Source organism: Pristiophorus japonicus, chromosome 12, assembly GCF_044704955.1.
Source record: "Pristiophorus japonicus isolate sPriJap1 chromosome 12, sPriJap1.hap1, whole genome shotgun sequence".
In the NCBI taxonomy this organism is placed as follows: Eukaryota; Metazoa; Chordata; class Chondrichthyes; family Pristiophoridae; genus Pristiophorus; species Pristiophorus japonicus.
Window position 1 is genome coordinate 188119186 of NC_091988.1, and position 288358 is coordinate 188407543.

At 46.9% G+C, this 288358-nt stretch overlaps 1 protein-coding gene across 1 annotated transcript; it reads left to right on the forward strand.

The window, feature by feature from the left end:
• The first annotated feature begins 2360 nt into the window (after window positions 1–2360).
• Window positions 2361–240867, forward strand: LOC139277602 (rho GTPase-activating protein 39-like). Its single transcript, XM_070896288.1, has 11 exons — window positions 2361–2417; window positions 73995–74114; window positions 141064–141501; window positions 205693–207013; window positions 218623–219172; window positions 223222–223314; window positions 224169–224242; window positions 225024–225223; window positions 230740–230831; window positions 232726–232895; window positions 234138–240867. The coding sequence occupies exons 2-11, from the start codon at window positions 74104–74106 to the stop codon at window positions 234330–234332; spliced, it is 3144 nt and encodes a 1047-aa protein (XP_070752389.1). The 5' UTR covers window positions 2361–2417; window positions 73995–74103; the 3' UTR covers window positions 234333–240867.
• Window positions 240868–288358: the final 47491 nt, after the last annotated feature.

Here is a 288358-nt window from a genome sequence, read left to right on the forward strand (position 1 = left end):
CCACTACCAATGTCAGGTTGAACGGTCTATAAATCCCTGTTTTCTCTCTCCCTCCTTTTTTAAAAAGTGGGGTTACATTGGCTACCCTCCACTCCATAGGAACTGATCCAGAGTCTATGGAATGTTGGAAAATGACTCTCAATGCATCCGTTATTTCCAAGGCCACCTCCTTAAGTACTCCGGGATGCAGACCATCAGGCCTTGGGGATTTATCGGCATTCAGTGCCATCAATTTCCCCAACACAATTTCCCGACTAATAAGGATTTCCCTCAGTTCCTCCTTCTGACTAGATGCTCTGACCCCTTTTATATCCGGAAGGTTGTTTGTGCCCTCCTTAGTGAATACCGAACCAAAGTACTTGTTCAATTGGTCTGCTATTTCTTTGTTCCCAGTTATGACTTCCCCTGATTCTGAGTGCAGGGGACCTACGTTTGTCTTTACTAACCTTTTTCTCTTTACATATCTGTAGAAGCTTTTGCAGTCCATTTTAATGTTCCCTGCAAGCTTCCTCTCGTACTCTATTTTCCCTGCCCTAATCAAACCCTTCGTCTTCTTCTGCTGAGTTCTAAATTTCTCCCAGTCCCCAGGTTCGCTGTTATTTCTGGCCAATTTGTATGCCACTTCCTTGGCTTTAATACTATCCCTGATTTCTCTTGATAGCCACGGTTGAGCCACCTTCCCTTTTTTATTTTTACACCAGACAGGGATGTACAATTGTTGTAGTTCATCCATGCGGTCTCTAAATGTCTACCATTGCTCATCCACTGTCAACTCCTTAAGCATCATTCGCCAATCTATCCTAGCCAATTCACGCCTCATACCTTCAAAGTTACCCTTCTTTAAGTTCTGGACCATGGTCTCTGAATTAACTGTTTCATTCTCCATCCTAATGTAGAATTCCACCATATTATGGTCACTCTTCCCCAAGGGGCCTCGCAAAACGAGATTGCTAATTAATCCTCTCTCATTAGACAACACCCAGTCTAAGATGGCCTCCCCCTAGTTGGTTCCTCGACATATTGGTCAAAAAACCATCCCTTATGCACTCCAGGAAATCCTCCTCCACCGTATTGTTTCCAGTTTGGTTAGCCCAATCTATATGCATATTAAAGTCACCCATGATAACTGCTGCACCTTTATTGCATGCACCCCTAATTTCCTGTTTGATGCCCTCCCCAACATCACTACTACTGTTTGGAGGTCTGCACACAACTCACACTGGCGTTTTCTGCCCCTTGGTATTCCGTAGCTCCACCCATACCGATTCCACATCATCCAAGCTAATGTCCTTTCTTACTATTGCCTTAATTTCCTCTTTAACCAGCAACGCCACCCCGCCACCTTTTCCTTTCTGCCTATCCTTCCACAGTGTTGAGTACCCTTGGATGTTGAGTTCCCAGCCTTGGTCACCCTGGAGCCATGTCTCCGTGATGCCCACCACATCGTAACCGTTAACTGCTATCTGCACAGTTAATTCGTCCACCTTATTCTGAATGCTCCTCGCATTGAGGCACAGAGCCTTCAGGCTTGCCTTTTTAACATACTTAGACCCTTTAGAATTTTGCTGCAAAGTGGCCCTTTTTGTTATTTGCCTTGGGTTTCTCTGCCCTGCACTTTTACTCATCTCCTTTCTGTCTTTTGCTTCTGTCTCCAATTTGTTTCCCTCTGTCTCCCTGCATTGGTTCCCATCCCCCTGCCATATTAGTTTAACTCCTCCCCAACAGCACTAGCAAACACTCCTCCTAGGACATTGGTTCTGGTCCTGCCTAGGTGCAGACCGTCCGGTTTGTACTGATCCTACCTCCCCCAGAACCGGTTCCAATGCCCCAGGAATTTGAATCCCTCCCTGCTGCACCACTGCTCAAGCCACGTATTCATCTGAGCTATCCTGTGATTCCTACTCTGACTAGCACGTGGCACTGGTAGCAATTTGAGGTCCTACTTTTTAATTTAGCTCCTAGCTCCTTAAATTTGTCTCGTAGGACCTCATCCCGTTTTTTACCTATATCGTTGGTACCAATGTGCACCACGACAACTGGCTGTTCACCCTCCCTTTTCAGAATGTCCTGCACTCGCTCCGAGACATCCATGACCCTTGCACCAGGGAGGCAACATACCATCCTGGAGTCTCGGTTGCGGCCGCAGAATCGCCTATCTATTCCCCTTACAATTGAATCCCCTATCACCATCGCTCTCCCACTCTTTTTCCTGCCCTTCTGTGCAGCAGAGCCAGCCACGGTGCCATGAACTTGGCTGCTGCTGCTCCCCCCTGATGAGTCATCCCCCTCAACAGTACTCAAAGCGGTGTATCTGTTTTGCAGGGGGATGACCGCAGGGGACCACTGCACTACCTTCCTTGCACTGCTCTTCCTGTTGGTCTTCCATTCCCTATCTCGCTGTGGACCCTTTACCTGCGGTAAGACCAACTCACTAAACGTGCTATTCACGTCATTCTCAGCATCGTGGATGCTCCAGAGTGAATCCACCTTCAGCTCCAATTCCGCAACGCGGTCCGTCAGAAGCTGGAGGCGGATACACTTCCCGCACACGTAGTCTTCAGGGACACCAGAGGCGTCCCTGATTTCCCACATGGTACAGGAGGAGCATAACATGTGTCCGAGCTCTCCTGCCATGACTTAACCCTGAGATTAACTTAAATTGGCAATAACGGTGTTAAATGTTACTCACTGATATAGAAGAGAAAAAAGAAAATACTACTTACCAATCACCAGCCAATCACTTACCTCCTTGCTTGTGACGTCCCTTTTCTATTTCTTTCGACTTCTTTTTGCCTTCTCCCTGTAGCTGCAAAACGCCTTTATAGGCCTCTCGCCGAACTCACGGACTCCCAACTCAGCGACGCATCGCCCGACCTCGCTGCCTTTTATAGGCCTCTCCAACGAACCTCCTCGACGCTGCTCCCGACTCACATGGCCCTTCCAACTCTCATTTTCTCGATCACCGACGGGGTCATCACTGATCGCTTCTTTGTGTCCATCACTACTCTGGGAAAACCTCTCCCCCAAGTCATGTACAAATGTACTTTCATACTACCAACTGTCTAGCCTTTGGCTGTCCATTTGTCACAATACTTCTGCAGCTGTTGATCATCGCCGAGAGCATGCAGAAATCAAGCGCAGGCAGCGGAAAGAGCGTGCGGCAAACCAGTCCCACCCACCCTTTCCTTCATCGACTATCTGTCCCACCTGTGACAGGGACTGTGGTTCTCATGTTGGACTGTTCAGCCACCTAAGGACTCATTTTAAGAATGGAAACAAGTCTTCCTCGATTCCGAGGGACTGCCTATGATGATGATCATTCCCTCGCCATCACCTTTGATGCTCTTGTCCTCAGAGAAATGCTTACTTTCTTCCCTCCTGCTCGTTTCCCCCTGGTATGGCCCCATGTTCGCTCCCTCAGGTCCTAGAGGCGCAGACTTGAATGTATCTGACTCACGTAGCTGGCTGCACCACAAAAAGCACGAGCGGGCTCTGTTCTCCTCTGCCAAAACTGCTCACTACCTCATAATCATCCTGGAAGACAAAGATAACCGGCTTCTTTTCTCCACTTCATACCGTCTCGTTAAACCCTTCTCCCCTGTCCCCTGTCCCCTCACCTCCAACAAGGAGCTCATGAATTTCTTTGCCATTAAGATGGAGACCATCCATGTAGCTGCCTCTACTGCACGCCCACTAACCCAAACTTTCTCCATTTCCTGGCCCTGAACCCACATTTTTCTCTAGCTGCTCTCCTATGTCCCCTCACATCCTTTCTGAGCTCATCCTGTCCACGAAGCCCATCTTCTATTGCTCTATTGATTCCATTTTTACTAAATTGAGAACCATCCAACTTCCCTTCCTGCAGCCCCCGATGTTAGGTGACATTGTAAATGGTTCCCTCTCCTCAGCTACTGCTCCGCTCCCTTCCAAAACCGCAATCATCAGTTCCCAATCAAAAAACCCACCCTCAGGCTCTGTCCTTGCAAACTATCACTCCATCACCAACTTCCCTTCCCTCTCGAAGGTCCTTGAACCTGTTGTTGTCTCCCAAGTTCATGCTCATCTTTCCCGCACCTCCATGTTTGAATCTTGCCAGTCAGGTTTCCGCCCCTGCCACAGCACCAAAAGGGCCTTAATCAAACTCACAAAGGACATCCTCTGCAACTGTGACCATGCTGGAATATGCCTGTTAATCCTTGAGCTCCCTGAAACCTTTGATATGGTTGACCACATCATCTTCCTCCAACATCTCTCCTCTGTTTACTTATCCAATCATAGCCAGAACATTTTGCCTCTGGAATCCTCCAAGAATCTGGCCTTGGCCCCCTCCTTTTGCTCATCCACATGCTGCCCTTTGACGATATCATCAAAAGACATAGTATCACGTTATACATCTATGCTGACAACACCCAGCTCTACCATTCCACCACCCTTAAATTTTGTCAATTTTGAAATTCCCATCATCCTGTTCAAATCCCTTTGTAGCCTCACCCCTCCCAATATCTAACTTCCTTCAGCTCCACAGCATTCTGCATTACTCCAACTTTGGCCTCTCATGCATCCCCCACTTCATTTGCCCCACCATTGGTGGCCGTGTCTTCAGTCATCTAGGCCTTAAGCTTTGGAATTCCTTCCCAAAGCTCTCCACATTTCTCCCCTCCTTTAAGAACCTCCTTAAAATCTTCTTCCGACCAAGCTTTTATACAACATAAGAACATAAGAAATAGGAGCAGGAATAGGCCACACGGCTCCTCGAGCCTACTGCACCATTTAATACGATCATGGCTGATCCGATCATGGACTCAGCTCCACTTCCCTGCCCACTCCCCATAACCCCTTATGTTATGTATCTGTAAGGCATGCACTCCCATGTTCCACCACCAGGGAGTGCATCCCCTGAAGTCCCAAGGGATCCCAGCATCCCTTGGGAGCACTGTATATAAGCCGGCTCCTAAGGCCTGTTCCTCACTCTGGAGTGTCTTAATAAAGACTGAGGTCACTGTTACTTTAACCTCCCTGTGTGCAGCCTCATCTGTGTTACGAACACAATACCTTATTCCCATATCAGTTAAGAAACTGTCTATCTCTGTCTTAAATCCATTCAATGTCCCAGCTTCCACAGCACTGTGAGGCAGCGAATTCCACAGATTTACAACCCTCTGAGAGAAGAAATTCCTCCTCATCTGTTTTAAATGCGCGGCCCCTTATTCTAAGATTATGCCCCATAGTTCTAGTCTCCCCCATCAGTGGAAACATCCCATCCTCTCTGCATCCATCTTGTCAAACCCCCTCATAATCTTTTGCGTTTCGATAAGATCACCTCTCATTCTTCTGAATTCCAATGAGTAGAGGCCCAACGTACTCAACCTTTCCTCATAAGTCAATCCCTTCATCTCTGGAATCAACCGACTGAACCTTCTCTGAACTGCCTCCAAAGCAAGTATATCCTTTCTTAAGTAAGGCACTGAAGTATGGCAGAGAGGCACTGCTGGCACAAATATATGACCTCATCTCTCTCATCTGGAGGGAGGAGAGCATGCCGGGAGATTTCAGAGATGCAATGATCGTGACCATCTTTAAAAAAGGGGACAAGTCTGACTGCGGCAACTACAGAGGAATCTCGCTGTTATCAGCCACTGGGAAAGTCGTCACTAGAGTCCTCCTCAACCTTCTTCTCCCGACAGCTGCAAGAAAAATGCAGGGAACAGCACCAGCCCTTATACATGGCCTTCTTCGACCTTACAAAGGTCTTTGACACTGTCAACCACAAGGGTCTATGGAACGTTCTCCTCCGTTTTGGATGCCCCCAAAGGTTCGTCACTATCCTACGCCTGCTCCATGACAACATGCAGGCCTTGATCCTTACCAACGGATCCATCACAGGCCCAATCCATGTCCGGACCCCCGGGGTCAAACAGAGCTGCGTCATCGCCCCAACCCTCTTCTCAATCTTCCTCGCTGCCATGCTCCACCTCACAGTCGACAAGCTCCCCGCTGGAGCGGAACTAAACTACAGAACCAGTGGGAATCTGTTCAACCTTCGCCGTCTCCAGGCCAGGTCCAAGACCACCCCAACCTCTGTCATCGAACTACAGTATGCGGACAACGCCTGCGCCTGCGCACATACAGAGGCTGAACTCCAGGACATAGTCGACGTATTTACTGTGGCATACGAAAGCATGGAGCTTACGCTAAACATCAGCAAGACAAAGGTCCTCCACCAACCTGTCCTCACCACACAGCACTGTCCCCCGGTCATCAAGTTCCATGGTGCGGCCCTGAACAATGTGGACCACTTCCCTTATCTCGGGAGCCCCCTATCAACAAGAGCAGGCATTGACGACGAGATCCCACACCGCCTCCCGTGCACCAGTGCAGCCTTCAGCCACCTGAGGAAAAGAGTGTTTGAAGACCAGGCCCTCAAAATTGCCACCAAGCTCATGGTCTATCGGGCTGTAGAAATACCCGCCCTCCTGTATGGCTCAGAAACATGGACCATGTACAGTAGACACCCCAAGTCACTGGAGAAATATCACCAACGATGTCTCCGCAAGATCCTACAAATCCCCTGGGAGGACAGACGCACCAACATTAGCGTCCTCGACCAGGCCAACATCCCCAGCATCGAAGCACTGACCACACTTGATTAGCTCCGCTGGGCAGGCCACATAGTTCGCATGCCAGACACGGGACTCTCAAAGCAAGCACTCTACTCAGAACACCTTCATGACAAACAAGCCAAAGGTGGGTAGCGGAAACGTTATCAGGACACCTTCAACGCCTCCCTGATAAAGTGCAACATCCCCACTGACACCTGGGAGACCCTGGCCAAAGACTGCCCTAAGTAGAGGAAACGCATTCGGGAGGGCGCTGAGCACCTTGAGTCTTGTTGCCGAGAGCATGCAGAAATGAAGCGCAGGCAGCGGAAAGAGCGTGCAGCAAACCAGTCCCACCCACCCTTTCCCTCAACAACTATCTGTCCCACCTGTGACAGAGACTGTGGTTCTCATATTGGACTGCACAGCCACCTAAGGACTCATGTTAAGAATGGAAGCAAGTCTTCCTCGATTCCAAGGGACTGCCTATAATGATGATGATCCTTTCTTAAATATGGAAACCAAAACTGTACGCAGTATTCCAGGTGTGGCCTCACCAATACCCCGTATAACTGTAGCAAGATTTCCTTGCTTTTATACTCCATTCCCTTTGCAATAAAGGCCAATATTCCATTGGCCTTCCTGATCACTTACTGTACCTGTATACTAACCTTTTGTGTTTCATGCACAAGTACCCCCAGATCCCACTGTACTGCAGCACTTTGCAATTTTTCTCCATTTAAATAATAACTTGCCTTTTGATTTTTTTCTGTCAAAGTGCATAACCTCACACTTTCCATTATACTTCATCTGCCAAATTGTTGCCCACTCACTTAGCCTGTCTATGAGCCTTTGCAGATATTTTATATCCTCCTCACACATTGCTTTTCCTCCCATCTTTGTATCATCAGCAAACTTGGCTGTGTTACACTCAGTCCCTTCTTCCAAGTCCAATATAGATTGTAAATAGTTGGGATCCCAGCACTGATCCCTGCGGTACCCCACTAGTTAATGATTGCCAACCCAAGAATGAACCATTTATCCTGACTCTCTGTTTTCTGTTAGTTAGCCAATCCTCTATCCATGCTAATATATTACCTCCAACCCAGTGAAATGTTATTTTGTGCAGTAATTTTTTATGTGGCACCTTGTCAAATGCCTTCTGGAAGCCCAAATACACCACATCCACTGGTTCCCTTTTATCCACCCTGTTCGTTATATCCTCATAGAATTCCATCAAATTTGTCAAACATGACTTCCCTTTCATAAATCCATGCTGGCTCTGCCTGACTGAATTATGTTTTTCCAAATGTCCTGCTACTGCTTCTTTAATAATAGACTCCAACATTTTCCCAACCACAGATGTTAGGCCAACTGGTCTCTCATTTCCTGCTTTTTGTCTGCCTCCTTTTTTAAATAGGGGCGTTACATTTGCGGTTTTCCAATCTGCTGGTACCTCCCCAGAATCCAGGGAATGTTGGTAAATTACAAACAATGCATCCACTATCCCTGCTGCTACTTCTCTTAAGACGCTAGGGTGCAAGCCATCAGGTCCAGGGGTCTTAATATCTCCTTTTTTGGCTAGGGGGCATAGTCTCAGGATAAGGGGTCAGCCATTTAAGACTGAGATGAGGAGGAATTTCTTCGGATGAGAGGGTTGTCCGATGAGGAGAGATTGAGTGGATTGGGTCTATACTCTCTGGAGTTTAGAAGAATGTCAGGTGATCTCATTTGAGGGGGATTGACAGGGTAGATGCTGAGAGGTTGTTTCCTCTGGTTGGAGTGTCCAGAACTAGGGAACACAGTCTCAGGATAAGGACAAAGATGAGGAGAAATTTCTTCACTCAGAGGATTGTGAATCTTTGGAATTCTCTACCCCAAAGAGCTGTGGATGCTCAGTCAGCATAAAAGAATTGTGTTGTAAGGCAGTAGCACATTTGTGCTCCAATACACGAGTTTCCCAGTTTTCCCCCTCTTTCACTTGGCCACAATTAACCTCAGGGCTGTGTGTTGTGTATGGCGAAAGAGTCAGACTGAACACTGTGAGCTCAAAGTAAAGTGTGACCGTAGTCTTTTATTGCAGGTCTCCAGAGTACCTCTCCAACCTGTGAAGCCTCCTTAAATACCTGTGCTCCCAAAGGATTATGGGATCCCTTGGGACTCCAGGAGATGAGCCCTCTGGTGGCTGTACAGATATATAACACACTCTTCCTCCCCCCCCCCACAAAGTCAATAGTGTAACTGTTTACAATGTGAGTCGATCTGGGGCCCTTCTTGCCCTGGTTGACCGTCTCGGTGTGAAAGCTCGTGTTGTTGAATCATTTGTTGGGCCCTCGCTGGGCTGCTGTGCAGTTGGCCTTGCTGGACTGCCTGGTGTGTTGGGCCCTGCTGGGCAGCTTTGGATGATGGATTCTGCTTCGTGGTCAACTGTGGTGTCGGTTGCCATTGGTGTGTATGTTGGGAGATCAAAAAAGATAGGGTCCAAGGTGGATTGCTCAGGATAGTCCGTGAATCGGAGTTTGATTTGGTCCAAGTGTTTCCGGTGAATGAGTCCATTTGACCCAAAACACCCTACTCCCCTCTTTGGCCACGACATGCCGAGAAACCACTTGGGACCTTGTCCATAATTTAATACAAATACAGGATCATTGATTTCAATCTTGCGTGACACATTTGCACTATCATGGTATGCACTTTGTTGAAGCCGCCTGCTCTCGACCTGTTCATGTAGATCAGGATGAACTAACGAGAGCCTCGTCTTAAGTGCTCTTTTAATGAGCAGTTCAGCAGGTGGGATCCCAGTGAGTGAGTGGGGTCTCGTGCGGTAGCTAAGCAGGACTCGGGATAGGCGAGTCTGCAGTGAGCCTTCAGTTACCCTCTTCAAGGTTTGCACTGCTCTCTCTGCCTGACCATTGGACACTGGTTTAAATGGGACAGATGTGACATATTTGATCCCGTTACGGGTCATGAATTCTTTGAACTCAGCACTGGTAAAGCATGGCCCGTTGTCGCTCACCAGGACATCGGGTAAGCCGTGTGTGGCAAACATGGCCCGCAGGCTTTCAGTGGTGGCAGCAGACGTGCTAGCCGACATTATCTCACATTCAATCCACTTGGAGTATGTGTCTACAACCACAAGGAACATTTTACCCAAGAACGGGCCTGCATAGTTGACGTGTACCCTAGACCACGGTTTGGAGGGCCAAGACCATGAACTTAGCGGCGCCTCCCTGGGTACATTGCTTAACTGCGAGCATGTGTTGCATCTGTGAACACAGGATTCTAAGTCCACATCGATACCGGGTCACCACACGTGGGATCTGGCTATCGCTTTCATCATTACGATGCCTGGGTGAGTACTGTGGAGGTCAGTGATGAAGGTGTCTCTGCTCTTCTTGGGGACCACTACTCGATTGCCCCGCAGAAGGCAGTCTGCCTGTATAAACATTTCATCTTTGTGCTGCAAGAACAGCTTTATCTCTTCCTGTATTTCCACTGGGACACTGGACCAGCTCCCGTGAAGCACACAGCTTTTGACTAGAGATAATAAGGGGTCCTGGCTTGCCAAGGTTTTGATCTGCCGGGCAGTGACGGATGATTGCTCACTCTCAAATGCTTCCATAACCATGGCTAGAACTGCTGGCTGCACCATTTCCACCCCTGTGGTGGGCATTGGCAGCCTACTGAGAGCAATCGCGCAGTTTTCTGTGCCTGGCCTGTGCCGGACGTGAGCGCCCATCTCTGAATGCAGGCCGATGCGTTGGTATTTATCTCTTTACTCTCGGAGAACAGAAATATAAGTGCCTTATGGTCAGTTTCCAATTTGAATTTTAGCCAAACAGGTATTGATGCATTTTCTTTACCCCATAGACACACGCTACCGCTTCTTTCTCAATCATGCCGAAGGCTCTCTCAGCCTTAGACAGACTCCTGGATGCATTAGCAACCGGTTGCAGTTTCCCGAAATCATTAGCTTATTGCAATACACACCCGACGCCATATGACAATGCATCACATGCTAGTACCAAACGCTTACATGGATCATACAACATGAGCAATTTGTTTGAGCATAACAATTTTCTCGCTTTTACCAAGGCATTTTCTTGGCTTTTGCCCCAAGCCCATTCATCCCCTTTTCGTAGTAAGACATGCAGTGGTTCTAACAGTGTGCTGAGACCCGGTAAGAAGTTACCAAAGTAGTTCCAGAGTCCCAGAAACGACCGCAGCTCTGTCACATTCTGTGGCCTCGGTGCATTCTCAATTGCCTCCGTCTTCGCGTTGGTGGACCTGATGCCATCCGCCGCAATCCTCCTTCCCAGGAACTCCACTTCAGGCGCCAGGAAAATGTCCTTCATTTTAACCTGAGCCCCACGCGGTTGAGTCGACTAAGAACCTCCTCCAGGTTCTGCAGATGCTCGACTGTGTTCCGACCTGTGACCAAGATGTCGTCCTGGAAGACCACGGTGTGCGGGACCGACTTCAGTAAGCTTTCCATGTTTCTCTGGAATATCGCCGCTGCCGATCAGATTCCAAACGGGCATCTGTTATAAACAAAAAGACCTTTGTGCGTATTGTTACAGGTAAGGGCCTTCGATGATTCCTCCAGTTCCTGCGTCATGTAGGCTGACGTCAGATCCAGCTTGTGAACGTCTTTCCTCCCGCTAGCGTTGCAAAGAGGTCGTTGGCCTTTGGTAGTGGGTATTGGTCCTGCAGGGAGAAACGATTGGTAGTTACTTTGTAATCGTCACAGATTCTGACTGTGCCGTCTCCCTTGAGGACTGGGCCACTCTTTGAACTCGATCGGGGAAATGATGCCCTCTCTTTGCAGCCGGTCTAGCTCGATCTCGACCCTTTCTCTCATCATGTATGGTACTGCTCTCGCCTTGTGATGGATGGGTCGTGCCCCTGGAATTAGGTGTATCTGCACTTTTGCTCCTTGGAATTTCCTGATGCCTGGTTTGAACAGTGAAGGAAATTTGTTTAAGACCTGGGCACACGAAGTATCATCAGCGGGCGATAGCGCTCGGACGCCATCCCAGTTCCAGCGTATCTTTCCCTGCCAGCTCCTGCCAAGCAGCATGGGACCATCACCCGGTACCACCCAGAGTGGTAGCTTGTGCACCGCTCCATCGTAGGAGACCTTTACGGTAGCACTACCGGTAACAGGAATCAGTTCTTTCGTGTGAGTTCTTAATTTCATGCGAACTGGAGTTAAGACTGGCCTTAAGGACTTGTTGCACCACAACCTTTCAAAAGTCTTTTTGCCCATGATGGACTGGCTCGCGCCCGTGTCCAGCTCCATTGACAGCGGGAGTCCAATTAGTTCAGCCTTCAGAATTATCGGGGGCAATTCATGGTGAATGTGTGCACCCCATATACCTCTACCTCCTCAATCTGAGGCTCTGGTTCATCGTGATCCTCCGTGGATCTGTCCTCCTCTGCAGCATGGTGCAGGTTTAACAGGCTTTGCAGCTCGCCTGCACACTCGTTGGAGGTGTCCCATTGTTCCACAGCCCTTGCAAATGTACTCTTTGAATCGGCATGAATGGAAACGATGAACACCCCCGCAGCGCCAACAAGGTGTTAATGGCCTTGCATTCATCACTCTTGATGGTGGACTCTGAGACTTCTGCGGACATGTAGCTGCAGGTATGTGTGACCTGCCCTCTACGTTACGATTCAAAAACAACATCACTTTGTTCACAGTACTTGTAGCAGCACTTGTGTGCTGAGAGATTTGCTTCGTGTTGTCACTGGTGGCAATGAACGCCTGGGCAATTGCTATGGCCTTACTCAAGGTTGGGGTCTCTAGAGTCAAAAGTTTGCGAAGTATGGTTTCATGGCCAATGCCAAGTACGAAAAAGTCTCTGAGTATGTGCTCCAAATGTCCTTCAAATTCGCAATGTCCTGCAAGGCATCTTAGCTCGGCGACATAACTCGCCACTTCCTGGCCTTCAGATCTTTTGTAGGTGTAGAACCAGTACTTCGCCATCAGAACGCTTTCCTTCGGGTTCAAATACTCTCGGATCAGTGTGCACAAATCGTCGTACGATTTCTCCGTGGGTTTTGCTGGAGTGAGCAGATTCTTCATTCGGCCATACGTTGGTGCCCCACAGACGGTGAGGAGGATCGCTCTACATTTGGCAGCGCTCTCTTCCCCATCTAGCTCGTTGGCCACGAAGTATTGGTCGAGTCACTCCACAAAAGTTTCCCAATCATCTCCTCTGAGAATTTCTCCAGGATGCCCACTGTTCTCTGCATCCTTGGGTTCGCTATCTGTATCTCATCGCCAGTTGTTGTGTATGGAGAAAGAATCAGACTGAACATTGTGAGCTCAAAGTAAAGTGTGACCTTAGTCTTTTATTGCAGGTCTCCAGAGTGCCCCTCCAACCTGTGAAGCCTCCTTAAATACCTGTGCTCCCAAGGGATTATGGGATCCCTCGGGACTCCAGGGGATGAGCCCTCTGGTGGCTGTACAGAGTAACTACAAGTATACATATATAACACTGTGGATACTGAGTCTTTGAGTATATTCAAGGCTGAGATAGACAGATTTTTGAACTCGAGGAGAATCAAGGGATGTGGAAATCAGGCGGGAAAGTGGAGTTGAGGTAGATGATCAGCCATGATCTTATTGAATGGTGGAGCAGGCTCGAGGGGCTGTATGGCCTACTTCTAATTCTTATGTTCATATGTGTCCATTTTTGCTTGATTACGCCTCTGTGCGAAGCCTTGGCAGTGTTTTCCTACATTAGGTGTGCTGTATAAATATTACGGCCAAAGGGAACAAGGGGTATGGAGAGAAAGCAGGAGTGGGGTACTGAGGTTGAATGATCAGCCATGATCTTATTGAATGGCGGTGCAGGCTCGAAGGGCCGAATGGCCTACTCCTACAACTAATTTCTATGTTTCTAAATTGTTGTTGAATGTAAATTAATAAAAGACAGAATACAAAGTGCTTAAATCAAATTAAAGTTCTTTCAGAAACAAATGGAAGAGGGCAAATGACAATGCAAGCTAATCTATTCAGTAATATTACCTTACCACTTGTAAGTACAGTATTACAGCCATACTCGTTTGTGGAAACATGCATTTGATGGGGTGGCAATGAGTATCCCTTGTATCAAAAGTGAGTCAGAGGTGACCCAGTATCACAGCATGGATTTTTTTTAATGTGAGGTGGCCGTTGCACATCAGCCACCACAAAAATAAATCCACGCACAGGCATCTTCCACCTTTCAGGATGTAGTTCGGGTCCCCTCCATGCCTTCCAGTTCTGTACGGGCTGCTCCTGCACACTCTCCATCTTGCCATCCTCGTCTGCCGTACGAACTCTTTGCGGGAGTCCTCCCTCTATTTATTGGGGACTTGGCCTGGAGGGTGGTGCACGGAACAGTCCCGTGCAATAAGTTTTTAAGTCGGTTCATGGGCTCCCAGGCCGCCTGCAATTTCTGCGGTCTGGAGGAGTCCGTGTTCCATGTTTTTATTGAATGTGCGAGGTTGCAGCCCTTATTCCATTATTTGAAGGGGCTGCTCCTCAAATTCTGGTTGTACTTCAGTCTCACACTCCTGATCTTTGGGCACCCTGTGCGGAGGGGAGCGGGCAAGTTGGAAGGCTTCCTCGTAGGACTGCTCCTGGGCATGGCCAAGGGGGCCATCAGCCGGTCCAGGCAGTAGGCGGTCGAGGGGGTCGTTCAGCCCAACTGCCTGCCTCTCTTCCACGGTTACATCCGAGTCAGGGTGTCCCTGGAGATGGAGCGCGCAGTGTCCACCGGTACGCTCACGGCCTTCCACGAGAGGTGGGCTGGAGTGCATCATCACCCCCGGCAACCAAATTTTAATTTGATTTTAAATGTCTAAAGTTTAATTTGTTTATTGTGCCAGTTTTAGTGCCCCCCCCCCCCCGCTTTTAGCCAGGGGGCACTTGTATAATTTATGTTTTAGTGCCCTCAAAAAAAAACAAAAAGCAAAGGAGCACTTGTTTGAAAGTCTTTGGTGTCGTTCCCTCCCCGCTTTAATCAGGGGGCATTGGATTTATTGTTTTCGACAAAAATAGTTGTAGTTTGGGTCCTTCATTGAAACACCTGTGAACTCATCCTTTTTTGCTGTGGAAGCAAGTCATCCTCGTTTCGAGGGACCGCCTATGATGATGAGTATCACAGCTAATTCAGATTAATTCACCGTGTGACAGGATTAGTACATTGATTGGCAATTGTGTTTGTCTGTCATGGAACAGCATTGACAATGGTTCAGACGCAAGTAACGAATCAGCCATCTCACTTGAGCAGGAAACTCTTTTGAGCGAATCAGCCATCTCACTTGAGCAGGATGCTGGGGAACAGGGCACAGAGTGAAAAGCAATTGAAGCATGGAGTAATCTGTGTTCCAGAACTACTTCAAAAAGAAGCAATTGTGGAATCCCCTAAAGTTTAGCGAACAAAAAATGAATGTTTAGTCCCAGATTTCTTATTTTTTCTTTATTGTCTCTCAGTTTAAATTCATTCCAAAAACATTGTACTCAAAGTGGAGGTTAGGTATTCATTTAAAAGCCCGGATGTTGGTTGAAGAGCTGAACGATGTATAATAATCCATTGAAAAGACACAATATCCCGAATGTGCAAAAATGTTGATAGCAAAACTCACCAAGGGTCAATGTACCAATAGAAATTATCACTGTAAAGATTTTATATTGGTCTTTTAATTTGGCTTCCTGGAATCTTCTGTGTTTGTAAGATAGCTTTGTAATTTTTTTAAATTCATTCTCGGGATCTGGTCATTGTTTGCAAGGCCAGCATTTATTGCCCATCCCTAATCGCTCTCGAGAAGGTAGTGGTGAACCTTCTTCATGAATCGCTGCAGTCCATGTGATGAAGGTGCTCCCTCAGTTAGGGAGGGAGTTCCAGGATTTTGACCCAACGACGATGAAGGGATGACGATCTATGTCCAAGTTGGGATGATGCGTGATTTGGTGGTGGTGTGGATATGGGGGGCGGGCGGTAACTGGTGGTGATGATGTTCCCATGCATCTGCTGCCCTTGTCCTTCTAGGTGATGGAGATCATGGGTTTGGGTGGTGAGTTGCTGCAGTGCATCCTGTAGATAGTACACACTGGCTATTGTGGAGGGAGCGGACATTTAAGGTGGTGTATGAGCTGGTGTTTATGCTGTTAAATTCAGTATTTGCAACTTCTACACCCAGGTAAAATTTACCTCTATCGTTTTGTGACCTGTCTCTGTACTGCTACATTTGAACTGATTCAATGGGGGAAATTTTATCGCCCAAGAATGGGTAGGTTGCAGATAAGTAGGTTGATAAAATAAGTTAATTTTAGATTGTGACTGTATCCTATGTCCACCGCGCTCACTTCCGGTTAAATGGAGGCAGTCTGGATGCCTGAGAGTAACCTACTTACTGAAGTCGGGATCTTCATTATTGCAGGGGTTGGTACTTATCCAAGCAATTAACGTCCTTCGGGGATGTGCAGGACATTCTAAAAAGGGAGGGAGAACAGCCAGTTGTCGTGGTGCACATTGGTACCAACGACATAGGTAAACAAAGGGATGAGTTTCTACGAAACGAATTTAAGGAGCTAGGAGCTAAATTAAAAAGTAGGACCTCAAAAGTAGTAATCTCGGGATTGCTACCAGTGCCACGTGCTAGTCAGAGTAGGAATCGCAGGATAGCTCAGATGAATACGTGGCTTGAGCAGTGTGCAGCAGGGAGGGATTCAAATTCCTGGGGCATTGGAACCGGTTCTGGGGGAGGTGGGACCAGTACAAAGTGGACGGTCTGCACCTGGGCAGGATCGGAACCAATGTCCTAGGGGGAGTGTTTGCTAGTGCTGTTGGGGAGGAGTTAAACTAATATGGCAGGGGGATGGGAATCAATGCAGGGAGACAGAGGGAAACAAAAAGGAGACAAAAGCAAAAGACAGAAAGGAGATGAGGAAAAGTGGAGGGCAGAGAAACCCAAGACAAAAAACAAAAAGGGCCACTGTACAGCAAAATTCTAAAAGGAAAAAGGGTGTTAAAAAAACAAGCCTGAAGGCTTTGTGTCTTAATGCAGGGAGTATCCGTAATAAGGTGGATGAATTAACTGTGCAAATAGATGTTAACAAATATGATGTGATTGGGATTACGGAGACGTGGCTCCAGGATGATCAGGGCTGGGAACTCAACATCTTGGGGTATTCAACATTCAAGAAGGATAGAATAAAAGGAAAAGGAGGTGGGGTAGCATTGCTGGTTAAAGAAGAGATTAATGCAATAGTTAGAATGGACATTAGCTTGGATGATGTGGAATCTATATGGGTAGAACTGCAGAACACCAAAGGGCAAAAAACGTTAGTGGGAGTTGTGTACAGACCTCCAAACAGTAGTAGTAATGTTGGGGAGGGCATCAAACAGAAAATTAGGGGTGCATGCAATAAAGGTGCAGCAGTTATCATGGGTGACTTTAATATGCACATAGATTGGGCTAACCAAACTGGAAGCAATACGGTGGAAGAGGATTTCCTGGAGTGCATAAGGGATGGTTTTCTAGACCAATATGTCGAGGAACCAACTAGAGGGGAGGCCATCTTAGACTGGGTGTTGTGTAATGAGAGAGGATTAATTAGCAATACCGTTGTGCGAGGCCCCTTGGGGAAGAGTGACTATAATATGGTGGAATTCTGCATTAGGATGGAAAATGAAACAGTTAATTCCAAGACCATGGTCCAGAACTTAAAGAAGGGTAACTTTGAAGGTATGAGGCGTGAATTAGCTAGGATTGATTGGCGAATAATACTTAAGGGGTTGACTGTGGATGGGCAATGGCAGACATTTAGAGACCGCATGGATGAACTACAACAATTGTACATTTCTGTCTGTCATAAAAATAAAAAAGGGAAGGTAGATCAACCGTGGCTATAAAGGGAAATCAGGGATAGTATTAAAGCCAAGGAAGTGGCATACAAATTGGCCAGAAATAGCAGTGAACCCGGAGACTGGGAGAAATTTAGAACTCAGCAGAGGAGGACAAAGGGTTTGATTAGGGCAGGGAAAATGGAGTACGAGAAGAAGCTTGCAGGGAACATTAAGACGGATTGCAAAAGTTTCTATAGATATGTAAAGAGAAAAAGGTTAGTAAAGACAAACGTAGATCCCCTGCAGTCAGAATCCGGGGAAGTCATAACGGGGAACAAAGAAATGGCAGACCAATTGAACAAGTACTTTGGTTCGGTATTCACTAAGGAGGACACTAACAACCTTCCGGATATAAGAGGGGTCAGAGGGTCTAGTAAGGAGGTGGAACTGAGGGAAATCCTTGTTAGTCGGGAAATTGTGTTGGGGAAATTAATGGGATTGAAGGCCGATAAATCCCCAGGGCCTGATGGACTGCATCCCAGAGTACTTAAGGAGGTGGCCTTGGAAATAGCAGATGCAATGACAGTCATTTTCCAACATTCCATTGACTCTGGATCAGTTCCTATCGAGTGGAGGGTAGCCAATGTAACCCCACTTTTTAAAAAAGAAGGGAGAGAGAAAACAGGGAATTATAGACCGGTCAGCCTGACATCGGTAGTGGGTAAGATGATGGAATCAATTATTAAGGATGTCATAGCAGCGCATTTGGAAAGAGGTGACATGATAGGTCCAAGTCAGCATGGATTTGTGAAAGGGAAATCATGCTTGACAAATCTTCTAGAATTTTTTGAGGATGTTTCCAGTAGAGTGGACAAGGGAGAACCAGTTGATGTGGTATATTTGGACTTTCAGAAGGCTTTCGACAAGGTCCCACACAAGAGATTAATATGCAAAGTTAAAGCACATGGGATTGGGGGTAGTGTGCTGACATGGATTGAGAACTGGTTGTCAGACAGGAAACAAAGAGTAGGAGTAAATGAGTACTTTTCAGAATGGCAGGCGGTGACTAGTGGGGTACCGCAAGGTTCTGTGCTGGGGCCCCAGCTGTTTACATTGTACATTAATGATTTAGACGAGGGGATTAAATGTAGTATCTCCAAATTTGCAGATGACACTAAGTTAGGTGGCAGTGTGAGCTGCGAGGAGGATGCTATGAGGCTGCAGAGCGACTTGGATAGGTTAGGTGAGTGGGCAAATGCATGGCAGATGAAGTATAATGTGGATAAATGTGAAGTTATCCACTTTGGTGGTAAAAACAGAGAGACAGACTATTATCTGAATGGTGACAGATTAGGAAAAGGGGGGGTGCAACGAGACCTGGGTGTCATGGTACATCAGTCATTGAAGGTTGGCATGCAGGTACAGCAGGCGGTTAAGAAAGCAAATGGCATGTTGGCCTTCATAGCGAGGGGATTTGAGTACAGGGGCAGGGAGGTGTTGCTACAGTTGTACAGGGCATTGGTGAGGCCACACCTGGAGTATTGTGTACAGTTTTGGTCTCCTAACCTGAGGAAGGACATTCTTGCTATTGAGGGAGTGCAGCAAAGGTTCACCAGACTGATTCCCGGGATGGCGGGACTGACATATCAAGAAAGACTGGATCAACTGGGATTGTATTCACTGGAGTTCAGAAGAATGAGAGGGGACCTGATAGAAACGTTTAAAATTCTGATGGGTTTAGACAGGTTAGATGCAGGAAGAATGTTCCCAATGTTGGGGAAGTCCAGAACCAGGGGTCACAGTCTAAGGATAAGGGGTAAGCCATTTAGGACCGAGATGAGGAGGAACTTCTTCACCCAGAGAGTGGTGAACCTGTGGAATTCTCTACCACAGAAAGTTGTTGAGGCCAATTCACTAAATATATTCAAAAAAGAGTTAGATGTCGTCCTTACTACTAAGGGGATCAAGGGGTATGGTGAGAAAGCAGGAATGGGGTACTGAAGTTGCATGTTCAGCCATGAACTCATTGAATGGCGGTGCAGACTAGAAGGGCCGAATGGCATACTCCTGCACCTATTTTCTATGTTTCTAATGAGGTCTTTTATGAAGTGGGGATTTCGAGCTCTGCTATAATTATAGGGTTACGAAGGTGTCTCAGGGCTCAAATGAACTAATGGGCTGTTTGTCGTGGTCAGCTTTTAGATCGCTTAATAGGCAGTTTATAATAACATGTTGACTTTGCAAGAACTAACCGAGGTTGGAACCACAAGAGGCCGAGGAGGGTAGAAAAGCAGAAAACTGGGGCAGACATGAACGGTTAACAGGATACCACCTGGCCTGAGCAAGGTTCATGGTACGAACAACAGATTGTGGACACGTCAGTTTTACCTTCTTTGGTCATGAAGGCGGTACCTTTAATGTTACGCGAGCTCGGCAGAAAACAGAGGTGAGTGATTGTGACGGGGAAGGAAATTGACTAGTCACTGTGCACACGGGCTTTAAACTAATCAGATTGTGCCAAAGGATCGTGCACGAGATTGAGCATGTTCGTTTAAGTGTCTAAAAGGTTGTTTTGAAACAACGTATCGTTGGATAGTGACCTGGCTAGACCCACGGTTAGACCCACCGGTGGGAATAAAGACTGCTTGAATCTTCGAACACAGACCTGGTGTCGAATGTTTATTTTAAATACGCCACTATATTTTAGAATTAAATTTGACTTGCCTTTAAATTTAACGTCACCAGCAAGGTATTCCTGGAGACTCAGGAAACCCGGCAGCTGAAGGGAGGCGAGAAGGGACGGATCCATCAGCTAAGTGCCTTTACAGCACTGCTTGGGCCAGGAAAATCAGGAGTGCTTCCTCCAGCCCCCAAGCTAAAGTGTAGATCCATCCCTGTGATCTATCCCATCGCTCCCTGCGATCTGCCTGCTCTCCTAACAATGACCGACTCCCTCCTTCCTGATCACTTACCCACTTCCGATCACTGCTCCCCTCTATTGTGTTCCTAACACAGATGAGGCTGCACACAGGGAGGTTAAAGTAACAGTGACCTCAGTCTTTAATAAGACACTCCAGCGTGAGGAACAGGCCTTAGGGGGCCGGCTTATATACAGTGCTCCCAAGGGATGCTGGGATCCCTTGGGACTTCAATGGATGCACTCCCTGGTGGCGGAACATGGGAGTGCATGCTTTACAGATACACAACATCACTCCCCCGCCCCGCCAAAGTCAAAGTGAAAACTTTTTACAAGGTGAGGCGGTCGGGAGCCTTTCTTTCCCTGGTGGACCGCCTCGGTACAAATGTCTGTTCTGGCGTGTTGGCTGTGCCCTCGCTGGGCTGGCGTGTTGTTGGCCCTGCAGGGCTGCTGGGTGAGCCTGGCCTTGCTGGGCTGTTGGGCATGATGGGTTCGATTTCCTGGTCTGGGGTGGGTGCCGTTGATGCTTTTGGGTATGTGTTGTGGCTCGAAAAAGGTGGTGTCTGCTGTGGGTTGTTCAGGGCAGTCTGTGAACCGCAACCTCAGGGGCATGTGATCGGTTTCCAGCTCAAATTTGAGGCCAAACAGGTACTGATGCATTTTCTTTACTCCGAACCCACACGCTAATGCTTCTTTCTCAATCATGCTGTCGGTCCTCTCAGCCTTAGACAAGCTCCTGGAAGCATAGGCGACAGGTTGCAACTTCCCCGCAATGTTCGCTTGTTGTAATACACACCCGACTCCGTACGACACGCATCACATGCTTGCACAAGTCTTTTACACGGGTTATACAATACAAGCAGCTTGTTGGAGCATAAAATGTTTCAGGCTTTCTCAAAAGCAATTCCCCAAACCCAGTTCTCACCTTTGCGCAATAACACATGTAGGGGCTCTAAGAGGGTGCTTAACCCCGGTAGGAAGTTACCAAAATAGTTGAGGAGTCCCAGGAACGATCGCAGCTCCGTGACGTTCTGTGGCCTGAGCGCATTCCTGATAACCTCTGTCTTGGCGTCTGTGGGCCGAATGCCGGCTGCCGCAATCTTTCTCCCCAAAAACTCCACTTCTGTTATAATGAAGACGCATTTCGACCTCTTCAGCCGCAGCCCTACGCGATCCAGTCGCTGGAGGACCTCCTCCAGGTTTTGTAGGTGGTCGGCGGTGTCCCGACCCGTGACAAATATGTTGTCCTGAAAGACCACCGTGTGTGGTACCGACTTGCGTAGGCTCTCCATGTTTCTCTGGAAGATTGCTGCAGCCGACCAAATTCCAAACGGGCATCTGTTGTAGATGAACAGTCCCTTCTGCGTGTTGATGCAGGTGAGGCCCTTCGAAGACTCCTCCAGCTCCTGCTTCATGTAGGCCAAAGTCAGCTTGGTGAACATCTTGCCTCCTGCCAGCGTCGCAAATAGGTCTTCTGCCTTAGGTAGCGGGTATTGGTCCTGTAGCGAGAAACGATTAATAGTTACTTTATAATCGCTGCAAATCCTGACCGTGCCATCACTTTTGAGTACTGGAACAATTGGGCTGGCCCACTCGCTGAATTCCACTGGGGAGATGATGTCCTCGCATTGCAACCTGTCCAGCTCGATGTCCACTCTCTCCCTCATCATGTGAGGTACTGCTCGCACCTTGTGGTGAATGGGTCGTGCCTCTGGGACCAAGTGGATCCGCACCTTCATCCCGGAAAAGTTTCCAATGCCTGGCTCAAAAAGGGAAGGAAATTTGTTAAGAACCTGGGTACGTGAGGCCTCATCGATATGTGATAGTGTTCGGATGTCATTCCAGTTCCAGCGGATTTTGCTCAGCCAGCTCCTTCCAAGCAGTGTGGGGCCATCACCTGGGACAATCCAGAGTGGCAGTTCATGCACCGTGCCCTCGTAGGTGACCTTGACCCATGGCGCTGCTCAGGACAGTGATAAGCTCTTTGGTGTACGTTCTCAGTTTCGTATGGATGGGGCTCAGGGTTGGTCTGAATGCTTTGTTGCACCACAGTCTCTCAAACATCTTTTTACTTATGATGGATTGGCTAGCACCAGTGTCCAGTTCCATGGCTACGAGTAAGCCATTCAATTTTACTTTTAGCATTATAGGTGGACATTTCGTCGAAAATGTGCGCACCCCGTGTACTTCATGCAAACATACCCTTTGAAGCAGCATGAATAGGCTGAATGGAAGCCTCCACAACGCCAACAAGGTGTGAATTGCCTTGCATTCATCCTTTGTTGGGGACACTGAGTCATCTGGGTCACCTGAGGCCTGCTGGCAGTTGCAGACTCGTGGGTTCTGCCCTGTGCATTTCTGCTCGCAAACACAGTTCCAGTTAATTTATGAACATTGCTAGCACTTGTGTGCTGAGAGATTTGTTTGGTGTTATCACTGGTGGACAAAAACGCCTGTGCTATCGCAATGGCTTTACTGAGGGTCGGTGTCTCTACAATCAAAAGTTTTCGTAGGATGGTCTCGTGGCCAATGCCCAGTACAAAAAAGTCTCTGAGCATTTGCTCCAGGTAGCCATCAAACTCACATTGTCCTGCAAGTCGCCTTAGCTCGGCAACGTAGCTCGCCACTTCCTGACCTTCAGATCGCTGGCACGTGTAGAACCGATACCTCGCCATCAGCACACTCTCCCTCGGGTTAAGATGCTCCAGAACCAGTGTACACAGCTCCTCATACGACTTATCTGTGGGTTTCACCGGAGCCAGAAGATTCTTCATGAGGCTGTAGGTCGGTGTCCCGCAGACTGTGAGGAGGACCGCTCTCCTTTTTGCAGTGGTTCCTTCTCCGTCCAGCTCTTGGCTACAAAGTACTGGTCTAGCCTCAGATAACTTCTCCAGGATGCCCACAGTTTGCTGCATCTTTGCGTTGTATTCTTGTCGCCAGTTGTTGTGTTCCTAACACAGATGAGACTGCATACAGGGAGGTTCAAGTAACAGTGACCTCAGTCTTTAATAAGACGCTCCAGAGTGAGGAACATGCCTTAGGGGCCGGCTTATATACAGTGCTCCCAAGGGATGCTGGGATCCCTTGGGACTTCAGGGGATGAGCTCCCTGGTGGCGGAACTTGGGAGTGCATGCTTTACAGATACACAACACCCTCCCGATCACTGCTCACCTCCCGATCACTGCTCCCCTCCCGATCACTGCACCCCTCCCACGATCACTGCACCCTTCCCGCGATCACTAATCTCCTACCGCAATCACTGCTCCCCTCCCGATCACTGCACCCCTCCCGATCACTGCACCCCTCCCGCAATCACTGCTCCCCTCCCGATCACTGCTCCCCTCCCGATCACTGCTCCCCTCCCGATCACTGCTAGATCTCCTTAATCGAGACTCTGCCTTTGACACGAGTGTCATCGACTCCATCCTGTAGCATGCTACCTATCACCATCTCGGCAAAATCCCAGCCTTGCACGAGGTAGAAAAGGCCATTGTCGGCTCAAGAACAACAAGGCATCAGGAGCAGATGGAATCCCCCCTGAGGCACTGAAGTATTGGCATGAATGCATTTCCTCATCTCTCTTATCTGGAAAGAGGAGAGCATGCCGGGAGATCTCAGAGATGCAGTAATCGTGACCATCTTTAAAAAAGGGGACAAGTCTGTTTGCTGCAACTACAGAGGAATCTCCCTGCTGTTGGCCACTGGGAAAGTCATTGCTAGAATCCTCCTCAAACATGTTCTCCCTGTGGCTGAAGAGTTCCTCCCAGAGTCACAATGCGGGTCCTGTCCCCTAAGGGGTACAACGACCATGATCTTCATTGCACAACAACTACAAGAGAAATGCAGGGAACAGCACCAACCCTTGTACATGGCTTTTTTTGATCTCAGAAAGGCCTTTGACACTGTCAACTGCGAGGGTCTATGGAGCGTCCTCCTCCATTTCGGCTGCCCCCAAAAGTTTGTCACCATCCTCTGCCTGCTCCAGGATGACATGCAAGCTGTGATCCTGACCAAGAGATCCATCATCGACCCAATCCATGTCCGGACCGGGGTCAAGCAGGGCTGTGTCATCGCGCCAACGCTCTTCTCAATCTTCCTCGCTGCAATGTTCCATCTCACGCTCAACAAGCTCCCCGCTGGAGTGGAACTAAACTATAGAACCAATGGGAACCTGTTCAACCATCGTCGCCACCAGGCTAGATCCAAGGTCGTCCCATCCTCTGTCATCGAACTACAGTACGCGGACGACACTTGCGTCTGAGCACATTCAGAGGCTGAACTCAACATCTTCACCGAAGCATACGAAAGTATGGGCCTTACACTAAACATCCGTAAGACAAAGGTCCTCCACCAACCTGACCTCACCACACAGCACTGCCCCCCCCGGTCATCAAAATGCACGGCGCAGCCTTGGACAACGTGGAACAATTTCCATACCTACAATCAGCAAGGGCAGACATCGACGACGATGTCCAACACCGCCTCCAGTGCACCAGCGCAGCCTTCCGTCGCCTGAGAAAGAGAGTATTCAAAGACTCGGACCTCAAATGTGGCACCAAGCTTATGGTCCATAGGGCTGCAGTGATACCTGCCCTCCTATATAGAAACACAGAAAATAGGAGCAGTAGTAGGCCATTCGGCCCTTCGAATCTGCACCGCCATTCAATATGATCATGGCTGATCCTCTATCTCAACACCATATTCCTGCTTTTTCTCCATACCCCTTGATGCCTTTTGCATCTAGAAATCTATCTTTCTTCCTCTTAGATACATTCGGTGACTTGGCCTCCACAGCCATTCAGTGAAAAAATTTCTCCTCATCTCGGTCCTAAATTTCCTACCCCAAGCGCAGATATCGGAGGTGTGTAGGGCTGAAGAAGATAGGGAGGCAAGACGATGGAGGGGTTTGAACACCAGGACGAGAATTTTAAAATATCAGGTTCTTATTAATTGATTTATATCCGGTGGCTCCTACTCGGTCCCAGTGAGCGAGCGTTCCAATCACTGAATACTGAGCTGTCATCCAGCAGGATACTTACATCCGATGGCAGCAGAGTGCCCCCCCCCTCCCCATCACATCTAGTCAGTTCTCCTGGCAAGGAGTTGCGAGTCAGGCTAACAACCCATCCTCGTATAAATGGTCTTTGTTACAGGCACAACCCAGAGCACGATCCGCAGGATGTAAAAGGCAGTGGATGGAATGGGTTGCCTTTTGCGCTGCTAGGCATGGAGGGGAAGGTGCATTCTGCGTGTCTGTCTGGCAAGGACCGGAGCGGACACAGCTCTGATGGACATAGTCAAAGAGCCTGCTGACACTCGCTATCACAGATCACGCATGCCGAGTTGTCCGGGAGGTGGGGTTGCGGGGGGAAAACAGTCAGTATATGCAGAACTACAGCACAGCATCTGCAGAAAGAGAAAACAAACCCTATGTAATCTTTCATTACAGCTGAAATCCTGGGTTACGTTCATGGAATACGAAGCTGGAGTAGGTATACAAATCATTATTCAGCACTCGTTAGATGAAACCCAGCTTAGAATAGACACAGAATCAGTGAAGTGCAGGCAACATTGATACATTGATCAACAGCACGGAATTACACAAGCAAGCAGACCAGTGGCAGCATTTCGACTGGCTGGTTTAATTTGCTTACAACTCCAGGGTCTGAAACCAAGTCAAACGCTTGCACCAACTTAAAGAACTGAAAGCAAGACAAGGATTTATACACCAGTGAGCCAATCGCAATATATCAGTATGCCTGCCTTCCAGCACAAACCAAAGCAACTTGACTGACATAAGCACAATATTATACAATTTACTGAAGTCGTTCAACACACCGAGGTCCAGCAGAGGACAGAGTACAGCCATTCTCTCCAGCCCCCTCTCCTGAAGGTAGCTGGGTACAGTTTCATGCGCAATCTGGTAACTTGCCAAAGTGCCCATCCTTTCTGTGAGCCCAAACAGCGAATGTCAGCAAGTTCTGCCTCACAGCTGAGGTAGAGGTCACAGAGGTCACTGGCTAACAATCAGGAGCAGGAGTAGATGGCTATGGCTCAGAGACATGGACCATATACAGTAGACACCTCAAAGCACTGGAAAAATACCACCACGCTGCCTCCACAAGATCCTACAAATCCACTGGCAGGATAGACGCACCGACATCGGTGTTCTCGATCAGGCCAACATCCCCAGCATCGAGGCAGTGACCACACTCGACCAGCTCCGTTGGGCGGGCCACATTGTTCGCATGCCCAACACACGAGACTCCCAAGCAAGCGCTCTATTCGGAACTCCTACACGGCAAGCGAGGCCCAGGTGGGCAGAGGAAGCATTTCAAGGACACCCTCAACACCTCCTTGATAAAGTGCAACATCCCCACCATCACCTGGGAATCCCTGGCCCAAGACCGCCCTAAGTGGAGGAAGAGCATTCGGGAGGGCACCGAGCAGCTCGAGTTTCGTCGCTGAGAGCATGCAGAAAACAAGTGCAGGCAGCGGAAGGAGCGTGCGGCAAATCAGACTCCCCACCCACCCTTTCCTTCAACGACTGTCTGTCCCACTGTGACAGAGGCTGTAATTCCCATATTGGACTGTTCAGTCACCTAAGAACTCACTTTTAGAGTGGAAGCAAGTCTTCCTCGATGTTGAGGGATTGACTATGATTATGATGATGATATAAATGGAAGCTGTTTCTTTAATAAACATAGACTAGCTTTCACTGACTACACTAACTAATATATTTATTTATAATCTTCTACCGAATACCATTGTGGGTGCACCATATCCACAAGGATTGCAAGGGGTAGGCCCACCTCCACCTACTCAGGGCAACTAGAGATGGGCAATAAATGCAGTATTGCTAGCATTGCCCACATCCCAAGAACAAATATAAAAAGAATTGAGAGAGTAACCAGAAAAGGTCCTTCAGTACTGTACGTACAACATAAAACATACATACAATAAAGACAGTACATTAAAGGTCACTTGCCCTTCGTAACAATTTCTTGGGTAGAAAAAGAAAGCCTTCTTGAATGAAGATCAGTCTCTGAATGGCAAATTCGGCTTGCTTTTATCCCCTTGTACCACTTTTGGTTCTGTGAACCGTTTTGTTTTGTAATACAATTAATTTATTGTACCTGACAGACAGGATGACTTCGACCATACACCTGAACTCAGAAGAACATAAGAATTAGGAGCAAGAGTAAGTCATACAGCCCCTTGAGCCTGTATCATCATTCAATAAGATCATGGCTGATCGACCTCAACTCCACTTTCCTGCCCTATCCCCATATCCTACCTCAGCCTTGAATATATTCAATGATTCAGCCCTCTGGACTAGAAAATTCTGAAGATTCACAACCCTCTGAGTGAAGAAATTCTTCCTCATCTCAATCTTAAATGGCCTACCTCTTATCCTGAGACTGTGACTTCTAGTTCTACACCCTCCAGCCAGGGGAGACAACCTCTCTGCATCTACCCTGTCAATCCCTCTCAGAATCTTATATGTTTCAATGAGACCACCTAAACTCCAGAGAACTGTTGGAAGTGTTTAAAATTCTAGCTTTTAACTTCCCAATTCCTTTGAAGTCAAATTTTCAGATAAACTTAATAATATTATAATCATGTACACAGTTGGCAGTGCAACATCTAAAAATACAAATAATTAAATGCTGCAAATGTGGAGCTCAGTAAAATTCACATAATCCAGTCAGAGCATTGCACAAACTTGTCTGTGGAGAAGCGATCACGGTTAACAACTCCCCATTAATCAGTCAATGAGATGAACCACTTTATGACCAGAGGACACAGCCTGTGCTTGAAGGGGGGTAAATTCAAAACTAATCCACGGAACCAATATTTCAGTGAACGAGTGGTCAATCTATGGAACAGGCTCCTAAGGGAGACTGGAAGCAATTAGTATTAATTCATTCAAATGGAAATTAGATAGATTTCTTTCATGAAATAATATCTTGCAAAACAGCAGATGAGTAAGTTGAGACATGACAGGTGGTAAGTGTAGCATGCTTGGGAGGAACAGGTGACTTTGGACCTAGTTCCCAAAGCTCTCCACCACTGGAGATTTGCTCATGTCATGTCTGTCTCTTTTGTAGTCTAATTGATAGAGATGGATTGCTGTGATTTATTTTTCTTTTGTTGGTGAACAACCCCATTAGCATTGAATCATGCAACTCCCAAGATAGTAGCAGGCAAGCTCGATGGACCTTGGTCTTCTTTCGTCCAGCAATTCCTGTGTTCCTATGACCTGTGCCCTCTTGTCTTGCTGCCCTGGGGTATCTGAAAGTAATATTTCATGTTTACTTTCTCTATCCTTGTAAGTATGTTCCATATTTCTATAAAGGTTCCTGTACCAGATCTGAAAGTTCATATTGCTTCAGACCAAAAAATGTCTCTATATACTTTGAGGTCAAAATTGGCTTCCGGCCCAAACGTAACGTAAGTGTTCTGTACACCCCAATGCATGGGGCCGATAATGCAGCAAAATTCAGGACTTTTTTTTCTGGTCGGAACGGTATTGCAGTCATCAGCGGGGCGGAAGTGCGGGCGGGTCGGAATGGCCATTGCTCCAGAGTTCGCAAAGGTCCTCCCCTTTAACTGAAGGAGCAGGCCGCTGCGAACTCTGCAGACACTTTAATGGCAAACACTGGGCCACCAGGGAGGGCTTTGGCTGGGCCAGCAGCCTGGCAGCCCGGCTGAAGCCACGGGCATAATTGTCGGCCCGATCTGGCAGTCGGCCGACAATAAAAAAATAACATGGAGTTGCCGGCAGTGCGACCTCCCCTTTAAGGGCGGACACACCGCCCAGCCACAGAGAGCTCCCCATTGGGGAAAGCTGTCAGTGGCACCATCCGGCGGTGGCGCCACTCCCGTGGGGCAATTCCACACAGCGGGCGGAAAGGGGTGCTTGACGAGATGGGAAAATGGGGGTGCGATAATCCGTTCCGCCGCTTCCAGCCCGGGGGTAATTTTGGTCGGGTCGGCCCATCCGTCTGCCCTCGGTCGATAAGGTCTCCCCGCTCCATTCCCTGTTGCAATTTTGCCCCCTGTATCTTTTTATAGCAATGTGTGTGCAGCTATGAAGTATTGTAACCTCAAGTCGCTGGAGAAATACCATCAACGATGTCTCCGCAAGATCCTACAAATCCCCTGGGAGGACAGATGCACCAACGTTAGCGTCCTCGTCCAGGCCAACATCCCCAGCATTGAAGCACTGACCACACTTGATCAGCTCCGCTGGGCAGGCCACATAGTTCGCATGCCAGACACGAGCCTCCCAAAGCAAGCGCTCCACTCAGAACTCCTTCACGGCAAACGAGCCAAAGGAGGGCAGCGGAAACGTTACAAGGACACCCTCAAAACCTTCCTGATAAAGTGCAACATCCCCATTGACACCTGGGAGTCCCTGGCCAAAGAAGCCCTAAGTGGAGGAAGTGTATCCGGGAGGGCGCTGAGCACCTTGAGTCTCATCGCCGAAAGCATGCAGAAATCAAGCGCAGATAGAAACATAGACATAGAAACATAGAAAATAGGTGCAGGAGTAGGCCATTCGGCCCTTCGAACCTGCACCACCATTCAATAAGATCAAGGCTGATCATTCACCTCAGTACCCCTTTCCTGCTTTCTCTCCTTACCCCTTGATCCCTTTAGCCGTAAGGGCCTTATCTAACTCCCCCTTGAATATATCCAATGAACTGGCATCAAAAACTCTCTGCAGTCGGGAATTCCACAGGTTAACAACTCTCTGAGTGAAGAAGTTTCTCCTCATCTCAGTCCTAAATGGCTTAACCCTTATCCTTAGACTATGTCCCCTGGTTCTGGACTTCCCCAACATCGGGAACATTCTTCCTGCATCTAACCTGTCCAGTCCCGTCAGAACTTTATATGTTTCTATGAGATCCCCTCTCATCCTTCTAAATAAACTCCAGTGAATACAGGCCCAGTCGATCCAGTCTCTCCTCATATGTCAGTCCTGCCATCCCGGGAATCAGTCTGGTGAACCTTCGCTGCACTCCCTCAATAGCAAGAATGTCCTTCCTCGGATTAGGAGACCAAAACTGAACACAATATTCCAGGTGAGGCCTCACTAAGACCCTGTACAACTGCATTAAGACCTCCCTGCTCCTATACTCAAATCCCCTTGCTATGAAGGCCAACATACCATTTGCTTTCTTCAGCGTCTGCTGAACCTGCATGCCAACTTTCAATGACTGATGTACCATGACACCCAGGTCTCGCTGCACCTCCCCTTTTCCTAATCTGCCGCCATTCAGATAATATTCTGCCTTCGTGTTTTTGCCCCCAAAGTGGATAACCTCACATTTATCCACATTATACTGCATCTGCCACGCATTTGCCCACTCACCTAACCTGTCCAAGTCACCCTGCAGCCTCTTAGCGTCCTCCTCACAGCTCACACTGCCACCCAGCTTAGTGTCATCTGCAAACTTGGAGATATTACACTCAATTCCCTCATCCAAATCATTAATGTAATTAATGTATATTGTAAATAGCTGGGGTCCCAGCACTGAGCCCTGCAGTACCCCACTAGTCGCTGCCTGCCATTCTGAAAAGGACCCATTTATCCTGACTCTCTGCTTCCTGTCTGCCAACCAGTTTTCTATCCATGTCAGTACATTACCCCCAATACCATGTGCTTTAATTCTGCACACCAATCTCTTGTGTGGAACTTTGTCAAAAGCCTTTTGAAAGTCCAAATACACCACATCCACTGGTTCTCACTTGTCCACTCTACTAGTTACATCCTCAAAAAATTCTAGAAGATTTGTCAAGCAGAATTTCCCTTTCATAAATCCATGCTGACTTGGGCCGATCCCGCCACTGCTTTCCAAATGTGCTGCTATTTCATCTTTAATAATTGATTGCAACATTTTCTCCACTACTGATGTCAGGCTAACAGGTCTATATTACCCGTTTTCTCTCTCCCTCCTTTCTTAAAAAGTGGTGTTACATTAGCTACCCTCCAGGGGTAGCTAATGATGATTGTAACAACTTTAAAATATGTTGGGTCTCGGGAAAGATTACTTTTGTTTTGGTGTCTCAGTTGATCAAGACAAATGGCCCGTTTGTCTTTTCAGACTTGTATGCAAATTGGCCAGTAAATCTCTTATGGCTGTCTCACCGGAGGAAGATGTAATTGATTAACAGCTTGTTTATCTACTTACTGAAAGAGGAGCTTGAATATCTTAATAGAACCTTGCTTAATGAGGGAGAACCATCATCATTCCTAATAGCTTGACTGTCAAAATAGGCTTTGTTGTCGGAAGCCATCCAGGTGCACATTGTGTCAGAATTAGCATCTCCTGGCCAAAGCCAGATGCTGGGTGATTAGTAGCAATCAAGATGGTATGCGAGCCATCTCCTGCCACTATGCCTTTGTTCTGATTCTTACTGGGCAGTTCTGTCCCCAGGGGCAGCGCAGGCTGCAGATAAATGTGATAACTGCTTCAGCTCACTTGGAGACAGCACATTAAATGAGAACGTCAATGCGAACTTCATTTCTCATGCAAAGTTTTAAAATCATGGGCATGTGATCTAAAAGTTACAAAGGAGAACTTTTGTTGTTTTGAATTAAATACTGTAATTTAAAGAAAGAACTTGCATTTCTATAGTGCCTTTCATGACCTCAGGATGTCCAAAAGTGCTTTACAGCCAATGAAGTACTTTTTGAAGTGTAGTCACTGTTGTAACATAAGAAATGTGTTCTTTCGGTGATGTGTTGTAATATAGCTAAATTTGCTTTTCTGTTTAATATTACTGTAACAAACATAATTTGTTGGAGTCGTATGACCTCTCAGCCTGGTACTTACCATCAGTTGAAGTCAACAGTTCCCATATTCATGGGCACCCTTTTGACCTTGCCATCTCGCTACTACCACCGTGTCAGTCGTAGATAAAGCTATCTCTGACCATTTCCTTATATGGCTCTCCACCCACATCCCCTTTCTGTCACCCAACCCTACTTCCTACTGTGTCCGCCCCTGGAAAAAACTCTCTCCCGACTCTCTTACAACTGCACTTACAAAATCCCAACTGTCCAGCTTTTGGCCCTCCATTCACCACGACATTTCTGCATCTACTGATCTGCTCAACCACACCCTCACCTTTGTTACGACCCACATTTTCACTCTCTCGAATGCAGACTTGAATGGATATGGCGGACAACTGGTTTAGCCATTCACCGCCAGACCTGGCTGGCCCACATAAAGCGTTATCAGTCCTAATTTCTTATGTGGCACGGTGTCACTTTTTTGTCTTATAACACTTCTGTGAAGCGCCTTGGGACGTTTTACTACATTAAAGGCGCTATATAAATAAAAGTTGTTGTTGTTACAGTGGGCAGCCTGTCCATATTGCAACAGTAAAGGGCTTATTAAAAATAAAGTCAGAAATACTGGAAATACACAGCAGGTCAGTCAGCATCTGTAAAAAAAGAAAAGAAACACTTGCATTTATTATAGCGCATTTCATGACCACCAAACATCCCAAAGCGCTTTACAGCCAATGAACTACTTTTTGATCTGTAGTCACTGCTGTTATGTGGGAAACATGGCAGCCAATTTCTGCACAGCAAGCTCCCACAAACACCAATGTGATAATAAATAGATAATCTGTTTATTTCACCCTGAATTGAGCTTCTGGCTACATATCCGCGGCATAACTAAAACCGCCTATTTCCACCTCCGTAGCATTGCCCGTCTCTGCCCTTGCCTCAGCTCATTTGTTGCTGAAACCCTCATCCACACCTTTGTTATCTCTAGACTTGACTACTCCAATGCGCTCCTGGCTGGCCTCCCACATTCTGCGCTATGTAAACTTGAGGTCATCCAAAACTCAGCAGCCTGTGTCCTAACTTGCACCAAGTCTCGCTTACCCATCACCCCCTGTGCTCGCCGACCTACATTGGCTCCCTTGTTTACAAATCCCCCTCCCTATCTCTGAAACCTCTTTCAGCCTCAAACCCACCGAGATGTCTGCGCTCCTCAAATTCCGCCCTCTTAAGCATCCCTGATTATAACTGCTCAACCACTGCTGGCCATGCCTTCAGGTTCTGGATCACCCTCCCTAAACCTCTCTGCCTCTCTACCTCTCTTTCCTCCTTTAAGACGCTCCTTAAGACCTACCACTTTGACCAAGCTTTTGGTCATCTGCCGTAATTTCTTCCTTTGCGGCTCGGTGTCAAATTTATTTGTTTTGTCTTAAAACAATCCTGTGAAGCGTCTTGGAACATTTTACTACGTTAAAGGCGTTATATAAATACAAGTTGTTGTTAGTGATGTTGATTGAGGAATACATATTAGCCAGGACACCCGGGATAATTCCCCTGGACCTGATGACTTGCAGTGATAGCGGATGCATTGGTTGTAATCTACCAAAATTCCCTGGATTCTGGGGAGGTCCCAGCGGATTGGAAAACCGCAAATGTAACGGCCCTGTTTAAAAAAGGAGGCAGACAAAAAGCAAGGATCTATAGACCAGTTAGCCTAACATCTGTCGTTGGGAAAATGCTGGAGTCCATTATTAAGGAACAGTAGTAGAACATTTGGAAAAGCATGATTCAATCAAGTAGATTCAGCATGGTTTTATGAAAGGGAAATCATGTTTGATAAATTTGCTGGAGTTCTTTGAGGATGTAACGAGAAGGATGAATAAGGGGAACCAGTGTCTTTGGATTTCCAGAAGGCATTCAATAAGGTGCCACATAAAAGGTTACTGCATAAGATAAAAGGTCACGGGGTTGGAGGTAATATATTAGCATGGATAGAGGATTGGCTAACTAACAGAAAACGGAGAGTCGGGATAAATGGGTAATTTCCAGTTGACAAACAGCACTAGTGGGGTGCCGCAGGGATCGGTGCTGGGGCCTCAACTATTTACAATCTATATTAATGACTTAGATGAAGGGACCGAGTGTAATGTAGTCAAGTTTGCTGATGATACAAAGATGGGTGGGAGAGCAAATTGTGAGGACACAAGAAATCTGCAAAGGGATTATAGACAGGCTAAGTGAGTGGGCAAACGTTTGGCAGCTGGAGGATAATGTGGGGAAATGTGAGGTTATCCACTTTGGCAAAAGAAATAGAAAAGCAAATTATAATGTAAATGGAGAAAAATTGCAGTGTGCTGCAGTACAGAGGGACCTGGGGGTCCTTGTGCATGAAACACAAAAAGTCAGTATGCAGGTACAGCAAATAATCTGGAAGGCAAATGGAATGTTGGCCTTTATTGCAAGGGGGATGGAGTATAAAAGCAGAGAAGTCCTGCTACAATTATACAGGGTATTGATGAGGCCACACCCAGAGTACTGCATACAGTTTTGGTCTCCGTATTTAAGAAAGGATATATTTGCATTGGAGGTTGTTCAGAGAAGGTTCACAAGGTTGATTCTGGAGATGAGGGGATTGACTTATGAAGATAGGTTGGGCCTATACTCATTGGAGTTCAGAAGAATGAGAGGTGATCTTATCGAAACACATAAGATAATGAGGGAGGTTGACAAGGTGGATGCAGAGAGGATAGTTCCACTCATAGGGGAAACTAAAACTAGGGGGCATCGTCTCAGAATAAGGGGCTGCCCATCTAAAATTGAGGTGAGGAGGAATTTCTTCTCGCAGAGGATTGTAAAGCCCTGGAATTCTGTGCCCCAGTGAGCTGTGGAGACTGAGTCATTGAATATATTTAAGGTGGAGAGAGACAGATATTTGACTGATAAGGTAATAAAGGGTTATGGGGAGCGGGCAGGGAAGTGAAGCTGAGACCATGATCAGATCAGCCATGATCTTATTAAATGGCGGAACAGGCTCGAGGGGCCTAATGGCCTACTCCTGCTCCTATTTCTTATGTTCTTATGTAATTCCCCTGCTCTTCGACAAAATAGTACTATGGAATCTTTTACATCCACCTGAGAGAGGAGACTGGGCCTCGGTTTAATGTTTCATCTGAAAGACGGCATCTCTGACAGTGCAGCACTCCCTCAGCACTGCATTGGAATGTCAGCCTAGATTATTGTGCTCAAGTCTCTGGAATGGGACTTGAACCCACGACCTTCTGACTCAGAGGCGAGGGTGCTACCCACTGAGCCACAGCTGACGAAAAGACAAAAGACAGGTTATGAGATTTTAGATATATACCCTTCATCAGTCTCAACCAAAACATTGTAACTTGCCTTTTGTGTCAGTTTGGCTCCTTGGTCGCACTCATGCTTCTGAATCAAAAAGTCTCGCCTCAAGCCCCAGTGCAGGACTTTACATAGAATAACATAGCATTTACAGTACAGAAACATGACATTTGGCCCAACAGGTCTATGCCAGTGTTTATACTCCAAATAAGCCTCCTCCCACCTTACTTCTTCTAAACCTATCTGCATAACCATCTATTTCTTTGACATCAATAATATTTTAAAAATTTCAATTTATTCTTGGCTAGCACTATAACTCACTTAGGACTGAATATTATCTCCTTGCCCTTTGCACACAAGCCCTGAGATTTATTATAACATAACCCTGTTAAATTTCATATATTTTTGATGAAGCTCTGCGTTTAAAGTCTTTTGTAAAAATCTATAATCTGTTTCTGCATCTCACAATTTATTCCAAATGGTTTGCAATTTGTCTCCCTGTAGTTTTGCAATCTGTCTCGCAATAAAATATTAAGCACAGCTTTATTCGTTGGAAAAGATTTACCATCTATTTTGTTGCAATAAGCCCAAATCTATTCATTTCAATCAGTTGGAACATGTTCTCTAATAAATTCAGCTCTGTGCAATTAACAGGTCTGCAGTTCGTCAAACTATAAATAAATGCAACTCAATATATTTGAACAGTTTTGCAGTCTGGCTCATTGTAAATAATCCCATCTTTACACTTTAAAATTAGGTTGTAATCTTCCTGCAGAGCTGTATGCGTTTCAGTGCATTTATAATCTGTCTCACTATAAATGAGCACAGCTCCATTCATTGCATTAATTTAAAATATGTACATGGTGTTTTTGTAAAATTTCACCATTGCAATGGTATTACATTTGCAATAAATGTACTTTCTCTTTGATTTCTTCCTCACTTCCCCATGCCTCAAGGTACAGAGAAGCTTTCTACTTAGTTGTCAGACCTACAAAACAGCTGCAGGGAAACTCATTCAAGACTTTTTGCAGAAACACATTGCCTCATGCAAATACAGAATTAAAAAAATGGATCCGCTTCCAATTCATTTATTATACAGGACTACAACAGATCAAACCACTTACTATTCACTTCCTCAATGTAACATTCCCAATGGAACAACTCGCTTCCCATTGTATAGAATTTCAATGGACCAAACTGTCTTCCATTATATAGAATTACAATGGAGCAAATCATTTACCATTATATTGAATTCCAAAGGACCAAACTACTTATTGTTGTTCAGGCCTCCACTAGACAAACCATTTCTCATTCTATACAATGTTCCCTCTTATTTAATTTTTTGGTGCGCAATCCCTTTAAGTGGCTGCACGGCCCATTCAAATTTCCGCGTGTGCATGTATGCATTTGTGAGTATGCTCACAGGTTTGTACAGCTGTTGGGAGCCGGTGCCTCACAACTTGAGCCGCCTCTGGGAATTCCCTTTTGTGCCTTTCCATTTTGCGCAGAGGGGATTCCTGTAAGGCTGCTCTTGCACACCCTCCATTTTTGCCACCCTCGTCAGCTGTCCAGACACGCCATAGTGCACCATCTTGCTGTCCGGAGGAGGCGGGTGTCCCCAATGGAGGTCTCTTTATGCGGGAGTCCTCTCTTTATCTATTGGGGACTTAGCCTGGAGGGTGTTGCATGGGGCAGTCCTATGCAATAAGTTTTTCAGTCGGTTCACGGACTCCTGGGCCGCCTGCAATTTCTGCAGTCTGAAGGAGTCCGTTTTCCATGTTTTTATAGAGTGTGTGAGGTTGCAGCCCCTCTTCCATTATTTGAAGAGGCTGCTCCTTGATTTCTAGCTGCACTTCAGTCCCACACTCCTGATCTTTGGGCACCCGGTGCGGAGGGGAGCGGGCACCTTAGAGGTCCTCCTCGTGGGACTGCTCCTGGGATTGGCCAAGGTGGCCATTAACAGGTCCAGGCAGTGGGCAGTAGTTCAGCGTCAGGGTGTCCCTGGAGCTGGAGCACACGGTGTCTACTGGTATGCTCGAGGCACATGAACATGTAACAACAACTTGCATTTATATAGTAGCTTTAACGTTGTAAAATGTACCAATGCGCTTCACAGGAGTGTAATTAGACAAAATAAAATTATACTAAGCCACATAAGGAGATATTAGGACAGGTGACCAAAAGCTTGATCAAAGGGGTAGATTTTAAGAAGCGTCTTAAATGAGGAGAGAGAGGGAGAAAGAGGTTTAAGGAGGGAATTCCAGCACTTAGGTCCTAGACAGTTGAAGGCACGGCCGTCAATGGCGAGGCAAAGAAAATCAGGGATACACAAGAGGCCACAATCTGAGGAATGCAGAGAGCAGAGCTCTTGGGGGGGGTTGTAGAGCTATAGGAGGCTACAGGGATAGGGAGGATCGAGGCTCTGGCGGGATTTGAACACAAGGATGAGAATTTAACATTTGAGGCAATGCCGAACCAGGAGCTAAGGGGTATGGGTGAACATGACTTAGTGCGAGTTAGGATGCGGACAGCAGAGGTTTGGGTGAGCTCAAGTTTGTGGAGGGTGGAAGTTGGGAGGCTGGCCTGGAGAGCGTCCATTGTTACATTTGTATTATGCACCCCTCCCCTTTTCTCCTGTGAAATGATTCCAATGTGGCGCTGTCTGTATATATTTTAGCCACAGAGTGAAAGTGCAGTTTATTAGTGTGACTTGTGGCATTGACGATTTTGGTCCAGTCCCACTTCTTTACTTAAATTAATTTTAAGCTTTCATGTCCATTACTTTGGACATTTTTTGTGTCACTCAGTGGCTCAGTTGGTTGCACTCTCACCTCTGAGTTGGTAGGTTGTGGGTTCAAGTCCTCTCAAAAGCACAAAAGTCTCGGCTGACAATCCAATGCAGTGCTGAGGGAGTGCTGCACTGCCAGAGGTGGCATCTTTCGGATGAGACGTTCTCAGGTGGATGTAAAAGATCCCATGGCACTGTTTTGAAGAAGAGCAGGGGAATTATCCCCGGTGTCCTGGCCAATATTTATCCCTCAATCAACACCATTAAAAAAAAAAAGATTATTTTGTCATCATCACAGTACTGCTTGTGGGAACTTGCTGAGCACAAATTGCTTGCCGCATTTCTCACATTACAACAGTGACTACACTTCAAAAAGTACTTCATTGGCTGTAAAACGCTTTGGGACATCCAGTGCTCATGAAAGGCGTGATATAAATGTGAGTCTTTTCTTTCTTCCTTTGTATTTATAGAGGGGTTCTTCAGGCAAGTATGTCGACACCTAATCTTCCAGTAGCTACCATAAAGTGTGTGAAGTCAGTCCAGGTAGCTCCCCCTACCTGTGGAGGTATCCTGGTCTATGCTCAATACCTTGATATGTGGTGATACATAGAATCATAGAAAAATTACGACACAGAAGGAGGCCATTCGACCCATCGTGTCCATACCAGTCGAAAAAGAGCTACCCAGCCTAATCCCACCTTCCAGCACTAGGTCCATAGCCCTGTAGATTATGGCTCTTTCAGTGCACATCCAAGTACTTTTTAAATGTGATGTATTAAATTTCCTGATCCTGTTAACTCCTGAAATCGTACCTTTTTTTTCATTGCTTTTGGTCACTTCCCCTAACTCTGCTGCACCCCCTGAAGTGACTTGATATGTTTAATTATAGAAATCCATGGTAGAAATGTCAGGTGCCATTGTTTGTTGAAAATATTCTCAGGCAACAAAGTTGGCATTTAAATAAGATGCCACAGGTGAGTGGATAATTAACTCTGAAAGATGTGTCACAGACAATCTGCAGGACATAGAAAAAGTGACATTGATTAGTCTGTTGAGATTTACAGTGTTTTAAACTAGCATTTTTAGATTTTTTTTGCTACAACTCTCTCAAAACACCATTCTTCTATGAAAAGAGGCTTCCAGCCAGCAGACAATAGAATCATAAGAACTTGGAGCAGGAGTAGGCCATATAAGCCATAGAATCTGCTCCACCATTCAATAAGATCATGGCAGATCTTCGACCTCAACTCCACCTTCCCGCACTATCCCTATATCCCTCGATTCCCCTAGAGTCCAAAATCTCTCTTTATCAGCCTTGAATATACTCGACGACTGAATCTCCACAACCCTTTGTAGCAGAGAATTCCAAAGATTCACAACCGTCTAAGTGAAGAAATTGCCCCTCATCTCTGGCCTAAATGGCCGACCCCTTATCCTGAGACGATACCCCCTAGTTCTAGACTCTCCAGCCAGGAGAAACAATCTCTCAGCAACTACCCTGTCATTCCCCTCAGAATCTTGTATGTTTCAATGAGATCACCTCTCATTCTTCTAAACTTCAGAGAGTACAGGCCCAATCTACTCAATCTCTCCTCATAGGACATAGAATATCACAGCACAGAAGGAGGCCATTTGACCCATCGAGTCTGCGCTGGTTCTTTCGAAGAGCGATCCAGTTCGTCCCACTCCCCCGCTCTTTTTCTATATCCTTGCAATTTTTTCTCTTTTTAGTATTGATCCAATTCCCTTTTAAAAGCTACTGTTGAATCTGCCTCCACTACTCTATCAGGCAATACATTCCAAATCCTAACCACTCATTGCAGAAAAAAAGTTTTCCCTCCTGTCACCTCTGCTTCTTTTGCCAATCACCTTAAATCTGTGTCCCCTGGTTATCGACCCTCCAGCCATTGGAAACAATTTCTCTTAATTTACTCCATCGAAACCCATTCATGATTTTAAACACCTCAATCAAATCTCCTCTTAGCCTTCATTTTGTTTCTGACAATTCTTTGGTCAACTCACTTGAAAACGCTCTTCAGTAATTTTCAACAGTAATTGCTCACACCCAGACACTCCCTCTCTCATATGACCTGACTGAAATAAAGAAAACTGCCCTGTGGGGAAAGCCTCAATGGTCATATCAGCCAATGCTGGAACTCAAATAGCTCCAGGATTGAAGGTACCAGCGCCCCCCCCCCCCCTACTCCATTAAATAAAAGCTGAACAGTTATTTTTGAAGGTAAAACAAAAATTCTCCCACAACTATAAACGTTCCTTCAACTGATTGAAACTGGCATGGTGCAGTACTGCCTCTTGACTGATGGGGCCGCTGTAGCACTGTATTCCTTAAGCTTCCACTCTGATCTGCAAAGCAAGAATTGCTCAGATGCTATCGCAGCACGTTCATTTCTGAAGCATTGAGTGACAATGTCAGATCTGTACAAAGGCGAGAAGCCTTTGGTCAATTGAAAACTGGATTGAAATTCAAATTTTTCTTATTAATTCCCCCGTCATCAATTTTCTCCCCTCTTTTCTTGAAGGCATTAGACTCATGCTGAGATACGGTACCTCTGGTGCTTTGTCCAACTAATGCTAGAGCTTCCAATGCTCCAGGATGGTTCTGGAGTCTCCAGGAGTTAAAGATTAATCTCCTGAACACACTGCGAGAAGCCCAGGAGAAAGGTTGTGGGTTATATTTCATTTTCTTTTCTGGTGGTGAATCTTTGGAATTCTCTACCCCAGAGGGCTGTGGATGCTCAGCCGTTGAGTATATTCAAGGCTGAGTTCGCTCGGTTTTCAGACTCTAAGGGAATCAAAAGATATGGGAATCGGGTGGGAAAGTGGAGTTGAGGTCGAAGATCAGCCATGACATTGAATGGTGGAGCAGGCTCAAGGGGCCTTATGGCCCACTCCTGCTCCTAATTCTTATGTTCTTATGTAATGCAATCACTGCGACCTTATTGACTGATAATGCAAGTAAATTAAAAGAATTTCAGACATTAAGGACTTCAGAAGATAAGAATTTTAAAACATGAAATTTTATTAATATCAATATCAATAAACCTGTTCCTTTTTTTAAAGATCAACTGTCCGCCTTCTCACCATATCCCCAATCACTCTCTATCCAGAAATGTAATTCATTATCTTTTGGACCCATTTATAATTTCTACTTCAGTGTCTTTGTAAAGAACAGGTCATCCGAATGTGAGATGTGCTGCTTCTTTGAAACACACTGCTGTATATGGTGCTCTTGCTCAAATCTTTATTGTGCCTCCAAGTTACACAGTTCTTCAGTTGAAAGGATATGGTGTACAAATGTTATATACACTGCCTATGAATGCATACATTTCTTTACCCCCTGAGGGGCAGTGGGAGTGGGGCTGAGTGAAGACTGGGCTGTGGCAGAGCCAGCTGATGTGTGCGTCTTGAAAAGTGTGGGAAACAGGGAGCTTAGAAAGACGAAGGAAAGTTATAGCGTGTGGCATAACGCAGAGGGAGCCAGAGAGGGAAAAGTAAACAAAGAACTCGGAAATCATGGTAAATGGAGCTGAATCACATTAATGCAACTTGCACAGTAACATTTCAAGTAGCATAATTAAATGGGGTTCTCTGTAAGTAAGTTAGTAGTAACAGCACTATTAATGAAATTGAAATTCTTTATTTATAATCCTTCTCAGCTCAAATTCATGTTATTAGTTCAAGAATCTTTTCCAAAACAAATTCAAACTGAGCATTTACATTTCATATACACTATTAATTCTGTATGGTCAGTGAGTTGAGTATTACAGTTTCTCACATTCTGCACATCAACACATAACACCAAATTAGCCGGTGTTCTGCAATGTCTGCCTGTTAATACACGCATCTGTTTCTCAAGATCTGTTATCTTTAGGTCTGAAAAGACTGAAAAGTTAAATCAAGCTAAGTGAGGGGGTGAAATAATTGGCTGAAAGAAATTGTTGGTATAACTTAAAAAAACATAGTGAAACTTAATGTGGGCGTGTATGAGTTACAAAGATTGTTGCTATTAGGGGTCATGCTGGTAGAAAAATAGTTGCAACATTTCACAGATTTCACAGCTAAAGTGTTAAATTGAGTGCTAGAATTTATATAATTCAAGTATGTCCCTATTAAACAGGCCTTGGAGACCAAACATAGAAAGATAATTTAGAAAGAGAATGGTAGAAGGGGAGGTGAGGAGAATTATTTTCACCCAGAGGGTAGTGGGGGTCTGGAAGGGTGGTAGAAGCAGAAACCCTAACCACATTTAAAAAGTACTTGGATATGCATTTGAAGTGCCGTAACCTACGGGGCTGCAGACCAAGAGCTGGAAAGTGGAATTCCGACCAGCACAGACGCGATGGGGCAAATGGCCTCCTTCTGGTGCCGTAAATTTCTATGATTCTATGAATTTATGCTTTATAAAGCAACAAAAAAAAGAATGAGAAGAAAGAACTTGCATTTATATAGTGCCTTTCGTATTCTCAGAGTGCCCCATCGCACTTCACAGCTAATTAATTACTTTGTGAAGTGTAGTACAGTTTGTTACTAATTGCAGCACCAATTTGTACACAGCAATGTCTCACAAACAGCCATGGGATAAATAACCAGTTAATTTGTGTTTGCTGGTGTTGGTGGAATGATAAGTGTTGGCCAGCGCACTGGGAGAAATCCCCCGCTCTTCTTCAAATAATGCCATTTAATTTTTGACGCTCACCTGAACGGGTAGTCTGTACCACGGTTAAACGCATCAGCTGAAAGATGGTACCTCCAGCAATACAGCACTCCCTTGGTACTGCACTAAAACATCAGGTTAGATTATGTGTCCAAATCCTGCAATGCAGTTTTAATCCATGACTTTCTGGCTCAGACAAGTGTGCTACTATTGAGTCAAGCTGGCACTATAAATTTTAACAATAAAGTTTTTCTGGTTAAACTTATGAAAAGGCACCAACATTCTTGTTATAACTTCTAGGCCTATTTTTGACTATTGACAAACATGCCTTCTCCTCTTATAACCCTGAATGACTGATTTAAGGTCCTGCAGTGACCAACCACACATATGTTGACTCATCAAACTCGAATTTCTACCCATTCATAGGCAAAAGATGGAATTTGGATTGAAAATCCACAAACTGGAAAAATGTAATAAAATTAACTAGAGCGGGTCATTATTAACATAAAGTTCAAAATGTCCACCAGGGGGCAGAAGGAAGAAAGAAAGAAAGCAAGATGTGCACTTGTTGGAGTAACTATTTGTACTGTCTTTTTTCTGTCCTTCCACTTCTGCGTCCTCTCAAATCCGCCCACCGAGACCTCCTGCCCGAAACCGGAACCGGAACCAGAAGTGGGGCCCCGCAATGGTCAGACCACGTTGTTCCTCAGAGCCTGCGAGCGGAGGGAGGGGAGAGAGCCTGCGAGTGGGGAGGGGGAGGGGAAGAGAGAATCTGCGAACTGGGGGAGCAAGAACCTGCAAGCGTGGGGGGGGGGGGGGGAGAGCCTGCGAGTGGGGGTGGCGGGGAGGAGGGAGAGTCTGCGAATAGGGGTGGACAGAGAGCCTGCAAGCGGCAGGGGGAGAGAGACAAGGGGGGGAGAGAGAGGAGAGAGACAAGGGGGGTGGGTGAGAGGGACACAGCCGGGGTGGGCGGGGTGGGGGGGAGCAGGAAAGGGGAGAGAGGGAGAGAGTTTACAGCAGTGTAAAGATCAATTTGGGCACTTTGCAAATTTAGACTATAGCTGTTGAACGGTTGAAGTACATCACTCCAGACTTCACACAAAATACCTGTCTTCAAGTTATGCATTGCATCACTCAGTATCTTTGTAAGTTTCTTGTTGTTGGCTTTGAAGATTCATCATCTTTGATTCTCTCTATGGACTTGAGGATGTTCCAATATCCCAGAATGAGTGCCTTCACAGCTTCAGCGTTGGCACTCCACCGGTGAGTGATTTGGGCACTAGACATCCCTTTCGTAGTGAATCTGCAAGAATCTTCCACGGGCTGGTTGATGCAGTGAAAAAATTATATAATTCTTAGATAAATCCAAAAAATGAAACTGCTTCAACACAGCAGACTGGCCAACAAGATTTAGTGAGTGTGCTGCGCATGGTATGCAATCAACCAAAGTGTTGTCCTCTTTTATCTTTGCCTGCATCCCTGAATATTTATCACTCATATTGGAGGCATTATCCTAGCTTTGGCCACGACAAAGACTGAAGTCAATACCATTTTCGGTGAGAAAGTCAAGTTGGCATGAGGCAAGTTTCTCCCCCATGTGGCTAGTGATGCTTATGAAGGTCATGAAACGTTCCACTGGTCCGCTGGATAGCACACAAAGCAAGATGACTCAGAGGTGATCTGTGTGTGACACATCTGGTGTTGAGTCTACAGACACTGAAAAGTGCCCTGCATCCTTGATCTCATCAACAATTGCTAATAGGGTCTTCTTTGTTAGCAGTGCAATGAATTCATCAGAATTTTTTTTGATAAATATGATGTATGGCCTTTTCCACAATAGCCGTGCTCATTGATATGCTGAGCCAAGAAAGGGTCAAATTTAGCAATTGGTTCCAGAATGCCAAAATAGTTGCCATTGTGTTTTATCCATGTTTCAAGATTGTCACAGAATTTTAGACACACTTTGAGCCATAAGGATGCAATATTTTGCACCTCTGAAGATATAATTGTGCAGTTATATATGATATTGTTTAACCAATCTTGTGACAAAGATTTAGGATTAATGATATCAAAATTAGGGCCTAAAGTGAAGGGCCTAAAAAATATGAGGGCCTAAGGCCTTATTAGCCTATGGGTTAATCTGACCCTGGTCGGGGGTTATGTCATGCACTTGCACTGGGGTAAGGGACTTCGGCTGGAAGAAGGATGCACTTGCGCTGAGGTATGGGACTTCGGCTGGAACTTGGTGGCTTTTGGGGAGATCTATCCTCTGTGGCTTCTGAAGTCAAAATGGATCGAGTTACAATTTGCAAAGAGTCAGAACTTGGGCTCAGCAGTTCCAGTTACACATTCCAGAGGAACTTCAGGGTGTGGCTTATCCTCCAAGGGGACCAATCAGCAATTGGTCATGTGATAATGGAGAGCCAATCAGAGACAAGGTGGCCTTTTGGCAGTACAAATAAACGCATCCTGCATTTATATAGCGTCTTTCACAACCTCAGGATGTCCCAAAGCACTTTACAGCCAATTAGATACTTTTGAAGTGTAATCACTATTGTAATGTAGGAAGTACTGCAGCCAATTTGTGCACAGCAAGGTCCCACGAACAGCAATGTTATAATGACCAGGTAATCTGTTTTAGTGATGTTGTTTGAGGGATAAATGTTGGCCAGGACACTGGAGATAACTCCCCTGCTCTTCTTCGAAGTAGTGCCATAGGATTTTTTACATCCACCCGAGAGAACAGACGGGGCCTCGGTTTAACGTCTCATCTGAAAGGGAGGGGAGATACTTTATGGACATCCCTAGAAATGTATGTAGTAGCTCCCACAGCAATGAGTGTGGATGGGGGAGAGGAATTAGCAGAAGGGGTTCCAATTTTAAATTTGCTGTTTCCACATCTGGTACCACAGAAATCCAACTCCAGTGATATTGGGCTGTGTAACAAAATAAGACAGCAGGGATGAGAAAAAGCCATTTGAGCCATCGACTTTGCCTTGTTATTTAGATCTGGATTCAGCAGCTGCATTGCTTCCCTAGTCCGCCTTGGCACCTTCCCTAATTCTTCCTGGCTCCAGGCCTGTATCCCTGTATTGCTTGTTAAATCTGGAATCTGTTCTATTTCCTTTTCAAATGCTTCAACCAAGTCCACGACCCAGGCAACAGCCTATTTCTCAAGTTAACAAGTCTTGGGTGTGAAGTTGTTACACTTTATGTGTAGCTTGTAGTATCCTTCATTTTGGATCCATGTCTCTGTTATCACTTCTGACTCAACACAAAGAACCGATCCTTTTAAAACTTGGAATGTGTTAAGCTCTTTTGTCCAATGAGAACAGATTTTACCTCCTCGGTTTCATACATAACCCAATGTTATCCTCGTTTCCTGTCTTCAAATCCTTTTCGGTCAAGTATTTTAAATGTAGTCTCGCAGTACTAATTTGGAGAGTGTCAGTATTATTTCTTGGCATTCTGCTATACGGGTCTGTTCCTCCACCCTAACTATCGACTCACCATAAGCCTCATGTCTCAGTCGACAATGATATTGCTTAGTGGCATGATATGGGCTTTTATTTGACTGATTCATAGGCTCGCAGCCCTGCCAGTGGCCTTGCTGAGGTCTGGAATTCATTGTGTTTGGGAGTGGATATTCCCCACCACATGCGGTGCTCCATTATTACCAGGGCCACTAATTTAGGGCCTGAATAAGTCAAATTCCATTTTTATTACAGAGGCTTCTTACCAGTGTATTTGGCCGCCATGATTCCACCCGTTTACAGTTTGTCATTGACCAAATAAGTATACTCACTCATCTGGAGGGAGGAGAGCATGCCGGGGGATCTCAGAGATGCAGTAATCGGTGACCATCTTTAAAAAAGGGGACAAGTCCGACTGCGGCAACTACAGAGGAATCTCCCTGTTATCAGCCACTGGGAAAGTCGTCGCTAGAGTCCTCCTCAACCGACTTTTTCCTGTGGCCGAGGAGATCCTCCCGGAATCACAGTGCGGATTTCGTCCCCTGCAGGGCACAACGGACATGATTTTTGCAGCGCGACAGCTGCAGGAAAAATGCTGGCCTTCTTCAAGGCCTTTGACACTGTCAACCACGAGGGTCTATGGAGCATCCTCCTCCGTTTCGGATGCCCCCAAAAGTTCGTTAGCATCCACCGCCTGCTCCACGACGACATGCAGGCCGTGATCCTTACCAACGGATCCATCACAGACCCAATCGACATCCGGACTGGGGTCAAATAGGGCTGCGTCATCGCCCCAACCCTCTTCTCAATTTTTCTCGTCGCCATGCTCCACTTCACAGTCAACAAGCTCCCCGCTGGAGTGGAACTAAACTACAGAACCAGTGGGAACCTGTTCAACCTTCGCCGTCTCCAGGCCAGGTCCAAGACCACCCCAACCTCTGTTGTCGAGCTACAGTATGCGGACGACGCCTGCGTCTGCGCACATACAGAGGCTGCACTCCAGGACATAGTCGACGTATTTACTAAGGCGTACGCTAAACATCCGTAAGACAAAGGTCCTCCACCAACCTGCCCTCACCGCACAGCACTGCCCCCCAGTCATCAAGATCCATGGCGCATCCCTGGACACAGTGGACCACTTTCCGTATCTCGGGAGCCTCCTATCAACAAGAGCAGGCATCGACGACGAGATCCAACACCGCCTCCAGTGCGCTAGTGCAACCTTCAGCCATCTGAGAAAAAGAGTGTTTGAAGACCATGCCCTCAAAACTGCCACCAAGCTACAGGGCTGTAGTAATACCTGCCCTCCTGTATGGCTCAGAGACATGGACCATGTACAGTAGACACCTCACGTTGCTGGAGAAATATCATCAACGATGTCTCCGCAAGATCCTACAAATCCCCTGGGAGGACAGGCGCACCAACATCAGCGTCCTCATTCAGGCTAACATCCCCAGCACTGAAGCACTGACCACACTCGATCAGCTCCGCTGGGCAGGCCACATAGTCCGCATGCCAGACACGAGACTCCAAAAGCAAGTGCTCTACCCGGAGCTCCTTCATGGCAAACGAGCCAAAGGTGGACAACGGACTCAAAGCCTCCCTGATAAAGTGCAACATCCCCACTGACACCCAGGAGTCCCTGGCCCAAGACCGCCCTAAGTGCATTCGAGAGGGCGCTGAGCACCTCGAGTCTCAACGCCGAGAGCATGCAGAAAACAAGCGCAGACAGCAGAAAAAGCGTGCGGCAAACCAGCCCCACCCATCCCTTCCCTCAACAACTATCTGTTACACCTGTGACAGAGTCTGTGACTCTCGTATTGGACTGTTCAGCCACCAAAGAACTCACTTCAGGAGTGGAAGCAAGTCTTTCTCGATTCCGAGGGACTGCCTATGATGATAATATGATAATTTCATTTTTATTGTATGCGATTGCAGGAATTCTGGCTTTTCTCATCCTTGTTTTCAAATTCCTCCATGGCATCGCCCCACCCTATCTCTGTAATCTCCTCCAGCCCTACAACCTCCCTGAGATATCTGCGCTCCTCTAATTCTGCCCTCTTGGGGCAGCCCTGATTATAAGTGTGATGTCTGTAAGTGCTGTAAGCTTGTAATGCTTGTAGCTCCATACTGTGGATGTGAACGTACTGTGTACTGTAGCTGCAGAGTTATAATAAACAGACAGGCAGCTTCCGGTAGCTTCCGGACAGAGATCCTGTCATCTTAAGAGCTGTGTGTGGGTGCTCTGTGAAGATATCACAGTTGGTGACTGAGGATGGAGATTTTTCGGATGTTTAAAGCTTAATTTTTGTTGGTGAAGGATTCAGCCAGCCGACAGAAGACTTTGGAAGTTTCTGTCTTTGGAAAAAAAAGCTACAAAATCCGAGGTAAACTACAGCACACGGTGAGAACAGCTAGAGATTAAACATGGCAGGTGTAATCGGATATTTGGGTGAATATCGACACGACCAGGAACATTTTAAAGCGTATGTGGATCGGCTAGAAATGTATTTCACTGCAAATAACATAATCGAAGTTCCAGACAACGCAGTCCAGAACCAGGCTGTGTTGAAACGGAAGAAAGCGATTTTCTTATCCGACATTGTACGAAACCCTTGTGTCTGACGAGCCAAAGGACACAATGCTTAAAGAGATTTTAACGAAGCTGGAGCAGCACTATAACCCCAAACCGTTAGAAATTGCTGAAAGCTATCGTTTCGGGATACGGAATCAAAAGATTGATGAAAGTATTGCTGATTATATCATAGCATTAAAAAAACTATCGATGCACTGTAATTTTCAAAACCGAGCATTACGGGATCGTTTTGTTTGTGGGGTGAAAAATGATGCGATCAGAAGGAAGTTATTGACGACGGATGACTTGACTTTTGAGATTGCTTGTCAGACAGCGAGGTCGATGAGCATGGCCGAACAATATTCCCGATAATTAAATAATGATTACGGTCATCAGTCAATCGAGGTAAATCACCTGCAGGTTCAAAGTAAAAGACAGCCATGGCCGAAAGTCTCAGAAACTAGAAATTCTAACAGAGTGTCAAAGTCGTGCTATAGGTGCCTGGGACAACACATTGCTCAAAGTTGTCCATACGTGAAGGCAGAGTGTTTCTTCTGCAGAAAGACTGGGCATCTTACGAAGGCATACCGACTGAAGGGTAAACCAGCTTCTAAAGCTATGAGTAGTAATCCAAAGAGACTGCATGGCTTGGAAGAACAACAGCAGGATGAGGAGATGTTAGAATTACACGTCATCAGGAGCACGAGGTTAACAGACAGCGATTCGAAAAGCATCAAAATCCACATGGATGTTGCGGGATTCAAGATACCAATGGAAATTGACACGGGTGCCTCCGTGAGTGTAGTACCGGAGCCACTATATCGCGACAAATTGCGTGATTTCCAACTGGAGAAATCCAAGATAGAGCTGCGAGGCTACTCGGGAGAGAAAATTCCTGTAGTAGGCCATATCACCGTACCGGTGAAATATAAAGATCAATTTCAGAACTTGCCTCTAATAATAGTGAAAGGAGACAAGACTGCTTTACTAGGAAGAAATTGGTTAAGCTCACTGAAGCTGGATTGGAGTAAGATCTTCTCTGTGGAAGCGAGATTTTCATCAACGGATGAGGTTATCAAACAGTATCCGAAGGTGTTCTGAGAAACGGGCAGTCCGATCCAAGGCTTCAAGGCAAGTGTCAGGGTACAGAAGGACGCTCAATCGGTTTACTACAAGCCACGTTCCGTACCATATGCACTCAAAGAAAAAGTTGAGCAAAAACTAAAAAGACTAGAGACTATTGTTTGTAAGATAGATCGATGTAATTGGGCTACATCGATTGTTGTTGTACCTAAGTCTGATGGTAAAGTAAGATTGTGTGGTGATTATAAGGCAACCGTAAACCAGGTTCTAGAGGGTAATGTCCCAAATACATTGCCGAATATAGAAGACTTGTTCACAACACTGGCAGGTGGTCAGATCTTCTCAAAACTGGATCTTACGAATGCCTACTTACAGCTTGAACTAGATGAGGAGTCCAAGTCATGTTTGACTATAAACACTCATCTAGGCCTATATCAGTTTAATTGGCTACTATTCGGAGTGTCTTCCGCCTCTGTCATATTCCAAGGGGTGATGAACCAGATTTTGCAAGGTATTGAAGGGGTAGTATGTTATTTGGATGACATACTAATTTCAGCACCAAATAGGCAAATTCATAATAAAATATTGAATGAAGTCCTCAAACGACTAGAGAAGTGTCTGCTCGTAAATGTGACTTATTTAAAAACTCAGTGAGGTACTTCGGGTACAGAGTAGACAAAGGTGGTTTACATCTGACCAAGGAAAAATTGGATGCAATTAGAAATGCACCCACTCCCAGAAATGTCACTGAACTTTATTCATTCTTGGGTCTTTTGAACTATTATGGGAAGTTCCTACCAAATTTGGCTACAGTATTACATCCACTGAATGAACTTTTGAAAAAACAGGTCCAGTGGAAGTGATCAAAAGAATGCGATACAGCATTCAAGGAGTGTAAAAACAAATTGGTAGAGAGCACCATGTTTGTTCACTGTGACATATTTAAGGAGATTAAACTAGCATGTGATGCCTCTCCTTATGGAGTTGGGGCAGTAATCTCTCATGTATTAAGTAGTGGGGAGGAGAGACCAATTGCTTTTGCTTCACGCACTCTCAGTGCCAGTGAGAAAAGTTATGCTCAGATTGAAAGGGAAGCTTTGGCATTAATTTTTGGGGTCAAGAAGTTTCACAAATGCTTGTATGGTCGTAAGTTTACCATCGTTACAGACCATAAGCCCCTAACAGCAATCCTCCATCCAAAGTCCCCAGTTCCAACATTAGCTGCAGCCCGAATGCAGAGATGGGCTTTAATTTTGTCAGCATATACATATGATATTGAATACAGACGATCAGCTGATCACAGTAATGCTGATGCAATGTCTAGATTGCCTTCCTCATCACAGGGTACACCCGATAGGGAAGAAGTGTTTTATTTTTCATACATTGATGAACTGCCAGTCACAGCTGGGGAGATTGGTAGAGCAACCAAACATGACCCCGTGATGTCAAAGGTGTATGAGTATATTGCAACTGGATGGCCAAACCAGGTAACAGATAAAGATACACATCCATTCTTCATTCGTAGGAATGAATTATCAGTAGATAAAGAAAGACCAGTAGCAAATCCTAAATCCAATGTACTGAAAACAAATCCAGGAGAGAATCAGAATGAAAGTCTGAGTCCAAGTCAGGGAAACAAAGAGCCTGAAGTTAGAGTGAGTTCAAATGAAAATCAAGGAAATTCCGTGGAGGAAAATGTTCCTCAGGATGAGCCTCAAATGAGTGTGAAATCAACACCGTGTTTGGAAGGTTCTGTTCGAGAGCGAAGGTATCCTCTTCGAAACAGAAAACAAGTGGTAAAGTTAAATTTGTAACTATGGATAAAAATGAAGTTATTTATGATGTTTGTTATGATGGCTTTTTCATTAAGGAGGGAGAAGTGTGACGTCTGTAAGTGCTGTAAGCTTGTAATGCTTGTAGCGCCATACTGTGGATGTGGACGTATTGTGTACTGCAGCTGCAGAGTTATAATAAACAGACAGGCAGCTTCCGGCAGCTTCCGGACAGAGAGCCTGCCATCTTAAGAGCTGTGTGTGTGTGCTCTGTGAAGAGATCACAATAATCACTCAACTATCGGTGGCTGTGCCTTCAGCTGCCTGGGCCCTAAGCTCTGGAATTCCTTCCCTAAATCTCTCCGCCTCTCTACCTCTCTTTCCTCCTTTAAGACACTCCTTCAAACCTACCTCTTTGACCAAGCTTTTGGTCACCTGCCCTAATTTCTCCTTATGTGGCTCGGTGTCAATTTTTTTTGTCTTAACACTCCTGTGACGCGTCTTGGGACGTTTTACTATGTTAAAGACACAATATAAATACAAGTTGTTACTGTTGTTGTACCACATGTTTTGGGGACCACATTATTGTGAAAATGGGAATCAGTGACCTATATATTTGACCACTGACGTACGACTGCTTTTGCTTAATTATATTACCTTTTTGTAGAAAATACTGAGCACATGTTTTATTGACCCATAAAAACTTAATAGGAAAAATATTTCAACAGCAAAATTCCTCCGCAGTGGGTAAACGCGTTGCCTACCATTGAGCCCCACCAATCAGGAAGATCCCAGGTTCAATACAAATGAAAAATACTATGGATGCTGGAAATCTGAAAATAAAACAGAAAATGCTGGAAATACTCAGCGGGTCAGGCAGCATCTGTGGAGAGAGAAACAGAGTTAACGTTTCATCAGAACTGGAAAATGTTACATGGTGTAACAGGTTTGAAGGGGCAGGGAAAGAGGGAGAGGGGACGAAAGAACAACTTGGATTTATACAGCACCTTTCACGGCCGCCGGATGTATCAAAGCACTTTACAGCCAATTAAGTACTTTTACAATGTAGTCACTGTTGTAATGTAGGAAACGCGGAAGCCAATGTGCGCACAGCAAGCTCCCACAAACAGCAATGTAATAATGACCAGTTAATCTGTTGTTTTGTTATGTTAATTGGGGATAAATATGGGCCAAGACACCGGGGATAACTCCCCTGCTCTTCTTGGTAATGGGGCAAGTAAAGAAACAAAAGGTGCGTTCTTAGAAAAGGTGTAAGTGGGAATGGCAGAATCATCATCAGCCGCTATCCTAACAAATGGGGCCAGAGGTTATGATCTGAAATTGTTGAACTCAGTGTTGAGTACAGATGGCTGTGAAGTTCCGAGTCGAAAGGTGAGGTACTGTTCCTTGAACTTTGACTACTTCTTGGCTTAATTGATCTTGGTTAGTTGGCAGTACGACTATTGGCCTGAGTATTTCTGGACTATGGAGAGTTGGTGGGTGGGTGAGGTGCGGGGGCTAGTGGGGAAATCAGGTTTGCTACCCAGTGACTGCTGCTGCAAAGTGCATATGTGAGGCAGTGCCAGGATCAGCAATCAGATGACCTGCCTACTATTTTTGTGCGCCTTGCACTGAAAGCTTGGCCAATTGATTGAGGTACTGGTGTGGAATTGTACCCCAGCACGTGTCACTGCCTTCGAGAGAAAGGATAGGGGAGAAAATCATGAAAGACAACAAAAAAAAGGCCTACGCGGGGCTTGAAGTTTGGGATCCATGTTTCCATGGTTGACCTACAATGCTCTGAAATCAGAACAGAATACTTTCGCTGTGACTGCACTAGAAAAGCACTTCGTCTCCATTATTTTTCTTATTAGGCACAGTCATATCATACATCTCTTCAATTATATCTCATGATCATAAAACGGTATGTTGATGTTTTTTCTAATCTGATGAATATTCTCCATACTCTTTTCTCATTAACCACTTTGCTCTCTTTCCCTGTTTTCTCTTTTCTGTCCTCTCTATATTTTCTCTTTTCCTAAAGCACTCAAATAATGGCACATGATAGCAACCCTTATGCAAGTTTATTTATATATTTTAAAATATATTCATACGGTGTTACACCAACACAACGGCCGAAATGTCTTTGTAATTTTCGGTGTATCAGCGGCTGTGTTGCACTGGACTTTTCCAAGGAAATTCGTGCATCAGTGGCTTACATTATTTTGTTATGTCAGAATCTCACTATGCGCGAATAACCTCAGTCATTTGCGCCACTCCTGAGCAACGAGACCTGGATGTCATGGTACATCAGTCATTGAAGGTTGGCATGCAGGTACAGCAGGTGGTGAAGAAGGCAAATGGCATGTTGGCCTTCATAGAGAGAAGGATTTGATTATAGCAGCAGGGAGGTCTTACTGCAACTGTACAGAGCCTTGGTGAGAACATAAGAACATAAGAATTAGGAAAAAGGGGTAGGCCATCTAGCCCTTCAAGCCTGCTCCGCCATTCAATAAGATCATGGCTGATCTGGCCGTGGACTCAGCTCCACTTACCCGCCCGCTCCCCATAACCCTTAATTCCCTTATTGTTTAAAAATCTATCTATCTGTGATTTGAATACATTCAGTGAGCTAGCCTCAACTGCTTCCTTCGGCAGAGAATTCCACAGATTCACAACCATTTGGAAGAAGGAATTCCTTCTCAACTCGATTTTAAATTGGCTCCCCCGTATTTTGAGGCTGTGCCTCCTAGTTCTAGTCTCCCCGACAAGTGGAAACAACCTCTCTGCCTCTATCTTGTCTATCCCTTTCATTATTTTAAATGTTTCTATAAGAGCACCCCTCATACTTCTGAACTCCAACGAGTAAAGACCCAGTCTACTCAATCCATCATCATAAAGCAACCAATCCCCTCATCTCCGGAATCAGCCTAGTGAATCGTCTCTGTACCCCTTCCAAAGCTAGTATATCCTTCCTTAAGTAAGGTGACCAAAACTGCACGCAGTATTCCAGGTGCGGCCTCCCTCACCAATACCCTGTACAATTGCAGCAGGACCTCCCTGCTTTTGTACTCCATCCCTCTCGCAATGAAGGCCAACATTCCATTCGCCTTCCTGATTACCTGCTGCACCAGCAAACTAACTTTTTGGGATTCATGCACAAGGACCCCCAGGTCCCCTGCACCGCAGCATGTTGTAATTTCTCCCCATTCAAATAATATTCCCTTTTACTGTTTTTTTTCCAAGGTGGATGACCTCACATTTTCCGACATTGTATTCCATCTGCCAAACTTAGCCCATTCGCTTAACCTATCTAAATCTCTTTGCAGCCTCTCTGTGTCCTCTACACAACCCGCTTTCCCACTAATCTTTGTGTCATCTTCAAATTTTGTTACACTACACTCTGTCCCCTCTTCCAGGTCATCTATGTATATTGTAAACAGTTGTGGTCCCAGCACCTCTCCCTGTGGCACACCACTAACCACCAATTTCCAACCCGAAAAGGACCCATTTATCCTGACTCTCTGCTTTCTGGTCGCCAGCCAATTCTCGATCCATGCTAATACATTTCCTCTGACTCCGCGTACCTTTATCTTCTGCAGTAACCTTTTGTGTGGCACCATATCGAATGCCTTTTGGAAATCTAAATACACCACATCCATCGGTACACCTCTATCCACCATGCTCGTTATATCCTCAAAGAATTCCAGTAAATTAGTTAAACATGGTTTCCCCTTCATGAATCCATGTTGCATCTGCTTGATTGCACTATTCCTATCTCGATGTCCCGCTATTTCTTCCTTAATGATAGCTTCAAGCATTTTCCCCACTACAGATGTTAAACTAACCGGCCTGTAGTTACCTGCCTTTTGCCTGCCCCCTTTTTTAAACAGAGGCGTTACATTAGCTGCTTTCCAATCTGCTGGTACCTCCCCAGAGTCCAGAGAATTTTGGTAGATTATAACGAATGCATCTGCTATAACTTCCGCCATCTCTTTTAATACCCTGGGATGCATTTCATCAGGACCAGGGGACTTGTCTACCTTGAGTCCCATTAGCCTGTCCAGCACTACCTCCCTAGTGATAGTGATTATCTCAAGGTCCTCCCTTCCCACAATCCCGTGACCAGCAATATTTGGCATGGTTTTTGTGTCTTCCACTATGAAGACCAAAGCAAAATAATTGTTTACGGTCTCAGCCATTTCCACATTTCCCATTATTAAATCCCCCTTCTCATCTTCTAAGGGACCAACATTTACTTTAGTCACTCTTTTCCGTTTTATATATCGGTAAAAGCTTTTACTATTTGTTTTTATGTTTTGCGCCAGTTTAATTTCGTAATCTATCTTTCCTTTCTTAGTCATTCTTTGCTGTCATTTAAAATTTTCCCAATCTTCTAGTTTCCCACTAACCTTGGCCACCTTATACGCATTGGTTTTTAATTTGATACTCTCCTTTATTTCCTTGGTTATCCACGGCTGGTTATCCCTTCTCTTACCACCCTTTTTCACTGGAATATATTTTTGTTGAGCACTATGAAAGAGCTCCTTAAAAGTCCTCCACTGTTCTTCAATTGTGCCACCGTTTAGTCTGTGTTTCCAGTCTACTTTAGCCAACTCTGCCCTCATCCCACTGTAGTCCCCTTTGTTTAAGCATAGTACGCTCGTTTGAGACACTACTTCCTCACCCTCAATCTGTATTACAAATTCAACAAATTCCGAGAGGATCTTTTACTAGGAGATCGTTTATTATTCCTGTCTCATTACACAGGACCAGATCTAAGCTAGCTTGCTCCCTTGTAGGTTCTGTAACATACTGTTCTAAGAAACAATCCCGTATACATTCTATGAATTCCTCCTCAAGGCTACCCCGTGCGATTTGATTTGACCAATCGATATGTAGGTTAAAATCCCCCATGATTACTGCCGTTCCTTTTTCACATGCCTCCATTATTCCCTTGATTATTGTCCGCCCCACATGAAGTTATTATTTGGGGGCCTATAAACTATGCCCACCAGTGACTTTTTCCCCTTACTATCTCTAATCTCCACCCACAATGATTCAACATTTTGTTCATTCGAGCCAATATCATCTCTCACAACTGCCCTGATATCATCCTTTATTAATAGAGCTATCCCACCTCATTTCCCTTCTTGTCTATCTTTCCGAATTGTCAGATACCCCTGTATGTTTAATTCCCAGTCTTGGCCACCCTGCAACCACGTTTCTGTAATGGCCACCAAATCATACCCATTTGTAATGATTTGTGCCGTCAACTCATTTACTTTGTTTCGAATGCTGCGTGCGTTTAGGTAGAGTGTTTTAATACTAGTTTTTAAACCATGATTTTTAGTTTTGACCCCTCCTGCAGCCCCTTTATATTCATACATCTTGTCCCTTCCTATCACCTTGTGGTTTACACTTACCCCAGTGCTACTCTGCTCTGTTGCCTCCTGCCTTTTGCATTCTTTCTTGGGGTCCTGTTCATCTGAGCTCTCACCCACTCTAACTAGCTCAGAGCCCTCTCCTGGGTTCCGAATACTCCTCGCATTGAGGCACTGAGCTTTCATGCTTGCCTTTTTATTACACTTTGACCCTTTAGAATTTTGCTGTACAGTGGCCCTTTTTGTTTTTTGCCTTGGGTTTCTATGCCCTCCACTTTTACTCATCTCCTTTCTGTCTTTTGCTTCTGTCTCCATTTTGTTTCCCTCTGAGGCCTCACCTAGAATATTGTGTTCAGTTTTGGTCTCCTAATCTGAGGAAGGACGTTCTTGCAATTGAGGGAGTACAGCGAAGGTTCACCAGACTGATTGCTGGGATGGCAGGACTGACATATGAGGAGACTGGGCTTGTATCCATTGGAGTTTAGAAGAATGAGAGGGGATCTCATAGAAACATATAAAATTCTGACAGGATTGGACAGGTTAGAGGCAGGAAGAATGTTCCCGTTACTGGGGAGTTCCAGAACCAGGGGTCACAGTCTAAGAATAAGTGGTCAGCCATTTAGGACCGAGATGAGGAGAAACTTCTTCACTCAAGAGAGTGGTTAACCTGTGGAATTCTCTACCGCAGAAAGTTGTTGAGGCCAGTTCGTTAGATATATTCAAAAGGGAGTTAGATATGGTCCTTATGGCCAAAGGGATCAAGGGGTATGGAGAGAAAGCAGGAAAGGGGTACTGAGGTTGAATGATCTGCCATGATCTTATTGAATGGCGTTGCAGGTTCGAGGGGCCGAATGGCCTACTCCTGCACCTAATTTCTATGTTTCTATTCTCGTATCGGACTCATTAGTCACCTGAGAACTCATTTTTAGTGTGGAAGCAAGTCATCCTCACTCCGAGGGACTGCCTAAGAAGATTGTCTATTGCTTTGAATGCTTTTTTATGGCATCACAATCTGCTACATTAAAAAGAGAAATGCTTTCACAATTGCATTCTCTTAAACATGCTGTGCCTAATGTGCATAAATGATGGTTTGATGGTTTCAATCTGTAATTTTCAGTCAGTACGATAAGGAGGGGTTTACAGAGGGAAGAAGGTGCATGTTTCCCGCTTTCCTGACACCCCAGCTGTTAGGCTGATTTCCGCTTCTTTTATGCATTTTCTGGCCTATGCTAATGAGATTCTCAGGAAATGTTGGCAGAAATTGCCGCCGGCAAGTTTGGTGCAGAAACGGGCTGAGGTTTCAGTGTAATTTTAACCCAGGCTGGATCGAGAAAATTCCAGTCCAACATATTTTGCTTCTATCCCTGTTATGGGGAAGTTAATTTTATTAATGCTGTCTTGCTTGCCCTAATATGAAGGATTCAGTTAAGTGTGTAAACGATTCTCCACACATTTTTGTACATTAATCAGGACTGTATGAGGAGTAGATATTAAGTAGGTTGTACAGTCCACTTTTGTTCGGTGTATAGAACTGATTCTCCTCACATTCCTGCACACTTATCAGGGATATACCCTTAATAGGAAATATATAAGCATGCTTTTCAATATACAGCAATGAGATAATTTATGAGTGTTCAAGGAGATTTGGATAATTGCACTGGCTCAGAATTACAGAGATAACCAACAAACATACGAGCACTTGCAATAAGGAATGTGAGGGTTTCCACATACAATCCAATTTGTGCATCGGAACTTAACAGAGCTCCGGAGAAATCGACGGGAGAATATCTACTCTTACACAAAGTACTCACTTTGACAGTCGTATAAATTAAATGGAGTAGTGTAGCGAGTCCAGTTCTGCTGCTTGCCTGATTTAAAAATTACGCCACTTCTGAAAGTTTGCAATTTTTGTGGGGGTGCGTCATTTAGCACAAGTGATTGTCAAAAAAAGAATTGGACAGTGTTTATGCCAGTTGGTGCTCTGCCAGATGTTTAACAAAAAAGGCAGCGATCTGTTCAGTGGAAGTAGCCACATGTTTCTTGAAGAGGCAGGATTTAATCAGTAGGACATGGTGCAGCGCTCTAAACCATGGGTGTTTTTTTAAATTTCAAAATATACTTTATTCATAAAAAAATCTGTACAGTACATTCAAAGGCATTTCAGTACATTTAGCTGCGGTCAGCAATCCCATACACTATATTTGGGTGCTGACGGCAGTTCCGTTCGTTACATTTCCTTGTTTTCCGGTTCAAGTGCAGTTCGGTACAATACGGGATACATTGTAGTACATTCAAACAAATTACATTTTATGTGTTACAATACAGTACACGGAATGGGTGACGGTACATTTACATTTTTCTTTTCAACATGCATTTCGCAGCAGACCTTGCATTGTAAATGGCACGACGTTGGTGTTTACAGATGTACACAAAAAGTAAATTACAAATACAGCCCAAGGGGGTTTTGTGCTGATTCCTGCCCCCGGGTTTTTCGTGGCAGAAGGGCTTTAAACTGTGGCCCTTCGTGTCTTTGCGGCGACTGCACCAATTTTAAGTGCGTCCCTCAGCACGTAATCTTGGATCTTGGATTGCGCCAGTCTGCAACACGCAGACATGGACATCTCCTTGTTCAGGAAAACCAGCAAGTTTCGGCAAGACCAAATGGCGTCTTTGACCGAGTTGATGGTCCTCCAGCAGCAGGTGATGTCTGTCTCGGTGTGTGTCTCTGGGAACGTAGAGCACAGAGTCCTGTGTTACGGAGCTGCTTGGGATGAACCTCGACAGCCACCACTGCATCTCTTTCCAGACCTGCGTTGCAAAGGCGCAATCCCGAAGGAGATGGGTGACAGTCTCGTCCTCCCCACAGCCGGCTCGGGGGCACCGTGCCGTGCTGCTGAGGCGTCGGCTGTGCATGAACGCTCTGACGGGTAGGGCCCTCCTCACCGCCAACCAAGCTACGTCTTGGTGCTTGTGTGAAAGCTCTGGCGATGAGACGTTCTGCCAAACGAGTTCGACAGTCCGCTCGGGGAACCACCCGACAGGGTCCACCCTCTCCTTCTTTCGTAGGGCGTCCAAGACCTTACGTGCTGACCACTGTTTTATGGCCTTGTGGTCAAAGGGGTTTCTTGTGAAGAACTTTTCCACGAAGGACAGGTGGACAGGCATGGTCCAACTGGTGGGGGCGTTTCGCGGCAGCGTGGCCAGACCCATCCTTCGCAACACCGGGGACAGGTAGAACCTCAGCACGTAGTGACACTTGGTGTTTGCGTACTGGGGGTCTGTGCACAGCTTGATACAGCCGCACACAAAGGTGGCCATCAGGATGAGGGCCACGTTCGGAACGTCCTTTCCTCCAATGTCCAGAGATTTGTACATCGTGTCTCTGCGGACACGGTCTATTTTGGACCTCCAGACAATGTGGAAGACGGCCCGGGTGACTGCCGCGGCACAGGAGCGTGAGATGGGCCAGACCTGCGCCGCATACAACAACACCGAGAGCACCTCACTCCTGATGACCAGGTTCTTGCCTGTAATGGAAAGGGAGCGCTGCTCCCACAATGCCAGTTTTTGTTTGACCTTGGCGATACGCTCGTCCCAGTTTTTGGTGCACGCCCCGTCCGCTCCGAACCATATTCCCAACACCTTCAGGAAGTCTGGCTTGACGGTGAAGGGAATGGATGCTCGGTCGGCCCAGTTGCCAAAGAGCATGGCCTCGCTCTTGCTGCGATTGACCTTTGCTCCCGAGGCCAGTTCAAACCGGTCGCAGATTGCGAGCAATCTGCGGACCGACTGCGGATCCGAGCAAAAGACGGCAACGTCATTCATGTACAGGGAGGTCTTGACCTGAGCGCCTCCGCTGCCTGGGATCGTCACCCCTCTAATGCCCGCATCCTTCCTGATGGAAGCTCTATACCATGGGTGTTGCCATATGGTATTTAAAGTGACAACGTGCTGTCTACTGGGTTGTTCTATGATCATTAGCTTTCAGTCTATTTTCTCTCAGGACGGTGTTGCAATATCCTTAGGCTAGGGCGGCGAAAGAATCAGACAGGGTTCCCGCTCCTGTTCATTATCCAATGACCCTGCAGGAAGGTGCAGTTTGTCAAGTTAGGGCAAGATCATGCTGACTGTGATGCTCCACTCCACAGCCAAACAGCTTGTCAGCACTCACTGTCAACAACTACAGCTTGCATTTATATAGCATCTTTAACATAGCAAAACGTCCCAAGGAGCTTAACAAGAGCGATATCAATGAAAACATTTTTGACACTGAGCCACAGAAGGAGATAACAGGATAGGTGAGCAAAAGTTTGGTCAAAGAGGTAGGTTTTAAGGAACATCTTAAAGGAGGAGAGCGAGGTAGAGAGGTGAAAAGGTGTAGGGTTGGATTCAGAGCTTAGGGCCGAGGCAGCTGAAGGCACGGCCGTGAAAGGTGGAGCAATTAAAATCGGGAATATGCAAGTGCCCAGAATTGGAGGAGTGCAAATATCTCGACGGAAACGAGGATGAGGATTTTAAAATTGAGGCATTGTCGAACTGGGAGCCAGTGTCGGTCAGTGAGCACAGGAGGTGATGAGCGACTGAGACTTGGAGCGAGTTACGATACAGGCAGCAGATTCAAGATTCCCACTTGAGCAATGCCACTTTGGTGAGATAGCTCATCATCATAGGCAGTTCCTCGGAATCGAGGAAGACTTGCTTCCATTCTTAAAATGAGTCCTTAGGTGGCTGAACAGTCCAATACGAGAACTACAGTCCCAGTCACAGGTGGGACAGATAGGCGTTGAAAGAAAGGGTGGGTGGGACAGGTTTGCCGCAAGCTCTTTCTGCTGCCTGCGCTTGATTTCTGCATGCTCTCGGCGATGTGACTCGAGGTGCTCAGCGCTCTCCCGGGTGCACTTCCTCCACTTAGGGCAGTCTTTGGCCAGGGACTCCCAGGTGTCAGTGAGGATGTTGCACTTTATCAAGGAGGCTTTGAGGGTGACCTTGTAACGTTTCCTCTGCCCACCTTTGGCTCATTTGCCGTGAAGGAGTTCCGAGTAGAGCGCTTGCTTTGGGAGTCTCGTGTCAGGCATGCAAACAATGTGGCCTGCCCTGCGGAGCTGATCAAGTGTGGTCAGTACTTCAATGATGGGGATGTTGGCCTGGTCGAGGACGCTAATGTTCGTGCGTCTGTCCTCCCAGGGGATTTTTGTAGGATCTTGCGGAGACATCGTTGGTGGTATTTCTCCAGCAACTTGAGGTGTTTACTGTACATGAGCCATACAGGAGGGCGGGCATTACTACAGCCCTGTAGACTATGAGGTAGCTAAATACTGCTGACAATCTGTGGAACTGGGCCCAGCTCGAGTTGTCACTTTATGGGAAGGAGAGAAAATTGGAGGAAAGCAAAGTAACATTCCCAGTACATCTATTTTCAAATGATTGAATGTTTTCCAGTGGATGTTGATACTCAGAAAGTGAGAAGGTGTTAAACTTGCACTCTGTGTTCTCCGTTTTTCACCCTGACTCTGTGATTGTCAGGAAACAAGGCTGAACAGTGGAGGCAAGTGCCGTAAGTACACAAGCCAGGCACTTCCAGTCCTTGATCTGTGTGAGGAAAATTAAATAATCATAAATGGGATTTCTACATCACAACAGTGACTACACTTCAAAAAGTACTGCATTGGCTGTAAAGCACTTTTGGACGTCTGGTGGTCGTGAAAAGTGCTATATAAATGCAAGTCTTTCTTATGTTGGGTAAACAATATATTTCCTTAACTCAAGTACTTTAATTCCTAGCTTTGCTTGGGAAGAAAAAAATGCGGGCTTGAAGCACTATCATTTTTAATTGTCCTATTAATGTAAAAGATGGAACAGGGTGGCAGCGTGACACTTGGATAGCCACCCTTCAGGTTTTGAACTGAACACTCCGATTTTGAGGATGGCAAGCTAATATCCTTTGTAGCTGAAAGCCCGTACAGTAAAGGTTTAATTTACCACGCTTGTGTTAAAAAAGAAATACTCCACGGGTGTGCAAGCAGACCATCTGCTGCTCCACACACGCACAATGCGTTTCCCTGTAGCTTCAACAACAGTAGACTTTTGGATTGGGCAAAAGGCATTATATTGAAGTTCCAGCGTGCTGTGCCATGGCGTATGAGGCTGCTCATTTTTGTCAACAACAACAACAACAGCTTATTTATAGAGTGCCTTTAACATAGTAAAACATCCCAAGGTGCTTTGCAGCAGTGTTATAAGACAAAACAGATACATTTGACACCGAACCACATAACTGCCACATGTCGCACTTCTCATATGCTGCTGTCCCTTCAGGTGAGACGTGAGGAACTGCCTGGTGTTTCCTCACAGGGAAGGAAGGAGATGGGAAAACCAGACAAGTCACAGTGGCTCACGGTTATTGACTGAAGAATATCATTCGAAGAGGCTTGCAAGGAATCGTGTTTGTCCTTTTGAGCAAGTTGGTACATAATGGTTCAGCCAATTTTTCCAGTGAGTAATTAAACGATCCCCCCAGTCCCTGAGAGTTAGACCACAGACGAGAGATGGTGGAGGGGGATGGATTGGTTGACCCCACCTCAGTCAAACACTACAGATTGAGGAGGGGGAGGGATAGTGTGCCGCGGTCACAGTTACAGAAGTGTAATTTGTGACTTTGACTAATGAGGTCTCAGTGCTAAGGGCAAGGCAGAAACTAGATTGTGGAGATTTGAAGAAGGTCTCTAACTAAAGGTTTATTTTCGTCACACATTTTGTCATTGTCAAACACACATGCACATGCATAATTTTGGGTGGGGAGGCTGTGGCTGAGAGTGAGACCTTGACAAAGCATTTGCAAATCAGCCATACACAAGTCCAGGATGTGAAGTATCAACACGCAAGGTCTGTCTAACCACTTGCCTATATTTAAAGCTCTGGTTCGTGACCATAGAATATGATCACACCATGTCCACTGATTTGCTTGAAGGAAACTGTGGACTAGTTAGCCTCACATCTGTCATTGGGAAAATGCTGAAACCCATTATTAAGGAAGTAGTAGCAGGACGTTTAGAACATCATAATATAGTCGAGCAGAGTCAGCATGATTTTATGAAAGGGAAATCATGTTTGACAAATTTGCTGGAGTTCTTTGAGGATGTAATGAGCAGGGTGAATAAGGGGGAACCAGTGGATGTTGTGTATTTGGATTTCCAGAAGGCATTCGATAAGATGCCATATATAAGGCACAAGGTAAAAGCTTACAGGGTTGAGGGTAATATATTAGCATGGATAGAGGATTGGTTAACTAACAGAAAACAGAGAGTCAGGATAAATGGGTCATTTTCAGGTTGGCCAACTGTAACTAGTGGGGTGCCACAGAGATCAGTGCTGGGGCCTCAACTATTTACAATCTATATTAATGACTTGGATGAAGGGACCGCGTGTAATGTAGCCAAATTTGCTGATGATACAAAGATAGGTGGGATAGCAAGTTGTGAGGAGGACGCAAAGAATCTACAAAGGGATATAGATAGGCTCAGTGAGTGGGCAAAAATTTGGCAGATGGAGTATAATGTGGGAAAATGTGAGGTCATCCATTTTGGCAGGAAAATTAAAAAAGCTAATTATTATTTAAATGGGGAGAGATTACAAAATGTTGAGGTACAGAAGGATCTTGGAGTCCTTGTACATGAAACACAAAATGTTAGTATGCAGGTACAGCCAGTAATCAGGAAGGCAAATGGAATGTTGGCCTTTATTGCAAGGGGATAGAGTATAAAAGTAGGGAAGTCCTGCTACAACTGTACAAGAATTGGTGAGACCACACCTGGAGTACAGTTGGAGTTAGTTCAGAGAAGGTTCACAAGGTTGATTTCTGAGATGAAGGGGTTGTCTTATGAAGAAAGGTTGAGCAGGTTGGAGTTTAGAAGAATGAGAAATTATCTTATTGAAACGTATAAGACTCTGAGGGCTTGACAGGGTAGATGCAGAGAGGATGTTTCCCCTCATGGGGGAATCTAGAACTAGGGGGCATAGTTTCAAAATAAGGGGTCGCCCATTTAAAATGGAAATGAGGAGGAAATTCTTCTCCCAGAGGGTCGTGAATCTTTGGAATTCTCTACCACAGAGAGCTGTGGAGGCTGGGTCATTGAATATATTTAAGGTGGAGATGGACAGATTTTTAAATGATAAGGGTTATGGGGAGCAGGCAGGGAAGTGGAGTTTAGGCCAAGATCAGATCAGCCATGATCTTATTGAATGGCCTACTCCTGCTCCTATTTCTTAAATCTCTGGTGACTGATGAGCACTGCGGAGGATTGAGTGTATATTGAGAGAAATATGATAATCGTTATTTCAAATTAACTGGTATTTTTGTTTGGACAGACTGCTTTGGTCCCGGTGGCAACTAACCAGGCTGGACACTGCTCCCCGGGACTGCACTGAGAAAGGACAAAGACCACTTTGGTCTTCAATGATAGCAGAGTTCCAATGCAGGTCAAGCTTGTGATATGCAAGACATGTCCAAACAGTTCTCCTTCATGATGAGAACAAAGTATGCATGGAAGGACTTCCTTCGGCCCATGTGCGAGATTCGGGACCAAGCTAAGAGATGGATGTGGCAAAAAGAAGTGATTGAAAGGGAGGAAGGGTTCCAGTTTACCAGGCACTGGCAAAGCTCCACGTATGAGGATCTTGATTAAGCAGTTGGTAATGAATAAGCCTGCCATGCAGCATGCGACTTGGACATCTGGAACATCAAGTTAGGGCTCAGTGCTGGGTCCCTTGCTTTTTGTGGTATATATTAATGACTTGGACTTGAATGCTGGGGGTATGATTAAGAAGTTTGCAGATGACACTAAAATAGGTTGTGTGGTTGATAACGAAGAAGAAAGCTGTGGACTGCAGGAAGATAGCAATGTACTGGGCAGAATAGTGACAAATGGAATTTAATCCGGATAAGTGTGAGGTAATGCATTTGGGGAATACACATTAAATGGTACAACACTGAAAAGTGTAGAGGAAGAAAGGGACCTTGGAGTGCAGGTCCACAGATTCCTGAAGGTAGCAGGCCAGATAGATAAGGTGGTTAAGAAGGCATATGGAATACTTGCCTTTATTAGTCGAGGCATGGAATACAAGAGCAAGGACGTTATGCTTGAAATGTATAAAACACTGGTTAGGCCGCAGCTGGAGTACTGTGTGCAGTTCTGGTCACCACATTACAGGAAAGATATGATTGCCTGGACTGGAGATTTTTGGCTATGAGGAAAGATTGGAGATGCTGGGATTGTTTTCTTTGGAACAGAGAAGGCTGAGGGGAGACATGATTGAGGTGTATAAAATTATGAGGGGCCTGGATAGAGTGGATAGGAAGGACCTGTTTCCCTTGGCAGAGGGGTCAATAACCAGGGGGCATAGATTTAAAGTCATTGGGGGGAGGTATAGTGGAGATATGAGGCAAAATGTCTTAACCCAGAGAGTGGTGGAGGTCTGGAACTCACTGCCTGAAAGGATGATAGAGGCAGAAAGCCTCACCACATTAAAAAAATACTTGGATGTGCACTTAAAATGCCGTAACCTACGGCACCTACCTAGAGCTATGAACCAAGAGCTGGAAAGTGGGATTAGGCTGGATAGCTCTTGGTCAGCTGGCGCGAACACGATGGACCGAAATGGCCTCCTTCCGTGCTGTAAATTTCTATGATTCCACAGCTTACAAGATGCAAGCTGCATCAGTACATCCTTTCATCATGCTGAAGGTTGTATGTTGTACAGCTGACAAGAAAACTGGAATGGCAACTGCTGCAAGATATTATCTGGAGATAATGTGCTCCTATATCCAAGGGTTGATACCCAACATATTTGGGCTGCAGAGAGGTCAGCAGCGGAATCCCCACTTCTCCAATTAGTGGGACTGTCATTCATTTGGATATGGCATATGTGTGTGTCTGTTTTGGCCAGAAAGTTGGTACAATGCCACTCACACATTTTATATGCTACTCTTCGTGCCATTTGCGAAGAGCTCCTAGTATCTGCTCTCTGCCAAGCAAGGGCTCAAATCCATGCGCACCAATTTTATGTGCTATCTAATGGCTATCCTCCTAAAACGGGGTGCAGGTGGGCAAGGTCAAAGTAGCTCCAAGATGACCCTCTCCAACTTAGCTCTTGACAGCTGAGCCTAGCGGATCTGCTGTACTCCAGGACACGGCTGATGATTGACCAGCCAGATGGTTCATTAATGCCACTTTGAAGAATAGACGTGCGACTGGGGGCTGGCATTCTGCCCAATCAGCTCCAGATAACATTGCAGGCCAAAATTCTAATGCGTGGCAAAAAACAAGGTGAAGTTATCCAGTGCCCTAATCTGGAACACTGAGTGATTTTTGCTGATTAAACTTTAGTAGCACCCCTGCACAGACTTGGGTCGATAAGCCTTGGCTTTGATAACCTGCACCTAAATTATCTGGGGACAGATGGTAGACTCCATATTGTGCAAACAGAAACTCTACAAAGGGGCGTAGATTTCTCAGCAGTTGCAAACTCTTAAACATAATGCTGGATTTCTGCATGCGCCAGCCATCCAAACAACCAAAACAGTGGACATTTAATTTCATCTGTGATGTCCTTATTTTCGAGGTAGTTCTGGTGAGATTGGATTTCACTTCCAATCCCATTAATCACTTGCTTTGTTTGAAACAGGACAAAGCATTTACTTATCTGATAAAGTGCACTTTTCTGCAAATGTACTTCAATTTAAATTTACAGAACCATTTGCAAGAAAAAAGGAACCATTCACAGTTGATTAAAAGCTCATTTTAGCAGAGCATTAATAGCTTTGTGACTTAGTGGGATAGATGAGGAAGGGATCGTTAGTAACCCATTCTTATGCTAGTTTATTTTCAACATAACTATAGATATTTGTACTGCACTTTTTTTGACAGACATGTGTCTATCTGATGCCCCCCTGCCCTCCCCCCCCTGGCCCCCTCCCGGCCTGAATCATTCCCTCCACATAAGAACATAAGATATAGGAGCGGGAGTAGGCCGTACGGTCCCTCGAGCTTGCTGCGCCATTTAATACGATCATGGCTGATACGATCATGGACTCAGGTCCACTTCCCTGCACGCTCCCCATAACCCCTTATTCCCTTATCGTTTTAGAAACTGTCTATTTCTGTCTTAAATTTATTCAATGTCCCAGCTTCTACAGCTCTCTGAGGCAGCGAATTGCACAGATTTACAACCCTCAGAGAAGAGGTAGTGCTGGACAGGCTAATGGGACTCAAGGTAGACAAGTCCCCTGGTCCTGATGAAATGCATCCCAGGGTATTAAAAGAGATGGCAGAAGTTATAGCAGATGCATTCGTTATAATCTACCAAAATTCTCTGGACTCTGGGGAGGTACCAGCGGATTGGAAAGCAGCTAATGTAACGCCTCTGTTTAAAAAAGGGGGCAGGCAAAAGGCAGGTAACTATAGGCCGGTTAGTTTAACATCTGTAGTGGGGAAAATGCTTGAAACTATCATTAAGGAAGTAATAGCGGGACATCTAGATAGGAATAGTGCAATCAAGCAGACGCAGCATGGATTCATGAAAGGGAAATCATGTTTAACTAACTTACTGGAATTCTTTGAGGATATAACGAGCATGGTGGATAGAGGTGTACCGATGGATGTGGTGTATTTAGATTTCCAAAAGGCATTCGATAAGGTGCCACACAAAAGGTTACTGCAGAAGATAAAGGTACGCGGAGTCAGAGGAAATGTATTAGCATGGATAGAGAATTGGCTGGCGAACAGAAAGCAGAGAGTCGGGATAAATGGGTCCTTTTCCGGTTGGAAATCAGTGGTTAGTGGTGTGCCACAGGGATCAGTGCTGGGACCACAACTGTTTACAATATTCATAGATGACCTAGAAGAGGGGACAGAGTGTAGTGTAACAAAATTTGCAGATGACACTAAGATTAGTGGGAAAGCGGGTTGTGTAGAGGACTCAGAGAGACTGCAAGGAGATTTGGATAGGTTAAGCGAATGGGCTAAGGTTTGGCAGATGGAATACAATGTCGGAAAGTGTGAGGTCATCCACCTTGGGAAAAAAAACAGTAAAAGGGAATATTATTTGAATGGGGAGAAATTACAACATGCTGCGGTGCAGAGGGACCTGGGGGTCCTTGTGCATGAATCCCAAAAGGTTAGTTTGCAGGTGCAGCAGGTAATCAGGAAGGCGAATGGAATGTTGGCCTTCATTGCGAAAGGGATGGAGTACAAAAGCAGGGAGGTCTTGCTGCAACTGTATAAGGTATTGGTAAGGCCGCACCTGGAGTACTGCGTGCAGTTTTGGTCACCTTACTTAAGGAAGGATATACTAGCTTTGGAAGGGGTACAGAGACGATTCACTAGGCTGATTCCAGAAATGAGGGGGTTACCTTATGATGATAGATTGAGTAGACTGGGTCTTTACTCGTTGGAGTTCAGAAGGATGAGGGGTGATCTTATAGAAACATTTAAAATCATGAAAGGGATAGACAAGATAGAGGCAGAGAGGTTGTTTCCACTGGTAAGGGAGACTAGAACTAGGGGGCACAGCCTCAAAATACGGAGGAGCCAATTTAAAACCGAGTTGAGAAAGAATTTCTTCTCCCAGAGGGTTGTGAATCTGTGGAATTCTCTGCCCAAGGAAGCAGTTGAGGCTAGCTCATTGAATGTTTTCAAGTCAAAGATAGATAGATTTTTAACCAATAAGGGAATTAAGGGTTACGGGGAGAGGGCGGGTAAGTGGAGCTGAGTCCACGACCAGATCAGCCATGATCTTATTGAATGGCGGAGCAGGCTCGAGGGGCTAGATGGCCTACTCCTGTTCCTAATTCTTATGTTCTTATGTTCTTCAAGAAATGTCTCCTCATCTCAGTTTTAAATGGGCGGCCCCTTATTCTAAGAATATGCTCTCTAGTTCTAGTCTCCCCTATCAGTGGAAACATCCTCTCTGCATCCACCTTGTCAAGCCCCCTCATAATCTTACACGTTTCGATAAGATCACCTCTTATTCTTCTGAATTCCAATGAGTAGAGGCCCAACTTACTCAACCTTTCCTCATAAGTCAACCCCCTCATCTCCGGAATCAACCTTGTGAACCTTTTCTGAACTGCCTCCAAATCAAGTATATCCTTTCGTAAATATGGAAACCAAAGCTGCACGCAGTATTCCAGGTGTGGCCTCACCAATACCCTGTACAACTGTAGCAAGACTTCTCTGCTTTTATACTCCATCCCCATTGCAATAAGGCCAAGATACCATTGGCCTTCCTGATCACTTGCTGTACCTGCATACTAACCTTTTGTGTTTCATGCACGAGTACCCCCAGGTCCCGCTGTACTGCAGCACTTTGCAATCTTTCTCCATTTAAATAATAACTTGCTCTTTGATTTTTTTTCTGCCAAAGTGCATGACCTCACACTTTCCAACATTGTACTCCATCTGCCAAATTTTTGCCCACTCACTTAGCCTGTCTATGTCCTTTTGCAGATTGTTTATGTCCTCCTCACACATTGCTTTTCTTCCCATCTTTGTATCATCAGCAAACTTGGCTACATTACACTCAGTCCTTCTTCCAAGTCATTAATATAGATTGTAAATAGTTGGAGTTCCAGCACTGATCCCTGCAGCACCCCAATAGTTACTGATTGCCAACCCAAGAATGAACCATTTATCCCAACTCTCTGTTTTCTGTTAGTTAGCCAATCCTCTATCCATGCGAATACATTACTCCCAGTCCTGTGAACTTTCATCCCCTTCCTCTCCTCCCCTGTCGGTGCTGACCCTGTCTGCGTTCAGTTCAACACGCACTGGTTCCCCTCCCTCTGCACCCTGTCGGTGCAGACTCTGGCTGGGTTCAGTTCTGCACTCACTGGTTCCCCTCCCCTGAAGGTGCTGACTCTGGCTGGGTTCAGTTCTGCACTCACTGGTTCCCCTCCCCTGAAGATACTGACCCTGGCTGGTGCCGAGAAGCAGGACCTGAGGCTCCGACTCTCTTCGTCCGCTCAGGCCCCGGCCCTCTCCCCCACCCCCACCCCGACTCTCTTCTCTCCCGACTTCCCTCGCTCCGACCCCGACCCCTCTCGGGGGGCCGGTGAGCAGAGAAGCGGGGGCGGGGGGGGGGGGGAGCGCCCGAGAGAGAGGGAGATAGAGAGGGGAGAGGGAGAGAGAGACTGGGAGGACAGTGAGAGACTGGGGGAGAGAGAGATCGGGAGAGAGGCTGGTAGGGAGGGGGCGGGGGGGGAAGAGAGAGCGGATTGGGTGGGGGGGTGAGAGAGAAATTGGCCGGGGGGGAGAGAGAGAGAGGCTGTGAGGGAGAGAGGCTGTGAGGGAGAGAGGCTGGGGAGAGAAAGGCTGGGGAGGAGAGAGAGAGGCTGAGGGGAGAGTGAGAGAGACTGGGAGGGGCGGGGGGTGGGGGGAGGGATCAGAGGGGAGAGAGGGAACTCAGAGAAGATGGATCATGTTCTTCCAACCCCCACAACTATTTTGGTAAAACAATAGATCAAGTGCCCCCTTATTAAAGGGGCACTAAAACCAACAAATTAAACAAATTAACTTTTTACAATAATGGTTCAAATTAAAATTTGGTTGTCGGGGATGATGATGCACTCCTGTCCCTCTGGTGCCCACCTCTCGTGGAAGGCCGTGAGCGTTCCAACACCCTACAAGGGACATTGTTGGAGTGGATGATATTCAGAAGTCACGACACTGTCACTATTCACTTCATATCCAATAAACCTGTTAACAATCCGTACACAATGCCTGTCCCATCTATCGGGGGGGCGGATGCACTTGGACTGGGGTAAGGCACTTCGGCTGGGGTCGGCATGTACATGGATTGGGGTAAGGCACATCAGCAGGGGGAGGAATGCACTTGGACTCGGGTACAGGACTTTGGCTGGCCCTTGCTGGCTTCTGGGGAGCTCTGTCACTTCAGGAAGTCAAGTCAGTGAGGCCTTGGGGTGGCGGTTCCAGTTACACATTCCTGTGAAACTTCAGGGTGTGGCTTATCCTCTAAGGGGTCCAATCATAGACAAAGAGTGGAGCGTGGTGGCCATTTTTGCAGTACAAATAAGCACATCCGTTTATTTTATCGTGAGTGAGCTGTGCAGCTCCTAGTACCTGTGGTCCACTTAGTGAGACCGTAATCCTATACTCGTCAGTTATCTAGTGACCACTCTCCATGGGAGGGCAAAATAGGTAAAAGGGGTTTCTTTGGGGTCAACATATCTCCATCGTGACAAACTTGGCAATAGGAATTTGGAATTAAATTAGTCAGACCTGGAAATCCGACACCTGACTAGGCAGGTCTGCAGTGCTCCAGGATACTGTTGATGATTAACTAGCCAGCGTGTCTTACTAACGGAACCCGGGGAAGTAGAACCCTCCAGCAGGAATTCTGCCCTCTCTGCTTCAGATAACCCTGCCAGCCAGCTCCCTAACAGTGAGGTGATCTCAGCTGGACAAGCTGAGGCTAGTCAGCTGCGGCTCAGTTCGCAGCACTCTCGGTTCTGAGTCAGAAGGGTGTGTGTTCATGTCCCACTCCAGAAACATGAGCACAAAGTTTTGGCTGACACTCGCAGTACAGTACTGTAGGAGTGCTGCACTGTCAGAGGTGCTGTCTTTCAGTTGAGATGTTAAATCAAGGCCTCGTCTGCCCTCTCAGGTGGACGTAGAAGATGCCATGGCACTATTTTGAAGAGTAGGGGCGTTCTCCCTGGTGTTCTGGCCCGTATCTATCCTTCAGCCAACATCAGTAAAACAGATTATCTGGTCATTATTACATTGCTATTTGTGGGTCCTTATTATGTGCAAATTTGCTGCCATATTTCCTACATTACAACAGTGATCACACTTCAAAAGTACATCATTGGCTGTAAAGCACTTTGGGTCGTGAAAGATGCTACATAAATGCAAGTCTTTCAACAAGCTATGGAAAGCTTACTGTGTTTTGTTTTAGTAAACCTCCAGCAGTACCCATTCACATTCTTGGGCTATGGGCCATGGGAGAGGGAATTCGTAAGCCTTGCCTTTACCAACCTGTGCCTAAACTCTTTGGGTTTTGGTAAGTAGGATGTGCCTCCATGAGGGGTGAGCGTGTGGTCTGTATTGGACAAACAGAAACTTTACACGTGCAGATTTTTTTTTACTTGTTCATGGGATGTGGGAGTCGCTGGCAAGGCCAGCATTTATTGCCCATCCTTAATTGTCCTTGAGAAGGTGGTGGTGAGCCGCCTTCTTGAACCGCTGTAGTCTGTGTGGTGAAGGTACTCCCACAGTGCTGGTAGGGAGGGAGTTCCAGGATTTTAGCCCAGCGACGATGAATTTCCAAGTCAGGATGATGTGTAATTTGGGAGGGGAACTTGATGGCGATGGCGCTCCCATGTGCCTGCTGCCCTTGTCCTTCCAGGTGGTCGAGGTCGCGGGTTTCTCAGTTGCTTAGCTTACAGACTCGTGGGTTGCTGCATATGTTCAGACATGTGGCTAACCAGAAAAAAAAGATGCTGGTCATTTGTGAATATCTTTAACAGGATCTCTGTTGCATGTTGGAGCAACGCTCCTCGCCCTGATTTAAGAAATGCAGAGTCTTCCCTACCAGCAGAGGGGAGCAGTGAATGCGTTATCACTTTGCCATTGCTTCCCCTGCGCAAGTGCTAGATCTCTGGCAGTTTGCTCTTTGTGCCTCTTCCATTCCTCTGTGTTTTTTTCTCCTGTAGAGCGGCAAGGATCAGATTTCACATCCGCGACACTATTCAGAGGCTGGGTTGGAAGGTTTTGTCTCAGCACTGCCAACAACACACGTCTTGCACTCGACATGTAACAAAAATGGCTGAGAGGTAAGAAATGCCGCTTTTTAATGTTCTTGATCTTTTAGCATTATTTAAAAAACTAACTTTTAACCTCTTTTATAAGTTTGGGAGTTGCAAAACCACCAGCAAAACTTGATTTGGAAAAATGTATTGTGCTTTTAAGTATGTTTTTTCCTGCGGGTTTTTTTAAAATAAAAGAGGAGGAAAAAAAATCACTGTTCGAAAACTTACAGGGGAATTTGTTCCAAACGGGAATCGCAGGCGATGTTGTTGGATTTCGAGTAGATTGGGGCGAAAGTGTTAAGTGAATACTGTGAAGTTTTTCCCTTCCTTCCACCTTTTTATATTGTTTAGAAATTACTCCAGTGACTTTAACCAGTAACAGCGTTGGCCGACACTCCTGTTGTGTTGTTGGAATGAAGTTATTGCAAATGTATCCAATCGGTCCCACAGTTGCAATTTTTGTTGCACTTTTCTTTTGTTTCACTGCGAGCAACATGACTCTTCACTCTGCTCTGCCCCCGGTTTTTCCACAATATGTTAGTTGGACACATTTGTTAAACCTCATACAATCCAGATCATATTCGATTAGGATCTACTGAAGGTCGCGGCCGATCGTTTGTTTGGAAGCAGGATGTTTATCCATAAAGAAGTGAGATTTCTAATAAAGATTAAAAACACATTTTTTCCCCTTGTCTCCTTTCCGCTCCTCTTTGGGGGGTGGGGGGGAATTTTACATTGACTTTTTAATCAGGAGATTGCCTGTAATCCGTCTCCAAATACTGGGAAGCGGTTATCTTGTTGTAATCCGGTTGTCTCTGATCCCAACCCCGCTCCATTATCAATGGTCATTTACAATCGCTATTGATCTGTGGTTTTAAGTGTCTGCGCTTGCTTGACTAGGTCTGGCCACTGGACAAAATAGCTCGTGTATATTTTGGCAGGCGGGGGGAATTAATGCTGATGAAAGCATTTTGATCCAATAAAAGTTGTTGAAAGAACTTGACGTTTGGTTATACAAGCTCGCTTGGTATGAGTAATTCAGTCTGATTCACACAGTACCTGGTGATGACGAGTGTGTTTGTACATGCCAGTGATTGGTAGATCACTTATTGTTGAATAAAATATTAACCAATATTGCACGCCCACAGACCTGCTTTAACCTACCCAACAGTGTTGTACTGATGACCTGGTAAATGCATTGTGTTAGTCTGGTACAGATCAGTAGGGACCAGGAATAGCTAATGTTCAATCCTTGGTCTGTGCTGGTTTAGCTGATTTTCAAGTGGGTTTGCGATTTTAAAGTGACACAGTTGACCTCAGTGCCCTCCCCCAGGCTAAAGAGGAAAGATCATCCAGGGCTCCTGCTCCTGATTGCCATCAAGTATTGTTGGGAAGAGTGCGCGTGAGCATGCGCCGATGTGAACTCGGAGGGACGAGGGGGTCACGTTCACCCATGCTACTCCGCATGGTTGAATATGTTGGCAACGTTTATTGGCTAGGTTCGCACAGAAAGAATTGCCGCTTGGAGGGCAGCCAATACTTGTGGAACCCAGTGTGACTCGGAGGTGGAAAACGGGGCTGCAGAGAATCTTGCCTGAATATCAAAAATATTAATGTATTTGTGCAGAAGACAATGGGGCTGAAATTGCCCACCGCCCAAAACGAGTCGCACCTACTGCTTTCCAAGTGTTCCATCCACCCCAATGCATGGAGTGGACAATCCGGAGAAACGCAGCTCTTTGGGTGATGTTTTCGGTTGGAGCAGTGTTGGTGTGGGGAGAGGAGCGGAAGTGCGAGGGGGTCGGAGTGTCCGACGCTTCAAGTCATCAGCGCCGGCAGGTCACAACATCCCTCCCTTTCAGTTAAAGGGGAGGGCTGCTGTGGACTCTACAGCCACTTTAGTGGCAAACACTGGGCCACCAAGGATGGTTTCGGCCAGGCATAAGAGGAGGGGTGCTAGGCTGCCTGTTGGCGGCCCGGCTGAACCCGTAGACATAATTGTCGGCCCGACCTGGCAGTCTGCTGACAAAAAAAAAATAACATGGAGTCGCCCGCAGCGCCATCTCCTCTTTAAGGGTGGATGCGTCGTCAAGCCACAGAAATTGTACCAACAGCAAAAGCTGTCAGTGGCAACGACCAGCGGCGGTGCCACTCCCACGGGCAATTTCCGAAAGGGGTCACCGCCGGTCAGTAAGGGCTTGGTGTGTGCACGACGCGGCGTGGAAACGGGGCAAGGATGTCCCCTACACCGCTCCAAAAGTGAAGGAGGGCAATACCAAAAATGGCGGCCCCTACTCAGTGGCCATTCCACACCGACCCGTGGCCGCCGCTTTTAGGTGGCCACAGGTATTTATAGAATGGGGCCAAAATTTCCCCTATGTGTAAGTAGCACATCAATGTGTTCATGCTATTGCACACGAGCTGGAGGTAGGTGAATTATTCTTAAACTAACCCATCAGTTTTAAGAACAATAAGTTGTGTGAGGTTTCATTGTGATGGTAATGGCAGATGTGCTGTTGTATTGACTATCTGAAAAGTGAGCCACTTGCTGTGTAATTGTGTAATCCATTTGATTTGTTGGGAGATTACGGGTCAGTTTTTTTTCATCGGGGTCAAGGTGGGAATTGACAAAATTTGCGCGACTGATGTGTCTTTCACAGACCAGTCTTCCCCAAAGATTCCAGAAGGGTGTGGGGTCCTAAAAGTACATCCACTCCAGCTATAGTTTTCCCCTGCGGTGAGGGCAAAATGAGAGGTTTCAGTCATCTCTGGGATTCCCCTACATTGTCGGTGGCTGGAATGTTCTGGATCCCAATGGGAAGCCTACAGATAGCAATGTATCATTTAAACAGTTCTGAAAGTTGGGATGTCTGGGAACTTTACCCTGGAGTATAGCGCTTACTGTAGAAGCACATTCTGGTAGATGGGGGTGAGGGGGATTGAATAGGAAAGAAAATGCTTTGTGTGGTTAACATAAGGATTATCTCAGTCCTGTTTCTCACCCCCTCCCCTGGCGGATACAAATTGTTGCTTTAGGAGGGGAAGAAACTGTGGGTGTGGATATACATCAGCACAGTCATATATAATTGCAGTGGCCTGAATCTGTGGCAGACGCTGAAAGAAAGGGTAATCGTTTCTGTCTGTGTGTGTGTGTTTTGTTTGTTTCAGTGTTGGGCACGGACAAGTCTTATCTAGACCGACATTTTAGTTGAAATACGAATAGAGAAGCAACTTTCCCTTCGTGTTTATTTTGTTGTTGTTAGTGAACTAAATTGGAATCAATCTCGATTCATAAATTGCAGCTCAGCCTTCATTGGAACTCTTTCCACACACACACACGCAAGGACTTGGCCTGGTGAAAGAAAAAGAAAGAGGAAGACTTTCATTTATATAGTGCCTTTCACGATCTCGGGACGTCCCAAAGTGTTTTGCAGCCAATGCAACACTTCTGCAGTGTCTCTGTTGTAATATAGGAAACACGGCAACCAATTTGCGCACAGCAAGCTCTCACAGACAGCAGTTGATTGAGGGATAAATATTGGCCAGGACACCGGGGATAACTCCCCTGCTCTTCTTCTAAATAGTGCCATGGGATCTTTTCCATCCACTTGACTGGGCAAACGGGGCCTCAGTTTAATGTCTCATTCGAAAGAAGGCACCTCCGACAGTGCAGCACTCCCTCAGTATTGCACTGGAGTGTCAGCCGAGAGTGCTACCAATTGAGTCACGGCTGGCATTGGGACTAATAGAATCATAGAAATTTACAGTATGGAAGAAGGCCATTTCGGCCCTTGGTGTCCGCGCCGGCCGACCAAGAGGTATCCAGCCTAATCCCATTTTCCAGTTCCTGGTCTGTAGCCCTGTAGGTTACAGCATTTAAGTGCACATCCAAGTATCTTTTAAATGTTAGTAGGCTTTTTGCCTCTACCACCCTTTCAGGCAGTGAGTTCCAAACCTCCACCATCCTCTGGGTGAAGAAATTTCCCCTCGTATGTCCTCTAAACCTCCTCCAATTACTTTAAATCTATGCCCCCTGGTTGTAGTCCCCTCCGCCAAGGGAAACGGCTTCTTCCTATCTACTTTACCCAGGCCCCTCATAATTTTATGCACCTCAATCCGGTCTCCCCTCAACCTCCTCTGTTCCAAAGAAAACAGACCCAGCATCTCCAATCATTCCTCATAGCCAAAATTCCCCAGCCCAGGCAACATTCTTGTAAATCTCCTCTGCACCCTTTCCAGTGCAATCACATCTTTCCTGTAATGTGGTGACCAGAACTGCACACAGTACTCCAGCTGCAGCTTAACCAGTGTTTTATGCAGTTCCAGCATAGCCTCCTTGTTCTTGTATTCCATGCCTCGACTCATAAGAAATGTTTCATTTCTTTGGCAAGTTTTGCTTGGCAAGCTTAAATCTGACATACCTAATTGGAAATATAGCGAGGGGAAAACTGCTAACATTGCAGTTATCAATCTCTCAAAATAGAATCTTGCAGTGCAGAAGGAGGCCATTCGGCCCATTGTGCTAGTGCCGAGCCGAATGGCTCTCCTCTTGTGCTGTAGCTATAGTATTGATTTGTAACTGGCAGCGTCTTTACTTATACTGTCTGGCTATTAATCTGACCAAGGAGGGAGATCTGTACTTTGTCTGTTACCCGAATGTGGAGAGCTTCGCTGGTACATTTAAAATGTCCCGAGAACGTAGGCAGGAGCAGTTTTGAAAGGGATCTTGATACCGAACTATTGTGATATCAAGACTACTTCCGATAGGTTTTATCAATTAAATTATTCACTTTCAATTCGAGACGGTGTGACATGGGCCCCTCCGGGAGTCTCGTGTTGCTCTTCTCTCCTGTCATTTCTGGGTCAGGACCCAACTCCGAGCTGTGATGTCAGTGGTATAGCTGTGAAGCGGAAACCACTTTGCAGTGGTGCAAAAAGTGCCGATATGAGCTGTGGCTCAATGGATAGCACCCTTGCCTCTTCGGTCAGCAGGTCATGGTTTCAAGTCTCACTCCAGATACAGGCAGAATATCTAGGCGGACACTGCAGTGCTGAGGGAGTGCTGCACTGTCGGCAGCGCTCTCCTTCAGGTGAGGTGTTAACCGAGACCCAGTCTGACCTCTCGGCTGGATGAAAAAGATTCCATGGCACTGTTTCGAAGAAGAGCAAGGGAGTTAACAATATTTATCCCTCCACCAATGTCACAGACAATCTGATCATTATCACGTTGCTGTTTGTGGAAGCTTGCTGTGCGCAATTTGACTGCTGTGTTTCCTACATTACAACAGTGACTGCACTTCAAAAGTATTTCATTGGCTGTAAAGTGCTTTGGGATGACCTGAGATTGTGAAGGCAAGGTCGGTCTTTCTCCTATAGACTAATGTGGACAAGAGTTGAATTTCAGATTATTCAGCTCGCATTTCAAATTAAATCAGTCTTTTGGTGTTCATGAAGTGCAAAAAAGAATCATTGGACTACAGTGTTCAGAATTTGAAAAAAGTCAAAGGGCAAGTGTTGATGTCCTTATTGAGATCAGCGGGTGGACTGGAGACTCTGAGCTAATGGAGCTGGACTTGCGTGTCGGGTATAGTCATTCGCAAGTGGAGCTCTTGCACATGTTCAGCTCCATTTCAGTGTTGGGCTCAGTATTTCCTCCCAGCCAGTTCCATAATTTTTTTTTTGTTTGAATAAATGATAACATACCAACACAAGCGAAAGAAAAAGGTCGCTCCATAAACGCACTGTGGAACTGAGCCTTTACGCACTTTTACACTGGTACGTGTGCAGTTTGGGGCTCTTCACATTTGCTGTATGAAACCAGCTCCCTTATTCTGACACAGAATCTTGCACCGAAGAGCAAGTGATTTGAACTAAACGAGCACTAATGTGTAAAGTGCCCATGGAGACCAGTGCAATCTTGGGCTGAATTAGCTGATTGTGGCAATTGGTGGCAGCTTCCCAGGACGGGAGAAAGAAATAATAAAACCTTGGATTCCTGCTTTTAAAAAGCACAGAGGGAAGCTATTCAGCCTGTTGTGTCCATGCTGGAGCACCAGTAGCTATCTTCATCCCATTTCCGATCTCTTTTGATGGAGTGTTGCACTGTCTTTCAGATGAGACATTAAACTAAGGCCCCATTTGCGCGCTCAGGTGGATGCAGAAAATCCTTATCCCTGGTGTCCTGGCCAATATTTATCCCTCAAACAACATCACTAAAAACAGATTATCTGGTCATTGTCACATTGGCCTTTTTTTGGGAGCTTGCTGTGTGCAAATTGACTGAAGTGTTTCCTACGTTACAATAGTGACTACACTTCAAAACGTATTTCATTGGCTGTAAGTGTGCTTTGGGATGTCCGGTGGCCGCGAAAGGCGCTATATAAATGCAAGTCTTTCTTTCTTTGACATTTTTCTTATTCCATTTCCACTTCTCTTAGAAATTATTATAGATTCTGCTTCCACCACATCTGGCGGGCATTCCATGTCCCAATAACCCTCCACATAATAAAAAGTTTCTAACCTCCGCCTTTGTTCTCTGGTGATCTTAAATGCCCTCAAGTTACTGACTCAGCAGCAGGTATTTTCTGTATTTACCACATCAAAATTCTTCAATCATTTTGAAAATACCCGCGACATATCTCTGTTTAACCTTTTCTGTTCCGGTCGCAAGGCTCAGTTTCTGTTATGTATGTAATGACTCGATAGACTGAATACTGTAAACTAACAATGGTATAAATCTGGCTCTGCTTTATTAGGGCCCAAAGTGATTACATTACATGATGGCTTGCCTTTTATAGCTGGGCCGCGCACACGTGCGTACAGCTCCATGACCTCGACAGTGGCGCCACCTGGTGGCTAGTAACACCAAGCATACATACATAGTTTCCCGAGTGTTTCATAACTAAACTGGTCTGGTATCACCTTCATGAACCTCTTCTGTACCCACCTCCCATCCTTGACTCCCGAGACTGGGCACAATATTCTAACTATGACCTAACCAATGAAAGTAAAGAAACTTGCATTGATATAGTGCTTTTCAGGTCATCCTAAAACGCTTTGCAGCCGATTAATAATTTTTGAAGTGCAGTGACTGTTGTTAAGTGTGCAGACATGGCAGCCAATTTGTGCACAGCACGGTCCGAAATACAGGAAATAAAATTCATGGCCAGATGGTGCTTTTTTGAGGGATAATTGTTGGCCATGATACGGAGAGATCTCTCCTGCTCTTGAATAGTGCAATGGGATCGTTTATGTCCACCTGAACATGCAGCTGGAGCCTTTGTTTAATGTCCCATCCGAAAGACGGCACCTCCAACAATGCAGCAGTCTCTCATTCCGTTATCTCCTTACCCCTATTTATATTGAGCGACCCTTCTGGAATGGGTGACAATGGGATTTTATTCAATGCTGGCTCCCCGACACACTATCAAATACCCGCCCAACACTCGCTGTTCAGGCATGGCGCATGAAGAAAAGTCATTTGGGTGTTGTACCAAAGCGCTGCCGTTGCCCAAGAAGCCGTTGCCCAAGAAACCATAACCTAAGGCCTGAGTGACTTTATTGAGGATACTCATAGTGAGATTTATTTGGGCAATAAAAAAAAAACAGTGGATTGATTTGTCATGTCTTTGACGTAACAGTCATTATCAATTTGGAAGTAAAATATGATTTGCTTAGCAATATGAAATAACCGTTCCAATTTTCTACCATTTGCCTGCCTGTCTCCGACAGGTAGGATGCGCGCAAATGGCTGCCGCTTTTCCCACATTACAACAGTGAGTACACTTCAAAAGTACTTTTAATTGGTTTGGAATGTCCTGAGGTTGTGAAAGGCGCTCTTTAAATGCAAGTCTTTCTTTTGGTAAAAATAAATGGAGGAGTGTGAGGAGCCAGTATAATGGTGTGCTACTGAAACCATCGCAACGTTATAAATGTGGAGGAAGGTGTGGAAGATAAAGGAATCGTGAATAAAATTATCCTGTGGGCTGTGAACTTCCCAAATCAGGACCAGAACCTAAATATAGAATAATGGATACCTGCGAGTGGGCTAAAAGTGTGTTGCCAAATGGAGGGTTTCAGGTGACAGCTTTATATAGCAAGAGGGTAGCTCAAGCAAATGTCATCTGAACCATAAGCTAAAGTTACAGCTTATAGCTGTTCTTGTTAAGCATGAAAATGCACTTGCTGGAGGTTATCCACTTTGGCAGAAAAAATAGATAAGCAAATTATAATTTAAATGGAGGAAAATTGCAGAGTGCTGCAGTACAGAGGGACCTGGGGGTCCTTGTGCATGAAACACAAAAAGTGAGTATGCAGGTACAGCAAGTAATCAGGAAGGCAAATGGAATGTTGGCCTTTATTGCAAGGGGGATAGAGTATAAAAGCAGAGAAATCCTGCTACAAGTGTATAGGGTAATAGTGGAGGCCACTGGAGTACTGCGTACAGTTTTGGTCTCCGTATTTAAGGAAGGATATACTTGCATTGGAGGCTGTTCAGAGAAGGTTCACTAGGTTAATTCCAGAGATGAGGACTGATTTATGTAGATAGGTTTGGCCTATACTCATTGATGTTCAGAAGAATGAAAGGTGATCTTATCGAAACATATAAGATAATGAGGGGGCTACACAAGATGGATGCAGAAGGAATATTTCCACTCATAGGGGAAACTAAAACCAGGGGACATAGTCTCAGAATAAGACTGAGATGAGGAGGAATTTCTTCTGAGGTTTGTAAATCTATGGAATTCTCTGCATCTCAAAGCTGTGGAGGCTGGGTTATTGAATATATTTAAGGTGGAGATAGACAGATTTGTGAGCGATATGGGAATAAAGGGTTATGGGGAGAGGGCAGGGAAGTGGAGCTAAGTCCATGATCAGATCAGCCAAGATCTTATTAAATGACGGAGCAGGCTCGAGGGACCAGGTGGCCTACTCCTGCTCCTATTTCTTATGTTCCCTTTAAGCTGGCAGTCGCGTAGCGGTCTGGAGGTCCCGCGTGGACCGCTCAGCGGCTTATTTCATACATGTTTTTACTCCAAAGTTTAAAAAAAAAATTAATAAACACACAACGAAATATGGAAAAAAACACAAATGTGCAGAAATTGGAATAGGCCGTGCATCAAAAAAAGAGCAGGAATGTTGCTGCATGTGAAAATTTGTATTTTCATCCAAAGTTGCTCTCTTTCCAGGTTGCTGGAGGTTAATGTAGAACCAACTGCTGCTTATAAAAGAGCAATTCTGTGCTGTTGAAAAAATATTTCTTCGGGATGTGGATGTTGCTGGCAAGCCCGGCATTTATTGCCCATCCCTAATTTCCCTTGTGAGGATGGTGGTGAGCCTCCGCCTTGAGCCGCTGCAGTCCGTGTGGTGAAGCTACTCCCACAGTGCTGTTCCTGGGGCTGAGATGATGGGCTTCCAACATTTTGACCCAGCGATGCTTTAGGAATGGCGATATATTTCCAAGTCAGGATGTTGTGTGACTTGGATGTGATGTACCCACTGCCCTTGAACTTCTAGGTAGTGAAGGTTGTGTGTGTTGGGAGGTGCTGCTGAAGAAGCCTGAGCGAGTTGCTGCAGTACATCCTGTAGTAAGCACATACTGCAGCCACGGTGGTGGAGGGCCTTGATGTTTAAACTAGTGGATGGGTTGCCTAATAAGTGGACTGCTTTATCCTGGATGGTGATATGGGGAGGTGGTTCGGCTCCCTCTTGTTGGAGAAGGTCATTGCTTTACACTTGTAATGCACAAATGTTACATGCTACTTATCAGCCCAAGCCTGGATGTTGTCCAGGTCTTGCTACAGGTGGGCATGGATTGCCATTGGCGCTGATCATTGTGCGATTATCAGTAACCTTATTTTGGAGGGAAGGTCATTGTTAAACCAACTGGAGATAAATAGGCCTAGGACATGGACCTGAGGAAATCCTGCAGAAATTTCCTGGGGCTGAGATGATGGGCTTCCAACAACCATCTTTGTTTGTGCCAGGCATGACTCCAGCCACTGGAAAGTTTGCACCCTGATCCACATTTACTAGATTCACTAGGGCTCCACGGTGCCACACTTGGTCAATTGTTGCCTTGCTGACGAGGGCAGTCACTCTCGCCTCACCTCTGGAATTCAGCTCTTTTGCCCATGTTTGGACCAAGGCAGTAATGAAGTCTGGAGCCGCGTGGTCTTGGCGGAAGCAAATAGCAACGGTAAACAAGTTATTGATGAGTAAGTGCCGCTTCATAGAACTAATGGCGAATCTTTCCATCAGTTTGCTGATGATTGGGAGAAGGCTGATGGGCTGGGTAGGATTTGTCCTGCTTTTTGTGGACAGGAGCATAACCTGGACAATTTTCAACATTGCCGGGCAGATGCCAGTGTTTTAGCTGTACTGGAACAGCTTAGCTAGGGGTATAGCTCGCACTGGTCTTCAATGCTCCTGCCTTGTCGGGCCACGATTTGAGTAGATTCCAGGGAATGTCTGTGTGCTTTGCTGAAGGAATGTGCTCTCATTACAGTCTGAGTGGAAAGCATTTCACTTATTGGAAAAAGGTATGTGTTGTAATGATCATCCCATCACTTGCAGCTGAAGGATCAGAGGCCTACAGAAAAAACAATGTAACCACTTTTATACTGGCAGTTTGGATTCCAGGAGAATGGTGTCTGAGATACTATACAACAGTTATTTGGCTGCACTTCAGCTTGGCATTCAAATGTCCTTTCTGAATTGCTGAGTTACCTGTCATTTGAAATGATTACATTTGGCTCCTTGACCCTGGCAGCAGAATCCAAGATGTAGTTTTCATTAGTTCATGGATAAAGGGAGCCACATTCGGTTAGCGTAAATGTTGGGAGCTGTTTTATGGATGCCGATCTCCCTTAATCTGACACAAACCAAAGTGTAAAAGCGGCTTAGGACTGCCCTGCGACGTGTTGAGTCTTTAGCGGTGTTTGAACGGAGAAAGGAACCGTGTAATTGTGGGACCGCAAATAAAAGCTTGAAAGAAAGAAGACTTGCATTTAGATGCTACCAGAGAGGTCACAACGCAGAAGAAGTGAGCTTGAGGGTGCATTTCAGTTTTCAATTATACAAAAGAAAGACTTACATTTATACGGTGCCTCTCACGATCTCAGGATGCCCCGAAGCACTCTGCAGCCAATGGGCGCTGTAGTAATGTCGGAAACGCGGCTGCCAATTTGCGCACAGCAAGCTCCCAAAAGCTACAATGTGATGATGACCAGATTTTACTGAATGTTGGTTGAGGGATAAATATTGGCCAGAACACCGGAAGAACTTCCCCTGCTCATCTTCGAATAGTGCCATGGGATCTTTTATGTCTGTCTGAAAAGGCAGACTGGGCCACGGTTTAACATCTCATCTGAAAGAAAGCACCTCTAACAGTGCTGCACTGCACTGAAGTATCATCCTAGATTATAGGCTCAGGTCTCTGGAGTGGGGCCTAAAGAAAGACTTGCATTTATATGGCGCCTTTCATGACCACTGGATGTCTCAAAGCGCTTTGCAGCCAATGAAGTACTTTTGGAGTGTAGTCACTGTTGTAATGTGGGAAAACAAAGCAGAACGTTACTTCAGCATATAAATGCTATGGGTTTCCCCTCTTCCCTCTTGATTGGAATGTGACTTTACAGACAACTTTCCTGCATGTTCATGTGGGTGATTGGTGGGCTATTTGGCTGTAGAGGGTATCACACTGAATCCCAACCTGTCTTCGCCCAATGTCCACACATGCACTTTCCCATCAGAATAAACCATGAACGTTAACTCACTTCTTTTTTTTTATTTGTAGCCAATCTTTCCAATTCTTTGTCAAATCACAAACGCCAGAGGTCACCTTGCACACATCAAGGATCACTCTGCGCCAATGCTTTTAGCCAAAAGGCCGAGAGCCACTGCACCGTTCCTGGAAGTACTGCAATACCAGGTTCGTGCCATGGAGGTGGATGGGTCAGGCCCCCCACACACCTCTGTGGAGGTGGATGGGTCAATCCACCCCTCACTTCTTTCCCCTCCCCCCACTTCCAGCTGATCGGCATTGAGTCATTTGCCTTGCTTCCCTGAATAGGATCAGCTAATGGTGCAGTTGAGGAACTGGAACCTGGATCTCTAGTTTGTACTGCTTGATTTAACACCCTGCTCTGCCGTTACTCGGGCCATCAGGAAGCTTACTAGTTTCTATTTTACATCGCAACAATTAGTTCGCAACATATTCCCATGCATATAGGTGTTTTTCTTTAAATAAATTATCTTTATTTCAGTTGATATGTGTGCAGCCCAAGGTTATGGAGTGGTGTGTGAATATCTCCTTTGCATTTCTTGTACACAATGCAGTGCATTTGTTAAATTGATTACTTAGTTCCTGGTAACAGCAAAGAATTGTCCCAAAGCAACGCAATACATCTACTGGGTTTTCTTGGTATCCTTTCAACTGCTACTGTTCTACACTATCTCTGGACATTTACCGAAGTTCACAGAACTTTTCAAAATGGAGTTGGCTAGCTTTATGAGCCTTTATGCGCCTTTATGCTCGGGAGTTTAAAAGAATGAGATGATCTCAGTGAAACATCTTAAAATCCTTAATGGGCTTGACCGGGTAGATGCAGATTTTAGACGTTTCACTGAGATCACCTCCCATTCTTCTAAACTCTGGAGAATAAAAGCTTATTCTACTCCATAATGAGTGATTGCGATGGAGGCAAGTGATCTTACAGCTGGGTTTAACGCTTTGCTCAGAGTCACACAAGATATCATGGTTGTGCATTGTTAGGTTCAATCTAAGAGAGCTGTTGGGAGGGAGAAGAACGTTAGTCTGAGGTGGGGGAGAGCTTTTGGTGGGACGGTAACAGGTTGACTTGGATCTTAACCAATGTTAGTCTGGAGAAAGTACTGCCTCATCCATGGCTTGAGGTCCGACAGATATTCACGGAGTTAAGGGTGCTGTTGGACAGGTAAAGCTGGGTATATAGGTACATGTGGGTATATAAGTACATGTATGATTGATAGATACATATATGCTAAATATTTTGCTTCTGATGAACATGCCTTATTTGGAGTAAGTTTCTATGGTTTGAAGTTTAGGTCCGTTCTCGAGTAGTTTATTTCTACTGCACTTTTGTGCGATTTCCTTTTTTTACTCAACAAGTGGTTGGGATTTGGAATGCACTGCCCGATGAGGTGATGAATGCAGATTCAATAGTTGCCTTCAAAAGGGAATTGGATAAATACTTGAAGGAGAAACAATTGCAGGGATATGGGGAGTGGAACTAACTGGATTGCTCTTCGAAAAAGCTGACTCGATGGGCTGAATGGCCGCCTCCTATTCTATGATTCTAAGAACCGCCCTCCCTGTTTCTGCTGAGGTTGTGTTATTGTTGCAAAAGAAAATTGCGAAATTAAACTTGCCAGAAGAGGCCAAACACCGGATCAATGGCACCACTGTGTCTCGACTAACGGCTAGCATTTACACAGCTCCTTTTAATATAGTGAATGTCCCAAAATGCTTCACACAGGCTGAGCAGTCGGAGAAGAATTATGGGGCGTGACTGAAGCCACCGTCAAAGGAGGAAGTTTCTTTGGGTAAACATTTGAGGAAAGGTAGCTAGGTGGAGGAATGCAGAGTGAGATGGAGAGTCTGCCTGATGTGTAGGGCCCAAACGGCTGAAGTCCCAGCGCTGTGAAGCAGATGTGCTCCAGGGGCGTCCATCCCTTTGGCACCGCTAGTGGTATCTGCTGGAGGCCATTCTGCAGGAAAGAAACCCAATGGAGCTCTGCTGATAGTTTAATGAGGTGGGGACACATGGGATTGTTGTCAGCACCTGTGCACCCATAGACTGCCCTGGAGATGGACAGATTTTTGAAAGATAAGGGAATCAAGGGTTATGGGGAGTGGGCCGGGAAGTGGAGTTGAGGCCAAAATCAGATCGGCCATGATCTTATTGAATGCAGGCTCGAGGGGCCAGATGGCTTACTCCTGCTCCTATTTCTTATGTTCTTATACCCCAGCAACATTGTATTAAGATCTGGGACTGCTGGCTTAGAAAATGGCTGGTGAGGATAACCATAGTGCCTTTAATTTCTCTCCACTCCGCCAAATGTTTCTGAGAATTAACCTTTAGAGTGTGTTTGGCAGCAAATGTCTACTGTCAGTACCACCCCTTTAATATAAAGGAGCTGATCACTGGAAACCAGACTGCATTGCAGACCTGTTTTTTGTGTGTGTGTGTGTGTGTGTGTGGGTCCTGTGAGCTGCCGAGACAACTGAATGTGTGGAACTGGATTTCTTTATCATTCCAGCTAGGAGCCTCGCAGATATTCAGCTTCTGGTGAGTCTTGATTGCAGTGGGAGCAGGATTGAAGCTCAATAAGGGGAGAGGGGTTCTTGGATCTGATGCTGATCCTCTTTTCCTCCTGCCCCCCCCCCCCCCCAAACTTGGGGAATTTAGAAGTGTCTTAAACTGATTTTGAGAGACTATTGCGAGCCTTCTGTCCATCTCTTGCCTTTTTCCAGTTTACCAAACGCTATGTCTCAGCTTGTCAGATTGAAGCATGGCTTGGTTACAGTAGCTGCTGTCAAACAGTGAAATTCAAGGCCAGCTGGAGTGAGATCCAAAATAATCTTTGTTACTGGCCCAGGACCACACTGCTTAGAAAACTAGCGCTGATTATTCCAAGAAAAGTAATTTTCCTCCCGGTGCTCTGGAATACTCAAGTATTTTCCCATGTTTTTTACTGTCTGCTTTTCCAATATTTTTTAATCTTCTGTGGGGAAAGGGGAGTTTTATGTTACACTTGGCTTTTGATTTCTAATTGGTTCATGTTAGACACAGATTGTTTAAATGTCTAACTGTTCTGAACAGATTTATCTCCTGTGACTTTCCCTTTGTATCCATTGTCCTGTTGGGATGTGAGAGAATATTTTCTGCTGATCTTGACTTTAACCACGCTCTTTCTTTCTCTCTCTTTTCCATTCCTATTCCCCTAGTAAATTGTAGATATAGACCTGGGACCAGTGGAATTCCCCCCCCCCCCCCCCCCCGTGAAGTTTGTAATATATCTTGTTGAATTTGATAAATAGTCTGTGGCAGTGTGTGTGTGTGAACCTTGCAGCAAATGGTTTAAAAGCATCAGCAGAACCTCTCTAGCTGGTTGAAATGGTAATGAGTTGAACTGTACAGGCCATGAAGATCTCCTGGTTCGATCCCTGGTGTGTGCCGAGTTGGTGGGTTGGAGATGAGGGTGCAACGTTTAACCTCGGCAACCTGGGGGTTGGGTGGGTGAGCTGGGTGGTGGGGGTAAGTGGGAGGCAGGAGATGCGACCAAGTTATCCGCTCCTGAAAGCCATCCGCTGACCCCGCTGCAAAGTGGACGTGTGTCGATGTTGAGTGAGGTCAGGACCAGGATTGGTGGTGCAGAACCCTCCGTTGACTAGCCTGCTGACAGTGCAAGAGGCTGACAAGTTTAATAATAGAATGAGAGAAAGGTGAGAGCGAAGTATTGGTTAAATGATGTTCGAGATCATTCCAATAATACTTTCACTGTTTCTGGGGATATTGGTGATCTATTTATTACTCATCCCAAGTTACCCTGAGAAGATGGTGGTGGCGCTTCTCTTTGAGACAGTGTAGACCTTTTGGGAATGGTGCTCCTATAAAGGCGTTTGGTCGGGAATTCCAGGATATTGACCCAGTGACGGTGAAATTTGTCCAAGCTAGGATGGTGTGTGACTTTTTTTAAAAAAAAATCATTTTTTTTATCTCGTAATACTCCTGTGAAGCACCTTGGGAAGTTTCACTATGTTAAAGGCGCTATATAAATGCAAGTTGTTCCTGGGATGTAGATGTCGCCGACGAGGCCGGCATTTATTACCCATCCCTAATTGCCCTCGAGAAGGTGGTAGTGAGCTGCCTTACAACTGAGTGGCTTGCTAGGCCACTTCAGAGGGCAGTTCAGAGTCAACCATGTTGCTGTGGGTCTGAAGTCACAGACAGGCCTGACCGGGTAAGGATGGCAGATTTCCTTCCCTAAAGGACATTAGTGAACCAGATGGGTTTTAACAACAATCCAGTATGGTCACCATTACTGACACTAACTTTTTATTCCAGATTTATTTAATTAATTAAATTTAAAATCCCCAGCTGCCATGTCTCCGGATCATTAGTCCAGGCTTTTGGATTACTCGTCCAGTAACATAACCACTTTGCTACCGTATCCCTTGCAGGTCAGGGTATTCCTATGGCATTGCTGCTCATGTCCTTGATGATAGAACTTGCAGGGGAGAGAGGGTCTGATTTGTCAATATGCTGGTTGATTTCTTATTTTTCAGATTTCATGAGCCCACAATGTTGACTGTTCTCTGCCCAGTCGCTGACTGACCCGCTTTGTGTTTCCAGTCTTTTATTTGTCTTTTTGTTTCAGGTTTCCAGCACTGGTAGCATTTTTCTTCTTTGCCTTGGTTCCATCCTCGGTCATCACCATCATCATAGGCAGTCCCTCGGAATCGAGGAAGACTTGCTTCCACTCTAAAATGGTGACTGAACAATCCCAATACGAGAACCACAGCCCCTGTCACAGGTGGAACTGATAGTCGTTGAGGGAAAGGATGGGTGGGACTGGTTTGTTGCACGCTCCTTCCGCTGCCTGCGCTTGGTTTCTGCATGCTCTCGGCAATGAGACGCGAGGTGCTCAGCGACCTCCCGGATGCACTTCCTCCACTTAGGGCAGTCTTTGGCCAGCGACTCCCAGGTGTCTGTGGGCATGTTGCACTTTATCATGGAGACTTTGAGGGTGTCCTCGGTAGAGCAATGCCGACTGCATCAGTCTCTTTGTGGCCTCACGGATAGAAATGACCTTTTAGTATTAGAGATTTTGTGTCATAGGCTCGTGTCTGCTAGTAAGCATCGTTGAGACTGCTCAAACCCATTTTATGTAGAACCCTCACAGCCAGCTGAGAATGGAGGTTTTTTTGTTTTCCTGACGTGTGCTGGATCTGAACCCATACCCCAAACGTGAAAGAGTAGTCTAACGCTTTGTGTGCCACTTTATATAAAAAAACACCAAGGTTAATTCATGTGGTTTGGTCAATGGAAGGAGAAAGAGACCTTTTTCATAAATGGAGCCACAAATGCAGATCAGCGTCTCCCAGTCACTGCAAGTCGAAAGCACTTGAACATTATTGTTCAAAGACACAAGGGTGGAAGGGGCAAGAAAAACATAGATGAAAATGGTTGCTGCCATGTTTGTAGTTGGTACTTGTAATCCTCATCTTCCCCAGCAAATCCATCTTCCCCACTTCTAAATGTACAGGACTAAAGGGCGACATAGGGAAGTGGCTGAGTGTATCGAAATCGTCTTTTGTAAAGAGCATTTCATCCTCCCTGACTTTTCTTATTGAAACGCGTGTTGCTGCTGTCTTGTTCTGTGTTTACTCGGTCACTGGAAGCCTGAGGTGACTGGACTTGAATTTATGGCCTTGACCTGGAACTAACAAACGGGGTAATTGGAAGGAAGTGTCCCTTTTTTAAGATGGAAAGGTTGCGGCGTGCTAGTAACAAAAAGATCTTTATTGGGGTTGTGGGATTGTGTTTCGGCTGCTCGGAGTGTCGTCTCGCTGCAGTCAAAATGAACTCTGCACGGGTTTGTGTGAGACAGTTCTTCTGGGACCTGAGCTTGACTAGTGTTGTATCTAATATTGTATTTCCTGTTACATCAGTAGCACCTGTTGTCCACTAAGACACATATGTCTAAATAGGGAAATCATCCAGCTGAGAGCCTTTTGTGCATTGGGTGAAAATTTGCCACCTTTTTTGACACGTTTATTTATACATTGAATAAAATCAAATCCCCACCAGTCTTATTTTCTCCCACTTTTTAGGTCTCCACAAAGAAGTGGGCGAGCGACCTGCTCTCAACACCAGTCTTATTAATCTGCTTGGGTTAGCAAGCTGGCCTGCTGTAAGCATCCATTGACATCATGCGCAAAACTGGGACATTGCAGCCTGGAGAACTGCACTCCTGTGTGTTTTCCCGCCATTAAGGGAACCATTAAGCGCCGTGGTTCGTTTTACCACATTAAAGGCGCTATATAAATGCAATGATCTCATTGAATGATGGTGCAGACTCGAAGGGCCAAATGCCTACTCCTGCAGTTATTTTCTATGTTTCTATGTAAGTTCTTGTTGTTATAGCACAGTGCTCCCATCTGTACACGCTGGCTTTCACAATGTAAGTGGACAGCATACATTCACATGACCCAAACAAATCTGTGTGCTTTTGCCCAGTGACAGTGTGGGAAAAGAAAACTGCAGATGAAAATGGTTACTGCTAGGATTGTAATTGGTGGCGCTTAATCCTCCTACAAATAACCGCAATACCCCAGTGGAACTCAGCTAATTGAAGCACTGTGCATTTTCAGAAACATTCTGTGCTAAAGGTCTGCTTATTTAAAAATATATATTTAGTCCCTATTTTCTCCGCACTCTTTTCTGACTCTCTTTTTGGGTGCGGCTTCATAGGCGTTAGCTGGTACCTCATCCACGTGGCTGTTCTCGTGAATGAGCCTAGACAGTGTCCGACAGGTATTGTGCCTGATCCTGTTCTACCCTCTGTGAATAGCTGAGTGAGTTCAAACAGAAGGTCACTTGATAGCTGCTATCAAGCATAGCAGAGGCCGAGCAAATGGTTTTGCCCCTCCCATTAACCCGGCGGCGCAAAGGTCAGTTACCGCATCTCAACTGTGGCGCGCACTTGCGGGATCGGCCAGTTCTGTGTGCACACTGGGTATTGGCTAACTCTGCACACCAAGCAGCTATCTCTGTGTGTGCACTGGGATCGGCTAACTGTGTTCGTGTGTGCGCGAGCGCGCTCGGGATTGGTCAGCTCTGCACCCCAACCAGCTTTCTCTGCGCGCACACTCAGCTAGTTCCGCACTGACTGTGGATCCAGCTTGGCTTTATGTAGTCTGTTGCTCGTCGCACAGTGCCATGGCTGAGCAATGAACTGCTTAACGAAGTTAAGAATTTTGTTTTCATCCAAAAAAAATCTCTATGAATTCCATCAACTAATTTGTTGCTGGCATGCAGACTGAAAAGATCTGGAGTTGATTATTTTGATTTAATTAATCCCTCCCTTCCTTAAGTCACGGACTCCTTGGTGCCAGTTGTTCTCTTGTACCTCAACCAAATTGTTACTCATTTGTGAGCACGCAGTGCTAACTAATGTCAGCAAGCCTTCGGCTTCATGGGGATCACATCTGAGTCTGATTCTGGCCACCGCACACATTTTCCAGTTGGGTTGTTGGAACCCTGGCTAATTCTCTCTCTTTTTGACCCATTCCTAACTCAATGGTTTTAAGGCCCAGTTGTACAGGCTCGCTACAGACGAGATCAACTAAACTTGACTGGGGAAAGAACGGTTTAGTTACTCAATGCATTGCCAAGCTGAGCCGCCTCAATTTTTACTGCATCGATATCTTTGAGGAAACGCTTGGGAAATTCTGCTTCAGTTTTAAAATGGTTTTGCACCTTTTTTCATCTGCTGAATTTGTTTCTGCATCAGCCATCCATGAATAATGTCCCATTTGATGTGCAATGCAGTCTGGGTTTCAAAAGGCAAATCAAGTAACTTGATACCGACATTAAATAAATGTTTGGTATGCTTTACGGATCTTTCTAAAACTCCAGCTCATCCGATCTGATGCATGCAGAAGATTAATGCTAATTGCTCCCTTTAGCACGGAAGAGCTTCAGTATGAATAATTGGTTCATGTGAAAACTGTTTTCATGTGGGCATAATGTTGTCCGGTCAGAATTTTGAAGGAGAGTGAAATGCCACTGAAGTTCAAAGGCTAACGAATGCTTTTTAGGCTTACCTTTGATTTTTTTTGTATGTGTCCCGCTGTCTTTTTTTCTATTCGTTCACGGGATGTGGAATTGATACAGGACATTTATTGCCCATCCCTAATTGCCCTTGAGAAGGTGGTGGTGAGCCGTCTTCTTGAATCGCTACAGTCTGTGTGGTGAAGGTGCTCCCTCAGTGCTGTTAAGGAGGGAGTTCCAGGATTTTGACCCAGCGATGATGAAGGAACGGTGATATATTTCCAAGTCAGAATGGTGTGTGACGTGGAGGGGAACGTGGAGGTGGTGGTGTTCCCATGCGTTTGCTGCCCTTGTCCTTCTAGGTAGTAGAGGTCGCGGATTTGGGAGGTGTTGCCGAAGAAACCTTGGCGAGTTGCTGCAGTGCATTTTGTAGATGGTATACACTGCAGCCATGGTATGTCGGTGATGGAGGGAGTGAATGTTTAAGATGGTGGATGGATTGCCAATCAAGCAGACTTCTTTGTCCTTGATGGTGTCAAGCTTCTTGAGTGTTGTTGGAACTGCACTCATCCAGGCAAGTGGAGAGTATTCTGTCGCCCTCCTGACTTGTGCCTTGTAGTTGGTGGAAAGGCTTTGTGGAGTCAGGAGGTGAGACACTTGCCGCTGAATACCCAACCTCTGACCATGTGGCTGGTCCAGTTAAGTTTCTGGTCAATGGTGACCCTCCAGGATGTTGATGGTGAGGGATTCGGCGATGTTAATGCCGTTGAATGTCAGGGGGTTAGGCTCTCACTTGTTGGAGATAGTCATTGCCTGGTACTTGTGTGGCAAGAATGTCATTGTCGTTAGCCGTGGCTTAGTTGGTAGCATTCTAGCTTCTGAGTCACCAAAGTTTAATCCTCATTCCAGAGACCTGACCCCTTGATCCAGGATGATACTTCAATGCCGTGCAGCGCTGTCCGAAGTGCTTTCTTTCAGATGAGACGTTCAACCGCAACCCAGTCTGCCTTTTCAGGCGGACATAAAAGATCCCACGGCACTATTCGAAGATGAGCAAGGGAAGTTCTCCCCGTGTTCTAGCCAATATTTATTCCTCAACCAACGTTCATGTAAATTCTGGTCATTATTTCATTGCAATTTTTGGGGAGATTGTTGTGCACAAATTGGCTGCCGCGTTTCTGACATTACGACAGTGCCTACACTTTAAAAGTACTTCATTGGCTGCAATGTGCTTTGGGGTGTCCTGAGGTCGTGAAAGGTGCTATATAAATGTAAGTCTGTCTTTTCTATAATGGAAAACTGAAGTGCACCCTCAAGCTCTCTTAGTTGGACCTCTCCGGTAGTATCTGACCATTGCATATTAAAATAACATTGCGACATTTGATTTTCAAGTTGGAGGGTAAGGGCCAAGCGCAACAGAAAAAGGAGTTTGTTACATTTTTATAGTGGGGTGGAAGGAGGAAAGCTAGAAACTAAATTCCCCCCCCTTCGTTCTGATGGGGTGAGGGAAACTGTACAAACTTGACAGCAGGAAACCAGATAGCGGGCGAGGAACCCCTCCCGAGCCCCAAGTGTGTGGATTTGAAATGACCTTCTTCCTTCCTGTCATTTGCAACTGACTGTGTGGGACTCTGGATCTGATGCTTTGGATCAGAATTCTGGATGATTATTTCATGCCCTAAGCTCCTACAATTAAAAGATTGTTATTTTAATATCTTATATACAATGAAGAGACTTTATTTGTTTAAATTGTAAGGAAGTTTCATCTAATTTTAGATTTTTTTTTTCTTGGTGCTCAATTAGTGTGTGTGAGTCTGAATATATCCAGGAATAGTTCATAATCATAAAGGATGGCAATTTTTCAAGATATTTTTGATAGCAAAATATTTAGACAGAGCATTGAATAAATGCCATAAAGTACGTCATTGGACGGTAGGTGGTCAAAAAGTTTGTGGTAAACTTTCAAGTTTTAGACAGTGCCCCTTTCGCTAGAGACTTTAATAGATGGATAGCTGTTAAACAAACTTGGTTATGGATATGGCTTGAGGAGAAAATGGTGGCTACATTAATGGCTGACTGTTTGTTTTTGATGCCTGAATATAGCATTAGAGATGTATAGTGTGTTGGACAGAATTTGTTATGTGATTTAATGTATAGCAAGGTGTTGCAGTAAGGACCGCCTTTAATCTTTTTCCTCCTCTACTTAAGGCAGTGATAGCTGGGGGTATTGTTCCACAGACACTGTGAACCCTACATCATGTGTGAGCCCACTCAGTGAGGGGGTGGCAGCTACTTGATCATGGCAGCTGAGGCTGACCCCATCTCTTCTTCACCCAGTGTTCACTTTCCAATAGGGTTGGCTTGATGATGCTCCTCAATGGCAGCCCTGGCTCATATTCTCCCCCACTGGGGACGCTGAGGACAGTTGTGTCTGCTCAGTGGATCCACTGAGATCGGCAAGCTCTGGGCAGACGGCTGCTGAAAGCTAGGACCTTCCTGCCAGTGCACTTCAGCAGGCTGTGCATTCTACCCCACGGAAAAACTTCAGTGAAACCAGAGAGCGGTGAGAAAATGGAGCTCGCTATCACACGGAGCAGTTGAGGCGAATACCACAGATGCATTTAAGGGGCAGCTAAATAAACACATGAGGGAGAAAGGAATAGAGGGATATGCTGATGGGGTGAGATGAAGAAGGGTGGGAAGCAATGTTCCCTCTAAGCTATGCTGTGCATGGCCGTGCAATAATCTGCAAGGTCCCGCACAGGCTGTTTACAAGCTTTGTGCAGAAATTTAAAGGGATCGCACATTGAAAGAAACAGACCATGCACAACATAGTGCAATCTACAGGGAGCATTGGTGAGAAGAGGCTTGTGTGGAGCACAGACCAATTGGGCCAAATGGCCTGTTTCTGTGCCGTAAAATTCTATGTAATATATAATGAAATGGTTTCACCTTGTAAGGGAAGTATTTTAATAAGGTCCAAATTATTGAGGAGTGATCTAATCACGGTTTTGAAAATGATAAAAGTGTTCAGTAGGGTAGGTGGGGAGAGACTATTTCCACTGGTGGGGGAATCCAGAACAAGAGGGCATCTTAAAATTGGAGTTTGGCCATTCATGAGTGAAATCAGGAAGCACTTCACACGCAGGGTAGTAGTAACTCTTCTCCCAAAAGGCTGTGGTGCTTGTCGGTTGAAGTTTTCAAGACTACGATCGATAGATTTTTATTGGGTGAGGATATCCAGGGATATGGAGCAAAGGCGGGTAAATGGCATTGAGGTTTGATCAGCCATAACCTAATTGAATGGCAGAACTGGCGTGAAGGGCTGAATGATATATTCCTGTTCCGATGTTTCTATTTCCACTTGCCTTGTTAGGTGGATTTGTTATACAAGAACATAAGAATTAGGAGCAGGAGTAGGCCATTCGGTCCCTCGAGCCTGCTCCGCCATTCAATAAGATCATGGCTGGTCTTTGATCTCGACTCCACTTTCCTGCACTAAGCCCATATCCCTTGATTCCCTTAATATTCAAGGTATATGTTTATCATTTAGGGTTTTTTTGCAGAACCGTTTAAATATTTTTCTTGCAAACTATCTTCCTTTCATTGTCCCGGAATATCCGTGATGCAACATACCAAGAGGTATTTCACATAGCAGTAGATTTGAGAGTTATTTTAATCACGGTTCTCAGTCAAGCCAAATCCTCTCTCTTCCTGATTACCCATAATTTGAAGTGGAGTAATTGCTGTATTTAACATAAATATCCAACAACCCTGACTTCACTCGCATCAACAAGAAAAAAAACTGATTCCAGAAGGGGAATCGGGTGAGAGAGAGGCCTGTTTTAAATAACAAGCAATCTACTTCTGGAAACTAATTAGATTTTAATAGCTGTTGAAAAAATCCAAGTTCTCTTCTGAAACTTGTGCCATGAGTCTATTTCTGGTTTGACTGTCTCTCTCTCTCTCTCTCTCTCTCTCTCTCTCTCTCTCTCTCCCCCTCTCCCTCTCTCTCTCTCTCTCTCTCCTGACAAACCCGTGCCTACTGTTCTCTCTTTCTTGCGCCCCTCCCTATCCCCAAGCAAAATATTCCGTGGCAACTGCTTGGTAGAAATTTATTTACGGGCTACATATTTTTATATTACATAGAATCTATAGTGCAGAAAGAGGCCATTTTGGCTCAACTTGGATATGTTGATGTTTGTAAGGACCTCCTCCCACTAATTACCTCTTTTCACCCTGGCCTGTATCCCTCTATTCGGAGCTCTACTCCGAGCTAAGTCATGGCAGGCGAGCCCCAGGAGGGCAGATAAAATGCTTCAAGGACACCCTTAAAGCCTCCTTGAAAAAATGTAACATCCCCACCGACTCTTGGGAATCCCTGGCCCAAGACCGCTCAAAGTGGAGGAGAAGCATCCGAGAAGGCGCTGAACACCTCGAGTCTCTTCTCCGGGAGCACGCGGAGACAGAGTTCAAACAGCGGAAGGAGCGCACGACAAACCAAGCACCCCATCTACCCGTCCCTCCAATCACTGTCTGCCCCACCTGTGACAGAGACTGTAGGTGCAGCATTGGTCTCATCAGTCACCGTAGAACTCATACTAGTGTGGAAGCAAGTCATCCTCGACTCCGGGGGACTGCCTAAGGAGAAAATTCCTTTCTCCCTCGTGTATGCATCAAGCCTTCCTCTTAAATGAATCAGTGCGATCTGCTTCAACCACTCCACATGGCAGTACGTTTCAGATGCTCACCACTCTGTAAACAAATTCCTTCTATATTATCCTTCATTTGATCTGTTGATGGCTGTCTTATGTTTATGACCCCTTGTTCAAGACTCAAGCCACAAGTGGACACTTTCTCCACATCCACCCCATCGAACCCCTTTCAGCATTTTTAAAGACCTCTATCACTGGAGTTCAGAAGAATGAGAGGGGACCTCATAGAAACGTTTAAAATTCTGATGGGTTTAGACAGGTTAGATGCAGGAAGAATGTTCCCAATGTTGGGGAAGTCCAGAACCAGGGGACCCAGTCTAAGGATAAGGGGTAAGCCATTTAGGACCGAGATGAGGAGAAACTTCTTCACCCAGAGAGTGGTGAACCTGTGGAATTCTCTACCACAGAAAGTTGTTGAGGCCAATTCACTAAATATATTCAAAAAGGAGTTAGATGAAGTCCTTACGACTAGGGGGATCAAGGGGTATGGCGAGAAAGCAGGAATGGGGTACTGAAGTTGCATATTCAGCCATGAACTCATTGAATGGCGGTGCAGGCTAGAAGGGCCGAATGGCCTACTCCTGCACCTATTTTCTATGTTTCTATGTTTCTATCAGGTCTACTCTTCGTCTGCTCTTTTCTAGAGAAAGGAGCTCCATCTTGCTCAATCTCCTGGTAATTGCAGTGCTGACAGTAGCAGTCCGTTTGGGTGTTGGCTTGGGTGTGGGCTTGATCAAGATATTTGATTTGAGGATTAAGGAATTCTGTGGTCAGTGTATGATAGCCACATAACTTAATTTATACCAATGTTTTTAGCTATTGGCAATCATTTGCAATTAGCCTCTCATCAATTTTTAGAAATGATCAGGATCCAGTTGGATTAAGAAGACCTGTGGAAAGAAAGAGATTTGCATTTATATAGTGCCTTTCACAACCTCAGGACATCCTAAAGTGCTTTACAACTAATGAAGTACTTTTGAATTGTCGCCTCGAGTAATGTAGAACACACAGCAGACAATTTGTGCACGGCAAGCTCCCACAAAACAGTAATGTGATAACGACCAGATAATCTGTTTTACTGATGTTGGTTGAGGGATAAATATTGGCCAGGAAACCAGGGATAAAACTCCACTGCTCTGCTCTCTGCTTCGAAATAGTGTTATGGGATCTTTTAAGTTCACCTGAGAGAGCATCTCATTCAAAAGACGGCATCTCTCGACAGTGCAGTGCTCCCTCACCGTCCGACTCGGAGGTGAGAGTGCTACCCACTGAGCCACCGCTGAGACAAAAGTCCATTTGATGTCAGCCTTCCAAAATAACACACCGTAGCACCCTAGTGTGACAGCATCTGGGCTGTTTCTTGAGGCACAGCGACGCTGCTGAAATGCAGCCAACTCCAGACGGGCGATGGTTCTCCTTTAGCTGCACTCCGATAGTGTAAACCAGCCAACCCACAGTGCCGCAGACCTCCAAATATTTGAGTTAGGTAATGGCTGTTGATTTAATTAAAGTAAATACAGGGATCCAGTCCCATATGTTTGGACTCTGTCACTATTAACAGCGGAGCCCAGCACTATAGGGACTGGATCCCTGAAGGGGATGGTTAAAAGTTGGCGGGGGGGCGGTGGGGGGGGGTAATAGCATGTGGACGTTAGCCTCTTGAAACAACAGGATCAAACATCCTGTAAACTGTAAAAGCTTCTTTTAAATAGGTCGGCTTCAAACACCGTTCCCGGCAACCTATTCTAGCCATTCATCTGTGTCATATTTAAGTTCCCTCATGGCTTAGCTGGAGTAAAGACACTGACTGCCCAATATAGCATTAAATCATATAGAGCAGAAGGTCACAGGTTCAATTCTTAGGCTGTACTGAGATCTCAACTGGGGGTGTGGGGGTGGGTTGAGGTGCTATAATTGGCCTCATTGATCCTGGTTGAGGAGTGGAATATCGGCCAGAATTCCTGGCCATGCTTCCAGATGGCTTTCCTGCTGGGAAATGTGTATTTGTGGCTGTCGGGCGAGAACAGGGATTGGCTTCAGTTGTGATGGCCTTCCACTGCTGACTGTGTTCGCAGGGATCCAGTCCCATATGTTTGGAGACTCACTATTAACAGCGGAGCCCAGCACTTTGGCAACTCTGGTGCGGTAGCTGCCTGCAGGCAGTCGTGGAATCGTAGCCCAGCGAGAGAGTTCCTTTGGGGGAGAATGAGATTTAAAAAAAAATAATAATTAGGGTGGGGTATATTTTTTGTAAACACTTTTTATTCATAAAATCTAATAGCCATCATCATCATCTATATTTGGAGGGGGAAAAATTGTGTGCTTGGGTTTTGCAGGAAATGGTGCCATAACCATCAGTTTAATGTTTTCCCTTTTATAAGCATAAATTGGTCAGGGATTTAAAGATGCAGTGTTTCAGATAGCTCTTCTGACTCGTTTGGTGTGTCACTGAGGAATATCAACCAGTTCAAGGTTCAATTCATGGTTTTGGGAGTTCAGTCCATCTCATCCAGTGGGATTGAAGTTGTTATAATTGGCCTTCTCATCCCGCAAGCAAAGTTAATGAGAATTCTTGCTGCTGATTAGTATTCAATGCGAACCCCCCCTTTTTTTTTTGCTGTAAAGTGCTTGTGCGCTCACTGGATGAGGACAGGATCAGGCCCCACAGTTGAACAGTCTTATCAACTTGCTGTCCAATCTCTCATGTGAAAAATGGGCATCGATGAGTTACTTCATGAGGACAAAGGATGAGAGGAGAAAATGTACATTTTCCATCTAACTATTCCAGGGATTGTGGTACAGAGTATTTACTGTAAACTTTTTCACCCAGCAATTCTGCAGTTGTAACCATGTTGTCTGAATTTCTGGAACCCGATGCTGACAGCTGTGTGTGAAATGGATGCTTGTGTACCGTCTGTAATTGGAGCTGCATGGGCAGCTGTACTGTAGACAGGACTCATGAATGTGTAGTATCTCCAGTAACCAGCGGTGGTCTGTACTGTGCATCATGTTTTGTCAAAGTTCAGGACTGAAACTGCTCTCTGGATATTATTGGATCGAACTCAAATTGTCTGGAAGGATCTTAAAGGAACAGATCTGCTGCATCTTGTCAATGATTTCTGTATTAACACACCCAACTTTATTTAAAAATTCGTGCAGAATCAATTATGTGGAGAGTGAAGATACATTTTTGGTTTTCTCGTCCCTTTTAGCTTGTTGTTTCAGTGATTCCCACTCCAACCGGACGGGTAGGAGAGTCTGGGTCAAGAGACAGTGGGCAGGAGTCTTGTGTTTTGGAGTGGAACAGATTTCCTTGTTGGTGTTCACTTTCCTCTGCCTCCGTCTCCTTCCTTCCTGAATCCAGTCATGGTCAAGTTTTAATGCTCTGCAAGATTCAGCAGGCGCTGTTTTTTTTTTCCCTTTTTGTTTTTTACTCCCCACCCTCAACAGTTTTTGTCCCCTCAGGGCGTTGACTCTTCAGAAACAGGTTATTTGGCTCATCATGTTTGTACCAGGGTTTTTCTCCACATGAGCAGCCTAATCTAATGCCACTTTTTTGCTTCTCCCTTAACCTTTACTATTTCTGTTTGTCATGCAACGATCTGAATCCCTTTTTAAAAGAATTAATGGATTCTGTTCCAACCACCGTGTGTTGCAGTATCGTTGCTTGGATATGGTCTTTCAGATGAGACGTTAAACCATGGCCCAGTCTGCGCGCTCTCGGGTGGAACGTAAAAAAATCCCATGGCACTATTTCGAAGGAGAGTTATCCTCGGTGTCCGGGACAATATTTGTCCCTCAATCAACATCAGGAAAACAAATTATTTAGTCATTATCACATTGCGTTTGTGGGAGCTTGCTGTGCACAAATTGGCTGCCACATTTCCTGCATTACAACAGTGACTACACTTAAAAAAAGTACTTTGTTAGCTGTAAAAGCGCTTTGGGATGTCCGGTGATCATGAAAGGTGCTATATAAATGCAAGTCTGTCTTCTTACCCAAGATGCACAGCCCACCTCTTCCAGAGGGCTCCGTAACCTCATGTCCAAAGCGTACATGAGGTGATGTGATAGCCAAGTCTCCTCCCCCCCGCCCCCTGCCCCCCAACTCTCAAATGCCCACTGTCTAGGAAGTATTAAAATGACAACAGCAGAGCTGAGCAGACCTCTTAACTTGCGGTCCCAAAAATGTGTCCCAGGCCTTGTACCTATCCCAATGGGTAAATAAAGTCTTTGCGAGACAACCGAAAGATCCTCAGAGCAATGGCAACAGCTCAATGCAGATAATGTATACAAAACACTGCAGCCAAACCCCAGCAACCTGTGAAGAATGCTGCAGCTTCCTGTAGTATAAATTTCTGACTGTCTTGTAATTAGTGCTAGAAATGGGTCTGAAGTTCATGTGTACCTTGTTCAATGACTGGGGGGACAGATAGATCTACATAGTGTTAACCACACAGAAACAGGCCATTCGGCCTAACGGGTCCATGCTGGTGTTTATGCTCCACACGATAAATGTGTCAGCTCCTGGTGACATTTTTGTTTTCTCACTTCAAATCTTCCAGGAGAGTGTTTCAATTCATTTTTCTTCCCTCCCATTAACAAGCGAATCCTCGACTTATGATGATATTGTACATTTTTCCTCATTACAGCACTTCAGAAGTACTTAGTTAGCTGTAAATAGGTTTGGGATATATATGAATGTGTGTGTGTGTGTATATATGGATTACATATAAATACAAGTTTTTTTCTTTCATTTACATATATAATTTATTGAGTTATTTGAGCTGCTGCTTTTGTTTTTCCAAGGAATCTTTGTAGAACTCTGTCGGAAATACTTGGAACTTCAAGTACAACCCTCACCAGGGCTCCCGATCTGCCAGGGCCAATGGCAGTCAATCTATTTTTGTTGAAGATCTATAGGTATATAAAAAGGAAAAGAGTGGCTAAAGTAAATGTTGGTCCCTTAGAGGACGAGACCAGGGAATTAGTAATGGGGAATATGGAGATGGCAGAAACTCTGAACAAATATTTTGTATCAGTCTTTACGGTAGAGGACACTAACAATATTCCGACAGTGGATAGTCTAGGGGCTACCGGGGCGGGGGAACTTAACACAATCACAATCACTAAGGAGATGGTAGTCAGTAAGATAATGGGACTAAAGGCGGATAAATCCCCTGGATCTGATGGATTGCATCCTAAGGTCTTAAGAGAAGTAGTGGCAGGGATTGTGGATGCATTGGTTGTAATTTACAAAAATTTCCTGGATTCTGGGGCGGTCCCAGCAGATTGGAAAACTGCAAATGTAACGCCCCTATTTAAAAAATGAGGCAGACAAAAGGCACAAAACTATAGACCAGTTAGCCTAACATCTGTGGTTGGGAAAATATTGGAGTCTATTATTAAAGAAGCAGTAGCAGGACATTTGGAAAAGCAAAATTCGGTCAGGCAGAGTCAGCCTGGATTTATGAAGGGAAAGTCATGATTGACAAGTTTGCTGGAATTCTTTGAGAATGTAACGAACAGGGTGGATAAAGGGGAACCAGTGGATGTGGTGTATTTGGACATCCAGAAGGCATTTGACAAGGTGCCACATAAAAGGTTACTGCACTAGATATAAGTTCACTGGGTTGGGGGTAATATATTCGCATGGATAGAGGATTGGCTAACTAACAGAAATCAGAGAGTCAGGATAAATGGTTCATTCTCTGGTTGGCAACCAGTAACTAGTGGGGTGCTGCAGGGATTAGTGCTGGGACCCCAACTATTTACAATCTATATAAACGACTTGGAAGAAGGGACTGAGTGTATCATAGCCAAGTTTGCTGACAATACAAAGATGGGAGGAAAAGCGATGTGTGAGGAGGACACAAAAAATCTGCAAAAGGACACAGCCAGGCTAAGTGAGTGGGCAAAAATTTGGCAGATGGAGTATAATGTTAGAAAGTGTGAGGTCATGCACTTTGGCAGAAAAAAATCAAAGAGCAAATTATTATTTAAATGGAGAAAGATTGCAAAGTGCCGCAGTACAGCGGGACCTCGGGGTACTTGTGTGCATGAAACACAAAAGGATAGTATGCAGCTATAGCAAGTGATCAGGAAGGCCAATGGTATCTTGGCCTTATTGCAAAGGGGATGGAGTATAAAAACAGGGTAGTCTTTTATACCCTGCTATATAAAGTATTGTTGAGGCCACAGCTGGAATATTGCGTGCAGTTTTGGTTTCCATATTTACGAAAGGATATACTTGCTTTGGAGGCAGTTCAGAGAAGGTTTACTAGGTTGATTCCGGGAATGAGGGGGTTGACTTATGAGGAAAGGTTGAGTAGGTTGGGCCTCTACTCATTGGAGTTCAGAAGAATGAGAGGCGATCTTATAGAAATGTATAAGATTATGAGGGGGCTTGACAAGGTGGATGCAGAGAGGATGTTTCCACTGATAGGGGAGACTAGAACTAGAGGGCACGATCTTAGAATAAGGGGCCGCCCATTTAAAACTGAGATGAGGAGAAATTTCTTCTCTGAGGGTTGTAAATCTGTGGAATTCGCTGCCTCAGAGAGCTTTGGAAGCTGGGACATTGAATAAATTTAAGGCAGAAATAGACAGTTTCTTAAACGATAAGGGGTTATGGGGAGCGGGTGGGGAAGTGGAGCTGAGTCCATGATCAGATCAGCCATGATCTTATTGAATGGTGGAGCAGGCTCGAGGGGCCATATGGCTTACTCCTGTTCCTGTTTCTTATGTTCTTATAAGGAAGTATTTTGAGTGGGCCTATCTTTTGAGGAGGATGATTGTTCTGCAGGATATGCAATAAACTGTGATTAAAGCCATGAGTCAGGACTGGTGTCACTGATTTTCTGATGCTGGTTTTCAACCTGTTAAGAGAGAAAGGGAGTGGGAGACTGAATGAAGAATTGGAGTAAGAAACAAACCAAGTGAGAGAAGGACACTTTTTTACCAGGAGTCTGTAAGTATTGCCTCAGCAAATCAATTATTGTCAGAATTTTTTCATGAGCACTCACTTTCACATCTTATTAATAGCTCTTCAGGTTTTAAGGCAAATTGTGCTATCTCTCATTATCACTCAGTGAAGTTGTTGTGCGTATGCTTAATTCTGAATTCATGTGTGGACATCGCGTTGTTCCATAGTATGTGACTGCATGTTTGTAATCGCCCTCTACACTCTGTCTAAAAAAACGTACAGAATAAAACCGTAGAGGCTCTGAAATATGTGGGGTCTTTGTTATGCACACAAAACGAGACTGCAACATTTTAACTCCCCGAGTAACAGTTGCCCACTGCTGGTCTTCCGTAATGGACCACTCTTCGTGCGTGTCGAGACAGAGTGTAGGTGAGTTATTTGACTATGGGAGGTTGTAGGGACCGAACTGGATCTTGCCCGCGTCAAGATATGTATCCGTGCACTTTCGAGCAGGGATATTTATTAGGAATATCACGAAAAATATAAGAAATATGAGCAGATGTAGGCCATTCGGCTCCTTGAGCCTGCTCCATCATTCAGTGAGATCGTGGCTGATCTTCGACCTCAACTCCACTTGCCTGCACTATCCTCATATCCCTTAATTCCTTTAATATTCAAAAATCTATCGATCTCTGTCTTGAATATGCTGAATGACTGAGCATCCACAGCCCTTTGGGGTAGAGAATTCCAAAGATTCACCACCTCTGAGTGAAGAAATTTCTCCTCATCTCAGTCCTAAATGGCTGACCTCTTCTTCTGAGACTGTTTTGGACTCCCCAGCCAGGGCAAACATCCTCCCTGCATCTATCCTGTCAAGCCCTGTCAGAATTTTATATGTTTCAATGGGATCACCTCTCATTCTTCTAAACTCAAGAGGATATTAAATAATGTTGGAACTTTTGGCAGCCGTGGGATTCATACTCGCGCCTCCGAAGAAACTTGATCACTGGATGTTGATTAGGAGTGGGAACCTTGGCTTATTTTTCCCTAGCCCCCTGAATTTTGCAGCTGAGATCAGGAGTATTTGTAGCATTATTCGAGCTGAGATCAGCCACATCGGGACAGACCAGTGATCAAATCTGGCACCTGTCTAATCATTGAGGTTCAATGCCGTAATCACTTGCCCATTAAGCAAGTGAGACAGCAGTGTCAACATTATCTCTAAAGGGGAATCTTTAGGATTCACTATGTTTATCTCTCAGATCAGCTTAAAAGGGGCTCTGTCCTGTCTGTGAGCAAGAACAGGTACAGAAACCCATTTTAAAATGCCTCATGTGGAATTTCTTGACAGCTGTTGAGTGATGCCCCTGCTGGAAAGTGCATGCACGTGGATATCTGGTGAGAGCAGTAATGGCTTTGGCCCTTCCTCCAATAGTCAACTATCTTACAAAGCACCGAGTGGCCTCGTTCAGAGATGGCACAGAGCGCGAGTAGTGGATGAACCTCGTCAACAGATCTATACTGACCTCACTGCCTTCAAGAGGGGAGAAACAAAAGTTTAATTTACCGATGCACTCCTCCACAAGCAACACGTAATTAAAATGCACATCGGGCGGGGGGGCTTTACAAGTATATTTTAAAAAAAAAACTGCAGCTTGCATTTATATAGCGCCTTTAACATAGAAAAACATCCCAAAATGTTTGAGGCGTAATCGAAAAATGGATACCGAGCCAAAGAAGGAGATAGTAGGAGGGTAACGAAAAACTTCTTTGAGCAAGTAGGGTTTTAAAGCGGATGGTAAAGGAGGAGATGCAAGTCAAAAGGCAGAGGTGCTTTGAGAGCCCATTCCAGACTGTGGGGTCTAACAGACTGAAGGCATGGCTGCCAGTAGTGGAGTGATGGGGAGGTGGGGGGTCGGGGATGGGGGGGGAAATGCAGTAACGGTCAGGATCAGAGGAATGCAGAGTTTGGAGGGGGTTGTAGGAGGTTAGAGATTGGGAGGGACGAGGACAGGAAGGGACTTGAACATGAGAATGAGAATTTTAAATTTGAGGTGTTTGGGGACTGGGAGGCAATGTAGGTCAAAGAAGACTGGTGGCTGCGTGTTATTTGGTGGAGTTCTAGGATACTACAGGCAGCAACATTTTGGATGCACTGGTTTATGGATTGTGGAGGGTGGTGGGGGCCAGGATGGGGGTGCTGGCCAGGAGAGCTTTGGAATTGTTGAGTCCAGAGGTGACAGAAGCATAGATAAGAATTTCAGCAGCACGTGGGCTGAAGTAGGGCTGGGGACGGGTGATGTTAGAGGTGGAAGTAAGCAGTCTTTGCAATAGGGAGGATATGGGGTCAGAAGCTCAGCTCTAGGTTAAATAGGATGCCGAGGTGCGATCAGTCTGGCCGTACCCGCTGAGGGGATTGGAATCAGCGGAAAGGATATGGAGTTTGCGGCGAGGGCCAAAGTTTGATGGCTTTAGTCTTAATGTTTAGCCGGAGGAGTTACGGCTCATTTAAGTTTCGATGCGGGTCAAACAATCGGACACAGAATCAGAGGCACCGGAGGGGCTCGAGAGTTGGTGGAGAAGTAGAGCTGTGTGTTGTCAGTGTTGCTATGGAAGCTGACCCCATGTCAGTGGATAATGTTACCACGGGGCAACATGTAGATGAGGAACGGAAGGGGGGCGGGCGAGAAGGATGGATGCATGGATGGAGACTCGGAGGTAGCGCTGCGGGAGGGGTGGGACGATACTATGGCTATGATCAGATGAGTAAGAGCGGAACCAAGTGCACCGAGCTGGACTATAGAGGAGAGGCCGTGGAGGCGGATGGTGTAGTCGACCATGTCAAATGCTGCAGAGCAGAGGAGGAGGGATGATGTTCCACAGTCGCTGTCACAAAGGTGCCATTTGTGACTTTGGTCAGGGTTATTTTGGTGCTGTGGCAGAGGTGGAAACCAATCGGAGAGACTCGAGCAGAGAATTGCTGGATTTGGGAGGCAACATCATGTTCAAGAACTTTGGAGAGGAAAAGTTGGCTGGAGATGGAGTGGTAGTTTGCAAGAGCAGAGGGATTGAGGATATATTTTCTGAGAAGGGGTTTGATGATGGTACTTTTGGAAGGAAGGGGGGGGACAGTACCCAAGGAGAGGGAACCATTTACAATGTCGGCTGGCATGTGTCCAGGAAGGGAAGTTTGACAGTGAGCAGTCGGGCAGGAATGAGGTGAAGAGAGCAGGGGATGGGTTTCGTGGACAATTTGTGCTTGGAGGGGGCATTGGGAGAAATGGGAGAGACGTGGGTTCAAGTTTAGGGTTAGGACAGTGGGAGCCTGGTGGGAGGTTTGGCTTGTGGGCAAGAGGAGGGGATGGGGGGGAGGAAGTAACAGGTAGCTGAATGGATGGACTCAATATTGATGACCGTTGGGTGTGAGGGTGGCGGGAGCAGGCAAAAAAGGGGTTTAAGGCAGACTGTTGGTAGCGAATGTAACATCTTGCAATTTCATTTTCTTTAATTAACTTTGATTTTTAATCCGATATTCTGATGAATTGCCTTCACCTCGGAAAGTTGCCGCGCTCCAAGGTAAACTGCAGAAGCTGCCATCGTGGGGTGGACAAAGAAATGCCATCTGTTCAGTCTTTCCTTTAGAAAGTGCAGCAGGAGAGTGACCTTCTAGGCCAGATTTGTATAACTTAATCTCTCATCAGTTTCAGGGATATCCGTTCATTTGATGAACTTCAAACTCAAGATTCTGTAGCAATTTTTCTTTTTGCACAGCCACCATTTTAAAGTTGGGCATCTTCAACTTGTGGCTCCCAACCGGTTCAGTACAGTTTTGTCTCGTAATAAATCTGACGTGTGTGCACTTTGAACAGTAGTTTGAGAGAGTTGTTTGGGGAACAAACATTAATAGATTCCCAAGGACCCACTGTGAATGTACGGTACACTCTTGGGGACTCACAGTCTCAACTCCCAAAAGACAGCATCAGTCACCCAAAAAAACCAATAGTATTGTTGCAAAAAAAATAACAGCAGCAAGTCAACAAACGCAGAAAAACGTTTAAAAATCTTGACCATTCCTGAAATCACTTTGTTTTGTGGGCCTCCTAAGCCACAAGGACCTCAGTTTGGAAACCTGCAATATAGAATCTCAAACCAGTTCCCTCGCATCGTCCGTCATAGTAGAGTCAGTCTTACGGATTTTCCCCATCTCCATCTTAACAGAAATAGGAGCAGGAGTAGGTCATTCAGCCCCTCGAGCCTGCTCCGCCATTCAATAAGCTCATGGCTGATCTGATCTTGGCCTCAACTCCACTTTCCTGCCCGCTCCCCATAACCCTTATCATTCAAAAATCTGTCTATCTGCACCTTAAATATATTCAATGATCCAGCTCCCCGGGGGAAGAGAATTCCACAGATTCACGACCCTTTGAGAGAGGAAATTCCTCCTCATCTCCGTTTTAAATCTTCTCTCCACTTCCCCCCCGCTCTTTCTCCCCCCTCCCCCCCGAGCAAACATTCATCAGAATTAATTTTCCCAAATCTGTACCATTCTCTGAACCAGAAATTGAATTTTAAATGACTTGCAACGAACTGGAAAATACAAATTAAGGGAAAAATTGTGTGCAGCAATGCAGAGCATTATGGAATGATTTGCAGTTTGTTATTGAGGTGTTCAGTGGTGTGTGTTATTTTTATATTTTTATTGATATATATATATATATATATTTATCTGGGTATAATCTGCAGGCTGTAATTTAACATTGTTAGATTTATGAGATCAGTTCTGTTTTTTGTGCTGGTGGTGAGTCTCTGCACAACACAGCTACCCCCGTGCTCTCCGACATCGATGCTAACCGTTCTCAGCAGAGGAACAGTGACTGCCGTCATCACTTGTGTTGTTGAAAATCTTTGTCCAGTGCGCATTTTCTTCCTTCGGTGCTTACTTTATAAAAAAATGAATATTGATTTTCATCAACTTCAGTGAATCTGCGGCTGTTTTGGTTGTGTGTCATTCTCTTGATCCGGCCCCCACCTCCCGGGAAGAAACGACAATCTGTTTTGATCCTGTGCAGCTGCTCCCTTTTTGTTTTAAAAAAATATATAAAGCAGTTTCTACAAAGGTTGGCATTTCTGTTGCTTCCCGTGGCAGTGCCTTCGATTCTTTGTGTGGATTAATTCCAAAGATCAGTCTGTACATGAGCACAGACGCTGTGGGCTCTCTCTGTCCCTTTGATGGCTCGATGATCCCAGCATCGATGGCACACAGCTGCCCAGCGTCATGCCTCAACTCCTGATTGTTCCAACGCAGGGAAGGGGGGGGAATGGAGGTTTGACGTGCTGATTACAAATGAAGAGGCCAGACATCAAAGAGATTGTATTGGCTCGTCGGGTGAGCGTGCTTATTTTCTTCCCCCTTATTCTTTTTGAAGTCTGCTGGTTAAAGGCATGGCATGGTAGAATACACTGGCTTAGTGTAGGTATGTACAGTGTACAATTCTGCAAGCATTCCGAAACACAATCTTCCATTAAGTAGTTTAAAGTACATGTAGGCCTTATGACTTATCCAGGTGCAGCTTTACTAATGGACATGTTTTTAACTTTTCTCCCTACCTCCCACCACTTTCTCACCCCCGCCACCCGCCCCCCCCCCCAGCATCCAGGCACATACGCTTCTCTCCTTCAGCAATTGTATACATTTTTTTAAATGACTGACGTTGCATTTTTCTCTTTCCACTGGCTGCAGCCAGTTACTTAAACATGCCTACTACCCTTGTCCTAGTCTCGGTTGGAGAAGCACATTGAGAGCTGCTGCCCGATTTGCTTGTGCCAGGTGGAAGTGGAAACTGGTGAGCAGTACTGGGAGGTCAGTATCACATCACCCTCCTGAATTCTGCATTGATCACTTCTGAGTGAGAGGGTCAGATAGATCTACTGCTCTGCCAGTTCTGCTCTTAAATCCCATTTCCTAATGTTTTTAAAAAAAAAGGAATCCCTAAAAAACTTATTCGATGTATGTGTAGTGTGAATTAATAATTTCTTCAAGACACCATAATAATTAATTTCTCTGACGTCAAAACAATTACTTGCATATTCACTTGAGGTGCTGAGACCCACAGGGCTACGGACCAAGAGCTGGAAAGTGGGATTAGGTTGGATAGCACTTTTTCGGCTGGTACAGAAATGATGGGCCAATTGGCCCCACCCATGTTGTATTGATATTTAACGGTGTGTTTATATTCCCCCCCCCCCCGGCGCCATATCTCTGATCTCCAGGCAATGAGCTGTTCCCAATTCTATGCTGGAGCCATTTTTATAACAGCTGCTGGAAGACATATTAAGAGTGCCCACAACCCAGTGTCATCCCACAGGAATGCAGCTGAAATCTGTTGTCTGCTCTTCTTTTTAATCACATTCATCTGGATAGGGCGGGGGTCGGGTGGGGGGGGTGGTCACATGTTATGAGAGACCCTCAGCACCCAGTCCCAGGGTTTCTATCCAGGGTTGCCCCAAGTTGGACTGTAGGAAGTGTTAAATCACCCAGCTGATGGAAAATTCTCTCTCATCCCTGCTACATATAATTTCCTACTTGAAAGGGAAGGCAAGCAAATGTATTCTTTGCCACTTTCTAAGTGTAAAGGAAAGTGTGGACCTCGATGAACTCTGCCACCATTTTTTTTTCCTTTTTAAAAAAAAAAAATTCTAAGATGCAAGTACTGCAGAATACAGAGATAAATTCCCACGTTGCAGAATATGACCAGTAGCAACCTTGCTCAATGTTTGGACATGATGCAAAGATATTACTGTAAAGCTCAAAGTTTACAGTGATGTGATGTTATTCTTGCCTGTCTCTGGTAACTCTGTGAGAGAGATACTTTTGGGGACCCTATGCTGAAATTCAAATGGGAAGAAAAGAAAATTGAATGGATTGATTTCCAGCTGAAATCAGTGCGAGAGTCAGGCCAGAGTAACTTCAGAGGTTAAGCAGTCTGGAGTTTTTCAATTTTAGAATTTGAAGAGTTGTACAATGAGGTTTTACTGAAGGAGCAGCAGAGCTGTATGGACTGGGAAGACCCTAGCCTTCAATCCCTCGGCTGTGCTTAAGCAGCATAATCGCTCGATGAGGCAGCGGACGAATGCTGCGCTTGACCCCCGGGGCAGAGAGAATCGGCCAGAGTTACCGCTCTTAATTGTTATCCAGTGAGCCCTGGACTGTCTGGTGGGGATGGGATTAGGCATCGACTGTTGAGGCTGCATCCTCAGTAAACTAGCTTCTCGGTGTTCATTGCTGAAACTCGCTCATGAATAATGAGGTGCTGGAGGGTGTCCATTGCCCATCAGTGTCTCCGGGAGAGGAGGGAAGTGGAGAAAATAACTAGGTTGTTTTATGCTTATTTGATTGCTTAGGTGTTGCTAACATAGCAACTTGCAGTGGAAAGATAATAAGGTTGGGACGAGATGGCCTTCACCCATCCAACCAGAGCTGTGCATTTTAAGCCTGTAACATGCATTTATACATGAGAGTCTGTGTTTATAAAACGTGCATAATAGTTTGCCAAGGAAAATTTACGATGTGTACTTTGTAAATATTTGGACTTGTTGGGGCCCTCGTCACATTACACTTATGTGTGAAAGATGACCTCTAACTAATATTGCTGACATTGAAATGCTCTCGCCCATGTGACCCTTGTGTGAGAACATAGGCTCATCAAAGCACCATGATTTCAACAATAGGGACATCTTTACTTGTGCAGTGGTTTGACAGATTCTTCTTCATTTTTGAAGACCTTTTCTAAAAGGGAATTTTGGGTCCAATTAGTTGCCACCAAGTTAGTTTTTGTCTTTTTTGATGCCGTATACCGTTGATCAATATTCCCTCTTAATATTTTTTTCTGTGCGGAGTTCCTCTAAATTTGCTGTGGCTGCGCACCTTAGGGGGACCTTTGCTCCCTCTCTCGGTAAAAACTCCTGAGGATCAGCAAAACTATTTGTTTCCATGACCCTCACCCTATTGAAGTTTTGGTTCTTCTCCTCACTATAAAGGAATTGCTAATGTTAAATAACTGCCTATTGGGATTTGGCTGAGCTTTGGTCTGATGGAACATATTTGGAAATTCTTCTGCCTTCTGAAATTGAGGAGCATACGTAGCGGCATAGGATATTTTCCAATATTCCCGAGTACAGTGATGAGTTTGTGGGACCTTGCTGTGCATAAATTGACTGCCGTGTTTCCTACATTACTACAGTTCTTCATAGACTGTAAAGTGCTTTGGGATGTCCTGAGGTTATTACAGACCCTATATAAATCGTTGTTTCTTTCCTCAGTCTTGCTCCATTTAAAGAAAGACATGCATTTATAGAGCGTCTTTCACAACCATCGGACGTCCCAAAGCGTTTTGCAGCCAAAGATGTACTTTTTGAAGTGTAGTCACTGTCGTAATGTAGGAAACACGGCAGCGAATTTGTGCACAGCAAGCTCCTCCAAACAGCAAGGTGATAATGACCAGATTTTGGGGGAGAGAAGAGTGAAGGGTGGCAGCAGATGGCCAGAGGGAAAGTTGTTCAGGGAGAGCTCCTGAGGGAGCTGCCATCCCATATGCCATCTTGGAAACCTATACCTCTGGAGCCGACGATCAGTAAGGGCAGACATCGATGACGAGGTCCAACACTGCCTCCAGTGTGCCAGCGTATCCTTCGGTTGCCCGAGGAAGAGAGTGTTTCAAGACCAGGACCTCAAATTTGGCACCAAGCTTATAGTCTACAGGGCAGTAGTGATACACTCCCTCCTATATGGCTCAGAGATGTGGACCATATACAGTAGACACCTCAAAGAGCTGGAGAAGTACCACCATTGCAGCCACCACAAGATCCTGCAAATCCACTGGAAGGATAGACGCACCAACGTCAGTGTTCTCGATTAGGCCACATCGTCCACATGCCCGACACGAGACTCCCAAAGCAAGCGCTCTACTCGGAACTCCTACACGGCAAGTGAGCCCCAGGTGGGCAGAGTAAGCGTTTCCAGGACACCCTCAAAGCCTCCTTGATAAAGTGCAACATCCCCTCGGTCACATGGGAATCCCTGGCCCAAGACCGCCATATGTGGAGGAAGAGCATCCGGGAGGGTGCTGAGCACCTTGAGTCTTGTCGCCGAGAGCATGCAGCAACCAAGCAAGGAGTGTGCGGCAAACCAGACTCCCCACCCACCCTTTCCTTCAACACTATCTGTTCCACCTGTGACAGAGACTGTAATTCCTGTATTGGACTGTACAGTCACCTGAAAACTCACTTTTAGAGTGGAAGCAAGTCTTCCTCGATTTCAAGGGACTGCCGATGATGATGATGAATGACCAGATAATCTGTTTTTTATTGATGTTGATTGATGGATAAATATTGGCCAGGACACTAAATATTTAGCAAGTAGTGGCATATTCTGCTTCTATTGGCACATCAGACCCACCAGTAGTAGGTCAGTGATACTGAGCACAAGGGGGAAAGTATCTAGTGTAAAAACATAACACTGTTGTGCGTCATTTGTTTTACTTAAGGTTCGACAGTGTAGATGCAGGATGCATGCACAGAAGCGAGAGTTAGGACAAATATCACCGACTCTCCAAGGATTGGTGCCTTGCCTGCCGAAACTCATTGAGAACCCAGTCACCCTCTGGCTGATTCTTATCACCATGAATACATATCGCTGGCCATCCTTCTCTCCTCATTCGCCTTGTAAGCTCAGGGCAATTCCTATGAACCCGTTTCTGCGCATGCATCCAACACCACGTTGCGTCCACTGAGTAGCTGAACGCATCTGTTGAGCCTCCCACAGCGCTGCGCCCTGAGCAGGCCGCAGCGCTGGGGAGAGAGAGAAGCAGGCGGGGAGAGAGTGCTTGGAGCGCAGAGAGAGAATGAGCTTGGTGGTTTTGGGGGTGGGGTGGGATGGGGAAGAGAGAGCAAGCGAACTTGGGTGGATGTTGAGAGAGAGCCTGGAGGGTGAGAGAGGAGATGAGAGACACAGGTTGGTGATGTTTGGGGGTGGTGGGTGGCGGGAAAAGAGAGAGACACAGGTGCGAGTGGGGGAATCGGAAGGGGAGAGGGATCTCTGAGAAGACGGATCACGTTCTTCCTACCCCCTGGTGCGTGCAAGCATGTGTTACAAGGGACATCGTTGAGGTGGATGAAATCCTGAAGTCATGACACTGTAACTATTCACTTCATACCCAATATACATGTTAACAATCCGCACACAATGCCCCATCTATGGAGGGGGAGGTAAGGTCTTGTGCTTGGGTAAGGGTCTTCAGCTGGCAGAGGGTTACGCTGGGGTAATAGACTTCAGCTGGAACTTGGTGGCTTTTGAGGAGATTTATCCTCTTTGGCTTCTGAAGTCAAAATGGATCGAATTACAAATTGGAAATTCACTTCAAACTTGGGCTAGACAATTCCAGTTACACATTCCAGAGAAACTTCAGGGTGTGGCTTATCCTCCAAGGGGACCAATCAGAGAAAACTGCTGCATTTCAGTTGGTACAAATGGACACTTTTTTTTTTACTCATCACTTTTCTTTGACAATTTGCTCCCCTACCCCCATCCCATTCTGGAGATGTTGATTCCTTGCTGGGATATTGTTCCTTGGGTATTTCATGCCTTCCATTACTTTGCTCAAGTGCTGAATCTTCATGTGTTGTCCTCAACAATGAGTGTCGGTGGGCCATTCACATGGGTGGAGGAGGGGGAAGGAAAGAGTAGCACTTCTAAATTCTATTCCCCTCACCTTGACAACCACCACAGCAGTTCCACGCAAAGCATATGCATTCTTCTAGCAGGAGTCACCGGGTGTCAATAAAAAGTTGGAGAACCCATGACAAGTACCCCTCCCTGACTGGAGGTGGTAAGGTCAACCCTGCTGCTGTCACCACAGCTTAGACTTGCTAAGTCAGCTCAGACAAGGGCTTAAAACTGCGATCTTCTTTGCATGCCTCAGCTACCTAGTGCCTCCTCACCCATAGCAGGGAGCCACGACAGTGACGTTGATGGATGGTTTTATTGTTGTAGCTGAATACCCGTCGTGCCTTTCTCCTCCTTTACACCAGATTGGCCCAGTGCTCTTCTAGCCATCCTCCCATTCTCCACCCTCCATAAACTTCAACTCTTCCAAAATTTTACCGCAGGTATCCTGTTCTGCTCGCCAAGAAAGGATATACTTACTTTAGAGGGAACGCAACGAAGGTTCACCAGACTGATTTCTGTGATGGGGTGATTGTCCTATGAGGAGAGATTGAGTAGACTAAGCCTATATTCTCTTGAGTTTAGCAGACTTGGGGGCTGATCCCATTGAAACATCCTTGCCAACCCACATTGGTTCCCGGTCCCCCAACACCACAAATTCTCACCCTTCTGTTTACATCCCACTGTGACCTCGCCTTTTGCTAGCTTTATAACTTCGCCAGCACTACAATCGCCTCCCCACCCTACACCCCCTGAAGCCAACCCCTTCAGCGTCTTCCCCCTTCCCTGTGCCCTACCATTGGCGGCTATGACGTTCCCTCCCTGAACCCCGCTGCCTTTTGATCACCCCACCTAATATCTTCCTTGTTAGTTCCAGTGCCTGTAAATCATCTGTTGTTGATGGGTAAGGTGGGCTTAAAAAAAATTATCACTATGTTTTCATGCTTCATTGTGAAGTGTTGTTTTTTCAAAAAAGTGTAAACAAAAGCTTACAAAGCTGCATTTTCCCGAGAGAGGGACCCAGGCCCAGTCATCCGCCAGGAGGTATACACAGAAGCAGCCCGAGGTGACTGATCCTTTGAACACAAGTAATACCACAAGAGTGGGTTTGTGTATCGTTTCTTTGAGTGCAGAAGAATGAGAGGTGATCTCATTGCAACATGATTCTGAGGGGATTGACACGGTAGATGCTGAGAGTTTGTTTCCCCTGGCTGGAGAGTCTAGAACTGAGATGAGGAGGAATTTCTTCACTCAAGGTTGTGAATGTTTGGAATTCTCTGCCCCAGTGGGCTGTGGATGCTGAATCGTTGAGTATATTCAAGGCTGAGATCGATAGATTTTTGGACACCAGGGCAATCAAGGGATATGGGGATCGGGTGGGAAAGTGAAGTTGATGTCAAAGATCAGCCATGATCTTACTGAATGGCGGAGCAGGCTCAAGGGGTTCTACTCTTGCTCCTAATTATGTTCTTATGAGTGTGGACACTTTTGGATTTACATAGACCCTGACTGGGGTCCTGTTTACTTTTTAATTACTTTCTCTTCTCCCACCATCACTCGGTTGTACATTGTGCAATCAGTTCCTCAAGCTGGAAACTCACTCACTTTTTAATCATTTGGTAGCTATAACACTGAAACATTTGAACCTTGTGTGATATTTGCACTTACATTGTCTGAGAAAGACCAGAATGGGAAGGGAAAGAGTTTTACCTTTTTGGGGGGTGAGGGTGGGGGGTGGGGGGGGCGGGACTTGCCATATGTATTTGTTTTATTGCGCTGGGTTATATCAAAGAGAGCTTGGTTTTGCAATGCAAGTTCCTTTCAAGCGAGCTGGGCTCCTCTCGGTTTGGCAAGGAAGCAAACGCCTTGAACTTAACAATCAAAAAATAGAATTGGAATGGCTTATTGCTGAGATTACACGGAGGTCACAGAGCAACAATGGTTTACGAAGGAGAGAACGCTGGGTGGTTTGGTCAACTGGATGACCCCACTACTGGCCTCTGCTTTGGCTGAGTCTGCTCAGTTGGAGCTCTGCAATGTTTTTACAATACTTGCTGCACTGTCTGATGTGGAAAGGAAAGCTGTACTTGTACCAGTGCCAGGGAGTTGCTTTGGCTCCTGGTCTGTTGTTGTCTGTTGAAACACAATGGCTTCCACGTTGGAATCTTGTTTCTTTGTTTGAATTCCATTTTATTTTTAGTTTTTTGTTTTAAGTACTTTGCTGCTTTCACTTATTAAGGAGTTAAGCACTGATCCAAATCTGCCATCTCTTTTTTGTTAGAGCAAGATTATTTTCTTTGTGATATTGTGCAGACCATATTTAACAGGGGAATTGGGAAGGATACAGCACCAAAGACTTTATATTAAAAAAAAGGCTTAGCACTTTTTTTTTAAGCGTATGTGATGTTGGTGAGATTTTGTTATGTCTTGCATAACAAAGTGAGGTGATGCCTTTAAAACCCAAGTGGCAGATTTAAGTTTGAGTATAGAATAGGACACTGGGTCTCCGTATAAATGAGATTATGCAAGCGTCAAATTAAATGGGTACCACAGGCGCCTGAACTAAATTCTGCTTTGAGTTGACTGAGAACTTGAGACTCCTAACTCTGTGGTGGATGAATCAAAGGAACAAGCTAACAAAAGTCGCTGTACAGTACTACTATCCAACACTTGTAAGGTGAGACGTTATCTACCTTATTCCCACGCACACCCATTTAAGAACATGCCTTTGCTGTTGTAGCCTACTTGGTCCATGTGACTTGGGGCCCAAATTCAGTTGCTAGAAACGGTTCTGGACTCTCGCGTCTCCCAACACATGGAACCGTTTCTGGGGAGTACTCTAAATGGTCTTGTTAACTTGTTGGCTGAAGTTTCGTTAAGCCTTTCTGCCGAGATTGCAGTGAAAGAAAGAACTTGCATTTATATAGCACCTTTCTTGACCTTGGGATGTCCCAAAGCGCTTTACAGCAAATAAAATATTTTTTTGAAGTGTAGTCACTGTTGTAATGTGGGTAACGCGGAATCTCATTTGCACACAGCAAGATCCCACAAACAGTAATGTGATAATGACCAGATAATTTTTTTTTTAGTGTTGGTTAAGGGCTAAATGTTAACCAGGATACCTGGGTGGGTGGGAGAAAATTACCCATTTCTTCGAAAAGGTGCCATGGGTTCTTTTACATCCACCCGAGGTGGCAGACAGAGGTGGTCATCATAAGACATGGCCATCACCATTGTTCTGATCTGAAAAATGGAAACCCTACTGCTGTGGTAATTTGCGTTAACTTCGCTTCCCTGTTTCGATGCAGTACTAAAGGTAGACCAGCTCCATTGACTCCTGATAAATGCCAAGAGGTTTTGCACTTAGATCAGGATTTTGCTTCAATCAGGTCTCCTGTTTGAAAATCTTGTCCCACTGTCCATTTTAACCATCCGACATCAACTCAATGTAAACAACTACAAAAAAATGTGGGCCTCCCAGCAATTAGGCTTCCAAAATCCCCTGCTGTTTCTGAAATACTTTTGGCAGTGGATTGTCTTCATTTAGCATGCTGTGCATTAAAGCCAAAATAATCGTCAGTTCTAATAGCTCAGCGGTATGGTCTCCATCTCTGGACAATTCACATGAAGCAAGCTACGGTTTGAAGCCTGGTCTCTGAGTCGGCCGATCTTAGCCTGAGCGGTAATAGTGCTCGAATGAACTACATCATCCCTTGCGTTAAAGGAGAGTAAGTTGTCCAGGATTCCCTTTCCTGGTTGCTCTATTGAGACCTCCTACTGGAGGTGCAACTGGACACTGGCTGAGGACAGGTTTGGGCAGATAACCTGCCAGCAGTCGCTGTCCAGGTTCACACAGGAATGGTGGCCTCTTGAGAGATTCAATGCCATTTTAGAAGAGGAGGGAAGAAGAGAAAAAAGGATAATTGGAGAGCAAGTTATTCTTGCATTAAATATTAGTGAATAGCAAGTGCCCGGTCTGTTCGAATGTGATGCTTGTGTCCGATGTATATTTTTTCTGGACTTATTCTTTTTGAAATTGATGCACAAGATGCATGTTACTTTAAAATTAATGTCGCAGCTGTGCTTTTTATGTTTTGAAAGTTAATCCAAGGACTTTGTACATCCCGAGAGTATGTGGTGGTGCATTGTTAGAAACATAGAAAATAGTTGCAGGAGTAGGCCGTTCGGCCCTTCTAGCCTGCACCGCCATTCAATGAGTTCATGGCTGAACATGCAACTTCAGTACCCCATTCCTGCTTTCTCGCCATACTCCTTGATCCCCCTGGTAGTAAGGACTTCATCTAACTCCTTTTTGAATATATTTAGTGAATTGGCCTCAACAACTTTCTGTGGTAGAGAATTCCACAGGTTCACCACTCTCTGGGTGAAGAAGTTTCTCCTCATCTCAGTCCTAAATGGCTTACCCCTTATCCTTAGACTGTGACCCCTGGTTCTGGACTTCCCCACCATTGGGAACATTCTTCCTGCATCTAACCTGTCTAAACCCGTCAGAATTTTAAACGTTTCTGTGAGATCCCCTCTCATTCTTCTGAACTCCAGTGAATACAAGCCCAGTTGATCCAGTCTTTCTTGATATGTCAGTCCCGCCATCCTGGGAATCAGTCTGGTGAACCTTCGCTGCACTCCCTCAATAGCAAGAACATCCTTCCTCAAGTTAGGAGACCAAAACTGTACACAATACTCCAGGTGTGGCCTCACCAAGGCCCTGTACAACTGTAGTAACACCTCCCTGCCCCTGTACTCAAATCCCCTCGCTATGAAGGCCAACATGCCATTTGCTTTCTTAACCGCCTGCTGTACCTGCATGCCAACCTTCAATGACTGATGTACCATGACACCCAGGTCTCGTTGCACCTATCCTTTTCCTAATCTGTCACCATTCAGATAATAGTCTGTCTCTCTGTTTTTACCACCAAAGTGGATAACCTCACATTTATCTGCCATGCATTTGCCCACTCACCTAACCTATCCAAATCACTCTGCAGCCTCATAGCATCCTCCTCGCAGCTCACACTGCCACCCAACTTAGTGTCATCCGCAAATTTGGAGATGCTACATTTAATCTCCTCGTCTAAATCATTAATGTACAATGTAAACAGCTGGGGCCCCAGCACAGAACCTTGCAGTATCCCACTAGTCACTGCCTGCCATTCTGAAAAGTACCCATTTACTCCTACTCTTTGCTTCCTGTCTGCCAACCAGTTCTCAATCCACGTCAGCACACTACCCCCAGTCCCATGTGCTTTAACTTTGCACATTAATCTCTTGTGTGGGACCTTGTCGAAAGCCTTCTGAAAGTCCAAATACACCACATCAACTGGTTCTCCTTTGTCCACTCTACTGGAAACATCCTCAAAAAATTCCAGAAGATTTGTCGAGCATGATTTCCCTTTCACAAATCCATGCTGACTTGGACCTATCATGTCACCTCTTTCCAAATGTGCTGCTATGACATCCTTAATAATTGGAGGGGTAAGACACCGTTTCACACTCTGATTCTAAAAGGAAGGAGGAAGGAAAGGCTGACGCGTGGGGCAGAGATCAGAAGTTTCTGCTCGGTCAGCAGGCAAATCAACCCAAGGCTGCTCCCACAGACCTCCCGAAAGCGAATTGAACGTAGGTGTGAATGGAGCCAAACTGAAGAGGAGAATGTTGCAGCACAGAAACAGACCAGCTGACCCATCAAGTACATGTTTGTGTTTTTCTCTACTTTAGCCAATCTAATCTCACTATTCTGTTCACTTCTTTTGACCCCCCCGCCGCTGTTTCAGGCAGCTATCTAAATCCCTTTTAGAAGGACTTATGGACTCTGCAACAATAGTTTGTGGCAGAGAATTCCATATTTACATATGTCGAGTTTTTTTCCCTTATCTTCTCCTTCGTATTATCTTTAAATTCATGCCTCACATTGCTGTCACGCCAACCATTGAAACAATCCGTCACTGTTTACCTTATGATGATCCTTTCATCAACTTGAAGACCTCCATTTTTCTCAACTCTAGTGGCCTTAAAAAAAAAAGCCTAACTTCTGAAGTGTCTCTTCGTAACTGAGCTGCTCATCATTGGTATATTGCACCGTTGCTGTTGCTTTGACATCCTTACTGTAATGAACTGTCCCCAACAGTGTCTTGTACAAATTCATCTACACCTTCCTGCTCTCGTATTCTACGCCTCTAGGTACAAAACTGAAGGCGCCATTTGCCATTTTATGGTGCTCTCTACGTGCGTTGCCACCTTCAAAGACCTGTGTATCTGCACACCAAAGTTCCTCTGTTTCTCTCCTCTATATTTAAAATCTTGTACAGTGTACTTTCTATAAATTGGTCAAGCACAACCTGCCCTTCAGGAAATCCATTCCAATTGACCCTGGTTACCTATGATTGACAGGGTAGATGCTGAGGTTGTTTCCCCTGGATGGAGTGTCTAGAAACTAGAGGGCACAGTCTCAGGATAATGGGTCGGCCATTTAAGACAGAGATGAGGAGGAATTTCTTCACTCAGAGCGTTGTGAATCTTTGAAATTCTCTGCCCCAGAGGACTGTGGATGCTGAGTCTCTGAATATATTCAAGGCTGAGATAGATAGATTTTTGGAGTCATGGGGAATCAAGGGATATGGAGATCGGGCGGGAAAATGGAATTGAAGTCAATGATCAGCCATGATAATGAATGGCGAAGCAGGCTTGAGGGGCCCTATGGCCGAATCCTGCTCCTATTTCTTATCATTCTCCAAGTGTTTAGTAAGCACATAATATTTTGGTGTATTTAAAGTGTCAGTGTCTGGATGTGTGTCTCTGGTAATGTATACATCAATTCTACAATGTTATTAAGAACATAAGGAGTAGGCCATATGGCCTCACGAGCCTGCTCCGCCATTCAATAAGATCATGGCTTATTTTCTACAAGACTCTTTGTAAATGTGATTTAATAACTGGGTAAATTGTGACAGAGGTTAATGAAAACTTGCTGCTTTCGCAAAAGGAATACATTTGATGGTATTTTTAGAAATGCTGTTCACTGCATTTGCAAAGCGTTCTTCTATCGAGTGATTGTATTTTGTGACCACTGCTTATAGAATGAAAGATGAAAATGCTGTTGGGGTCTTGCCAAATGATGATGCAAGTGTGTTTACACAGCAGGGCTCATCTGACCCCCGCCTCTCCTCTCCACCCCCCACACACCACACCATCCACCACCAATGTCACTGAAGTTAATGCGAGGTCAGAGGGTGCATTGTGGGGTCATAAGGTCCGAGTCTGCTGCAAGTCTCTCTGCCAGGAGGGAAGAGAGGGTGGTCTTGCTGTTTGGTTAAAGCTGTAAAAACCTTTCTCCTGGTTTGGAATTTGACACGAAACCTGATTTAATTACATGATGGGGAAGAGTTCCTGTCGCCTGTTAATGTGATAAATGACCACTGGCAACACGGCCCATCAAAATGGTAAAAATCCCATCTGTGGAACACGTCAACAATCAACCCCTGCCCCCCCCACCCCCCTCCCCGCTACACCAGCCGCCAAAACAAAATCACACCTGCTTGTTAAATTTTCTAAAAGTGTTTTCTCAGCTGAAATGAGCTCAAGTGGTGGATCACTTATTTGGTAACTGCAGGTACTCAAAGAAGATTCTTTAGCGGTGATTCAATAAGACTTGCAGTGCATGATGACTTGAGTCTGCGAGCATTTTTTTAAAACTGAAATGTTGTTGTTACTCTATGTGGCACGTTAGAGTGGGATGTTGAGGATGGTTTCCTTCGGTGCAAAATGTTGGGTGCAGTAATAAATGGTAGAATGGGTAACGCCTGCCCATGGCTCATGTAGTGCCTCACGGGGAGAAGGAGTCACTGGAGCTGGGAGTCACACCAGGCCCGTCTCAAGCAATAACTCGTGGCTAGCTGAGAAGCAGTGGTGGCAGACGCCTTTAGGTTCGATGACCTGGCACATCTGCTTAGCTGGCAATGTGTTGGGCACAGGAGAGGCGGATTTTAAAATGTGGGCGAACAGTGAGTGAAACGTCCACAGTTACTTTGGGAAAGTATACGTGGTGTGCAAAGCTCGTCCACACAATACTGTCCCTGTTCTGTGCTGTTGTGAACATGAAATCTAGAACATTGCGGGATTTAAAAAAAAATATTTGTTCATTGGATGTGGGAGTCGCTGGCAAGGCCGGCATTTATTGCCCATCCCTAATTGCCCTTGAGAAGGTGGTGGTGAGCCGCCGCCTTGAACCACTGCAGTCCGTGTGCTGAAGGTACTCCCACAGTGCTGTTGGGAGGGAGTTCAGGGATTTTGACCCAGTGCCGATGAAGAATGATGATATAGTTCCAAGTCAGGATGAGAGGGGGCCAGGAGAGGGGAAAAGATGACGTCAACAGTTGTTTGCCAGGCACAGAGTAAAGTGGCCAGTAGGTGGAAGGTGCTTGTTTGTGTAAACAGCACTTTGGAATTTACTGGGCTTCTGAACCCAAGCCCTTGGGGCCTCTCAGTGATCTGCCTTGTAACCTAGTTTCCGTGTTTACAACAGGTGCATGTGTCAGCAAAGGTCTGAGAACTTCAAATATAGCTTGCAGCTCCCTGATAACCCGATAGATGAATGCACTGCCTAATGTGGTACTAAGGCACATAGAAACTGGAACGTTTCAGTTCCCATCCTGTGTTGAGTAAACTGATCTTGGCCTAAGCCGTCTCCGGGACACTTCAATGAACTTGTGCTCCCGAGTCGGTGGGACTGGGGTAGGGAGATTCAGCTATGGTTTTTATTCCGAACCATTGTCCAATGACTTGTGGTGGATAAGCCTGCGTATGTGGATGTTGTTGGGTAAGGATAGGATTGAGCTCAGCTGTCAAACCTCTCGTGTTTGACAATCAGTGTCAAGGTTTACATGTTGAGAACGGTCACTTGGGTAGTTGGCACTGAGGAACCCTACCCCAGCCTTCAGAGGATGGGAGGAAAAGAAAATAAAGACTTGAATTTATATAGCGCCTTTCACAACCACCAGACTTCCCAAAGCGCTTTACAGCCAATGAAGTACTTTTTGAAGTGTGGTGACTGTTGTAATGTAGGAAACGTGGCAGCCAATTTGCGCACAGCAAGCTCCCACAAACAGCAATATGATACTGACCAGATGATCTGTTTTTTTTAGTGATGTTGATTGCGCTCCCTCAGCACTGCACTGGAGCGTCGTCCTAGATTTTTGTGCTCAAGTCTCGAAGAAATAAAAGAGGGGAGGGGGAAACAATGAATGGAGTCTGACCTTTAACCTCACATGGAGTTGGGAGAGCCAAACGTTAGCTGCCTCCTTTTGATTGGATGGACGAGTGAATGGGAGTCTCTCAGTGAGGCGGACAGTGTGTTTACAACATGATTGTCTGTTAAGCAAATCAACTACAATATGTGAATAACATTTGGTTGAAGAAAAACCTTTTGGTCTGGCAGGAATTGTCAATGTCAGCCCCTCTTTTCTCCCCCCGCCCCCGCCCCCCTGTACAAAGAGGCTTTATATTGCAAGAAGCAATCCTTGGAGTACGGCTCTTAGAGACAGGATTTTACAGCTGGCCAGTAACCACAAAGTACCATAAAACCCACTGTATAAGGCACACCTTTCGGCAGGTTTTAATTACCTTTGAATGTAGAGGAGTGTCTTTATAGTATTACCAAGATGACAGCAGCCGTAAAATAAAGGGATTCACACATGGCGGGCACAACTTGCACAGTACATTTTATGATGTAAAATCAAGGCCACTAGTAGCATATTTCAACCGTAAAAACAGATGGAACTCAGAATTTCATTAGCCATCTGGAAGTTTGAATTTGACACCCAAATCGTGGCCTTCTGAAAGTAGGAATAAAAGAACGAGACAGCGACATTGTAATACTTGTTTCTGATGTGGGCAGTGCTGGCACAAGGAATGAAGGGATCTGGAGATTGGGCAGGAAAGTGGAATTGAGGTCGACGATCAGCCATGATCTTATTGAATGGCTGAGGATTTACGAGGATGTTGCATGTTACTGGAGAATTTTAGCAATGAGGAAGGATTGGATAGGCTGGGTTTGTTTTCTTTGGAATAGAAGCGGCTGAGGGGAGACCTTTTTATTGAGGTATATAAAATTGAGGGGCCTGGATAGAGTGGCTAGAAAGGAGTGGGGTTCATAACCAGGGGGCATAGATTTAAAGTAATTGGTAGGAGGTTTAGTGGGGATTTAAGGGAAAATTTCTTCACCCCGAGGATGGTGGGGGTCTAGAACTCACTGCCTGAAAGGGTAGTAGAGGCAGAAACACTCAACATTTAAAAAGTACTTGGATGTACACTTGAAGTGCCATAACCTACAGGGCTACGGACCAAGAGCTGGAAAGTGGGATTAGGCAGGATGACTCTGTCGGCAGGCGCAGATGCAATGGGCCGAAATGGCCTCCTTCCGTGCTGTAAATTTCTGTGAATCTAATTGCTGTTCTATAGTCTATAGGCCATACATGATGGTGTCAGTGGTAAGAGGTGTGTGAAGTTTTACATGACCTCACTACCTCGAAGAACAAGGGCAGCAGGCGCATGGGAACGCCACCAGCTCCAAGTCACACCATCCTGACTTGGAAATATATGGCAGTTCCTTCATCGTCGCTGGGTCAGAATTGCGGAACTCCGTCCCTAACAGTCACTGTGGAAGCACCTTCACCACATGGACTGAAGCGGTTCAAGGCGGCGGCTTACCACCACCATCTCGAGGACAATTAAGAATGGGCAATCAGGCCTTGCCAGCGATGCCCACATCCTGTAAACCAATAAGAAAAAAAACTAGTGCTGTAATTGCCAGTAGCCCCCTGGTACCTCATCCATTGTCCGTCTGACGGTAAGCAAGTGTAAAATGTTTATATAACAATATTCCAAAACTCCGTTATCCCGATCACACTTGCCCCCGCGCATTTTGAGTTTCTCGGAGGACGCGCAATCCAAGCAGCACTGCCCCTTTAATAAACATTCAATCACCTTGTCTCTGTCTCAATATATTCAATCTTCTACTGCACCAGTTTCAAATTGGCAAGAACTGTGTGAGTCGAGCCAAACCTCAAAAACCGACGAGATTCCCTCCGAGCGACACAGACTGTCTGGTCTCATTCCTTCGATAGAACACACATCGTTTGTAACCTGAACGGGATGATTCCAGTTGCAGGCACTTCTGTGACCCAGCTTTCTGGGGAGGGGGGAAGTGAAGGGACACAAACAGAAAGCAGCAGCATGAAAATACGTTAAGTAAAATAGGCTTGGCTGGCTGTCATTTCTGTCTGCGGGCCTGTTGTTAATTCTCTCCTTCTGCCGTCTGAAGTTTGCTATACAAAAGAGGACCAGATCACGAAGTCCCGATTGCACTTTAAATGGAGTAGAAAATGTCAGGTCTATATCCAGAAGGCATAGACTGGCATGATGGTGCAGCTTAAAGATCAGATTTTATAGCAAGCCATTTGATACCACATTACAAGGCTGCTTGTGCAGAGGGGGGGAGGGGGGAGGGGGGTGGGGAGACTAAATACTATGTGTATATTGTACACAAATCTTACTTTAAAGTAGTTTGCACATTGAAGCGGGTTCCAAGAACAGGTTCCAGACTGCAATCTGAATTCTGGGTAATTAGGACTATTTGTAATTGAAGGTGTTCAGAAGACAAACTGTAATAGTCACGGACCCCCTCCCCACCCCCTTGAGACTAAATTCACATCTATGTATCTGATCACAAGGTAATTACGGACAAGAAAAGCCATTGAGCCCATCTCCGCTCAACCATCCAGAAAGACCATCCACTTTCCCCCTGCAGCGTCTAATTGCTTCTCAAATGATTCCATGATTTTCTTCTCCAATACTGTCTGCCAATCTATTCCATGTGACTGCCCTAGAGAGAGTGTAGAGGAGATTACATAAGAACATAAGAAATAGGAACAGGAGTAGGCCCTACGAGCCTGCTCCACCATTCAATAAGATCATGGCTGATCTGATCATGGATTCAGCTCCACTTCCCCCCCCTGCTCCCCATAATCCCATATCCCCTTATCGTTTAAGAAACTGTCTATTTCTGCCTTAAATTTATTCAATGTCCCAGCTTCCACAGCTCTCTGAGGCAGCGAATTCCACAGATTTACAACCCTCAGAGAAGAAATCTCTCCTCATCTCAGTTTTAAATGGGCAGCTCCTTATTCTAAGATCGTGCCCTCTAATTCTAGTGGAAACATCCTCTCTGCATCCACCTTGTCAAGCCCCCTCATAATCTTATATGTTTCGATAAGATCACCTCTCATTCATTTGAATTCCAATGAGTATAGGCCCAACCTACTCAACCTTTCTTCATAAGTCAACCCCCTCATCCCCGGAATCAACCTAGTGAACCTTCTCTGAACTGCCTCCAAAGCAAGTATATCCTTTCGTAAATATGGAAACCAAAACTGCATGCATTATTCCAGGTGTGGCCTCACCAATACTTTGTATAGCTGTAGTAAGACTTCCCTGCTTTTATACTCTATCCCTTTTGCAATAAAGGCCAAGATACCATTGGCCTTCCTGATCACTTACTGTACCTGCATACTATCCTTTTGTGTTTCATGCATAAGTGCCTCCAGGTCCCGCTGTACTGCAGCACTTTGCAATCTTTCTCCATTTAAATAATAACTTGCTCTTTGATTTTTTTCTGCCAAAGTGCATGACCTCACATTTTCTAACATTGCATTCCATCTGCCAAATTTTTGCCCGCTCACTTAGCCTGTCTGTGTCCTTTTGCAGATTTTTTGTGTCCTCCTCACACATTGCTTTTCCTCCCATCTTTGTCTCGTCAGCAAACTCGGCTATGTTACACTCAGTCCCTTCTTCCAAGTCATTAATATAGATTGTAAATAGTTGGGGTCCCAGCACTGATCCCTGCGGCACCCCACTAGTTACTAGTTGCCAACCAGAGATCCCTACTCTCTGATTTCTGTTAGTTAGCCAATCCTCTATCCATGCTAATCTATTACCACCAATCCCGTGAACTTTTATCTTGTGCAGTAACCTTTTATGTGGCACCTTGTCAAATGCCTTCTGGAAGTCCAAATACACTAAATCCACTGGTTCCCCTTTATCCACCCTGTTCGTTATAGCCTCAAAGAACTCCAGCAAATTTGTCAAACATGACTTCCCCTTAATAAATCCCTGCTGACTCTGCCTGACCGAATTTTGCTTTTCCAAATGTCCTGCTACTGCTTCTTTAATAATGGACTCCAACATTTTCCCAACCACAAATGTTAGGCTAACTGGTCTCTAGTTTCCTGCTTTTTGTCTGCCTCATTTTTTTAAAAATAGGGGCGTTACATTTGAAGTTTTCCAATCTGCTGGGACCTCCCCAGAATCCAGGGAATTTTGGTAAATTACAACCAATGCATCCACAATCCTTCCGCTACTTCTCTTAAGACCCTAGGATGCAAGCCATCAGGTCCAGGGGATTTATCTGCCTTTAGTCCCATTATCTTACTGAGTACCACCTCCTTAGTGATTGTGATTGTGTTAAGTTCCTCCCCCACTATAGCCCCTAGACTATCCACTGTCGGAATATTGTTTGAGATTTACAAGGATGTTGCCAGGGCTGGAACATTTTAGCTGTGAGGAAAGATTGGATAGGCTGGGTTTGTTTTCCTTGGAACAGGGGAGATTTAATTGAGATGCATAAAATTATGAGGTGCCGGATAGAGTGGATAGGAAGGACCTATTTGCCTTAGCAGAGGGGCTAATAACCAGGGGGCATAGATTTAAAGTAGTTGGTCGAAGGATTAGAGGGGAGATGAGGAGACATTTCTTCACCCAGAGGGTGGTGGGAGTCTGGAACTCACTGCCTGAAAGGATGATCGAGACAGAAAGCCTCATCACATTTAAAAAGTACTTGGATGTGCACTTGAAGGGCCATAATCTACAGGGCAATAGACCTAGTGCTCGAAGGTGGGAATTTGCTGGTCAATTTGCATATTAATAACGCCATGTATCGTCAACACACCATTATTTTTCCAGGACGCTTTGGCTTATTATTCTGGATTCAGCTTCTCTATGCCCTCAACTATCTTGTATACCTAAATAAAGTCGGCTCGTTAGGTTGAAAAGTATGAATTTCTCCAATCTTGTCACACATTTTACATCACCGTACAATTATACAAAGCCTTCAACGTAGAAAGCCACCCCAAGGTGCTTCACAAAGGCATAATCAGAAATAAGTAAAAGGTAACAGCTAACTTTTATTTATCTAGTACCTTTAATGTAGTAAATATAAAAAGCCAAAGAAATAATTAAATTCTTTCTATACTAGTCAAACTAAATATTTCACTAGTTGACTTGAAGGGCAAAGAAAGTCTAGGGGGGAGCAATTTTTAAAATTGTCTATTTTATTACCCAAATGGACCGCTCCCTCTCTTCGGCAGTCCCTCGGAATCGAGGATGACTTGCTTCCACGCTAAAAATGAGTTTTCATGTGACTAATGCGGGATCTGCAGTCTCTGTCGCAGGTGGGGCAGACGGTGGTTGAAGGAATGGGTGGGTGGGGTGCTTGTGATGCTGAGCGCTCCTTCCGCTGTTTACGTTTGGTTTCAGCTTGCTCCCGGCGTAGAGACTCGAGGTGTTCGGCGCCTTCCCGGATGTTTTTCCTCCACTTTGTGCGGTCTTGGGCCAGGGATTCCCAGATGTCGGTGGGGATATTGCATTTTTTCAAGAAGGCTTTGAGGGTTTCCTTGAAGCATTTCCTCTGCCCACCTGGGATTCGCTTCCCGTGTCGGAGCTCGGAGTAGGGGCCTTGTTTTGGGAGTCTCGTATCGGGCATGCGGCGACGTGGCCAGTCCAGTTGAGTTGATAGAGGGTGGTCAGTGCTTCGATGCTGGGAATGTTGGCCTTAGCGGGAATGTGGACATTGGTGCGCCTATCCTGCCAATGGATTTGCAGGATCTTGCGGAGGCAGCATTGGTGGTGCTTCTCCGGTGCTTTGAGGTGGCTGCTGTACATAGTCCAAGTCTGTGAGGCATATAGGAGGGCGGGAATCACTACTTCTCTGTAGACCATGAGCTTGGTGTCGGGTTTGAGGTCCTGATCTTCAAACACTTTCCCTCAGGCGACCAAAGGCTGCACTGGCACACTGAAGGCGGAGTTGGACTACTACATCGACGTCTGCTCTTGTTGACAGTAGGTTTCCAGGGTATGGAAAATGGTCCACTTGTTCAAGGCCTCATCATGAATTTTGATAATTGGGGCGCAGTGCTGCGTGGTTGGGGGCAGATTGGTAGAGGGCCTTTATCTTACAGATGTTTAGTGTAAGGCCCACTAAACGTATGCCTCGGTGAAGGTGTTGATGATGGCTTGGAGTTCAGCCTCCGAGCGTGCACAGACGCAGCCGTCGTCTGCGTACTGTAATTTAATGACATAGGATGGGACGACCTTGGATCTGGCCTGGAAGCGGCGGAGGTTGAACAGTTTCCCGTTTGTTCTGTAGATTAGTTGCACTCCAGCGGGGAGCTTACTGAGGGCGAGATGGAGCATTGCAGCCCAAATGGATACCCACAAATTGGATCCTTCATCTGACCAATCTGTTCCATGTGTGTCTTGGAACAGCTGCATTAGAATTGGGACTGCCAATTCCGAGCACAAGCCATGGGAACCATGGAAACCACATTATTGACGAGGAGAGGGGGCAGTCCAGCCCTGGCGGAACCATATCTTGGTCCTAGTGGAGCCATATCCAGGCCATGGTAGAATCATACCCACGTGCCTGCACTTTCAGGGAAGGAAGAAAAGTCGGGAGATAAGAAAACATTGAGCGCAACATATTTTTTGGGTTCCAATAAAAAAAAATTGAAAATTCTGAGGTGCACATACTGTGTCTTCCTGCATGAGCTCTGATTTTAAATTTGGGGGTTTCTATGATCCTGTAGGGCTGTCAGTTAAGCAACGCCTCTATTTCAAAATTCTCATCCTTGTTTTCAAATCACACTATGACATCGCCCCTCCCTATCTCCTAATCTCCTCGAGTCCCACAACCCTGCGAGATGTCTGCGCTCCTCTAATTGTGCCCTCTTGAGCATCCCTGATTATAATCACTCAACCATTGGTGGCCGTGCCTTCTGTTGCCCAGGCCCCAAGCACTGGAACTCCCTGCCCAAACCTCTCCGCCTCTCGACCTCTCTTTCCTCCTTCAAGACGCTCCTTAAAACCTACCCCTTTAACCAAGCTTTTGGTCATCTGCCCTAATTTCTCCTTATGTGGCTCAGTGTCACATTTTTTGTCTCTCACTGCTCCTGTGAAGCATTAAAGGCGCTATATAAATACAAGTTGTTGTTGTTGTAATGGACCATGGTATGGCACAGTGGAGGGAGCCAAGCGTGGTGATAGAGCAATAGACCAATAGCAGGCTGGAGCTTTGAAGGAATGTTGAATTCCGGCAGGGTGGAAGTTATTGATTGGCCAAAAGAATGTGACGTGTTCTTTTGTTTTCCTACACAAAATCTTTACATTTAAAAAAAAATGTGTATTTGATTTTCTTTCCATCTCCTTTCCTCCTCCCCAAAAAAAGTGAATATGTCTGAAATAAAATCCAGAGCAAAATGGTGCCATTGCCTGATTTTAAGGGACCGGCAGTGTTGGTGTATGCCTATGTTTGAGGAATGTTGAAGAGGATTGCATCAAGGTTACTTTTGTGACAAACTCTGGTTTGAGACGTGCCCAGACTTGTTTCTATTCAATGTTTTTATTCATCCTGTGCAAAGGACATACCTTTTGCAACCTTCTGCCTGGAGCCCAGGTACCCAGAGTGAAATATGGCCATGTAATTAAGACAGCTGCTGTAAATCACCGAGTTATTCCAAGTACAGATATAATTGAGCAGTTTTTAAAAATGGGTGGCGTGAGTGTTGTAATTTCTTCGAAATCAATTTGAAGGTGGGTTGTAGAATTACAATCTACTGTCTGAATGTATCATTTTCTTTGGTTTAGGCAGTGAATAAGTCTTCCTGAATGCTGTTCTCTCACTGGGAGTATTCCTTTCACAATGGTAGTTTGCTGTTGTCTGGTTTTTAGTGAACGATATAATAGAGACACATTTTTACTTAGCCCCATCATTCATATTATCAAAATAACATGTGACTTGCAACATTCTTTGGAGTGTAGCTGCAGAGTTTAAAATTTGTGTGATTGTGTGTGTGTGTGTGTGTGTGTGTGTGTGTCTGTGTAGAATTAAATGTCAAGTGATTTCAATAGGAGTGTTTGTCACTGGGATTTAGTATATTTATCAAAAAAAACATTCCCAATGATGGAAGCAGAACTAGCTGTTAATTTTTTTTTCAAAAACATCAAAATTGGATTATTCATCTCCATCACTTATCTCCTGAGATATAACTTTTATATTAATAAATGTAAGTGAATACGGGATATACTGTAGATGGAATTTTTTTTAAATTTCTAGTTTCCGTACAAACTTTCACTGCTGTGGAACCAGTTGGTATTTGTACTCACTTGCCGGTCGGTCTCAACAGAACAGCGATGTTTGACAAATACTGAGTCAGATCTGAGGTGTTTTTAATTGGCCTCTGGGCACAGGATGTGAAGGAGAATGCCTCGATAAACTCCAGTTTCAACAGGCAGAAGATGGTGCAACATTCTTGGTGAAAAATAAATTATGTCTTCATGAAGTTTAGTTTGAGGGATTAGGAAGACCTAAGTACCAGCATTAACATGTCTTAGCATCACAGTTCTGGTATTCCAGGCCACATTTACTAAAAGTATAATGTTTGAGCTAATTAAATGAAAGCTGTAATTTTCTACATGTATGATTTTATATAATCACAGTACAGTTAATACCGATGCTGGGTCTCTCCGGGAAGTACCTGAACAAGCTGTTTTAGGTGTCTAAGACTGCTAAGCCCATCTCTTGCGTATCCCAGTTGATTTGAATCGTTGTCACAATAGTTCGTTAAACACTGTAGCCACAAAGCTGGAGTAATTTATCAATATTCCCCAAGTTCTCTACAATTCTGACTTCTTGCCACCACCAATGACATCACTGCCTCTGTTGATTATCATACCTTCTTGCCTACGCTTTAGACCCTCTAGGTTCCCAGATGGTCTCTCACTCCCGCTGTTCTATAAAAGACGCACTCCCAAGCCTTCAAATCCATAGGTTATAAGGTTGAACTACTGACTGACTGACCAACTGGGCTGTCTACCACCAGATCTGACTGCACCACCTTAAGTTCTTCAATCACTCCCTTACTTTGCCAAAACTGTTTACTCGAAGATCAATCTAGAGGGAACTCTTTGATTAAATCAGAAGAGCATAAGGATAACATAGAGTGGCTGTCATAGGCGATAGTGGTTTGATAGTGGGCAGACAAGGTCCGGGGAAGGCAGGAATGATTTATTTGTTGATGCTGTTCATCATTGCTTCCTTATTCAGCATGTTCGTGAATCTATACCAGGGAGAATATTATTAGCTTTAGAACTCATTAGCAATTGTGCAACAATATCCAGTCGTCTTGTGGGGGAACATTTGGACATCAGTGATCATTGCAATGTTCGATTTGAGTTTGTGACAAATTAATGCGAATGATTTAATGTTCGTGTTACTGATTTCCGGAGAACTGGATTTGCATGTATGAGACAAGATTTGAGGAAAGTTGTTAGCAAAGAATAACAAATCTGTGCTGATGAACAATGGGGCCTTGTATATCTTCAACATAAAAAGAAAGGTTCATGGTGACGTGAAGCCTGAACGGCTAATTAGGAAGGTTTGTTGGGAAATGAATCATGGTATTTTATTATGTATAAAAGTTACGGTTGTCAATTGAGCGGAAATAAATATTAAACGCTGAAAATAACTACGAACAGTGCTTGGTCTGCTTAAAAAAAAATGATTAGGAAAGAACATAGTGGGAAAACTAGTGATGTAAAAATAATTTTTGGTTATGAAGTCATAAAAACAATTGTAAGACAGTATTGGTTTTCGAAAAGATTAATTGGGGCATGGTGATTATGAGGATTAAACCAATCTTGATGAGCTAAATAGATCATTTACATTGTTTTTCATGGCTGAGACAATGCTACGATCTTGGTAGTTCAGAATAGGTATTAGCGAAAATTGTTTCAATATGCAATTATTACAGAAAGAGTCTTAGCTAAGTTTAATATGCTTAAAGCTGATGGGCTAGCTGGTGCCATGTGCTACAGCAAATGAAGTACAGGTTGAACCTCCCTTACCCAGAACCCTCGGGACCTGGCCTGTTCTGGATAAGGGATTTTTCCGGATGAGGGGTGGTCACGTTAAATTGGATAGTACAGGGATTGAGCAAGGGGATATCGGGGCTGGATGGCTTGGGGCTGGGAGTGTGGCAGAGAGAACATGGGGTAGAGTGGGGGGAGCGCGGGGTCAGGCCAGCGATTGCGGGAGTCGGCAACAAGGAAGGACTTCAATTTGTTCAAGTCGGAGTTCTGCGCATGCGCCACCTGGTAGCCGGGAATAGTTCCGGATAAGCGAGGTCCAACCTGTACTTTGTATGTGAGCCCTGGCTCACAATCTCCACAGTTTGTGATCCGGATTGGTCCCCATGGATTGGAGGGAGGCTCATTTGGTCCAATTATTTAAGGAGGAAAGAAATTAGACTCCAGGAATTACAGATCTGTGAGTTTGACATCAATTGTAAGCAAGCTGTTGGAAAGTTTTATATGAGATATGATTTATGAGCATTTGGAAAGTTTGGGAGTTATTAGGGATTCCCAACATCGTTTTGGAAATGTTGGCCCGGCTTTCCTAACCTGATTAAAGAAGTATGATGGATGTTATATAAGTGGGTTTCCAGAAAGGATTTGATAAAGTATCACACAAGAGGCTATTGCATAAGATGAGATCATTTGGGATTATTGGCTAGGCAATTGGTTGAGATCTCGCAGGCAGAGGATTGTCATTACCGGGAGTGGATGTGAATGAAGCCTTGCCATGAGTGGAGGTGGGACTTTTTAAAAATTCATTCGTGTGGGCTTCACTGGCAAGGCCAGCATTTATTTCCCTCGAGAAGGTGGTGGTGAGCTGCTGCCTTGAACTGTTGCAGTCCATGTGGTGAAGGTTGTTGCAGTCCATGTGGTGAAGGTGCTCCCACAGTGCTGTTAGGGAGTGAGTTCGAGGATTTTGACCCAGTGACGATGAAGGAATGGCCGATATATTTCCAAGTCCGAATGTTGTGTGACTTGGAGGGGAACTTGGAGGTAATGGTGTTCCCATGTGCCTGTTGCCCTTGTCCTTCTAGGTGGGTTTGGGAGCTGTTATCGAAGAAGCCGTGGCAAATTGCTGCAGTGCATCTTGTAGATAGATGGTACTCGCAGCAGCCACGGTACGCCGGTGGAGGGAGTGAATGTTTAAGGTGGTGGATGGGATGTTGATCAAGTGAGCTAATGATGCAATTCATCATTTTCATGACCTGGATGTGACATAAATGGTACCGTTTTAAATTCTGAGAAGACATGAAAATATTTACAGGGTGACCTGATTTAGAGCAAATCAGTGAGTTGCAGGTGATCTGGAAAAGTTAGGGGAGCTAACCCATGTATGGCAGATTTCCTTTTAATGTGGACAGATGCAGTGTTGTGTATTTGGGGTTGGGAAACTTGATACGTTTATACCATGCAGAGCTATCCATTAAGGGCAATCAATCAAGAAAGGAACATGGGAATCATTGTTGCTCGCTCATTACAGGTTCCACAAACTGCATGAGGTGGTTATGCAGAAAGCAAATAGTATTTTGGATTGTATTGCTGGAACTACAGACTATGGGCCCATGTTTCCACATGATAAAAAACGTGCGCCCCTCCGAGCTGGGCGCCCGTTTCTCGCGCCTAAAACGCACCGGAAAAAAAAAGAGCGATTCTGGAGCGTTCTGCAGCTCCTTGTCTGTTTGGCGCGGCGCTCAGGGGGGGCGGAGCCTACACTCGCGCCGATTTTGTAAGTGGGAGGGGTGGGTACTATTTAAATTAGTTTTTTTCCTGCCGGCAACGCTGCACGTGCGCGTCGGAGCGTTCGCGCACGCTCAGTGTGAAAAAAAACATTTGGCATTCGGCCATTTTTGTAGTTCTTTGTAGCTGTTTAGTTTTTGAACATTTTTTAATAAAAGTACATTGCCATCAGCACAGAGGCTTCTTGTAGCAGTGAGAAGGGTGCAGGAAGCCTCAGAAAGTTGAGGCAGCCGTTTCCCGACGACCTCCCCCTTTTGCCGTCGGGAAATGGCTCCTCAATTTCTGAGGCTTCCTGCAGCCTTCTCTCTTACCCGCCAGCCGTCTGGAACGGCTCCATTCCCCCCCCCCCCCTCCCCCCCCCCTGCGTTCGGTCGGCTCCCTTCCCTCCCCCCGCCCCCGTTCGTTAGACTCCCGCCCACCCGCGTTCGGTCGGCTCTCTCCCGCCCCGCGTTCGTCGGCTCCCCTCCCGCGTTCGTCGGCTCCCTCCTCCTCCTCCCCGCCCACGTTCGGTCGGCTCCCTCCTCCTCCCCCTCCCCCGGCTCGCGTTCGGTCGGCTCCCTCCTCTCTTCCCCCCCCCCCCCCCCCCCCGGCCCACGTTCGGTCGGCTCCCTCCTTCCCCCCCTCCCCCCGCCCGCGTTCGGTCGGCTCCCTCGTTTTGTGAGGCTTGCTGCACCATTCTTCCTGGCTGAAGCACTTTCACACAGGTAGGAAGATGGTTTATTTAATCTTTTCTTGGCTTATAAATGTTTATTCAGGTTGGATTTATTTGTATAAGTATAAATAAGGATTTATTGTAGAATTTAATGAGTTCCCTTCCCCCCCCCCCCCCCACCTCGTTCTGGACGCCTGATTTGTAACCTGCGCCTGATTTTTTTAATGTGTAGAACAGGTTTTTTCAGTTCTACAAAAATATTCACTTGCTCCATTCTACTTTAGTTTGGAGTACATTTTCACTGTGGAAACTTTCAAATCAGGCGCCAGTGGCCGGATACGCCCCCTTTTGAAGAAAAAATTCTGTTCCAAAGTAGAACTGTTCTACCTGACTAGAACTGCAGAAAAAAAAATGTGGAGAATTGCGATTTCTAAGATAGTCCGTTCTCCACCAGTTGCTCCTAAAAAATCAGGCGCAAATCATGTGGAAACTTGGGCCCTATAAAACAAAGAGTGATATACTGAGACAATATAAGGCTGTTATTGCACTTGGAGCACTGCATTCAGTATCTCTTTTTTTTTCTTCCCTTTTAAGGTGATTGGATGGTTAGTAGGCGAGTCAGTGGTCTGCATTGCTATACAATGGGCTTGCTGGTCTTTTCCCGCTCTTTTTTGTTGGTATTTAGAGAGCAAAAACAACTCAACTCTTCACAAACTGCTTCCTCAGTTCTCCTTTCTCCACCTCTCCCATTCTCACATTGACTCGAAATATGAGGAACTCTTGTGTCCAAAATCAAGCCCATATCTGAACCATTGTTGCCACCTCCTGTGACAATCTTCCAAAATCCAACTTTCCCTTCTACCTCTGCCTTTTCTCTCCCATTTGCACCTGGCCGTGGCTGTGATACCCATCACCTGCTCCCTGGATCCTCTCCTAACCTTCCAACCTCACTTCCTTAGCCTCATGGTTACTCACATCCTCAATTTGTCCTTTCCCAGGTGCATTCCCAAACTACGTTCAAGACTGCCTTTATCACATCCCCTCGGGAAAACCACCCTTAATTTCTCCAGTGTTTTTTTTGACTATTGTCCTATTCTCAATCTTCCCTTTCTTAGTTCACACTATCCCTATCAGTCCTTACTTCAGATTGTCTGTTCTGATTTCTGCCACATCCACAACACTGAGACTGACCGCATTGATCAGTCAGGAAGGACATCATATATGATCGTGACCACCTGCTTCTGCTCTGTGTTCTTCTCAGTCGTTGTGCCAACCTCAGCCTGTTGATCACCCCACCTTTCTTCAAATCCCTCATCTGCAGTTCACCTTCACGGCACACCTTATACCTCTCATCACAGGTATAAATAAATGGCTTTGCCTCGAATGGCTTCTCTTCTACCTTTAAGGTCGCCTCCGGGGCTGTTCGATACAACCACACATGTTGGAACTAAAACACTGCTTACTGGAATGGGTGTACAAGGCGCACTTCGTGATTGGTGCTTATATATCTCTAAAGACACAGCACAAATACCTACCACTGCATCATTATCATCATCATATGTGTTCATATGGTTATTCATTTCTCTGTACTCTCTTTCTGCAGCAGACAGCAAATACCCCTAATAGCTGGTATTTTTGTGCTGTGCAGTAATAGAAGACTCAGTGAATAGTGTTGACTCCCTTTCCTGTAATTTCCACTCCAACTTATTTACCAAAAGATGCCAACTGGAGACTAAAAATAAACTGCTCCCTTGACATCTAATTGGCTCCTTTGGGAAAATGGTGTGGTAATAAGGCACACACAAATGGAGGGGGTTTTCGATTAGATCATGGATCTGCTCTGAATCAACTGAAGTGAAAACGGGCAAGCAACTGGCCTTCGTGACCAGATCGGCATACATTAATCCCTGTTGGAGCTGCAAGTGTGCAGAAATTGGGAGAGGACGGGGTCAGGTGCACATGTGATGGGCCCAAAAGTCGAATGACCAGTAAATACCTATTGAGACTGAAACCTGGAAAAGTGGGGTGGGGGTGACAGAAAGCTCTGATCATTTTCTGGAAAGAGGGTTCAAGGGAGAAAACGCCAGGAAAAAATGATGAGGCGAAAGAAAAACAAATCGCTATGCTTCTGGGTACAATCTGCAGTGTAGGTAGAGGTCTAGTTGCATTTTACACAATTGAGTTAAGGCTATACCACATTCCCACTGCATTCAGGGGAAGGTAGATAGGTACATGAGGGAGAAAGGAATAGAAGATTATTTTGATGGGGTTAGATGAAGCTGGGTGGGAGGAGACTTGTGTGGAGCCTGAACGCTGGCCAAAACAAGTTGTGCCGAATGGCCTCTTTCTGTTCTGTAAATTCTATGCAAGTTATTTAAAGTTAATGGGGGAGCAATTCGGTCATGCCTCAGTTGGGGCGGTAACCCATGCGGAGCGGTAATTTTAACGCCTTGAAAAAGTTTGCGTCCTCTGCCCAGAAATTTGTCAGAATTGGTCGAAGAGCTGATGGGGGCGATAAATCAGCTGTTGCACACCAGAGCTGGGCGGGGGGAGGGGGTAATGATAATGAAAGTTTGGTTGGTACATTTTGCAGGCCCATTGCACATGCGCGGAACTCCGAATCAGATCCCGGGAAAAGTCGAGTCTTAAAAGCATGGCATGGTAATGCACCCATTAAAGTTTTCAAAATCACTTCTTTTCAAGTTGCACTGTTAATGTCTGTCGGCCGCTGCAAACTCTGAGGCTCACGCACCATGCTGTGTGTAAACGTTGCACTGACTGTGGCCTCCGAGGAAGTGCTTCCTCATCCCTTCAAGTAGCCACCAGTTAACCATTCTGCAAGCTTGTACCGACTGTTTTTCCAGTCGTTGTTCTTGGCGGCCGCACATAATTTACCGACTGGGGCGCAAGCGTGGGCGTTGCACCAGGACTGACGTCAGGATCGCACTGATCGTCAATCGTCAGACGCTACTGGTTTGCGCCCCCCAGTGAGCCTCTAATGAATTTTTGGGCGGGTCGCTAAAAGCTGCGCTCCCGGTCGGTAACCTCCTATGCTCCCATTAACGTCCCCGCTAACTGAGATGTTAAACAACGGAAAATCCAGCCCAATGTATTTATCACTTAACCATTTTTTTCCTTTTTCTTCAGTGCGGATTGGGTGGAAATTATTGAGCCTCGGACACGAGAACGTATGTACGTTAACCTGGTGACAGGCGAGTGCGGCTGGGATCCCCCGCAGCGTGTACGTGTCAGGCAGTCGAGCGAGAACCAGTGGTGGGAGCTGTTTGACCAGAACAACAACCGCTTCTATTACTACAATGCTCTCACCAAACAGACCGTCTGGCACCGGCCGCAGAACTGCGACATTGTCCCTTTGGCACGACTTCAGGCAATGAAGAGGAATTCTCAGTCAGAAAGCCGGGGGCAGCTGACCGGGGATGGCGCTCCGATCGGAAATAATTACAGCGGCGAGCGGCGTGCATTTTCAGCCCAGCTGCCGGGAATCCAGGGTACGGAGAAAGGGAACGAGGCCGTCGGGATCGCCCAAGATCGGCAGGATTCCATGGGTAGGAAGGAATACGGAAGGTAGGTCCTGATTTTTCTTCACTTAACTCCGCTTCCTAGATTAACAACTGAACAATAACTTGCATTTGTTCAGAGTTTTTAACGTAGTAAAACGTCCCAAGGCGCTTCATATGAGCGATTATCAAACAAAATTTTACACCGAGCCATATATTAGGACAGAAAGAGGTAGGTTTCAAGGAGCGTCTTAAAGGAGGAGAGCACAAGATAGAGAGGCGGAGAGATTTAGGGAGGGCATTCCAGAGCTTAGGGCCTAGGCAGCTGAAGGCAGGGTCACCAGGGATGCACAAGAGGCCAGAATTGGAGCAGCGCAGAGATCTCGGAGGATTGTGGGGCTGGAGGAGGTTACAGAAATAGTAAGGGTTGAGGTCATGGAGGGATTTGAAAACCAGGATGACAATTTTAAAATTGAGGGATTGTTGGACTGGGATGTTGGTCTGCGAGCAGAGGAATGATGGGTGAACAGGACTTGGTACAGGCAGCAGAGTTTTGGATGAGCTTAAGTTTATGTAGGGTGGCAGATCAGTTTTAAAGAGACCATTCTCCTTTCTCTTGGCCTATCATGCTTACTATCATTGGAGATTGCTAAAGATGTGTAGAATCAGTTGGAGAAACTTGTCCTTTTCGCCTCTGACGAAGCCTCCTGAGAGTTGACATTATAACGGGGCATACGATAGTAAAGCACATACCTGTACTAAAATTAAATCCAAAACATTACTTCAGCTAAGCTGTGCCAGAAGAACAGAAACGTTCAAAGTAATGAAAGGCAAATTTGGAAAGTTATTAAGCAAAAGAGTGATCATCACTTGGATTGGACATCTGGATCAGGTAATGGAGACACAAACCATGGAACTGTTTAATAAACATTTGGATGCTGTGATGGGAAGCCTGTGGGGTATTTGTGAATTAAGATTGGCCTTCCTCATCTTGTAAAATATTAAGTGCCCTTTTTGAACATTTTCTGGAGCATTTTCTGAAACACTGCAGGCCGTTCAATTGTCCAGTTACACTTAAATCTACATTAACATTTTTGAGCAGGGGACCGTAAGGCAAAATAGTACATTAATCTTGTCAAGAAGATAAACATCATGAATGGCCTGCATCAACAGACGCATCAGATTACTTTTAGTAAATTTATCTAAAAACTGAATTGAAATTTGAGGTTCCTCTCAATGGTATGCTTCCCATTTAGTCATATTTTCCAGTCTTACCATTTATATGTGGGTGAAATTCCACTTTGCTATTACCTGTATTCTGTAGTTAATGACCCAGTCACAAAATCACATTCTCTCAAATTGCATATTTAAGGGCTTCACAGTAACATTTCATTTGTGTTTAGGAATAATGCTTTGGGTATTAACACTACTTATGCCATCCACCTATATGTGAAGCAGCAGAGTTGTCCAAATCTTGCTTTATTTTTTTTCCTCGACTCTTTTTTTTTAAATAAATAAGAAAAAATCACCTTCCATGTCTCTGCTCCATTTTCCTGGGCATTGGCCCGTATCAAGTTGGTGACAAGGCAAGCCCATTCTCGCCCAGACCCCTCTCAATATTATGCTTATATTTGTCAATGGATAATGCATGAAAGCTATGAGAGACTTTTTTTGTCACTCTCTCTCTCTTTCATTGATTCTTTGTTCTCACTTCTTTATTATTTCTTTTGTGATGATGCTGGTTCGATCGCATATATTGTCCATCCCTGAGTAGGTGTGGTTGGACCTTGCCTGTGAACCACTGCAGCCCGTGTGGTGACTATGCTTCTACAATGGTGTTGCGTTCAATGTTCCATCATTTTTTGGGGGGGGGCCGCGCAGCCCATTCAAAATTCCACGCATGTATGATTTTTTTTTCTTTTAAGAGCCGGCTGCACGGGAGATCCAGAACACTGCGTGGCTGCTCAGCTTAAAGGGACCATTGATTGTGTTGTCTGTCCGTTTTCTCTCCCTCTTCCTCAATTTTCTCTTCAACACGCTCCCCCCCGCCCCCCCCCCTCCACCCCTGCCCTCCGTCTAGCTGCAGTATCTATCTTTATGTGGAGAATTGTATTCAGACCTATACTCTGCTGTTGTACTACCGTGCATCAACGAATGCAAAGCGAAACATCCTCATCATTGTAAATAGTTAATAGAAACTGAATGAGTTACACTGTTGTATTGTGTGTGTTAATGGTATGGCTGGAGTTATAAGAATTGTACATGGGGAACATTATCCTCTTTAGCCTGGTTAGAAGCTTGGGGTAGGATGGAGCAGGGAAACTTGGTGATGTAATTGGACTAATTGAAAAGTGAAAACTACAGCTGTGCTGATGGATTGTTGGGTAAATTTACCATGAGGCTCGGTACTGAGCAAGACTAACTGAGCAAGGTCATATGTTTGAACACTTGTCTGTGCCGTGAGTTAATCTTAACTGAAGTAGCAGTTGGAGCATAAATTATTTGCCTCAAAATCCCTGGGATAGGGATGGGAAATATCAGCGCTGGTTCCCATTTGTGATTTCTGTCCGATCCCTGTGTGAATCCATTCCCACTGAAAGTGTGTATGTCTGGACATTAGGTGGGGAAAAGATTGTGGTCACTTAGAATGCCTCTCACAGATGAATAACCTGCTTATGCCCACTTTTTGCTTAGATTAACGAATGGCCATTGGGGTGAGGCACTGAAGAGCAGCAGCATCTCTGGAACCATTAACAGCTAGGGAAAAGAATGGAACATTGGAAATCAAGAAAAAATACCATTTTGTGAAGGATGTTTAAATATTGAAGCTTAACAAAGATAGGTTTGTAACCTTGCGAAGGTTGCCCTGGTGTGGCTCAGTGTCAAATTTTGTTTGATAACGCTCCTTTGAAGTACCTTGGAAAGGTTTACTATGTAAATGGCGCTATATAGATGCAAGTTGTTGTTACAGATGAGGTTGAAATAGTGAAATTTCACAATGTTGCATAGAGGCCGTAGGTATAGGCATCTTGTGTTTCAGTGGTGGCTGAAAGCAAATTTTGAAAATGGGAATAAAGAATCTGGTGGAATTGATGTTTCCTTATTTTAAAAAAAGGAAATGTCTTGATTTAAAAAAAAAGTTTATTATATTATATTGCAGGGAACATTAAGGCGGATTGCAAAAGTTTCTATAGGTATGTAAAGAGAAAAAGGTTAGTAAAGACAAACGTAGGTCCCCTGCAGTCAGAATCAGGGGAAGTCATAACGGGGAACAAAGAAATGGCAGACCAATTGAACAAGTACTTTGGTTCGGTATTCACTAAGGAGGACACAAACAACCTTCCAGATATAAAAGGGGTCAGAGGGTCTAGTAAGGAGGAGGAACTGAGGGAAATCTTTATTAGTTGGGAAATTGTGTTGGGGAAATTGATGGGATTGAAGGCCGATAAATCCCCAGGGCCTGATGGACTGCATCCCAGAGTACTTAAGGAGGTGGCTTTGGAAATAGCGGATGTATTGACAGTCATTTTCCAACATTCCATTGACTCTGGATCAGTTCCTATCGAGTGGAGGGTAGCCAATGTAACCCCACTTTTTAAAAAAGGAGGGAGAGAGAAAACAGGAAATTATAGACCGGTCAGCCTGACCTCAGTAGTGGGTAAAATGATGGAATCAATTATTAAGGATGTCATAGCAGCGCATTTGGAAAATGGTGACATGATAGGTCCAAGTCAGCATGGATTTGTGAAAGGGAAATCATGCTTGACAAATCTTCTGGAATTTTTTGAGGATGTTTCCAGTAAAGTGGACAAAGGAGAACCAGTTGATGTGGTGTATTTGGACTTTCAGAAGGCTTTCGACAAGGTCCCACATGAGATTAATGTGCAAAGTTAAAGCACATGGGATTGGGGGTAGTGTGCTGACGTGGATTGAGAACTGGTTGTCAGACAGGAAGCAAAGAGTAGGAGTAAATAGGTACTTTTCAGAATGGCAGGCAGTGACTAGTGGGGTACCACAAGGTTCTGTGCTGGGGCCCCAGCTGTTTACATTGTACATTAATGATTTAGACGAGGGGATTAAATGTAGTATCTCCAAATTTGCGGATGACACTAAGTTGGGTGGCAGTGTGAGCTGCGAGGAGGATGCTATGAGGCTGAAGAGTGACTTGGATAGGTTAGGTGAGTGGGCAAATGAATGGCAGATGAAGTATAATGTGGATAAATGTGAGGTTATCCACTTTGGTGGTAAAAACAGAGAGACAGACTATTATCTGAATGGTGACAGATTAGGAAAAGGGAAGGTGCAACGAGACCTGGGTGTCATGGTACATCAGTCATTGAAGGTTGGCATGCAGGTACAGCAGGCGGTTAAGAAAGCAAATGGCATGTTGGCCTTCATAGCGAGGGGATTTGAGTACAGGGGCAGGGAGGTGTTGCTACAGTTGTACAGGGCCTTGGTGAGGCCACACCTGGAGTATTGTGTACAGTTTTGGTCTCCTAACTTGAGGAAGGACATTCTTGCTATTGAGGGAGTGCAGCGAAGATTCACCAGACTGATTCCCGGGATGGTGGGACTGACCTATCAAGAAAGACTGGATCAACTGGGCTTGTATTCACTGGAGTTCAGAAGAATGAGTGGGGACCTCATAGAAACGTTTAAAATTCTGACGGGTTTAGACAGGTTAGATGCAGGAAGAATGTTCCCAATGTTGGGGAAGTCCAGAACCAGGGGTCACAGTCTAAGGATAAGGGGTAAGCCATTTAGGACCAAGATGAGGAGAAACTTCTTCACCCAGAGAGTGGTGAACCTGTGGAATTCTCTACCACAGAGAGTAGTTGAGGCCAATTCACTAAATATATTCAAAAGGGAGTTAGATGAGGTCCTTACTACTAGGGGGATCAAGGGGTATGGCGAGAAAGCAGGAAGGGGGTACTGAAGTTTCATGTTCAGCCATGAACTCATTGAATGGCGGTGCAGGCTTGAAGGGCTGAATGGCCTGCTCCTGCACCTATTTTCTATGTTTCTATTTAGTGCACCCTGCTTCTCCAAGTACAGTTACACTGTTCTTGTGGGTCGGAGAAATTCAACTTGTAACTGCAGTTTGCTTCACAGGCAGGTGCGATTTCCTCCCTTCTGTAGTTTCTGCCTCAGTGATGGCCAGGTTTCAGAGATGCAACCTTTCACCGACTAAACCCATGCATTCTAATCTAACTTAGAAATGTGTTTTTTCCTCTTCCTCCCTGCTCCTACTGTCACTTTGGGGGTTGAAGGAAATTGCAAAAAAATAAATGACTCCCTAGTTGAAAAGGGTAAAGTCGCGTCAGTCCAGCAAGAGCTGTTGTCGGATGAGTAAACTCTTTGGCAGTCGCCAGAGCCCAGTTCCACTCGGACAAGGTGCTTTGTTTGTGACTTCGTAAGAATTTCCAGGATACCCGATGCCAGAAGTCATGCGACTGTGGGACTGATCTCTCCCTGCACACCATTAAACCTAAGGATTGGAAGAAAATGCACGGATTAGAGCAGATGACAGGAAATACGCAGAAGTTTGCCAATAGCCACTTCACATTGCTTGTGTGACAAATAAAGTTGCTTTAAATACAAAAGGTGTTTGTTCTGGTTGATGGTGGAGACCACACAAGAGAACAAAGACCAGAATTGTCACTTGCTGGTGCTCCAGAATACGGCACCATTATTGACTTTATAAGCTATAGTGGCAGATGGAGTGCAATAGCTATTTCATCTTCAAAATGTTTCATGTGAGCATTGCCCATGATTTTTTTTGCCTTCTCTTTCTCTCTTTCTCTCTTTCCCCCTGCCACCCCTCCCGGCCTTGTGCTCGCCTGAAGGAGTTAACACCTGTAATATATTTGCTTCATGGGTTCTTTGCTTAAGAATTCATAGCAACACATTTCTATTAAGAACTAGTTGGTTTATTAGCAAAGATTTAACAATCACACTACATATTATCAGTTCAGCCACTCGGTTCACAACCACCTGCTTTATCGTGGATCCCCTGAACCCAACTGGCTGGGGTTTTATTGAGTCTTGTGAACATCATGTGACTGGCTAAGCCACTCCGAACTCAACAACTGACCAAACCTGTGAGCATACATTACACTACCAAGCTAGGGCACTGGATGCCTGCAAATACTTCACCCATGTGACTAATCTTCGTGTACCAGACAACGAGTGTCCGTAAACAATGCAACTGCAGAGACTATCACAGCCAAGCCCACGCCAAGTGCACTGTCCAATAAGGGCCCCTGTAAAGTGATCAGGGGTGGGAGCTGCAGTTGTATTTTTTTTCCCCTTTGCTAGCCTGAGCAATGGTAAAGTTGCTGCAATTAGCTGGCACTAATTATAGCACTTAATTAACTCAGCACTGACTGACCATTGAACACGGGATCTTTCTTATCTGTATGGCTCAGCTATTTGTTGTCTTGGTCACCGTAGGCATTGGAGGGGGAATCAAATAGCACGCGTTCTAAGCTCAGAAATAATTACTGTTTGTAACCGAGAGAAAGATTGATTTGCCCCAAATGTAGAACGACGCTTCAAAGCCTGGACTTGTGGCGTTGATTTAGAGAGTCGCCTTCTAAGTTGCCACCATCGCACGGTGGTCTTCCACTTGTGCTGAGCTGTTTCAGAAGTGCTGTACTCATCTCTGCACTGTCCATGTAACTGGAGATCTTCTCGTGTGCCATTATTGATGAGATAGCTGCTGACCCCCCTGGGGATGAAATCAATTCCTTTTAGTATTTCCAACAGACAACTGGTCACCGAGAGTGTAGGAGAGAACGAACTGTCACTTTGATAAGTTGCCGGACTGTTTGTGCTTTTGTATGTTGTGTCTGGTGCTGTTGCTCAGAGTAATTGAATATGACGAGTCAACTCCGTTCTTCAAATAATTTTTAATTTTCTAATTTTCTGAGAATAGGCTTGGTGTTTTATCATTCTGACCACCGGCTTGTGGTCCAGTTATTACTGTATGGGACCCATATCTGGGCCTTGAATATAAATGAATGGAAGTATATGACTTGTGCCACGTATGGGATAGTTAAAGATGACTATCCAGGCTTTTGCTGCTTGCTGTAAAACCCTGAATTCTTGTGCCTTCAATTTGCGGAATTTTGCGGAATGCAAGATTTGAAACCTGCCTTAATTTATGTTCAAATTTGGAACATTTTAAGATAAAACTCAAATTTCCAAGTAAGCCGAGCATGGCGGTCTTCCACCTGTGCTGAGTCCCACGAAATGTGCACAGTGCTTCAGAACCGTGCGCGTCTGATGCATGGATGACCACGAAGACTGACGACCAATCTTTGCCTTGAGGTCTTGAACTAGTTTCAGCAAGCGTCGACTCTCAGCTCCCGGCCTTGCCTTCTGTACCATGTGGTGGCATTGACGCTCATGTGCCACACTGGCGCTGTAAGTCCAATTACATACTGTTCTTCAACAAATCTTTTGTTGTTGGAGGGTATTCCAAGAAGAACCATTTGTGGTTGTTGCTGTGAAAACATCTTCCGCCCTCCATCCATCACCCCTGTGCTCGCTGACCTTCATTGCTCCTGGTCTGGCAAATTTTTAACTTCTCAACCTTGTTTTCAAATGTCTCCATGGTCTTCCTTCCCTGTGTCTGTAACCTCCTCGAACCCGCCAAGATCTCTGCCCTCCTTCAATCCTGACCTCTTGCACATCCCCAATTTTAATCGCCCCACCATTGGTGGCCATGCCTTGGGCCCCAATCCCTCCCTAAGCCGCGCTGCCTCTCTACCTACCTCCTCCTCTGACACTCCTTAAAAGCTGCCTCTTTTGATCACCTGTGCTAATATCGCCTTATGTGGCTTGGTGTCAAATATTGTTTGATCCCATACGCTCCTGTGAAGCACTGCGGGATGTTTTTACTACGTTAAAGGCGCTATATAAATGCAAGTTGTTGTTCAATGCATTATTCCTAAAAAGTAATGTAGCACCCAGTGGGCAGGATGCACTTTAACCAATCCAGTAAAGACTTGCACACAAGTCTAAACAATATAGAGGAAAAAGCTCCATTTGTTGTCGTCATTGCCTGGCAACTTCTGCCCCTCAAACCTACCAACCTCATATAGGGACGTGATTGGTCAGTGAAAGAGTTTGTATTAAACCATAAGCCCATAGTCTACGATCTCCTTGTGTAACTGAGTGGAGTTCTTGTTTATGCAGCAGGGTGAAAGTTACTTGGTGTATAGTGGGGCAGATTTCCTGTTCTACAGGGTACAGCATTTGTGCTATTCCTGTGGAGGTGCTGTTTACCTGGCCTGGAAAGGGTTAAGATGAATGTGAGCCGTTGGTTGTGTTGTTCCTCCGACAAGTCCCATTGCAGGCATAAGTAGTGGATGACTAATCATGAAACTTTAATGATGGGAGTTGTATGGATTGATTTCCTGTGTCTCCGCACAAGTGTCCTCTCTGGTTAATAGAATTGGATGCTACTGTGTGGTCTGTGAGTGAAGTGGTCAATTCCTTGTGCCATTCCATGAGCTGCCCTTTCAACCTCTCCTCTCCGAAGCGCGGCCACCAGATGAAGCTGAACTTTGTCTGCTCTCATTCATCTTTCATCTTCTGTAAAGGGTCATCTGAAAAGTTTGTAAAACAACCCCAGTCCTGACCTTGCAGTGTGGCTTTCAACACTCCTCCTTGTCTTTCCCCTCCCTGCCCAGGAGCTGTTTTGTGTTTTGCTGGTTAGAATGATGCCTTCAACTTAAAAAAAGAGTAGTTTGACTTTCCAGCACATCTTTTGTCATGGTCTGTGTTGTCCGCCTCTCAGATTTAACAAAGTGAATTTACTGGGAATATTTTCTCTCTATATATAAATATTTCTGAATCCAATGCAAGATTCCTGAGAGCAATTTTCGACCTTTTTTTGATATGCGGAGAGGCTGCGTACTATTCATAAGAACATAAAAAATAGGAACAGGAGTTGGCCATTTGGCCCCTCGAGCCTGCTCCGTCATTCAACAAGACCATGGCCGATCTGATCTTGACCTCAGCTGCACTTCCCTGCCCGTTCCCCATAACCCTGGACTCCCTTATCCTTCAAAAATGTATCTACACTTTAAATATCCTCAAAGACTGAGTCCCCACTGCTCTCTGGGGTAGAGAATTCCAAAGATCCACGACCCTCTGAGAGAAGAAATTCCGACTCATTTCTGTTTTATTCTGAGATTCTGCCCCTTAGTTCTAGATTCCCCCTAAAATGAGCGACTGGTGTTGCCAATTTTGCAACGGCGCAAGCACCCCAACGATTACGTCAGCAGGGAGGCAGTACTTTTTAAAATTCCACTGGCTTTTCCATGTGAACTGCACAGTATCCTGTGTGTCATTGCTTTGATTTACCAACAGAGTGGGAGCCAGACTGCTGATCGTTACCTATTTTAAAATGTAATTCTATTTTTAAAATTTCCTTGGTATATGTGCTTGGACATCTGTTGTACACGATATATACTCAGCAGGTGGATCCGACGTGACCCACTCACAGCTGTGTTGCTCAGGAGTTATTGTACTTGCATGCGGAAATGCCAGTGGGGATAAAATATCTTTATTCCCCTCACTAGTAACGCCACCAAGAAGCTTCAACGTGTTTGTTTGTGCTGCAGAAAAAGCACAAGTACTTGTTCAAATGAATTTTTCAGTCAAAAACCTACTGTTCGTACTTACCCACATTTGCAGTAAGAGGTTATAAGTACAACCACACCAGTGTTGTCACGGGCATTATTTAGTATATCTGTCTCAACACATTTTGGGAAAAGCCACACGTTAGCCAGTGCTCTTTGACACCGTGTGATGCATTTGATTCACCTCGGATTGTTCTCGCTGGTAGTTACAGCCCTGTCCTTCACTCTAGTGTTGTAAAACACACCGTGCTGTCTCCGTGCACACTGACGTTGCAAAGACAAACTCTATAATTGTACTGCCGAGTACCTCTGTCACAGTTTAAGTGGACTGAATATTGATGTTTCACACGCCTACTATGGCACTTTGCTGAAATGTTAGTGCTGCCGCTGCAGTCATGAGGCTGACATTTGGTCCCAATCCCTGTGAATGTTTTCATCATCTTCTGAATGAGTCAAAATGTGTCTGCAACTGAAAACAAAATTTAGACTTGCATTTGTGCGCACCTTTCATGACCTCAGTATGCCCCAAAGTGCTTTACAGCTAATGAAGTACTTTTTGAAGTGTAGTCACTGTTGTAATATAGGAAATATGGCAGATAATTTGCTTACAGCAAGCTCCCACAAACCGCAATATGATAATGACCAGATAATCTGTTCTAGTGATGTTGATTGAGGGATAAATATTGGCCAGGACACAGGGGATAACTCCCCTACTCTTCTTTGAAATAGTGCCAAGGGATCTTTTACATCCACCTGAGAGAGCACACAAGTGTTCGGTTTAACATCTCATCCAAATCATGGCTCCTCCGACAGTGCAGCACTCCCTCAGCACTGCACTGGCGTGTCAGCCTAGATTTATGTGATCAAGTCTCTCGAGTGAGACTTGAACCCACAACCTTCTGACCCAGAGGCAAGAGTGCTACCCACTGAGCTAATGTCAGCAAAACCAAAGCTGTCATATGTGGCTTGTGCCAGCCATCCTTGTACCTCAGCCCCGAACGTTTCCAGCTTCCAACTCGGATTAAATCCCGCTCTCCTTTGACCTGGACTTATCTTCACGTCCATTCTGTCCCAAAATTCCCATTCTTCAGCCTCAAGAGTAGAACCCTACTCCTCTCCCACTATTACAGAAATCCTAATCAACATCATTATTGCCTCGTGTCTGCTCCTAACATACATAAAGCTTTGCTGCTCCCGATCTTTCAAGCAGTGTTTTGCTTTACAGAGCCCCCTTCACCTCCTCTCTCTTTCCCCCCCCCCTCCCCCGTACAAATTACATGGGAAACTTTACTCGCTTCCTGCGCTTCACTGTATCCATTCCAAAAGCCTCGTCCTTTTTTTCAAATTCCTTCATGACTTGGCTCCCCTCTTTCTGATCTTCCCTATTTGCACGTACCAGCTGCATCCTCTGCTTCTCGGAATCTGGTTTACTGGTCCCTGCTGCACAATCAGAGACTGATCCCCGCTGCACAATCAGAGACTGATCCCCAAGTCTCAGTGCCCCCGTTCTGTGAAATTCTCTTCCGTAACCACTTTGCCTTGTTACCCGTCTGCCTGCCTTCAACGATATCCTAAAAAAAAAATTTCTCATCTCATGTCCCCCATCCCCAATTTTCCATGTGCTCTGCTACATAAATACAAGTTGTAGTTGTCGTAACCCAACTAATCTCTTCTGAATTATTTGATCAGCCTATTGTGGTAATAATGAGCGCATCTGTTGTTTACCATGACGTTTTTTTTTAAAAAAAGGCTTCCTTACACAGATGTGCAAAAATGAGAGGTGAAGTAGGGCTGAGAATTTTCTCTGCAAGTAAGTGCTGCGTGGTGACATTCCCTGCAGAGCTTGGGATCAGTAGTTCTCTGGAATCTGTTCCAATGTGGGGTATTTTGTTAGGATCCCTCCACAGTAAGCTCCCTCCAAAGTTTGACATTTGAGAGAGAAAAAAGAAAGACTTGCATTTATATAGCGCCTTTCACGCCCACCAGACGTCCCAAAGTGCTTTACAGCCAATAAAGTGCTCTTGGAGTGTATGATTGTTGTAATGTGGGAAACGTGGCAGCCAACTTGCGCACAGCAAACTCCCACAAACAGCAATGTGATAATGACCAGATAATCTATTTTTGTTATGTTGATTGAGGGATAAATATTGGCCAGGATACATAGAAACATAGAAAATAGCTGCAGGAGTAGACCATTCGGCCCTTCGAGCCTGCACCGCCATTCAATGAGTTCATGGCTGAACATGCAACTTCAGTATCCCATTCCTGCTTTCTCGCCATACCCCTTGACCCCCCAGTAGTAAGGACTACATCTAACTCCTTTTTGAATATATCTAGTGAATTGGCCTCAACAACTTTCTGTGGTAGAGAATTCCACAGCTTCACCACTCTCTGGGTGAAGCAGTTTCTCCTCATCTCGGTCCTAAATGGCTTACCCCTTATCCTTAGACTGTGACCCCTGGTTCTGGACTTCCCCAACATTGGGAACATTCTTCCTGCATCTAACCTGTCTAAACCCGTCAGAATTTAGATAACTCCCCTGCTCTTCTTCGAAATAGTGTCATGGGATTGTTTATGTCCACCTGAGAGAGCAGACAGGGCCTCAGTTTAATGTTTCATCTGAAAGATGGCACCTCCGACAGTGCAACACTCTCTCAGCACTGCATTGGAGTGTCAGCCTAGATTTATGTGCTCAAGTCTCTCGAGTGAGACTTGAACCCACAACCTTCTGACCCAGAGGCAAGAGTGCTACCCACTGAGCCAATGTCAGCAAAACCAAAGCTGTCTTATGTGGCTTGTGCCAGCCATCCCTGTACCTCAGCCCCGAACGTTTCCAGCTTCCAACTCGGATTAAATCCAATGGTGCACAAACCTGCTCTCCTTTGACCTAAACTTATCTTCACGTCCATTCTAGATTTATGTGCTCAAGTCTCTAGAGTGGGACTTGAACCCACAACCTTCTGAGTCGGGGCGAGAGTGCTATCCACTGAGCCACAGCTGACACCCTAAGGTGATCAAAATCAAGATTGTACCCGCCAATCTTGGGGTCTCAGTGGGTAGCCTCTGGTTCAGAAGGTTGTGGGTTCAAGATGGTGGGTATATATTTCCAGTCTTTTGACGGATATTTTGAAACCTTTTGCACAAGGGCACATTTGTTGTCGAGTGTTCCGTTGAGAATGAAGAGGATGCATCAATCTGCTGTGTGCCAGATCTGAAGAGGACAACGCCCATGTCGTTTGCTTTCTCTCTGCGCTGACTCCAAGGAGAGGGAAAGCCTCGACTTGTTCTGTGTCTTCGTTGATCTCTTTTCAAACTGAGAGTTGTAGCCTGCAGCACGCAATCTGGAGCACTCTGCAATTCACCATCCTCCTTTTAGCAAAAGTTGCAGCAGTTGTGGTTGGAGCATACTTGCTACTTTTGAGCAACCTGCTTGTAATTAGGAAATTTTAATTATCTGTTTTTTCTATTTTAAAAGAAGCCCATTCAGAAGCTGCACAATGAGCAGCTGTAGGCTTTGTGAGTAATGACCAAATTATGTGATTTTTTTTTTAGCCAGTTTGACAAACGATGAGGGATTGATAGAGTCAAGTGCAGTGTCAAAGCAATTTCCCGTGGAGGCAATGGGATGTAGAAAATAGGCTTTAAATTGCATTGCTGTATTCATATCATTTGGTTCAAATAAGCCTGAAGATTCTCTTTAAGCCTGGGCTGTATTGAGACAGAAATTGATCTGGAAAGTGGGGTGAAGGAGTACTCCAACTGGAATGAAGAATGAGTTTGAAGAGATCCTCTCTATATTTATTCATCGAATAAAACATTTGAATTTTCTAGCAGAGAAGGAGGCCATTCAACCAGCATGCCTGTGCCAGCTGTTGGACAGAGCAACACAGTTCGTCCCTTTCCCCTTTAAAATGTTCCCTTTTCAAGTATTTGTCCACTTCTCTTCTGCTTCCATTATTCGTTCTGCTTCCACCTCTATTTCTGGTAGGGCATTCCTTATTTTAACAATCCCTCTGCATTAAAAAAAAATTATTATTTCAATCTTCCCCTTCAATCTTTCAGTGGTAGATATTTGCCTTTGAGCTTCTGACTCGTGGATCAGTGGAAATTGTTTTTCCCAATTTACTTGATCAAAACTTCTTGTAAATTTTGAACATCTCCGCTGGCTCTTTGTTCAAGTGTAAAGAGCCATTATCTGGGATAATCTCAGTTCTGATCAGATATTCTGCTGTCCTTTTTAAAGGGGCGGTGTCCTCGTGGGAGCACCTTCATTGCGGGTTTGTTCCTTTTCCTATCGGGTTTGAAGAGCACAGCACAGCCACTGTATTGGGCATTGCCACAGGTATTATATTGCCAACTTCGTCATTGTGTTGTCCTCTTGCCTATCAGTTTACCGGGATGGTGGTGACCTTTAAGTTGCTCCATGTACTACGATTTTTTTTGTGTGGGGTGTGTTGTGCTTTCCACTTCGATGCAGGCTAAAAATTAGCATTTCCCTCGCCTCTCTCAAAATGAAATCCTGTTTTTTTTTTAAAAAAAAATTCGTGTCCAAAGTGTTGTATGTTTGCACAGTTGTTAAACATTACCTTTTGCAGTTCAACTGCATTGGCTTGCTTCTAAACAAAAGCTGTCTGTGAAGACTCTGTGCACGCATACACATGTACAGTAACACTGTAGATCGCAAATTTGAAAGCCTTGCTCACATGCCTTAGAATAATAAAACTATGGCAGTGTTCAGCGCGGTGTGGGTGGTTTTTTCACATTTTTATGAAGCATTCCTTTAGAGTGCGCAGCGTAGATTTGTATCTTTAATTGTTATAATGTGCATCCTTGAATGACTAGATAAAAGGGAATGAGGTTCAAGTGTTTCCATAGCAGGCAGTGAATGAGTTTCTCAGTGAATCACCATCTTGTACTTGTACAGGCTCCTGATTATTCCAGCTAAAGGACTCATCTCTGCAGAGATTTCCTTTTAATTATTCGTTCACGGACTGTGGGCGTCGCTTCCAAGGCTGGCATTTATTGCCCATCCTCAGTTGCCCTTGAGAAGATGGTGGTGAGCTGCCTTTTTGAACCGCTGCAGTCCGTGTGATGAAGGTGCTCCCACAGTGCTGACTTTGTCGCAGTGATTTGGTACAATTGAGTGGCTCGCTGGGCCATTTCCGAGGGTAGTTAAGAGTCAATCACGTTGCAGGCCAGACCGGGTAAGGATGGCAGATTTTGTTCCCTGAAGGACATGAGTGAACCAGATGGGTTTTTATGGCAATCTGTTAGTTTCATGGTCACCAATACTGATACTAACTTTTTAATTCCAGATTTATTTAATGAACGGAATTAAAAATTCCCTCAGCTGTTGTGGTGGGATTTGAACTCGTGCCTCTGACTTATTAGTCCAGACCTCTGGATTAGTAGTCGAGTAACATAACCACTATGCTACCGTACCTTCTGTGGAGATACTTCTGGCCTCCATTTATTGACTATAACCTGAGCTGATTTTTAACAAAATGAAAGTTAGTAAAAGCAGAGTGTCATTACCAAAAATAAAACTTATTCCTTGTTTCCTGTCTCTTCTTCGTCCCCTGCCCATACCCGCCAAAAAACAAAAGCTAGTGAAATAAGTGACGATCACTCGGCATTTCTGGAAATTACCAGAAAGTAGAAAGTGGCTCTAATAACTGCTCTTCATTCCAACAGCAATTCCTCGGTTTAAAAAAAACTTTTAATCTGACTCCATCCGTGGTAAAATTGTCCATGAAGTAGGTTTGATGCCTGGTCAACTCTGCAGAGATATTTACCCCGTTGCCCAATTAGGAGGAGGTATTGTCCATGTGCCAGCATTTGTTTAACGCAGGCTTGCAAATGGGACAGATTGCCGCAGTGAACCACGACATCACGGGAAATAGACATGCAAACTCCTTAAACCATAACGGCATCACAAATCTGGTATGTTGTGAGATCTGCTTTCAAATTTGTAAATGCACTTTGCTCACATGCCTCGTGCGTGCCAAAACAATCTGAATTATTTTAATCAGTAAATGGGCAATTCATGTTTTGGGAGATGTCCCACTGATGGTCTTTCCAAGTACACTTATCTGGAAGCAATAACCGCACAGTTGTCTTGTGTCTACTTTGGTTGCACCTGTCAACCATGACAGTTTGTTACTGAGATATTGTTTATATTTAGATGCTGTTCATTGTTCCTAATTTCTAGGCATTGTTTCCAAACCTACTTTTCTTTATTTCATAATCAAAATATATCTTTATTATCTCTGTCCTATCATCCCACATATCTAGGATGAAATCAAATAGGGAATTCAGAAGGAACTTCTTTGCCCAGTGTGTGGTGAGAATATGGAACTTGTTACCATAGGGAGTGGTTGAAGCGAATATGCATTTATCTTGTAAGTGATCAGATAGAAATGTATAAGATTCTGAGGGGGCTTGACAGGGTAGATGCAGAGAGGATGTTTCCCCTCATGGGTGAATCTAGAACTAGGGGGCATAGTTTCAGAATAAGGGGTCGTCCATTTAAAATAAAAATGAGGAGGGTTGTGAATCTTTGGAATTCTCTACCCCAGAGAGCTGTGGAGGCTGGTTCATTAAATATATTTAAGGTGGAGATAGACAGATTTTGGCAGGATAAGGGAGTCAAGGGTTATGGGGAGCGGGCAGGGAAGTGGAGTTGAGACCAAGATCAGATCAGCCATGATCTTATTGAATGGCAGAGCGGGCTTGAGTGGCCGAATGGCCTACTCCTGCTTCTATTTCTTATGTTCTTAAGGGGAGGCTAGATTAGCATATGAACGATAAGTGAATGGAAGGTTATGCTGATAGATTTAGATCAAGAAAGATGGGAGGAGGCTCGAGTGCAACATAAACAGCAGCTGAATGGCCAGTTTCTGTGCTGTGTATCCTATGCAATCCTATGAAATTCCAGTGGTCGTATTGAGGAAGTGTTGTACTGTTAGTGGTGCTGTCCTTTGGATGAGATGGTGGTGGTGGATTGGAGAATGGTCTCATTTCAACTTATAAAATACTGCATTTTAACATTTCCTTTTGGGTTTTCACTCTGTGTTATAAAGAAAGATACCACCCTCAAAATGGCGCCTGCAACTGCACGCTGCACAAATGGCTTTTGCTCTTTTAGCTCTGTGTGAAGAATACAAGGGAAAAGCCAATCCAACCATCGCAGGCTGGTTTGTTTATCGGGATGAATACGTCTGTTATTTATTACAAAGCACACCCAACGCTGGGAACAAGATGCATTGCTGGGTTGTTAATCAACTGACTACATAACCCAAGTGGGGCAAGACTGACATGAACAGCACTGGTCAAACACCACGGGTAATCATTGGCATGCTTTTATCCATTTCTTGTTCATTGTTTGAGTTATGTACCCCTGTCTCATGTAACTGATTTTTAAAAGATGAGACTGTATTTCAAAGGATTTTCTGGATCTAAGATTCTGACACTTTTTTCATGTGCCAGTTCGGTTTGGACTGAACTATATGGAGACGAAACACAGGAAGTAGCAATTCTATAATTTCAAGAAAGACTAACTAGCAAGAATTTGGTGGCAGCTCTCCCTCTGAGAAGCACTTGTCCATCAAATGCCAAGCAAAGTAACTCAATTAAGGAGTTTTGTCAGTTCAACCGCTTTCATAAACTAGGTCAAAGTTGTGCTGTTGAGAACATATGAAATAAGAGCAGGAGTAGGCCATTTGGCCCCGCGAGCCTGCTCCTCCATTCAATAAGATCATGGCTGATCTGATCTTGGCCTCAACTCTACATTCCCGCCCGCTCCCCGTAGCCCTTGACTCCCCTATCCCTATCGTTCAAAAATCTGTCTATCTCCACCTTGAATATATTCAATGATGCAGCCTCCACAGCTCTCTGGGGCAGAGAATTCCAAAGATTCATGACCCTCTGAGAGAAGAAATTCCTCCTCATCTCCGTCTTAAATGGGCAATCCCTTATTCTGAAACTATGCCCCTTAGTTCTAGATTCCCCCACGAGGAGAAATATCCTCTCGACATCTACCCCGTCCAGCCCCCTCAGGATCTTATACGTTTCAACAAGATCACCTCTCGTTCTTCTAAACTCCAATGAGTATAGGTCCAATCTGCTCAACCTATCTTCATAAGCCAACGCTTCATCTCCGGAATCAACCAAGTGAACCTTCACTGAACTGCCTCCAAAACAAGGATATCCCTCCTTAAATAGGGAGACCAAAACTGTACCCAGTACTCCAGGTGTGGCCTCACCAACGCCCTGTACAGTTTAGCAGGACTTCCTTATTTTTATACTCCATCCTCCTTGCATTAAAGGCCAACATTCCATTTGCCTTCCTAATTACTTGCTGTACCTGCATGCTATAATTTTTTGTGTTTCATGCACAAGGACCCCCAGGTCCCCCTGTACTGCAGCATTCTGTCGTGTCTCCCCATTTAAATAATTTAAATAATAATTTGCACCTGCTTCAAAGCTCACTAATCCTGCTCGCTTCTGCAAATGAATAAGCCTGTTTCTTAGTTTAATCTGCTTTGAAGGGTCTGACATGACTAATATAAAAACATTTCAGCTGTGGTATGGGCATGCAATCGGAATCTTGCAAGTACTTTGTGGACAATAAGTGTTGTTTGCCACGCTATGCCAGATTACTGAGCACATAAGTTCTCATTTTATTTTATTGGAGATTTGAAAGTGCCTGTGGCAACTGTTTTTTGTGTTCAGCACAAGAAAAAGTATCTGGGGAAACACGAATATAAATGTTAAATCCAAGATCCCACCTGCTGTTGAGGTGAATATTAAATATTTCATGAGGCAGGATGGTCGTTCGATGTTCTTTCCTCAACCAGTACTATCAGAAACTAAACAGATTAACAGATCAATCATCTGGTTGCATTTTTGAGATGTTGCTGGCACAGCAGGTCTGCCACATTTGCCGACATAACACTGCGATCCAAAAGGAATTAATTTTGCTAGCTACTTGGAGACGTTTGGATGAGCTGGCAAGGTGCTGTGTAAATGTTTTACCCTTATTGCATAATCCACACACAGCTGGCTGTAAACCTGCTACTAGAGCTTCTTCTAGTATTAACATTGATACTACCCTGGAAAGGTGGTGTTGCCAGTGAGTAGCTCTGTATTTTTCCTTAGTCTACATGGACTTACCATACCAGTAGAGCCTAACATTATAAAGCATGTAGATTATTCTCTCCCTCCTCTCCCCAGCTTGTAGCCTCTTGGTTGAAAGCATAATTTACTCCACTGAGACGGGGGTCCATCTCCAATGTAAAAGGCTAGAATTCCCAGGAGCCATTATGTGGCTATAGCTTTAACACACGCGCACAAGGAATGTGCCTCTTTCTTTGTTTGTTGATTTGTGTGTGCCAGAATCCCTGGCCCGCTCTCTCTGGTTTTCTGTGTTCTCAGCCTGCTACCTCCCGTTCTCTCTGGCCTATCAGTGGCCTCGGTCCACTCCCTTCTCTGGCCTATCAGTGGCCTCAGTCCACTCCACTCTCTGACCGATCAATGGCCTAGATCCACTCCCTTCCAGTCTCTGGTGCATCAATGGTCCTGGTCCGCTGTCCTCCACTCCTTGGATTCCTTGAGGTATGCAGCCCACTTATCATTCCCACCGGAGAAAGCAGAAAGAGTTGTTATTTCAGTTTGAATCCCTGAGCCTACCTCCAGGTTTCCATGAAGATAACACAAAGGGAGTATGAGACATACAGGTGATTTTTAAAAAGGTCAGAGACCCATACAGAGGGAAAGGTAGAGAAAGCATGTGTCGGACATAGAGAAAGAATGATAGAGAGGACAAACAAAGTATGTAGAGGCATATTGAGAGGAGACAAAGATGAGCTATTTACACAAAGGGCGAATGTGAAAAAGTAGACAGATACCTAGTGAGTCAAAGAATTAGTGATATGAGCAGAGAGAGACAGTTACAGAAAGACGATATTTGTTTTTGCCACAGGAAATTAATTAGTGAACCTCCAGTTAGGCAGCACAGCTCCATTTGAGGAAGTGTCCATATTTGGAGTTTTTCTGACCCACGTGACAGACTAATCCTGTGAATCCATGCTGTCAAAGACATTCAGTTCAGGGCATCTTAATAGGTTTTCGAGATTAACAATGTAATCAGCTGGTAGCTGGATTCAGAGGCTCAGATTGCGCACTTCTGATTTAGATGAGGGGAGGCCTGAACAACGCAAAAGAAGAGTCTAGTTTCATTGTTGACATTTGTTTGGTGAACAGGTATTGGAGTTCATAGGCAAATCCACGCAAGTAAATATAGGGGCATAAAGAATAGGCTGTAAATAGGAACTAGTGGATAGGAGAAACCAAGCGATGCTGCTCAAGATCACCTTGTGCAGCTTCAAGAGCTTGTGTTCGGAACTAATGATTCTCTTTCTCAAATTCTATTTGTCCTCATTTCTTCTACCAATTTTCTTCACTCCCCCACACCCCCTCCCGAAATAAATAATTATTTGCCGGGTGATTATGCTAAGGGTTTCGGCAACCCTTCTGAACCTCGTCCAAGTGGCCAGTCTTGATGTGAGAGTCTTGGCACGCTACCCGACTTGGCGTTGCCATCTTCCCCATGGGAAATCAGTAATAATTTTCATCCTTGTTATCTTTAAAGGAGTAATACATTTATTAAGTCGCATTGGCACAAAGACGCAGTGCAGTGCTTCTATTCTGATCCGTCAGCTAACTTCCATGTCTCTTGCCTCACTGCTGTTTCTGATTTTCTCCTTCTTGCAAACAAACACTGTTGGGGATCTAGGTCGTTACAGTCTTTGTCGCAAGTGAAAAGGTTCCATTAAAAAAAAATTACGGCACCGGCACTGTGGAGGCTGGGATATCGAATGCCCATTTCCTAGCCACGTTTACCTGCTGTAAAGCCAAATCTGGTACTGCTAATGGCAGCTGGGACAAAGAGGATTGGCTGAACAATGGAGACCGAGGCAGGGGCAAGTTTCCTTGGTTCAAAGCTAGACAATAGCTGAGGCCCTGGTTTCTGCACACTGCTTTATCAAGTCCATCAGTGCATTATGTGAAAGCTTACCACAAACTGCGAAAGCTGAAACCTCAGCAGATTCTATGTAGGAGATAATGACATAGAAAATGTACCGGATATAAAACCATATATTGACCTGGGAGAGATCGTCACCTGATGGTTTTTTCCCCCTTTCGAACCAATTTTCAAAGTGCCTCTTGAATAAACCTCATACTTAAAAAGCCAGCTTTGGGGGCTGGGGGAGGGGGGCGCGAGGGATGAGAGAAGCTTCCTTGTTGATGGTGGGAGAGCATCTGCACCTGTCCAATTTTAAATCCAAACTGGCCACAGATGCCATGCAATTACAGCACCTTCTCTGAAATCTGTGCCAATGCAAGTATTAAATTTATAGTTGGACATTGGACCTAATCTTTGCTTTGTGAGAACCCGAATTTTAGTACAGTTTTCAGATGGCATTTGGTTTTTGAAATACTCTTGTGGGGTTATTTAACAAATGATCTTTCAAGAGGATTTAATTGTTTAATCCCATGGTTACTATTTTATGTTCAGAAAGCAGAACTGGCTGCTTAGAATCGAGGCATGGGGTGAGTGGCCCTCCCCCGCCCCCACTGGTAAGTCAGAACTGAATCACCAAGGCTCCATGATCTGTAGTTAATCTAACAATCACTGCTATGGTGTTAAGCTAGAGAGAGGGTCAGCACATAGTCATTCATCACAGCTCTCGCTTTGCTTTCTTGTTTCTGTCACTTTCCAAACATCTTCACGTAACTACTGGAATCTAACTTTTTCTTCTGGCATATTCAGGATAATGGACATCAGGAGCAGACGGTGATTTGGATTAGACTGTCTTTCCACGTGAAAAGAAGAAGGGGCTGGAAATTAGGTTGACTGTTTTTTCGAGGTGGTAATGTCGGGCGGGGATAACTTTTGCGGCGGGAAATGGTTAGCGACGGCAGCCAACAAATTCAGTGGTTACATCCTGACCGTGGAACAGAGCGCTAAGGGAAGCGTTCCACACTTATCTTAGGGCGCTAGGCCGGGTGAGCAAGCGAATATCCCGTGTTCAAGAGCCGGCTTCGTAGCGCCCCAAGAGAGGCCTCCCTGCACCAAAAAAAATCGGAACCAAAAACATTCCCTATACATTACTCACCTCAAATAAAGTTAAATCGCAAAAAAAAAATCAATCACACTTGCCCAATACAGTCATTCCTTCCCTCACTGCTGCCGGGACAGCTCTGGCGGTGTCACTACGGGGTGCTACAGGTTCAGCGCAAATCAAATTTTGAAAGCGGGTTGATACCGGGGGCGTTGCACACAATCGGCGCGATGCTCATGGGCAGTACTCCACTGTGCCTCCTGTACCGGCACACTGAAATTGCCAAGCGGCACGAATGCCGACACTCGCGTCTGCCAACCCTTTAGCGCCCCTGTTGCGATCCTCGCAAGGAGCAGTATCCCAGTGAATTTCCAGCCCATGGTATTTTAATGGGGCAGCCAATTTTGTCCAAATTGGAAGTGCTCAAATGGTTTGGAGCTCAAGTTGGTAACCATAATGCTTGACTTGATGGGAAATATACTTAACATACAGGGGGGGGAAAAAATCATGGGACCTTGCAGGATAGTGACTATAAAGATGATCAGGTTTGACGTGATCTGTATTCTGAACTACCGAAGATATCTAATTTTTAAAAGGGCTAACCAAGGAATTGACATAACAGCTTAAGCAAATTAAATTTGGGATGTTGTTTAATCTTTGGAGGATAACCTTGAGCATCCAGGATAAATATATAAATGTTTAGCGCGCCTAAACTAAACATAGATCTAAATGGGATTAACAAATGGATCGGAAGTGCAGACAAAAACAATCCCATCAAATCCTGCAGGGCGAAAGGTGAGGAGGTCTGGTATGAATAAAAAAAAGGTGGAGAAGTATGTCAAAAGTGTGGTCAGAAGAGCACACAAGGGAAAGAGCATAGGCTGAGTATAACAGAAATTATTTCAGTAATGTAACTGGAAGATAGCACTTATGAAAGAGATGATACTAATGGGATAAAAAGACTTGCATTTACATAGTACCTCACAGCCTCCAGATGTCTGTGTTTTATAGCCAATTAAGTACTTTGAAGTATAGTCGCTGTTGTAATATGGGGAAAAACTAAGGTACATACGATAATTAATATATTCAATTATTACTTTCTCTAAATTGTTACTGGAGAAGACATGATCTCACACCCTTAAACAGTGAGAATCCAAGTCGAATGAATGATTTGGGCTTGAATAAGACGGTTATACAGGCTAAAAGGGCTCAAAACAAATAAATCCCCAAAGATGAATGATCTTTACCCCAAATAGATTGATAATTCAGTGCAGTACTGATGGGGTGCTGCATTGTCTTTCGATGAGACGTTCAGCTGAGCACTTGACTGCCCGTTCAGGTGGAGGTAAAAGGAAAAGACCAAGAAGTTATCCTGGCCAACATTTCTCCCTTACCTCGTGACACCAAAATCTGATTCATTTATCGTTGATGTTTGTGGGACCTTGCTGTGCCCAAGTTAGCTGCTATGTTTAGAATCATGGTTACAGCACGGAAGAAGGCCATTCGGCCCATCGAGCCCATGCCGACTTTCAGCCAGTCCCACTTCCCCGCTCTTTCCCTGTAGCCCTGCAAATTCTTTTCCTTCAGATACTTATCCAACTGCCTTTTGAAAGATGAAATTGAGCCTGCCTCCACCATCCTTTCAAGCAGTGCTTTCCAGATCTTACCCACTTGCTGCGTAAAAAGGTTTTTTTCTTGAGTCGCCTTTGGTTCCTTCGCCTACATAATAAGTGACTGCACTTCAGAAGCATTTTGGGACCTCCTGAGGACATGAAACGTGCTGTACGTACACACATTAGTTTTTACTCCGAAGGAAAGAAATGAGATTTGAAGTGCTCGTGGCCCTTTAAAGGGGTCCCGGTAGTTGGAAACTGGCTAACCTGGAGCCTATTTTCAAAAAGATTGTAAAACAAACCCAGGCAACCTCGGACACATCAACAACGGTAAAATAATGGTTGATTATCAGGAATAAACTTGAGGATTACCAATATAATCTAGTAAAAATGGACCAATATGGATTCAGTAGGTGGGGGAGGGGCGGGGGCGGGGGTGGGGGGGGCAATTCTGCTTGACCAATGTTGTTGGATTTTTTTTTTGAGTAATAGGCATCTCAAGTGAACTGTGGTAGCCACTACGGTATGTTGTGTCTAGATTTCCAAAACACATTTGGCAAAGCTTCACACCAGTTATTGATGTTGAATAGGAGGAGGCAGCTGTATTTTCCTCCTTTTTGGATTAGCTTCGTTGGGCCAAATGGCCTTCCTTCTTCATTAGTATTTATCTTGTGATCAGGGGGACTTTGTCATCAGATGGCAGCCTCTTGTCATCAGGTTTCAAGTGTAAAACCATAATCATGAGAGGTGACCAGTAGATACCAGTGGAATATGATTCCCCTTTTAAAAAGCAGCAAAGTTTTACAAAACGCGAATGTACAATCCTAGCGGCGCTATTCATAAGTCACTTTTAGTGCGGTGATTGAATTTAAGACAGACGTCCATTGAACAATGGCAATCAACCCTGTTCTTCCGTAAAGAATAACCCCGGCTTCTTTGAGTGCATCATCATCATAAGACTGAGAAGAGAAAGAATTTCTTCACTCGGAGGGTTGCGAGCGGTGGCCATGGGCAGCGTGGAGGCCTCGACCTGCGAGGGAACATCAGCGGCAGGTCGTGGCCATAAAAGAAGCGGTGAGCGGCGGCCATGGGCAGCGTGGAGGCCACTACAAGTTACAGCGCGAGCTGGTGCAGGAGAGCGAGGGCTGTGAAGAGTGACGTCATCAAGATCCAGGTCGGTAATTGGAGCGTGGGCAGATACAGCGGGAGCAGCGAGGTCGGGGCGAAGGAACGGTGAGAGACTGTGGAGGGATGTGATCGGGGCCCAGGGGAGGCGTGAGTTCAGGGCCAGGGGCAGCAAGGGGCAGCACGAGCCAGCCTACACTGCGAAACGTGTGCGCATTAGGCCCGTGCAGCAGAGCTGGTCTCCAGTCGTCCTGGTTAACCCTTGCCACTGGACCAAGACCTAGCTCTGTCAAGCCCGTGTGGAGGCTAGTGTGCAACGGCCACCCCACATTAAAAAAATTCACGCACAGGCTTCTTCCACCCTTCAGGATGTAGTTCGGGTCCTTCATTGAAACAAACACCTGTGAACTCTTCTTTTTTTTGGCGTGGAAGCAAGTCATCCTTGTTTTGAGGGACCGCCTAAGATGATATGTTTAGTGCAAACTGCAATGCATAGAGATCTTGCTGCCTGTCAGGATATCCAGAAACCAATTTTTTGTTCCCGGGGCTGAAGATATACATAACCACACAACATATGGTGTTATTTCCATTTGGTCCTTTAAACAGGTAATGGTGGCATACAGTAAAAACCAACACTAAAGCAGTGCTTTTAGAGCTGGCGGGTTTCCATTTGAGGGCCACTCGGTATAAATATAAAAGTGACGAGATTGTCGGTGCATGCTGATTTGATGAGGGGAGATGATTTGATGTGGAGAAGCGCACACCTGCTCAAGCCTCATGTTGTTATCCTGACTGTTGACAGATACCAAACTATTTTTACACATGCAAGTTAAAACCTGGTTTTATAGCCGAAAGAAAATGCCCCTCCCCCGCTCTTCACAGCTGCTTACTGTCACGCCATCCTCCTCCCCTATTGGGAGCAGTCTGCATCCTTGCTCAAGGCTCCCTCCTGCACTCCCCCCTGGGCTTGTACTGTCCCTTGGTTTGCTGAAGAAGCAGATGTACCTGCCGTAGCATGGGAACCATCAGAATTCCAGCAGTGTTTCCTCCCATAGTTAGCAATTCTAGCAGCTTATTTGGACTCAGATTTGTTAGCGGGGTCATGTTCTGTATCGATTTCCTCACTAAACGACCCTCCCTAGTGGTTTGCGGCTGTTTTTTTTTAACTGTTTCAAATCTGGTTATGTTGGGTTTTTTTGAAAGGAAGAGATATATTAGTAACTTGGGTCACTGTGTTAAGCTATTGCAGATGGTAATGTTCTGAAGTCGCCAATATACCATCTGTTTTTCTCGGCTAGATGTGGCGTGCAAGAAAAGAGCTGAGGCAACTGGAACTGAGTTCTGCACCCAGGGCGTGCTGCTGGAAGTGTTGCCTGAGCCTGCTGTTATGAGCTCCGCTGTATGTACTGTGTTCTGGAGATGGGGTTCAAGGTGGTGTGGTGGCGGAGGAGAAACCATTTCATTGTTTTTTTTTAAAATTCATTCATGTGGGCGTCGATGGCATTTATTGATGACTATTTAAAAAATTCCAATAATCAGTGCAATTCTTTTAATAACAAATAGAATACTTGGGACTCTTTTATGCAAAACACCAACACAGGAAATCTCCATTTAACAAAAGAACCGCATGCATGTAGGTAATACAGGGGATCTCCGGAACATTTATGGATTGTTTTCCGAGGTGCACGAGTTTGTTTGTGATTTCATAACAGGAAATTAGAGTGGGCAAAGATCAGACAGAAATATTCACCGTGAGTGTGACCCTACTTTTACATTGGATACAGAGGCCAATGGCGATGAAGTAGTGCCTAAACTGTAGAATAGCTAAAAGTCCAGCTCCCAATCTTTCACCCCGCCAATCCCGTATGCTGACTGCCAGCGATCAGGCCAACCACCTGGGTTGTCAGAGCTCAGATGCACACACATACTGCCAGGAGTCAGATCCCTCACTCATGCCCAAACTAAAGTGGCCATAGCTTCTTTATAGAATCATAACAACAACTACTTGTATTTATATAGCACCTTTATCGTAGTAAAACGTCCAAGGCACTTCACAGGAGTGTTATAAAAACAAAAACAAAAATTTGACACCGAGCCAGATAAAAAGGAATTACGGCAGATGACAGTCAAAGAGGTAGGTTTTAAGGAGCACCTTGAAGGAGGAAAGCGAGGTAGTGAGGCAGAGAGGTTTCCGCAGGCAGTTCCAGAGCTTGGGGCCTAGGCAGCTAAAGGCACGGCCACCGATGGTTGAGCAGTTATAATCGGGGCTGCTCAACATAACAGGAGGCCATTCGGCCCATCATGCCTGTGCCAGCTCTTTGACCGAGCTATCCAATTAGTCCCACTCCCCTGCTCTTTCCCCCTAGCCCTGCAAACTTCCCCCCTTCAAGTATTTATCCAATTCACTTTTGAAAGTTACTATTGAATCTGCTTCCGCAGTCCTACCCTGTCAGCCAGTGCGTTGTAGATCATCATAACTTGCTGTGTAAATTTTCTCCCCCCATTGTCGCCTTTGGATCTTTTGCCTATTATCTTAGATCTGTGTCCTCTAGATAGATCCCTCTTATATATATTTATTTTTAAAATGATGTCCGTACATTTGTCACTCCAGACATGAGCCAAGTTTGTGATGATTGGAACCCAGTGCCAGGGTATGAAAATTGTCGGGATACTTGGCCTAGATTAAGTAGCCATCTGCTAATGTGACCAAAGGGTACCAGTGGAAGATGGATTTAGCAAATCTGTTAAATATTGGAACTGGGACCAGTACCTCTATCAAACAGTACCTGTGATCACTGTTTAAAACTTCCTGTTTGTGTGTTGTTTTCCACCTTAGAAACTGTTGCACTTTTTTTCAATTTATGTATCACCCTGCCCTAAATAGGTGTCAGCTGTGGCTCAGTGGGTAGTATACTCGCCTCTGAGTCAGAAGATTGTGGGTTCAAGTCCCACTTCAGGTACTTGAGCATATAAATCTAGGTGCCGTCTTTCAGATGAGACATTAAACCGAGGCCCTGTCTGCTCTCCCAAGTGGACGTAAAAGAACCCATGGCACTATTTCGAAGAAGAGCAGTCGAGTTATCCTCAGTGTCCTGGCAAATATTTCTTCATTATGATAGGCAGTCCGTCGGAATCGAGGAAGACTTGCTTCCACTCTAAAAGTGAGTTCTCAGGTGACTGTACAATCCAATGCGGGAATTACAGTCTCTGTCACAGGTGAAGGAAAGGGTGGGTGGAGAGCCTGGTTTGCCGCACGTTCCATCCATTGTCTGCGCTTGATTTCTGCATGCTCTCTGCGATGAGACTCGAGGTGCTCAGCTCCCTCCTGGATGCTCTTCCTCCATTTTGGGTGGTCTTGGGCCAGGGATTCCCAGGTGCCGGTGGGGATGTTGCACTTTATCAAGGAGGCTTTGAGGGTGTCCTTGAAATGTTTCCTCTGCCGTGGAGGAGTTCCGAGTTCCGAGTAGAGCGCTTGCTTTTGGAATCTCGTGTTGGGCATGCGGATGATGTGGCCTGCCCAACGGGCCTGGTCGAGCGTGGTTAGTGCTTCGATGCTAGGGATATTGGCCTGAGCGAGAACACTGACGTTGGTGCGTCTATCCTCCCATTGGATTTGCACGATCTTGCGGCGGCAGCGTTGGTGGTATTTCTCCAGCGCTTTGAGATGTCTGCTGTATATGGTCCATATCTCTGAGCCATATAGGAGGGCGGGTATCACTAATGCCCTGTAGAGCATAAGCTTGGTGCCAGATTTGAGGTCCTGGTCTTCAAACACACTCTTCCTCAGGTGACCGAAGGCTGCACTGGCACACTGGAGGCGGTGTTGGACCTCGTCATCGATGTCTGCCCTTGCTGATAGTAGTCTCCCGAGGTATTGAAAATGGTCCATGTTGTCCCAAGGCCACGCCGTGGATTTTGATGACCGGGGGGCAGTGCTGCGTGGCTGGGTCAGGTTGGTGGAGGACCTTTATCTTATGGATGTTTAGCGTAAAGCCCATGCTCAGTGAAGGTGTTGACAATGGCTTGGAGATCGGCCTCTGCGCAGACGCAAGCGTCGTCCGCGTACTATAGTTCGATGATGGAGGATGGAGCGACCTTGGATCTAGCCTGGAGGCAGCGAAGGTTGAACAGGTCCCCATTGGTTCTATAGTTTAGTTCCACTCCAGCGAGGAGCTTATTGAGAGTGAGATGAAGCATTGCAGCAAGGAAGATGTGCGATGACGCAGCCTTGCTTGACCCTGGTGGATTGGATCTGTGGTGTATCCTTTGGTCAGGATCACTGCTTGCGTGGAGCAGGCAGAGGATGGTGACAGTACAGTAGAGCCTGGTCTCCAGTTGTCTCGGACCCCCTTGCCACTGGACCAAGACTGTACTCTGCTAAGCCCGTGTGGTAGCCGGTGTGCAGCGGCCACCCCACGTTAAAAGAACTCGCGCACAGGCAACTTCTACCCTTCAAAATGAAGTTCGGGACCTGGAACATCAGGACCCTCATGGACAACCGCAACAGCGACAGACTGGAACGCTTCACAGCTATCGTTGCCTGGGAGCTCAGACGCGTCGACGTTGACATCGCTGCCCTAAGTGAGACCCGGTGGGCAGGGGAAGGCCAGCTCAAAGAACAAGGTAGTGATTACACCACCTTCTGGAAAGGCAAACCAGAAGAAGAACGTCGCCTTCATGGAGTTGGCTTCGCCATCAAGAATGAGCTGGTGGGACGTCTCAGAGACTCCCCCTGCAGGATAAGCGAACGTTTCCTGACTCTCCGACTCACCCTAACCCGGAATCAGTGCACCACAGTCTTCGGTACATAGGCCCCAACACTCGACACAACAGATGAGACCAAGGAGGAATTTTACTCCAGCCTCGAACATTCCCTGTCCCGAGTCCCTACGGACGACAAACTGATCCTCCTTGGTAACTTCAACACCATAGTCAGTAAGGGCACAGACCTCTAGGGAGGCGTGATGGGCAGAGAAAACCAATATTTATCCCTCAATCAACATGACTAAACAGATTATTTGGTCATTATCACATTGCTGTTTGTGGGAGTTTGCTGTGTGCAAATTGGTTGCCGTGTTTCAACAGTACTCTAAACGTACTTAATTGGCTGTAAAGCGCTTTGAGACATCGGTGGTCATGAAAGGCGCTATATAAATTCAGGTTTTTCTTTCTTAAAGGGATGGACATCTTTCTGGAGTGTTGGTAAGCCATTTGATTATTGGGTACAAAACACCTAAGCCAGATCCTGTACTTATTCGGCATTCAGGAATGTATTTCAAGCATAAGTTGTTGCATCGAGAGTTGCTCTTTCCCTCCACGGTAGTGCCCCCACCATTAATTACCCTGGCTATGCTGCATTAACACCGAGGACTGACTCCGACACCTTCCTAGGCTTTATGATTTAGCTACTCATTAAAAGAGTTCATGGAATCGGTGGGAGTCCCCTTTGGAACTCATTGGTTCCATGCATGCTTTCAGTTGTGTAAAATTGACTATGAAATCAAAAGTGTATTAAATTAAACAAACTCATCTCCGTGTTTGACTAACCTGATTGAATTTTTTGAGGAGGTAACCAAGAGGGTCGATGAGGGTAGTGCGTACGATGTAGTATATATGGACTTTAGCAAGGTTTTTGATAAAGTCCCGCATGGTAGACTAGTCATGAAGATTAAAGCCCATGGGATCCAGGGCAAAGTGGCAAGTTGGATCCAAAATTGGCTTGGAGGTAGGAAGCAAAGGGTAATGGTTGATGGATGTTTTTAATGACTGGAAGGATGTTTCCAGTGGGGTTCCGCAGGGCTCAGTACTGGGTCCCTTGCTTTTTGTGGTATACATCAATGATTTAGATTTGAATATAGGAAGTATGATTAAGAAGTTTGCAGACGACACTAAAATTGGCTGTGTGGTTGATAATGAAGAGGAAAGTCATGGGCTGCAGGAGGATATCAATCTACTGGTCAATGGGCAGAGCAGTGGCAAATGGAATTTAATTCAGAGAAGTGTGAGGTAATACACTTTGGGAGGGCTAATAAGGAAAGGGTATACACATTAAGCAGTAGGCCACTTAATAGTGTAGATGAACAAAGGGACCTTGGAGTGCTTGTCCACAGATCCCTGAAAGTAGCAGGCTAGGTGGTTAAGAAGGCATACGGAATGCTTGCCTTTATTGGCCAAGGCATAGAATATAAGAGCAGGGAGGTTATGCTTAAATTGTATAATACTTTGGTTAGGCCACAAGTGGAGTACTGCGTGCAGTTCTGGTCGCCGTATTGTAGGAAGGACGTGATTGCACGAGAGAGGGTGCAGAGGAGATTTACTAGGATGCTGCCTGGAATGGAGAATCTTAAGTTATGAGGACAGATTGGATAGGCTGGGTTTGTTCTCATTGGAACAGAGGAGGTTGAGAGGACACCTCATTGAGTTGTACAAAATATCGAGGGGCCTGGACATAGTGGATTGTAAGGGTCTATTTCCATTGGTGGAGAGGGCTATTACGAGGGGGCATAGTTTTAAGGTGGTTGGTGGAAGGTTCAGAGGGAATTTGACGCGGGGCTTCTTTACACCGAGGGTTGTGGGGATCTGGAACTCGCTGCCTGGAAGAGTGGTGGATGCAGAAACCTTCACCACTTTTAAGAGATGGTTGGATGGGCACTTAAAGTACCGTAACCTGCAAGATTATGGACCTAGAGCTGGTAATTGGGATTAGACTAGATGACCTTTTGTTGGTCGGCGCAGATATAATGGTAAGTACTGCTGGGAATAGAATATGGCCAGGGTGATCTCCTGGACTAATTTCGATTGCCTGGATGGGTCGGAGAGGAATTTTCCCAGATTTTTTTCTCCCTAAATTGGCCTGGGTTTTTATCTGGTTTTTGCCTCTCCCAGGAGATCACTTGGCTCCAGTTGGGGTGGCGTGTAGAATGTTTCAGTATAAGGGGTGTTGCCATGGTGTGGGGCGCACTGGTGGGCTGGGTTGGCCGGCGCAGACACAATGGGCCGAAATGGCCTCCTCCTGCGCTGTAAATTTCTGTTTCTATGTAATGGAACATTTTTCTATATTTAAAAACTCTATAAATGCGAGTTGTTGTTCGGATGATGCTCAGATTACTGGGCTGAGCCTCAGTAGCCGTAAGATGTGCTGCTTGTCATTTATATTCTGTTTCATCTCCAACTCTATGTGTGAAATCTTGAATTATACCAACACTAAATTGAGTTAGTCATAGCAGCTTCATCCAAAAGGAAATGGTAAGATTTGCATCTTCCATCTGTGTACCTGCGGAATGAGATCGTGCTGTGTAGAGTGATGCGTCTGTAGATATGGTGCCGGTTGATAATCCCCAGTTAGGTGTGTCTGCCTTCAGGATAAGAGTGAAGAATAATGTAATAAGGGAAAGGAGGAAATGGCTTTGAGCAATGGTTAGGCTACCATTCCCTTATGTCCACTTTGCCCCATTCGCAGTTCACCAGGAATGTATCTTGAACATGTTACCTGTGCTTAGTCTGTCAAAATAAATTGGTTATCATAGAAATTTACAGCATGGAAGGAGGCCATTTCAGCCCATCGTGTCCATGCCGGCCAACAGGATGCTATCCAGCCTAATCCCACTTTCCAGCTCTAGGGGCTCAATTTTCCACAAAGCATTTTTTTGACGTACTTGAAGAGTTACGCCCTATTTTTTTGGGGACCTAAGTACGCCAAAAAAATATATTGTTAGTTTCCCTGTTGGATTTCTTAATTTTGGCATGGTGTAAACTGACCTTTAGTTTTGGGGGTGGAGCCTTGATCTGCGCCATGGTAACCAGGGACACAATGCAAGCTGAGGCTGCAAAGTGAAGCATACAGTCAGCTCCCAACACATAAAAAGAATTGAAAAAAACATAGCAGCAACTTGCCTCCAAAACTGCCCGAAGGGCTTGCCGGTCCGGTCTCTCTCTCTCTCTGTGCCTCTCTGTCTCTGTCTCTGTCTCTGTCTGTCTCTCTCTCTCTGTCTCTCTGTCTGTCTTTCACTTGTTTTAGTGTGTGTCCGGGCATCGGCTGCGGCGATTTTCTTAACTCTCCGGAAGGTTTTTCTGCAGAGGCCACATACATCGGCCTAAGCACAACTGGAGTAACTCTCAGCTGGCCAAACTTCCCTAAATGGCCAGAATTGGCGTGGGTGGCTGGTTACACCCGCTTTGGCTGAAAAAAAACTGACCTAAAAAAATCGTAACTAACTGAGTTACACTGGTGCAAATTGATTGGGGAAACTGGTTTTTCAACTTAGGCCAAAAAGAGCAGCCTGCTCCAAAAAAGCAGCACAGATCACTGGAGAAAATTGAGCCCTATATCCGTAACCCTGTAGGTTATGGGACTTCAAGTGCACATCCAAGTACTTTTTAAATATGGAGGATTTCTGCCTCTACCACCTTTTCAGGCAGTGAGTTCCAGACCCCCACAACCCTCTGCGTGAAGAAATTTCCCCTTAAATCCCCTCAACCTTCTACCAATTACTTTAAATTTATGCCCCCTGGTTGTTGACCTCTCTGCTAAGGGAAATAAGCCCTTTCTATCCATTATATCTAGGCCCCTCATAATTTTATACACCTCAATGAAGTCTCCCCCTGAGAATGTGTAAAAGGGTTATGAAAGTGGTAGATGGCTAGAGAAGGTGACAAAAGGATGGAGATAGGGAATCATGGGAAAATAGCTAAAGAAATGGTCAAGACGCAGACAACTGCAGAATCAACAGAAAAAAAAGGGGTTACCAAGAGCTGAAGTTGAGGTTAGACACGGGTTATGAGAAAGCCCAAGGCAGCACAAAGAAAGAAAGCAATTCTAGATAGGAAGGGAAAAGTAATAGCTTCTACTGATAAGGAGGAAGAGAAACTAATTGGGTTCTTTACTGATAAGGGAAGACAGTGCAGCAAAGCTATAACTAACCTACATGACACCAGCCCTAATTGGGAGACTTTCTTGCCTGCCATTGGACGTACTCGGGGGGGGGGGGGGGGGGGGGGAAGCAGAAAAGGATTGGATCGACCAAGTGCGAATCAAATGTGTTCTGTTTTGAAAATGTATATCTACTGTGCTTCTCGCGCTGAAAAGGGCTTGTCCAGGGGAAGGTAAACAGGCTCTGATTGAGAGTGTCCCTTTGTCTTGACAAGTCCCGGCCGGAGAATCTTCAATAAAGGTCTTTTACAGAAAAGGCAAAGAAGGTGTTCACGTCAGTGTATTCGCTGAAACAGATTGAGGGAAAAAGAATCCGTATTCACACCCTCAGCCTCCTCTGTTCCAAGGAAAACAAATCCAGCCTATCCAATCTGTCCTCAAAGCTAAGATTCTCCACTCCCGGCAACATCCTCGTAAATCCCCTCTGTACTCTCTCCAGTGCAATCACGTCCTTCCTGTAATGCAGTGACCAGAACTGCTGCAGTACTCCAGCTGTGGCCGAACCAGTGTTTTATACAGTTCAAGCATAACCCCCATGCTCTTGTATTCTATGCCTCGGCTAATAAAGGCAAGCATTCCATATGCTTTCTTATAACCACCTTATCTACCTGGCCTGCTACTTTCAGGGATCTGTGGACATGCACTCCAAGGTCCTTTTGTTCCTCTACACATCTCAGTATCATACCATTTAATGTGTATTCCCTTTCCTTGTTAGCCCTCCCAAAATGCATTACCTCACACTTCTCTGGATTAAATTCCATTTGCCACTGTTCTGCCCAGTTGATTGATATCCTCCTGGTAGTTAGTTGCTGACGGACAGCGTGCTCAAATCGATAGTGAACTGGCAAGAAATCATTTGATTTTTTAAAAGTTGTTAAAATGAAATTTGAACAATCTTTTTGGTTGCGATTCTCTCGGAGATATTTCTGGGAGGGACTGCAGCTTTAAGATGACGATACCCAATCTGTGGACACGTGGACCAAGAGCCGTTGATGCAAAGTGCCTGTTAATTATGGAAAGTGATGCAAATCTCAGCGTGCATCTGTTGTAGGCACTGCATCTCCATGACAACGCGAGGTGTTGGTTGAAGGTAGCTGGCTTCTCCTGGAGGCTCACCGCATCTCTGTGCTTGGAAGGATGTCTGCATTTGACATTTTCCGCATTTATTACTTACACCTAGTGTTGCATGTTTTTCCACCTTGCACTGCCTTAGTGCGTGTTTTGCTGAGGACATCATATAACCACTCTGATGTACATAGGTAGATGTGTTTGTATTTTTGCCCTTTTCAGAGTTTCAAAGAGCCTGATTGCAGCACTTCACCCTCTCTTTTCCCCTCAAAGTGAGCTGTTCACTGCAGAGCTGTTGTTTTGCCTCAGATGGCTGACCGTTTCTTTGTTCCCTGTTTGTTGTTGAGTTCCTTCTCCACGAAGTTGCTCCCGCTCGCTACGGAAAATTACTCTGGCAAAAGCCCAAACGAGCAACCTGCTCCCAGGCCTCTTGCCAGTACCACTCTGTTGGGTTTTGTGGAGATCTCCAAGAGCTGTCCGGGGGAGATGGCAGGTGGACGGAAAAGATCTCGGCACTATTTCGAAGAAGAGCAGGGGAGTTATCCCTGGTGTCCGGCATTTTGCATTCTTTTAATTTTGCCCTCTTGAGCATCCCTGATTATAACTGCTTAACCATCGGTGGCCGTGCCTTCAGCTGCCTTGGCCTTAAGCTCTGGAACTCCCTCCCTAAACCTCTCCGCCTCTCTACCTCTCTTTCCTCCTTTTAAGATGCTCCTTCAAACCTACCTCTTTAACCAAGCTTTTGGTCCTCTCATCTGCTGTAATTTCTTCTTGTGTCAAATTTATCTGTTTTGTCTTATAACACTGCTGTGCCTTGGGACGTTTTACTACGTTAAAGGCACTATATAAATAAAAGTCGTTCTAGTTGTTGCCCTGAACAATATTTATCTGTCAATCAGCATAACAAAAAACAGATTATCTGATCATTATCAGATTGCTGTTTGTGGGAGCTTGCTGTGCGCAAATGGCTACCGTGTTTTCTACATTACAACAGTGACTACACTGCAAAAGTACTTCATTGGCTGTAAAGCGCTTTGTGACGTCCAGTGGACATGAAAGGCACTATCTGAATCCAAGTCTTTTTTCTTTTCTCTGTTACTCCACACATACACGTGGTCATGGTCACAGACCTCTTGTAACTGTGGAAGTGCTGAAGGCATCAATGCACTGGAAGCATGTGGCACAACATGCATGGGTGCAAGACTTGGAATTTAGAAGACATTGATTGGGAAAGACATTACTTACTGACCGTGTCAAGTGTAAAGCTGTCATGAGCGTTAACCGTTCTGGGATTGCGGCAGTAGTTTGAGTTATCACCTGTATTGAAATTTCAGAATAGTGAAGGGATTTGGGCTGACGATGGAAAGCACTCCACCACCTTCAGGGGAAGGGCATTTGAAAAACAAAATCGCAGAGTTTAGTAGGTATATATTGTAGCAATGTCGAGGGAAGATTACTGCGAGCGTACGCAGTGACAAATGTAGGAGCCAGATTGCTGGGGTCGGAGCAGAATTATCATTGAGTGCAGTAAATTTAGATCACTTAGAATCAGCAAACTGTATTAATTGTCTGTATTTGAAGCTCTACTCTTAAATATTCCAGCCCATATCTGTGAGAGCAAATGGTTGAAGTAATCGCCACCCCCTCTGTGTCCCAGCCACAGCTCGGGAGGTTTCAGCATTGTTACCTTCGGCCTTGTTGCTTTTAATGTGCTTCAAACAACAGGGTACTTACGGCAGTGTCGTGGTTAAATTACTTTACTCACAATCCAAAGGCCCAGAATAATAATCCAAAGAAAGTGAGTTCAAATCCCACCATGGTAGTTTGAGAATTTGAACTCTTGTTTTTAAAAAAAATAATAATAATATGAAAATAAAAATCTGGTATCAGTAAAGGTGACCATATACCAGTTGGATTATCGTAAAATTTATCTGATTTGCTAATCCTCCTTGGGGAAGGAAACCTGCTGTCCTTGCCTGGTCTGGCCTATATGTGACTCCAGTCCCACACCAATTTACTGACACATAACAATGATCAGGAACGCCTGGGGCACCTTTCTCTGGAAAAGAGAAGGTTGAGGGGTCACCTAATAGAGGTCTTTAGAATTATGAAGGGGTTTGATCAGGTAGGTGTAGAGAAGATGTTTTCACTTGTGTGGGGTGGGGGGAAATTAGGGGTCACTAATGGAAGATAATCGAATAAATCCAATGAGGGATTCAGGAGAAACCTCTTTTCCCAGAGAGTGGTGAGAATGTGGAACTCACTACCACAAGCAATGGTTGAAGAGAATAACATAGATGCATTTAAGATAATCGATAAGTACATGAGGGAGAAAAGAATGAAGGATATGGTGATGGTGTGAGATGAAGTAAAGTGGAAGGAAGGTCATGTGGAGCATAAACAGCATAGGCCCGTTGGGCCGAATGGCCTGTTTCTGTGCCTTATGTTGTATGTAATTCTATGTTATTGCCCTAACACATCACTCGTTTGTAGCAATCTGCTATCTGCAGTGGTTTCATGAAGACAGGCCACCACTACTTTCTCAAGGGCAACTAGGGATGGCCAGTAGATGCCGCCTCGATCCCCAGGAATGAATAAAATAAAATAAGGGGATGTAATTTAATAAAAAAATCTGTGCACGTGTTGCACACAGTGCCCTGGGGCACTCTTTGAAATATTCATTCCGCTCTTTTATCTGGGCTGAATTGTAAACGGTGAGGCCCAAGGTAAGCTCCATGGAAACCATTTGAAGCGCTGCCAGAAGAGAAGCAGACGGGTGGAAGTGGGACAGCTGGGCGCGCCCGCGTTCTTTCATCACCATCTTCCCCCACAGGGTGGCACCGCCCTGCAGCATCATCGGAGGCGGCCGCTGCCTCCGAATGCTCAGCGAGCTGCTTTCCAATACTCGCCTCCGGCGTACAGGAGATATCAAAGCGAACTTAACCCTCGCCTTGCTGTACTAGCACAAGACAGAATCTTGAACAGGCTCCTTTTAGGGAAAAAAACTGATCCGTTGCGGAGAATTACAGCTCAACGTTTTAGTTTCGTTCTTTGGTGGATTTCTCTGCCCCCCCCCCCCCCACCGCCTTGATGTAATTTAAAAACATCGCTGGAGGAGTTACTGAGCCCAACAGCGCAGGGAGCTCTGTTACCGTGGAGATACAATCATTAACCTGTGATGCTTGGAATTCTGTGCGTGTTAACACAGCTGTTGTGAGCCCATAAATGTATCCTGCAAGTTTCTTGCTCTCGTCAGCACTCAACAACAGAAACCAATGTCTCGTGTCAGTGCATACAGACAAATTATATGGAATTAGTCCTAATTCTTATCTAATGTGTTCCTTAAACATCAAAATTAAAGCATTGTTGTGAAAGTCACAATAAGGAAAGTTAGTGAGAGAACTGAAACCGCTCTGCCCAACCCAAGACTCGTGTCAATAGACAGTAACACCTGGAACCAGCTCACAGCGATTTCAGTGAACATAAGAACATAAGAATTAGGAGCATTTGGCCCCTCGAGCCTGCTCCGCCATTCAATGAGATCATGGCCGATCATCGACCTCCACTCCACTTTCCTGCACTGTCCCCATATTCCTTGATTCCCTTTAATATCTAAAAAATCTATCGATCTCTGTCTTGAATATACTCAATGACTGAGCCTCCACAGCCCTCTGGGGTAGAGAATTGCAAAGATTCACCACCCTCCGAGTGAAGAAGTTTTTCCTCATCTCAGTCCTAAATGGTTGGCCCCTTACTCTCAGATTGTGACCCCTGGTTCTAGACTCCCCAGCCAGGGGAAACATCCTCCCTGCATCTATCCTGTCAAGCCCTGTAAGAATTTTATATGTTTCAATGAGATCACCTCTCATTCTTCTAAACTCGAGAGACTAGAGGCCTAGTCTGCTCAATCTCTCAAAACCCAGACTGGGTTCTGAAAATCATTGTGTGCTGTACAGACCAGGTGTATTTTGTAGCTGTACTTAAGGTGCGTGTAGAAAGCAAAGTAACCATTCCAGTCTACTCCTGATAAGTCCAAGCCACTTGATTTGAATTACTGGATAATTCACGTCAGGAACAGAATTGTCCCATTCAGCCCCTTGAACCTACACCGCTATTCTATTAGATCATGGCTGATGCTGCTCCTCAAATCCACTTTCCCGCCTTTGCTTCATCACCCTTGATATCGTTACCTGACAAAAATCTATCTATGTCCGTCTTGAGAGTTCCAGATTTCTGCTCCCCTTTTCTGTGGAAAAAGTGCTTGCTGATTTCCCCTCCCGAAATGGCCTAACTCTAATTTTAAGATTACGTCCCCTCATTCTTGATTCTCCTATCAGCGGAAACAGTTTCTCCATATCTACCCTATCAAATTCTACCTTTTATAAAAATATTTTAAACACCTCGATCAGATCATTCCTCAATCTCCTGTACTCAAGTTTCAGCAACCTGGCCTCATAATTTAACCATCTGAGTAACATTCATGCTAAGCTGTACGGCTTTTGAATGGGAGATTTTGTGCATGTGCGAAATTTTGAATGGGCCGTTCACCCAAAATAAAATATTAGGGGGAACATTGCCTCTCAGCCTTTTATGTAAACACAGCATTTTTTGTAAATAAAATTGTCCATTACTTTATAATTCATTAACTTGTATTGAGCACAAAAGGGACTGAATTTGCAGTAAAGCGAACTGGGCATTGGACAGGATAGAGATCAATCCTTGCATAACAAAAGGCATTACATCCACTGTGTTGTACGCTATATCCCCAAAAAATGGAGATATCTTACACTGAAATCCCTCCCCCATTTGTTTAAGAAGTTTCTAATTTCATAATCCTTCAGGAATAGAATTTTTAATTTCTCCCCATCCCGAGTTTTTGTTGGGAATCTCTTTCTGCTCCCATCCCCGTAAGGTGGGATGGCGGTTGACCCAAGCTGCTCCATCATTGCTACCACTGGGGAAAAAAGGAAACGAGATCCATCAGAGCTGTTAGTTTTTGGCACTGTGCTAGACCACAAACAAGTCTCTACATCCATTCTTTCTTTTCAGGTTTCACATACGTGAGTAAGTAATAATCTGCCCATTTGTTCACGTCTCATTCCTGTATGCCTCAAGATCCGACTCCTGTATGTGAGGCTAGAAACCATGTTGCCCATATGCCCACTGTACATCCTGGGTAAAGATAACTGAAATGTATGCACTTGTGAGTATGCTCACAGGTTTGTAGAGCTGGTGCATTGTGAGTGGCTTAGCCAATCACGTGATGTTCACAAGACTCGATTAAACCCCAGTCAGTTGGGTCTCGGTCATCCACGATGAGGAATGCAGTTGTGAGCCTGGTGGATGAACTGGTAATGTGTAGTGTGATTGTTAAACCTTTGTTAATAAACCAACTAGTTCTTAATAGTAATGAATTCTTAAGCAAGAACCCATAAAGGAAATACATTACAATAACCATGTCTGATTTTGTATGACTCGTGCGTTTCAATCAGTTCAGTATGAGTTAAGTCCACATTGAGTAAACAGTGACGATCCTCTCCTGTCCCACCGAATGTCTGACTCACACCTCAGTATGGTTTGCGCAATGTGAGTGGATATTTGGGGGGGTGGGGGTGATGAGCTGCCGATGGTATTGAATTGTCTTTAGTTTCGTACAGGAATGTCTGTGGGCAGCTGCTTTAATATTCCACTTCAACTTCTGGGAGCCTGGGTCTGAGAGTCGGCTCCCGGCATTTGTGGTGTTAAAACCATTTTCCGTAGCCCAGTAGCAGAATTGTAGACCAAATAAAACTGGTTCCGTGACTGCTGTGTGGCTACAAAAAACTAACTTTAACTGCATGGAGGCCAGGCTCTTAGAACATAAAATAAAAGAATATCAAACTAGCAGTAACGTAAATGCTGTGAGTTCTCTGAAAAGTGCCAATATCTTCTGTTTTATTCATTCATGATGTGGGTATCGCTGAAAGCCAGCATTTATTGCCCATCCCTAATTGCCCTTGAGAAGATGCTGGTGAGCCGTTGCCTTGAACTGCTGCAGTCCGTGTGGTGAAGGTGCTCCCACAGTGCTGTTATGGAGGGAGTTCCAGGATTTTGACCCAGTAACGATGAAGGAACAGCCAATATATTTCCAAGTCAGGATGCTGACCGACTTGGAGGGAAACTTGCAGGTGGTGGTGTTCCCATGCGCCTGTTGCCCTTGTCCATCTCGGTGGTATAGGTCATGGGTTTGGGAGGTGCTGTCGAAGAAGCCTTGGTGAGTTGCTACAGTACATCTTGTAGATGGTGCACACTGCAGTCATGCTGCGTGGGAAGTGGAGGGAGTGAATGTTTAAGGTGGTGGATGAGGTACCAATCAAGTGGGCTGCTTTGTCCTGGTTGGTGTCGAGCTTTTTGAGCGATGTTGGAGGCAAATTGAGAGTATTCCATCGCACATCTGACTTGTGCCTTGTAGCTGGTGGAATCTGTACCACTTTAAAGTATCTGTATCACTTTAAGCAGAGTTGTCCAAGCTACAGTCCCTGGACCATATGTGGTCAGCGAGGCCGGGCTGTGTGGACCTTGAAGCTTTATTCTTTGTACTCCGAAAGCAGAGCAGCAATTTCAAAGCGTAACACCAAATCCGAACAGATTGTAACATAGCTTGGGAGGAGGGGCGAGGAGAGGAGTTTAATGTATTTTTACACAAAAGTCGTTTTTAATTCAATTTTTCCTAGTTCCTAGCAGCTGCTGGATTCTCTCGCTTTTCCTGCTGGCTATCGGCGAATGATGCAAGGTCAAAGTGCAAGCAGAGTAGAGTGGTGCTGAGAGACAGTTGCAGCCTTCCTCCCTAAAAACCCTCCCCCAAAGCACTAAAATATAAAAACACCTTGTGCGACAGTTTTGACTCAGCAGTAGCACTCTTGCCACTGAGTCAGGAGGTTGTGGGTTCAAGCCCCACTCCAGAGACACGAGTGCATAATTTAGGCTAATGCTTCAGTGTGATACTGAGGGAGCGCTGCACTGTCAGAGGTGCCGTCTTTCGGATGAGTTTTTAAACTGTGGCCCTGTCTGCTCTCTCAGCCGTATGGAAAAGATCCCAGGGCACTATTTTGAAGAAGAGCAGAGATTTCTCCCCGGTGTCCTGGCCAATATTGATTACTTGACCAACATCACTAAAAACAGATTATCTGATCAATTGCTGTCTGTGGGACCTTGCTGTGTACAAATTGGCTGCCACATTTCCCGATATTACAACAGTAGTTGAACTTCAAAAGTATTTCATTGGCTGTGAAGCACTTTGGGGTGTCTTGCAGTAATGAAAGGAGCTATATAAATGCAAGTTCCTTTCTTTGTGTGGTTTGAGGAGCTCCATGGCCCATGAAGGTGAAAAGCTTGGATACCCTGGCCTCAAATCATTATAATGTCTATGCTTGCCTTCCAGGTTATTGCTTGCTTGATCAGTCATACTGATCATTTGATTGTTGAGCAGCATTAAAACACTATTTAAGATTCCAGTTCCTGAATAAATATTTTGTTTTGATGTGGAACCTCTAAGCTTGTGTTAGCTGTGGCTCAGTGGGTAGTACACTTGTCTCCGAGTTAGACGGTTGTGGGTTCAAGTCCCACTCTGTGAGAAATAAAATGGGAGCAGAAGCAAAAGATAGAAAGGAGAATAGTAAAATTGGAGGGCAGAGAAATCCAAGGCAAAAATCAAAAAGGGGCACAATACAGCAAAATTCTAAAGGGACAAAGAGTGATAAAAAGACAAGCCTGAAGACTCTGTGCCTCAATGCGAGGAGTATTCGAAATAAGGTGGATGAATTAACTGCGCTGGCAGCTATTAACGATTATGATATAATTGGGATTACGGAGACATGGCTCCAGGGTGACCAAGGCTGGGAACTCAACATCCAGGGGTATTCAACATTCAGGAAGAATAGACAGAAAGGAAAAGGAGGTGGGATAGCGTTGCTGGTTAAAGAGGAAAATGACGCAATAGTAAGAAAGGACATTAGCTTGGATGATGTGGAATCTGTTTGGGTGGAGCTGCGGAATACCAAAGGGCAGAAAACGCTAGTGGGAGTTGTGTACAGACCACCAAACAGTAGTAGTGAGGTTGGGGATGGCATCAAACAAGAAATTAGGGATGCGTGCAATAAAGGTACAGCAGTTATCATGGGCGACTTTAATCTACATATAGATTGGGTTAACCAAGTTGATAGCAATGCCGTGGAGGAGGATTTCCTGGAGTGTATTAGGGATGGTTTTCTAGACCAATATGTCGAGGAACTAACTGGAGAGTTGGCCATCCGAGACTGGGTGTTGTGTAATGAGAGAGGACTAATTAGCAATCTTGTTGTGCAAAGCCCCCTGGGGAAGAGTAACCATAATATGGTAGAATTCTTTGTTAAGATTGAGAGTGACAGTGTTAATTCAGAGACTAGGGTCCTGAACTTAAGGAAAGGTAACTTCGATGGTATGAGATGTGAATTGGCTAGAATAGACTAGCAAATGATACTTAAAGGGTTGGCAGTGGATAGGCAATGGCAGACATTTATAGATCACATGGATGAACGTCAATAATTGTACATCCCTGTCTGGAGTAAAAATAAAAAGGGGAAGGTAGCTCAACCGTGGCTAACAAGGGAAATTAGGGATAATGTTAAATCCAAGGAAGAGGCATATAAATTGCAAGAAAAAGCAGCAAACCTGAGGACTGGGAGAAATTTAGAATTTAGCAGAGGAGGACAAAGGGTCTAATTAAGAGGAGGAAAATAGAGTATGAGAGGAAGCTTGCAGGGAACATAAAAACTGACTGCAAAGGCTTCTATAGATATGTGAAGAGAAAAAGATTAGTGAAGACCAACGTAGGTCCTTTGCAGATAGAATCAGGTGAATTTATAATGGGGAACAAAGAAATGGCAGATCAATTGAACAAATACTTTGGATCTGTCTTCACTAAGGAAGACACAAATAGCCTTCCGGAAATACTCGGGGTCAGAGGGTGTAGCGAAAAGGAGGAACTGAAGGAAATCCTTATTAGTCAGGAAATTGTATTAGGGAAATTGATGGGATTGAAGGCCGATAAAACCCCAGGGTCTGATAGGCTGCATCCCAGAGTACTTAAGGAAGTGGCCCTAGAAATAGTGGATGCATTGGTGATCATTTTCCAGCATTCTATTAATTCTGGATCAGTTCTTAGGGACTGAAGAGTAGCTAATGTAACACCACTTTTTAAAAAAGGAGGGAGAGAGAAAACGGGGAATTATAGACCGGTTAGCCTGACATCGGTGGTGGGGGAAATGTTGGAATTAATTATTAAAGATGAAATAGCAGCGCATTTGGAAAGCAGTGACAGGATGGTTTTATGAAAGGGAAATCATGCTTGACAAATCTTCTAGAATTTTTTGAGAAGGAATTTCTTCTCCCAGAGGGTTGTGAATCTGTGGAATTCTCTGCCCAAGGAAGCAGTTGAGGCTAGCTCATTGAATGTATTCAAATCACAGATAGATAGAATTTTAACCAATAAGAGAATTAAGGGTTATGGGGAGCGGGCGGGTAAGTGGAGCTGAGTCCACTGCCATGATCTTGTTGAATGGCGGAGCAGGCTCGAGGGGCTAGATGGCCTACTCCTGTTCCTAATTCTTATGTTCTTATGTAACTAGTAGAGTGGACAAGGGAGAACCAGTGGATGTGGTGTATTTGGACTTTCAAAAGGCTTTTGACAAGGTCCCACACAAGAGATTAGTGTGCAAAATTAAAGCACATGGTGTTGGGGGTAATGTATTGACGTGGATAGAGAACTGGTTGGCAGACAGGAAGCAGAGTGTCAGAATAAATGGGTCCTTTTCAGAATGGCAGGCAGTGACGAGTGGGGTGCCGCAGGGTTCAGTGCTGGGACCCCAGCTATTTACAATATACATCAATGATTTCGATGAAGGAATGTAATGTAATATCTCCAAGTTTGCAGATGACACTAAGCTGGGTGGCGGTGAGGAGACTGCAGGGTGACTTGGACAGGTTAGGTGAATGGGCAAATGCATGGCAGATGCAGTATAATGTGGATAAATGTGAGGTTATCCACTTTGGTGGCAAAAACAGGAAGACAGAATATTATCTGAATGGTGACAGATTAGGAAAAGGGGAGATGCAACGAGACCTGGGTGTCATGGTACATCAGTCATTGAAGTTTGGCATGCAGGTACAGCAGGCGGCAAATGGCATGTTGGCCTTCAGAAGAAGGCAAATGGCATGTTGGCCTTCATAGCTAGAGGATTTGAGTATAGGAGCAGGGAGGTCTTACTGCAGTTGTACAGGGCCTTGGTGAGGCCACACCTGGAATATTGTGTTCAGTTTTGGTCCCCTAATCTGAGGAAGGACGTTCTTGCTATTGAGGGAGTACAGCGAAGATTCACCACATTGATTCCTGGGATGGCAGGACTGACCTATGAGGAGAGACTGGCTCCACTGGGCTTGTATCCACTGGAGTTTAGAAGAATGAGAGGGGATCTCATAGAAACATATAAAATTCTGACGGGATTGGACAGGTTAGAGGCAGGAAGAATGTTCCCGTTGTTGGGGAGTTGAATTTTACAACTGAATCTGTTCCAAGCATTTATTGAGACACAGTTCCCACTCCTGATTCACCTCACTGGTTTTGCTTGTGTGTTTGGTTGAGGGGAGCGGCACCATTGTGACGACAGCAGCATTAGGCAATCTAGCCCTGGGGTTAGACCTACTTCTTTGGATCGTCATCGCGCTCCTACTCATTGTCCCACAGTGGGCAATATATTCTGTAGTATATGCCCTACTGTAACTGCTATGGTGTACCCTATACTTGTGTGCGCTTGTCATTCCTGTCCTTCCCATGTGTAGTTCTTGGCTGAAACGGTGGTTGATGTTTAACCAAGCAATGGGACACAAAGTTATCCTACTGCTAGTGCCGACTAATGCTCGCAGAGACTACTTGTGGGGCACGCAAGGAGCAGCGCCCCAGCGTTTCCCTGACGACCTGATTTAACAAAGCTGTCAGCTGAGTTTAACATTACATTTGGTCGTCTTTTCAACCCAAATCCCTAGAAACTGATCCCCTGTACTCCTGCAGCTTCAGGATAGGATTAAGGTGCTGGTGTAATATTACACTTGTGACCTTTCTTCCCTGACCCTTGATCCTTAACCCCATCAATGACCCTTTGTTTATACACGTATAACTAAACTCTGAAAGCACTTGCGCTAACTGTATACATTCCCGTTTATTCAGCGGGGATAGGGTGAACTGTAATCTGTGAACTGTGAAGCTATTCAGCAGGTCATGTTTTACACCGCTCTACTGGAGTGAAGGATTTCCATTGTCCCGTCACATTGTACTGCGTTCCGATTGTGGTTTAACACTGCAGGCCAATATCTTCTAAGCACATGTGGCCCAGTTGAATTTAATCGAATTTCGAAAAGATATTCCGTGTCTCCCGATGACACGGTTGGTTAAGACATTGATTGGTTAAGCCCCGGAGACTCGGAAGGTCCCAAGTTCAATCACTGATCTGTACTAAGCTAGCTGATGTCAGCTGAGGCATTGCGGCAATTGACCTTGGTGTCTGTTTGGTTAGGGAGTGGAAAATTGGCCAGGGTTGCTGCTCCTGATTGCTACCCAGTCAACTTTTGGGAAGTGCAGGTTTTAGGAATGTCCGACAAGGACAGGGTCATCCTTGCCTGTGATGCCTGACGGCCATTCAACAACAACTTGGAATTACTTTGCGCATTTAACATAGTAACACGTCGCAAGGCGCTTCACAGGAGCATTACCGAGCCACATAGGAGATATCAGGACTTGAGGTAGGTTTTAAGGAGTGTCTTGAAGAAGGAGTGAGAAGCCGAGAGGTTTAGGGAGAGAATTCCAGGGTTTAAGGCCTAGGCAGCTGAAGGCACGGCCGCCAATGGTTGAGTGATTAATATCAAGGAGGCACAAAAGGCCAGCATTAGAGGAGCGCAGAGATCACTCGTTAGACTCGCGTGTGAACAACAAAAATTGGGCAACATACCGGAGGGTACGTGGCATGTGTGGAATTGTACAAGAATTCGATGCTTGCCAGAGAGCGGGACTAGGGAGAAAATTAGTGGAAAAAGAAGGAAGAGGAGAGAAAAAAAACACAACATCGCAAGTACCACCTGCCATCCCAAACAACAGGTGCAGCTTCCCTGATCGGTCACAGAAGGTACTTAAATCTTGCGTGAGTGCCAACAAAGTGATCTGTTATCAAAACGGGCATCTCCGTTCCCTGCCACACAAAGTATGAAATGGGTTCCACACATTTGCGACCTTGGTCATCGCACAAAATAATGTTGTGATTTAATAGCACAAACGCACACAACTGGCTCAGTCTGCCCATGAATTATTCTGGACATGCCCGCAAATACTTTACAAAGAAAGTACAGTTGGAACAATGTCAAATAAACCAAGTGGGCGGAGGGAGGGTGCGGAGGCATATAGATGTTGTCCGAGTATTGCTCTATGGGGACCTGATTTATTAAGGTAAAAGTGTCTGGAGAGCCTCTTGTTCTGTGCACTTGTCTTAAACGATGGAAGCGGTCTGATTGTTTATGGAAATACCGAGTGCTGATGACGTTAATCAGGGGACAGGCTTTGAGGAGTTCCAGGGATCAAATTGTGGGAGGAGCTGAATTAACATGCACACAACAGAAAGTACACAATTGCTGATGCACCTGGGGTTGATGTCGAGCTCTGATAGTGCAAATTCCTCATTTGGTTGGACTCGCTAACCGCTCCCAGCCATTTCCTACTGCTATCACTACTTTCCATTTGGAAAAAAGCATTTCAAACAAAACAAATAGATATTGTGCCATATCTCCCAACGCTTTTTTAAAAATTAAAAAGACCCTGCTGTTGAAAGAAAGAAAGATTTGCATAATATCGTGCCTTTCATGGCCTCAGGACATCCCAAAGCGCATTATAGTCAATGAAGTACTTTTTGAAGAAGTCACTGTTGTAATGTCAAAAATGTGCACAGCAAGGCACAAACAAACTGCTTTAGTAATGTTGGTTGAGGGCTAAATATTGACCAGGATGTTGGGAGAACTCCTGTTTGAAATAGTGCCAAGGGATCGTTTATGTCCACATGAGAGAGCAGACGGGATCTCGGTTTAATATCTCATCCAAAAGACGGCACCTCTGACAGTGCAGCACTCTCTCAATACTGCACTGGAGTGTCAGCCTGGATTATGTGCTAGCTATGGACTGGGCGGCCCCTTTGTAAGTATTCAAATAACACCCTCAGGTTTTGTTTCCCCATTTTAAAAGAAAAAAAATCCTGTCAGGATTTAAGAATCTATACACAGTAATGACATTGTACGTTTTGCTTCCTTGTGCATTAACAAACACTTTCCTCAGTAGCAGTTTCCTTCATCCTGCTGAGTTGCTGATCTGTCAGCTGCTGTGACCAGGGAACACACACAGGCCCGACTTAACACCGCATGAGAGGAGAGAAACTTATTTTGGGGAGGGAAGATGAGGAAGGTCCACCATGGTGGGCTGTTGCAAGGTTCTTTCCAGCAAGCTCAAGGGTAACATTGTAAGCCCAGGAAGGGCCCCAACAGAGATGGTATGTGGTCCATGAAGCATCATAGACTGATACAGCACAGAAGGAAGCCACTTGGCCCTTCATGCCTTTGCCAGCTCTTTGGTCGAGCTATCCAATTGATCCCACTTGCCCTGCTCGTTCCCCATATGAAGGGATTCCTCTCTTTTTACAGAAAACAAATCTCAAAATTTAACATACTATAATGTAGGAAAATGAAAGAACAAAAGACTTGCATTTATATAGCACCTTTCACGACCACCGGATGTCTCAAAGCGCTTTACAGCCAATGAAGTACTTTTGGTATGTAGTCACTGCTGTAATGTGGCAGCCAATTTGCAGTGATGTGATAATGACCAGATAAACTGTTTTTGTTATGTTGATTGAGGGATAAATATTGGCCAGGACACTGGGGATAAGTCCACTGGTCTTCTACGAAATATTGCCATGGGATCTTTTACGCCCACCTGAGAGGACAGACAGGGCCTCGGTTTAACATCTCCGCCGAAAGACGGCAGTGCAGCACTGCCTCAGCACTGCACTGGAGTGTCATCCTAGATTTTGTGTTCATGTCCCTGGGGTGGGACTTGAACCCACAACCTTCTGACTCAGAGGCAAGTGTGCTACCCACTGAGCCGCAGCTGACGCTGACACTGACACTGACACTGAATGGATTCACATGACCTAAGTAGAATAATACAGACCTGTCGGCAACAACAATTTTCATTTACGTGGCACCTTTATCGTAGAAAAATGTCCCAAGATGCATCAGAGGCGTAATCAGACATAAATTGGTGCCAAACCATAGATGCTGATATTGGCCAAGGTGACCAAATAAATACCTGTGGGTTTTAAGAGGTAGAGAGGCAAAGGGAATTCCAGAGCTTGGCGCCAAGATGGCTGAAGGCACAACTGCCAATGGTGGAGTGAAGATAGGGATCTACAAGGGGACAGAGGATTCGGGGCTTGGGCTGTACGGCTGGGGGAGGTTGCAGAGATCGGGACGGGCGAGGCCATGATGGATTTAAACACGAGGCTGAGAATTTTTAATTTGAGGTGTTGGGGGGGTGGGGGAGAGTGGGGTGGGGGGCGGGGGAGAGTGGGGTGGGGTGGGGGGGGGGAGAGTGGGGTTGGGGTGGGGGGGGGGGGGAGAGTGGGATGGGGGGCGGGGGAGAGTGGGGTGGGGTGGGGGGGGAGAGTGGGTGGGGGGGGCGGGGGTGGGGGAGAGTGGGGTGGGGGTGGGGGTGGGGGAGAGTGGGGTGGGGGGGGGGGGAGAGTGGGGTTGGGGTGGGGGGGGGGGGGAGAGTGGGGTTGGGGTGGGGGGGGGGGGGGAGTGGGGTTGGGGTGGGGGGGGGGGAGAGTGGGGTTGGGGTGGGGGGGGGGGAGAGTGGGGTTGGGGTGGGGGGGGGGGAGAGTGGGGTTGGGGTGGGGGGGGGGGAGAGTGGGGTTGGGGTGGGGGGGGGGGAGAGTGGGGTTGGGGTGGGGGGGGGGGGAGAGTGGGGTTGGGGCGGGGGAGAGTGGGGTGGGGGGGGCGGGGGAGAGTGGGGTGGGGGGGGCGGGGGGGGAGAGTGGGGTGGGGGGGCGGGGGAGAGTGGGGCGGGGGGGCGGGGGTGGGGGAGAGTGGGGCGGGGGGGCGGGGGTGGGGGAGAGTGGGGTGGGGGGTGGGGGGAGAGTGGGGTGGGGGGGGCGGGGGTGGGGGAGAGTGGGGTGGGGGGGGGAGAGTGGGGTTGGGGCGGGGGGCGGGGGAGAGTGGGGTGGGGGGGGCGGGGGAGAGTGGGGTGGGGGGGGGAGAGTGGGGTGGGGGGGGCGGGGGGGGAGAGTGGGGTGGGGGAGAGTGGGGGGGGGGTGGGGGGGTGGGGGAGAGTGGGGCGGGGGAGACTGTGGGAGCAGTTGAAACTTTTAATCTGAATAGCGAGAGAATCAGAGTGCGAGTGATTACAAAAAAAAATCTGTGAGATAGTTAAGTGCTCCAAAGCGACGTTCGCAAATTTACCCCCTCACAATTTTAGGGAGGAAAAAGTTCCATATTGATTAGCAGCTTGAAAATTGGTCACAGTCAATGGTGACCCAATATCAAGCAGCTCTGTTATGCCCATTTACCCGTGATGTTATTTTAGATATACAGAAAAAAAAACTGTCAAACCGTAATGGAAGTAGAAAATGCTGGAAATGCACAACAGGTGCTGGTTCTGAAGATGGATGCCTATCTTTTCTCAAGTGCTGACATGCCTGCTTTTTATTTGTACCGTTTTTCAGATGGTTAAACCTGAGCCATGTCAGGTGCATGTAAAAGATCCCATGGCACTGTTTCAGAGAAGAGCAGGGGACTTCTCCCTGGCCGATATTTATCCCGCAACCTGCAGATTATCTGTTCACTTACGTCATTGCTGTTTGAGGGAGCTTGCTGTGCAGAAAGCAGCTGCCGCATTTCCTACATTACAACAGCGACCACCAATGTTCTTTAGAATTTTTGGGGGGCGCGCGGACCATTCAAAATACCGATCGTTCGCGATTTTTCCTGTTTAAAAGCCGGTGAGCCAGCTGAGCGGGAGCGGCCGAACGCTGCACAGCCGCGCCGCTTAAAGGAAACATCGGTGACTACATTTCAGAAGTAATTAATTGGCTGTAAAGCACTGAGGGACATCCTGAGGTCGGTTAAGCAACGTCTCGATTTCAAAATTCTCCTCCTTGTTTTCAAATCCCTCCATGGCCTCTCCCCTCCCTATCTCTGCAATCTCCTCCAGCCCCACAAACCCGCCCCGAGATGTCTGCGCTCCTCTAATTCTGCCCTCTTGGGCAGCCCTGATTATAATCACTCGGCCATCGGTGGCCGTGCCTTCTGTTGCTTAGGCCGAAGCTCTGGAACTCCCTCACTAAACCTCTCTACCTCTCTTTCCTCCTTCAAGACGCTCCTTGAAACCTACTTCATTGACCAAGCGCCTGCGCTAATTTCTCCTTGTGCGGCTCGGTGTCAATCTTTTTATAGCTCATAATGCCCCTGTGAAACGCCTTGGGATGTTTCCCAACATTAAAGGTGCTATATAAATACAAGTTGTTGTTGTGAAAGGTACTGTAGAAATGCAAGCGATTTATTTTTTCTTTGCCATTTTGTTTTTATTTGATAAACTCTCATTTCAATTCTCTGCTCTGCATTCGTCAGCAGTACCAAGTAGTATGACCTCATTTGATGACAAAAGGCTGTGCTAATAACCTTTGCAAACGAATGGCTCTTCAGTGGAATGGCATTGAAACTTGTTTTCCCTGTATTGGTGAAATAACAAAATGAATCAGAGCTTAAAACTAGAAATGAGAGAAATGTCGCCTGTGTTCGAGTGTTTTTTTTCCCAGCTGAAGTTACCCTGATGCATAATTTCAAATGTTTTATTCCTGTCATGTCAGGGTTTTTTTTTTGAGGGGGGAGGTGAAAAGAGTTAAGGGGAAGGCGATCAGCAAAATGTTTAGTGCGAGCAGAGGCAGCACACTTGTCGGCTCAGCAGTCCTGATAATCCTTCAGCTCTGTACCAAATCAATTCTGTGTTTGCTGCCAGGGGAGTTTAATTTTTCGAATGAGGAGGGGGGGGGGGAAACGAGAAAGGAAAAGCATTTTCTGCAGTTTCCTGACGCCAGGCTGCTGTATTCTTGTTCTGCGCGGCTGCAAAGTGGCCCCAAAGTGGCCCATCCATCCCCTGCCTTATAGTCCAGTGTGCGTTGTATTGCTGGGTGGAAAATGCGAGGGAGGGGACAACAAACGCATGTCTAATTTGGACAGGGCCTATCTGCTGGTGTTCGTATTATGGGAGTTTGTTTCTTTGTACGGCCGGGCTTGCTTCTCTTTTGTCCTCCTCGACTCTTTAGTTAAAACCTGCCCTCCCGAATAAAAAAAAGTAGTAGATTCGAGTGACTGACTCACAATTGTGTGGCATGGCCGCAGCACAATTTGCTAATCTCTGCGGAGAGAGCTGAATAGAGGGTTTCACCTTGGATTGTAGAAGGAATTTTGATGCATATTACAGCTTGCGTCTTGTAGGGCTGCTTGCAGAGAAATCTCACCAGACTGAAATCTGCAAATGTCGACGGGAGAATTTCACAACAGATTCTCTCCCCTCTGGCCCAGGTGAGTAGATGTGGAGACTTGCAAGTGACGGTGGCAGTGTTTGGCAGGAGTTACGGAGCGGGTGGAGTGCAAGGGAGAAGGAATGTCTGTCCAGGGAACAGGCAATGAAGGTTATGAATTTAAAAAACGCTAGTTTATATATATTTTTTTTAATGATTCAATACAGTAGCTGTAGAATCGGAGTTGTATTATGGGGGAGGGGTGTGAATTTTACTGATGAACGATGTCCCTGCTGGGGAATTGAGCACAGCACTTTTCCTCCCTCTGTAACCAGTGTTTTCATCGAGTGCTCCCAGATCATGGCTCAGACATTGAGTAATGCTCCCTGTAATTCTGCCCCGAGCCTTAATCCCACCCTCACAATAAATGCTCATTACTGTGGCCTCTTGTGATCTTTCAATTCTTAAACCAGCCAGTCTTATGGCATCTTGGGGAGTATTCTGATCGCAATGTTATCACATGGGGAAGTCCCAGCTCCGGTTCCTGTATCTGCTGTGGCTCAGTGGGTAGCACACTTGCCTCAGAGTCAGAAGATTGTAGGTTCAAATCCCACTCCAGGGACTTGAGCACAAAAATCTAGGCTGACACTGCAGTGCAGTGCTGAGGAGCACTTCACTGTCGGAGGTGCCGTCTTTTGGATGAGACATTAAATCGAGGTCCCGTCTACCCTCTCGGGTGGATGCAAAGATCCCATGGCACTATTTCGAAGAAGAGCATGGGGAGTTATCCCCGGTGTCCTGTCCAATATTTATCCCTCAATCAATATAACAAAAACAGTTGATCTGGTCATTATCACATTGCTGTTTGTGGGAGCTAGCTGCGCTGCCGCGTTTCCCACATTACAACAGTGACTGCACTCCAAAAGTACTTCATTGGTTGTAAAACGCTTTGGGACATCTGGCAGGTGTGAAAGGCGCTATATAAATGCAAGTCAGTCTTCCTTTCTGATCCTGGCAGTGATGGAGGCATGACAATCGGGTGTTGGCCTTGACAGTGAGTGCCGTTAGGCTACTCAGCAGCTCCACCACAGACAACCCTATCCTCATGGGGAAATTCCTGCACCCGATCACTATCCAGGGATCCTTGCTGGAAATGTCAACGTGTCACGAGGATAGGGCTTACCTATTGTGGAGCTGTTGAGTAGCCGAACGGCATTCACTGTCAAGGCTGACACCTTAATGATATCTGTTACCTGAGGTCCTGAAGGAAAGAAAACTTGTATTGATACAGCGCCTTTAACATAGTAAAATAGAAACATAGAAATCTACAGCGCAGAAGGAGGCCGTTTCGGCCCATCGTGCCCGCGCCAGCCAACAAAGGGCCACACGGCCCTCGGTCAGCAGCCCTGAAGGTTACATAGAAACCTATGAACAATGGCGGACAGGTAAAGAGCATCCAGCCCAACCAATCCCCCCCCACAACTGCGATACCCCATGTATCGCAACATTTTACACTCCACCCCAACCGGAGCCATGTGATCTCCTGGGAGAGGCCAATTGAGTGGAAAAAATCTGGGAAAATTCCTCTCCGACCCATCAGGCGATCGAAACTAGTCCAGGAGATCACCTTGGCCGTATTCGATTCCCTGAAGTACTTACCATCATATCTGCGCCAGCCAACAAGAAGTTATCCAGTCTAATCCCAATTACCAGCTCCAGGTCCACAACCCTGCAGGTTATGGCACTTCAAGTGCCATCCAAGGTGGTGAAGGTTTCTGCATCCACCACCCTTCCAGATAGGGAGCTCCAGACCCCCACAACCCTCTGCGTAAAGAAGCCTCTCCTCAAATCCCCTCTAAACCTTCCACCAACCACCTTAAAACTATGCCCCCTCGTAATTGACCCCTCCACCAAGGGAAATAGGCCCTTACTATCCACTATATCCAGGCCCCTCAAAATTTTATACACAATGAGGTCTCCTCTCAGCCTCCTCTGTTCCAATGAGAACAAACCCAGCCTATCCAATCTGTCCTCATAGCTAAGATTCTCCATTCCAGGCAGCATCCTAGTAAATCTCCTCCGCATCCTCTCGAGTGCAATCACATCCTTCCTATAACACGGCGACCAGAACTGCACGCAGTACTCCACCTGTGGCCTAACCAATTTTTTATACAATTTAAGCATAACCTCCCTGCTCTTATATTCTATGTCTCGACCAATAAAGACAAGCATTCCGTATGCCGCCTTAACCACTTTATCCACCTGGCCTGCTACTTTCAGGGATCTGTGGAAAAGCTCCTTTGTTCATCTACACTTTTAAGTGGCCTACCCTTTCCTTATTAGCCCTCCCAAAGTGTATTACCTCACACTCCTCCAAATTAAATTCCATTTGCCACTGCTCTGCCCACTGACCAGTAGATTGATATCCTCCTGCAATCCATGACTTTCCTCTTCATTATCAACCACACATCCAATTTTAGTGTCATCTGCAAACTTCTTAATCATACTCCCTATATTCAAATATAGATCATTGATGTATACCACAAAAAGCAAGGGACTCAGTACTGAGCCCTGCGGAACCCCACTGGAAATATCCTCCCAGTCACACAAACATCCATCAACCATTACCCTTTGCTTCCTACCTCTAAGCCAATTTTGGATCCAACTTGCCAATTTGCCCTGGATCCCATGGGCTTTAACCTTCACGACCAGTATACCATGTGGGACCTTATCAAAAGCTTTGCTAAAGTCCATATGCACTATATCGTACACACGACCTTCTTGGTTACCTCCTCAAAAAATTCAATCAGGTTAGTCAAACACGATCTTCCTTTAACAAATCTGTGCTGACTGTCCCTAATTAATCCTTGCCTTTCTAAATGTAGATTTATCCTGTCTTTCAGGATTTTTTCCAATAATTTTCCCACCACTGAGGTTAGGCTGACAGGCCTGTAATTACTCGGTCTATCCCTTTCTTCCTTCTTAAACAGTCCTCCAGCATGATGGTCAAGGCCTCTGCTATTCTTTTACTTGGCTCAACAGCCTAAGATGCATTTCATCCAGGCCTGGGGACTTATCTACTTTCAAAGATGCTAAACCCCTTAATACCTCCCATCTCATTATATTTATTTCATCCAGAATTTCACACTCCTCCTTGATAGCAGTATCTGCATTGCACCTTTCTTTCCTTTGTGAAAACAGACGCAAAGTATTCATTAAGAACCATACCAACATCTTCTGCCTCCACACAAAGATTACCCTCATGGTCTCTAATAGGCCCTACCCTTTCTTTAGTTACCATTTTACTCTTAATATATTTATAGAACATCTTTGGGTTTTTCTTAATTTTACTTGCCAAGAACTTTTCATGCTCTCTCTTAACATTCCTAATATCCTTTTTAATTTTACCTCTGAACTTTCTATATGCTTCCAAAGATTCTACAGTATTTAGCCATCACTATATGATATAAGCTTCCCTTTCTTTTTCTTTATACTCCCCTGTAAATCTCTAGACATCCAGGGGGCTCTAGAATTGTTATTCCCAACCTTTTTCTTTAAGGCCACATATTTGGCCTGAGCCCTCCAGATCTTCTCCTTGAATGCCTCCCACTGTTCCAACACTGATTTACCTACAAGTAGCTGATTCCAGTCCACTTTGGCAAAATTACTCCTCAACTTAGCAAAGTTAGCTTTTCCACAATTTGGGACTTTTATTCCTGGTCTATCCTTGTCCTTATCCATAACTAATTTGAATCTGACTGAATTATGGTCACTGGCACCCAAATGCTCTCCCACTGATACCCCTTCCACCTGCCCAGCTTCATTCCCCAAAACTAAATCCAAAACCGCCTCCTCTCGTGTTGGGCTTGTTACATACTAACTAAAAAAGTTCTCTTGGATGCATTTTAAGAATTCCGCACCCTCTATACCCTTCACACTATATTTGTCCCAATCAATATTGGAATAGTTAAAATCCCCTACTAAAGTCCGAAGACCCTTCACAGGAGCGTTATCAAACAAAATTTGACGGCAAGACATATAAGGAGAGATTTGGACAGGTGAAACAGGCAGGTTTTAAGGAGCATCTTAAAAGAAAGACTTGCATTTATATAGTGTCTTTCATGACCACTGGATCTCTCAAATTGCTTTACAGCCAATGAAGTACTTTTGGAGTGTGAAAGGCGCTATATAAATGCATGCCTGTAATGTGGGAAATAAAGGAGGAGAGCGAAGGTAAAGAGGCTTGGGGAGGGAATTCCAGAGCTTAGGACCCAGGCAACTGAAGGCACGCCCGCCAATGGTGAAGCGGTTAAAATCGGGGATGCGCAAGAGGCTAGAATTGGCACACTGCAAAAAATAAATGCACAATGAAACAGACTAGCGCAGAGAAGGGTTTGAATGTCTGGGCTGTGGACTAGCGTCCAGCTCAGAACTGGTCGTTTTGGACACTGGCAGTTTGCTCCTCTAACTAATTAAAGAAATGAGCAATCGGAATTTGCATTTTGCAGCATCTCTCAGGCCAGAGTTTTGTTTAAATTAAGGATTGAAATCATGAAAGCCAAAATAAATAAAATTTTTTGGGGTGGAATCTAACTTCAAAAGTTGTTTCCAGTTGGAACTGTTTATCTTCAAGCAATCAGGCCCAACCCCTCCCCCCTTTAAGAGGAGGGAATAATGGTGAAAGTTCATTGGGCCATGTCAAATAGTTTATCTTTTATCACAGCTTCAAGTCCAGTTCATTTAATCAAAAGGAATTTAACTCTTTTAAAAAAAAAAAAAAATGCAATAAGCACATGGTGACGAGTTGCCTGAGGGGAAAAGAGCAAACTGCAGGAGGCAAGCAGCAGACATTCGACATGTATGCACAGGTCCTCTGTCAGCCTCGCTGCAACATGCTAAAGCGATTTTTTTTTAAGTGGAGTTGAGAGCTGCTTTGATCCATTCGAACCTTTTCAAAATCAGTGGGGAGGACACGAGTTTTTAATGCAATCGGCCATTTGAAGAGACGGTCCCCGGTTTCATCAGTTCACGATAAAAATCTGTTGGATCAGCTTTTGTTTTCCCCCCCAGATGTACAGTAGGTTTGTAATTTGGATCAGATTTTTAATTGGAGAATACAGTCATTTTGCGCTAGCTCTGCGTGCCCGAGTGTGGGTGCTTGCATGTTCGTGTGTACTGGTGTGTGTTACGCGTGTGTGGTCTGTTCTCCAGGCAGTCAGAGAGGATTCGGTCTCCTCACTCCAAAGGTGGTTTCCAGTGTAAATGCTAAATAGCGAAGGATTCATTCGCAGACAATTGCTGAGGTGCAGTTTGTTTCGGACTTCATTAGCTGCACTGTTAGATTGATGGGATTCTGCGCTGGCGCAAGATTTCATTTCTTCCCCTCCACCCTGCCCGCCCGAAGCCATGCATGTTTTTCTCAGGCAGAGATCCGGGCTCATTGTACTTGAAAGATATTCGATCCTTCCCAGAGATGCTGTGTTTCTGGGGTAAGTGCTCCAGTATCCTTGTGTGCCTTGAGGAAGGGGAGGGGTGTGGCTTTATTATTGATGCTTCAGATCCTCCGGTGACTCCGTGGCTGAATTCACTGTTGCGATAACTGCACCCACACCAGGGTTGCTCTTGCCGAGTTGATCTCGGCTCGGCCCGGCTGTTGGTTTCGGGTGCTGGTTGACTTGACCCGAAAAATATCAGCCAAGTTTCCTGTCCTCGATCGTTAACCACTGATCCTGGTTGGCAAGTGTCCCGTGTGTGTGCTTGTTGGGTGAGGGCAGAATTACACTGGGCGGTGGTGCCCTCCGCAGTCTGCCAACAGTTGCCGTCGCTCACACAGCAAGAATGATCATTTGGGTCCAGTGCAACTGATCCCATGGGACCATATTCTAACATGAGTTGGTGCCTTCAAGAACTTGTACCTGTGTAGTTGTTTGCCCCTATAGAGTAAATGGGAGCTGATTTTACAGAACAGGAGATTAAGATTATTCCACTATTGCTGGAAGGTTTTCTGTAATTTAAGAACGGTGACAATTAGTTCCTCATTCCTCAGCTGTTTTTCTTTAAAGCTTCAAAACAGTTGGTCAAAGACATCCTCAGGTCTTATAGTTTAGAGTTTTTTTCTCTCTCTTTCACTGTGCTTTTCCATTCTTCCTTCTCCCTCCCCTCTTCCCGCCATTATTCCCCCATCCCCCGTCCCCCAAACCAGTGGTGTCCTGGAGTTTACACCAATCAACACGTCCGTGCTCTCAGTCTCAGCTGGAGGAAATTATAGACAAAATGTCTGCTTGCAGCCTGCATCTGAGCAGCAGATTTCAATTATTAAAAATGGTCAACAGGGCAGAGATACATTCCTTTACAATTCGGATTATATGGCAATTCAAATAAATAAGTTGCCGTTAAATTTTCTCAGTGAATTTTTGAATCATCGCAGTGAATTTTTGACTTGAGCCTGACTTTATCGCACTCCCTAACTTTAATTTGCAGATTTACCGTGTTAATTTCACAACTGTTGGTGAGAGAAGGAAGGTGCGAAAGTAACCTAAGTAACGGAATCTCTTTTTACTTTGACTTTGTTTGGTTTGGTGGTTCTAAGGAAACACGTATATGCGCCATAATGATTCAACTCGAGCAGTGCAGCTAAGGTTAATCTTAATCTCCTAGAAAAGGAGCCGGAATGGGTGGATCACAAAAAATGACGCCACTCTTAAATGCAGACCTCTTGGGAAATGTGTTTTGTGTGTGCGTGCGCTTTGCACTCTTGAGGCATATGAAGACATGAAAGCATTTAATAAGCAGCTCAAATATACAGGCAGAGGAAATGGACACAGTTGGGATGGGATATTTAGCCAGTTTGTATACTTGTGGCTTTTGGTGGGGAGACTTAAATTAATTTTGGTCACTGTGGTTGCACGTGAAATTTGAACGGCTTCACGTTTTACATTTTTGGGGGTAAGTTTTTTGTATTCAGTTCTGTGTTATGCAATGGAAAGTATTTGGTATTTGATTTTGATTTAGTTTTAGGTTGGAACAGTGCAGCCCCATTGGGGGAAGCCCAGGGCACACAGCTGCTGATAGAATGTGAGCTGGCATTAAGAACATAAGAAATAGGAGCAGGAGTAGGCCATGTGGCCCCTCCAGCCTGCTTCTCCATTTAATAAGATCACGGTTGATCTGATTTTGGCCTGAACTCCACTTTCCTGCCTGTTCCCCATAGCCCTTGAATTCCCCTGTAATTCAAAAATATGTCTATCTCCACCGTAAATATAACCACCTTAAATAACGGCTATCTGTCCCACTTGTGACAGGGACTGTGGTTCATGTATTGGACAGTTCAGCCACCTAAGGACTCATTTTTAAGAGTAGAAGCAAGTCTTCCTTGATTCTGAGGGACTGCCTATGATGATGATTCAATGACTGAGCCTCCACAGCTCTCTGGAGTAGAGAATTCCAAAGATTTACGACCCTCTGAGAGTAGAAATTCCTCGTCATCTCCGTCTTAAATGGGCGGCCCCTTATTCTGAAACTATACCCCAGTTCTAGATTCTCCCACGAGAGGAAACATACTCTCAGCATCTAGCCTGTCAACTCTCCTCAAAATCTTTTATGTTTCAATAAGATCACCTCATTCTTCTAAACTCCAACCTGCTCAACCTTTCCTCATAAGGCAACCCCTTTATTCCAGGAATCAACCTAGTGAACCTTCTCTGCACTGCCTCCAATGCAAGTATATCCCTCCTTAAATAAGGAGAGTAAAACAGTACGCAGTACTCTAGGTGTGGTCCCATCAACGCCCTGTAGAGTTGTAACAGGACTTCCCTACTTTTATACTCCACCCCCCTTGCAATAAAGGCTAATATTCCTTTTAGGGGGAATACAATGCAAAATGCAGCGTGGCCCATCTGTTTTCTATTTCATTATGTTAACGGTGCTATATAAATGCGCGTTGTTATTGGTCTTTGGAATAAATGCATTTAAAGAGTTAACTCTGATTAAAAATTGCACAGCAGTCCTGTTTGAGTAATGCATTAATTATCTCATTGCAAAGCCTACAGTAATGCTGTCTGTCTGGCCACTCCATTCCTTTTTGGATGGGAGGGAAATTCCATCCCTGCTTCTCCTTGTGACGTAGATCGGTAATTGGTTGGGAGGGCGACCGAGAGCGGGGATAAAGGGAATGCCCTGATTGGTGAGATGTGACAAGTTATTACATAAATCTTCTGCCAGTGATCCCTGGAGATCTGTACTGGGACCTCAGCTTTTCACCATATACCCTGTATATTAATGACGTGGATGAAGGAATAGAGAGTTGTATATCCAAGTTTGCAGATGACACACCAAGTTAGGAGGCACAGTAAGTTATGTAGATGGGAGCAGGAAGTTACAAAGGGACAGAGACAGATTAAGTGAGTGAACAAAACTATAGCAGATGGAGTTCAGTGTGGGATCCACTTTTAGGTCCAAGAAAGGCCAATCGGAATATTTTCTAAAAGGACAGAGACTAGGAGCTGTTGAGGAAGAAAAGGATTTAGGTGTCCAGGTAGACAAATCACTAAAAGCTAGTGTAAGGTACAAAACGTATTCAAAAAGGCGAATGGAATGTTGGCCTTTATTTATCGAGGGGGGTGGGGTTGGAATTCAGAAGTAAGGAAGTGATGCCCGAGTGTTATAGTTTACTGGACAGGGTCCATTGGGAATGCTGTCCTGTGTTCAGTTTTAGGCACCACACATCAAGGAAGATAAGTTGACCTTGGAGGGGAATACAGTGCAACTGCACCAGAATGATACCGGGGCTGAAAGGGTTAAATTATGAAGACAGATTGCATAAACGTGGAATGCATTCCCCTGAGTTTCAATGGAAGAGGGCCGGTCTAATAGAGGCTTTTTGAAATGATAGTGATTTGATAGAGGCAGATACAGAGAAGCTATTTCCGCTGGTGGGAGAATCAAAAACAAAGAGGGCGTCATCTTAAAATGGGAGCTAGGCCATTTAGGAGGGAATGTTCCTATGGTTCCGGGCTTAGTGAAATGAAATGTTACAACAGGAAGACAGACCCCTCTGTTCTGGTTGGCACACATCCAGTGCATGCTGCTTTTTGCTGTTTGGCAGCGCACAGGCTAGAATTCTTCCCGATTTCAGATACAAAAACTGAGCAGCGGGCAGTTGTGTTTGAGTTGAAAGGGTTGGGGGTCCCAGCTAAGGATTTGATGGAGCTCTATTTACAGTGTTCTGGAAAGTTGAGGTTAGAAGTGGCGGTATGAAAGAAAGACCGATTTATATAGTGCCTTTCTCGACCACCAGACATCTCAAAGCGCTTTACAGCCAATGAAGTACTTTTGGAGTATAGGCACTGTTGTAATGTAGGTATGGCATAATAAGTTGATTGATTCACTGGTGCGCAAGGCAAAAACAAAACAAAGCAAAGGTCAAGATGGACAATTCTGGCTCTGAACTGCACATGATCCAGCCCCTTTTGATTGGTGAATTTGGACCCACGACAGTAAAGCAACCATGCTGGATGGTAGGTGGGTGACGCAGAGATAAAGACACTTGAGCTGATTCGCTTTTCCAGCCTCATGACTCTGATGAGTAATTCAGTTGAAATGGTTATTGAAACTGGCAAAGATGTGATTGCACTCGAGATGGGATTTAGGAGGATGTTGCCAGGACTGGAGAATTTCAGCTATGAGGAAAGATTGGATAGGCTGGGTTTGTTTTCTTTCGAACAGACTTAATTGAGGTGTATTAAGTTATGAGTGGCCGAGATAGAGTGGATAGGAAGGACTTTCCCTTAGCAGAGGGGTCAATAACCAGGAGATATAGATTTATAATAATTGGTAGAAGAATTAAAGGGGAGCTGAGAATTCTTTTCACCCAGAGGGTGGTGGGGGTCTGGAACTCATTGCCTGAAAGGGTGATAGAGGCAGAAACTCTAATCACATTTGAAAAGCACCTGGATGTGCACTTGAAGTGCTGTAACCTAAAGGGCTATGGACCGAGAGCTGGAAAGTGGGATTGGGCTACGTGGCTGCGCAGTGCTCTAGTGGTCCCACACAGCCGGTGAGTCAGCTTTTACATTGAAAAAAAACATGCATGCGCAAAATTTTGAATGGGCCACATGACCCAAAAAGAATTACAGGGAACATTGATCCTAACAGGGCCAACCTTCTGAGTTTTTTTTCATTTTCTGCTGTCTCAACGTCTATCCTATAATATTTCCTTCAAAATGGCCTGTACCGTGTATTAATGCGTATTGCTTTGTCTTTTCTCCTGCCCCACAATCCCCATGAATACACTCCTCCAAGTTGGCCTCCTGCACATCCCTGATTTTCATCGCTCCACCATTGGGAGCTGTGCTTTTGGCTGCCTAGGCCCTAAAGTTTGAAATTTCCTCCGCAAACCGCTCCTCTAGCTTTAAGATGTTCCTTAAAACCTACCTCTTTGCCCAAACTTTTGGTCACCTGCCCTAATACCTCCTTATGTAGGTCGGTGTCAAATTTTGTTTGATAACGCTCCTGTGAAGCACCTTGGGACATTTCACTACGTTAAATGGGCTGTATAAATGCAAGTTGTTACATAAATCTTCTGGCAGTGATCCATGCAGACTGTAGGAGTGGATGGTAGTCGTTGGTAAATATTTCCAGGATAGATTGCTGGAGCATGTATTAGACTGTGAAATCAGGGGCTGACTCACGGGCGGCCGAGTATAATTTGTAATAGAATTATCATTCATTTCAGCAAGCACCAGAATTAAATTATTTTCTGTCTCCCCCTTGGTCTGCTGCAGCCCAGAGCAGGCAAGGTGACCTTTCCCTCTCCCCTCCTTGTCAACATGATTTCAGCACTGTAACTAAGATGGGAAGCTCAATTATGGATATGACCCCAACCTACTCCAGTGCCTGTTAAACTAAATTCCTCTTTCTCCCACTCATCTACAAACAGCAGAAGCGGATGATCAGTTCGCGTGGCACTGGAGCAGTTCTTCTGAAGTAATGTATAGTCAGCTCTATAAATGTCAAGCTCTAAGTGCAGTTTTAATAGAGAGGCTTTATTTCTTGTGAGTTACAGATCCTGCCTCCTTAAGATGATACTGGTAGCCTGTAGACTAGAGTCACTCTTGTAAGTGTAAAATCCTACACTTGTTTACAGTTCTTGGGAGGTAAACCAATTCAACAGGGCTAATCATCATCTTCGGCAGTATCCCGAAGTTGAGGATGTCTTCCTTAGAAACATAGAAACATAGAAAATAGGTGCAGGAGTAGGCCATTCGGCCCTTCGAGCCGGCACTGCCATTCAATGAGTTCATGGCTGAACATGCAACTTCAGTACCCCATTCCTGCTTTCTCACCATACCCCTTGATCCCTCTAGTAGTAAGGGCTACATCTAACTCCTTTTTGAATATATTTACTCTCACTAATATGAGTTCTAAGGTGACTAATGAGTCCAATGCGGGATCTACAGACTGTCACAGGTAGGGCAGACAGTTGGTGAAGGGACTGGTGGGTGGGGTGCTTGGTTTGTTGTGCGTTCCTTCCGCTGTTTGTACTTGGGAGTCTCTTTGTCGGGAGCACGCAGAAGATCAAGAGTCGGTGGGGATGTTACATTTTTTCAAGGAGGCTTTGAGGGTGTCCTTGAAGTGTTTTCTCTGCGTTGATGGAGCTCGGAGTAGAGTGCTTGTTTTAGGAGTCTTGTATCAGGCATGAAGAGCTCCTCCCAGAGTCGCAATGCAGATTCAGCCCACTAAGAGGCACAACAGACATGAGCTGGGTTAATGGTATGGTAATGAATGCATTCATTACAAGTGACATGTCAGACCGATCCTTTCCTTCAGGATAATAGCACCACCAGTAGGCTGAGTCCTGAGATGTTTTATCTATTTATAACTTAGCATTTTAATGTGGATTATTGCTTCGATAGTGAGTAGGAGCCGCATAATCTGATATGCACTTGCTGTGTTGTGTTGCTCGGATTGTTATTTACGGTTTGCATCACATGAACCAGTGTCTCACTTGTATGGCCACTTTCATATAGTATAGCAATTATGTATATTTTAATTTATAGTTCCATTTTTGTGCTTTTAATGCCATTAATGTCATGCTAAAGTGACCTTTTGTTTTCTTCTACAGGTCAAATTCCCCTTGGCAGCCAGCCCCAGGCTCAAAGGCAACAATGTTGGTGAAAGTTGATAGTGGAACGAGCTCGGTCTCTTCCCATGCCTCAATACCCCAGCAACACAACTCTCCACCGGTCACCATCCAGAAGCCCCATCCAACCAAAGCTTCAGGTCAGGCACAAGCGCAGCAGGCTGGCTGTTTCCCGTTGGGGGGTAAAGTTGGATCGTCCCCTCTCGAATCCAAGCCATCACTGCATTTAAAAAAGACAGAAAACGGGGGCTTCTGCCTTGTGTTAACAAATGGCCCTCCGTACCAGACTCCCCAAAAGGCCCAACCAGGGCAAACGCAGCCTTTATCTCCAAAGTGTGCCACTTCAGCCCCCATATACGATGAGCCCCCAATCGAGTCGCCGATCTACGATGAGCCACCGATGGAGGTGGACCCAGGGGGGGTTTCTCGCAACGAATTGATCGCGCCCCAAAAGGGCACGCAAAAGGGGCTTCAGCCGACAAAGCTGCTTCAGAGCCCAGCCTTCCAAACGCAAGCAGTGACGAAGCACGCAAGAAAGCCATCAAACACCGAGTACAGCCCGGCAGGTAGAGAGTACATTAAGCAGATGGTAAACATTGATCCATCTTCGAAGCAGTCAGTTTCTCCGAGTGGGACTTGCGACAGCTCTAGCCGAATTCACCCGGGCCCCTTGCTGGCCAAGGACAGCAACAAGCAGCAGTGGAAGATTCTGGACATGAACTCCTTGAAGAGCAACGATGTGCACAGCCGCCAAAGCAGCATGCAGTCGCAGGAGTACCCGACCTCCGTGATCAGCCACCAGGACTCTGGGTACTCGACTGGTCCTTCTCCGAGTCTGAGGAGGAGGAAGGGGAGGAGAACCATGGCAGGCCAAGCCAGACCGGGTTCCTTGGGCAGCAGCAGTGAGCTCAACATCTTGAATGAGAAGCTGATGGCAGAGATGCGGGCGGTGGTCAATAGGGCAGCTGTGATCAGGGGTAGCCAGGCGAGCCTGAATGCGGACATAGCCGAGAGTTGCATCTTGGCCGACATTCACAAAATCCGACTGCAGTCAGAGGGCCGTCATTTCAGGCAGTATGCTAACCGCGGCTCAAAGGATGACATTGCCGCCAGCAATAGATCATTGCACAAACTGGGCTCGGACATCAGAGCCTCGGTTGACAGCGAATTATCGACGCGACAGGAAGTGGTCCGCCAAAAAAGAACATTTGAAAAGGTGGATTTTTCCAGCAATTCGTTGGAAAGAAGCATTACGAGTCAGATTAGCCTGTCATTACCAAGTCCAGTTCGGAGCCCACCACAGGTAACCGCACATCTGTAGCTAACCTTTGTGTGCTTAAGATTAAGTGTTGGAAGCTTGTTGTGTGATTCCAGTGCAGTGCTGAGGGAACGCTATATGGTCGGAGGTGCCGTCTTTCAGATGAGACCTTAAACCGAGGCCCCATCTTCCCTCTTGGGTGGAATGCACGTGATCCCATGGCACTATTTCAAAGAAGAGCAGGGGAATTATTCATGGCCAATATTTGTCCCTCAACCAACATCACTAAAACAGATTATCTGGTCATTATCACATTGCCGTTTGTGGGAGCTTGCTGTGCACAAATTTCCTACAATGCAAGAGAGTCCACACTTCAAAAGTACTTCATTGGCTGTAAAATGCTGTGGGATGTCTTGAGGCCATGAAAGGCTCTATATAAATGCAAGTCCTTTCTTAAGATCTTGCCTGGTAGCACTCTTGCCTCTTGAGTCAGAAGGTTCTAGGTTTAAGACCCTCTCCAGAGACTTGAGCACAAACTCCAGGCTGTCACTTCAGTGCAGTACTGAGGGAGTACAGCACTGCCAATGTCAGATGAGATGTTAAGCCGAGGCCCTGTCTCTCTGTTTAGTGGGACATAAAGGATCCCATGATACTATTTGAGAAAGAGCAGCAAGTTCTCTTGGTATCCCGGCCAACATTTATTCTTTAACCAACATCACCAAATACAGATAGACTGCCCATTTATCCTACTTGTTGTTTGTGGAACCTTGCTGTACGTACATTGGCTACCATATTGCTTGATGTAGCAAGTGACGGCCCTTTAATTAATTGGCTGTGAAGTGCTTTGTGACATCTAAAGATTGAGAAAGGCTCTATATAAATGCAAGTCCTTTTTTTTTCCCCTTTCATCCTAGATTGCTTCCATTTCACAGTGTCAAGCAATTGGCACCATCTGTTTTCAGCAATCTTTACAAATATGTTTTTGAATGAACGAGTAACCCAGCCGTTTGATTCCAAGCACCAAGAACACCACTGCCCTTGACTGTGACAGCCACTATTATCAGATAGTCATCCTTCCACCCTGCCGGCTAAGAACATAAGAAATAGGAGCAGGAGTAGGCCATAAGGCCCCTCGAGCCTGCTCCTCAATAAGATCATGGCTGATCTGATCATGGACTCTGCTCCACTTCCCTGCCTGCTCCCCATAACCCCTTATCCTTTTAGAAACTGTCTATTTCTGTCTTAAATTTATTCAATGTACCAGCTTCCACAGCTCTCCGAGGCAACGAATTCCACAGATCCACAACCCTCAGAAGAAATTTCTCCTCATCTCAGTTTTAAATGGACGGCCCCTTATTCTAAGATTATGCCCTCTAGTTCTAGTCTCTCCTATCAGTGGAAACATCCTCTCTGCATCCACCTTGTCGAGTCCCCTCATAATCTTATATGTTTCGATAAGATCACCTCTCATTCTTCTGAATTCCAATGAGTTAGAGGCCCAACCTACTCAACCTTTTCTCATAAGTCAACCCCCTCATCTCCGGAATCAACCTAGTGAACCTTCTCTGAACTGCCTCCAAAACAAGTATATCCTTTCGTCAAATTGGAAATCAAAACTGCACGCAGTATTCCAGGTGTGGCCTCACTAATACCCTGTACAAGTGTAGCAAGACTTCCCTGCTTTTATACTCCATTCCCTTTGCAATAAAGGCCAAGATACCATTGCCTTCCTGATCACTTGCTGTACCTGCATACTATCCTTTTGTGTTTCATGCACAAGTACTCCCAGGCCCGCTGTACTGCAGCAGTTTGCAATCTTTCTCCATTTAAATAATAACTTGCTCTTTGATTTTTTTTCTGCTAAAGTGCATGACCTCATACTTTCCAACATTATACTACATCTGCCAAATTTTTGCCCACTCACTTAGCCTGTCTTTGTCCTTTTGCAGATTTTGTGTGTCCTCCTCACACTTTGTTTTCCCTCCCATCTTTGTATCGTCGGCAAACTTGGCTACGTTACACTCAGTCCCTTCCTCCAAGTTGTTAATATAGATTGTAAATAGTTGCGGTCCCAGCACTGATCCCTGCGGCACCCACTGGTTACTGATATAAGAGATCATTTTCTAGATGGGAGAAAACTAGCACTCCAGGTCCCTGTACTCGCCTAGTAAGTGGCGCCTTATCTCATTGAAACACACAAGGTTCTGAGTGGGCTCGACAGGTAGATACTGTCTTTTTTATATTTCTTTCTTACAGTGGCCGGGTTAGGGAGAGGGAGAAATTGGCGAGGCTCTTGCTCCTGACCACTGTTCAGTAACCCCTGCTGCAAATGCTCGCGTGCAGATGCTGGTCAAGGACACTGTCATCCTTGTCCCTGATGACCCCCCCCCCCCCCATGTCGAATAGCCGACTGACACCGTTAACACCCAGTGAAGCATAACCACTTATCAGAACCATTAGCCGATGCATGGCGCCTGTGTCCCAGTAAGGTGTCGAGGCCATGCGGGGCAGGAGAGGGCAAGACTATTGGTGCAGAAAATTGGTGAGGTGGAAAAGAATACAGCCAAGTTCAGAAATAGGTTTCAGTCTGTGAACTATGAACTTGCTTTCTACTTTTTGCAATTTTTAAAAAATATATATTTTTTTAAACTGAATATTAAAATTCCAATAGCACTTGGCTTTACACATCCTTTTGTCCTGCTGTCACAATATTTTGGTGCCTTTCATGCTGCGATTTACTGTTGAAGTGCAGTGACAGGTTATGTAGGTAAATCACAGCAGCCATTCCACTCACAGCTGTGAGGTGAATAACCGGTTTATCTGTTTTCGGTGTTGTTGGTTGACTAAGAAACATCAGTTTAAAAATTCGGGAGAACTCTGTCCGAATCTTTTTTGTGTGGTCATGGGATTCAGGTGATGCCAGCGAGCCTTCAGGTATTGCGTGTCCCTTGTTGCTCTGACAGAGTGGTCCTGGGCTGATTCCTTGCCCCGCTGCAGTAGTGGTGGTGGTAGGGCTCCCACAGCGATGTGAGGTAGGGAACATAATTAGAAACAGGAGTAGGCCATTTGGCCCGTCGAGCCTGCTCCGCCATTCAATAAGATCACGGCTGATCTTCTACCTCAACACCACTTTCCTGCACTATCCCCATATCCCTTGATTCCCTTAATATTCAAAAATCTATCGATCTCTGTCTTGAATATACTCAATGACTGAGTCTCCACAGCCCTCTGGGGTAGAGAATTCCAAAGAATCATCATCCTCTGAGTGAAGAAGTTTCTCCTCATCTCATCTCTAAATGGACGACCCCTTATTCTGAGACTGTGACCCCTGGTTCTAGACTCCCCAGGCAGGGGAAACATCCTCCCTGCATCTACCCTGTCAAGCCCTGTAAGAATTTTGAATGTTTCAATGAGATCACCTCTCATTCCTCTAAACTCTAGAGAATATAGGCCTAGTCTGCTCAATCTCTCCTCATGAGACAATTTCCCCATCCCATTCCCCAATCCCCCCAGCAACTGCAAGATGCTGACCCAGTATCAATGAAGGAACGACGATATATTGTCCAAGTCTGAATGGTGTGTGACGTGGGGAGCAGGAGCAGCCCATTAAGCTCCTCAAGTCTGTTCCGTCGTGCAATTAGATCATGGCTGATCTGTATCTTAACTCCACCTATTCGTCGTGGTTCCGTATCTCTTAATACCCTTGCCTAACAAAAATCTATCAATCAGTTTTGAATTGATCCCCAGCCTTAATAGTTTTTTTGGGGGGGAGAGAGTTTCAGATTTCCACTGTGTGAAGAAGTGCTTCCTGACATCACTCCTGAACGGCCTGGCTCTAATTTTAGGGCTTTTCCCCCTTGTTCTGGACCCCCCCCCCCCCCACCACCACCACCACCAGAGGAACTAGTTTCTCTCTATCTATCCAATCAAATCCTTTAATCATCATAAACATCTCAATTGGATCACCCCTTAATCTTCCACATTCCAGGGAATACAAGCCTAGTCTATGCAACCTGTCCTCATAAATTTAACCCTTTTAGCCCCAGTAACATTCTGGTGAATCTGCACTGCACTCCCTCCAAGGCCAATATATCCCTCCTGCGTTGCAATTCCCAGAATTGTGTGCAGTACTCTATAAATGGAGTCTAACCAGAGTTTTATATAACTGTAACATCACATCCACAAACAGAACTTGTAGATGATGGTGTTTCCATGACGTTGCTGCTTTTCTGCTTGGTGGTAGAGCTCGCAGGGCTGGAACATGGCTCAAAAAAAGCAATTACCCGTTAGTTACCAATGCAATACATTGGTGTTCCATGCGTTTTTTATTGTCTTTTGACAGTTCACAAGGGAAAACCAGGAGTGTTTTGGTTTGGATATATACAAGATTTACGAGGATGTTGCCTGGACTGGAGAATTTTAGCGATGAGGAAAGGTTGGATAGGCTGGGGTTGATTTCTTTGGAACAGAGGAGGCTGAGGGGAGACCTTATTGAGGTGTATAAAATTATGTGGGGCCTAGATGTAGTGGATAGGAAGGATCTATTTCCCTTAGCAGAGGGATCAATAACCAGGGGGCATAGATTTAAAGTAATTGGTAGGGGATTTGAGAGGAAATGTTTTCACCCAGAGGGTGGTGGGGGTCTGGAACTCACTGCCTGAAAGGGTGGTAGAGGCAGAAAGTACTTGGATGTGCACTTGAAGTGCCATAACCTGCAGGGCTACAGACCAAGAGCTGGAAAGTGGGATTAAGCTGGATAGCTTTTTGTCGGCCAGCGCGGACACAGTGGGCCGAAATGGCCTCCTTCCGTGCTGAAAATTTCTAGGATATAGCAACCCTGAATTAAGTGCTATTAACCGCAACACGTCTCAGTATGTTTGACCTCATCACACGTACCAAGATGTTTGCAAGTGGGGGGTGAGGTCAGGAATGGGAGGTTGTTACACTTGAGAACACGCAGTCAAATTACATACCCTAGCGTTTCTCGCTTCTGTTTGTCCACATGTTCTCAAAGCACCCCCAGTGGTGAGACACGGCAAGTTATTAGACCATCCATACATAGTGAATTCTGTACAGGCTCTACACACACTAAATAGCTCTAGTCTCAATCGCTACATATTGGATAGTCCCAAACCAGTTATCGCTGTCTGGCTTCTCATTCAAAACCTGGAGTGCTGAATACCTAGTTCCATAAACATAGGAACACAGGAAGTGGCCGTTTAGCCCCTTGAGTTTGTTCCGCCATTCAGTGAAACACAACTAGACCAATTCAGGATGTAGGATAATTCGGGAAACTTGTACTTGCAGATTGAATGCCTATCTGTGCTTTATTTCTCTGCTTTGAACAAAGAAATAAAAGCAGAGGATGGTAAACATTACAATACAATTGTGACCACTCAATTTAATTGTCATAATTTTGATGAGACCCTCTGAATTTGGATAAGACACCATATTTGTGAGTGCTTGCACCTCATGCCTAATATTAACATTGACATATTTTTCTTATCTCACTTAATTCCTCTAATTTTCTCGGTAAACCCAAAATGCTAACTAAAATTTTGATCGTAATTCGCTGGGTCCTACTGAACTGGTCTTGAGTACTTGCACGGCTATGTGAGTTTCCAGTCACATGTCCTAACTTGTCCATTTGTCGTATTGGGAGTCCCAACAGTCCCTGATTGGCACTTTGTTTCCTGAATTATCCCACATCCTGAAATGGTCCAGTTGTGGCTGACTTTCATTGAGCAGAGGGGAGTATTTCTTGTCCCAGTTTTTGCCTCTCCCATCCTGACTCTTGCTGCAGTACGGTTCCATCGGAGTGGCAGTCATAGAAACATAGAAAATAGGTGCAAGAGTAGGACATTCGGCCCTTCGAGCCTGCACCGCCAGTCAATGAGATCATGGCTGATCATTCCCTCAGTACCCCTTTCCTGCTTTCTCTCCATACCCCTTGATCTCGTTAGCCGTAAGGGCCATATCTAACTCCCTCTTGAATATATCCAATGAACTGGCATCAACAACAACTCTGCGGCAGGGAATTCCACAGGTTAACAACTCTCTGAGTGAAGAAGTTTTTCCTCATCTCAGTCCTAAATGGCCTACCCCTTATCCTAAGACTCTGTCCCCTGGTTCTGGACTTCCCCCAACATCGGAAACATTCTTTCCGCATCTAACCTGTCCCGTCCTGTCAGAATCTTATAGGTTTCTATGAGATCCCCCCTCATCCTTCTAAACTCCAGTGAATAAAAGCCCAGTTGATCCAGTCTCTCCTCATATGACAGTCCAGCCATCCCTGGAATCAGTCTGGTGAACCTTCGCTGCACTCCCTCAATAGCAAGAATGTCCTTCCTCAGATTAGGAGACCAAAACTGAACACAATATTCCAGGTGAGGCCTCACCAAAGCCCTGTACAACTGCAGTAAGACCTCCCTGCTCCTATATTCAAATCCCCTCGCTATGAAGGCCAACATACCATTTGCCGCCTTCACCGCCTGCTGTACCTGCATGCCAACTTTCAATGACTGATGTACCATGACACCCAGGTCTCGTCGCACCTTCCCTTTTCCTAATCTGCCGCCATTCAGATAATATTCGGCCTTCGTGTTTTTGCCCCCAAAATGGATAACCTCACATTTATCTGCTCTGCATTTGCCCACTCACCTAACCTGTCCAAATCACCCTGCAGCCTCTTAGCGTCCTCCTCACAGCTCACACCGCCACCCAGCTTCGTGTCATCTGCAAACTTGGAGATAGTACACTCAATTCCTTCATCTAAATCGTTGATATATATTGTAAAGAGCTGGGGTCCCAGCACTGAGCCCTGCGGCACTCCACTAGTCACTGCCTGCCATTCTGAAAAGGACCCGTTTAACCTGACTCTCTGCTTCCTGTCTGCCAACCAGTTCTCTATCCATGTCAGTAAATTACCCCCAATGCCATGCGCTTTGATTTTGCACACCAATCTCTTGTGTGGGACCTTGTCAAAAGCCTTTTGAAAGTCCAAATACACCACATCCACTGGTTTTCCCTTGTCCACTCTGCTAGTTACATCCTCAAAAAATTCCAGAGATTTTCGTCAAGCATGATTTCCCTTTCATAAATCCATGCTGACTTGGACCGATCCTGTCACTGCTTTCCAAATGCGCTGCTATTTCGTCCTTAATGATTGATTCCAACATTTTCCCCACTACTTATTTCAGACTTAATCGGTCTATAATTACCCGTTTTTTCTCTTCCCTCCTTTTTTAAAAAGCGGTGTTACATTAGCTACCCTCCAGTCCATAGGAACTGATCCAGAGTCGATAGACTGTTGGAAAATGACCACTAATGCATCCACTATTTCTAGGGCCACTTCCTTAAGTACTCTGGGATGCAGACTATCAGGCCCTGGGGATTTATCAGCCTTCAGTCCCATCAATTTCCCTAACACAATTTCCCACCTAATAATGATATCCTTCAGTTCCTCCTTCTCACTAGACCCACTGTCCCCTAGTACATTCGGAAGGTTAATTTGTGTCTTCCTTCGTGAAGACAGAACCAATGTATTTGTTCAATTGGTCTGCCATTTCTTTGTTCCCCATTATAAATTCACCTGAATCCGACTGCAAGGGACCTACGTTTGTCTTCACTAATCTTTTTCTCTTCACATATTTATAGAAGCTTTTGCAGTCAGTTTTTATGTTCCCTGCAAGCTTCCTCTCGTACTCTATTTTCCCCCTCTTAATTAAACCGTTAGTCCTCCTCTGTTGAATCCTAAATTTCTCCCAGTCCTCAGGTTTGTTGCTTTTTTTAGCCAATTTATATGCATCTTCCTTGGTTTTAACACTATCCTTAATTTCCCTTGTTAGCCACGGTTGAGCCACCTTCCCCGTTTTATTTTTACTCCAGACAGGGATATACAATTGCTGAAGTTCATTCATGTAATCTTTAAATGTTTGCTATTGCTTATCCACCGTCAACCCTTTAAGTGTCCTTTGCCAGTCTATTCTAGCCAATTCACGCCTCATACCATCGCAGTTATCTTTCCTAAGTTCAGGACCCTAGTTTCTGAATTAACTGTGTCACTCTCCATCTTACTAAAGAATTCAACCATATTATGGTCACTCTTCCCCCAAAGAGCCTCGTACAACAAGATTGCTAATTAGTCCCTTCTCGTTACACATTACCCAGTCTCGGATGGCCAGCTCTCTAGTTGGTTCCTCGACATATTGGTCTAGAAAACCATCCCTAATACACTCTAGGAAATCGTCTTCCACCGCATTGCTACCAGTTTGGTTAGCCCAATCGATATGTAGATTAAAGTCGCCCATGTTAACTGCTGTACCTTTATTGCACACGTCCGATATTTCTTGTTTGATGCTGTCCCAAACCTCACAACTACTGTTTGGTGGTCTGTGCACAACTCCCACTAGCGTTTTCTGCCCTTTGGTATTCCGCAGCTCCACCCAAACAGATTCCACATCATCCAGGCTAATGTCCCTCCTTACTTATTGCATTAATTACCTCTTTAACCAGCAACGCCACCCCGTCTCCTTTTCCTCTCTGCCTATCCTTCCTAAATGTTGAATACCCCTGGATGTTGAGTTCCCAGCCTTGGTCACCCTGGAGCCATGTCTCCATGATGCCAATTACATCATATCCATTAACTGCTGTCTGCGCAGTTAATTCGTCCACCTTATTCCGAATACTCCTCGCATTGAGGTACAGAGCCTTCAGGCTTGTCTTTTTAACACACTTTGCCCCTTTAGAATTTTGCTGTAATGTGGCCCTTTTTGTTTTTTGCCTTGGGTTTCTCTGCCCTCCTCTTTTACTATTCTCCTTTCTATCCTTTGCTCCTGCCTCCATTTTATTTCCCTCTGTCTCCCTGCATAGGTTCCCATCCCCCTGCCATGTTAGTTTAACTCCTCCCCAACAGTACTCCCAGTATCTCATGCCAGCGCCCATTTTTCACGCGTAAGTATTCGGTATTGGCAAGAAATTTACCATCGAGTTCATCGCAGCTGGGTTCAATCTCCTCACCTGATGCCCATAGATTTGCACTTTGAAGGAGGGGTCATTACGAGTCATGAAAAGCAGGAGTGTTGCCTGCTTTTGTTCCTCTTTTCCCTCCCGCACCACAGGATATTGAGATCACTTTTAGGCCCCAGCTGGGATTAAATCAATTAGCACAAGCCAAGAATCAAACACTGGGACTTTCTGGCGTGTTAAAGTCAAAGTACTGTCTTTACCAACTGAACTTTTCAGAGAGCTACCATATGTGATCTTAATTCCAACTGGCTCTACCCTCGGAAAGCTCCCAGCGGAGGAGAAATTTTCCTGATGCAGCGGTGACGGGCCAGTTCAATGTGATTGATCTGGTTCCCACATCACTGCGCATCCGGTTGATGGAAAAGGCCAGTGTTTAGAGGGGAAAGGACATCAATTAATGGGTTGAAATGGGTGAGCAGAAATGTTAAATTCCTAAGAATAATGTGGCATTTTAAAAAAAACTTAAAGCTGTAACTCCCTGTCAAAATTATGTTGAAACGAGCAGCAAGAACTGAATTAAATTTAAAGCAAACCCAGTTTAAAATTCTTGTGATAACAGCTGTGCGCTGTTTGTGATCTGTTAATTAGGATGCCTTCGACCATAGTCACTGATTTCATATCTCTTCAGGGGAGCCAGAGGATCAAAGTTCGCTCAAAGCAGAAAGAATGTGAGGGGAAGTTCGAAAAAAAACTGTCCTTAGCACAGGGGGTAGTTAGAATGTGCAATTCTCCGTCCCAAACAGTCGAAGCACAGCCGATCACTTCTTTTAAAAGGGAATTGGATAGCTGCTTGATGAAGAATAATAGCGAAGGATACAGGGAGTGAGCAGGAAAGTGGGGTTAGACAAGGTGGCTTGTGTGGAGTGAAACACTGGTGTAGACTTGATGAGACGTTACCCCATCTGCCCTCTCAGATGGATATAAAAGGATCCCCTGGCACTATTTACATAAGAACAAGGGTAGTTCTTCCCGGTGTCCTGACCAATATTTGTCTCTCGATCAACATCACGAAAAAGCAGATGATCTGGTCATTATCACCTTGCTCTTTGTGGGAGCTTGCTGTGCGCAAATTGGCTGCCGCATTTCCCACATTACAACAGTGACTGCACTTTAAAAAATACTTCATTGGCTGTAAAGCGCTTTGGGATGTCCTGAGGTTGTGAAAGGCGCTATATGAATGCAAGTCTGAATGTTTCTGTGCTGTACTATTCTCAGATTCCATGAGCTGTTTTCCCCAACTTTAAAGATGAGGGTGACCAAAATATTTTTGCATCATGGAATGTACCTTTTTTTTCTTCTCCAGTTTTGCTCCGCCCACCCCACCCCACCCAAATCTCATCTGCTGAAGGGTAGAGTTCCATGGTAGCACTCCAGAACCTGAGACAAGTGACCATTCTTCAGGTGTAAGCTTTGATTGTATTGACAGGATATTCGACTGGGGGTGGCGGCATGACAGCCGAGCCCAATCCACACGTGTACTTTGATCAGAGAAAAGCGGATAATGATTAGGACTGGCAACCCTGATCATGTTTACCCTCCCCGATCCCAGGGGACACGGAGACCAATTTCAGAGTCCTTACCAATGTCTTGGCTGAGTTCAGTTAACAGCATAAAATGGGAGTCAAACGGTTGACTTATCTGGCTCAGCTCTCCAGTGGATAAATTCACTGAGCTTCCTGAGAAGGCTGACTACCTTGTGTTTTCTGAGCCTGTAATGTATGCCCACAGGTTTGTAGAGCTGTTGAGTTGGGAGTGGCTTAGTCAGTCACGTGATGTTCACAATACTCAATAAAACCCCAGCCAGTTGGGTTCGGGGGATCCATGATGAGGCAGGTGGTTGTGAGCCTGGTGGATGAACTGGTAATGTGTAGTGTGATTGTTAAACCTTTTGCTAATAAACCAACTAGTTCTTAATAGCAATGTGTTGCTATGAATTCTTAAGCAAAGAACCCATGAAGCAGATACATTACAGAGCCTTTTGTTCGGATGGCACTGCCCCTTCCTATCGTTAAAAGCATTCAATAAGGTAGATACAGAGAAACTATTTCCTCTGGTGAGGGGAATCCAGAACATAGAAAATAGGTGCAGGAGTAAGCCATTCGGCCCTTTGAGCCTGCACTACCATTCAATAAGATCATGGCTGAACAAGGGGGCGTAATCTTAAAATTAGAGCTCGGCCATTTAGGAGGGAAATCGGGAAGCACTTCCACCCCCCACCCACCCCACCCCCACACAAAAGGGTAGTAAGAATCTGGAATTCTCAGCTCCAAAGGCTGCGGATGCTGGGAGACAGTTGGAGCTTTCAGAATTTGAGATTGATAGACTTTTGTTAAATAAGGGTATCAAGAGGATATGGAGCTAAGGCAGGTAAATGGAGTTGAGGTACAGATCAGCCATGATCTAATGAATGGTGGAGCAGGCTTGAGGGGCTGAATGGCCTCCTCCTGTTCCTATGTTCCTAGTTCCAAATCACAGTATAGGTGATAAAACGCATGAAATAATTCAGGCTCAGATAATTAAGGCCTGGATTTTTTTGTGATGTAGTCTGTGCGTGCAGCTGCTGTTAAAACCAAAGTTGCTGGCAAAAAAAAAATCTTACAATGTTTTTCTTTCCTCCCCCTCTCCAGCCTCAGAGTTTGGGCAGCAGCCCTCAGCTTGACCCCAGAGGGCAGACCTGCAGCGTGGGCTATCATTTCCCTTACACCACGTTACGGAAACCCCTGCAGGAGAAGAGCATGGAGGACTGGGCCGCCAAGCACCTGAACATGCACACTCGGGGGATCTTCCGACGCAGGCTCTCCATCGCCAACATGCTCTCCTGGGTGGGTGGCTCCATCAAGAAGCCCATGCTGGTCACCAGCGACCGCATCGTCAAGAAGGACGCCTGCGAGCTCTTCAAGCTCGTGCAGATGTACATGGGGGACAGGCAGACGCGGATGGAGAGGGTTCCCATCGCCCTGGTGATTGTCACCAAGTGCTGGACCACGCAGGGCATCCGCGACGAGCTGTACATCCAGCTCTGCAGGCAGACCACGGACAATCTCTGCTACCAGAGCCTGGCTTGCGGCTGGGAACTTATGGCGGTCTGTTTAGCCTTCTTTTCTCCGTCGCCCAAATTTCAGTCTTACTTGGAAGGGTATATCTATCGGCACACTGACCCTGCTCATGATGTGAAAAGTATGTGAGCTTGTGTGATCGCTTTTTTTTATGCGATAAAACATTGGTTAACAATTTCTTTCTTTCTAATGTCGGGTACATAAGTGTAATATTTAATATTATGTACTTCACTGCCATGATCTGTAGATTAGGATGAAAAAGAATAATTTTTGCATGTTGCGCTCGCCGTGTTTCAGGCCTGTTTGCGCCCCATCTTCCTCACCACTTTCCTCAGCTACGCTCCTTGAGACATTGACTGTTCTGGGGGCACCGGGAGCCCGCGACACAAGTGGCCATGGTTCACTCGTCACAGCACCTTCCCCCTCCGCCCCCCCCCAACCCCCGATCATATCCATGCGAGCGTACCTGCAGCAGGAGTCACTCAATAGCAGTCTGGATCAGGAGCCCTGGCTACTTTTCTCCCATCCATAATCTCGGAGGGCTGAGGCCATGTACAGCTGCCCCGCCACCACCCCAGCTAACTCCGCTCAGACTAGGAGACTGAACCAGAGCCAGGGATTGTGGCTCAGTTACCCTCTGGAATCACGCAGAGTGCCGTCTTTCGGATGAGACGTTAAACCGAGGCCCCGTTTGTGCTCTCAGGTGGACATAAAAGATCCCATGGCGTTATTTCAAAAAAGAGCAGGGAAGTTATCCCCTGTGTCCTGGCCAATATTTATCCCTCAGCCAACATCACTGGTCATTATTTACATTACAGATTAGCTGCAGCATTTCCTACATTACAACAGTGACTACTCTTCATAGAATTATTGAACATTTGCGGCACAGAAGGAGGCCATTCGGCCCATCGTGTCTGTTTTGGCTGAAGAAGAGCTATCAAGCCTAGTCCCACTTTCCAGCTCCTGATCCGTAGCACTGTAGGTTACAGCACTTTAAGTGCATATCCAAGTACAGGTACAAGGTCTGAAATCCAGCAGCTTTGGGACTGAGACCATGCCAGTTTTTCGGGATTTTTCCGGATTTTGGACCTCGCTGTTGGCGTTCCTCGCTGCCCGCCGATCCTCCACTTCTCGCCACCCGCCGGTTCACTCCGCCTGCCAATTTCCGCCCTCCCCCCCCCCCCCCCCCCCAATCCCCTCGGTACTTCATTTTTTTACCGGTGTTTACCGGTTTCCTTGTCCCTCGTTGCCATCTTGACCGCCTCAAAAATGTCCGATTTTCGGATAATTACGGTTTTTGGACAGCCGTATTCGGGACATTGTACCTGTACTTTTTAAATGCCGTGAGGGTTTCTGCCTCGACCACCCTTTCAGGCAGTGAGTTTCATACCCCCACCACCCTCTGGGTGAAAAGAATTCTCCTCAACTCCCCTCTAATCCTTCTAGTAGTTACTTAAAATCTACTTCAAAAGTACTTCATTGGCTGTGAACCACTTTGGGGTATCCTGGGGACATGAAAGGGACGATCTCAATGCAAGTTCATTCTTTTTATTAGGAGAATTCCCCTGATACATTGTGAAATTCCAACATACCTACCATTCTTAAGACAAAGAGCAGATGTTGCCCTCAGTATCTCTTTGAAGCTGAAGTAATTTGGCAGAATGTGTGGGGTCCCACCATCATACACCATGGAGTCTGGGCCGGGCTTTTAAAAAAAAAATTCATAGGATGTGGGCATCGCTGGCAAGACCAGCATTTATTGCCCTTCAGAAGATGGTGGTGAGCCGCCACCTTGAACCACAGAGGGCAGTTAAGAGTCAACCACAGTTGTAGGTCTGGAGCCACATATCGGCCAGACCGGGTGAGGAAAGCAGATTCCCTAAAAGACATTAGTGAGCCAGATGGGCTTTTTGTGACAATCCGGTACTTTCATGGTCACCATTTATTTAATTAACTGAATTTAAATTTCCCAGCTGCCGTGGTGGGATTTGAACTCACTTCTCCGGATCAATAGTCCAGGCCTCTGGATTACTAGTCCAGCAACATAACCACAATGCTACCATGCCCGCTGACATGCTGCCACACACAAGGGCGGTGTAGAAGCGACAAGCTTTCCTCACCGGGTAGGACGGTGTGAGCGAGAGTCGCTGCTCATTTGCACACTATTGAGAAGCCAGCTCCCGAGCCATTTTGGCTGCGGCTTGTGAGCACAGGTTGCCAGCTTGGCATTTCCTCTCAGCTGGACAAACCTTCAAAAGAGAGAGAGAGAGAGAGTGAGCATTTATTTGTAGGTTCTGCTCCAGCTCCAGGGAAGTTAATGCAATACTTGCTTAGGGACAGGGAGAGGCCATTCCGCCCCTCGATCATGTTCCACCATTCAATTAGATCACGGCTACACAAGAATTAAGAGCAGGAGTAGGTCATTCGACCCCTCGAGCCTGGTCTGCCATTCATTAAGATCATGGCTGATCTTCTACCTCAACACTTTCCTGCACTATCCCCATATTCCTTGATTCTCTTAATATCCAAAAATCTATCAATCTCTATCTTGAATATACTCAACGACTGAGCCACCACAGCCCTCTGGGGTAGAGAATTCCAAAGGTTCACCACCCTCTGAGTGAAGAAGTTTCTCCTCATCTCAATCCTAAATGGCCAACCCCTTATTCTGAGACTGTAACCCCTAGTTCTAGACTCCTCAGCCAGGGGAAACATCCTTCCTGCATCTCAACCTTTAAATTCGACACAGGTAAAAGTCCTGCTCATCCCAGCTCTGAGCCGATCTGTATTTTAATACTATCCACCCGCCTTGGTTCCGTAACCCTAAAACTTGTCTCCTGGTGCTGGTTACGTCCCTGCTGAGTGCCATTCTCCCATCAGATGCCATTCACAACAGAGCCAAGAATCGAGCAGTCGTTCATAAAGACCCATGGAAAAGTGAGTCTCCCGGCCCCCCAGAACATGAGATGTTTGGTCCGTCGGTGGTTATAGGAACAAGAGGAGGCCATTCAGCCCCTCAAGCCTCTTCCGCCATTCAGTGAGATCATGGCTGACCTGCAACCGAACTCCATATATGAGCCGCTGCCCCGTACCCTTTACTACCTTAGGTTAACAAAAATCTACCAATCTCCAATTAAAAATTAACAATTGATCTAGCATCAGTTGCCATTTGCGAAACCTCTGCTACCCTTTGTGATTAGAAGTGTTTCTGATTTCACTCCTGAAAGGTCTGGCTCAAACATTTAGGCTATGTCCCCATGTCTTCGACTCCCCAACCAGCGGAAATAGTTTCTTTCTACCCTATCAGTTCCCCTAACTAGCTTGAAAACTTCGATCAGATCACTGCTTAGCCTTCTAAATTCCAGAAAATACAACCCTAGTTTGTGTAATCTCCTCATAGTTCCTAGTCCAGCTGACTGGAATACTGCGCTTCTTATTCTCCTTCTTAGGCAGTCCCTCGTATCGAGGATGACTTGCTTCCACACCAAAAAGGGATGAGTTCACAGGTGTTTCAATGAAGGACCTGATATTCCAGGGCCCGAACTACATGTTGAAGGGTGGAAGATGCCTGTGCGTGAATTTTTTTAACATGTGGTGGAGGTCGTTGCACACCAGCCACCACACGGGCTTGACAGAGCTAGGTCTTGATCCAGTGGCAAGGATTAACCGAGACGACTGGAGACCAGCTCTGCTGCTTGGACCTGGTGTGCACACATATCGCAGTGCGGGCTGGTCCGTGCTGCCCCTGGGCCCTCGCCTCAGCTGGGCCCCGAACTCTTGTCTCTCCTGGGCCCCGATCACATCCCTCTACAATCTCTCGCCGCTCCTGCTGTATCTGCCCACCCTCCAATCAGCGACCTGGGTTATGGTGATATCCAATCCAGTCGCCCTCCCCCAAGACGTCGCTCTCCTGCACCAGCTCGCACTGCTCCCTGAAGCGGTACGCTGGTTCCAGGGCCCGCAGCTCTGCTCCTTTTATGGCCCCGACCTGCCGCTGTTGTTCTCACATAGGTCGGGAAATGTGCTCAGCTGTGCTTTTGTATCATTTAAAAGTGCCTCTCGCCACCCGGCAACAACAGAAGTAAAATTGCGAGCATTCTGCCGCATGTTTTGTGATCTTTCTGCACTTCTGCCGTATTTTTTCATTTTGTATTTTTCTGTAAATTCCAGTAACCCAACGTATCAAGGAACTACTGGAAATGAAAAATAAGAAATTCGCAAAATCAAGAAAGAAGAGAAAACAGAATATTGAGGAGGAAGAAGGTAAGTTTTGAGCAGGTCGACTATAATGGTGCTTAAAACAATGGTGTCTGTGTTTGTGTGTCTTTCCATCTAATTAAGGACTGGTCGGTTCTGGTACAGACTCGATGAGCCGAATCGCCGCCTCCCATGCTGTAAATTTCTGTGATTCTATGAAATCAACAGCGTGCTCGTGTATATTTGATGATTTTTTCAGGTGTTGAAGTTTGTGTTTTATGTGGGTTCCTAGTGCTTGGTTTAATTAGGTGCTTTTAATAGGCATTGGGTACAATGTAAGCTCCCTGGGAACCTTGGCTATAAACCTCGACGGTGCTGTTTTTTTTAAAAACATTTCTCTTGTTTTACATTGTAAGCGGCCAGTGCAGATAATCCTGTAGCAGAACTGGCTGGGTGGTTACTGAGCCTGACTATTCAGCAAGAGAGCTGAATCAGCATGGACTGAAGCACCCTGTGTTGATGACAGTCTACTGCTGTCTTCGGAATTTGATTGGAAAGGGGAGCGAGCGTGAGCTGCGTGCTGGCCCTCTTGTAGGGCTCCCGGAGCGTGGAGCTGGAATAGGCAGCCATGACCTCCTCAGTGGCACCCATGCGCCACCAGTCCGCACCTTCTGTTCCTTTTGTAACCCACGCTTGGGATCCACAAAAAGGGTTCGGCCCTTTGTATTACAGTGCGGGTGTGCTGTCACTGACAGCATGCCACCAATACTGAAACACCAGGATCTGGTGTGTGGGGCTGAGCACCTGAAAGGGTGAAGTTAAAACTTTGAGGGGCAGGCAACACGTGCGAGATTTTCCATCGCGCTAAAATGGTGCATCTGCTTTGACTGACTGTTGTTTATTTCTTTGCTTTCCTGCAGATCTTCTTATCAGCACGTACGCAAAATACTGCTACCGCAAGCTTCAGAAGGTTGCTGTGACTGGAGGAAAGAAGGTACGGAGTGTGTGCACACACTTTGGGAGTTTGATTGTAATGGGGACCAAGAACAAGCTGCATGCCATCATTCATATAGCACTGTTATAGGGCTCCCAGACCGTGGAGCTGAAACGGGCGGTCATGACGTCTTGAGTGCGCGCGCTCTGCAGCTGAATGCTCGTTTTATTTGTTCTCATCACCTATTGCTCTCTAAACCTGTCTGATATTCAGTTCCAATGTCTTCAATTTAAGCTCAATATCTGGCATGTGGTACAATGGGCGCAAAAAGCAGTTCTGCCTGTATGTGTCACCATAGTGTCCAATTTTACACCCATAATGACCAGATAATCTTTTAGTGATGTTGATTGAGGGATAAATATTGGCCAGGACACTGGGGATAACTCCCATGCTCTTCAAAATAGTGCCATGGGATCTTTTATGTCCACCTGAGAGGGCAGCTGGGGCCTCGGTTTAATATCTCATCCAAAGGATGGCACCTCCGACAGTGCAGCACTCCATTGGAGTGTCAGCCTAAATTTTTGTGCTCAAGTCCCTGGAGTGGGATTTGAACCCACAACCTTCTGACTCGGAGGCGAGGGTGCTACGCACTGAGCCACAGCTGACACAAGAGGACTGGAGCAAGTCAGCTGGACTTGTCATCAGCTGACGAATAGGAGCAAGGCATGGTGTGCGGTGGGGGAGGGAAACCAAAACACAAAAGCAGAGAAAGAAACATATGGCGTTGACTAGCAGAGTTAATATCCAAGCTGGACTGAAATGAGTTTTTCTTCATCGACAGGGGCTTAGAAAACCAACCATTGAGGAAATTCGTCACGCAAAAAATGCCATCCTGACTCCTTCCATGTTTGGCAGCTCGTTGGAGGAGATAATGGAAAGACAACGGGAACGCTACCCAGAGAGGAAGCTGCCCTGGGTTCAAACTCACCTGTCCAATAAAGTATTGGGCCTGGGTGGTGCGCAGGTCGAAGGCATCTTCAGGTAAGGTCTTGGTTTGTGCATCTCAATCCAATGGGTGGGGCAGGACACGTTATCGCTGCACATCCTCCCAAGCTCTTCACAGTTGAGTGGTTCGAGCGCAGGGTGCGGGGGGAGGAACCCACTGATGTGCTTTGTAGAATTTCAGGTACTCTCCCGGTGAAAAATTGCATGCCCTTGAAAAACCGTGAAGCCTTTACCCACTTTCGTTCTGCTGTGTCTTGGCCTTTTGAGAGAAGGGTCACGGGATGCAGCTGATGAAACATTGCTCTTTTGTCAAGTGGAATCAGAAAGTCTAGAAATTCCTGAACAAAAAGTGACAACTTGCAAATCTAAGTAACGGTCATTTAATTCGGTCGTTACTTTAAAATAAACAGAGCAAAAGCCTCCTTTACACAAAGGATTAAAATTCAAAACTGCCCTGCTATCTGAGAGTGGAGTCTGATGGAGAGACTGGGTTTTAAATGCTGAGCATTTAAGGAAGTTACCCTTGGCCCAAGATCATGCATTCCTTTGTTTTTCCGAGTTGGTATTAGTAACTCAAAATGAATTGAAAGCAGTTACAGTTCTATAGTAGAAATTTACAGCACAGGAGGAGGCCATTCGGTCCATCGTATCTGTGCTGGCCAAAAAAGAGCTATTCAGCTTAATTCCACTTTCCATCTCTTGGTCCGTAGCCCTGTAGGTTACAGGACTTCAAGTGTGTATCCAAGTACTTTTTAAATGTGAGGATTTCTGCCTTTTCCACCCTTTCAGGCAGTAAGTTCCAGACCCCCACCACCCTCTGGGTGAAATAATTCTCCTCTAATTACTTTAAATCTATGCCCCCTGGTTGTTGACCCCTCTGCTAAGGGAATCAGGTCCTTCCTATCCACTCTCTCTAGGCCCCTCATAATTTTATACACCTCAATCACGTCACCCCTCAGTCTCCTTTGTTCAAAAGAAAACAACTGCAGCCTATCCAATCTTTCAGTCTTACTAAAATTATCCAGTCCAGACAACATCCTCGTAAATCTCCTCTGCACCTTCTTGAAAGCAGTCACATCTTTCCTGTAATGTGACCAGAACTGCACTCAGTACTCAAGCTGTGGCCTAACCAGTGTTTTATAGAGTTCAATAATTAGCTCGCTGCTTATGCTTTGATTGGGTACGTACAGATGACTTGCTTTCTCCTCTCCCCATCTCTCCAGAATACGCTGACTCTTCATTGGGGCTCGCTGGTACTTTGCCTTTGTGGCGGTTGCCCACCTGGGTGAGCTGGGCCCAGGGCCTGTTGGGCCTGGGCAAACTGATCCAAATGGGCCGATAGTTATGTTTGTTCATGTTCATTACATTACATTTATGATTCTGAGTATGAAAACATAGGCCAGTATATTCAACAATGTATCAAGTAGGTATATATTCTGGTTCTGGTAATATTGCAATACAGGTGCAGCTCCGAGAATCCGGAGATCCGGACTCCGGGATGATCAGTAGCAGGGTCGTCTGGAATGCGTAAAATGTTCCGGAATCTGGACCCGACGACAACCTCCTTGGTGGGGCCCGCCCGACGACATCCTCCTATGCTCAAACCTAGGCTCGGGTGTTTCCGGATTCGTAACATCAGAAACAAATAGGAAGTCCGGAAATGTCCAGAATCCAGAACGGCCTTGGTCTCGAGGGTTCCGGATTTTAGGCACTGCACCTGTACTAGATTCCTATACAATATACAAATAGTAAAGATCTTGTCTCTGCAAAAATAAGTATGTACACATTAGGCCAATAAACAATATTTTCCTCAGTCTTGTTTTTCCCCTCTCATTGTCTATCCTATTCAGCCCAATTGAGAAGTCTTATATTTTTTTCCCTACATTTATTTGGTGGGCCTGTGTTCTTTGGTGAGCCTGGGGCTGCAGCCCCATCCGCCCCGTGGTTAATGCGCCCCTGGCTGGGACACCGGGGTTTTTTAGTTTTGGTGGGTGTGGGGTATTCACAGCCGACCCTGTTCCTTTCCTCAGCTGGCGTTGGCCCTCCCACCTTTCCAGCAGGGATTGCTGGAGTATCCGTGTACCTCATGTCTCTCGCAACATTCCCTGTTTGGCCAGCTGTTTGGTCATAACATAAGAAATAGGAGCAGGAGTAGGCCATCCGGCCCCTCGAGCCTGCTCCGCCATTTAATACGATCATGGCTGATCCGATCATGGACTCAGGTCCACTTCCCTGCCCGCTCTCCATAACCCCTTATTCCCTTAACGTGTAAGAAACTGTCTATCTCTGTCTTAAATTTATTCAATATCCCTGCTTCCACAGCTCTCTGAGGCAGCGAATTCCACAGAGCCACAACCCTCAGAGAAGAAATTTCTCCTCATCTCCGTTTTAAATGGCCGGCCCTTTATTCTAAGATTATGCCCCCTGGTTCTAGTCTCCCCTATCAGTGTAAACATCCTCTCTGCATCCACCTTGTCAAGCCCCCTCATAATCTTAAACGTTTCGATAAGATCACCTCTCATTCTTCTGAATTCCAATGAGTAGAGGCCCAACCTACTTGATCTTTCCTTATAAGTCAACCCCCTCATCTCCAGAATCAACCTTGTGAACCTTCTCTGAACTGCCTCCAAAGCAAGTATATCCTTTCGTAAATATGGAAACCAAAACTGCACGCAGTATTCCAGGTGTGGCCTCACCAATACCCTGTACAACTGTAACAAGACTTCCCTGCTTTTATACTCCATCCCCTTTGCAATAAAGGCCAAGATTCCATTGGCCTTCCTGATCACTTGCTGTACCTGCTGTACTGCAGCACTTTGCAATCTTTCTCCATTTAAATGATAACTTGCTCTTTGATTTTTTCTGACATGTTGGTGGTTAGCCTCTGATTACATTAACCCTCTTTTCAAAGGAAGAGAGTTCTGGTTGATTCTAAGGCCAATTGTAGTCTCTTTCTCCCCCCCCCCCCGCCCCGTCAGCCAGTCAGCCCTCGTCCCCTGCCACCGCCCAAGGGAGAAAACACTGGAACTTGAAGAAGAAAGAATTGCAGGGAAATGGGGAAGAGCCTCGAATGGCCTCCTTCTGTGCTGTACTGTTCTATGACTCTTAACTTGCTGGTCCGTATGTTGCAGTTACTCGCCAAGTACTGAACTTTCAGTAATTTATTTTCATTTCTCTGTAACTCGTGCTTCCAGATGCATTGTCCCTGCAAACCAGCTGTTGGACACGTACATGAGGAGCCTCTCTGATTACATTAACCATCTTTACAAAGGAGGAAGGAAACAATTGGTCCTTCATTGATGTCTTTCCTCTGCTTTCTTCCCCCCCTGCCCCGCCCCGCCAAATCTACTGAGAATAGATGGATGAGAGGATCACAACTGTGCACCCATTTTCTGACACTTGCCGTGTCAGTATGTTGGTGTTTGGTTACAATATGTTGGTGTTTCCTTAGTCTCGCTTGTTCGTTCTCGCTGGGGTACGCGCCTGACCTGGCTATTTCCTTTTGTCGGCTCTGATGAAGTTTTCATCTGGGATATCTAGTTTTAGCTGTCAGTGACCTGGGAGAGGAAGCTCGTCAATGATTTGAAAGCCCCCAAAACATTCAGTGTAGAAAGGCTTAAGTACCAGGACATGAATGGTGTTGCAGTCTTTGTTAAACCATGAACGTTTGCAAAGCTATCATCAAGCTCCTCTCTGATCAGACGCACCTTTGTCTGTCTAACTTCGTTTGTGCTATAAGCACCAGTTACACTGCACTGCAATTATAAATGATGTAATTGTCTGCAAAAACTTCCGAATTCTCAGCGCTCTCCAGGGTCGCATCACCACAACCCAACTCCCACCCTCACCAACCCAACTTTGCCTCATCCTCGCTATAATCCACCCCACCCCACCCTCACCAACCCCACCCTCACCAACCCACCCCCACCCCGTGCCCGCTATAAAGCCATTCCCACCAACCCAACCCCCCCCCCCCCCCCCAATCCTCACCAACCCATCTCCGCACCAATCCCACCAGAACCCACTCCCTCTGCAGCCCACCTCCAATCGCCTCCATTGACTCGCTGTCCCCCAACGTATGTAATTCAAAATGATCATCTAAAATCCCACCCAGCCTGATGGCCTATCCCACACTCTCTGGTTCTCTGACTCTGGCCACCTGCACATTCCATTCTCTCTCTCTCTCTCTCTCTCTCTCTCCCACTCTCTCTCCCACCGTCGATAACAAATTGCAAACCAGCACAGACTAGTTTGGCCAAATGGCCTGTTTCAGTGCTGTATGTTGTATGTAAAAATCCTTCTGCCATTTAGGGCCTGCTCTCAGGAACTGCCCCCCTTTCCACCCCTCCCCCAAACTCTTCTGCCTCACTACCTCTCTCCCCGCCTTTTTAAAGCTTCCTACCTACCTACCTTCTGGCCATGTTTTTGGTCATCTCTCCCACTTGGTAACCATTTTCCTCGACGTGCTGCATCTTCTCTGATCAGGGCTTATAGATAGCCGTAAATTGTTGAGATTGAAACAGTCTCCGAGTGATCATTCGCTCAGTGACTTGTGGAAGGAATGTGAGTGAATGTCCTCTAAGTGAGTACTGTGTACAGTTTTAGCCTCCTTATCTCAGGAAGGATATCCAGATTGAACCTCCCTTATCCGGGACTCCCTTATCCAGCATCACCCCTCGTCCAGAACCATTCCCGGCCACCAGGTGGCACATGCGCAAAACTCCGACATGAACAAATTGAAGCCCTTCCTCGCTGCCGACTTCCGCAATCGCTGGCCTGGCCCCGTGATCCACCCCCCCCCCCCCCCCCCCCCGCCATGGTCTCTCTGCTATACTCCCAGTCCCAAGCCAGCCAGCCCCGATATCCCCTTGTCCAGTACCTGTACCATCCAGTTTAACGTGACGTCCCCCCGTCTGGCAAAATCCCTTATCCGGCACTGGCCAGGTCCCGAGGGTGCCAGATAAGAGAGGTTCAACCTGTACTTGCCTAAGAGGCAGTGCAACGAAGGTCCATTAGATTATTCCTTGAAAGTTGTCCTATGATGAGAGATTGAATAGATTGGGCCTATACTCTCTGGAGTTTAGAAGATTGAAAGGTGATCTCATTGACGGGGTAGATGCTGAGAGATTTTTTTCCCCTGGCTAGAGAGTCTAGAACTAGGGGGCACAGTCTCCGGATAAGGGGTCGGCCTTTTAAGAGAGAGATGAGGAGGAAAGTCTTCACTTGGAGGGTTGTGAATCTTTGGAATTCTCTACCCCAAAAGGCTGTGAATGCTCAGTCGTTGAGTATATTCATGGCTGAGTTGGATAGATTTTTGGACTCGAGGGGAATCAGCAGAGTTGAGATCGAAGATCAGCCATGATCTTACTGAATAGCGGAGCAGGCACGAGGTGTCGTATGGCCTACTCCTGCTCCAAATTCTTATGTTCCTATGTTAACTGTGTTTCTTTTAATTCTGCGTGCAGAGAACCTGGCTGTTTAATCTCGTACTGCAGGGTATTTTAAGCTCCTGAACCTGAGGTGACTGAAGTGCTGTGTCTTTCTGCTTTCAGAGTGCCTGGGGATATCGATGAGGTAAATGCGCTCAAACTACAGGTTGACCAGTGGCGGATCCCAGACAATCTTGCTGACCCCCATATACCAGGTAACTGCCTTAATCACAATATAATCTGCAACAGGCACAAGGGGCCAAATGGCGTCCTCCTGATCCTACAATTTATAGTTTTTCTCCTCGTTGAACGAATCCTTTGCAAGTGCCCCATTTAGTCTGCAAGAGTCTTTCTCAGGGGAGCCAGATGGATTAGGTGTCTGTAATTTAGTGAGCAGCAGTCATATTTTCCAATAATAGGCATTCTCGGTGCACTTCATAATTATCCAACTGCTGAGTATTTACATGGTTCACGTGGGACCTCTTGTGGTAGAGAAGGGTACTGCGTAGTCTTATTTTTATGCAAGGGCACAGTAGTATATTGGAGAAGGAAATGTTGGGTTAACGTTTCAGGTCAATGACCTTTCATCAAATCCGATGAAACATCATTGACCTGAAATGTAACCCTACATTTTACAGATGCTGCCTGACCTGATTATTCCAGCTTTTTCTTGGGGTTTTATATATATATATATATATATATGTGCAGGTACAACGTCCTGAATCCAGAATTCTAAAAACTGGAATTATCTAAAAATTGGATACTGTGCAGATTGCAAGAGTCACTGTCCGAAATCCGGAAATATTTCCCAAAAAACGGACTTTAAAGCTGTGTACGTACCTTTTTCAAACATAAATCCAAAAAAAATACGCAAAAATACCCGACGGCCCAAATACCCGAAACTTGGCCATGGGGTTTCCGGATTTGGGATGTCGGATTTTTTTCTCCGAAATCCAGAAAAACTCGAAAACCGGAATGGCCTCGGTCCCGAGGTTTCCAGTTTCGGGACGTTGTACCTGTGTGTGTGTGTAACATATATATATATATATTCACACTTGCAGTACCTGGAGTATTTTCCTGCAGTATAGCGCTCATGTTTCTGGATAAGTTGAGTACAATTCCTACCACGGTGAGTTGTGAAACTGAATTTGGCAAAATCTGTGACTATGAAAGTTTCCAGTTTGTTGTAAAAAAAACAATTGATTCACGAATGTCCGTCAGGGAAGGGAGTGTGCAGTCCTTGCCCGGTCTTGCTTACCAGTGACTCTAGTCCCACACCGCGGCATTGGCTTTTAATGTCCTCCGCTCCAGAACTCGGGCAGCTGGGGATGGGCAATAAACGTGGCAATGCCGGCATTAATAAAGGCTTTGCCAAGACTAAGACCTCATCCCATGAGGATTCACAGGTGTGGGCTTGCATCCTGTAGTGCGCGGCGTGAATTACCATGAATGGCCCCCTTCTGATTAGAATGTCATTGCTGGCACAGGCTGATGAACCGTAACGTGAAAAGGGTATTAATCTGAAAAAAAAGGATTAGGAGGTAGCATGTGACCTATTGACTAGATTTAAAGTTGTTAGTTACCCCATGCACCACCTTCAACATTCACTCCCTCCACCACCGGCGCACCGTGGCTGCAGTGTATACCATCTACAAGATGCACTGCAGCAACTCGCCATGACCTCTTTGGCAGCACCTCCCAAACCCGCCACCTCTACCACCTCGAAGGACAAAGGCAGCAGGCGCATGGGAACACCATCGCCTCCCAAGTTCCCCTCCAAACCACACACCATCCTGACTTGGAAATATATCGGCCGTTCCTTCATCGTCGCTGGGTCAAAATCCTGGAACTCCCTCCCTAACAGCACTGTGAGAGTATCTTCACAACATGGACTGCAGCGGTTCAAGAAGGCAGCTCACCATCACCTTCTCGAGGGCAATTAGGGATGGGCAACAAATGCCAGGCTTGCCACATCCCAGGAACGAATAAAACAAAACAGTAAAGGATGGTATTCTTTCACTAGAAATTCCATCATAATCCCTCTTGTGTCTGAGGTGAGTAGCCCCTGTTTCTCATTGTGCATGTTTTTGTTCCTCTGCCCCTCTGCAGCCTCCCTGCTGAAGCTGTGGTACCGAGAGCTGGAGGAGCCTCTGATCCCACAGAAGTTCTATCTGCAATGTGTAAACAACTACGAGAACCCCGAGGCGGCTGTCGCTGTCGTCGCTTCTTTGCCTGAAATAAATCGCCTCGTCCTCGGTTACCTCATCCACTTTTTGCAGGTAGGTGCAGGTTCTGGGCGCCATGTTATAAACAGGATACAGAGACACTGGAGCGGGTGCAGAGAATATTTACAGGGATGATACCAGAAATGCCGAGGGTACACCGATCAGGAAAGGATGATCAGGCTGGGTCTCTTCTCTTGAAAAAAGAAGGCTGGGGTGGGGTGACCTAATAGAGACCTTTAAAATTATGAAAAGTTTTGATAGAGCGGATACAGAGAGAGTGTTTTCACTTGTGGGGAAGAGCATAACTAGAGGCCTTCAATATAAGAAAGCCACCAAGAAATCAAATCGGGAATTCAGAAGAGACTTCTTCTGAAAGACACGGAGAAATAAAGATACTGAGGGATATGGAGTAAAGGAAGGCTGTTGAGATTAAAAGATTAGAGCTGCCAAGGCCAAAGAGCCTGCCCAACCCAAAGAAGTTTAATGAGGGAGGCGTACACTAGCTTATCACCTAAATCAAACTTGATGTGATGACTCAATAACCAGTTCTATGGATTATGAATATTCATAAAGTGTATGTTCTATTTTGCTGCTGATTCAGAGGTGTGGGTTTATTTCCTCCATATTTTCTCCCCTCAAGCCAGTGACTCTAGGGTACATTGCACAGTTGCCCTACAACACCTCTCTCTAAAGTCCATTCATCGTGTCTAAGCTGTGTAGAGACAATGAATGTTGGCAGACCACAGGAGGGCATCACAGCTCTGCATAATCCAGTGGACTTTCCAGTGTGGAACGCTGGATCAGGAGCAGGAACCTCAGCTTTTATTGCTCCCTTCCATAAACTGGGAAATTGCAACACTTCCCCACCCTCTACCACCCCCCTCCTAGCTGTTGCACTGGCTGGATCAATTGTAACCGCCCCCTCCTCCCAGCTTATTGCACTGGTCAGATCAGCTAAATGTTTTTACGTAGAGACAAACTGTTTCATTTCAGAAAAACAAAATGCACCCCAAACAAGAGTAAATGGGTAGGCAGTTCCTGGCACGGGCAGCCTCTGGTTGTCTGAGAGTCCTAACTGCTGCTGGCACTTAAATTACGGAAATAAAAGTTTGTTCAATTCATAGAGAACTTCGGGAAAACTGGATAAAGCCCCTTCCTTTACTCTTCTTACCCCTCTCTTTCCCCCCCACCCCCACCCCCCCCCAATCTCCTTCCTGCCCTGCCCATAAAAAGTTAAAATTATCATTCTGAGAGTTAAGACATTTGCTTAATCCATCTTTTTTTTTCTTTAAATAGATCTTTGCACAGCCAATTAATGTGAGCAAAACCAAGATGGACGTCAACAACCTCGCCATGGTGATGGCTCCAAACTGCCTGCGCTGCCAGTCCGACGACCCGCGGATTATTTTCGAGAACACGCGGAAGGAGATGTCCTTCATCCGCTTGCTCATCGTGCACCTGGACACGAGCTTCATCAAAGGCGACCTGTGAGAGAGGCGGGGAGAATACGGACAGTAGCCTGGCCGGCGGACTCGTCACACGCCCGTCTCTCTCGGCAATCCCTTTGATGTGCGGTGCGTGTGTTTGTGCTCGGTTTCTTCCCCCTCCAAATGACACCCCCCCCCCCCCTTTTTTTTCAGTGGCTTGGACAATCATCGTAAACAAATATATTGCCTCGAAGCGAAACCTGGAGCAACAGTGCAGAGCCACCTATTAGTGCTGCTGACTCCAAGTTACATTTCCCTGTGTAAAATGGTGCAGACTTCAATCCAGGGAGAGACTGGGACTGAAGGACCACTGTGTCTGAGGTGTTGTGCATGGAGTTTATTTTCTAAAAAAAAAATTTTAGCCAAAAATGATAACTCAAGCCTATTCAGTCCGTGCGCACAGTCAGTTATTATTGCACTGGTCAGAATTAAAAGGTGCCTCATTGTGGAGAAAATCAAGCCATCAGTTGGATCATATTGTAATGATTAACCCCCCCCAGATATACTCCAGCTAGAAAACAGTGACGCTTCAGTCCTCAAAAGGGTGAAGGGGAAATACCATTGCACTTTTGGGGTGGGGATGTTTAGTATATACGGAAAGGCTCTCATTCTGACATGTCGGACCGAGGATTGAAAACGTATGGCGAAACTGGGAGAGATTGGGAATAGTGACTGGTTATCTTCATTTTGTTTTGGAGAGAAAGAAAAACCCAGTGTTTTAAATAGGGATTTAAAAAAAAAAGGCGTGTGTGTGCGCGTGTCTTTTTATTTGAAAAGAGAAGTTTGAGTTTTTTAAAAAAAAAATATACTTGTACTCTTCCAGTAACCCAAACTAATGTATCAGCCTGCATGCTTCCTCTGCTATTGCTGGATGTTTCAGACACCCTGGTTCACTGCTTGTGTGGTTGAGCGACTGAATGTTCCAATTAATTTTGTCCCAGGTGATTTGTTTACTCCAGCTGCTCCCCCCCCCCCCCCCCCCAAAAAAGAATCCATGTCCTGGTTTTCCAATAGATGGAATGTGTATTCTATATTTTCTTTTGATTGGGCCTGTTTCTCTGCGTGATCCAATCCTGATCGGGTTCCCCGTGTGTGTGTGAAAAGACTGTCAGGTTACATTGTCAGCAATGCTGCCGCGCAGTAATGGGAACGGTCCCGCTTTTACATTCTAAGTCCCGCGTATGGGCAGAAATTTAAAGGGACCGCGCATTAAAAGCAGGCCGCGCAGAACAAAGTGCAGCTTACAGGGAACATTGGGTTGTCAGGGCAGCCCCCTGTGATTCATCTGGTGCACAAGTCCCACCTAATTTTAATCTCTCTGAAATTTGCAACGTTTCATGGTTTACTGAAAAGTTTGTCTTAAATGAGAAGAAGTGCTTGTATTCCACAGATTACTGTACGTGATTCTGCTGCTGGCTATATAACATTCTGGCTTAGTTTTAAACAAAAAATAACCATCTGTGAAATGCCCTGTCCCATGATGATCTGCGGACTGATGATGTGGTACCCACCAGAGCATATTATGTTTTTTAAAAAGAAGGCCCTCTTTTTCATTTCTGTTCTAAGTATCTGTTTAACAACAACAAAAAGTGAAGAATGTTTGTCTTTAAGGCACTGGCTAATTATTTCAGTTTGTGTTTTTCTCTGATAGACTCTTTGGAGTCTCAAAGAAAAAGAGATGAAATGTCTCGTCTCTTGTTGCCAGCACACAGATTATTTTATCCTTTTTATAAAAAAAAATCAGCCCCAAAACCCACAGCAGTGTTCAACTGTGCGACTGTTGTCCCTGAGTCGGGAGCTTTAATAAAATAAACATGCTGGGAGATGGCAAAATATGCTTTGAGGTTTGTGAAGCCCTCAGTCATGGCATTCAAATTGAATTTAGTAATTAAGGAAGGAAAAAACCACACAGGCCCAGTAAATTTGGACGTTTGATTGGAGTTCACTCGAAGCTGAGAGCATCTGGCTTTATTCACATTTTTAAGTTTAATCTTTGCCATTTTATACTGAATTAATTTATATTTTGTAAATTTATATCCTAATTCAACAATTGATCCTCAAACGATTAAGGATGAGCAAAGACTGTTTGTATTAAGTACATTAACTGGGACGAGGTGGCTTTGGTCCATCAATTTATCTTTTAATATAAGCATTGCTATTTTTAACATCACGTGATTTAGAAGAGGGGGGACAGGGGGGTTGGGTGAGTTCTACTTTTCTGCAATTTTTTTTTTTAAAGTATTCACCCCTCAATCTGTCCAGTCCCCGGGGTTGAGAGAATCAGGTGGTCCAGTTTGTGCGCAGTTCCACAGATGCCTGCAATGCAACTTGGTCAAGTCTCGAGGAGCTGTGAATGGTTTGTGGATGGGATTACATCACTTTCAGCACGCTCTCTTTCTCTTTCTCTCCCACAGCTGCTGAACTAACTTGTTTTTAGTATGTCCATATGCGGTGTCATTGTCCCTGTGAGATGATTAATGTGAGGAAGCATCGGTGCTTTGAGTTCCATTGGCAGTACTGCCATCTCCCATGGAAGTTAGTATTAAGAGTGTAGGGTTACCCGGACAGACCATAGAGCGAGGTTACAACTCCTGACTCCCTTTTGTAAAGCTTAGAAGCGAAGTGCAAATCTCTTGTGAAGACCCAGAACTTGTGTTGGGGAGGGTAATTTATACCAGTTGAGATTAAGCTTGAATGGCGCACAATACCGACCCAATGTGATTACACTCTCTTTTTAGTATAAACCGGGAACAAGAAGCCGCTTCCTTCCAGTTTTTGAAAAGAGCAAATCAAATCTGAGCTCTCCACTCATCGTTGGGAGTATATTGCTGCTTGTGTGCACAGTGTAACTACGTCCGCTTTACTTCACTTTGCTTTCCTGTTTCCTTTGGTTGTGGCTCAGCATTTGGCAGCTGTTCTGTTTTTTTTTATAGGATGTGGTTTATTGATGCTGGATTGTAAATGTCTGTGTCTTGTGTCCAAACCATGTGTCACTTCCCTGAATTTATATCGCAAGGTTTGAAGCGTTAACTAGATCACGCTTGTGCCTTTTTCGTTCTAAACCCAAGGCACGGCTCTCAAAAATTTGAACATTAAAACATTTGAAAGTGTTTGAGATCTAAATTAACAATTTTTGTCATTCAGTCAACAATCCATGGAAGGAGGGAAACCCATTAAAGAAACACAATTGCTTTCCTCTAAGATTAAGCCAAGTGATTCCTTACCTTTGTAACTCCATGTGTCACAATCTATAATACTTTTCTAATTGAGATATTTTAGTCCAGAGGTCGGTGCAGTAAGACACCCAGAGACGGGTGCCATTGATATTATTGGTCCCATTAAGAGTGAGGTTGTATCACTTTTACTGAATTTGCAAATCAACTGCATTGGAAAAAAAATTTTTTTAATCAGTTGGAACGTTTCTCTTTAATTCGTTTTTGGATTGTAGAATTTTTCATTCTTTGCAAACTCGCGCAGTCTAAAGTAGACCCCCCAAAAAAACCTGAGCTGGTCCCCATACGTATGCTCCGCTCAGCTGGACTCTGAGCCAAGTTCACGTCCTTTAAATGACAGAGTTAGTCCTGGCTCTTCAGACCCTAAACTAGAAAGCTGGCGTGGTGCTGTGACATCTCATGGCGCTGCCTCAAGCTGTCTCCATAGATACTGAGTGGGAACATTCAGCACTCAGGTTCCAGGTTTGCGCTTATACCTCTGCAGTGCACCAGCTCGTGAAGAGGTGCGTGGTTCTGTCGCAGGTTGGCGGTGTGAGGAACAAAGATGGCAGGCAATGCCCATTCCAAAAAGGAATCTCTCTCTCTCTCCCCCCGCCCCCTCCCTCACTAGCCCGAGGGGCGCTTTATGTCGGCAGCAGTCTGATTCTCCTTCACGCTTTGCCTGTGAGCTGCCTGGTCCTCTCGGCAACTCGATGTCAATGAGACCCAATATCGGGGGGGCTCTTCAGGCCTTGCCATTCAGGTGCAGTGATTCCCCGTGTGCACAAGAACAGGCGTGCCTGACTCTAGGCCTACGCTTTTTTAAACAAGAATGATTGAGAAATGGCCAGTCTGATAATCGTGCTAAGGCTTTAATTAAGTCTGCTTCTCTTCCCTTTCTCCACCCACCAATTTAATCTCTTCGGGAGCCCGCAAGGTTAAATGTTTAACAAGTGATCTTTCTTTCGTATGTGTAATTTTGCAGTCCACACCCCTTTTCCCTCCCACATTCTCTTTATTGCCAGGGCTAATCTGTTAATGTTCATCTCGGCAGCAGAGTCTAGCCAGTGTAAGTATCAGTTTCAGTGGTCCCAAGATGTCCTATTTTTGTAAAAAAAAGAGAACTTTTCCAAATAGATGTCTTTCCGCATTGCAGCTTGCTTTATATGTATTCCTCTTTAGTTTATATTGCTGATCTATATAACTGTACAGAATATATTTTTAAACCGTTCTACACCTAAAGGAGTATGTGCTCCAACCTTCAGCTACTGGCGTTGTGGAGTCTTGGGCCGAGAAATTCGTCTCGAGCGGTGGAACTGAATATTATGCACTGTGTCTAATGGGCGGCCGATTCGATCGTGCCTGTTTTGTGCCATTGGCCGAGACAAATTTATAGCCCGCTAGGGTCTGCTATCTGGAAGGGCAGGTCTCTGTGTAACTCTATATACTGTTAAACAACAATAATTATCACAGTGATGGAACTAATTATCCTGGCAGTAAACCTTACTTTGTTAATCGTTTGCCAAACGGCGCACTTTTTTTGGTAGCAGAGAGAAGGTATTTTTCCTGCTCCTCATTCTCACGCTCCCCGCCCAATTACTTTTTCGACTTTCCCATCTGATAAAGCAGGTAGGCAGAATGTTTCGAGGCTGCTGTGTGATTGAGGTGCTCGGGGACAGAGGGGATTCAGTCTGCTGTTTTGCTTGCGTGCCTTCTCCTTGTTGTCTGACTGACTGAGCGACCGGCCGTGTGTTGTGTTGGATTTGCAGGCGTGAACCCACGGCGAACTAGCCTGGGTGCAGAGAGCCACTGCGGGAGCTGGCTGCTCCTTACTCGAGCTAGAATATTGTCACCAGGCTCAACGAATGGTGGCCATTTTCTTTCAATGTGCCCTCAATTTCCCATTTCCCTGGTAAGATCCCGCGATTGCTGACCCGTGCGTTGAAATGGGTTCCATTAAGAAGCTTCACAAACTTGCTTTCCCAATGGCCTAATAAGCAAGAGCACTGCCCAATGTTGTACTGAGTCATACGTGTTCAGTTCCCATTGTGGGCTACGTTAGCTGGCCAAAGCCAGTGCGGTGGTTTGGGCGCAACAATTATGAGGGGGGAACAACCAGTTAGGCCCCCCACTCCTGATTATAATGCAATGACTCTCTGCCTGACTTGTTCATGTGCAGACGTTGGGTGAGAGCAGGTTTAAGGTTGGGTATGATGCTCCCTGCAGTTGAATAGCTTCAAAGGCTGACTGGCCTCTTGACCGTCACTCGCCTCACGTTGCTAGGCTGACTCAAACGAGGTGCCAAAGGGGCCGCTCCTTTCTAAAGAACCAGCCCACCCCAGCAGGAGTTGGCACTTTCAAGAGAGGAAGGAAGAGAAAAGCTCTACAAATGCCCTTTTGAAATGGCTCATTGGACCATTCATGTTGATAAAACCAGTCCTATTAATCCGCCAATGTAGGACCACCATGATGGAGGGGAAGATTATTTGTACGATGTGTGTTTCCGACTACAATAGCATTTCCTGTTCTTTATGGTGCCACATGCATAGCTGGATGTGTAGCTGGATGAATACATCCCCCTGCCTTGTCATGTGAGGTCTTTCAAGCCTATGGAGGTATTTCAGCGTGCAGCACAGTACCTGGTATTACACTCACTGAATTTTTGTAAATAGAGTTTTTTCCCCCCGGTATTTCTGTATATTGATGATAAGTACAAAAGAATGGAAATGGTTCCCCCAAAATTGAAACCGAGAATAGCGACTGGAAACATACAGATGATTTCAGTAACAATAGCAAAGTAAAAAATAAACCTCGGAATATGCAGGTGGTGGGAATAGACATAGCCAGTATAGCTTAACTACATCATTTATTCATTTCCCCTGTCCGGTATTTACTTGATGACGTGTACAGTTTGAAAAGAGGTTGAATGTGGCCTAAAAATATTAAGCTCTGGGCGGAATCGACTTACTAAGTAAACTGGGGAAGGGATTTGCCTCTGTGTGCGTGTGTGTGTGTGTGTGTGTTGTATGGAGACTGTATCTTATTAAAAGAAAAACCAAATATATAACCACTTTCAAATTTGTTCCTTTTTTTGTACATTGTGTCTGAATCATTTTAAATATGCGTTAGTATTGTGTACCACTGCGTTGTAAACTTTCTTGTAAACATTGCTGTTCCTGTTTTCTTTAAATGGTTTTCTTTGCACTTAGCTTCTCCTTCATGCTGTTAATGTTGATGCTTTTTGACAGGTTGTATAAAAGCAGAATAATTTTTTTGTGTACACTGGATGTTTCTTTGCAAGAGAAGTGTAAATAAAAGGTGCAAGATTCTGACTTTAAATGGTCTCAAGTGTGAGCGTTGTTCTGCGTGTTTAATATTTACTGTTGGGCATCTACTCTGGTCAGTGGGAGTCTCTGCACAACAACCCCCAAAACAAACACAACCCTGCTGCGGAGATGCACACGCAGCCAATGTAATCACCACTCTGCGTTTCTGCCATGTTCCCAGTTATAGTACACTGCCAGTATTTGCAGTGTTCGGCGTCCGTTTGCGCACACGCACCGCATGGGGGCAAGGTCTAAACACCGCCCCGGCGTTGCGGCTGTACCTGCGGACCAGAGGGTCCTTGTCCTCCCATCGCTACCAATCTGGGGGGCGGGCACCAATCAGAAATCTGGTGTTGCACATAGATGCAGCCAGTATAGCATTACCACACCTCCATGCTGTTCCAAGAAGGTTTTGGCTTCGCCAATAGTTGCATTTAATTTGAATCTCCTCTCGGTAACTCTTGTACCATACTTAAGCTCGTGTACCTTTTCACACAGGCTTTTGTTTCAGCTGTATTATTTGTTCCCCGCCATCTCTTTTTCTCTGGTCTTCCACACAGACTCCCTCTCTGGTACAGAGAGAGAGAGAGGATTGGAAGGCAAGCAAACGTCCCAGATCTCAGTCAATGATACTCTGCAAGCAGATGCTGGCCACTGGAAACGAAGCCTCAAAAGGATGATATCAGGGCAGCTGTGAGAGACGATATTGGCTCTAATGAACAAAATGTTGAATCATTGTGGGTGGAGATTAGAGATAGTAAGGGGAAAAAGTCACTGGTGGGCGCAGTTTATAGGCCCCCAAATAATAACCTCATGGTGGGGCAGGCAATAATCAAGGGAATAATGGAGGCATGTGAAAAAGGAACGGCAGTAATCATGGGGGATTTTAACCTACATATCGATTGGTCAAATCAAATCGCACAGGATAGCTTGGAGGAGGAATTCATCAAATGCATACGGGATTGTTTCTTAGAACAGTATGTTACAGAACCTATAAGGGAGCTAGCTATCTTAGATCTGGTCCTGTGTAATGAGACAGGAATAATAAACGATCTAGTAAAAGATCCTCTCGGAATGAGTGATCACAGTATGGCTGAATTTGTAATACAGATTGAGGGTGAGGAAGTAGTGTCTCAAACGAGCGTCCTATGCTTAAACAAAGGGGACTACAGTGGGATGAGGGCAGAGTTGGCTAAAGTAGACTGGAAACACAGACTAAACGGTGGCACAATTGAGGAACAGTGGAGGACTTTTAAAGAGCTCTTTCATAGTGCTCAACAAAAATATATTCCAGTGAAAAAGAAGGGCGGTAAGAGAAGGGATAACCAGCCATGGATAACCAAGGAAATAAAGGAGAGTATCAAATTAAAAACCAATGTGTATAAGGTGGCCAAGGTTAGTGGGAAACTAGAAGATTGGGAGAATTTTAAATGACAGCAAAGAATGACTAAGAAAGCAATAAAGAAAGGAAAGATAGATTACGAAAGTAAACTTGCGCAAAACATAAAAACAGATAGTAAAAGCTTTTACAGATATATAAAACAGAAAAGAGTGACTAAAGTAAATGTTGGTCCCTTAGAAGATGAGAAGGGGGATTTAATAATCGGAAATGTGGAAATGGCTGAGACCTTAAACAATTATTTTACTTCGGTCTTCACAGTGGAAGACACAAAAGCCATGCCAAAAATTGCTGGTCACAGGAATGTGGGAAGGGAGGACCTTGAGACAATCACTATCACCAGGGGGTTAGTGCTCGATAGGCTAATGGGACTCGAGATAGACAAGTTCCCTGGTCCTGATGAAATGCATCCCAGGGTATTAAAAGAGATGGCGGAAGTTATAGCAGATGCATTCGTTATAATCTACCAAAATTCTCTGGACTCTGGGGAGGTACCAGCAGATTGGAAAGCAGCTAATGTAACACCTCTGTTTAAAAAAGGGGTCAGACAAAAGGCAGGTAACTATAGGCCGGTTAGTTTAACATCTGTAGTGGGGAAAATGCTTGAAGCTATCGTTAAGGAAGAAATAGCGGAACATCTAGATAGGAATAGGGCAATCAAGCAGACGCAACATGGATTCATGAAGGGGAAATCATATTTAACTAATTTACTGGAATTCTTTGAGGATATAATGAGCATGGTGGATAGAGGTGTACCAATGGATTTAGATTTCCAAAAGGCATTCGATAAGGTGCCACACAAAAGGTTACTGCAGAAGATAAAGGTAAGCGGAGTCAGAGGAAATGTATTAGCATGGATCGAGAATTGGCTGGCTAACAGAAAGCAGAGAGTCGGGATAAATGGGTCCTTTTCGGGTTGGAAATCGGTTAGTGGTGTGCCACAGGGATCGGTGCTGGGACCATAACTGTTTACAATATACATAGATGACCTGGAAGAGGGGACAGAGTGTAGTGTAACAAAATTTGCAGATGACACAAAGATTAGTGGGAAAGCGGGTTGTGTAGAGGACACAGAGAGGCTGCAAAGAGATTTAGATAGGTTAAGCGAATGGGCTAAGGTTTGGCAGATGGAACACAATGTTGGAAAATATGAGGTCATCCACCTTGGAAAAAAAACAGTAAAAGGGAATATTATTTGAATGGGGAGAAATTACAACATGCTGCAGTGCAGAGGGACCTGGGGGTCCTTGTGCATGAATCCCAAAAAGTTAGTTTGCAGGTGCAGCAGGTAATCAGGAAGGCGAATGGAATGTTGGCCTTCATTGCGAGAGGGATGGAGTACAAAAGCAGGGAGGTCCTGCTGCAACTGTACAGGGTATTGGTGAGGCCGCACCTGGAGTTCTGCGTGCAGTTTTGGTCACCTTTCTTAAGGAAGGATATACTAGCTTTGGAGGGAGTACAGAGACGATTCACGAGGCTGATTCCGGAGATGAGGGGGTTAGTTACCTTATGATGATAGATTGAGTAGACTGGGTCTTTACTCGTTGGAGTTCAGAAGGATGAGGGGGGATCTTATAGAAACATTTAAAATAATGAAAGGGATAGACAAGATAGAGGTAGAGAGGTTGTTTCCACTGGTCGGGGAGACTAGAACTAGGGGGCACAGCCTCAAAAAACAGGGGAGCCAATTTAAAACTGAGTTGAGAAGGAATTTCTTCTCCCAGAGGGTTGTGAATCTGTGGAATTCTCTGCCCAAGGAAGCAGTTGAGGCTAGCTCATTGAATGTATTCAAATCACAGATAGATAGATTTTTAACCAATAAGGGAATTAAGGGTTACAGGGAGCGGGCGGGTAAGTGGAGCTGAGTCCACGGCCAGATCAGCCATGATCTTGTTGAATGGTGGAGCAGGCTCGAGGGGCTAGATGGCCTACTCCTGTTCCTAATTCTTATGTTTATATTCCTTAGAAGAGTGTCTGTCTATCTGTTCGCGCCCCATCCCCGATGAGAAATATCTGGCCTGTGCTTGGTGTTGTCCCATGATGGCATAGCTCAGATTGGTGACTTGCCACTGGGGAATTACAAGTAAGACTGTCCTATTGCTCCTTGCCACAGTATATTGGAGCATCAACAGCTGTACCTTTGTTTATTTTACCCCTCCTTAAAAAAGAAAGACTTGCATTTATATAGCGTCTTTCACAATCACCAGAATCCCAAAGCGCTTTACAGGCAATGAATTACTTTTGAAGTGCAGTCACTGTTGTAATGTATGAATAGCAGCAGCTAATTTGTGCACAGCAAGCTCCCAGAAACAGCAATGTGATAATGACCAAATAATCTATTTTTAGTGATGCTGACTGAGGGATAAATATTGGCCAGGACACTGGGGAGAACTCCCTGCTCTTATTTGAAATAATGCTGTGGGATATTTTCTGTCCACCGGAGAGAGCAAACGGGGCCTCGATTTAACGTCTCATCTGAAAGACAGCATCGCCCACAGTGCAGCTCAGTACTGCACTGGAGTGCCAGCCCAGATTTAGGCACTCAAGTCTCTGAAGTGGGACATCCACAACTTCTGACTCTGAGGCGAGAGTGCTACCCACTGAGCCACGGCTGACCATTATTTTGATATATGAATACAATGAACTGTAAAGCTCACAAATCTCCTTGGTTATCTTTTCAAGGGTGACTATCTATGCTACATTAACATAGAAAATAGGTGCAGGAGTAGACCATTTGGCCCTTCGAGCCTGCACCACCATTCAATAACATCATGGCTGATCATTCACCTCAGTATCCCTTTCCTGCTTTCTCTCCATACCCCTTGATCCCTTTAGCCGTAAGCGTTATATCTAACTCCCTCTTGAATATATCCAATGAACTGGCATCAACAACTCTCTGTGGCAGGGAATTCCACAGGTTAACAACTCTAAGTGAAGAAGTTTCTCCTCATTTCAGTCCTAAATGGCCTACCCCTTATCCTAAGACTGTGTCCCCTGGTTCTGGACTTCCCCATCATCGAGAACATTCTTCCCGCATCTAACTGATCCAGTCCTGTCAGAATCTTGTAAGTTTCTATGAGATCCCCTCTCAACCTTCTAAACTCCAGTGTATAAAGGCTCAGTTGATCCAGTCTCTCCTCATATGTCAGTCCCGCCACCCCGGGAATCAGTCTGGTGAACCTTCGCTGCACTCCCTCAATAGCAAGAATGTCCTTCCTCAGATTAGGAGACCAAAACTGAACACAATATTCCAGGTAAGGCCTCACCAAGATCCTGTACAACTGCAGTAAGACCTCCCTGCTCCTATACTCAAATCCCCTAGCTATGAACGGAAACAGACCATTTGCCTTCTTCACCGCCTGCTGCATGCCAACTTTCAATGACTGGTGAACCATGACACCCAGGTCTCATTGCACCTCCACCTTTCCTAATCTGCCGCCATTCAGATAATATTCTGTCTTCATGTTTTTGCCCCCCAAAATGGATAACCCCACATTTATCCACATTATACTGCATCGGCCATGCATTTGGCCACTCACCTAACCTGTCCAAGTTACCCTGCAACCTTTTAGCGTCCTCCTCACAGCTCACACCGCCACCCAGTTTAGTGTCATCTGCAAACTTGGAGATATTACACTCAATTCCTTCATCTAAATCATTAATGTATATTGTAAATAGCTGGGGTCCTAGCACTGAGCCCTGCGGCACCCCACTAGTCACTGCCTGCCATTCTGAAAAGGACCCGTTTATCCCGACTCTCTGCTTCTTCTCTGCCAACCAGTTCTCTATCCGCGTCAGTATATTACCCCCAATACCATGTGCTTTGATTTTGCACACCAATCTCTTGTGTGGGACCTTGTCAAAAGCCTTTTGAAAGTCCACTGGTTCTCCCTTGTCCATTCTACTAGTTACATCCTCAAAAAATTCCAGGAGATTTGTCAAGCATGATTTCCCTTTCATAAATCCATGCTGACTTGGACCGATCCTGTCACTGCTTTCCAAAGGTGCTGCTATTTCATCTTTAATAATTGATTCCAACATTTTCCCCACTACTGATGTCAGGCTAACCGGTCTATAATTACCCGTTTTCTCTTTCCCTCCTTTTTTCAAAAGTGGTGTTACATTAGCTACCCTCCAGTCCATAGGAACTGATCCAGAATTGATAGACTGTTGGAAAATGATCACCAATGCATTCATTATTTCTATGGCTACTTCTTTAAGTACTCTAGGATGCAGATGATGAGGCCCTCAATCCTTATCAGGCTTCAATCCCATCAATTTCTCTAACACAATTTCCCGCTTTATAAGGATATCCTTCAGTTCCTCCTTCTCACTAGACCTTCGGTCCCCGAGTATTTCCGGAAGGTTATTTGTGTCTTCCTTTGTGAAAACAGAACCAAAGTATTTGTTTAACTGTTCCGCCATTTCTTTGTTCCCCATTATAAATTCACCTGAATCTGACTGCAAGGGACCTACGTTTGTTTTCACTAAACCTTTTCTCTTCACATATCTATAGAAGCTTTTGCAGTCAGTTTTTATGCTCCCAGCAAGCTTCCTCTCATACTCTATTTTCCCCCTCCTAATTAAACCCTTTGTCTTCATCTGCTGTATTACAAAATTCTCCCAATCCTCAGGTTTGCTGCTTTTTCTGGCCAATTTATATGCCTCTTCCTTGGATTTAATACTATCCTTAATTTCCTTTGTTAGCCACGGTTGAGCCACCTTCCCTGTTTTATTTTTACTCCAGACAGGGATGTACAATTGTTGAAGTTTATCCATGTGATCTTTAAATGTTTGCCATTGCCTATCCACCGTCAATCCTTTAAGTATCACTCGCCAGTCTATTCTAGCCAATTCACGTCTCATACATCGAAGTTACCTTTCCCCAAGTTCAGGACCTTAGTCTCTGAATTAACTGTGTCAATCTCCATCTTAATAAAGAATTTTACCATATTATGGTCACTCTTCCCCAAGGGGCCTCGCACAAGATTGTTAATTAGTCCTTTCTCATTACACATCACCCAATCTAGGATGGCCAGCTCTCTAGTTGGTTCCTCGACACATTGGTCTGGAAAACCATACACTCCAGGAAATCCTCCTCCACCGCATTGCTACTAGTTTGGTTAGCCCAGTCAATATGTAGATTGAAGTCGCCCATAATAACTGCTGTACCTTTATTGCACGCATCCCTCATTTCTTGTTTGATGCTGTCCTCATCCTCATTACTACTGTTTGGTGGTTTGTACACAACTCCTACTAGCGTTTTCTGCCCTTTGGTATTCCGCAGCTCCACCCATACAGATTCCACATCATCCAAGCTAATGTCCTTCCTTACTATTGCATTAATTTCCTCTTTAACCAGCAAAGCCATCCCACCTCCTTTTCCTTTCTGTCTATCCTTCCTAAATGTTGAATACCCCTGGATGTTAAGTTCCCAGCCTTGGTCACCCTGGAGCCACGTCTCCATGATGCCAATTACATCATATCCGTTAACTGCTATCTGCGCAGTTAATTCGTCCACCTTATTCCGAATACTCCTTGCATTGAGGCACAGAGCCTTCAGGCTGGTCTTTTTAACACCCTTTGCTCCTTTAGGATTTTGCTGTAATGTGGCCCTATTGCTTTTTGCCTTGGGTTTCTCTGCCCTCCACTTTTACTTTTCTTCTTTCTATCTTTTGCTTCTGCTCCCATTCTACTTCCCTCTGTCTCCCTGCATAGGTTCCCATCCCCTGCCATATTAGTTTAACCCCTCCCCAACAGCACTAGCAAACACTCCCCCTAAGACATTGGTTCCAGTCCTGCCCAGGTGCAGACCGTCCAGTTTGTACTGTTCCACCTCCCCCAGAACCGGTTTCAATGTCCCAGGAATTTGAATCCCTCCCTCCTGCACCACTCCTCAAGCCACATATTCATCTGAGCTATCCTGCGATTTCTACTCTGACTAGCACGTGGCACTGGTAGCAATCCTGAGATTACTACTTTTGAGGTCCTACTTTTTAATTTAGCTCCTAGCTCCCTAAATTCGTCCTGTCGGACCTCATCCCATTTTTTACCTATATCGTTGGTACCTATATGCACCACGACAACTGGCTGTTTACCCTCCTCCTTCAAAATGTCCTGCACCCGCTCCGAGACATCCTTGCCCCTTGCACCAGGGAGGCAACATACCAGCCTGGAGTCTTGGTTGCGGACGCAGAAATGTCGATCTATTCCCCTTACAATAGAATCCCCTATCACAATAGCTCTCCCACTCTTTTTCCTGCCCTCCAGAGCCACTCACGGTGCCATGGACTTGGCTGCTGCTGCCCTCCTCTGATGAGTCATCCCCCCCAACAGTACCCAAAACGGTGTATCTGTTTTGCAGGGGGATGACTGCAGGGGACCCCTGCACTACCTTCCTTCCACTGCTCTTCCTGTTGGTCACCCATCCCCTATCTGGCTGTGTAACCTTTACCTCCGCTAAGACCAACTCACTAAATGTGCTATCCACAACATCCTCAGCATCGCGCATGCTCCAGAGTGAATCCACCCGCAGCTCCAGTGCCGCAATGCGATCTGTCAGGAGCTGCAGCCGGATACACTTCCCGCATATGTAGTCGTCAGGGACACTGGAAGCGTCTCTGACTTCCCACATAGTACAGGAAGAGCATAACATGTGTCCGAGCTCTCCTGCCATGACTTAACCCCTAGATTAACTTAATTTGGCAACAATAATGCTAAAGGTTAATATACATTAGGCAGAGTCTGTGATCGTTAGGGTCTGATGGAACACAAAGGCATAAGGAAAATAGGAGTCAAACCACAGTTTCACTTAAGTTACACTTAAGTGTTTCCTATCAATTGGAGACAAATACTTGGTCAATGATCCAGTCCCACGCCAAAACAATTGGGAGAAAATAAATGTGTTAAACTGGCTTTGAGTCTCAAAGTAACTTGAGAAGAAACAACATCAGACTGGGAGGAGTTAATTACAGAATAGCCTACCACATAATTTAGTAAATGAAATCTTTATTGAAACATAGAAAATAGGTGCAGGAGTAGGCCATTTGGCCCTTCGAGCCTGCACCACCATTCAATATGATCATGGCTGATCATGCAACTTCAGTACCCCATTCCTGCTTTCTCTCCATACCCTTTAGCCGTAAGGGCCACATCTAACTCCCTTTTGAATATATCTGACAAACTGGCCTCAACAACTTTCTGTAGTAGAGAATTCCACAAGTTCACCACTCTCTGGGTGAAGAAGTTTCTCCTCATCTCGGTCCTAAATGGCTTACCCCTTATCCTTAGACTGTGACCCTTGGTTCTGGACTTCCCCAACATTGGGAACATTCTTCCTGCATCTAACCTGTCTAAACCCATCAGAATTTTAAACGTTTCGATGAGGTCCCCTCTCATTCTTCTGAACTCCAGTGAATACAAGCCCACTTGATCCAGTCTTTCTTGATAGGTCAGTCCCATCATCCCGGGAATCAGTCTGGTGTCCTTCCTCAGGTTAGGAGACCAAACCTGTACACAATACTCCAGGTGTGGCCTCATCAAGGCCCTGTACAACTGTAGTAACACCTCCCTGCCCCTGTACTCAAATCCCCTCGCTATGAAGGCCAACATGCCATTTGCTTTCTGATGAGTGTCCCAGAGGTTGCAGTATCCCAGAGGGAGCAGTGTCCCAGAGGGAGCAGTGTCCAAGAGGAAGCAGTGTTCCAGAGAGAGCAGTGTCCCAGAGAGTGTAGTGTCCCGGAGAGAGCAGTGTACCAGAGGGAGGAGTGTCCCAGAGAGAGCAGTGTCCCAGAGAGATCAGTGTCCCAGAGGGAGCAGTGTCTCGGAGGGAGCAGTGTCCCGGAGGGAGCAGTGTCCCAGAGGGTGCAGTGGCCCCGAAAAAGCAGTGTCCCAGAGAGAGCAGTGTCCCGGAGAGTGCAGTGTCCCAGAGAGAGCAATGCCCCAGAGGGAGCAGTGTCCCGGAGAGAGCAGTGTCCCATAGGGAGCAGTGTCCCAGAGAGAGCAGTGACCCATAGGGAGCAGTGTTTCGGAGGGAGCAGTGACCCGGAGGGAGTAGTGTCCCGGAGGGAGTGTCCCGGAGGGAGTAGTGTCACAGAGGGAGCAGTGTCCAGAGGGAGCAGTGGCCCAGAGAGTGCAGTGTCCCGGAGAGATCAGTGTCCCGGAGGGAGTAGTATCCCAGAGAGAGCAGTGTCCCGGAGCGAGCAGTGTCCCGGAGAGAGCAATGTTCCAGAGGCAGCAGTGCCCCAGAGAGAGCAGTGTCCCAGAGGGAGCAGTGTCCCAAAGGGAGCAGTGTTCCGGAGGGAGCTGTGTCCCAGGGAGAGCAGTATTCCAGAGGGAGCAGTGTCCCAGAGACAGCAGTGTCACAGAGGGAGCAGTGTCCCAGAGGAAGCAGTGTTCCCAGGGAGATGTATCCCAGAGGGAGCAGAGTCCAAGAGGAAGCAGTGTTCCAGAGAGAGGAGTGTCCCAGAGAGAGCAGTGTCCGAGAGGGAGCAGTATCCCGGAGGGAGTGTCCCAGAGGGAGCAGCATCCCAAAGTGAGCAGCGTCCCAGATGGAGCAGTGTCCCAGAGGGAGCAGCGTCCCAGAGGGAGCAGTGTTTCAGAGGGAGCAGTGTCCCGGAGGGAGCAGTGTCCCAGAGGGAGCAGTGTCCAGAGGGAGCAGTGGCCCAGAGAGAGCAGTGTCCCGGAGAGAGCTGCATCCTAGAGAGAGCAGTGTCCCAGAGGGACCAGTGTTCCAGAGAGAGCAGTGTCCCAGAGGGAGCAGTGTACCAGATAGAGCAGTGTCCCATAGGGAGCAGTGTCCCAGAGAGAGCAGTGACCCATAGGGAGCAGTGTTTCGGAGGGAGCAGTGACCCGGAGGGAGTAGTGTCCCGGAGGGAGTGTTCCGGAGGGAGTAGTGTCACAGAGGGAGCAGTGTCCAGAGGGAGCAGTGGCCCAGAGAGTGCAGTGTCCCGGAGAGATCAGTGTCCCGGAGGGAGTAGTATCCCAGAGAGAGCAGTGTCCCGGAGCGAGCAGTGTCCCGGAGAGAGCAATGTTCCAGAGGCAGCAGTGCCCCAGAGAGAGCAGTGTCCCAGAGGGAGCAGTGTCCCAAAGGGAGCAGTGTTCCGGAGGGAGCTGTGTCCCAGGGAGAGCAGTATTCCAGAGGGAGCAGTGTCCCAGAGACAGCAGTGTCACAGAGGGAGCAGTGTCCCAGAGGAAGCAGTGTTCCCAGGGAGATGTATCCCAGAGGGAGCAGAGTCCCAGAGGAAGCAGTGTTCCAGAGAGAGGAGTGTCCCAGAGAGAGCAGTGTCCGAGAGGGAGCAGTATCCCGGAGGGAGTGTCCCAGAGGGAGCAGCATCCCAAAGTGAGCAGCGTCCCAGATGGAGCAGTGTCCCAGAGGGAGCAGCGTCCCAGAGGGAGCAGTGTTTCAGAGGGAGCAGTGTCCCGGAGGGAGCAGTGTCCCAGAGGGAGCAGTGTCCAGAGGGAGCAGTGGCCCAGAGAGAGCAGTGTCCCGGAGAGAGCCGCATCCTAGAGAGAGCAGTGTCCCAGAGGGACCAGTGTTCCAGAGAGAGCAGTGTCCCAGAGGGAGCAGTGTACCAGATAGAGCAGTGTCCCAGAAGCAGCTGTGTCTCAGAGAGAGCAGTGTCCCATAGGGAGCAGTGTCCCGGAGGGAGCAGTGTCCCAGAGGAAGCAATATCCCAGAGAAAGTGACCCAAAGGGAGCAGCGTCCCAGAGAGAGCAGTGTCCCAGAGGGACCAGTGACCTGGAGAGAGCAGTGTCCCAGAGGGAGCAGTGTCTCGGAGAGAGCAGTGTCCCAGAGAGAGCAGTACCCTGGGGGATCAGTGTCCCAGAGAGAGCAGTGTCTGGGAGTGAGCAGTGTCCCAGAGGGAGCAGTATCCCAGAGGGGTCCGTGTCCCAGAGTGAGCAGTATCAGAGAGGGAGCAGTCTCCCAGAAAGAGCAGTGGCCCAGAAAGAGCAGTCTCCCAGAGGAAGCAGTGTCCCAGAGAAAGCAGTGCCCCAGAGGGAGCAGTGTCCCAGGGAGAGCAGTGTCCCAGAGAGAGCAGTGTCCCAGAGGGAGCAGTGTCCCAGAGAGAGCAATATCCCAGAGGAAGCAGTGTCCCGGAGGGGGCAGTGTCCCAGAGGGAGCAGTGTTCCAGTGGGAGCAGTGTCCCAGGGAGAGCAATGTCCCAGAGGGAGCAGTGTCCTGGAGGGAGCAGTGTCCCAGAGGGAGTGTGTCCCAGAGAGAGCAGTGTCCCGGAGGGAGCATAGAGACATAGAAACATAGAAAATAGGTGCAGGAGATTGCCATTCGGCCCTTCGAGCTTGCACCACCATTTAATGAGTTCATGGCCGAATGTGCAACTTCAGTACCCCATTCCTGCTTTCTCGCCATACCCCTTGAACCCCCGAGTAGTAAGGACTACATCTAACTCCCTTTTGAATATATTTAGTGAATTGGCCTCAACAACTCTCTGTGGTAGAGAATTCCACAGGTTCACCACTCTCTGGGTGACGAAGTTTCTCCTCATCTTGGACCTAAATGGCTTACCCCTTATCCTTAGACTGTGTCCCCTGGTTCTGGACTTGCGCAACATGAGGAACATCCTTCCTGCATCTAACATGTCAAAACCGTCATAATGTTAAACGTTTCTACGAGATCCCCTCTCATTTTTCAGAACTCCAGTTGATGCAATCTTTCTTGATATGTCAGTCCCGCCTTCCCGGGAATCAGTCATTGAACCTTCGCTGAACTCCCTCAACAGCAAGAATGTCGTTCCTCTCGGAGGGAGCAGTGTTCCGGAGGGATCAGTGTCCCAGAGAGAGCAGTGTCCCAGAGAGAGCAGTGTCCCAGAGGAATCAGTGTCCCAGAGAGAGCAGTGTCCCAGAGGAAGCAATATCCCAGAGAGAGTGACCCAGAGGGAGCAACGTCCCAGAGAGAGCAGTGTCCCAGAGGGACCAGTGTCCCGGAGAGAGCAGTGTCCCAGAGGGAGCAGTGTCCCAGAGAGAGCAGTGTCTCGGAGAGAGCAGTGTCCCAGAGAGAGCAGTGCCCTGGGGATCAGTGTCCCAGAGAGAGCAGTGTCTGGGAGAGAGCAGTGTCCCAGATGGAGCAGGATTCCAGAGGGGTCCGTGTCCCAGAGTGAGCAGTATCAGAGAGGGAGCAGTCTCCCAGAAAGAGCAGTGGCCCAGAGAGAGCAGTCTCCCAGAGGGAGCAGTGTCCCGGAGAGAGCAGTGTCCCAGAGGGAGCAGGTGCCCAGAGGGAGAAGTGTCCCAGAGAGAGAGAATCCCAGTGGGAGCAGTGTCGTGGAGAGAGAGTCCCAGAGGGAGCAGTGAGCTGTGTCCTGGAGAGAGCACTTTCCCAGAGGGAGCAGCGTGTAACAGGGAGCAGTATCCCAGAGAGAGCAGTGTCCCAGAGGGAGCAATGCGCAAGAGGGAGCAGTGTCCCAGAGAGAGCAGTGTCCCAGAGGAATCAGTGTACCGGAGGGTGCAGTGTCTCAGAGGGAGCAGTGTCCCGGAGTGAGTGTGCCAGAGAGAGAGTGTCCCAGAGAGGGCAATGTCTCGGAAGAAGTAGTCACTCGGAGAGAGCAGTGTCTCGGAGGGAGCAATGTCCCGGAGGCAGCAGTGTCCCAGAGAGAGCAATATCCCAGAGGGAGCAGTGTCCTGGAGGGAGCAGTGTCCCAGAGGGAGCGTGTCCCAGAGAGAGCAGTGTCCCGGAGGGAGCATAGAAACATAGAAACATAGAAAATAGGTGCAGGAGATTGCTATTCGGCCCCTCGAGCCTGCACCGCCATTTAATGAGTTCATGGCTGAATGTGCAACTTCAGTACCCCATTCCTGCTTTCTCGCCATACCCCTTGATCCCCCTTGTAGTAAGGACTACATCTAACTCCTTTTTGAATATATTTAGTGAATTGGCCTCAACAACTTTCTGTGGTAGAGAATTCCACAGGTTCACCACTCTCTGGGTGAAGAGGTTTCTCCTCATCTCGGTCCTAAATGGCTTACCCCTTATCCTTTGACTGTGACAACTGGTTCTGGACTTCCCCAACATGAGGAACATTCTCCCTGCATCTAACCGAACAAAATCGTCAGAATTTTAAACGTTTCTATGAGATCCCCTCTCATTCTTCTGAACTCCAGTGAATACAAGCCCAGTTGATACAATCTTTCTTGATATGTCAGTCCCACCATCCCGGGAATCAGTCGTTGAACCTTCGCTGAACTCCCTCAACAGCAAGAATGTCCTTCCTCAAGTTAGGAGACCAAAACTGTACACAATACTCCAGGTGTGGCCTCACCAAGGCCCTATACAACTGTAGTAACACCTCCCTGCCCCTGTACTCAAATCCACTCGCTATGAAGGCCAACATGCCATTTGCTTTCTTAACCGCCTGCTGTACCTGCATGCCAACCTTCAATGACTGATGTACCATGACACCCAGGTCTTGTTGCACCTCCCCTTTTCCTAATCTGTCACCATTCAGATAATAGTCTGTCTCTCTGTTTTTACCACTAAAGTGGATAACCTCACATTTATCCACATTATACTTCATCTGCCATGCATTTGCCCACTCACCTAACCTATCCAAGTCACTCTGCAGCCTCATAACATCCTCCTCGCAGCTCACACTGCCACACAACTTAGTGTCATCGCAAATTTGGAGATATTACATTTAATCCCCTCGTCTAAATCATTAATGTACAATGTAAACAGCTGGAGCCCCAGAATAGAATCTTGCGGTACCCCACTAGTCACTGCCTGCCATTCTGAAAAGTACTCATTTACTCCTACTCTTTGCTTCCTTCTGCCAACCAGTTTTCAATCCACGTCAGCACACTACGCCCAATCACATGTGCTTTAACTTTGCACATTAATCTCTTGTGTGGGACCTTGTCGAAGGCCTTCTGAAAGTCCAAACACACCACATCAACTGGTTCTCCCTTGTCCACTCTGCTGGAAACATCCTCAAAAAATCCCAGAAGATTTGTCAAACATGATTTCCCTTTCACAAATCCATGCTGACGTGGACCTATCATGTCACCTCTTTCCAAATGCGCTGCTATGACATCCTTAATAATTGATTCCATCATTTTACCCACTACCGATGTCAGGCTGACCGGTCTATAATTCCCTGTTTTCACTCTCCCTCCTTTTATAATACCCCGTTTTCTCTCTGCCTCCCAGAGGGATAAGTGTACAGGGAGAGCAGTGTCCCAGAGAGAGCAATGTCCCAGAGGGAGCAGTGTTCCGGAGGGAGCTGTGTCCCAGAGGGGGCAGTGTCCCAGAGAGAGCAATGTCCCAGAGGGAGCAGTGTCCCAGAGAGAGCAATATACCAGAGGGAACAGTGTCCCGGAGAGATCAATGTCCCGGAGGGAGCAGTGTTCCGGAGGGAGCAGTGTCCCAGGGAGAGCAGTGTCCCAGAGGTAGCAGTGTCCTGGAGGTAGCAGTGTCCCAGAGTGAGCAGTGTCCCAGAGAGAGCAGTGTCCCAGAGAAAGCAATACCTCAGAGAGAGTGTCCTGGAGAGAGCAGTGTCCCAGGGGGAGCAGTGTCTCGGAGGAAGCAGTGTCCCAGAGGGAGCAGTGTCCCAGATGGAGCAGTGACCAGACGGAGCAGTGCCCCGGAGAGAGCAATGTCCCAGAGAGAGCAGTGTCCTGGGGGATCAGTGTCCCAGAGAGAGCAGTGTCTGGGAGAGAGCATGTCCCAGATGGAGCAGTATCCCAGAGGGGTCCGTGTCCTAGAGTGAGCAGTGTCACAGAGAGAGCAGTGGCCCAGAGAGAGCAGTGTCCCAGAGGGAGCAGTGTCCCAGAGCGAGCAGTGACCCAGAGGGAGCAGTCCCAGAGAAAACAGTCTCTCAGAGGGAGCAGTGTCCCGGAGAGAGCAGTGTCCCAGAGGGAGCAGGTGCCCAGAGGGAGCAGTGTCCCGGAGAGAGAGTATCCCAGTGGGAGCAGTGTCGTGGAGAGAGTGTCCCAGATGGAGCAGTGAGCAGTATCCCGGAGAGAGTAGTGTCCCAGAGAGAGCAATGTCCCAGAGGAAGCAGTGTCCTGAAGGGCGCAGTGTCCCAGAGAGAGCTGTGTCCCAGAGAGAGCAATATCCCAGAGGGAGCAGTGTCCCAGAGAGAGGAGTGTCCCGGAGGGAGTAGTGTGCAGGACAGAGCAGTGTCCCAGAGGGTGCAGTGTCCCAGAGAGAGCAGTGTCCCAGCAATGTCCCAGAGAGAGCAGTGTCCCAGAGAGAGCAGTGTCCCAGAGGGTGCCTTGTCCCAGAGTGAGCAGTGTCCCGGAGAGAGTAATGTCCCAGGGGGAGCAGTGTTCCGGAGGGAGCAGTGTCCCAGGGGGAGGAGTGTCCCACAGAGAGCAGTGTCCCAGAGGGAGCAATGTCCCAGAGAGAGCAGTGTCCCGAAGGAGGCAGAGTCCCAGAGAGGGCAGTGTCCCAGAGGGAGCAGTGTCCTGGAGGGAGCAGTGTCCCGGAGGAAGCAGTGTCCCAGAAGGAGCAGTGTCCAGGAGAGAGCAGTGTCCCAGAGGGAGCAGTGTCCTAGAGAGAGTGTCCGAGAGGGAGCAGTGAGCAGTGTCCCGGAGAGAGCACTGTCCCAGAGGGATCAGTGTGTAAGAGGGAGTAGTGTCCCAGAGAGAGCTGTGTCTCAGAGGAATCAGCGTCTCGGAGGGAGCAGTGTCCCAGCGGGAGCAGTGACCCAGTGGGAGCAGTGTCCCGGAGAGAGAACTTTCCCAGAGGGAGCAGTGTGTAAGAGGGAGCAGTGTCCCAGAGAGAGCAGTGTCCCAGAGGGAGCAGTGCGTAAGAGGGAGCAGTGTCCTGGAGGGAGCAGTGTCCCAGAGGGAGCAGTGTTCCAGTGGGAGCAGTGTCCCAGGGAGAGCAATGTCCCAGAGGGAGCAGTGTCCCAGACGGAGCCGTCTCCCAGAGGGAGCAGTGTCCCGGAGGGAGCTGTGTCCCAGAGGGAGCAGTGTTCCAGTGGGAGCAGTGTCCTAGGGAGAGCAATGTCCCAGAGGGAGCAGTGTCCCAGAAGGAGCGTGTCCCAGAGAGAGCAGTGAAGAAGTTTCTCCTTATCTTGGTCCTAAATGGCTTACCCCTTATCCTTTGACTGTGACCCCTGGTTCTGGACTTCCGCAACATGAGGAACATTCTCCCTGCATCTAACCGAACAAAACCGTCAGAATTTTAAACGTTTCTATGAGATCCCCTCTCATTCTTCTGAACTACAGTGAATACAAGCCCAGTTGTATCAGTCCCGCCATACCGGGAATCAGTCGTTGAACCTTCGCTGAACTCCCTCAATAGCAAGAATGTCCTTTCTCAAGTTAGGAGACCAAAACTGTACACAATACTCCAGGTGTGGCCTCACCAAGGCCCTGTACAACTGTAGTAACACCTCCCTGCCCCTGTATTCAAATCCCCTCGCTATGAAGGCCAACATGCCATTTGCTTTCTTAACCGCCTGCTGTATCTGCATGCCAACCTTCAATGACTGATGTACCATGACACCCAGGTCTCGTTGCACCTCCCCTTTTCCTAATCTGTCACCATTCAGATAATAGTCTGTCTCTCTGTTTTTACCACCAAAGTGGATAACCTCACATTTATCCACATTATACTTCATCTGCCATGCATTTGCCCACTCACCTAACCTATTCAAGTCACTCTGCAGCCTCATAGCATCCTCCTCGCAGCTCACACTGCCACCCAACTTAGTGTCATCCGCAAATTTGGAGATATTATATTTAATCCCCTCGTCTAAATCATTAATGTACAGTGTAAACAGCTGGGGCCCCAGCACAGAACACTGCGGTACCCCACTAGTCACTGCCTGCCATTCCGAAAAGTACCCATTTACTCCTACTCTTTGCTTCCTGTCTGACAACCAGTTCTCAATCCACGTCAGCACACTACACCCAATACCATGTGCTTTAACTTTGCACATTAAATCTCTTGTGTGGGACCTTGTCGAAGGCCTTCTGAAAGTCCAAACACACCACATCAACAGGTTCACTCTACTGAAACGTCCACAAAAAATTCCAGAAGATTTGTCAAGCATGATTTTCCTTTCACAAATCCATGCTGACTTGGACCTATAATTTCACTTCTTTTCAAATGTGCTGCTATGACATCCTTAATAATTGATTCCATCATTTTACCCAATACCGATGTCAGGCTGACCTGTCTATAATTCCCTGTTTTCTCTCTCCCTCCTTTATGATTCCCTGTTTTCTCTCTGCCTCCCAGAGGGAGCAGTGTCCCAGAGGGAGCAATGTCCCGGAGAGAGCAATGTCCCGGAGGGAGCAGTGTTCCGGAGGGAGCACTGTCCCAGAGGGAGCAGTGTCGCAGCGAGAGCAATGTCCCAGAGGCAGCAGTGTCCCGGAGAGAGCAATATCCCAGAGGAATCAGTGTCCCAGAGAGATCAATGTCCCGGAGGGAGCAGTGTTCCGGAGGGAGCAGTGTCCCAGAGGGAGCAGTGTCCCAGAGGGAGCAGTGTACCAGAGAGAGCAGTGTCCCAGAGAAAGCAGTGTCCCAGAGGAATCAGTGTCCCAGAGAGAGCAGTGTCCCAGAGGGAGCAATACCCCTGAGAAAGTGACCCAGAGGGAGCAGTGTCCCGGAGAGAGCAGTGTCCCAGAGGGAGCAGTGTCCCAGAGAGAGCAGTGCCCCAGAGAAAGCAATGTCCCAGAGGGAACAGTGTCTCGGAGGGAGCAGTATCCGGTGGGAGCAGTGTCCCAGAGGGCGCAGTGTCCAGACAGAGCAGTGTCCCGGAGAGAGCAGTGTCCCAGAGAGACCAGTGTCCCAGCAGTGTCCTAGAGAGAACAGTGTCCCAGAGAGAGCAGTGTCCCAGAGGGTGCCTTGTCCCAGAGTGTGCCTTGTCCCAGAGTGAGCAGTGTCCCAGAGAGAGCAGTGTCCCAGAGGAAGCAGTGTCTCAGAGAGAGCAATGTCCCGGAGGAGGCATTGTCCTGAAGGGAGCAGTGTCCCAGAGAGACCTGTATCCCAGAGAGAGCAATATCCCAGAGGGAGCAGTGTCCCAGAGAGAGCAGTATCCCGGAGGGAGTAGTATGCAGGAGAGATCAGTGTCACAGAGGGAGCAGTGTCCCAGAGAGAGCAGTGTCCCAGCAGTGTCCCAGAGAGAGCAGTGTCACAGAGAGAGCAGTGTCCCAGAGGGTGCCTTGTCCCAGAGTGAGCAGTGTCCCAGAGAGAGCAGTGTCCCGGAGAGAGTAGTGTTCCAGAGGGAGCAGTGTCCCAGAAAGAGCAATGTCCCGGAGGAGGCAGAGTCCCAGAGAGAGCAGCGTCCCAGAGGGAGCAGTGTCTGGAGGGAGCAGTGTCCCGGAGGAAGCATTGTCCCAGAGGGAGCAGTGTCCAGGAGAAAGCAGTGTCCCAGAGGGAGCAGTGTCCCGGAGAGAGAGTATCCCAGTGGGAGCAGTGTCGTGGAGAGAGTGTCCCAGAGGGAGCAGTGAGCAGTGTCCCGGAGAGAGTAGTGTCCCAGAGAGAGCAATGTCCCAGAGGAAGCAGTGTCCTGAATGGAGCAGTGTCCCAGAGAGAGCAATATCCCAGAGGGAGCAGTGTCCCAGAGAGAGAAATGCCCCAGAGAGAGCAGTGTCCCGGAGAGAGCAATGTCCCAGAGGGAGCAGTGACCCAGAGGGAGCAGTGTCCCAGAGAGAGCAATGTCTCAGAAGGAGCAGTGTCCCAGAGAGAACAGTGTCCCGGAGGGAGCAGTGTCCTGGAGGGAGCAGTGTCCCGGAGGAAGCATTGTCCCAGAGGGAGCAGTGTTTAGGAGAGAGCAGTGTCCAGGAGAGAGCAGTGTCCCAGAGGGAGCAGTGTCCTAGAGAGAGTGTCTGAGAGGGAGCAGTGAGCAGTGTCCCAGAGAGAGCACTGTCCCAGAGGGAGCAGTGTCCCGGAGAAAGTAGTGTCCCAGGCAGAGCCGTCTCCCAGTGGGAGCGGTATCCCAGAGGGAGCAGAGTCCCAGAGGGAGCACTATCCCAGAGAGAGCAGTGTTCCAGAGAGAGCAGTGTCCCAGAGAGAGCGGTGTCTCAGACAGAGCAGTGCCCCAGAGGGAGCAGTGTCCCGGAGGGAGCAGTGTCCCAGAGAGAGAAATGTCCCAGAGAGAGCAGTGTCCCGGAGAGAGCAATGTCCCAGAGGGAGCAGTGACCCAGAGGGAGCAGTGTCCCAGAGAGAGCAATGTCTCAGAAGGAGCAGTGTCCCAGAGAGAACAGTGTCCCGGAGGGAGCAGTGTCCTGGAGGGAGCAGTGTCCCGGAGGAAGCATTGTCCCAGAGGGAGCAGTGTCTAGGAGAGAGCAGTGTCCAGGAGAGAGCAGTGTCCCAGAGGGAGCAGTGTCCTAGAGAGAGTGTCTGAGAGGGAGCAGTGAGCAGTGTCCCAGAGAGAGCACTGTCCCAGAGGGAGCAGTGTCCCGGAGAAAGTAGTGTCCCAGGCAGAGCCGTCTCCCAGTGGGAGCGGTATCCCAGAGGGAGCAGAGTCCCAGAGGGAGCACTATCCCAGAGAGAGCAGTGTTCCAGAGAGAGCAGTGTCCCAGAGAGAGCGGTGTCTCAGACAGAGCAGTGCCCCAGAGGGAGCAGTGTCCCGGAGGGAGCAGTGTCCCAGAGAGAGCAGTATCCCAGGAAGAGCAGTGTCCCGGAGACAGCAATGTCCCAGAGGGAGAAGTGTCGCAGAGAGAGCAGTGTCACAGAGAGAGCAGTGTCTCAGAGGAAGCAGTGTCCTAGAGAGAGCAGTGACCCGGAGAGAGCAGTATCCCGGAGAGAGCAGTGTCCCAGAGGGAGCTGTGTCCCAGAGAGAGCAGTGTCCCATAGGGAGCCGTGTCCCGGAGGGAGCAGAGTCCCACAGGGAGCAGTGTCCCACAGAGAGCTGTGTCCCAGAGGGAGCAGTGTCCAAGAGAGAGCAGTGGCCCGGAGGGAGCTGTGTCGCACAGGGAGCAGTGTCCCAGAGAGAGCAATGTCCCAGAGAAAGCAGTGTCCCAGAGGGAGCAGTGACCCAGGGAGAGCAGTGTCCCAGAGAGAGCAGCGTCCCAGAGGGAGCAGTGTCCCAGAGAGAGCAATATCCCAGAGGAAGCAGTGTCCCAGAGGGAGCAGTGTCCTGGAGGGAGCAGTGTCCCAGAGGGAGCGTGTCCCAGAGAGAGCAGTGTCCCGGAGGGAGCATAGAAACATAGAAACATAGAAAATAGGTGCAGGAGATTGCCATTCGGCCCTTCGAGCCTGCACCGGCATTTAATGAGTTCATGGCTGAATGTGCAACTTTAGTACCCCATTCCTGCTTTCTCGCCATACTCTTGATCCCCGGAGTAGTAAGGACTACATCTAACTCCCTTTTGAATATATTTAGTGAATTGGCCTCAACAACTCTCTGTGGTAGAGAATTCCACAGGTTCACCACTCTCTGAGTGAAGAAGTTTCTCCTCATCTTGGTCCTAAATGGCTTACCCCTTATCCTTAGACTGTGACCCCTGGTTCTGGACTTCCCCAACATTGGGAACATTCTCCCTGCATCTAACCGAACAAAACCGTCAGAATTTTAAACGTTTCTATGAGATCCCCTCTCATTCTTCTGAACTCCAGTGAATACAAGCCCAGTTGATACAATCTTTCTTGATATGTCAGTCCCGCCATCCCGGGAATCAGTCGTTGAACCTTCGCTGAACTCCATCAACAGCAAGAATGTCCTTCCTCAAGTTAGGAGATCAAAACTATACACAATACTCCAGGTGTGGCCTCACCAAGGCCCTGTACAACTGTAGTAACACCTACCTGCCCCTGGACTCAAATCCCCTCGCTATGAAGGCCAACATGCCATTTGCTTTCTTAACCGCCTGCAGTACCTGCATGCCAACCTTCGTCTCGTTGCACCTCCCCTTTTCCTCATCTGTCACCATTCAGATAATAGTCTGTCTCTCTGTTTTTACCACCAAAGTGGATAACCTCACATTTATCCACATTATACTTCGTCTGCCATGCATTTGCCCACTCACCTAACCTATCCAAGTCACTCTGCAGCCTCATAGCATTCTCCTCGCAGCTCACACTGCCACCCAACTTAGTGTCATCCGCAAATTTGGAGATATTACATTTAATCCCCTCGTCTAAATCATTAATGTACAATGTAAACAGCTGGGGCCCCAGCACAGAACCTTGCGGTACCCCACTAGTCACTGCCTGCCATTCTGAAAAGGACCCATTTAATCCTACTCTTTGCTTCTTGTCTGCCAACCAGTTCTCAATCCACGTCAGCACACTACGCCCAATCACATGTGCTTTAACTTTGCACATTAATCTCTTGTGTGGGACCTTGTCGAAGCCTTCTGAAAGTCCAAATACACCACATCAACTGGTTCCCCCTTGTCCACTAAACTGAAAACATCCTCAAAAGATCCCAGAAGATTTGTCAAGCATGATTTCCCTTTCACAAAACCATGCTGACATGGACCTATCATGTCACCTCTTTCCAAATGCGCTGCAATGAAATCCATAATAATTGATTCCATCATTTTACTCACTACCGATGTCAGGCTGACCGGTCTATAATTCCTTGTTTTCTCTCTCCCTCCTTTTATAATTCCCCGTTTTCTCTCTGCCTCCCAGAGGGAGCAGTGTCCCAGAGAGAGCAGTGTCCCGGAGAGAGCAATGTCCCGGAGGGAGCAGTGTCCCAGAGGGAGCAGTGTCGCGGAGAGAGCAATATCCCAGAGGAAACATTGTCCCGGAGAGATCAATGTCTCGGAGGGAGCAGTGTTCCGGAGGGGTCAGTGTCCCAGGGAGAGCAGTGTCCCAGAGGGAGCAGTGTCCAGGAGGGAGCAGTGTCCCAGAGAGAGCAGTGTCCCAGAGGAATCAGTGTCCCAGAGAGAGCAGTGTCCCAGAGGAAGCAATATCCCAGAGAGAGTGTCCCAGAGGGAGCAGTGTCCTGGAGAGAGCAGTGTCCCAGAGGGAGCAGTGTCCCAGTAGGAGCAGTGTCCCAGAGGGAGCAGTGTCTCGGAGAGAGCAGTGTCTCGGAGGGAGCAGTGTCCCGGAGGGAGCAGTGTCCAGACGGAGCAGTGTCTCGGAGAGAGCAGTGTCCCAGAGAGAGCAGTGTCCTGGGGGATCAGTGTCCCAGAGAGAGCAGTGTCTGGGAGAGAGCAGTGTCCCAGAGTGAGCAGTGTCCCAGAGTGAGCAGTGTTCCAGAGAGAGCAGTGGCCCAGAGAGCGCAGTCTCCCAGAGGGAGCAGTGTCCCAGAGAGAGCAGTGTCCCAGAGGGAGCAGTCCCAGAGAGAACAGTCTCCCAGAGGGAGCAGTGTTCCGGAGAGAGCAGTGTCCCAGAGGGAGCAGGTGTCCAGAGGGAGCAGTGTCCCGGTGAGAGAGTATCCCAGTGGGAGCAGTGTCGTGGAGAGAGTGTCCCAGAGGGAGCAGTGAACTTGGTCCCGGAGAGAGCACTTTCCCAGAGGGAGCAGTGTGTAAGATGGAGCAGTGTCCCAGAGAGAGCAGTGTCCCAGAGGGAGCAGTGTGTAAGAGGGAGCAGTGTCCCAGAGAAAGCAGTGTCCCAGAGGAATCAGTGTCCCGGAGGGAGCAGTGTCCCAGAGGGAGCAGTGTCCTCGAGGGAGTGTCCCAGAGAGAGCAGTGTCCCAGAAGGAGCAGTGTCTCAGAGGGAGCAGTGTCCCGGAGAGAGTGTCCCAGAGAGAGCAATGTCCCGGAGGAAGTAGTCACCCGGAGAGAGCAGTGTCTCGAAGGGAGCAGTGTCCCGGAGGCAGCAGTGTCCCAGAGAGAGTATTGCCCCAGAGAGAGCAGTGTCCTGGAGGGAGCAGTGTCCTGGAGGGAGCAGTGTCCCGGAGAGAGCAGTGTCCCAGAGGGAGCAGTGTCCCGGAGGGAGCAGTGTCCCGGAGAGAGCAGTGTCCTGGAGGGAGCAGTGTCCCGGAGAGAATGTGTCCCGGAGGGACCAGTGTCCCGGAGGGAGCAGTGTCCCGGAGAGAGCAGTGTCCTGGAGGGAGCAGTGTCCCGGAGGGAGCAGTGTCCCGGAGAGAGAAATAGCCCAGAGGAAGCAGTTTCCCGGAGGGAGCAGTGTCCCAGAGGGAGCAATGTTCCAGAGGGAGTGTGTCCCAGAGAGAGCAGTGTCCCGGAGGGAGCATAGAAACATAGAAAATAGGTGCAGGAGATTGCCATTCGGCCCTTCGAGCCTGCACCGCCATTTAATGAGTTCATGGCTGAATGTGCAACTTCAGTACCCCATTCCTGCTTTCTCGCCATACCCCTTGATCCCCCTAGTAGTAAGAACTACATCTAACTCCCTTTTGAATATATTTAGTGAATTGGTCTCAACAACTTTCTGTTGTAGAGAATTCCACAGGTTCACCACTCTCTGGGTGAAGAAGTTTCTCTTCATCTTGGACCTAAATGGCTTACCCCTTATCCTTAGACTGTGACCCCTGGTTCTGGACTTCCGCAACATGAGGAACATTCTCCCTGCATCTAACCGAACAAAACCGTCAGAATTTTAAACGTTTCTATGAGATCCCCTCTCATTCTTCTGAACTCCAGTGAATACAAGCCCAGTTGATACAATCTTTCTTGATATGTCAGTCCCACCATCCCGGGAATCAGTCGTTGAACCTTCGCTGAACTCTCTCAACAGCAAGAATGTCCTTCCTCAAGTTAGGAGACCAAAACTGTACACAATACTCCTGGTGTGGTCTCACCAGGGCCCTGTACAACTGTAGCAACACCTCCCTGTCCCTGTACTCAAATCCCCTCGCTATGAAGGCCAACATGCCATTTACTTTCTTAACCGCCTGCTGTACCTGCATGCCAACCTTCAATGACTGATGTACCATGACACCCAGGTCTCGTGGCACCTCCCCTTTTCCTAATCTGTCACCATTGTCCTAGTCTGTCTCTCTGTTTTCACCACCAAAGTGGATAACCTCACATTTATCCACATTATACTTCGTCTGCCATGCATTTGCCCACTCACCTAACCTATCCAATTCACTCTGCAACCTCATAGCATCCTCCTCGCAGCTCACACTGCCACCCAACTTAGTGTCATCTGCAAATTTGGAGATACTACATTTAATCCCCTCGTCTAAATCATTAATGTACAATATAAACAGCTGGGGCCCCAGCACAGAACCTTGTGGTACCCCACCAGTCACTGCCGGCCATTCTGAAAAGTACCCATTTACTCCTACTCTTTGCTTCCTGTCTGCCAACCAGTTCTCAATCCACGTCAGCACACTACGCCCAATCCCATGTGCTTTAACTTTGCACATTAATCTCTTGTGTGGGACCTTGTCGAAGGCCTTCTGAAAGTCAAAATGTACCACATCAACTGGTTCTCTCTTGTCCACTCTGCTGGAAACATCCTCAAAAAATTCCAGAAGATTTGTCACGCATGATTTCCCTTTCACAAATCCATGCTGACGTGGACCTATCATGTCACCTCTTTCCAAATGCGCTGCTATGACATCCTTAATAATTGATTCCATCATTTTACCCACGACCGATGTCAGGCTGACCGGTCTATAATTATCCGTTTTCTCTCTCCCTCCTTTTATAATTCCCCGTTTTCTCTCGGCCTCCCAGAAGGAGCAGTGTCCCAGAGAGAGCAGTGTCCCGGACAGAGCAATGTCCGGGAGGGAGCAGTGTTCCGGAGGGAGCAGTGTCCCAGAGGGAGCAGTGTCCCAGATAGGGCTATATCCCAGAGGGAGCAGTGTCCTGGAGAGCGCAATATCCCAGAGGAATCAGTGTCCCAGAGAGATCAATGTCCCGGAAGGAGCAGTGTTCCGGAGAGAGCAGTGTCCCAGGGAGAGCAGTGTCCCAGAGGGAGCAGTATCCTGGAGGGAGCAGTGTCCCAGAGGGAGCAGTGTACCAGAGAGAGCAGTGTCCCACAGGGAGCAGTGTCCCAGAGAGAGCTGTGTCCCAGGGGGAGCAGTGTCACGGAGAGAGTGTCCCAGAGGGAGCAGTGAGCAGTGTCCCGGAGAGAGCAGTATCCCAGAGGGAGCAGAGTCCCAGAGGAAGCAGTGTTCCAGAGAGAGCAGTGTCCCAGAGAGAGCAGTGTCCGAGAGGGTACAGTGTCCCGGAGGGAGTGTCCCAGAGGGAGCAGCGTCCCAGAGAGAGCAGTGTCGCGGAGGGAGCAGTGTCCCAGAGGGAGCAGAGTCCCAGAGGAAGCAGTGTTCCAGAGAGAGCAGTGTCCCAGAGAGAGCAGTGTCCGAGAGGGAGCAGTATCCCGGAGTGAGTGTCCCAGAGGGAGCAGCGTCCCAAAGAGAGCAGTGTCCCGGAGGGAGCAGTGTCCCAGAGGGAGCAGTGTCCCAGAGGGAGCAGTGTCCCAGAGAGAGCAGTGTCCCGGAGAGGGCAGTGTCCCAGAGAGAGCAGTGTCCCAGAGAGTGCAGTGTCCCGGAGGGAGCAGTGTCCCAGAGAGAGCAGTGTCCCAGAGAGAGCAGTGTCCCAGAAAGAGCAGTATCCCAGAGAGGGCAGTGTCCCGGAGAGAGTAGTGGCCCGGAGGGAGCTGAGTCGCACAGGGAGCAGTGTCCCAGAGAGAGCAGTGTCCCAGAGAAAGCAGTGTCCCAGAGGGAGCAGTGACCCAGGGAGAGCAGTGTCCCAGAGTGAGCAGCGTCCCAGAGGGAGCAGTGTCCCAGAGAGAGCAATATCCCAGAGGAAGCAGTGTCCCAGAGGGAGCAGTGTCCTGGAGGGAGCAGTGTCCCAGAGGGAGCGTGTCCCAGAGAGAGCAGTGTCCCGGAGGGAGCATAGAAACATAGAAACATAGAAAATAGGTGCAGGAGATTGCCATTCGGCCCTTCGAGCCTGCACCGTCATTTAATGAGTTCATGGCTGAATGTGCAACTTGTACCCCATTCCTGCTTTCTCGCCATACCTCTTGATCCCCGGAGTAGTAAGGACTACATCTAACTCCCTTTTGAATATATTTAGTGAATTGGCCTCAACAACTCTCTGTGGTAGAGAATTCCACAGGTTCACCACTCTCTGAGTGAAGAAGTTTCTCCTCATCTTGGTCCTAAATGGCTTACCCCTTATCCTTAGACTGTGACCCCTGGTTCTGGACTTCCCCAACATTGGGAACATTCTCCCTGCATCTAACCGAACAAAACCATCAGAATTTTAAACGTTTCTATGAGATCCCCTCTCATCCTTCTGAACTACAGTGAATACAAGCCCAGTTGATACAATCTTTCTTGATATGTCAGTCCCGCCATCCCGGGAATCAGTCGTTGAACCTTCGCTGAACTCCATCAACAGCAAGAATGTCCTTCCTCAAGTTAGGAGATCAAAACTGTACACAATACTCCAGGTGTGGCCTCACCAAGGCCCTGTACAACTGTAGTAACACCTACCTGCCCCTGGACTCAAATCCCCTCGCTATGAAGGCCAACATGCCATTTGCTTTCTTAACCGCCTGCTGTACCTGCATGCCAACCTTCAATGACTGATGTACCATGACACCCAGGTCTCGTTGCAACTCCCCTTTTCCTCATCTATCACCATTCAGATAATAGTCTGTCTCTCTGTTTTTACCACCAAAGTGGATAACCTCACATTTATCCACATTATACTTCATCTGTCATGCATTTGCCCACTCACCTAACCTATCCAAGTCACTCTGCAGCCTCATAGCATCCTCCTCGCAGCTCACACTGCCACCCAACTTAGTGTCATCCGCAAATTTGGAGATATTACATTTAATCCCCTCGTCTAAATCATTAATGTACAATGTAAACAGCTGGGGCCCCAGCACAGAACCTTGCGGTACCCCACTAGTCACTGCCTGCCATTCTGAAAAGGACCCATTTAATCCTACTCTTTGCTTCCTGTCTGCCAACCAGTTCTCAATCCACGTCAGCACACTACGCCCAATCACATGTGCTTTAACTTTGCACATTAATCTCTTGTGTGGGACCTTGTCGAAGCCTTCTGAAAGTCCAAATACACCACATCAACTGGTTCCTCCTTGTCCACTAAACTGAAAACATCCTCAAAAAATCCCAGAAGATTTGTCAAGCATGATTTCCCTTTCACAAAACCATGCTGACATGGACCTATCATGTCACCTCTTTCCAAATGCGCTGCAATGAAATCCATAATAATTGATTCCATCATTTTACCCACTACCGATGTCAGGCTGACCGGTCTATAATTCCTTGTTTTCTCTCTCCCTCCTTTTATAATTCCCCGTTTTCTCTCTGCCTCCCAGAGGGAGCAGTGTCCCAGAGAGAGCAGTGTCCCGGAGATAGCAATGTCCCGGAGGGAGCAGTGTCCCAGAGGGAGCAGTGTCCCGGAGAGAGCAATATCCCAGAGGAAACAGTGTCCCGGAGAGATCAATGTCTCGGAGGGAGCAGTGTTCCGGAGGGGTCAGTGTCCCAGGGAGAGCAGTGTCCCAGAGGGAGCAGTGTCCAGGAGGGAGCAGTGTTACAGAGAGAGCAGTGTCCCAGAGGAATCAGTGTCCCAGAGAGAGCAGTGTCCCAGAGGAAGCAATATCCCAGAGAGAGTGTCCCAGAGGGAGCAGTGTCCTGGAGAGAGCAGTGTCCCAGAGGGAGCAGTGTCCCAGTGGGAGCAGTGCCCCAGAGGGAGCAGTGTCTCGGAGGGAGCAGTGTCTCGGAGGGAGCAGTGTCCCGGAGGGAGCAGTGTCCAGTCGGAGCAGTGTCTCGGAGAGAGCAGAGTCCCAGAGAGAGCAGTGCCCTGGGGGATCAGTGTCCCAGAGAGAGCAATGTCCCAGAGAGAGCAGTGTCCCAGAGGGAGCAGTATCCCAGAGGGGTCCGTGTCCCAGAGTGAGCAGTGTCCCAGAGTGAGCAGTGTCCCAGAGAGAGCAGTGGCCCAGAGAGCGCAGTCTCCCAGAGGGAGCAGTGTCTCGGAGAGAGCAGTGTCCCAGAGGGAGCAGTCCCAGAGAGAACAGTCTCCCAGAGGGAGCAGTGTCCCGGAGAGAGCAGTGTCCCAGAGGGAGCAGGTGTCCAGAGGGAGCAGTGTCCCGGAGAGAGAGTATCCCAGTGGGAGCAGTGTCCCAGAGAGAGCAGTGTCCCAGAGGGAGCAGTGTGTAAGAGGGAGCAGTGTCCCAGAGAGAGCAGTGTCCCAGAGGAATCAGTGTCCCGGAGGGAGCAGTGTCCCAGAGGGAGCAGTGTCCTGGAGGGAGTGTCCCAGAGAGAGCAGTGTCCCAGAAGGAGCAGTGTCTCAGAGGGAGCAGTGTCCCGGAGAGAGTGTCCCAGAGAGAGCAATGTCTCGGAGGAAGTAGTCACCCGGAGAGAGCAGTGTCTCGAAGGGAGCAGTGTCCCGGAGGAAGCAGTGTCCCAGAGAGAGTATTGCCCCAGAGAGAGCAGTGTCCTGGAGGGAGCAGTGTCCCGGAGGGAGCAGTGTCCCGGAGAGAGCAGTGTCCCAGAGGGAGCAGTGTCCCGGAGGGAGCAGTGTCCCGGAGAGAGTGTGTCCTGGAGGGACCAGTGTCCCGGAGGGAGCAGTGTCCTGGAGAGAGCAGTTTCCTGGAGGGAGCAGTGTCCCGGAGGGAGCAGTGTCCCGGAGAGAGAAATATCCCAGAGGAAGCAGTTTCCCGGAGGGAGCAGTGTCCTAGAGGGAGCAATGTTCCAGTGGGAGCAGTGTCCCAGGGAGAGCAGTGTCCCGGAGGGAGCATAGAAACATAGAAAATAGGTGCAGGAGATTGCCATTCGGCCCTTCGAGCCTGCACCACCATTTAATGAGTTCATGGCTGAATGTGCAACTTCAGTACCCCATTCCTGCTTTCTCGCCATACCCCTTGATCCCCGTAGTAGTAAGAACTACATCTAACTCCCTTTTGAATATATTTAGTGAATTGGCCTCAACAACTTTCTGTGGTAGAGAATTCCACAGGTTCACCACTCTCTGGGTGAAGAAGTTTCTCTTCATCTTGGACCTAAATGGCTTACCCCTTATCCTTAGACTGTGACCCCTGGTTCTGGACTTCCGCAACATGAGGAACATTCTCCCTGCATCTAACCGAACAAAACCGTCAGAATTTTAAACGTTTCTATGAGATCCCCTCTCATTCTTCTGAACTCCAGTGAATACAAGCCCAGTTGATACAATCTTTCTTGATATGTCAGTCCCGCCATCCCGGGAATCAGTCGTTGAAACTTCGCTGAACTCCATCAACAGCAAGAATGTCCTTCCTCAAGTTAGGAGACCAAAACTGTACACAATACTCCAGGCGTGGCCTCACCAGGGCCCTGTACAACTGTAGAAGCACCTCCCTGCCCCTGTATTCAAATCCCCTCGCTATGAAGGCCAACATGCCATTTACTTTCTTAACCGCCTGCTGTACCTGCATGCCAAACTTCAATGACTGATGTACCATGACACCCAGGACTCGTGGCACCTCCCCTTTTCCTAATCTGTCACCATTGTCCTAGTCTGTCTCTCTGTTTTTACCACCAAAGTGGATAACCTCACATTTATCCACATTATACTTCATCTGCCATGCATTTGCCCACTCACCTAACCTATCCAATTCACTCTGCAACCTCATAGCATCCTCCTCGCAGCTCACACTGCCACCCAACTTAGTGTCATCTGCAAATTTGGAGATACTACATTTAATCCCCTCGTCTAAATCATTAATGTACAGTGTAAACAGCTGGGGCCCCAGCACAGAACCTTGCGGTACCCCACTAGTCACTGCCTGCCATTCTGAAAAGTACCCATTTACTCCTACTCTTTGCTTCCTGTCTGCCAACCAGTTCTCAATCCACGTCAGCACACTACGCCCAATCACATATGCTTTAACTTTGCACATTAATCTCTTGTGTGGGACCTTGTCGAAGGCCTTCTGAAAGTCCAAACACACCACATCAACTGGTTCTCTCTTGTCCACTCTGCTGGAAACATCCTCAAAAAATTCCAGAAGATTTGTCACGCATGATTTCCCTTTCACAAATCCATGCTGACGTGGACCTATCATGTCACCTCTTTCCAAATGCGCTGCTATGACATCCTTAATAATTGATTCCATCATTTTACCCACGACCGATGTCAGGCTGACCGGTCTATAATTATCCGTTTTCTCTCTCCCTCCTTTTATAATTCCCCGTTTTCTCTCGGCCTCCCAGAAGGAGCAGTGTCCCAGAGAGAGCAGTGTCCCGGACAGAGCAATGTCCGGGAGGGAGCAGTGTTCCGGAGGGAGCAGTGTCCCAGAGGGAGCAGTGTCCCAGATAGGGCTATATCCCAGAGGGAGCAGTGTCCTGGAGAGCGCAATATCCCAGAGGAATCAGTGTCCCAGAGAGATCAATGTCCCGGAAGGAGCAGTGTTCCGGAGAGAGCAGTGTCCCAGGGAGAGCAGTGTCCCAGAGGGAGCAGTATCCTGGAGGGAGCAGTGTCCCAGAGGGAGCAGTGTACCAGAGAGAGCAGTGTCCCACAGGGAGCAGTGTCCCAGAGAGAGCTGTGTCCCAGGGGGAGCAGTGTCACGGAGAGAGTGTCCCAGAGGGAGCAGTGAGCAGTGTCCCGGAGAGAGCAGTATCCCAGAGGGAGCAGAGTCCCAGAGGAAGCAGTGTTCCAGAGAGAGCAGTGTCCCGGAGGGAGCAGTGTCCCAGAGGGAGCAGAGTCCCAGAGGAAGCAGTGTTCCAGAGAGAGCAGTGTCCCAGAGAGAGCAGTGTCCGAGAGGGAGCAGTATCCCGGAGTGAGTGTCCCAGAGGGAGCAGCGTCCCAAAGAGAGCAGTGTCCCGGAGGGAGCAGTGTCCCAGAGGGAGCAGTGTCCCAGAGGGAGCAGTGTCCCAGAGAGAGCAGTGTCCCGGAGAGGGCAGTGTCCCAGAGAGAGCAGTGTCCCAGAGAGTGCAGTGTCCCGGAGGGAGCAGTGTCCCAGAGAGAGCAGTGTCCCAGAGAGAGCAGTGTCCCAGAAAGAGCAGTATCCCAGAGAGGGCAGTGTCCCGGAGAGAGTAGTGGCCCGGAGGGAGCTGAGTCGCACAGGGAGCAGTGTCCCAGAGAGAGCAGTGTCCCAGAGAAAGCAGTGTCCCAGAGGGAGCAGTGACCCAGGGAGAGCAGTGTCCCAGAGTGAGCAGCGTCCCAGAGGGAGCAGTGTCCCAGAGAGAGCAATATCCCAGAGGAAGCAGTGTCCCAGAGGGAGCAGTGTCCTGGAGGGAGCAGTGTCCCAGAGGGAGCGTGTCCCAGAGAGAGCAGTGTCCCGGAGGGAGCATAGAAACATAGAAACATAGAAAATAGGTGCAGGAGATTGCCATTCGGCCCTTCGAGCCTGCACCGTCATTTAATGAGTTCATGGCTGAATGTGCAACTTGTACCCCATTCCTGCTTTCTCGCCATACCTCTTGATCCCCGGAGTAGTAAGGACTACATCTAACTCCCTTTTGAATATATTTAGTGAATTGGCCTCAACAACTCTCTGTGGTAGAGAATTCCACAGGTTCACCACTCTCTGAGTGAAGAAGTTTCTCCTCATCTTGGTCCTAAATGGCTTACCCCTTATCCTTAGACTGTGACCCCTGGTTCTGGACTTCCCCAACATTGGGAACATTCTCCCTGCATCTAACCGAACAAAACCATCAGAATTTTAAACGTTTCTATGAGATCCCCTCTCATCCTTCTGAACTACAGTGAATACAAGCCCAGTTGATACAATCTTTCTTGATATGTCAGTCCCGCCATCCCGGGAATCAGTCGTTGAACCTTCGCTGCACTCCCTCAACAGCAAGAATGTCCTTCCTCAAGTTAGGAGATCAAAACTGTACACAATACTCCAGGTGTGGCCTCACCAAGGCCCTGTACAACTGTAGTAACACCTACCTGCCCCTGGACTCAAATCCCCTCGCTATGAAGGCCAACATGCCATTTGCTTTCTTAACCGCCTGCTGTACCTGCATGCCAACCTTCAATGACTGATGTACCATGACACCCAGGTCTCGTTGCAACTCCCCTTTTCCTCATCTATCACCATTCAGATAATAGTCTGTCTCTCTGTTTTTACCACCAAAGTGGATAACCTCACATTTATCCACATTATACTTCATCTGTCATGCATTTGCCCACTCACCTAACCTATCCAAGTCACTCTGCAGCCTCATAGCATCCTCCTCGCAGCTCACACTGCCACCCAACTTAGTGTCATCCGCAAATTTGGAGATATTACATTTAATCCCCTCGTCTAAATCATTAATGTACAATGTAAACAGCTGGGGCCCCAGCACAGAACCTTGCGGTACCCCACTAGTCACTGCCTGCCATTCTGAAAAGGACCCATTTAATCCTACTCTTTGCTTCCTGTCTGCCAACCAGTTCTCAATCCACGTCAGCACACTACGCCCAATCACATGTGCTTTAACTTTGCACATTAATCTCTTGTGTGGGACCTTGTCGAAGCCTTCTGAAAGTCCAAATACACCACATCAACTGGTTCCTCCTTGTCCACTAAACTGAAAACATCCTCAAAAAATCCCAGAAGATTTGTCAAGCATGATTTCCCTTTCACAAAACCATGCTGACATGGACCTATCATGTCACCTCTTTCCAAATGCGCTGCAATGAAATCCATAATAATTGATTCCATCATTTTACCCACTACCGATGTCAGGCTGACCGGTCTATAATTCCTTGTTTTCTCTCTCCCTCCTTTTATAATTCCCCGTTTTCTCTCTGCCTCCCAGAGGGAGCAGTGTCCCAGAGAGAGCAGTGTCCCGGAGATAGCAATGTCCCGGAGGGAGCAGTGTCCCAGAGGGAGCAGTGTCCCGGAGAGAGCAATATCCCAGAGGAAACAGTGTCCCGGAGAGATCAATGTCTCGGAGGGAGCAGTGTTCCGGAGGGGTCAGTGTCCCAGGGAGAGCAGTGTCCCAGAGGGAGCAGTGTCCAGGAGGGAGCAGTGTTACAGAGAGAGCAGTGTCCCAGAGGAATCAGTGTCCCAGAGAGAGCAGTGTCCCAGAGGAAGCAATATCCCAGAGAGAGTGTCCCAGAGGGAGCAGTGTCCTGGAGAGAGCAGTGTCCCAGAGGGAGCAGTGTCCCAGTGGGAGCAGTGCCCCAGAGGGAGCAGTGTCTCGGAGGGAGCAGTGTCTCGGAGGGAGCAGTGTCCCGGAGGGAGCAGTGTCCAGTCGGAGCAGTGTCTCGGAGAGAGCAGAGTCCCAGAGAGAGCAGTGCCCTGGGGGATCAGTGTCCCAGAGAGAGCAGTGTCCCAGAGAGAGCAGTGTCCCAGAGGGAGCAGTATCCCAGAGGGGTCCGTGTCCCAGAGTGAGCAGTGTCCCAGAGTGAGCAGTGTCCCAGAGAGAGCAGTGGCCCAGAGAGCGCAGTCTCCCAGAGGGAGCAGTGTCTCGGAGAGAGCAGTGTCCCAGAGGGAGCAGTCCCAGAGAGAACAGTCTCCCAGAGGGAGCAGTGTCCCGGAGAGAGCAGTGTCCCAGAGGGAGCAGGTGTCCAGAGGGAGCAGTGTCCCGGAGAGAGAGTATCCCAGTGGGAGCAGTGTCCCAGAGAGAGCAGTGTCCCAGAGGGAGCAGTGTGTAAGAGGGAGCAGTGTCCCAGAGAGAGCAGTGTCCCAGAGGAATCAGTGTCCCGGAGGGAGCAGTGTCCCTGAGGGAGCAGTGTCCTGGAGGGAGTGTCCCAGAGAGAGCAGTGTCCCAGAAGGAGCAGTGTCTCAGAGGGAGCAGTGTCCCGGAGAGAGTGTCCCAGAGAGAGCAATGTCTCGGAGGAAGTAGTCACCCGGAGAGAGCAGTGTCTCGAAGGGAGCAGTGTCCCGGAGGAAGCAGTGTCCCAGAGAGAGTATTGCCCCAGAGAGAGCAGTGTCCTGGAGGGAGCAGTGTCCCGGAGGGAGCAGTGTCCCGGAGAGAGCAGTGTCCCAGAGGGAGCAGTGTCCCGGAGGGAGCAGTGTCCCGGAGAGAGCAGTGTCCTGGAGGGAGCAGTGTCCCGGAGTGTCCCGGAGGGAGCAGTGTCCCGGAGAGAGTGTGTCCTGGAGGGACCAGTGTCCCGGAGGGAGCAGTGTCCTGGAGAGAGCAGTTTCCTGGAGGGAGCAGTGTCCCGGAGGGAGCAGTGTCCCGGAGAGAGAAATATCCCAGAGGAAGCAGTTTCCCGGAGGGAGCAGTGTCCTAGAGGGAGCAATGTTCCAGTGGGAGCAGTGTCCCAGGGAGAGCAGTGTCCCGGAGGGAGCATAGAAACATAGAAAATAGGTGCAGGAGATTGCCATTCGGCCCTTCGAGCCTGCACCACCATTTAATGAGTTCATGGCTGAATGTGCAACTTCAGTACCCCATTCCTGCTTTCTCGCCATACCCCTTGATCCCCGTAGTAGTAAGAACTACATCTAACTCCCTTTTGAATATATTTAGTGAATTGGCCTCAACAACTTTCTGTGGTAGAGAATTCCACAGGTTCACCACTCTCTGGGTGAAGAAGTTTCTCTTCATCTTGGACCTAAATGGCTTACCCCTTATCCTTAGACTGTGACCCCTGGTTCTGGACTTCCGCAACATGAGGAACATTCTCCCTGCATCTAACCGAACAAAACCGTCAGAATTTTAAACGTTTCTATGAGATCCCCTCTCATTCTTCTGAACTCCAGTGAATACAAGCCCAGTTGATACAATCTTTCTTGATATGTCAGTCCCACCATCCCGGGAATCAGTCGTTGAAACTTCGCTGAACTCTCTCAATAGCAAGAATGTCCTTCCTCAAGTTAGGAGACCAATACTGTACACAATACTCCAGGCGTGGCCTCACCAGGGCCCTGTACAACTGTAGAAACACCTCCCTGCCCCTGTATTCAAATCCCCTCGCTATGAAGGCCAACATGCCATTTACTTTCTTAACCGCCTGCTGTACCTGCATGCCAACCTTCAATGACTGATGTACCATGACACCCAGGACTCGTGGCACCTCCCCTTTTCCTAATCTGTCACCATTGTCCTAGTCTGTCTCTCTGTTTTTACCACCAAAGTGGATAACCTCACATTTATCCACATTATACTTCATCTGCCATGCATTTGCCCACTCACCTAACCTATCCAATTCACTCTGCAACCTCATAGCATCCTCCTCGCAGCTCACACTGCCACCCAACTTAGTGTCATCTGCAAATTTGGAGATACTACATTTAATCCCCTCGTCTAAATCATTAATGTACAGTGTAAACAGCTGGGACCCCAGCACAGAACCTTGCGGTACCCCACTAGTCACTGCCTGCCATTCTGAAAAGTACCCATTTACTCCTACTCTTTGCTTCCTGTCTGCCAACCAGTTCTCAATCCACGTCAGCACACTACGCCCAATCACATATGCTTTAACTTTGCACATTAATCTCTTGTGTGGGACCTTGTCGAAGGCCTTCTGAAAGTCCAAACACACCACATCAACTGGTTCTCTCTTGTCCACTAAACTGAAAACATCCTCAAAAAATTCCAGAAGATTTGTCAAGCATGATTTCCCTTTCACAAATCCATGCTGACGTGGACCTATCATGTCATCTCTTTCCAAATGCGCTGCTATGACATCCTTAATAATTGATTCCATCATTTTACCCACGACCGATGTCAGGCTGACCGGTCTATAATTCCCCGTTTTCTCTCTCCCTCCTTTTATAATTCCCCGTTTTCTCTCGGCCTCCCAGAAGGAGCAGCGTCCCAGAGAGAGCAGTGTCCCAGACAGAGCAATGTCCGGGAGGGAGCAGTGTTCCGGAGGGAGCAGTGTCCCAGAGGGAGCAGTGTCCCAGAGAGGGCAATGTCCCAGAGGGAGCAATGTCCTGGAGAGCGCAATATCCCAGAGGAATCAGTGTCCCAGAGAGATCAATGTCCCGGAAGGAGCAGTGTTCCAGAGAGAGCAGTGTCCCAGGGAGAGCAGTGTCCCAGAGGGAGCAGTATCCTGGAGAGAGCAGTGTCCCACAGGGAGCAGTGTCCCAGAGAGAGCTGTGTCGCAGGGGGAGCAGTGTCACGGAGAGAGTGTCCCAGAGGGAGCAGTGAGCAGTGTCCCGGAGAGAGCAGTATCCCAGAGGGAGCAGAGTCCCAGAGGAAGCAGTGTTCCAGAGAGAGCAGTGTCCCAGAGAGAGCAGTGTCCGAGAGGGTACAGTGTCCCGGAGGGAGCAGAGTCTCAGAGGAAGCAGTGTTCCAGAGAGAGCAGTGTCCCAGAGAGAGCAGTGTCCGAGAGGGAGCAGTATCCCGGAGTGAGTGTCGCAGAGGGAGCAGCGTCCCAAAGAGAGCAGTGTCCCGGAGGGAGCAGTGTCCCAGAGGGAGCAGCGTCCCAGAGGGAGCAGTGTCCCGGAGAGAGCAATGTCCCAGAGAGAGCAGTGACCCAGAGGGAGCAGTGTCCCAGAGGGAGCAGTGTCCCAGAGAGAGCAGTGTCGCAGAGAGAGCAGTGTCCCGGAGAGGGCAGTGTCCCAGAGAGAGCAGTGTCCCAGAGAGTGCAGTGTCCCGTAGGGAGCAGTGTCCCAGAGAGAGCAGTGTCCCAGAGAGAGCAGTGTCGCAGAAAGAGCAGTGTCCCAGAGAGGGCAGTGTCCCGGAGAGAGTAGTGTCCCAGAGAGAGCAGTGTCCCGGAGGGAGCCACGTCCCAGAGAGAACGGTGTCCCGGAGCGGGCAGTGTCCCGGAGAGAGCAATGTCCCACAGGGAGCAGTGTCCCAGACGGAGCAGTGCCCCAGAGAGTGCAGTTTCTCGGAGGGAGCAGTGTCCCAAAGAAAGCAGTGTCCCAGAGACAGCAATGTTCCAGAGGAAACAGTGTCCCAGAGGAAGCAGTGTTCCCAGGGAGAGCAGTATCCCAGAGGGAGCAGAGTCCCAGAGGATGCAGTGTTCCAGAGAGAGCAGTGTCTCAGAGAGAGCAGTGTCCCAGAGGGAGCAGTGTCCCAGAGGGAGCAGTGTCCCAGAGAGAGCAGTGTCCCAGAGAGAGCAGTGTCCCACAGGGAGCAGTGTCTCAGAGTGAGCAGTGTCCCAGAGGGAGCAGTGTCCCGGTGAGAGCAATATCGAAGACGAAGCAGTGTCCCGGAGGGAGCAGTGTCACAGAGGGAGCAGTGTTCCAGTGGGACCAGTGTCCCAGGGAGAGCAGTGTCTCAGAGGGAGGAATGTCCTGGAGGGAGCAGTGTTCCAGAGAGAGCCGCGTCCCAGAGAGAGCAGTGTCCCCGAGAGAGCAGTGTCCCAGAGGGAGCAGTGTTCTGGTGGGAGCAGTGTCCCAGGGAGAGCAGTGTCCCAGAGGGAGCAGTGTCCCAGAGAGAGCAGTGTCCCAGAGAGAGCAGTGTCCCAGAGAGCAGTGTCAGGAGAGCAATTTCCCAGAGGAAGCAGTGTCCTGGAGAGAGCAGTGTCCCAGAGGGAGCAGGTGCCCAGAAGGAGCAGTGTCGTGGAGAGAGTGTCCCAGAGGGAGCAGTGAGCAGTGTCCCGGAGAGAGTAGATTCCCAGAGAGAGCAGTGTCCCCGAGCGTGCAGTGTCCCAGAGGGAGCAGTGTCCCGGAGAGAGTGTCCCAGAGAGTGCAGTGTGTCGGAGGGAGCAGAGTCCCCAAGGGAGCAGTGTCGCAGAGGGAGCAGAGTCCCAGAGAGAGCAGTGTCCCGGAAGGAGTAGTGTCCCTGAGAGAGCAGTGTCCCAGAGGGAGCAGTGTCCCAGGGAGTGCAGTTTATCGGAGGGAGCAGTGTACGGGAGGGAGCAGTGTCCCAGAGAGAGCAGTGACCCAGAGGGAGCAGTATCTCGGAGGGAGCAGTGTCCCAGAGGGACCAGTGTCCCGGAGAAAGCAGTGTCCCGGAGAGAGCCGTGCGCCAGAGGGAGCAATCTCCCAGAGGGAGCAGTGTGCCGGAGAGAGTGTCCCAGAGGGAGCAGTCTCCCAGCGGGAGCAGTGTGCCGGAGGGTGCAGTGTCCCAGAGGGAGCAGTGTCCCAGAGAGAGCAGTGTCCCAGAGGGTGCCTTGTCCCAGAATGAGCAGTGTCCCAGAGGGAGCAGTCTCCCAGCGGGAGCAGTGTGCCGGAGGGTGCAGTGTCCCAGCAGTGTCCCAGAGGGAGCAGTGTCCCAGAGGGAGCAGTGTCCCAGAGAGAGCAGTGTCCCAGAGGGTGCCTTGTCCCAGAATGAGCAGTGTCCCGGAGGGAGCAGTATCCCGGAGGGAGCAGTGTGCCAGAGGGATCAGTGTCCTCAAGAAAGCAGTGTCCTGGAGAGAGCAGTGTCCCAGAGGGAGCAGTGTCTTGAAGGAAGCAGTGTCCCAGAGGGAGCAGTGTCCCGGAGAGAGTGTCCCAGAGAGAGCAGTGTCCCAGAGGGAGCAGTGTCCCAGAGAGAGCAGTGTCCCGGAAGGAGTAGTGTCCCGGAAAGCGCAGTGTCCCAGAGGGAGCAGTGTCCCAGGGAGTGCAGTTTGTTGGAGGGAGCAGTGTACGGGAGGGAGCAGTGTCGCAGAGAGAGCAGTGACCCAGAGGGAGCAGTATCTCGGAGGGAGCAGTGTCCCAGAGGGACCAGTGTCCCGGAGAAAGCAGTGTCCCAGAGAGAGCAGGGCGCCAGAGGGAGCAATCTCCCAGAGGGAGCAATGTGCCAGAGAGAGTGTCCCAGAGGGAGCAGTCTCCCAGCGGGAGCAGTGTGCCGGAGGGTGCAGTGTCCCAGCAGTGTCCCGGAGGGAGCAGTATCCCGGAGGGAGCAGTGTGCCAGAGGGATCAATGTCCTGGAGAAAGCAGTGTCCTGGAGAGAGCAGTGTCCCAGAGGGAGCAGTGTCTTGAAGGAAGCAGTGTCCCAGAGGGAGCAGTGTCCCGGAGAGAGTGTCCCAGAGAGAGCAGTGTCCCAGAGGGAGCAGTGTTCCAGAGAGTGCAGTGTCCCGGAGCGAGCAGTGTCCCGGAGAGAGCAGTGTCCCAGAGGGAGCAGTGTCAAGGAGAGAGCAATGCCCAGAGGGAGCAGTGTCCCAGAGAGAGCAGTGTCGCAGAGGAAGCAGTGTCCCAGAGAGAGCTGTGTCCCAGAGGGAGCAGTATTCCAAAGGGAGCAGTGTCCCAGGTTGAGATATGTCACAGAGGGAGCTGAGTCCTGGAGAGAGTGTCCCAGAAGGAGGTGTGTCCCAGAGAGACCAGTGTCCCAGAAAGAGCAGTGTCCCAGCGGGAGCATTGTCCCAGAGAGAGCAGTGTCGCAGAGGAAGCAGTGTCCCAGAGAGTGCAGTGTCCCGGAGCGAGCAGTGTCCTGGAGAGAGCAGTGTCCCAGAGGGAGCAGTGTCAAGGAGAGAGCAATGCCCAGAGGGAGCAGTGTCCCAGAGAGAGCAGTGTCCCAGAGAGAGCAGTGTCCCAGAGAGCAGTGTCAGGAGAGCAATTTCCCAGAGGAAGCAGTGTCCTGGAGAGAGCAGTGTCCCAGAGGGAGCAGGTGCCCAGAAGGAGCAGTGTCGTGGAGAGAGTGTCCCAGAGGGAGCAGTGAGCAGTGTCCCGGAGAGAGTAGATTCCCAGAGAGAGCAGTGTCCCCGAGCGTGCAGTGTCCCAGAGGGAGCAGTGTCCCGGAGAGAGTGTCCCAGAGAGTGCAGTGTGTCGGAGGGAGCAGAGTCCCCAAGGGAGCAGTGTCGCAGAGGGAGCAGAGTCCCAGAGAGAGCAGTGTCCCGGAAGGAGTAGTGTCGCTGAGAGAGCAGTGTCCCAGAGGGAGCAGTGTCCCAGGGAGTGCAGTTTATCGGAGGGAGCAGTGTACGGGAGGGAGCAGTGTCCCAGAGAGAGCAGTGACCCAGAGGGAGCAGTATCTCGGAGGGAGCAGTGTCCCAGAGGGACCAGTGTCCCGGAGAAAGCAGTGTCCCGGAGAGAGCAGTGCGCCAGAGGGAGCAATCTCCCAGAGGGAGCAGTGTGCCGGAGAGAGTGTCCCAGAGGGAGCAGTCTCCCAGCGGGAGCAGTGTGCCGGAGGGTGCAGTGTCCCAGCAGTGTCCCAGAGGGAGCAGTGTCCCAGAGGGAGCAGTGTCCCAGAGAGAGCAGTGTCCCAGAGGGTGCCTTGTCCCAGAATGAGCAGTGTCCCAGAGAGAGCAGTGTCCCAGAGAGCAGTGTCAGGAGAGCAATTTCCCAGAGGAAGCAGTGTCCTGGAGAGAGCAGTGTCCCAGAGGGAGCAGGTGCCCAGAAGGAGCAGTGTCGTGGAGAGAGTGTCCCAGAGGGAGCAGTGAGCAGTGTCCCGGAGAGAGTAGATTCCCAGAGAGAGCAGTGTCCGCGAGCGTGCAGTGTCCCAGAGGGAGCAGTGTCCCGGAGAGAGTGTCCCAGAGAGTGCAGTGTGTCGGAGGGAGCAGAGTCCCCAAGGGAGCAGTGTCGCAGAGGGAGCAGAGTCCCAGAGAGAGCAGTGTCCCGGAAGGAGTAGTGTCGCTGAGAGAGCAGTGTCCCAGAGGGAGCAGTGTCCCAGGGAGTGCAGTTTATCGGAGGGAGCAGTGTACGGGAGGGAGCAGTGTCCCAGAGAGAGCAGTGACCCAGAGGGAGCAGTATCTCGGAGGGAGCAGTGTCCCAGAGGGACCAGTGTCCCGGATAAAGCAGTGTCCCGGAGAGAGCAGTGCGCCAGAGGGAGCAATCTCCCAGAGGGAGCAGTGTGCCGGAGAGAGTGTCCCAGAGGGAGCAGTCTCCCAGCGGGAGCAGTGTGCCGGAGGGTGCAGTGTCCCAGCAGTGTCCCAGAGGGAGCAGTGTCCCAGAGGGAGCAGTGTCCCAGAGAGAGCAGTGTCCCAGAGGGTGCCTTGTCCCAGAATGAGCAGTGTCCCGGAGGGAGCAGTATCCCGGAGGGAGCAGTGTGCCAGAGGGATCAGTGTCCTCAAGAAAGCAGTGTCCTGGAGAGAGCAGTGTCCCAGAGGGAGCAGTGTCTTGAAGGAAGCAGTGTCCCAGAGGGAGCAGTGTCCCAGAGAGAGCAGTGTCCCGGAAGGAGTAGTGTCCCGGAAAGCGCAGTGTCCCAGAGGGAGCAGTGTCCCAGGGAGTGCAGTTTGTTGGAGGGAGCAGTGTACGGGAGGGAGCAGTGTCCCAGAGAGAGCAGTGACCCAGAGGGAGCAGTATCTCGGAGGGAGCAGTGTCCCAGAGGGACCAGTGTCCCGGAGAAAGCAGTGTCCCAGAGAGAGCAGGGCGCCAGAGGGAGCAATCTCCCAGAGGGAGCAATGTGCCAGAGAGAGTGTCCCAGAGGGAGCAGTCTCCCAGCGGGAGCAGTGTGCCGGAGGGTGCAGTGTCCCAGCAGTGTCCCGGAGGGAGCAGTATCCCGGAGGGAGCAGTGTGCCAGAGGGATCAATGTCCTGGAGAAAGCAGTGTCCTGGAGAGAGCAGTGTCCCAGAGGGAGCAGTGTCTTGAAGGAAGCAGTGTCCCAGAGGGAGCAGTGTCCCGGAGAGAGTGTCCCAGAGAGAGCAGTGTCCCAGAGGGAGCAGTGTTCCAGAGAGTGCAGTGTCCCGGAGCGAGCAGTGTCCTGGAGAGAGCAGTGTCCCAGAGGGAGCAGTGTCAAGCAGAGAGCAATGCCCAGAGGGAGCAGTGTCCCAGAGAGAGCAGTGTCGCAGAGGAAGCAGTGTCCCAGAGAGAGCTGTGTCCCAGAGGGAGCAGTATTCCAAAGGGAGCAGTGTCCCAGGTTGAGATATGCCACAGAGGGAGCTGAGTCCTGGAGAGAGTGTCCCAGAAGGAGGTGTGTCCCAGAGAGACCAGTGTCCCAGAAAGAGCAGTGTCCCAGCGGGAGCATTGTCCCAGAGAGAGCAGTGTCGCAGAGGAAGCAGTGTCCCAGAGAGTGCAGTGTCCCGGAGCGAGCAGTGTCCTGGAGAGAGCAGTGTCCCAGAGGGAGCAGTGTCAAGGAGAGAGCAATGCCCAGAGGGAGCAGTGTCCCAGAGAGAGCAGTGTCGCAGAGGAAGCAGTGTCCCAGAGAGAGCTGTGTCCCAGAGGGAGCAGTATTCCAGAGGGAGCAGTGTCCACAGGTTGAGATATGTCACAGAGGGAGCTGAGTCCTGGAGAGAGTGTCCCAGAAGGAGGTGTGTCCCAGAGAGACCAGTGTCCCAGAAAGAGCAGTGTCCCAGCGGGAGCATTGTCCCAGAGAGAGCAGTGTCGCAGAGGGAGCAGTGTCACAGAGGGAGCAGTGTCCCAGAGGAAGCAGTGTTCCCAGGGAGAGCAGTGTCTCAAGAGAGCAGTGTCCCAGAGGGAGCAGTGCCCCGGAGGGAGCAGTGTCCCAGAGACAGCAGTGTCCCAGAGAGAGCAGTGTCCGAGAGGGAGCAGTATCCCGGAGGGAGTGTCCCAGAGGAAGCAGCGTCCCAGAGAGAGCAGTGTCCCGGAGGGAGCAGTGTCCCAGAGGAAGTATCGTCCCAGAGGGAGCAGTGTCCCGGAGAGAGCAATGTTCCAGATAGAGCAGTGACCCAGAGGAAGCAGTGTCCCAGAGAGAGCAGTGTCCCAGAGGTAGCAGTGACTCGGAGGGAGCAGAGTCTCGGAGGGAGTAGTGTCCCGGACGGAGTGTCCCAGAGGGAGCAGTGTCCCAGAGGGAGCAGTGTCTCGGAAAGAGCAATGTCCCGGAGAGAGCAGTGTCCCAGAGGGAGCAGTGTCCAGAGAGAGCAGTGGTCCAGAGAGAGCAGTGCCCCAGGGGAGCAGTGTCCCAGAGATAGCAGTGTCCTGGAGAGAGCAGTGTCCCTGTGGGGGCAGTGTCCCTGCGAGAGCAGTGTCCCAGAGGGAGCCGCGTCCCAGAGAGAGCAGTGTCCCAGCGGGACCAGTGTTCCAGAGAAAGCAGTGTCCCAGAGTGAGCAGTGTCTCAAGAGAGCAGTGTCCCAGAGGGAGCAGTGCCCCGGAGGGAGCAGTGTCCCAGAGAGAGTGTCCCAGAGAGTGCCGTGTGTCGGAGGGAGCAGTATTCCAAAGGGAGCAGAGTTCCGAAGGGAGCAATGTCCCAGAGAGAGCAGAGGCTCAGAGGGAACAGTGTCCCAGAGAGAGCAGTGTCCCACAGGGAGCAGTGTCTCAGAGAGAGCAGTGTCCCAGAGAGAGCAGTGTCCCACAGGGAGCAGTGTCTCAGAGAGAGCAGTGTCTCAAGAGAGCAGTGTCCCAGAGGGAGCAGTGCCCCGGAGGGAGCAGTGTCCCAGAGAGAGTGTCCCAGAGAGTGCCGTGTGTCGGAGGGAGCAGTATTCCAAAGGGAGCAGAGTTCCGAAGGGAGCAATGTCCCAGAGAGAGCAGAGGCTCAGAGGGAACAGTGTCCCAGAGAGAGCAGTGTCCCACAGGGAGCAGTGTCTCAGAGAGAGCAGTGTCCCAGAGAGAGCAGTGTCCCACAGGGAGCAGTGTCTCAGAGAGAGCAGTGTCACAGAGGGAGCAGTGTTCCAGTGGGACCAGTGTCCCAGGGACGGCAGTGTCCCAGAGGGAGGAATATCCTGGGGGGAGCAGTGTCCCATAGAGAGCAGTGTCCCAGAGAGAGCAGTGTCCCCCAGAGAGCAGTGTCCCAGAGGGAGCAGTGTTCCGGTGGGAGCAATGTCCCAGGGAGAGCAGTGTCCCAGAGAGCAGTGTCCCGGAGAGAGCAATTTCCCAGAGGAAGCAGTGTCCTGGAGAGAGCAGGTGCCCAGAGGGAGCAGTGTCCCGGAGAGAGAATAACCCAGTGGGAGCAGTGTCGTGGAGAGAGTGTCCCAGAGGGAGCAGTGAGCAGTGTCCCGGAGAGAGTAGATTCCCAGAGAGAGCGGTGTCCCGGAGACAGTGTCCCAGAGAGTGCAGTGTGTCGGAGGGAGCAGTGTCCCGAAGGGAGCAGTGTCCCAGAGAGAGAAGTGACCCAGAGGGAGCAGTGTCCCAGAGAGAGCAGTGACCCAGAGGGAGCAGTGTCCCGGGGAGAGTGCAGTGTGTCGGAGGGAGCAGTGTCCCGAAGGGAGCAGTGTGTCGGAGGGAGCAGTGTCCCGAAGGGAGCAGTGTCCCAGAGAGAGCAGTGTCCCAGAGGGAGCAGTGTCCCGGAGGGAGCAGTGTCGCAGAGGGAGCAGTGTCACACAGAGAGCAGTGTCCCGGAGGGAGCAGTGTCCCGGAGAGAGCAGTGTCCCGGAGAGAGAGTAGTGTCCCGGAGAGAGAGTATCCCAGTGGGAGCAGTGTCCCAGAGGGAGCAGTGTCTCGGAAAGAGCAATGTCCCGGAGAGAGCAGTGTCCCAGAGGGAGCAGTGTCCAGAGAGACCAGTGGTCCAGAGAGAGCAGTGCCCCAGGGGAGCAGTGTCCCAGAGATAGCAGTGTCCCGGAGAGAGCAGTGTCCCTGTGGGGGCCGTGTCCCTGCGAGAGCAGTGTCCCAGAGGGAGCCGCGTCCCAGAGAGAGCAGTGTCCCAGCGGGACCAGTGTTCCAGAGAAAGCAGTGTCCCAGAGTGAGCAGTGTCTCAAGAGAGCAGTGTCCCAGAGGGAGCAGTGCCCCGGAGGGAGCAGTGTCCCAGAGAGAGTGTCCCAGAGAGTGCCATGTGTCGGAGGGAGCAGTATTCCAAAGGGAGCAGAGTTCCGAAGGGAGCAATGTCCCAGAGAGAGCAGAGGCTCAGAGGGAACAGTGTCCCAGAGAGAGCTGTGTCCCACAGGGAGCAGTGTCCCAGAGGGAGCAGTGTCCCAGAGAGAGCAGTGTCCCACAGGGAGCAGTGTCTCAGAGAGAGCAGTGTCAAAGAGGGAGCAGTGTCCCGGTGAGAGCAATATCGAAGACGAAGCAGTGTCCCGGAGGGAGCAGTGTCACAGAGGGAGCAGTGTTCCAGTGGGACCAGTGTCCCAGGGAGAGCAGTGTCCCAGAGGGAGGAATATCCTGGAGGGAGCAGTGTCCCATAGAGAGCAGTGTCCCAGAGAGAGCAGTGTCCCCCAGAGAGCAGTGTCCCAGAGGGAGCAGTGTTCCGGTGGGAGCAATGTCCCAGAGAGAGCAGTGTCCCAGAGAGCAGTGTCCCGGAGAGAGCAATTTCCCAGAGGAAGCAGTGTCCTGGAGAGAGCAGGTGCCCAGAGGGAGCAGTGTCCCGGAGAGAGAGTAACCCAGTGGGAGCAGTGTCGTGGAGAGGGTGTCCCAGAGGGAGCAGTGAGCAGTGTCCCGGAGAGAGTAGATTCCCAGAGAGAGCGGTGTCCCAGAGGGTGCAATGTCCCAGAGGGAGCAGTGTCCCGGAGACAGTGTCCCAGAGAGTGCAGTGTGTCGGAGGGAGCAGTGTCCCGAAGGGAGCAGTGTCCCAGAGAGAGCAGTGACCCAGAGGGAGCAGTGTCCCAGAGAGAGCAGTGACCCAGAGGGAGCAGTGTCCCGGGGAGAGTGCAGTTTGTCGGAGGGAGCAGTGTCCCGAAGGGAGCAGTGTGTCGGAGGGAGCAGTGTCCCGAAGGGAGCAGTGTCCCAGAGAGAGCAGTGTCCCAGAGGGAGCAGTGTCCCGGAGGGAGCAGTGTCGCAGAGGGAGCAGTGTCACACAGAGAGCAGTATCCCGGAGGGAGCAGTGTCCCGGAGAGAGCAGTGTCCCGGAGAGAGAGTAGTGTCCCGGAGAGAGAGTATCCCAGTGGGAGCAGTGTCTTGAAGAGAGTATCCCAGAGGGAGCAGTGAGCAGTGTACCCAAGAGAGAGTAGTGTCCCAGAGAGAGCAGTGTCCCAGAGGCAGCAGTGTCCCGGAGGAAGCAGTGTCCCGGAGAGAGTGTCCCAGAGAGTGCAGTGTGTCGGAGGGAACAGTGTCCCCAAGGGAGCAGTGTCGCAGAGGGAGCAGAGTCCCAGAGAGTGCAGTGTCCCGGAAGGAGTAGTGTCCCGCAGTGAGCAGTGTCCCAGAGGGAGCAGTGTCCCAGAGAGTGCAGTGTCGCAGAGGAAGCAGTGTCCCAGATAAGCTGTGTCCCAAAAGAAGCAGTATTCCAGAGGGAGCAGTGTCCCAGGTTGAGATATGTCACAGAGGGAGCTGTGTTCTGGAGAGAGTGTCCCGGAAGGAGCTGTGTCGCACAGAGACCAGTGTCCCAGAGAGAGCAGTGTCGCAGAGGGAGCAGTGTCCCAGAAAGAGCAGTGTACCAGAGAGAGCAGTGTCCCGGAGAGAGCAGTGTCGCAGAGGGAGCAGTGTCACAGAGAGAGCAGTGTCCCGGAGACAGCAGTGTCCCGGAGACAGCAGTGTCCCAGAGGGAGCAGTGTCCCGGAGGGAGCAGTGTCGCAGAGGGAGCAGTGTCACACAGAGAGCAGTGTCCCAGAGGGAGCAGTGTCCCGGAGAGAGCAGTGTCCCGGAGAGAGAGTAGTGTCCCGGAGAGAGAGTATCCCAGTGGGAGCAGTGTCTTGAAGAGAGTATCCCAGAGGGAGCAGTGAGCAGTGTACCCAAGAGAGAGTAGTGTCCCAGAGAGAGCAGTGTCCCAGAGGCAACAGTGTCCCGGAGGAAGCAGTGTCCCGGAGAGAGTGTCCCAGAGAGTGCAGTGTGTCGGAGGGAACAGTGTCCCCAAGGGAGCAGTGTCGCAGAGGGAGCAGAGTCCCAGAGAGTGCAGTGTCCCGGAAGGAGTAGTGTCCCGCAGTGAGCAGTGTCCCAGAGGGAGCAGTGTCCCAGAGAGTGCAGTTTGTCGGAGGGAGCAATGTACGGGAGGGAGCAGAGTCCCAGAGGGAGCAGTGTTAAGGAGAGAGCAATGCCCAGAGGGAGCAGTGTCCCAGAGAGAGCAGTGTCGCAGAGGAAGCAGTGTCCCAGATAAGCTGTGTCCCAAAAGAAGCAGTATTCCAGAGGGAGCAGTGTCCCAGGTTGAGATATGTCACAGAGGGAGCTGTGTCCTGGAGAGAGTGTCCCGGAAGGAGCTGTGTCGCACAGAGACCAGTGTCCCAGAGAGAGCAGTGTCGCAGAGGGAGCAGTGTCCCAGAAAGAGCAGTGTACCAGAGAGAGCAGTGTCCCGGAGAGAGCAGTGTCGCAGAGGGAGCAGTGTCACAGAGAGAGCAGTGTCCCGGAGACAGCAGTGTCCCGGAGACAGCAGTGTCCCAGAGGGAGCAGTGTGCAGTGTATCAGAGGGAGCAGTGTCCCAGAGGGAGCAGTGTCCCGGATGGAGCAATGTCCCAGAGGGAGCAGTGTCCCGGAGAAAGCAGTGTCCCAGAGAGAGCAGAGTCCCAGCGGGGCATTGTCCCAGAGAGAGCAGTGTCGCAGAGGGAGCAGTGTCACAGAGAGAGCAGTGTCCCGGAGAGAGAGTAGTGTCCCGGAGAGAGAGTATCCCAGTGGGAGCAGTGTCTTGAAGAGAGTATCCCAGAGGGAGCAGTGAGCAGTGTCCCCAAGAGAGAGTAGTGTCCCAGAGAGAGCAGTGTCCCAGAGGCAGCAGTGTCCCGGAGGAAGCAGTGTCCCGGAGAGAGTGTCCCAGAGAGTGCAGTGTGTCGGAGGGAGCAGTGTCCCCAAGGGAGCAGTGTCGCAGAGGGAGCAGAGTCCCAGAGAGTGCAGTGTCCCGGAAGGAGTAGTGTCCCG

Coding starts and splice junctions, on each gene's coding strand:
- LOC139277602 (XM_070896288.1), top strand. Junction 223,315..224,168: donor GAATATTGAGGAGGAAGAAG/GTAAGTTTTGAG, acceptor GCTTTCCTGCAG/ATCTTCTTATCAGCACGTAC. Junction 232,896..234,137: donor ACCTCATCCACTTTTTGCAG/GTAGGTGCAGGT, acceptor TTCTTTAAATAG/ATCTTTGCACAGCCAATTAA.